Source organism: Heterodontus francisci, chromosome 27, assembly GCF_036365525.1.
Source record: "Heterodontus francisci isolate sHetFra1 chromosome 27, sHetFra1.hap1, whole genome shotgun sequence".
Taxonomy (NCBI): domain Eukaryota; kingdom Metazoa; phylum Chordata; class Chondrichthyes; order Heterodontiformes; family Heterodontidae; genus Heterodontus; species Heterodontus francisci.
In genome coordinates, this window is record NC_090397.1 from 27,792,074 (window position 1) to 28,059,643 (window position 267,570).

The following is a 267,570-nucleotide window of genomic DNA, read 5'->3' on the forward strand; positions in this document are numbered from 1 at the left end:
TTCAACTAAATATAATCTCTAAATGTCAGATTTAATTCCATATTATCATATGTTAATAACTATGCATTGAGAATTAGAAACAGCAAAAGGCTTTTAGTGAATTCTTTTGTAGCAAGGTCAAACTGGATTAATAAAGCAACATATGAGGTTCTTAGATCAGTTTTAAAAAATTCTTTCATGGGATGTGAGCTTCGCTGGCAAAGCCAACATTTTTTGCCCATCCCTAATTGCCCATGAGCAGGTGGTGGTGAGCATCTCTTGAACCACTGCAGCCCATGTACTGTAGGTACACCAACAATTCCGTTAAGAAGGGAATTCCAGGATTTTGAGCCAGCAACAGTGAAGGAACGGTGATATAGTTCCAAGTCAGGATGGTGTGTGACTTGGAGGTGAACTTGGAGGTGGTGTTCCCATATGTCTGCTCCCCTTGTCCTTCTAGGTGATAGAGGTCATGGGTTTGCAAGATGCTGTCGAAGGAGGCTTGGCGAGTAACTGCAATGCATCTTAGAGATGATATACACTGCTGCCACTGTCTGCCGGTGGTTGAGGGAGTAAATGTTTAGGTGGTGGATAGGGTGCCAATCAAGTGGTTTGCTTTGTCCTGGATGGTGTCGAGCTTCTTTAGTGTTGTTGGAGCTGCACACATCCAGGCAAATGAAGAGTATTCCATCACCCTCCTAACTTATGCCTTGTAGATTGTGGCAGGCTTTGGGGAGTCAGGAGGTGAGATACTCATTGCAGAATTCCCAGCCTCTGACCTGCTCTTGTAGCCACAGAATTTATGTGGCTGGTCCAGTTCAGTTTCTGGTTAATGGTGACCCCCAGAATGTTGATAGTGGGGGATTCGGCAATGGTAATGCCATTGAACGTCAAGGGGAGATGGTTAGATTCTCTCTTGTTTGAGATGGTCATTGCCTGGCACTTGTGTAGTGCGAATGTTACTCACCACTTATCTGCCCAAGCCTGGATGTTGTCCATGTCTTGCTGCATATGGACACAAACTGCTTCAGTATCTGAGGAGTCGTGAATGGCGCTGAACATTGTGCAATCATCAGTGAACATCTCCACTTTCAACCTTATGATGGAAGGAAGATCATTTTTGAAGCAGCTGAAGATGGTTGGGCCTAGGACACTACCCTGAGGAACTCCTGCAGTGATGTCCTGGAACTGAGATGATTGACCTCCAACAATCACAATCATCTTCCTGTGCACTAGGTACGACTCCAACCAACAGAGACTTTTCCCGCTGATTCCCATTGACTCCAGTTTTGCTAGGGCTCCTTGATGCCATACTCGGTCAAATGCTGCCTTGATATAAAGGGCAGTCACTCTCACCTCACCTCTGGAGTTCAGCTCTTTTGTGCTACTGTGCTTCAACTTTCATGAAGTTGAATTTCACCACATCTATAACTTCCAATATAGTAAGGATGTAATCAATGAACTAGCCCAAACAGACATTGAACTAACAGTCAGAATTCAATTTAAAGTGTAATATTAAGTATTGTTATATTTTCCATGAAGGTTTTTAGCTATAAAACAGTCATTTTAGGTTTAAAGTCAAAGTAAAGCAATGCTTTACGTTACGTTTCTCAATAATAGTCTTGGTTTCTTCTTTAGTTATTTTAGTCTAAAATAAGAAATGTAACGACTAGAACAACTGATTATATTTAGTTTTTTTAACCCAACATAGTAGATAATTGATCTTGAAAGCAAAAGTAAACTAGTTCTGAAAGAACTAACAAGAATAAATGTTTCATTCTCAACCAGGTATGGAGGAGCATGTTCATCGGTTTGTGCCCAGGTCACTGCAAGAAACAATAACAACATTAGGTGACAACAATGGTAGGTCCCACATTATGTCCTTTATTCAGATATTAGTCCAAATATTAACTCCTGGTGGGTTTTGGTTGGGCAATATGAGTTGAAACCTCACCTGGGCTGCTGAAGAAATGAGGCCCATGCTATTTTGACGCCCCATGCCTCAAATAAATTACAGTAGCTAACTTCCACCCATTCCAGGTGGAAAATGGTGGAAGATTTCCTGCCCCAATGTCCATCCACTAGCACAAGGTAAGTGTCAGGATTGGATTCTGGGAACATTTCGTGAGGATCTCAGATTCAGAAACTAATGGGGAATTGTGGGGAGGAGGAGTAGTTGGGTACGTGGCAGGTGAAGCCTATGTTCTACTTGTGAGGCTCCGAAGAGAATTCCTACTCCTTTAGGTCCCACAAAGGAAAGGAAAAAGTGTATCCTTCTTGGCTTGATCTTCTTCTGACGTGGTTCAGCCTTGCAAGAGAGTCATAGTGGATTCCTTATTCAGGTCTAAGTTTGGTCCCAATAACATCACTGGGACCCAATATGCATATATAAAGGAGAACTCCGCCAGCTTTGGGCTGGTGCCCTTGCCACCAGCTCGAGAGAGCAGGTTAAAATCACAGGCAGTGGGATTCTGGCAAGTAAATTACCTGTTGACAATTGTAATTGTCAACACTCCCAGTGTTGCCAAGTGGGTGAGGTTAAAATCATTGCATTTGAAATTATAAGTACTACTATAAATGCAATAAAATGAAGCTAAAAACATGCCACACCATCTGCTAAGCTACTGTATCGATCTATTATGCTACAAGAAGATGGTATTTCAACTGTTTTTCAGGGTTTTGCAGCACATGGGGAAATGGAGCATTCAGGACATTTGATGACAAGTTTTACCATTTTACATCAACCTGCAACTACATTCTGAGTCGCCATTGCATAAGTGGCGCAAAAGATTTTAACATCCAAATCCGCCGAGGGTCAAATGGTAATCTGGAACACATATACATGCAGATAGAAGGCATCAAAATTCTGGTGGTGAATAAGACAATTTCAGTTCAAGATGTGATGTAAGTTTTATCCATATCTGCTTTTTAACTACAAACTGTCTTGATTAATTGCAAATTGTTATCTGTTCAGGGAATAACCTATTCACTGTCTGATCTCAGTACCTAACATTTTGGTTTAACTACCATTTGCATTCAATATTAAAATGACATTATGTTTTTCTTGATATAGTAGGATACACAAGAATCTTAAGCACAAAATCCTTACAATCACACCTTACTTCTGTTGTCCAGACACAACCGAGATACAAATCACACATGAGAAACCTAAAATAAAACCAGCCATGGCAAAGATGTTATGGAATGAATGGGAAGGAAAATTGGCAATTTTCTGTAACAGACTTCCAGTCCATAATGTCAGTTTTATGCTCTGGCACCTGTTTGAAAATCTACCCCAGTATCCTTCCATTAAGTGTATACTCCCTTTCCTATTTTTTCCCAAAATATATTACCTCTTTTTTTATCCAAATCCTATGTTGATCACATATATCATCCTTATTCTATGCGTTATCTTACAATCAGTAAAGTAACCCAATTTTATTGTCCAGATGTTCTTACATATATGTCTGAAGATCTGCCTTCCTATCTCACCTCCACTGTTTCTTGACTTGTAACACAGACCAAGAACTCAACCATTCCCTTCCTTTTTCTCCACCCTATCCTTCTGGCTTGTGTCTTACCACAATCTACTATGGCATTCTTATGATCTAGCACTATGCTAGACCCTTCCCAAGCACTATAGAAGCAGTTATTTTTCCATTTTTTTCTTCATTCAGAATTTATCCTGCATTGGAATACTTCTGTTTGGACCCTTTTTCATCTTTGTATGCATCTCTTGCAAATTTATAGAAGTACCCAAGCACAGGAAATAAGGCAGCCAGGGAGAAAATAAATTAGCGATCATAAATGTGAGAGCAAAATCTTTCCAAATATTGGGACTTATTGGTCAATGACAACTATTATCGATGACTTATCATTAGCTAGATTACATTGGATAAGATGGAAGTACTCATTATTGTATTATCGATACTGTTCTTGGTACATTTTTCATCCGGTATTTATTTCACAGAGTGACAGTGCCATTTGATGACAAGGTGATAAGTATTCAGACATATGGAATTTACACACGGATTTATAACAGGAAGCACACTATATCTTTGATCTGGAACCATCAAGATGCACTATCGGTAAAAATACTATGGAAGATTTTCTCAAATAATTTTTTTGTGTACAGTAGCTTGTGTATACACGGCAAAGTAAACAAGTGAGAAACCACGCACTTTATTTGCATGTATTTATCTTCACTGGGAGGGTAGAACATGCACTCTTGTTTGAACAGCTCGGAATCCAGGCAGGAGCATTGCCACTCATTGGGAGCTTGCCATGAAGGGTGCAGAGGAAAAACTAGAAAGCTGCAGTAGGATTTCAATGCCTAAGCAGATTAAAGAGGCAGTCATCCACCAAAGTGGCTGGGGAGCTGAGGAGGAAGGACTCTTTAATTAGAAATATTTAGTTAGGTCTCTGCATTCTCTGAGGCAGAGGAGCATGTGTTCCTGGACCGATCCAGGCAACCGAGGGAGGCCCCATTTGAGAGGGAACAGTGAAGACCCCTTTGAGGAGATCTGTTCAGGAGCAGCAGAATGAGAAGGGCACAGCTGTCAGTATGAAGTGCATGATCCTTTGTATGGCCTCTTAGTGTCTGAAGCACTAGTTTGGGCAAAGTAAAACAATAAAACTATACCTTCCAGGAATCTGCAATTTCATGCAAAGCAGTTGTGGTAAAAGGGACAAATGTTTAAAAAAAATCTTCCTTTTGTAATAATAAATTGCAGTCGTATTGTTCATCCATAAGACCTGGAACTGTCACTCTGGGTAGATATGGGCATAGCTATTTCTAAAACTTTGCATTTACTTTTGCTTGCAGATAACTCTTGACGCTAAATATCAAGGACAACTCTGTGGCCTATGTGGAAAATTTGAAGAAAGCAATATGACCACTTATGGTAAAAAAAAGAAGTGTTAAAGCAATAACTGGCTTTTCTCTTACTACACTGAGTCAAGTTTCTTGTTATGCAATGGTAATGTAACAGTTTCAATGCCATTGCTTACACATTTTACATCATTTGCTGAGCTTGTTTATCATTCTTTTTTTACAGGTTCAACTTTTTTTGATGCAAATAAGCTAGATGTTTTGGGCCACACATGTTATAGCAACCCCGCTACAACATCATCGTGTAAAGCAAAGAGTGTAAGTACATAATCAAAGACAAACGCAGAAAGACAACTTTGATCTTATGGCAGCACATATAACAAGTTATCTTATTTCGTGTGCAATGAGGTGAGAGGATGCCAGTTTTGGAAAAGGAACATTACCTCATATACGGTCAATGATGAAACATCAGACCCACAATCATCTACAGGATTTGGCTGGTGTCCCACTGCAAACTCAGCAGAAGACCAGTGCAAACCCCCTGGAAATAGGAGAGATCTGGTTACGCCAAATTTCTGCCATTTCTGGCAGCATTTGTATTGATTTGTAAGAGGCAGAACCTCTGTCTGGCCCTCACAAGGCAAATGATAGGCCAGGACGAGGAGGCCCTAAGTTAGAGGTTCCTGCTACTAAGCCTCGATCAGAACCTGGCGTTACACTATCGGCCAGTGCACCGAGAGAATTGAGACATCTTGACCTCCACAAGGCTGAACATTGGCTTCATCATTGGGCAAGCAGCCTGCTCAGTGGCTAAGTAGAGCCATGGTAGAGTCAGGGGAGGCAGGAGGGATAAGGCCATGGAGGTATTTTAACACAACTATGAGAATTTTAAATTTGAGGCAATGAGTACCAGGAACCATTGTAGCGCAGGGATGATGGCCAAGAGTCTTGGTGTCAGTGATGGGCAAGAGAGTGTTTGTGTCAGATAGGACAGAGGCAGCAGAGTTTTGGCTGAGCAGAATGAGAGACTGTCCAGGAAGGTTTTGGAGAAATCGAGTCTGAAGATGTCAAAATCCTAGCTGAGTGTTTCAGCAGCAAATGAGCTCAGGCGGTGGCGAAGGTTGGCAGTACTACAGAGATGGAAATAGACAATATTCGGGATGGATGGGATTTGTGGTCAGCAGCTCAGCTTCTAATCAAATTAGATACCAAAGCTGTGAACAGTTTTCCTCAGTCTGACACGTGGTTGGGGCAAGGATGATGATTATGGGTTTTTAATTTTTAGCTGAAGGAAATAATGACTCATCCAAGACGAGATTTTGGACAAGCAGTTTGACTGTACAGAGGTATTGGAGAGGTCAATTGATCTGGTGGAGGGGTAGAGATGTGTGTCATCAGGGTGCACGTGGAAGACAACCCCATGGCTTCAAATATTTTTGGGAAGGATTAACATGTAGATGAGGAAGAGGAGGGGGCCAAGAATGGTTCCTCAGCAGACTCCACAGATGACAATGTGGGGTGAGAAGGGAAATAGTTAGTAGAGATGTTCTAGCTGCAATCAGATAGGTAAAAGTAGAAGCAAGAGAGAGCAGTCCCAATGAGCAAGACAATGGAGGAGAGGCATCGGAAAAGGATGATGTAATCAACTATATCTAAAGCTTCAGAGGAGTTCAGGAAGACATGAAGGGAAATGGCACCAATGTCACAGACCCAAGGAATGTTTTCATGATCATGGGGCTGTGTGAGAGGCAGAATCCTGATTGGAGGAATTCAAACAAGGAGTTACAAAAAAGTTGGGCACGGATCTGGAAAGCAACAACGTATTAAAGGACCTTAGAAAAGTTGGAAGGTTGGAGATGGAAGAGTACTTAGGGAGGACAAAGGTTTTTTTTCAGGAAGTGGTTGATGAAATGGTTTTGTATGGCTGGAGGAGTACTCCTGATGTGAGGGATCCATTTAAAAGATAGGTTAAAAAGGGAACCAACAAGTTAGGTGATCAAAATTTTAGTGGAAATGGGGTCAAGGAAGGAGGATGTAGGTCTCATAGCTGAGATGGTCTTAGAGAGGCTGGTGGGAGAAACTTAGAGAGAGACTTATTCAGGACTAGGGTGCTGATGGGACTGCGGGTAGATTTGGCTTACTGGCCAAGGGAAAAGCAGCAGAACCAGCTGAATGGATAGTCTCAGTCTTAGTGACAAAGAAATCTAAGAACTCATTACACTTGTAAAAGGTGTGAATGAAGTATGCAGGGAGAGTTTTTTAAGGAGACAGTTGATAGTAAAGAGATGGGAATTATCTTTTTGCCCTTAGATGATCACAGAGTACTGGGTGCTTTTGATAGGGTAGACTGAGGTACAATAGAGCTAACTATAGTGAAGCCAGACCTGGTGCTGAATTGCTGAGTCAGTTGAGCACTGGGTATACTCAAGTTTATGCTTCTTAGACTTGGGAGGAATGAATGGTACGGGAGAGGATAAAGTCGAGAGAGAAGCAGAGTTAATGTTTCAGGTCTGTGACAGACCTGAAACGTTAACTCTGCTTCTCTCTCCACAGATGCTGCCAGACCTGCTGAGTATTTCCAGCACTTCTTGTTTTTATTTCAGATTTCCCGTATCTGCAGTATTTTGCTTTTATTATATGGGAGAGGATAAAGTTTTATTAGGAATAAGAGCATCAAAGGTGGAGGTCATAGAGGCATTGAGTCATTATGGCACAGAAGGAGGCCATTCAGCCCATCAAGTCTATGCCAGCTGTCTGTAGAGCAATCCAGTCAGTCCCACTCCCTGCTCTATTTCTGTAACCCTGCACGTTTATTCCCCTCAAGTGCCGATCCAAATTCCTTTTGAAATCATTGATTTTCTCCACTTCCACCACCGCCGTAGGCATAAGGTTCCAGATCATTACCACTCGTGTTAAAATCTTCTTCCTCACATGAGGTGAGGGAGTCGTTGAACAAATCAAAACTGGAAGAGGGATCATGCCAAAGGGAGGGTAAAAGGGCGGAGGGTATCCTTGTTGGGGATTGAGACCACATGATTGAAGAGGTCATAATTATAACCCTCCACCATAATACTTTAATTCCATAGGAAGATTCTACATAAATACTTTGATTACCAAACATAGTGAAACAGAATTACAGAAGATTTAGCCATTGTCATGAATCCTTTTTTTCCTATTTGCTGGCCACACTTCACAACTAACCCTCTCTTTAGCCCTATCTCCATAGAAATATTCCTGTCCCATAGACTACTCAATTACTTGAGAGCGCAGCAGTGGGATTTTCTGTGCCTAAGTTTTGTTGTGTTGTTATTTTCATTTTCAGCAATGCTACGCAATCTCAGATCTCTTCACATCCTGTTTTGAGAACAAAATTACAGACCAGTACTGGAAAATGTGTAAGGCAGACACTTGTGCCTGTAAAGAATCAAAGTGTGCATGCGCTACTTTTGCAGAAATAGCACGGCAATGTGATAAAGAGACTATTCAGTTCTGGAAGAATTGGAGGACAATAACTAAATGTGGTAAGTTAGCTCTGGCAATCAGGACAATTAAACACTCAAAATTAAAATGTACTCATCACAGTGTAATAATTTAATGAAAATTGTCACTCAGGGAAAGCAAACAAGATTATTTGTGTCTGCATTTCATCACATAATCAGTGATCAGAATAGAAAAATAAAAAATACTTCCATGTTTCAGGAGAGCCCGAATGTCCTGCAAATCAGATTTACAAGGAGTGCGGCCCTTTGTGTGTTCCAACCTGCTCTAATCTGAAACCTCAGCTGCTGTGTGATCAGTGTGTGAACACTTGTGAATGTCCAGATGGTAATAATATTTATTCATCAAAAACAATTTTATCTTTTACTTGTACCTAAATATTATTTTTACATAAAACACTTCTGTGAGCGATCCACTATGTACTTAAACCGTTGTGTCCTTCTCCTAAACACAATTTAGATTTCATGCCACAATATCATTTCCAAATAAATTTTTTTGAATGCTTGCTAAAACATAAAATCAACCAAGATGTTTAGTGGTGCTATTGGTGGGAGTTGAGAATTCCTTAGTGTGGAGGGTGCGGGAGGACTTTTCTGGTCTCTCATTGTAAGTTCAGAAGAAATCGGAGAACCACCCCCCACCCCTCCCCCACAATCCCCCGTGCCCAACCCCACAAAAGAAAATGGTAATGAACCGGTTCCACAGTGTTGCAGCTGTTTCTGGGAGTTGTCCACTTTCCTTGTGAGTCCCAGGACCCACCACTGCACCCCCCCTTCCAACCACCTCCAATGCAAGGCAAATATTGTTCCCACTCCATTGGTTCATTCAGGACTCAGAACATTGTGCCAGTGAGATGAAGTACAGCCACTTTCACATAGGTCGTTGTGGGTCCCACTGGTGGGCTCCAAGTAGGGAAGTGCCCAGACACTCAAAGAAAAGTAAAGATCATTTTTTAAAATGCTATTGATCAGGCCCTCTTGCACAGGGGGTTAAAGGGAGGCGGGGCGGGGGGGGGGGGGGGGTGGGGACTGCGGTGGTCATAGCCAATGTCATACAGTTGCTGGAGATTTTACTCACATAGGGCAAGTGGGTGATGGGTATTTTTCCACAATGCCATGAGTGGCCTCTCCGTGCTAATGAAGTGCCCTGCATTTGACCCAACAAACTCAAAACAGCATGGCCGACACTGGAGGGCACTGACAAGAACAAACCGGCATTCCAAGGGATTTTGACTACAAAGACGTGTCCACGTCTTTATCTCTGAATCCTTTGGCAATCACTTTTATCTTTAACTGGTGCGCAATGGGAGTGTTGCTAAGGGACGAGACATCTTTCCAGAGGGAAGGGGAGAAAATCAGTAGGCGAATCGACTCTTAATTATACTGCTGTCCTGCACAAATTAGCAGTTGATTACATAGCAGCGCCTTTCCATTTGTATAGTTCGTAGGGAACAAATGACGCAAATGGAAATAATTTTTGAAATGGTGATTTGAGAGAATTTTTTATTTTCCCGACTGACCCAACAGAGAGGCAAAAGAACTTTCAGTGAAATAGTGCTAGAACAGGAATATCAGCAAAAAATGATTTTATTGGATTAGTAAGTGTAAATGAAACTTGTGTACTTTACTTTCATTGTGCATAGAAAAAGAAGTTAGAAATGTATTTTAATGTGTCTCAGGCACAGTTCTTGATAATGGAAGAGGAACAAACAGCTGCATCAAGAAAGTGGACTGCCCTTGTGAATATGGTGGTAATATTTATGGATCTGGAGAAACAAGGACAACTTCCTGTCAATCATGGTACGCTTTGCACTGTACATGTCAGATGTTGTTTTTACACTAAAAAATTCAAATATTTTAGAACAAGATCTCAATTATTTCATTTATTTTTTCATTTTAGCACTTGTAAAACTGGAGCATGGTCGTGTTTTCACCTCAGTTGCCCTGGGAGATGCAAAATAGAAGAAGCAACTTACATCACAACTTTTGATAATAATTATTACAGCATGATAGGGGATTGCTCATACTATGCTGTTTTTGTATGTTTCCTACATTTTTCTCTTGTTTATAATCAATTTTTAAAGCAAATGTATAATTAATGGCATAGGCATAATTATATCTGCTTGAGACATTTCCGAGTTCTCCAATTCTCAATGTTTTGTCAAACAGACGGAGGACTGGACCATCAAGGTAGATATCCACCAGTGTCAAGCAGCATTTAAACAAACATGTTTACAGCATGTTACCTTAACTACGAATCAGGTGAGAATTTGTACAGCCATTAATTTTTATACTTTAATTCTGTCAATATGTGCACTGAAATGATATATGCACACATCTTTTTTTTATAGACCACCCTTGTGTTCACCAATGTTGGCACTGTACATTTTAATGGAAATAAGGTTGGAATTCCCCTGAGAACAGGTAAAAAATGTTTTGTCCTGTTCAGAGAAATTATAGAAATTTACGGAGAAGATGTGTCTTTGTTGGCTGAAAAAGTGTCACCCAACCCAACCCCACTTTCCAGCTTCTGGTCCGCAGCCCTGTAGGTTACAGCACAACAAGTGCGTATCCAAGTACTTTATAAAATGTGATAAGGGTTACTGCCTCTATCAACCTTTCAGCACAGCATGTTGTAGCTAGCCTCATTAAAGTAACTTTAATTGTTGGCGAGAGTGCAATTCGGGTGCTTTCTGATCAACACTTCTCCCGATATGTCTTGCCATTTCAGTGGAAAAAATATAACTATGAGATAACTAAATAAATGGTTAAAAGTCAGTTAAAGCAGTATTTCTTTTTTTAAAAACAGGTGGAATAATAATATTTCAGCAGTCGTCAATGTACTTTCAAGTTGCAACGACATTTGGACTGAAAATGCAAGTGCAGATATTTCCTGTTATGCAGCTTTACATCTCACTGTCTGAAGATTTAAAAGGAAGAACAAAAGGTATGGCTAATATGATATATTCATTCAAATGCACACTTAGGGCTGAATTTTATCAGCCGTCTAGGGACAGGCAAGGAGTCGGGGGTGGAGGTGGTGGAGGGGTCCCATTAAATAGCAAGGGAAGTGGGGGATGGAGTGCCCATTGCCTTGCTGATGCCATAGAATTTTGTCAGGGATGGGGGAGGCCAAGGACTTAATAGTCACTTAAAGGCCCCTTCCTGTCACAGCTGGCATTATACCGAGCAATATGTGGCCCACAGTGGAAAAGGCTGCCCCACGCCAACACCTCCCACGCCCGTCCTCACCAACGAACCTTCCCCACCTCTTCGTTGGAGCCTGTCTGACTGGCGCCAGTGAGCCCGCGCCACTCCGAGCGCCAGGCCTACTGTTGTGCCAGGAGTGGCCACCACTCCCAGTGGGGCTGCTGGGACTGCTAAGCTGCCAGCCTCCGATTGGCTGGTAGTTCTTGGCAGTGGGATCCCCATTCTTAAAGGAACGGGGACCTGGTGCCGGGCAGTTGACTGACTGAACGCCATAAAATGCAGCTGGAAGTCTCCAAAACAGATAAGGCGGGGTGGGGGGGGGGGGGGGGGGTGGGGAGGGGGTCCCCTCACCTTTCTGGCCCAGCGTCGGGATCCCTGCTGTCTGCATAAAATTCAGCCCTAAGTGTAGCTACAGGATTACACTCAAACTACATCTTCAAGTAGAAATGCTTCTGTAATAGTCTTGACTTCATGTGCTGGGAATAGCAACTACATATTTATAATGCAGGTCAGATTCCACAATACTGTGGGCAGCAGACGACTGAGCTCAAAAGTCATTTCCATTTTTTTCCTCTGGCCACTTCCCCTATGGGTGGCAGTATCAGTTTGGACCAGTAATGAGAACCCACCTTTTAGACCTGCATGGGCAAGCTGAGCAATGACTGACTGCAAGGCTTGTTGTCAGTGGATTTGGGCTAAAATTTGAAACCATAGCTGGAATTTTAGGTCGGGTCGGAGGCCCCACCCACTGGCCAAAAAGTCAGTGGCGAGACCGCCTCTGCCGGGCCTGGGATCCATGCTATGATTTTACATGGCACAGGCCTTGGGTGGGACTTACACCCCTCTGAGGCAGGAAATCCCGCCTCCGAGAGCTGCCAGCCAATGAGTCCCAACAACGGTGGCCACTGCTGGGACTGCACCCAGCGAGAGCAGTAGCAATGGACAAGGCCCCGGTATTAAGGTAATTGTGTGGGGCCTTGCTGAGGACAATCAGCTGGGCCCCGGTGAGGCGGCTTGGGGGTTTGGTTGAGGAGGGGTGGGAAATGTGCGCCAGTGGGGGCGGCTTGTGCCATCAGGGAGCCCTCTGTTGGGCACAGGGTGCCTAATCAGGAGGCCCGCCCCCCAGCCCACAAAGACGTCACCATCTGGCGACCTCCTGAAGTGCTGAGCCACCTGCCCGCCGCTGGTAATATACCAGCAGTGTTGGAAGGAGGACCTTAAGTGACAATTAATTGGCCATTTAAGGGCCTTAACTGGCCTGAGGCAGGTGGGCTGTTATCATCTCCCCCACCACTCATAAAATTGCAGCGGGGGCGGGAAAGTGAGGGGAACGGCACCCCCTGCCTCCCACTCAATTTTACACCATCCCCCCACCTCTAGCCCACTCCCGTGGGAACATAAAACTCCGGTCCATGGCTTACTTTTGGCAAACCCATACCTAAAACAGTGATAAGAATTGAGCCCAAAGGATGACGTACATCTTCAAGTAAAATTTTAAACAGGGGCAGATGGTAGACAGACTTTAGTATATGAACCAACTTTCTTTCTTTCTCTTTCTTTGGCCTCCTTGTCTCGAGAGACAATGGGTAAGCGCCTAGAGGTGGTCAGTGGTGTCAGTCGCTGTGAGGCAACTATGGGTGACCTCTCCATGGCGCATGCAAGTGGGCAAAATGGCTGTTATCAGCAAGTGCTCCATAACATTGCTCACAAACAGGAACTGTATTTTGAACTGTATAATAAACAGACCTATTCATTGTCCACAGACAGCAAGGTAGCATTAGAATGTGAGGTAAGTGGCTATCTGATTAACATCCAATTCACTTAAGGGAATCACCACTTACATTGCAGAAAAGTAAGTCCTTGAGCTGAGGCACATATTTAGGCCAATTATATCAATGTTCACCCTGATAAAACATTAACAAATCTTTTTGTGTAACAAGTTCGGAATCCGAAACATTTTCTGCCGCAAAAATACTGTCAACTTTCCTTATGTTATCCCCACATTAAATATCTGTGAACAGTCGAATACTACACCCTTGTGACTGCAGTGTGTTCCCAGCAACATGCCATAGCACATGTTGAGAGTTCACGAGATGTTAATTAATTTAGCTCATACTCTCGGGCAATGTTAACTTGAGAGCCACATACCAGGGCCAGCAGTGGTCCAGGTGCCAATGCACTGGGACCATATTCTCAGCCCAAAGGAAAAGAAAGGCAACAGCAAAATGGACAGTGAGAAGGAAACAGAAATAAGAGCTGGACAAAAGCTCATTGCAAAAGAGAGATTGTGAAAGGAAACCAAATTGGGAGGTAGAGAGGGAGAAAATCAGACAGAACGAGAAAAAAAACCACAGAAGACAGTCAGAGGGGTAGAACAAGAGTGAGTGGAATCTTTCTATTTCCTACTGTTTTCTAAATGGTTACAGCACTGCCTTTTTTATTGATACTGAGAATTCCAAAACAGATGGTTCATATAAGGACATTTAATCATGAAGCTGTTCTACCTTTGCTTAGCAGCTTGCAGTGGGCAAGAAAACACTATACTCCCAAAATTCTATGGGGCCAATTCAACCCCCAAAAACCTGCAGAGACCTGATGCGACCAGGAAAATCCCACCAAATGTCAGGGAACCCACTTAGGTTCTGGGAGGGAATGAAAACTCTATATATCACTGTCCCCAGGATAAACATCTTCTTCCAAAATTCTCTCAGTAAAGGTCCATCATCCTCCCCCTCTCTTGCAGCAGTGTAACCTCTGACTCAATGAGTGAAATGTTATCGGGCGGGCATGTGCCATATATGAATAAGTATATTTGCCCCGAATATCCATGGGCTTCCATGTCAGTGATTACACCAGGACTGTGCCCACTGATGCTCCCCAGTGCAGTCCCAGCTGGAGTTTGGGACAGCTAGGGACACCTAAATGGCATGGGACCAACAAGCTCCAGTGCCACTATAGATGCCTCTCTGGTACCATCGGAAAGCCCAGAGCCTTCCCAACATTGGAGTACGGGGGTTGCCAGGCCCCTCCCCCACATGCTTTATTGTGCTCTCTTGGCCATTACCCCCACTGATTTAAAGCCCACATGCAATTTCTCTGGGGAGGTGGATCAAGGCTGCTTCCCTTGTCTGAACCTTTTCCACCCCACCCAAGTCCATATGCCCCTCACCCTCACCAACCCCCGTACAACTCTGCCCCTGGTGGGAGACCCTATTCTCTGTACCTTGATGTAGACATGTCTCACCTCACTTGGCAATGCTCTACCCCATCTGAACCAGAAGACCAAAATCTCCCAGTGTAGGGAATCGTTGCTCCTGCTCCCCCACTGAGATCATGAGCCTTGTACAGTGCAGTTCTGCCCCTTACAAGCCAGGGATTCCTGGAAGTGGCAGGAGTCTGGCAAAACCCTGCAAGAAATTTGGGGTCCTCCTATCTGGTATGTGTCTGCAACTCTATAAATCCTAATCAGCTCCAGTTTTCCAGAAACCTATCAGAAAATAATTACTTCAGAGCAGACCTCCCAAAGTAATTATTTGCAAATCCTTGAGTAACAATATGTGCCCCTATCCTACTTGGACTCAAGCACCCACCTGCTTGTAACAGCGTAAGCCTAGCCCCATCATGAGAAACAGTAGGGGAGATCCACTAGCATATTTATATAAGTTGGCCATTTGGAGCATCTATTGCACTTGAAGTATTACACATGCTACCCATGTGCCACACTTATGTCTGTTAGCCTCAAATATCAGATTTACAAAATGAAATCAGAGCTGAACGGGTAGGGAACTATTCAATCAGCAAATATTATCTTAAAAGAGAAGAAGATTCAGAAAGAAGGCAATTGCCCTCTGTTTGATTTTATAATGTGTCTAACACCAATGAGTTTCTAATTGAACTCCAGATGTACGTGGGAGCCTTAAAGGGGCCAGCCAGAAAATAAAATCCACCTAAACAGTAGAATACTTGGTATAATGCTCCAGGCATGATAAAAACAGCATATCATCTGATATGCCATCAGTAGCATCATGCCATGTCTGCTAGTATATTTATTAACATTCTGTGGACTTTCAGTACTTGTATAATGGTTTTGGTACAAATTGTATCAAATTGAAATTTAAAAATTGCTGACAACAATTTGTTTTCACAATAATTAAAGCTGTGTTAAAAATTGCAAGTACATAATTGCAAAGGAGGTCACTGTGAATAAAATTATGTAAGTCATCCAAATTTTGCTTGAAATGATATGAGAACATTAACTCAGTATTAGGTCACAAACTGAATAACTCATTTACAGCTCTTAACAAAATGTACTAATGGATCAGAGTCATCCCTAAACGAGCAAGGAGAATACTGGAGGTAACTGCTCTCTTGTAATGGCCTGTATTATTTTCCTTCAGGTTTATGTGGTGTCTTCAATGACGATGCAGCGGATGACTTTCTATCTCGACAAGGCATCGTGGAGAGCACACCCATTACTTTTGCTAATTCCTGGAAGATTGAAAACAGTTGCCCTGATGCAATAATACCTTCTCCTTGTGTCAGTTTAGAAAATGGTAATTATCTTTCTAATGCTCTTCTGATTACAATATAACTTCAGTTGTTTTGTGTACCCTTTTTAAGGTCATTACAATTAATTTACATGAAACCTTGTTCTGAAAACATAAACACTATAGTTTCTGTTAGTTTCATCAGCACAATCCAAGTGAAATTGGTCAAAACAGCGCAAGTGATTATGGAAACCCAAATGTGAGTTTCGTCAAGCGAAAATCAAGTTTCCACGATATTTAGCGCAGGCTGAAAAATAATTTCAACCAAAGCCGACCCTGCCCAATTGTGGCTATTTGAGCATGATTTTGTTAGGTTCACAGGCACATTTAAAAAATCTTTACATATTAAAAAATATTCAATTTAGTAAGAAGCTAACCAGTGTACACCTATGAAACTAATGAATGGTTCTTGCTGAAAAAAAAGAAATGCTGTTGAAGCTTTTCATCTTGCATTCATCAGGACAGACACAAGAATGCCAAGTTTCAAAGGGAGCAATAATTTATACTACATGAGAAAAGGGGGCTAATGGGTTGGCAAGTTGACTCGGATTAGTCGATGTGTTGCCATGGAGAATGCACCAGAGAACTATTGTCCCCCACGTTTTTGTTTAATTCAATAAAAGTGCAATGCCTTTACATGTTCCTTTTGCCTGCAGAGGACAAGTCCTATGTATGTATATGTAGCTTCTCGCAAGCATTAGTGAGCAACATAGTGAGCCCAACTGATAACATTAAAGTGGTTGTTAGTGTAATTCTTAGCACGCTCAGGATTGTTCAACAAGTGCTGTCCAATCACAGAATCACATCTAATGTTATAGTCATAGATAGATACAGCACTGAAACAGACCCTTCAGCCCACCAAGTCTGTGCTGACCATCAACCACCCAGTTATACTAATTCTACATTAGTCCCATACCACATCCCCACCTTCCCTCAATTCTCCTACCTATACTAGGGGCAATTTACAATGGCCAATTTACCTATCAACCTGCAAGTCTTTGGCTGTGGGAGGAAACCAGAGCACCCAGCAGAAACCCACACGGTTCCAGGGAGTACCCAAAACTGAACCCAGGTCGCTGGAGCTGTGAGGCTGCAGTGCTAACCACTGCACCACCCAGAAACTTCATTCCCTGGCCGGGAACTGAACCCGGGCCGCGGCGGTGAAAGCGCTGAATCCTAACCACTAGACCACTGTGTTCTGAGTTTTACAAGTACAGGCTGGTTGAGTATGGTTAGTACTTTGCCTATTGTGAACAGCCGTAGGGACATGCTGTTTGATATGATCTGCCAGTCATTGGGACACATGGCCTACTTACCTGACATCGCAGGTGCACTGGAATTCATATACCACATTAATCATTTGTGTGTAGACAGAACATCTTTTTGGCTTGATGGCAGAATCCTGTTAGTGGAAAATACCACTTGTGTTGCTACTGCATAGAAGCAATGTGAAATGGCTAGCTTCCCCCCTAAGTGCGGGAAGCCACTTAGGACAGAGGTGAGGAGAAATTTCTTTACTCAGAGGGTTGTGAATTTTTGGAATTCTCTACCCCAGAGGGCTGTAGAAGCTCAGTCGTTGAGTATGTTTAAAGCAGAGATTGAGAGATTTATAAATACAAATGACATAAGAGGATATAAGGATAGTGTGGAAAAAAGGCATTGAAGTGGATGATCAGCCATGATCATATTGAATGGTGGGGCAAGCACGGTGGGCTGAATGGCCTGCTCCTGCTCCTATGTTCAACTGTTGGTCAAATGTTTGAGATACCTTACCCTTCCAGGGAAATTTGAGGTAGATTGGGCACTTTTCAGGTCTGAATGTGGCGGCCTTAGGCCCATTCTTGAGTATGCGCAATACACAACAAGCAATGATCTGACTGGTGCAGCCAATGAATGGTTCAATATGGTTTCTTAAATCATTTTCAGTGATTTAAAATCAGGTTACTCACAGGTGATGGACTAGACAGTCTTACTAAAAATGCTTATTTCTTTTGTTATAAAGCTATTTTCAGCTGTCTTAATAAAACTACCAGGTTACCACTCTTGATTACATCAATGAATATCTCAAATTTAAAAATGTAAATTAAAGTAAAATTTTAAGTTTAAAATACAGAGCACCTATTGTCATGGTATCTTGTGAACATTCAACAATTAAATTCCTTATCTAAGCATTTATATTGAATTTCCCTATGTAAACAATTGCGTGCAACTATTCATCGATTAATAAGTTGAGTTGCTAAGGATGTTTTTTGGAACAATTTCATTCAACTTCCTCGTAGACAATGAGTCCTGTTCTTTGGTTGTGAGATTGCATATATTTCTTTTTGCTACACTGTCACGGTTTCTGTAAAGGCGTTGAATTTCAGTAGGCAGTGCAGCACACTCTGAGAGTAGGTCAGCTAATAGTGTTGGGGGGAATAGAAAATTGGCCGTGACCCAAATACACCCATTTCCAGTGCAGGCCAGGAGTTTCTAACAGGTTGCAGGGCCAAGAAAAAGGAGTTCCCTTCCTGGTTATTTCTTCAGCCCCAGCCTCTGTAACATTGTGCAACCTGGATGTTTAGATGGTCCTAGCATATAGGTTTGCTCAGTGAAGGATGACTAATATGCATGGAGTTTCATGCCTGGAATGAGGCCTGAACCCCCTAGATGAAATTCCAGCTCTAATTGAACACCATGGCAAAAAGATTCTCTCCCCAGTGACAACAGCAAGAGGTTTTGTGGCATGGTTTTTCCTGACCCGTCCCTGTGACAGGATGCAACAAACAGCCTTAGTGATGTCGGCATTCACCATCTTTATTTTAACAAGGCGACCTACTCCTGGCCTGGCTCTGGATACTCCAGGAGTCACAGTTGGCTGCTCCACCACACTTCCACAGGTGAAGTGGACCCACAGGTTGTCAAGACCCAAGAATTAATTCATGGCATAAATAATTCTGTTGCCCATATCAGCCCACAATTGTGTAACCCATTTTGTTGTCATGTGTTAATGCTTCAGATACAATAACTGACAAAGGAATGATATTAATTCTACTAGTGCTGCACGCAGAAAATTCTAGACTGTGCATGGAAAAATTGTGACTGCTTTTTAGAAATATCATTAAATCAAGTGTTTTGTTTTCTTACAATAAAAATCATATTTTTAAACTCTTATTTCAGAAAAATATGCAAAAGAGTACTGCTACTACTTAAAAGATCCTAGTGGTGCTTTTTCTGTGTGTCATTCTACAGTTGATTACAAACTATATTATGAAGTAAGTAATCATTCAGAGTCAAAGTTTACAAATGGAAATGTTTCATTTTCAACATAAAGTAAAAGTTATCAAATGAGATAAAAACATAATATGCTGGAAATACTCAGCCAGTCTGGCAACATCTGTAGAGAGATGAAAGGTCATAAACCTGAAACATTAACTCTATATCTCTGGCTGAGAGAGATATAGAGTTAATGTTTCAGGTCTATGACCTTTCATCTCTCTACAGATGTTGCCAGACCAGCTGAGTATTTCCAGTATGTTCTGTTTTTAATTCAGATTCCAGCATCCTCAGTATTTTGCTTTTGTTATTAAATGAGAATTGCATGTGGTTGAGTTTATCCATTGAGTAACTGAGCCATAAGCAACAGAAAGTTCCCAGGTTACGTGCACATTCTGTATGGAGTTACCGGTGACACTACAGGTGATATGATTGTCCCCAGAGTCTCTGCTTTAGGAAGAGGAAATTTAACCAGGTCTTCCGGATCCTGGTTACTGTCCAATAACCTTGCTGCAAATGTGCATGTGTACATTGCGTGAAGACCGAATCAGGTTCACCTGTGATGCCCCACATGACTTAATAGCCTACCTCATTGTCAAGGCTTATGCATTGAAAACCTCTTGGATCAAATAATAGAGAATGTTTGGCACCTTCAGAAGAAGGGAAAAAGAAAAAAGGCTTGCATTTACATAGTGCTTTTCAACCACCAGCCATCTCATAGTCCTTCACAGCCAATGAAGTACGATTGAAGTGTAGTCCTGTAGGAAAGGCAGCAGCCAATTTGTGCAGAGCAAGTCCCACAAACATCAATGTTATAATGACCGGATCTTCTCTTTTTTAATGTTGCTTGAAGAATAAACATTGGTTGGGCCACTGGGGTAACATCCCTGCTCTTCTTCAAGATAATACCAGGGAATCGTTTATATCCACCTCAGAGGTCAGATGAGACCTTGGCTTAAAATCTCATTCAAAAGACAACATCTCCAACTGCACAGCATGTCCTCAGTACAGGTGTATCAGGTTTAATTTTTATGCTTAAGTCCTGGAGTGGGCCTTGAACCCACCACCTTCTGACTCAGAAATGAGAATACTCCCAACTGAGCCTCAGCAGACATGCAAAATGTAGAAAAAACTGGCAAGTGAACAATAGCAATGGGCTAGCTTTTCATTTCTGATTTAGGAGGTAATCTGGCTGAGCAGATCATTTGCCCTTTGAATACAGCTCGCCTGATTTTCATTCCCTTGCAATCAATAGAAATGATGACATCAGCTGAAACCATTGTCTTTAGCCTCCACCCTGAACTCAGCATCCTTGATGCCAACTCCATCCACCTCCCCGGCCACTGTTTGTGGCTGAACCCTACTTCACAAGCTCGGCATCCTAGTCAGTCCTGAGCTGAGCATCTGACCCCACATCCTCTCCGTCACAAAGAACACTCACTTTCCCCTCCACAACATCGCCTGTCTCTGCCATCTGCTGCTTAAACCTTCTTTAATGCCATTCTCACCTTTAAACTTGACTTTTCCAATGTTCTACTGGTTGACCATCCTCCACCCTCCTTAAACTTCAAATTATCTGAAACTCTGTTGTGTGCATCCTGTCCTGTATACAATCCTGTTCATCCCTCATTTCTCTCCTTTCTGGCCTATACTGGCTCCAGATCCCTCAATGCCTCACATGAAATTCTCATTCTCTGTTTTACTCCTTTAAGGCCCCGGCCTTCCCTACCATCACTCTTTCTGTATCATCCTGCAGTCCTACAATCTCCCTTCCCCATTCTTCTGGCATTGCAGCACTTCCTCACAACTATACTGGCCTTGTGTCTCCATTCATTCCACTATTGGTGACTTTGCCTTAAGCTGTTCAACCCTACACACTGGAATTTTTTTTTATTCTTTCATGGGATGTGGGTGTCACTGGCAAGGCCAGCATTTGTTGCCCATCCCTAATTGCCCTTGACAACTGAGTGGCTTGCTCGGCCATTTTAGAGGACAGTTAAGAGTCTATCACATTGCTGTGGGTCTGGAGTTGCATGTAGACCGGACCAGGTAAGGACGGCAGATTTCCTTCCCTAAAGGACATTCGTGAACCAGATGGTTCCCTCCCTACACCCCACACCCATTTGTCCCTTTGCCTCTCCACTTTCCTTGCCTCCTGTTAGTCATGGCTCAATTTGTTGTACTCTTGCTGCTGAGTCAAAAGATTGTCAATTCAAATCCCACTCTAGGACGTGAGCAACAAAAATCTTGGCTGAAGCTCTAGGATAGTTGTGAGGAAGTGCTGCAGTGTCAGAGGTGCTGACTTTTGGATGTGATATTAAATCAAGGCCTTGTCTACCCTCTTAAGTGGATGTAAAAGATCCATGGTATTGTTGGGAAAAACAGCAGAGGAGTTATCCCCAATGTCCTGGCCAATATTTGCCCTCAATCAACATCAAAAGCAGATTATCTGGCCATTATCAAATTGCTGTCTGTGGGCGCTTGATGTATGCAAATTGTCTACTGTATTTCCTACATTACAATGGTGACAACACTTCAAAAAGTGCTTAATTGGCTGTAAAACATTTTGAGCTGTCCTTTGATCATGAAAGGCGCTATATAAACACAAGTCTTTCTTTACAGCATTTCTTAAAACCTATTTTTTTGACCAAGCTTTTGGTCGCCCCCATCCTCATATCTGTTTCTTTTGGTGTCAATTTTTGTTTCATTAAGGCTCCGTGGAGTGTTTTTGAACATTTTTCTATATTAAAGCCACTATGAAAATGCAACTTGCCGTGATGTTAGCCTTGACTCAGTGATCGCACTCTCAGCTCTAAATAAAATCGTTATGAGTTCAAGTCCCAGTCCATGACCTGAGCATGTATTCTAGGCTAATACTTTGGTGCAGTGCTGAAAGGGTGCTGCATTGTTGGAGGTGCTGTTTTTCAGTTAAGCCATTAAACTGAGGCCCTGCCTGCTGTTCAAATGGATAACCAAATCCGATAAATCAGTAATTTATCTAATTTCTGTTTGTGAAAACTGCAAAAATTGGTTGCTACATTTCTCTTCAAAAATCCTAAATTTGCGGCATCCTTAAAGGTGCTATATAAATGCAAGTCTTGTTTTCTTTCAAATGGAATTTGTAACACTGAGGTTTTTGAATAAATTGTACCATGAGATTTATTCAGGAAAAGAACAATAGGGAATTGAAAAACAGTCAGCCAACATTTTAATCATATTGAAACAAAATGTGAATAATCTCTGAACAATTGAAGGGAAAATTATAATAAAAAGACTATTTATTAATTTATTAGGGCCTCATTTATTTTTATATTCTTATCCCTAGCTCCAGTTTTGTAGATTGCATAAACTTGTGTTAAACAATTCTGCATGGTGGACTTGAATTTGAAATATTATATTAATTATCACACTTCATTTTATCTCATTATGAAATATTACTGCTTGAACATTCATTTTGTTATTTATTTAGATGTGTGTAGCTGCTACCTGTGCCTGTGAAAACATCAATGACTGTCTGTGTGCAGGATTGGGAGCCTATGTTCATGAGTGTGCTGCTCATGGTATCATCGTGAGAAACTGGAGAAGAGATGTTTGCTGTATGTTGTAATGTTGCTTACCTTTTAGAAAAATAGAATCAGTTAGCAGAGCTGACATTTTTCAATCTCACTCTGCCACTTACCTGCCCTCACAATGCTGTTGGAGGATCTAGGATTAAGAAAGGATCACCAAATTTAAATAAATAAGTGTGCAGTCAGAATGAGTGCAACTTGGACATCTACTAGTAGGGAGGAGGGGGTTGTGCAAGCTGCAGCTCGGGGCAGAAGTCAGCTCAAATAACAAAGCTGCAGAAATCAGCCCCCTTTCTAAGAGAGACAGTTTCTGCTGCATCAAGTCTTGTGGGTTGTTCCAAGCCAAGTGCCAGGCCTGAACATCCCTGTAGATCCTATTTGTACTCTTCCTCCTCCTATTGAGCTGGACACTGATACCTGTCGATTGTACAAATCACTGGCAGCTCAGGAGATGGGAACTGCTCAAATTCCAGTTCGTGACATCCCACCATCCTAACTTCCTTTTAAACATTAGGCCATTTCTGGGGCAGAAGGGATTGCCATCTGCCTCCCCCTGCACATATTCCACTCTTAAGGGCAGAGGGCTGCTACTTTCTTTTTCTGTCCTTCACTGTTCTTACAGCCACTTTATGCTGAATCTTTGCTGCTGGCACTGAGCAAATTCATGGCCAGCTTATTCTCCACCATGGCACTATTCAGAGAAAAACAGGAGAGTTCTCCCTGGTGTACTGGACGATATTTATCCCTCAACCAACATCATTAAAAGAGAATAGCTGATCATTAATCTCAGTGCTGCTTGTGGAACCTTCATGTGTGCAAATTGACAGCCATGTTTCCTACATTACAATCGTGACTATATTTCAAAATGGTTGTAAAGCACAATGGGATGCCTAGAGGTTACAAACGGTGCTATATAAATACAAGTTCTTTCTCTCTTTCTGGAGAGCAGGAGTTGCAAGATCAAGCATCATAGATTTGGTCAGTCTCTTCAACTCGACTGCTAAGATCCTCGACAAGAATAAGCATAAATCTGAAACAAATTCTCACATGAATAAAGTCACACTTGGAGATTTCTCTTATGGGACATTTGTATGGAAAGAAGTCTCCTGGAGAAATCTAATTCTGTAGAGATGACCATGAAATACCTCATGTCCTATTTCATTGATTCAATTTCTTTGAAGAAATCTGCAGACGCAGATTTTGAAGTAAAATGTTATGAATTATTCAAATCCTCCCCAAGTGCATAAGTATAACTACTTCAAGGGCTGAAAGGTAGTTAGCTCCTGTGCATCAAAGAAAATGTAGGTATAGTTATAACCTCTTATTTCTTTAACATAAGTAGCTGCCCTTTCTAGAAATATACAATATTAATATGCATACAACACACACAATGTGCACACACATGAAAATAGTCTTCCTCTATTCATTCGTGGGACGTGGGATGTCGACGAAAGGCTAACATTTATTGTCCATCCCTGATTGCCCTTGTGAAGGTGGTGGTGAGTCACCTTCTTGAATACAAGTGAATGGTTTGCTAGGCCACTTCAGAGAGCAATTAAGAGTCAATCATATTGCTGTAGATCAAGAGTCCCATATAGGTCAGACTGGCTAAGGGCAACAGATTTCCTTCCCTAAAGGACATTAGTGAACCAGATGTGTGTTTTGACAATCCAGTAGCTTCAGGGTCACCATTACAGATGCTAGCTTTTTATTCCAGATTCATTTTTTAAAAATGATAACATGGATGCCTCTAAAGGAGACACCAAGCCAAGATTGAAATTAGGATATGATTAAAGCTGGGGTCATCTGCATTTGACATATTATTTTCTTGTTATAAACAAACAGGAACTAAGGCACCCTCATTGAAAATCTACTCTTCATGAACCTAATTTAAAGATACATAAGCTTGTGCCATGGAGATTAATTTTGGTATTGTGTAGTTTGTGTGTTTATGTTGCTGAACTCTATTGTCCATCTAAAAGAACATAAGAAACAGGAGTAGGAGTAGGCCATTTGGCCCCTCGAACCTGCTCTGCCATTCAATATAATCATGACTGATCTGATTCTGGCCTTAACTTCACTTTCCTCCCTGTCCCCATAACTCTTGACTCCCTTGTAGATCAAAAATCTGCCTTGAATATATTCAGTGACCCAGCCTCCACTGCTCTCTGAGGAAGAGAATTCTAAAGATTAAAGACCCTCTGAGAGAATAAATTCTTCCTCATCTCCATCTTAAAAGGGAGACCCCTTATTTTGAAACTGTGCCCCACTAGTTCTAGATTCCCCCAGGAGGGGAAACATCCTCTCAGCATCTACCCTGTCAAGCCCCCTCAGAATTTTATATGTTTCAATAAGATCACCTTTCATTCTTCTAAACTCCAATGAGTAAAGACCCAACCTGCTCAACCTTTCCTCATAAGACAGCCCCTTCAGCCCAGAAACCAGCCTAGTGAACCTCCTCTGAACTGCTTCCAATGCAAGTATATCCCTCCTAAAGTGAGGAGACCAAAACTGTACGCAGGACTCTAGGTGCGGTTTCACCAATGCCCTGTACAGTTCTAGCAAGACTTCCCTACTTTTATACTTCATCCCCCTTGTAATAAATGCCAATCTGTTCCCTTGCCCATCAAAGCCATATTAATCAGATATATATTTATTGGGGTTCAATCGCATTGTATGTTTCAATGAAAATCTATGTTATTTTTCTATCTAGATAAACCATGTGCTAACATGCAGGTCTTTGAGAATGGCATGAGGACCTGTAACCGTACCTGTCGATCACTGTCCGAGTACGATTACACCTGTGGAGTTAAGGATGTTCCAGTTTATGGCTGTGGCTGCCCTGAGGGAAAGTACATGGACAACACTGGAGTTTGTATTGATAAATCAGACTGCTCGTGTTATATTGGTGAACGGGTTATCAAAAAAGGTCAAAGCATTACTCTAAATGGTAGAACCTGGTAAGTATCTTTATCATATCCTACATATATTGAGTAAATAATTAAATATGTGTGAAATAAAACTCTGTTTTTTTTATTCAGTACTTGTAAAGATGGGAAGCCTTACTGCTCGGAAGCTTCTACCACCACCAGTCCAGGTAAGTTATTGTTTTTATTTCTTCCACTGCCATCGGTATGAATAGACATTAAAGTTTGAAAAAAAACTTCATTACTGAGCAAACATATGGAATTTTTCTTTCCTAGGATGTCGAAATGGAAAAGTATATTTTGACTGTAGGAATGTGGACAAATTTTGTGCAAAGACATGCAGAGAATATAAAATGTTTTGTGTAAGTAACATTTATGCATTCAACATTTTCAATGTTGTCTTTGCAATTTTCAATGTGCAATTACTCTAAATTGTGTATTGATATTATATAGAACAATTTTAACTATAACTATTATGTTTTACTGTTCCAAATTGACTCGCCAACTTTAAGGGCATTTAAGTGGTCATTGGATAGACATATGGATGAAAATGGAATAGTGTAGGTCAGATGGTTTCACAGGTCGGCGCAACATCGAGGGCCGAAGGGCCTGTACTGCGCTGTAATGTTCTAATTCTAAAAATAGTCATTGGGTAGTACAGAACTTGAGAATTGCTGAAAATAGAGACACGTTGTTGAAGCTTTTCGTCTTGCACACATCAGGACAATACGCAAGAATAACCAATGTAAGGGAAAACAACAACTTATCCTGCATGAGAAGAGAGTGCTGATTGATTGGCAAGTGAACTCTGATTGATTGACGCATTGCCAAGGAGAATGCACCAGTTTACAGTGACTGACAGTTAATTGTCAAGCCTTGTTTGAAATTTAAACCAGGCAGCTTGATTCTGATTGGTCAAGGCATTGCCCTGAGGAATGAACCAACGACTGGCTGTCACTTATTTTGTTCAGCTGAAACAGGCAAAATGTGTGTACATGTTCATTCTGACTGCAAAGAACAGGGCCCTGTGTATTAATATATGTAGCTTCCAATACGTGCAAATGCGCCACACTGCAAGCCCTACTGACAATCTTAATTTGGTTGTCAGCGTAATTCTCCTTGGCAATGCTTCCACCAATCAGAGTTCACTTGCCAACCAATCAGCACTCTATTCTCATGCAGTATAAGTTGATGTTTTCCCTGACATTGGATATCCTTGTGTATTGTCTTGATGAGTGCAAGGTGAAAAGCTTTGACAACATGTTTCTATTTTCAGCAATTCTTTTACTGTTCCATGTATTCCAATGCAATGTCACTTACTATCCATCTCACTCACACTCAATGGAATGTGAGTAATATATAGATTATGCTGAATACTGTTTGTGTACTAATCATATAATATTTCATCTTGGAATAAGGATAGCTGTGTAAAACCAATGGATTTGAATTCATGTAAATCAGTACAATTTGCTTCTTACTGCACTTAACACCAAGTTGAAAGGAAATTGTTATCGTTCTTTGATAAAAGTCAAGTAGTCGTTGTGTCCCTGGCTGCATCTGCCCTGGAAATCTTGTGGAAGATGACAGTGGAAGATGCATCACTCCTGAACAGTGCCCTTGTTTATTTGGAGGAGAAAGTCACGCTGCTGGAACTACAATCCAAAGGGACTGCAATAAATGGTGAGATTAAACAATTGGAAAAATTAACTAACATTTCTGAACAAATGAAATAATGTGTTTATTTCAGCATAATACTATATAATGTTGTTACCTAGATTTATAGCACAGAAACGGGCCATTGAGCCCAACTGGGCTATGCCGGTCTTTATGCTCCTCCCTTCCTACTTCATCTCACCCTAGCAGCATATCCTTGTATTCCTTTCTCCCTCATGTACTTATCTAGCTTCCCCTTAAAAGCATCTGTGCTATTTCTGTCAACTACTCCATGCGGTAGTAAGCTCAACAGTCGAAGCACACTCTGGGTAAAGAAGTTTCTCCTGAATTCCCAATTGGATTTATTAGTGACTATCTTATATTTATGGCCCCTAGAATTGGAATCCCCACAAATGGAAACATCTTCACTTAGTCAACCCCATCAAACTCCTTCATAATTGTGAAGACATCTATTTGACCACCCCTCAATCTTCTTTTTTTCTTGAGAAAAGAGCCCCAGTCTCGTCAGTCTTTCTTCGTAGTATAATCTCTCATTTCCGGTATCATCCTTGTAAATATTTTTTGCAGCTTCGCCAGTGCCTCTATATTCTTTTTGTAGTTTGGAGATCAGAACTGTGCACAGTACACTCGATGTTATTTATATTGCAGCACATGCAAGAGCGGATCCTGGGAGTGCACTAAGAATCTATGTCCAAAGGACTGCCTAGTTTATGGAGATGGCCACTATGTAACCTTTGACGGAAAAAGATACCGCTATACTGGCAACTGTGAATATATTTTGGTTGAGGTATGTTTGAATGGAAACAGGTAGCATCATAAAGTATTGGCCGGAATTTAAAGTTGGGCTGGAGGTCCCGCCCACTGGCCGAAAAGTTAGTGGCAAGCCCGCATCTGCCGGGCCTGGAGAGCCAAGCTGGGATTCTTTTTCGCTCCCCAGGCCTTTAATTGGTCTTGGGTGGGACCCAAGCAGGAAGTTCCGCCTAATGGAGCTGCTGGTCAATCAGCGGGCTGGCAGCTCTTAGTCCCAGCACTGTCACTGGCAGCTGCTGGCCACTGCTGGGACTACACCCAGCCACCAGAAGCAAGAGGAAGGACAGCCCCAGAACCACAGTAGGTTTCTGGGGCCTTGCTGGGGACTATCATCTGGGCCCCGGTGTGGCATGGGGGGTCAGTTGCGGGGGGGAGGGAGTGTTGGGCTTTGGGGATGGTTGGGACTTCAGGGTGCCCAATCAGGAGGCCTCCCCACAACCTGCAAGAAGGTTGCCAGGTTTTACTTGGCAGTGTTCTTGGGGCCTTTACCGCCCACCCACCATGGGTAAAATACCAGCGGCGGTGGGAGGAGGCTCTAAGTGGCAGTTAATTGGCCACGTAAGGGCATTGATTGACCTAGGGTGGACAGACCATTTCTCACCGGCACCACCCCGCATATAATTGCAGCGGGGGCGGGAAGGCATTGGGAACGCAACCCCTCTCCTCCCACTCAATTTTTCAGCCCCTCCCCCGCCACTAGCCCGCTCATTGGGGAGGCTATAAAATTCTGGTCATTGTCTTTGGATGGCCAAAAAACAGGCAGAGAAAGAGTAGTTGTATTTCTGCTGAACTGTGATATGGAATTCTGAATTTTATATATGAATGTACATTAAAATGAACTGCACCAAAACAAATAATAATGTATGGAGAACAAGTTAGAGCCCAAGTTTGTAAATAATATTGCACTGTAAGTGACGGATCTCATGTTTTATGGAGATGATTTGATTGGGTAGATTTTCCATGGACGGTAACTCATGATTTTGCCATTCATGCTGGTAACAGGCAAGGTACATCATCTGCTGTCATATTGCAGTCCAATTAGCTTGCCTATTTTTTATTTGAAAATGCTTTTGAAGTTAACATGCAGCAGGAAAAGGTTCCAAAGCTTTATGACAGAACAGTGGACATGCACTGCCCCCTCCCCATCACCCACACAACTGCTATGCAACATCTTCCCAAGGAAGCATTTTTTTCTGTCAGTACAGGTAATCAAATAAAAGATTGAACTTACATGCATAAAGTGCCTTTCACAACCTCGGAACATCCCAAAGTGCTTTAAAGCCAATGAAGTACTTTTGAAGTGTAATCACCATTGTGATGTAGGAAATGCAGCAGTCAATTTGTAAACAGTAAACTCCTACAAACAGCAATGCCACAATGATCAGATAATCTGTTTTTTTTAGTCATGTTGATTGTGGGATAAATATTGGCTGGGACACTGGGGATGATTCCCCCGCTCTTCTTCAAAAATAGGGCCATATGATGTTTTGTATCTACCTTCGAGGCTAGGCACAGTCTTGGCTTAATGTTTTTCTGAAAGATTGCAACTTCAATAGTGCAGTATTCTCTCATTTCTGCACTGGAGTGTCATCATAAGCTTAATCTTTTGGAGTGAGACTGGAACCTACACCCTTCTGACACAGAAGTGTAAGTGGTATCCACTGAGCCACAGCTGATACTAGCCTTTCTGTATGTTGAACAGAATCTGCCCCTTTGCTCAGTTGACATCTACAAATGCAGAGGTGACTGAATAATTAGTTCTGACTGCTCTCCCAACCCTACTACACCCCCTTGTTCCTCACTAGTCCAAGGACACAAAAGTTATTTATAGGATGCACTGCCTCAAGATTTTCTAAATCCATTTAGATCAGGCAAATGAACTGGAAACAATTTGCTCTGTATGGCTTACCATCACACTCACTGCGTGCACTTACACACTGGACATCTGGGGAGTTCCTTATTTGTTTAAGAACATAAAACCTCAAAGGGTTTAATTTCCTCTGACAGCACAGTGGTTAGAACATTTGTATAAATCCATTTATGTGCAATTTTGGTATAGTCATTAACCAGTTTACTTTAAATATGTCAAGAATTTGATGGATATGGTTTTTTATTACTTATTCATGGATTGTGGGCAATGGTAACAAGGCCAGCATTTATTGCTCATCCCTAATTGCCCTTGAGAAGGTGGTGGTGAGCCACCTTCTTGAACCGTTGCTGTCCATCTGGTGAAGGCACTCCCATAGGGCTGTTGGGTAGGGAGTTCCAGGATTTTGACCCAGTGACAGTGAAGGAGCAGCAATATAGTTCCAAGTCAGGATGGTTTGTGGCTTGGATTGGATCTTGCAGGTAATAGTGTTGCCATGCAACTACTGCCCTTGTTTACTAGGTGGTAAAGGTCGCAAGTTTGGAAGGTGCTGTCAAAGGAGCCTTGGCGAGTTACTGCAGTGTATCTTGTAGATGGCGCACACTGCTGCCACTGTGCAGCAGTGGTGGAGGGAGTGAATGTTTAAGATGGTGGATGGGGTGTCAATCAAGAGGCCTTTGTCCTGGATGGTGTCAAGCTTCTTGAGTGTTATTGGAGATGTGTTCATCCAGGCAAGTGGAGATTATTCCATCACACTCCTGACTTGTGCCTTGTAGATGGTGGACAGGCTTTGGGGAGTCAGGAGGTGAGATACTCATCGCAGAATTCCCAGCCTCTAACCTTTTATTATAGTCACAGTATTTATATGGCTACTCCAGCTAAATTTCTGGTTAATGGTGACCCCCCCCCCCACCCCCCCCACCCAGGAAGTTGATGGTGGGGGATTCAGCGATAGTAATGCCATTGAATGGCAATGGGAGATGGTTATGTTCTCTATTGTTGGAGATAGTCATTGCCTGGCACTTGTGTGGCATGAATGTTACTTGCCAGTTATCAGCACAAGCCTGAATGTTGTCCAGGTCTTGTTGCATGCAGACATGGACTGCTTCATTATCTGAGAAGTTGCAAATGGAACTGAACACTGTGCAATCATCAGCAAACATCCCCACTTCTCACCTTATGATTGAAGGAAGGTCATTAATACAGGTAACTCTCTATAACTATAATTGGTTATTTTTATTTAGGAGAATGTATCGCCTTTCGCAAAAAGTCACATCTTGGTTTGAAGGAATTCTGAATTCTAGGCCTGGATTGTATGATCAGTAGTCAAGAGATGAAGCTTTCTGCTAAGCTCAAAGAAAGCTGCCCACATGATCTAGCAATCTCTGTGGCATAAATTTCACCTATCCTGACCTTAGTTTGATTCTGGCGCCAAGTCTAGGAGATCTCCAGGTGTCAAACCGGTTATGCAGCCAATCACATTGAAGAATTCTCACAGACAACAAACCTGGACATAAAATGCACTGGGTATCATTTAATTTTTGATACATTTTACAGAACAAAAAATAAAGATTGGAAATAAGGTAGAAGCTAAAATATCAAAAGCAAAGTTAAAAATAATAATTTTAATTATATTAAAAACCTACGGGATCTTTTATCCTAATGTAGAAATGTGACATTCCACAAAAATAAAATTCATTTTTCAGGGCTGGAGAGGTTGTTTAGCAGTAATTATGAGCTTAGTACACCATTAAAAACCCAGTTAAACTCATTCAACAAGGCATAAGCTTTGTGGGGGTTATTTACATTGATATTACAGCATAAAAGGGCATGTTTGCATCATTTCAAAATTTCCAAAAATTGCGTCTGTGGTGACTTCAATAGCATACCCTATGAATAAGCAAGGAATCATTGACAGCAGCTTCAGGATTTCCGTGTTTAACTCCACATGTGCTAATGCTGGAAGTTGCAATCAGTTAGACAGTTGTCATAACGGTGAACACTGAAAGATTTGTCATCATTACAACTGCAATATCTGGGCAGTTATCATTGCTAACAATTAGCAATAAATATTAAATATTTACTGAATCCATCTTTTGTGGTAAAAAAAATTGATCATATTCTCTAGCCATGTATAGATGTCATTGGAAGAGATTCCAGAGGAGAGTCCCTCCTTGAAAGTTTGGACGTAAAAGGAATCTTTTTTGTCCCCCTTTATGCATGTTGCCATTTTTAAAATTTCAGAGCATTGAAACCATATCAAATTTGACCAAATTCAGGTTTTCTTTGAGTCATTTAGCTGCACTTCTGCACAAATAGAAGTAAGTTACAGTAATAGTGTAACATTGAAGGGAAGACAAGCTAGATTGTGTACAAATAGGTGATATTATTTACTTAGCTGGAATCTTTATTTATCGTGAATATACAAGTATTATAGATGATGTACTATTCATTATATTGATATGTTATAAACCTGTAAATTGCTAAATTAACTTAATTATTAAACAATGTTAGTGCACCAGCATGCAAATTCCATTTGTAATTCACTTTAGGATCGATGTAATCAAGGAAATAGCACACTCCAAATAATAATAGAGAGTGTCCCATGTTGTGAAAATGGAGTGACGTGTTCAAGAAATATCAGAATTTTAATTGAGGTATGTGTTTCTAGTTCATCAATCTGTAATCACTAAAATGTTCTAGCTACCATTGTATTAGAATATTTGCCTTTATTTCTAATATGTATATTGTGATCATACCTTATCTTATACACATTCCAAATCATTGGAATTTCTTTAGGGTAAAGAATTCAATCTAAATGATGGAAGAGTGATTAGAGCTGAGAAGGCTTATGGTCAAATCCAGTGCACAAATGATTCGTATTCAATTCACACAGTTGGGCTCTATTTAATCATTACATTTTCCAAAGGGATCACTGTAATTTGGGACAAACGCACAAGGGTTTCAATCACACTGGATCCAATCTGGAAGGTACGTACATGGTTTAAAACTTGATATCCCTTCATTTATACTTAGTTATTAATGTAGAAAATATATTAGCAAATAGCAACCATTAAAGCATTAAGGACTTGCTTGTTTGCAGAAACAAATATTCTTCATACCATATTATGTACAATAATACTGTAGAACATTATAATGAAAAAGATTACAGAACGTTGAGCTCAGCAGGACTGAGGAACAAACTTTGGAATGTGATGTAGAATTGTAACTTCCATCACCAAACACATTAAATTAAAGCTATCCTGCAGTGAGAGTGAGTCAAGGCAGTTCGTTTTTGCAACACACAAGAGTTACAGTGTTTTTGTACAGTTAAGGGATAACAGTTGAAAAATTATATACTTGGTTGTTCTGTGAATGTGAATTTCCTAGCTGAAGCTTTAGTTCATCTAGAAATTCATTCTTGAAGACCACATCTAGTTGCCAACCATCATGTTTCACTCCAAACATACAAACAATTGTTCATCATTCTTAAGCATAAAATATCAACTTTGTGGCTAGCTGGATGAAATAATGTAAGGGCAAATGTTCTGCTTTTGCCTTTCTGGCACAGAACATCGCACACCAGTAGCTGACATTGAGTGATGAGGATAGCTCTGTCAATACCTTTGAGGGCCACCCTGGGATCATTTCCCTTCTGAGACCCATCCGGCCAGCCAACTCAGTGTCGGAGCTGGCCAATTTTCCTGCTGCCTCCACTCACTCCCCCGAGAACTGGCAAACTGCAGCAGGGATGTGAGTTTGGTGCTCAGAACTTGGTGGCACAAGGCCTAGGCCTCAAAATGGTTCAGGCCGCATGCTAGCACCAGAGGGTATAGGGAGCACTTGCTCTGCTGACATCATAACCACCTTGGGCACTACTTTAAAGTTGCCCCCCTTGAATACTTTAAAAATGCCAATATTATAATGATTAAGATTTATAAAATATATATATATATTATAATATTTACATATATATATATACACACATTTATTTCAGAGCAAAATTTGCGGTCTGTGTGGAAATTTCAATGGTGATGTTGCAGATGATCTAACAACAAAAGGAAACTCTTTAGTGACAAACACTTTGGAATTTGGAAACAGCTGGAAATCATCACCTTCATGTTCTGATGCATTGAATCAAACATTCCCCTGTGATAGAAACCCATACTGTTTAACATGGTCTCAAAGAAAGTGTAGCATACTCAAGGATGCTGTGTTTCAAAAATGCCATAAAAAGGTATGTTTGTAATCAAATGTATTACTTTTAATTGCAGTGAATCCTCTTGTAAGATACACTTGTTACTTTTGACACTGTGATCTAACATTCTTAACAGGTTGATCCTACTCCATTCTACGATGCCTGTGTTGAAGAAGCTTGTGCCTGTGACTTGGAAGGGAAATATCTGGGTTTCTGTACCGCTGTAGCAGTGTATGCAGAAGCTTGCAATAAAGCTGGTGTTTGTATTCACTGGAGAACCCCAGACATGTGCCGTAAGGATTTACATTAATAATAACTGAGGAGCATTATCATGATTATTTTATCTATCTATCTATCTATCTATCTATATATATACATATATATATATATATATATATATATATATATATATAATATGCATGTATTGGCTCAGATGTGGTATCAAAGGATGTAGCAAAGACAATAAAATTAAAACTGACAGCAAAGGAAGAGACATAATATACTTTTGGTTTGGACAAGAGACCTCTGGCTCAAATTGAGGCATATAGAACTGGAGAAAGCCATGTGATATGGATTGAAAATTGGTTAAAAGCTAGGCAGTTGGGAGAGAGGAGACATTGCTGGATTGGTAAACAATGTCAAGGGATATCTCCCAAGCATTGATGATCCTGGGGGGAGATTGGGTCCTGAGGGGCAAAAGGTTGGAGGCCTCATGGTGGGCTGATCAGAGGCCTCAGGATGAGATGGTGGTGGTGGAATCGGGGCCTGATGGTGGTGGGGGGATTAGGGCCTGGAGTGGGGGTGGGTGAGGCCAGAAGCCTCAAAAACTTTAACAAAAGCTGTTAAAGTTTAAATCCTGCATGATAGTGAGGCTGGCAGCCTCATTATAATATTTAAAGCTCCAACATGCTTCCTTGGTTTGGGTTGGTTGCCCGCCTAACCTCTGGCCTCATTAATGCCAGAAATGAGTGGTTTAGAGGCTGGTTTGGTCAGGAAACAGATTTTCATCCCTGAAAAGTGCTCAGTCTACCTCAGGTTACCCTGGAAGAGTAATGTATCCCAAAAATTTGAGCAACAGGTGAAGCTGGCTGTTTCATGCTACTATGCAGTTGCAACACGTGTGGTGTTCACCACTAATGGGGATGCCAATGTCAAGTCAAACCAACGTTCTGCCTATCACACAAATGAGTAATGTGATTTCTGAATTTCAATGCCAGTGTGATGCTAGATATACAGGCCGTATGTCCCAAAGACTGACAGATCATATCAAACAACACGTCCCTTCCACTGTTCGCAACGGGCAAGGTACAGGCCGTACCCAAGCAGCCCGTGCTTGCAAAACTCAAAACATAGTGTCCAACATTCAATGTGATTCTGCAATTGGACAACAGTTGGTAAATAATCCACAGTGTGCTAAGAACTACGCTGACAACCAATTTAAGATTGTCAATCGGGCTCGCAGTGTGGTGCATTTGCGGGTACTGGAATCTACATATATTAATACACAGTGTCCTGTTCTTTGCAGACAGAAAGAACATGTACACACATTGTGCCTGTTTCAGCTAAGCAAAATAAGTGACAGCCATTCACTGGTTCATTCCTCAGGGCAATGTCTCTACCAATCAGAGTTCACTTGCCAACCAATCAGCACTCTCTTCTCAGACAGTATAAATGTGTTGCTTCCCTTACGCTGGTATTTTTGTGAATTGTCCAGATGAGTACAAGACAAAAAGCTTCGACAAAATGTCTCTGTTTTCAACAACACTAATTTACTTTAGTTAACTAAACAGAATGAATGTGACTACATATTAACTCCTATTTTGCAGCTGTGTATTGTGACTATTATAACAACCCTGATGAATGCAGCTGGCATTATCACCCATGTGGAACATTAACAACAAAAACGTGCAGTGCTCATTACATTGGAAAGAAGTTCTCTGCAATACTTGAAGGTTTAAACTACATTATTATCCATTTATATCTAAGATAGTATTCCTGTTTTTCTGTTCAAATATTTTATATTTAGTTCACAATTAATATTTCCTTCGCATAAAATCATTATGTAATTACTATTGTTATGTATATTCTACAGCTTGATAAAAATGTAAAAGGATATTTCTGACAATTTCTATGAAACAAAATAATTTGCTCAGCATTTAATAGAGCTGACAATTTTGAGTTTCTGATTTCCACTTTGAATAACTAATTATCTATGGAAGTATAAATGAAGGACAAAGTTTGAAATCGCATGACTTACTGTAAACGCTGATGTAATGTGACTGTAAGCATAGGTAGGTTCAACAGTGACTATGTAATTCAGAAATTCTTAGCATCATATGTTGCTTTTGTTATTTAATACAGGCTGCTATGCAAAGTGTCCAGTGAGTGCTCCTTATTTGGATGAAAATATAATGACGTGCGTTAAGTTACCGGATTGCACATGTTATTATCATGGAAAGATATTACAACCGGGTGAAAGGACATGGAATGACTGTGAAGAATGGTAAAGTATCTATAACAATGCATTTTCGTATTTCACCAATCTCTGCTCCTGATGTAGAATGTGAAAGTTGGAATTGTAATTAAATATGGGTAAATGGAGGGTTACTTTGGATTTTCGAGAATTAAATTACAATTCCCACTACCACACCCCACATCATCACAGCAGCAACTTGAAATTATATGGAAGGTATTGAGAATGGAAATAGATTCTGAGCAAGAGTTGGGGTAAGAGTCAGGGAAGTAATCAAAGGTGTTATTGAAGGAATAAATTTTAAGGAGACCTTTGATATCTGCTTCATGAATCATGTTGTGTGGATGAGCATAGGATGAGAATAGAATTAGCATGGCTGAGATGCTTATTGTGACCAAATAGCTTGCCCGCTGTCAAGGCTCACAGTTGGATGGTGGGAGAATGGCCAATTGGATAAGGTACCTGATTCTATTGAACAGTACCCCAACAAAATTCAACTGCTTCAGGGGATGAGGGAGAGACCAAACTTGAAAACAGGACAAAAACAATGAAAAATTAAGTTGTACAGTTAAGAAGTAACTTCTTCAAACAGTGATAGATATATGTAACAGTCTACATAGAGAGATGGAGGATATTCCCAGAGCTTTTTTGTTATTCAGATTAGCCACACTGTTTTTCCTCTGCCTCCCAGTTAGCATCTGGGAGGGTGAGCATTGCTTCGGTTGATGGTCTGTCCTGCCCACGAAGTTCTGGTGCATTAATTTTTGTGACAGTTATTTCTCCCCTTTGTGCACCAAAAACTGCTGAATTCCCTGCTAGGGGAAAGAGAGGGAAAAGAGGCAGAGACCTGCGACACCAGTTCCGAACCTACTTTTTATTGCCTTGAGATTTCCAGAGTATCTGAGGGGATGTGAAAAGTCTTCACCTAAAATCATGCAGGACTTGTTTTGGCATGGACATGAGGGACGAAGGACCGAATGGCATTCCTGCCTCTTTTCAGTCTAGGAACGTTGATAGGATGTCCATATGGAGGTGCAGCAGAAAAAGCCCCTGTATCTGCTCCCATCACATTGGAGGGTCTGAGAGGACAAGCTCAAAGTGGCCTAAAAACATGTGTTCTTCTTTGCCCACAGGACCCACTGAATCCTCAGGATGGAGACCTTTTAGCTGCTGTCCTTGACAGAAGCCAGAAGGCCCTGAGATAGTGGTCAATACCGCTGCTGTAGGTCTCCTGAGCTCGAAAGCAGTAGCTGGCTTTCTGCCCCAGTTTCTGGATATAGAGCCCTGCCAGGAGTGTGTCATCACTGTGATAATAATGTGAACCCAAAATTCCAGATGGTTCAGGTCAGGTCAGGTGCAGTGCATGTTGTGCCTAGCGACCTGGAGCAAGAGGGAATATCAGGTGACTCAGTAAAGCATTTTGCATTTGACTCCATCATCATTGTCAACAATACAGAGAAAAATATCATTAACATTGATGAATATCCCAATGGGCTACAATTTCTGGTGCCAAGAACTTTACATAATTCAATTAAAAAGGTAAATCTAATGAATGTAATTCATTTTGCTTTTTTTCATAAGAATTAGAGCAAAATTGTTCTTTTTTTTACCTTTTTGTTGTCTTCTCAAGACACATTTATTGTACAAATGCAGTGTATGATTGCATATCTACTTTACGAAGCCACTGAACATTTTGATTCCATGATGTTTGTAGGGGGAGTGCATTAAAATTCCCCAGGTTTTTTGGTGTGACTGTGCTTGCACTGGGAGCAGTATGAGCCAGGGGTTTGAGACAGTGATCTGAAGTTCTTTGCTCTTTTTGTTTTACAGTGTATGTCGCAATGGAAGTGTTGAATGTATAAGTAAGTATTTCTTTTAGTAAATAGTCAATACGTGTTATGCAGTAGATCGATACATTGCTAAATGGTGGTATCCCGAAGAATAGTTCATTACATCATACCAATACAATAGCAAAACATACCAACTTAACTTTCAAATCAAACTTTAAAGCTTGAAATCACAGATATTTATCGGAACGTTTCGTAAATGAAAGAACTAATGACACCTTAAGCATAAGTGATGGTGATGGAAACTAAGTAGCTCCAAGGTCAACTTGGAGGAGGCCACTAGTATTGACAGCTGGTAAAAATTTGTAAGTGCCACCTTCGGTACTTTGAATGTTTTTTTATTGTGTTATGGCCAGATGAGGAGGGGGTCTCGGGCTCCCCTCTTGTCCTTTCCCCTTATTTGACTGCAACAGGGTTCATTTCTTTTAAACAGCAGTTGTGCTTACCACCTCTGAGTGTTTTACCTTTTATCTTTACTGTGATCGTGAAAGAAGTTGAGTTTAAACAAGAAAGACGTAGGTTTATAATACTTAACACTCTAACCTGATTTACAAATACTAAAAAATACAGTTACACATTCACACACACATGCACATGAGAATCACACACACACAAATAGATTACAGAAGGGAAAAAATAGATTTGGTGGTTGGATTAAAGTCCAGAATAAATCTAACGTAAATACAATCTGTGAAGTGGATGATCCAGTAATCCTTGTCGGAAGCTGTATTCTTGAAGTTCTTGGTTGGTCAAAGTGTATTTTGGCTGGCTTGCTTTGCTTCGGGTTTTCCTGAAGGCAGAATCTGTCGTTGACTCTCTTCCCCTGGTTCCTAGCTGTAGCGGTCTGTAGGCTTGGAGTGTCCCCCAGTAGCAGATAGTTTTTAAACTTGATATTTTCTGGGGAGAGAGAAAAAGAGAGAGAGAGAGAAAGGGGAGCACACAGCTTGCTCTGCTGCTGCAGTCTCAGTTACAGCTTGTCTTATGTCTGTGCAACAACTCCCAATCTCTTCAAAGATGACCAAGTGGTCACAGGGTTCTCTCAATCTCCTTTGTTTCGAAGGAGGCTTTCTGGAACTTTCTAATGACAGTCAAGGTTCTACATGCCCCAGGATGCCCATTCATACTCGGAGGGAGTTGACTCTTTCAAAGTCAATGAGCTGAATTTTACCGGGCCCTTAATACCGCGGGTCGTAGTGCGGGGGCCAGTAAGATTCTGCGGGGAGAGGCCTGCCTCGACCCATGACTTTGAGAAGGGCCCATCGCAAATTATCTGTGGTGGGGGGATCTCGGTGCAGCCCCTCCCGCTGCCGGTGGCGGCACCCCAATTAGAATATGTTAAACGGCACTTACCTGTGCAGATTATGCATCCCGCCACCTCTCCATGCACACTTCCACATTTAACTTTGAATGGGCGGCCGTCACTGCCGTCCTGTTTATGATTAGAAAAGCTAGTGGATCATCAGAAACAGAAGGTTAAACGACAGACGGTAAGTTCCGTTTTCAGGGGTCTCACTCTGCATTCTTAAAGGGAGGAGGGAAGGGGGATGAGAGGGATCTCACTCTGCATACTGAGAGGGAGGGAGGGATACGCAGGGGTCTCACGCTGCATACTGGAAAGGCGGAGGGGGATTACAGGGGTCTCACTCTGCATACTGGAAGGGAGGAGGGAGGGGGGATTACAGGGGTCTCACTCTGTATTCTTAAAGTGAGCAGGGAGGGGGTGATATTTAGGGGTCTTACTGCATACTGGGAGGAGGGAGGGGGAATTACAGGGGTCGCAGCTCTGCATTATTAAAAGGAGGCGGGAGGGGGTCTGGGATTACTGGAGGGAAAGCTCTGCAGGCATGAAGGGAGGTACTGTGTACCCTCCCTCTGTAAACAGTGTAGGCTCTGCGTTTGTTTGTGTTTGTGAAAGAGCAATGGCACTCTAGTCACCCTGTGTGTGGGGAGGGTGCCAGAAAGGGTAGGAGCAGTCAGGTTATATGCATGGCAGGAGCAATCGATTTAGCTGGTAGGCTCTTGATGTGGTCATACTGTTGGCCAAGATGGGCAATGCCATGGCACGTCACATAGTTGATCCATGAAAGCAACTGATGTACCCCTCAACACCAATCACTGCCCTGTTATGAACCTTCAAATACATGAAGGGTTCAACATTATTTATCACCTGGAAATAGGTCTGGCTCATCCTACATTGTGTGATCTTCTGCTCCTGAGGATCCGTATGCACCAGAGCCAAAATCAACAGGCAGGTGCGGTCCACGTAGAGGCCCGTTCGTGAGCAGCAGCCCCCTAGGGGAGCTTGCCATTATGATTGCTGTGCATCTACAGGCCCCACATGACATGCCATTGGATGTCAGAGCACCAGTGTCAGAGGCAATTGTGCATATAGAGAGGGTGGTGACATGTCTCTGTGCCTTGCTCAAAGATGACTTGCAGCCTATGGGCTCCGGTGGACATCCTATGCCTTTGTTCCTCATAGTGGCAGTGGTTCTCAAGCTTGACGTCTATGCAGCTTTTCAGGGGCCCACCAGAGACCTTTGTGGGGTCACACAGTCAGCAGTGCACTGCTGCATCAGGGAGGTCACCAATGCCCTAACCGGATGGCCAGTGAGTATGTCCGCTTCAGGACGGACTCTCACAGCCAGGCCCAGAGGGCCATCGATTTCGGCACCATTGCCGGAGAACCATATGTTTTAATGTTCATAGACTGCACCTATGTGGCCATCAGGCCTCCCACTAGGCTACTACCTGCCGACGTCACCATTAAAGGAATCCTCTCAATTTAGGTGAAGCTGGTATGTGATCACCGCAGATGTTTCATGCAAATCTGTGCCCGCTTCTCAGGCAGCTGTCATGACCCTGGGACCTGCTGCCACTGCTGCTCACTGAACTGGTTCAGATGGAGGTTTGGCTTCTTGGAGATAAGGGCATGGCTCCCAACATCAGTGAGAGACCCCACCACTGCTGCAGAGGAGAGATGCAATGCCAATCATTGAGTTACATGAGCCACCATTGAGCAGGAGATCGGCATGCTGAAAGAGTGCTTCCAATGCCTGTATGGATAGGGTGATGCCCTGTACTACAAGCCAAAAAGGCCAGCTCCTTTTCTTTGCTGCTTTGCACAGCTACGCACCCAATGGGGTCAGGTCTGGCATGAAGAGGAGAGACGTCAACAGGATTCCTCCTCGGACTATGAGGACGCTGAGGACCTACAACATGAAAGACGAATGGGAGGGCAGATGGCACCCAGGCTCTGCACGCAGGGCTGGCAGTGAGCTAGGGATGTATGCCAGTGGCTTATCGGACAAAGGCTCTCTGCTCCATAGGAACCGACATGAGCTCAGCAAGCCACACATCACCCTCGCTCACCTGCTGTGCATCAGTCCACATCTGCAACATCCCTGTGTAAACCATTAGAGGCAGAATCTGACTGAGCCAATGTTCATGTCACTGCATCCGTGGAGATGCTCATGAGTAAAGGTGACATGGCAATGATGTTATTGCATACGTTGGCTCTCCTGAAGAGACAACAGTGCAAAGGGATGTGACATTGGTGCTACATGCTGGCACACATCATTCACACAGAGAAAAGGACACACATATTGGTGAGGAACATTTAGTGAAAGATGTATTTACATTGCTGTGACACACGTGCATTCCCATTTGTGTCAGTGTGTTCTCTGTAAATGAAGAGTTGTCCCTTCTTGGCACAACCTCTGCAGCCTGACTGGAGGAAGGCTGCTGATCTGATTGCCATTTGACTGTGGATGACTTTGGCGCTCATACCCTGTGCACAAAAGGCCTAGTGGGCCTCAGCTGGCTGGAGGAGTGCTCGTTGATCCGTTCCAGCATTGGACCCTTTGACCGCGAATGGCCCCAGGAGTATTCACCTCCTCTGCCATCTCCAGCCAGACTGCCTTTTTCAGGCGGGAGGGCCTCGTTGGTGAAAAGGACCTCCCACCTTGCCCGCACAGCCTGGAAGAGAGTGAGCAGGGAGGCTTTGTTGCACTATGAGGCCACCCTGGAGCACCGCTCTGCCATCCTTGGCTTTTGGTGTGGTCCTTTAAACGCAAAGGTGACTCCACCGTGTAACTGCTCCAACTTCTGGCTGCAAGGTTTGTCTTGCACATGTTTGAAAACCAATACAGGACTAGTGAAGATATCTGTGCTGTTGTCATAGTTTTTCAACTATTACACATCGACGCATGTAATATTTCTAATTGGCAGTGCAGTTAGAATATGAACATATTTTGCTGTTTTTTAACAAAGATGGTTTAATTGCGGTTCCATGTATTTTCACATAACAGTTAGCAGAGAAATGAATACAGATCCCAAATGCATTTTAGTCTGCGGCTTTTCAGTCAGATGATTAGATGCTCATAGTAGGTAATTATTCTTCAATTGTGGTTTTATTTCTGTTGTGTATTTGCCTTTTATGGTATTTTTAAGTCTCACGTCCTGGAATGTGCAAAATTAAGATTGTTCACCCAGGTGTGGGATGCCTACAAGAAGGAATGTCACACTTGAGTGGAAGAAGAGAATCGCAACTTCACTGGACACTGGGACACAGCAGGGTAAGTATGTGGCAGCAAAGCGTAAAGTGCTGGGGTCACTCAGCAGGTCAGGCAGCATCTGTGGAGAGAGAAGCAGAGTTAACTTTCAGGTCTGTGAACTTGGTCAAGTTAACTCTGCTTCTCTCTCCACAGATGCTGCCTGACCTGCTGGGTTTCTCCAGCCCTTTCTGCTTTGCTGCCAGATTGACAGCAGCCCCACTCTTCAGCAGTCAGGTAAGTATTTATTTGACAGCTGTCAGGAAGCAGGTGCGGTGCGCTTTATATAGGGCCCCAGCATCTGCTGCACAGCTGTCAAAATGTCTCTCACTGTGCCGAATGTCTTGCCTTTCCCCACGTAATATGTGGGGGGCAGCTCAGCGCAGTGATGCTAATGAGCCCCCGCGCGAAATATCACCGGGGCTCTGTGGCAGCTGCTAAATGCGGGCACCCCGCTGAGTTTAAAGGGTGCCGCCGCACAGCACAGCGACCGAATAAAATTCAGCCCAATGTGTGAGGATGGCCTTGACTATTGTGCTAATGAAGCCATTTTAGGTAATTCAATCGCTTAGAGCAAGCCATTGTTGTGGCTGGGCTTCTTGTTAGACTTTTTGTCTCCAGTTCAATCTCCTGGTATTTCAGATGTAAATTACAGTGGCCATTTTGACTGCTTTTTTAAAAAAGTTAACTTGTAGGATTTCTTCCCATTAAAAGTCCAAGGTAAGTTTCCAACTGATAAAATTAATATTTCTCTCTTGGCATATAGAGTTGTCTTGACATTCACGAATGCCAGATGATACAACCATCAGCTCCACAGCTGCTAAGTGATCAGTTCTTTTAAATTTATACATATTACACAAGACATTTGACACAGATATGTTCAATACCATGGAAGGCCGTCATTTCATTGCTCCATCAATGTTGCCAATTCTTGCAGGAAAATAGAAATTGAACATTATGATAGATATATATTTCCATTCAATTTGCATATGTTTTTCACAAACCGATATCATGAGCTCTGTCATCTCTCACATGAAAATATGCATGCTGAATGGAAATGTCTATCATGGAGATATTTAAAGTATGGACAAATGCAGTTAAGCACAGTACTTTTCCCATTATTATCTTTACAGCTGCAGTGTAGATAAATTACTATAAAACAGATTCATAGACATGTATAACTGATCCAGCTGTTCTTAGAAGCAACAGTCTCTGATGAGCTAGGTAAGAGACTAGTACATTATATAGCTACATTTTGGGGGCTTTTCCATAGATTATTGCAGCTTCCTGCACTTTGCCTCCTTATGTAAGCCCAAGCTTTATATCTACAGCACCCACCAACCACATGAATGATAAGAATTTGTGGATTGAAGGTTGACCCTGTCCAGTTGTAGCTTTTGGTTGTGCATTTCCATCTTTTAGTGAAGAAGCAAGGATAGGAATGACAATTTGTGTGGAATTTGTTACCTCATTTAGGAATTTTCATCTAGCAATGCCTACATCCCGTGAATGAATAAAAAAAGACGTGCTCTAGCTACAGCATCACGCTTTTGACTTCTGCCTTGCATACCTATAGTGTATCCTGGTGCTTTACAGGAGCATTATTAAACAAAATAGGACACTGAGCCACATAAGAAGATATTAGTATAGATCAGGGATAGGCACCAACATGTTCCACCACTGACATCTGACAAAATTACTGACTCAACTGTGGACATGGGTGCAATTAACCTGTCTGTAAAGTGTATAGCTAACCTAATGCAATCAAAACTCAGTCCAATTTAAACACAATTTCTCCCTATTTAGTGAGTTACCTGGCATTATTTTTGCTTGAACAAGTAGTCCATGTCTGCCCGCACACTTGATGTAGCGATGCAAAGTATTTGGATAAATGTTTATCTGTCAGGAGTGATCTTGATCTCTTTCTCACTCCCATCTCTCTCTCTCCCTCTCTGTGTCCATCCCTTTCCCATCTCTCGCTCCCCCTCTCTCTTTGTCTATCTCTCTCTCCCCTTTCTGTGTCTCTCTCCCCTCTCTCTCTCTCTCCTCACTCTATGTCTCTCTCTCCCCCCTCTCTGTGTCTATCTCTCTCCCCTTTCTGTGTCTCTCTCCCCTCTCTCTCTCTCTCTCTCCCCTCTCTCTGTCTCTCTCTCATCTCTCTCCCCTCTCTGTGTCTATCTCTCTCTCCTCTCTCTCCCCTTTCTGTGTCTCTCTCCCCTCTCTCTCTCTCCTCTCTCTATGTCTCTCTCTCTCTCTCCCCTCTCTGTGTCTATCTCTCTCCCCTCTCTCTCATCACTCTATCTTCTCTATGTCTCTCTCTCCCCCCTCTCTGTGTCTATCTCTCTCCCCTTTCTGTGTCTCTCTCCCCCCTCTCTCTCTCTCTCTCCCCTCTGTCTCTCTCTCATCTCTCTTCCCTCTCTGTGTCTATCCCTCTCCCCTCTCTCTCATTGCTCTATCTTCTCTGTGTCTATCTCTCTCCCCTCTCTCTTCCCCCTCTCTCTCTACTCCCACCACACAGCTCTCTCTCTCCCTCTGCTCCTGGGCCAGTGATGGTTAAAAGGGCTGCCTGACTCTCCCTCTCTCTCTCTGTGCTCGCTCAGCGCAACACCTCCCATGCCTCGGGCTATGTGCTGGCCCGCTTCCTGGTCTCCCTTTGGCCTCCCTCACCCTCTCCCCCACAGCAGCCAGTCCCGTTCACTCCTTGAATTGTGCGAAAACAGCAGGGGTGGCCAATCCGAGCACGCCTGCGCCACGAACCACCAATCAGCGTTCACCCCGCCCAGGCAGCCCACTGTCAGTCATAGACACTGAGCAATCACAGACAAGCGGCTGCCATCCATCAGACACAGGTTCTGCCTACTCCCTGTGCCTGACATACACTTTAACAGGAGAGTCATCAATCAAAACCGAGCCACGGGCAGCCCACTGTCAGTCATAGAGGATTGGCAGGCCAGATGGGATTGTCACATTGCCTACCCGTGGTACTGATGACCAGAGCTTGGTCAAGGAGGTAGGATTTAAGAAGTGTCTTAAAGGAGGAAGTAGAGGTAGAGAGGCAGAGCAGATTAGGGAGGAATTTCAGAAGTTAGGGTCTGGGCAGCTGAAGGCATGGCCACCAATGGTGCAACAATTAAAATTGGGAATGCTCAAGAGGCCAGAATTAGGACAAGGATGAGAATTTTAAAATCCAAATGTTGGTTAACCAGGAGCCAATATGTCAGTGAGCACAGGGCTGATAGGTGAACAGGATGTGGTGCAAGTTAGGACATGGGCGGCAGACCTTTGGATGACCTCAAGTTTACAGAAGGTAGAGTGTGAGAGGCCAGGCAGGAGAGCATTGGAATAGTCAAGCCTAGAAGTAACAAAGGCATGAATGAGGGTTTCAACAGAAGATGACCTGAGGCAGGGACAGAGTTGAGGGCTGTTAGAGAGGTAGAAACAGATGCTTTAGTGATGGCATGGGTTGGTAGCTCATTTCAGGGTCAAGTATGACACCATGGTTGCAAACAGTCTGGTTCAGCTTCAGACAGTTGCTAGGGAGCGGGATGGAGTCAGTGGCTAGGGAGGGGAGTTGGTGGCAGGGACCGAAGGCAATGACTTTGGCCTTCAAAAAATGTATTTGGAGGAAATTTCTGCTCCTCCAGCACTGAATGTCAGACAAGCAATCTAACAATTTAGCAACCGTGGAGAGATTGATGTGATCAGCACTTGGACAGAAATTTCCAGTGATTGTCCTTTGTGAAATGGTTTTGTTGAGGCTGTTTGATTGAGCCACAGAATTAGCTTTCAGGTTTCCTGACCAATCAGAGAGTGTGGGCAGGATGATGTACCGAATCTGTCAAACAAAGGACTTCTAATTAAAGGGATCTGGGCATGGGTCTGAAAGAATCAACAGGACATGGATATTTGAGGCTCCAGCAATCACAGGAATGGAGAGGAGACCTGGGAAGGCTGCTCGCTGGGTCTCCCACTCTTACTTGGAGATCCTGCTCTAGGGTCTGAGAGACTGCAGTGAGGTGCTCTTTCCCAAGGGCAAGAGGAAGAGGACAGATCTCAAACCAGGCATACATGTAAGAAGCCAAGAAACGCAGCAAAAGGAGTGTGGTCCCACCAACATGGAGACAGTGCACCAAGAGGATCAAGAACCTCAGGAGGGCATGACACGTGAGTGGTGTAATACTTTCAGGTGCCAAGCCCCAAACTCTGACTTTCCTAGCTTTCTCCTACACATCAATCCTTTCAGCTCCATTCATTCTCTCTCTCCAGCCACCTCTTCACATCCCCATCTGGAAAGACAACAATCATCTTCACCCTCATCCTATTGCCATCTCGCACCCATGCCTCCACAATCAGCCTCCTCAAATGTTGTTCTTTCCTACGTAGCCGCCAAATCCAAGGGGTTTCCCCACTTGCCTGAAAACTCGGTCGGGTAAAATGCGGAAGTGGATGGGATGATGTCAGGATCCCAAACTGATGTCACTTTCAGAGGATTTAACTCCTCGAATGCACCTGACCCACCCTCTCCTTGCCCATTAAAATTCCCCCCCATATCATAAAACAAGTTTGTCTGAAAGAAGTTACACACCTCATGGATCAAGTACACAAAGTAGTTAAGTCGTTAATAGCTGCAGTTAATGCCCTCATCATTATTTGTTCGTCAAGCTTTGTGTAAAACCCTGTGCCAAGTTTGTGCTGGACTCTTCCATGCTCCTAGATGTTGACTGCAGGCTTTCTGAGAGACTGCCAACATACTAAGCATTTCATTGTGCATACCCATCAGCTTTTCCTATCGGCCACCCAATCAAAGTGTCAATCTGAGTCCCCTGTAGCAGTCCTCCAGTGAGCTGGCACCTGTCCTACCCTTCCTCCTGAGTTGGCTGCAGGTCACTTGTGCCCACTGTCTCATCACGTGCAGATCCTGCCTCTAAGCTACCTTCTAAAATACTCGCAGTTTTAGTATCTGAGCTGGTGGTTGCAAGTGTGAGAGCGAGTGATGGTGTTTCTTCTTCATCAGTCTCTTCTCCTTCTTTCACTTCTTGCTGTTCCACCACTGCCTGGCCAGGTTACTGTTTGTGGGTATCTGAAAGGAGAAAGGCACAAGGATAGGGTTGTGGTGCAGGGTGGAGAAGGAAAGCAGGAGGTACATGCTTAGACCACCTGCAGCTTGTAAATCCGAATAGATTGTGAGATGAGAGGGAAATGGAATGTGAGAAGGAGGATTAGGTATGAGAATACCATCATCTTCGATCCTTTCAGCTCTGCCCCTGGCCACAGCCTCAATCTTGGCCACTTCAATGATGGCAAGCATCATCGCCCTCCATCAGGGTGAGGACATGCAGCTGTTCCTATCCCTCGCTGGTTAGGTACTGCTGCCTCCAGTTGTGCGTCACCTTATCCTGCAAGATAGAGGGAAGTGTATCAGTGAGTGTGCTGCAATGTGTTTGTGTGATGTGGCTGTCATGGTTGAATAGCTGGCAGTGTAAAAGCTGTGAGATGTGGCTGTGAGGCTTGTAGCAGCCTGAAGTGTGTGAGGGTGAGGTGAAGCTATGAATATGAGTTTGCGTTGCTGCCTGCACCAGGTTAATTACACATCACGATCCCTGTGCCTGTTTTCAGGCCTTATCAAATTTTGAGGCCAATGTATTTGAATTTATCTGGAATTAATTCACTGTTATGCCTGCAAGAATTCTTTTGAGTGGTTTACACAGTTAATGAAATAACAACCACAAATCAACCAACCTATACAATTTCACATAAAAACAAATTGTATCACCAGTAAACATGTCAGTGTGAAGAGTATGCCTTTAACCAGCTTAGTTAGAATGTTAAGATTTTATCCCTTTTGCTCTGGATTCTGCAAAAGGAAAAATTATTCAAAGTTTACTCAACTTTCATAGCTAAGTCCCTGCATCCCAGGTATAATCCTGGTAAACCATCTGACAGGCCCAGCTGCAAGTGAAACAGTTTAATATCTGCCAGGGCAATCTGGTTCCATTTGCTTTCTGGCACCAAGGTAGGTATTTGCTCTGGAGGATTCAAGGGCACGGAGGTATCATCGAGATGGCATCATCTTCCATTCCCATTGTACTCTGCTACTGGGCTGTAGCTCAGGATTCCCACTGACCTGTGGGACTGAGATCTTGGAGAAGTGTGGGCTGAGTGTACCCCCTGTGCATTTGAGCCTAGGGCTTGCATGGCTATAGTACCTCTTCGAGATGTTATTGTGCTGAATTCTGAGGTGAAGGAAAGGTGGGGTGGTCGGAGGGGATTCAGTTACCACAGGCATCAAGGTGACTACACAAATTATTGGTAAGCTCAGCCATATTATCCAAAAGGTCTTGCCAGTCCAAGGCTTTCAGCTTTACTTTCTACTTTCTGATGTTGATAGTGCGCGCAGTCACCTGCTGTGTTGACTCACAGAATGGGGGTTCAACAATTCATCTTGTAATGCAACAACCATCCAAGGGCAAGAGTACTTTATTCTGTTCATGAAATTGCTCCAATTGCATCTCCATAGTTGAATCTGAAAACCTCAAAGCATGCAGTTATCTTCCTCCATCTATCACTTCAATATTATCACCATAATAATTAATTCATCTCCTCCTTTACTGGCTACAGAGCTTTAAGAACTTGCAGCAATGCCTGATGTCCTGCATATTAATTGGTAAGCTGTCTTTTGGACATATCTTTCAAAATGAGTGGGACACAGCTTGTCAAATGTATTCCAATTCGAGGTTATAGAGTCATAGTCATAGAGAGATACAGCACTGAAACAGGCCCTTCAGCCCACCGAGTCTGTGCTGACCATCAACCACCCATTTATACTAATCCTACATTAATACCATATTCCCTACCACATCCCCACCTTCCCTCAATTCTCCTACCACTACCTACACTAGGGGCAATTTACAATGGCCAATTTTACCGATCACCCTGCATGTCTTTGGCTGTGAAAGGAAAGCGGAGCACCTGGCGGAAACCCACGTGGCCACAGGGAGAACTTGCAAATTCCGCACGGGTTCTCTGAACCCGGGTCGCTGGAGCTGTGAGGCTGCGGTGCTAACCACTGTGCCACTGTGCCGCCCACACTGTGACACAGAAAATGTGACAGCTTCCTTACGTATTACACAACTGGGTCTACTGCCAGTTCTACAATTGCTGAGTGATATTTTTGTTCCATGTATGTTTACAAAGTCTTTTGAAAGAAGTGCCATTTACTGAATTTTGGGACAAGGCAATACCAGTCCATTAGATTACCATTGTGGACAATATGCACATTTCAATTGGTGAGACTGGTTGAAAATGTAAAGGCATCTGAATTTGCAAATAGTCTTTCCAACAACAATTTTGCAGCAGGAACCGATACATGAGCCTTATGGTGAAACTTTACAGAAATAATATCATAATTTATGTTATGCCATAGTGCTTTTAAATATTTTTCTTGTTCTTAAGATACCACGACAACAGTGAAAACAACGACAACCATTTCCACTACTGCCTCCACACCAGGTGAGTGATGGCTTCATTTGATGTACAGCAGCAAGAACAACAATTTCAACAATTCCTGAACAGTGAAAGCTCATTACTTCAAACTTGTAGCCATTTAACCAATAACAACTGCAGAGATACAGTTCAAAACTTAACTATTTGAATGAAACCAGATGAGAGTCACAACCTGACGAGAGATTCTGCGTCCATATTTGTGCATGCATCTGCATCTCTTAGATAAAATAACAGAAAATGCTGAAAACACTCAGCAGGGCTGACAGCTTTTGTGGACAGAGAAAGATATAACATTTCAGGTTGATGACCTTTCATCAGAAGTCCTCTCATTCTGATGAAACTGAGGGTTTTCTAATGACAGGTCATGGACCTGAAACTTTAACACTTTCTCTACACAGGTGCTAACTGGGCTGCTGAGTTTATCCAGCATTTTCTGTTTCTATTTCAGATTTTTTACATCTGCAGTAATTTGCTTCTGTCACTCTTACTACTTCTTGGTTTGAATACAAAGATGAAGTTTATGGAAACACAACCAGTAATGCAAATGTCACTTTATCTATCGGCTGTATATGTTTGTTATTTTGTCATTGAAGTAATTTAAGCCAGTTCATAACTGTAGTCAATAATTTCTTCATTTTCTATGCCTTATTGCCAAAAAAATAACTAGCAGTTTAACTATTAGTACTGCTGGAGTTGCAGTCAGAGAGAGTGCAATGTTTTTGAATATTTTTCTTTTTCTTCAGAAGGGACAACGACAACAAAACAGGAAATAACAACAACTGTGTCTCCAGCCAGTTCTACCACTGGTAAGGAATGGTTTCTTTCAATATAGACCAGATACAATTGCACATTTATCAACTTTGGTGTGAGCAATGCCAACCCATGAGGTCAATCCTGAAGACCCAAAGCCCATTGCTTTGGGATGGAATTATTTGTAAAGTTCAGTACATCTCTATCTTCAAACAATGGCATTTTACAACAATTACAAAAGAAGTGTTGTGAAAAGCTGTCCCCCATGAGATTGTCCCAGCTGAAGGGTTCTGTGGTTCTGTAACTTTTCGTAAAGTTCCATTATAGAACTACTTCATAGGTTTTGAATGCAAATGTTTATCATGTTCTTCAGAAGGAATCACTACAACAGTGAAAGCAACTACAACTGGGTCCACGACTGCCTCCACATCTGGTGAGTGATGTCTTTTTTCATTAGACAGTTGCAAGTCCAGTGACACCAATCAAAAACTAAGGCATACAATGCAGCAAAAACTACTGTTAGGTCAGAGGATTGGGAATTTTTTAGGAACCAGCAGCGGATGACTAAAAAGCTAACAAAGAGGGAGAAAATTGATTATGAAAGTAAATTGGCAAGGAATATAAAAACAAACAGCAAGAGCTTCTACCGGTATATAAAAAGAAAGAGAGTAGCTAAAGAGAGCATGGGACCCTTAGAGGAGGCGACTGGAGAATTGATAATGGGGAAAATGGAAATGGCAGATAATTTAAAGCCAATATTTTGCATCGGTCTTCACGGTGGAGGACACTATATCAGATGAGCAAGGAGCTAATGGGAGGAAAGATCTTGTAACAGTCTCTATCACGAGGGACAAAGTATTTGACAAACTAATGGGACTAAAGGCAGACAAGTCGCCAGGACCTGATGGCCTACATCCAAGGGTTTTAAAGGAAGTGGCTGCAGAGATAGTGGAGCCATTGGTCAAAATATTCCAGAACTCACTGGATTTCAAGAAGGTCCCAGCAGATTGGAAAACCGTTAATGTGATACCCCTGTTCAAGAAGGGAGGGAAACAAAAAGCAGGAAACTGTAGGCCAGTCAGCCTCACATTGGTCATTGGGAAAATTATTAAGGAAGAAATAGCAGGACATTGAGAAAAGCTTAATGCAATCAAACAGAGTCAACATGGTTTTGTGAAAGGGAAATCATGTTTGACAAATTTGCTAGAGTTCTTTGAGGATATTAAAGCAGAGTTAATAAAGGGGAACCGGTAGATGCAGTGTATTTGGAGTTCCGGAAGACATTCGATAAGGTGCCACATAAAAGATTATTGCACAAGATAGGAGCTCGAGGTAATGTATTAGTATGGATTGAGGATTCGTTAACACACAGAAGAAAGAGAGTCAGGTCATTTTCAGGTTGAAAAGACATAACTAGTGGAGTGCCACAAGGATCAGTCCTAGGGCCTCAATTATTTACGATCTATATTAATGACTTGGAGGAGGGGGCAGAGTGTAATATATCCAAATTTGCTTACGATACAAAAATAGGTGGGAGGGCATGTTGTCATGAGGACATAAGGAATCTGCAAGGGGATATAGGTAGGTTGAGTTGGCAAAACTTGGCAGATGGAAGTTAATGTAGGAAAGTGTGAGGTCATACACTTTGGTAGGAAGAATCAAAAGGCAGACTATTATTTAAATGGAGAGAGACTCCAAAAAAGTGCAGCACAGATGGATCTGGGTGTTCTTGTGCATGAAACACAAAAAGTTAGCATGCAGGTGCAGAAAATAATTAAGAAGGCAAATGGAATTTTGGCCTTTATTGCTAGGGGATTGGAGTTTAAAAATAGGGAAAGCTTGTAACAACATACAGGGTGTTGGTGAGACCATAATTGGAGTACTGTGTACAGTTTTGGTCCCTGTATTTAAGAATGGATTGGCATTGGAGGCAGTTCAAAAGAGATTCACTAGGCTGATTCCTGGGATGAAGGGTTGACTTATCAAGAACGGCTAAACAGGTTAGGCCTTTATTCATTAGAGTTTGACCGCAATTGTTGACAACGCGATCGGTAGGTGGCGTTGTTTTGGCACATGCGCAAATACAGCATGTGCCACGAAAACGTCACAGCTTGCGACTGTAGCAGCTGCCAGGCCTAAAGATGGCGCTGCTCAAAGAATCACAGAGATGAAACCTAACAAACACGTGGCAGAATACAATGGCCGGAGTGAGAGAGTGGGGCGGGCCGGGGAGAGCAGCACGGGGGCCGGGGAGAGCAGCGCGGGGGCCGGGGACAGCAGCGCGGGGAGAGCAGCGGTAGCGGTGTCGGGGGGTGGGGGGGGGGAGAAAGGGGGGGGGAGAAAGGGGGAGAGAAAGAGGGGGGGAGAAAGGGGGAGAGAAAGAGGGGGGGGAGAAAGAGGGAGAGGGAGGGGGGGAGGGAGAGGGAGAGGGAGGGGGAGTGGGGGAGAAAGAGGGAGGGGGGGAGAAAGAGGGAGGGGGAGAGGGGAGAAAGAGGGACGGGGGGAGAAAGAGGGAGAGGGAGGGGGGAGAGGGAGGGGGGGAGAAAGAGGGAGGGGGAAGGAGGGAGGGGTAAAGAAGGGGGGAGGGGGAGAGCTGGGAGGGGTAAAGAAGGGGGGAGGGGGAGAGCTGGGGGAAGTGGGGGGGAGGGGGAGAGGGAGGGGGAGAGGGAGGGGAGGGAGAGGGAGGAAGGGGAGAGAGTGGGGGGGGGAGCAGCGAAACGGAAGAGGAGTGCCTTTTTCTGTGCATGCGCTATAAACACAACAGCAAAAGACTTACTGGCCAGTCCCTGGACCCAGTGACACCAAGGTCTTCGCACGCTCGCTCCTCGCGGCTCTCTACGGCCTCTCGCTTCCGGCCCTCTCCATTCAGCCGTTCCCTCCAGCTGCGGATGCCCAATCCAGTTGCTTTCTCCCCTTCTCCACAGGACTTCAGGCATTGCAACTGTCTGGTCCCTGCATTTTGCATGCGCCCTCTCCCCACCCCTCCCTGCTCTCCCCACCCCTCCCCCTCTTCACCCACCCCTCCCCCTCTTCACCCACCCCTCCCTCTACCCCCACTACCTCCACCCCTCCACCACAGTTGAATATCTGAAGTGCAGTTGCAAAGTCGGGGAAATAGCATGCAAAACAAAACCTCAACAATTCTGGGTTTAATTATTGAAAAATTTTATTAAGTTCATTAAGTATCTGAGGAACTGCTGTGCATGGATACATGAGAGTTGTGTCCAGCATTCCCATTAGACAGACAGGCCGAGTCTCTGCTATGCACAGCTAAAGAGATTGTTCCTGGAGAGCCTTGTGGTGAATGAACGCTTGGCTCTCTATTCCACTACTGTATTGTCCATGTGAAGAAGGCAAAGTCACAAGAGTCTGAGCTCAGTCTATTCTTGGTGAATGTTCCCCAAGCGCATCCCAATGTGCATTCCCAATTCATCCATAAATGCAATGTTCCTTTCCACATTGTGATGAGCTCCGCAGCATGATCCAGTTGCCTTCGTTGCTTGAATGCTGACCGTAAGTCTCGAGGATTGTTTTCTCAACGGCATGTTTTACATGAAAAGAAGAAAAGCAAATCAGAGTCAGAGCTTGCCTCCCTCCACCCACTGAAATTACTGTTGCGCACACCTTTTTAAGTTCTGCAGTGAAGGCACCAATTGATAACGTCGCCAATGAAGCACTTATTACCCACCTCAGATGCAGGAATCATCACATCCTTGCGTCATCTCCTGCACTGCCTCCTTTGCTGGAATGCCGTCCTTAAGTGTCAAGGTTGTTTTCTCAAGGGCACATTTTACATGAAGGGAAATAATGAAAGAGCATCAGTGTCAGAGCTTCCCTCCCTCCAATGAAATTACTGTTGAGCATGCTTTATGCTCTGCAGTATAGGCTAATGAATCACTTAGTACCCACCTCAGCTGTCGGAGTCAGGATGATGTAACTGCCCCTATCTCGTGATGGTTCAATGCTGCTCTCAGGGAAAACATGAATGATGTGAGGGTGCTGGAAAAAGAAGCACATTTCTTTTGGACTATGAACATAAAGCAGGCCATTTAGCCCAGCTGTTCCCTGCTAGTGGTTATGCTACTCGTGCATCTTCCCATCCATTCCCATTTAATCCTGCCTACTACTATCAGCATCATCTTCCATTTCTTTCACTCTTATCTACCTTTGCCTTAAAGCAACACTGAGGATGGAGAATGGTGTGGCTGCACTCCCACCTCACCAGTTGTGTACGCAGCAAGAGCATTCACATTTGTGCTACCACTGGACACGGCATGCTTGTTTCTTTTAGTGCTCAATCTCTTGCTGAATGTTCCCCAAGTGCTTGACCCCTTTGGACACCTTCTCTGCTTGACAGGCAGCAGCTGGCAATTGCGGAGTCTCACAAGGCTCTGCATGGTTGTTTCAAGGGCAGATGGGGAAACATGTGGCTGTGTGTCCATGTGCACTGCTTAGATGGGTGCAGGAACAGGTGACTGTGTAACTGAACAGCAAGGAGAGGGTACCGCAGGTGGGGGAAGTGGAGCTTTGAACAGGCAGGCGTATGTATGGTCCATCAGATCATTAGGCCAGGGGGTGAAATGCTCAGGATCCATGGATTGTGGCACACGACTGATGTCCAGCGCATGGCCACCTCCATCCGAAGGTGCTTCTGGGCAATTGTTGGGCAAATTAATTGGCTCCATCTCATCAGCTAGTCCTTGTGTTTATGGCGCATGCACAGAAAAAGGTACTCCCCTTCCGCTCCGCTGCTCCACCCTCCCTCCCTTCCCCCCCCCGTCCCTCCCTCCCTTCCCCCCCCCGTCCCTCCCTCCCTTCCTTCCTCCCTTCCTTCCTCCTTCCGTCCCTCCCTCCCTTCCTTCCTCCCTTCCTTCCTCCTTCCCTCCCGACCTCCCTTCCCCCCCGTCCCTCCCTCCCTTCCCTCCTTTCCTTCCCTCCTCCCTTCCCTTGTTCCTCCCTCCCTTCCCCCCGTCCCTCCCTCCCTTCCCCCCTCCCTTCCCCCCTCCTTCCCTCCCTTCCCCCCTCCCTTCCCTCCCTCCCTTCCCCCCTCCGTTCCCTCCCTCCCTTCCCCCCTCCCTTCCCTCCTTTCCCCCCTCCCTTCCCCCCCTCCCTTGCCCCCACCTTCCCTCCCTCCCCTTGAAATGTTTTCAGACCAACTTAACAACAGCGACTGGAGCACATGCGGTGCCCCAGACAATGTAAATATTTTCAGAGCAACTTACCTTGGAACAATCTCCTCTGTCTAATAAAAATGAAGCAAATGTCCAAAATGACTAAATAATTGAGATAAAATGCCCGACGAAACCTCTCCTCCTTCCATTTTCAAAAACTCGCGCCGAAGCTTTCGGAAGATTGACGCACATGCGCACATGGTCTCAGGCCCTCTGCGCATGCGCTGCGGTCCAGCTTGCCAGGACCAGTTTGCGCATGCGCAGAGGCCAACCTGGCGTGTTCCCCGAGGAAGATGACGTCATCTGCGCATGCGCAAACTGGTCCTGGCAATCCGGACCGCAGCGCATGCGCAGAGGGCCTGAGACCGTGTGCGCATGTGCACACCGCGGCGCATCCTGATGGCGTAGCGTTGTCATCAGTCACTTTGTTAGAGTTTAGAAGAATGAGGGGTGATCTTATTGAAACGTATAAGGTGGGGGGGCTTGACAGGATAGATGTTGAGAAGATGTTTCCACTAGTGGGGGAATCTCGAACGAGGGGACATAGTTACAGAATAAGGGGACACTCATTTAAAACTGAGATGTGAAGGAATTTCTTCTCTCAGAGGGTAGTGAATGTCTGGAATTCTTTACCCCAGAGAGTTGTGGAGGCTAGATCACTGAAAGCATTTAAAGAGGAGATAGATAGATTTTTGAAATATTGGGGAGTTGAGGGCCATGAGGAGCTAGCACAAAAGAGGAGTGAGGTCTGGGGAAGATCAGCCATGATCTTATTGAATGGCGGGGCAGGCTTGAGGGGCCAAATGGCCTATTTCTGCTCTTATTTCTTATGTTCTTATAAAACAATTCATCTTATTTCAACAACTCCAAGACACTGGAAGACCACTACTTTGCACCAGTAGAAATTTAGCTCATGGTTACAACTGAGGCGGGACATATGCACTGTTTATTCTAGATCCACATTTCCACAGGTCACAACATATATTAAAAAATTTTTTTTTCCACTTACCGATATAGTCAATCATAGATTCCATTTTTATCCCAGAATAAAACACATCAACCAGGTTTCTTTAATAAACAACAAAATTATCAGTTTATTATACAAGTCTTAACCATTAATGAAGCAAAGCATCAACACACAGATCGAAATATAAAAGTTCCCATTTTACCTTAGCCCATCACACCCACACACAAACACACACACACACACACACACCGGTCAACAAGAAAATATAAAGAGATTTAATCTTCAGAGCTCTAGTACAAAAAAACAAAAAAAAAAACACGTTGGCCAAAATACTTGCTAACTCTTGAAGGAAAAAAGAAAAGCTAAGATGTCAGATGTCATTTTTGGATTGGTATCCCAAATATGGATAGACGGCTGTCACTGTAATCTTCCTAGAACAGTTCTTGTCAGGCGACATTGAAGATCAGTTTGGGTAGGCTTTCCGGGCAAAACGCAGTAACAGGGATTACAGGCAGTTTCTTACACTTCTTCTCAAGAGATGGAAAACTCGCAGGCTTTTTCAAAGACCTGGAACAGATTAATCTGGGGTTTTGTTCCCTTGCAAGTTTTTTCCAACTGTCTTTTTAACAGTGTTCATATCCCAACTCACTGTCCAAAGTGAAAACAAAACCAATGTCACAAGAGTCAAGCCTCCTGACCTCTAGAAATATTGACCTGTCACTTCTTCGTAAACAGCTTTCCCCAAGTCAAAAACAACCCCTGCTGGGTAATTATTTGAAGACAGTTGCCTTCCAGTAACTGCTTACAATCCAGAAAAAAAAATCCATGGAGTCCTTTTCAGTTTTAAAACACATATCTTCAAAATTTAACAAAAAATGGAAGCACTCATAACACCATTCCTTCCAGGGTGAAATGGTTGAAAACTTAACCATCTAAATGAAACTAGTTTCGCTTGTCTACCTGAGAAGAGTTTCTGCACCCATATTTGTTCACGCTCTGTTCCCCATAGATAAAATAAAAACAGAAAATGATGGAAAGAAGTGGCTGGTCTGACACGAACTGTGGTCAGAGAAAGATTTAATGTTTTATGTCACTCACTTTCATCAGAGCTCTTCTGATTCTGAAGAAACTGATGGTTTTCTGATAAAACCTCATGGACCAGAAACTTTAATGTTGTTTCTCTACACAGGTGCTAACTGGGTTGCTGAGGTTATCCAGCATTTTCTGCTTTTATTTCAAATATCTTACATCTGCAGCATTTTATTTCTGATGCTCTTAATCCCTGCTTATTAATGACTTTTATTGAATATTTTTGAAATCATATCCTGACATACGAATGAAATGGAAAATTTAGATTTCATGTTGATGGTGGTACTGTACATTATTTTAAAATTCCGGTAGATTCAAGAATTCATGATGTCAAATGATGTTTCTCATGACATGTTGTGATTGTTAATTTTCTTCCCTTGTCTTCTTTTGCCCAATAACATGAAAGCATGCTCGTGAAACACAAGCAATAATCAAATGTTGTTTTATCCATTGACTGTTTATGTTTGCTCTTTTGCAACTGAAGTACTTTAAGCTAGTTTGTCAATAATTTCCTCATTCTTTATGCATTATTGTCAACAAAATAACTAATGGTAGAAGTCTATTAATACTGCTGGAGTTGCAGTCAGAGTGCTGTTGGTTTGAAAATTTATCTTTTTATACAAAAGTAACAATTACAGCAAAAGGGACAATAACAACTGTGTCTCCAGCCAGTTTTACCACTGGTAAGTGATGATTTCTTTAAATACAGACCAGTACATCTTTGATACAAGTGCGCGCTGATAAACTTTGGCGTGGACAATGCCAACCCATCACCACATTCTTGTAGACCCAAAGCTAATTGCTTTGGGATGGAATTATTTGTAAAGATTACTACATCTCAATCTTCAAACAATGGCATTTCACAACAATTATCAAAGCTGTTTTCTGCAGAACTCTCATCCATGAGATTGTCCAGTCTGAAAGGTTCTGTGATTCTGAATGTTGATCTATTAACTACAACAGCTCTGGTAGAGTTCCATTGTAGAACTACTTCATTGGTTTGGATACAAACGTGAAGTTTATAAAAACAATCTGCAAATTCAGATAATTTATCTTGTTCTTCAGAAGGAATTACTACAACAGTGAAAGAAACTACAACCGGGTCCACTATTGCCTCCAAACCTGGTGAGTGATGTCTTTTTTCATGATACAGTGGCAAGTCCAGTGACACAATTCATCTTATTTCAACAACTCCAAGACACTGGAAGTCCACTACTTTGCACATGTAGATATTTAATCCATTCCTTCCAGGGTGAAATGGTTGAAAACTTAACCATTTAAATGAAACTAAATTCGTGTGCCTACCTGAGGAGAGTTACTGCGTCCATTTTTGTTTACGCTCTGTCCCCCATAGATAAAATGGAAACAGAAAATGTTGGAAACAGGCAGCTTGTCTGGCAGTATCTGTGGTCAGAGAAAGATTTAACGTTTCAGGTCAATCACCTTTCATCATAACTCTTTGGATTCTGATAAAACTGATGGTTTTCTGTGAAAGGTTATGGACCTGAAACTTTAACACTGTTTCTCTACACAGATGCTGACTGGTGTTATGATCCTGTAGTTTTCTTTTTTGCGGTGTGCCTATCGGGCTGGAAAAAGAGCCATACTGCTTTAAGGTAGCAAGCTCTAAAGACTGAGTTAAAGAATGCATTCTCGATGCCTTGGATGCAGCCACTCAGACTGAGCGTTGAGAGATACATTTGTTCCAATTTAATTTTGAACTGGCTTATAGTGCAAACAGCCTGTTCTATGAGGGGAAACAGACAGATAGCTGTGTTTTAGCACCTGAAAGCAGGGCTCTCAGTCCATTTAAACTGAAGGAAGAGAATTTAGTCTGTTTATTTATTATTCTCTTTCAAAATTCTAAAAAGTCAAACCAAAACAGGGATCTCTGATAGTTTAAGCTAAAGGAAGAGAAGTTAGACTGTGACAATCTTTTATCCCTCAAAAATTCTAAAGTCAGATTGATTCAATTGAAAGTGGTTGTGAGTTGTTGATCTACTGTGGTCATCACTGGAAGAAAGAGGCGTTTGTTCGGATGTTGGACTGTTTTCCTTTCCTCATTGGACCCTGGAACGCGTGGACTTCAATCAGAGGATTGTTCATTAGGAAGTGTAGATTTGCAAGGCTCAAATTTCTCTATTTTAAATGTTGTTTATATCATCATCATATTTAAGAATTTAGTTTTTCTTATTAAACAGTTAATTTGTTGATTTAAAAACATCTGGTTTGGCTAACCTGATTTGAGGATAATATATGGTACAATTTGATTGGGTCTTTCTTTAATTTGCAAAGTTTAAAATGATATGTTAGGCGATCTGTGGAGGGACAGGATTGAATTAACAGTGCAATTCTACCTCCACAATCAGAATCATATATTTTGATTGGGGGCTTTGACTGGAGTGGTCAGTTGTAACATATTAATTGGGGGCTCGCTCGAGATTTGAATCATCTATTAATTGGTTTCTCATCTTGGATTTGAACCATCTATCAATTGGGGACTCATTTGCAGTTGAATCATACTTTATTCTGTGGCTTGCGTCTGGGATCAGAATCAGACTAATTTGGAGGGCTCGCATTTGGAATCATAGTAATTACTCGTCTCTGGGATAACATATTTAAATTGGGATCCTGCGTTTGGCATCATATTAATTGCTCTCGAGTCTAGGATCATATCAACTGGAAATTCAATTATTGGAATCTAAATATAATGCCAATTACAAAGAAATTAAAAGAACCAGGTCTCTTGTACAATAAGGTACAGTCTATACCGTTGTAATGGCATTAGTGGTTATCGCAGAGTTTTTAGGAGAGCAGAATGTTTCCCTGAGTGACTTGATAACTTTAACGAGGAACAAATTAAAAGAATTGGCAGGGAAATTGGGATTGGGATTGAAATCAGGTGCCAAAAAAGCAGAGATAATTGACTAAATAGCCGAAAATCTGGAATTAGTAGAAGATTATGATGATGATGATACAGATGAAGGGAAATACGGGGAACAAGAAAGGGAACATGAAGGTAGCAGGTCTGAGAGTGATGCAGTGGTATTGGCTAGGATTCAGTTAGAAATGAAAAAACCTGAGGCAGAAAGAGAATTAAGAAAACTTGAATTGCAAAAAGAGGATAGGGAGAAAGAGAGAGCATTTCAGAGAGAAAGTGAAAGAGAAGAGAGTGAATTTAGGCTAAAAGAAATGGAACTAAGACAAAAGGGTCAGGATGAATCTGAATTTAGATCAGGACCCAACAAGAAATTGTTTAAATTTATACAGGCTCTTCTTAAGTTCGAGGAAAGGGACATCGAGGCAGTTTTCATGCTGATAGGCAGAGCTCATGAAGCTTTTGCCACGCTTTCTGAAGAGGCTGCTGCAGATTATGAGATGGCAAAAAAGGCTATTCTCGCTGCTTATGAGTTAGTCCCTGAAGCTTACCGTCAGAAGGTTAGGAACTTACAGAGATTGGCTGGGCAGACATATTTAAATTTGAGAGGGTAAGCAAATGAATTTTGACTGTTGGATACAGACATTAAAGATAGAAACCATATATGAGAACCTTTGAGAATTGATTCTCATAGAAGAGTTTAAAAACTCTATTCCTTCAGTAGTGAGAACTCATAGAGATAACCTGAAAGTTTTGAAAGCTAGGCAAGCAGCAGAGATTACTGATGATTTTGAGTATGTGAATAAGCCAACCTATTTTGTCCGTCACCCCATAAACCCGCGAAGGATAGAAAGTGGGAGAGTGAAAGGAAGGCAAGTAGCCAGGAACAAGAAGGAACAGCTGAGGATCACCTCCTCTGCTCAGAAAGGAAGGTGCTGAGGGTAGAAGTTCTTAAGCCAAACTGTTATCATTGTAACAAAATGGGTCATCTTCATTCTGGAAATTGCGAGGTAAACCCATAGGACTTGGAGTATGCAAAGTTAGTGCAGAGGAAAAGACTCTGACTGAGAGTATAGCAGACCAGGCTATAGCTTTAACGACAGCTGTGAACGTGAAACCAGATACTAAAACTAAGAGGAGTGTAGAGGTTAAGAATAAAATACCTGAGAGCTATAATGAATTTTTGTCAAAGGGGAGAGTAATTCTGTATCCTGTAAGTGAAGTAGGAAAACCTATCATTATACTCAGGGACACAGGAGAACCCAAACACTCTTGCTGGGGCAAAATATAAGGTTTCCACCAGACAGTGCCTTGAAAGCTAAAGTTTTAGTTATTGGAAGGATGTGTGTACCTGTACCTTTGTACACAGTACGCCCAGAGAGTGACTTAATATCTGGGATAGTAACTGTAGCTGTTGTCCACAGATAACCAGTAAAGGGAATTGATCTACTCCTAGGAAATGATTTGGCTGGATCAAAAGTATCAGTTTCTCCTATAGTTACAGAGGAACCAAGTGAAATTAAGGAAACGGAACAATTACAGGAGCAGGTTCCGGGAATATTTCCTGCCTGTAGGTACCCAAGCAATAGCTAAGAAGGATCCATCGTCGGAGGTAAAAGGGGCACCACAAATAGACAGCCAGGCATCTGAAACCTTATTTGGGGATTTAGATGATCCAAATGAGATGTTTAACAGATCGTCTATCATTGCGGCACAGCAAGCTGATCCAGAGATCAACCAAATAGCACAGACGGCTCTGTCAGAAGCTGAGATCAAAGGAGTTCCGGAGGTTATTATATGGCAAACGGGGTTTTGAGGAGGAAATGGAGACTGTCTCATAGACCTGCCGCACGAAGACTGAACAGTTGTTGAACAGATAGTGATACCACCTAAATATCGACAAGGATTATTAAGGTTAGCACACAAGTTTCCTTTTCAGGACATAGGGGAATTCAGAAGACCAAATCACGCAGAAGCAAACATTATTACTGGACAGATCTTACAAAGGATGTGAAATAATTTTGTAGGACATGCTGTACCTGTCAAATGGTGGACAAACCAAAACCTACCATAAAACCAGGGGATGAAATATTAGTGTTGTTACCATCACAGGGAGAACCATTAAAAGCCCGGTTCAGTGACCCATATAGAATGATCAAAAGAGTGGGTAAGGTAGATTACTTGATTGACACCCCTGATCACCAGAAGAAGAACTGGTTGTGTCACATTAATATGCTCAAACCATATTACCGCAGAGAGGAGGATAAGTCAGTGCAGGTATGTCAGGTAACCAGGATGTTTAGAAGGAAAAGTATAGTGAGAATGAGGCAGAAGTAGACACAGGAAATTCTCAAATTGAATCTCCACCTATCCGTTTAGCGAATACAGAATGGCTAGGAAAATTAAACAATAGGCTTTTATACTTAGAGGTAAAACAGTGTGAAGTCCTAACCAGGGTTTTCACAACATTTCAAAAAGTTTGTAGGGATAAGCCAGGATGTACAACCTTAGCCACACATGATGTGGGTATAGGGGGAGCCATTCCTTTAAAACAACTTCCTTGTCGCTTGGGTCCAGACAGACAGGCCCAAGTGGAAGCAGAGGCACAATGCATGCTGAAGGGCAGCTTAGGGCGAGGTACTAAATGTGTACTTTGCATCAGTATTCACCAAAGAGAAGGACTTGGTGGATGATGAGTCTAGGGAAGGGAGTGTAGATAGTCTGGGTCATGTCGATATCAAAAAGGAGGAAGTGTTGGGCGTCTTGAAAAACATTAAGGTATATAAGTCCCCAGGGCCTGATGGGATCTACCCCAGAATACTGAGGGAGGCAAGGGAGGAAATTGCTGGGGCCTTGACAGAAATCTTTGTATCCTCTTTGGCTAAAGATGAGGTCCCAGAGGACTGGAGAATAGCCAATGTTGTTCCTTTGTTTAAGAAGGGTAGCAGGAATAATCCAGGAATTATAGGCCGGTGAGCCTTACGTTGGTGGTAGGGAAATTATTGGAGAGGATTCTTCGGGACAGGAATTACTCCCATTTGGAAACAAATTAACTTATTAGCGAGAGGCAGCATGGTTTTGTGAAGGGGCGGTCGTGTCTCACTAACTTGATCGAGTTTTCTGAGGAAGTGACAAAGGTGATTGATGAAGGAAGGGCAGTGGATGTTGTCTACATGGACTTCGGTAAAGCCTTTGACAAGGTCCCTCATGGCAGACTGGTACAAAAGGTGAAGTCACACGGAATCAGAGGTGAGCTGGCAAGATGGATACAGAACTCGTTCGGTCATAGAAGACAGAGGGTAGCAGTGGAAGAGTGCTTTTCTGAATGGAGGGCTGTGACTAGTGGTGTTCCGCAGGAATCAGTGCTGGGACCTTTGCTGTTTGTAGCATATATAAATGATTTGAAGGAAAATGTAGCTGGTCTGATTAGTAAGTTTGCGGACAACACAAAGGTTGGTGGAGCAGCGGATAGTGACGAGGATTGTCAGAGGATACAGCAGGATATAGATCGGTTGGAGGCTTGGGCGGAGAAATGGCAGATGGAGTTTAATCCGGACAAATGTGAGCTAATGCATTTTGGAAGGTCTAATACAGGTGGGAAGTATACAGTAAATGGCAGAACCCTTAGGAGTATTGACAGGTAGAGAGATCTGGGCGTACAGGTCCACAGATCACTGAAAGTGGCAACACAGGTGGATAAGGTAGTCCAGAAGGCATACGGCATGCTTGCCTTCATCGGTCGGGGCATAGAGTATAAAAATTGGCAAGTCATGCTGCAGCTGTACAGAACCTTAGTTAGGCCACACTTGGAATATTGCATGCAATTCTGGTTGCCACACTACCAGAAGGATGTGGAGGCTTTGGAGAGGATACAGAAGAGGTTTACTAGGATGTTGCCTGGTCTGGAGGGTATTAGCTATGAGGAGAGGTTGGATAAACTCGGATTGTTTTCATTGGAACGACGGAGGTGGAGGGGCGACATGAAAGAGGTTTACAAAGTTATGAGTGGCATGGACAGAGTGGATAGTCAGAAGCTTTTTCCCAGGGTGGAAGAGTCAGTTACTAGGGGACATAGGTTTAAGGTGCGAGGGGATGTGCGGGGCAAGTTTTTTTACACAGAGGGTGGTGAGTGCCTGGAACTTGCTGCCGGGGGAGGCGGTCGAAGCAGGTGCAATAGTAATGTTTAAGAGGCATCTTGACAAATAAATGAATAGGATGGGAATAGAGGGATAGGGACCCCGGAAGTGCAGAGGTTTTAGTTTAGATAGGCATCAAGATCAGCGCAGGCTTGGAGGGCCAAATGGCCTGTTCCTGTGCTGTACTGTTCTTTGTTTTTTGTTCTTTGTAGTTGAACCTAGTCAGGACAGCTGGAATTCGCAGATGGTCTTGATGACTAAACATGGTAAGACGGCTCAAATTTGCATAGACTCTAGAAAAGTCACTGAGGTAAAGAAGGCAGACTCCTACCCAAATTCTCATTTAAAAGACAGTATGGGCAGAGTGGGCAACACAATGTGTTTTAAAGAGACAGATGTGTTGGAGGGATACTTTCAAATTCCTTTGACACCCCAGGGTAAGAAAAATTCAGCTTCTCTTACACCGGGCAGGGTTTTCCAGTGTCATGTGATGCCACATAGGTTAACGGGTACTCGAGAAACTTCTCAGAGAATAGTAAACCCAATAGTGGTCAGTGCTCCTAGCTGTGCAGTTCACCTGGCTGAGGTGATGGACAAGAGGGACGCTTGGAAGGAAAAGAGAAAACAATTAGAAGACTATGCTTGGAAATTGGAAATGTGTTAATTGGGACAACCTTTTGAAAATTGAAAGCCGAAATGTTCTGATGGAACTTGTTGCAGTAGTCTTCACATTTTAGAAAAGTGTATGCCTGTAATTGTGAGAAAAAATGTGTTAGCATTTTATCAAATTGTATTTTCTACATTCCAGGAATAGCATTTCATTCCGCCAGGGACTGAGGTGTTAGGATCTTGTAGTTTTTTTTCGGCAAGAATGCGGTATGCCTTTAAGGTTGGAAAAAGAGCCATACTGCATTAAGGCAGCAAGCTGCAAAGACTGAGTCAAAGAATGCATTCTCATTGCCTTGGATACAGCCATTCGGAGACTGCGATTCAAAGGGCGCATTCATGTTGCCTTGGATAAAACCACTCAGACTGAGCATTGAGAGATACATTTGTTCCAATTTAATTTTGAACTGGCTTATAGTGCAAACAGACTGTTCTAAGAGGGGACACAGACAGACAGCTGTGTGTTAGCACCTGAAAGAAAGACTCTCAGCCCATTTAAACTGAAGGAAGAGAATTTAGTCTGTTTATTTATTATTCTCTCTCAAAATTCTAAAACGTCAAGCCAAAACAGAGATCTCTAATAATTTAAGCTGAAGGAAGGGAAGTTAGACTGATAATCTTTTATCCTTCAAAAATTCTAAAGCCAGATTGATTCTATTGAAAGTGGTTGCGAGTTGTTGATATACCTTGGTCATCGCTGGAAGAAAGAGGAGTTTGAAACTTCGGGTGTTAGACTGTTTTCCTTTCCTCATCGGACCCTGGAAGATTGTGCATGGACTTTAATCAGAGGATTGTTAATCAGGAAGTGTAAATTTGCAAGGACACTAATTTTTTTCTATTTTAAATCTTGTTTATATCTTCGTAGTGTTTAAGAATTTAGTTTTTCTAATTAAACAGTTAATTTGTTAATTTAAAGACACCTGAAATTGTTGGCCTCATTCGGGGGTTAATAGATGGTACAATTTGGCTGAGTCGTTCATTAGTTTGGAAAGTTTAAAATGATATGCTAGGCGATCTGTGGAGGGACGGGATTGAATTAACAGTACGTTTCTCCCACCACAATCAGAAACGTATATTTTGATTGGGGACTTTGACTGGAGCAGTTGGTCGTAACACTGGGCCGCTGAGTTTATCTACCATTTTCTGTTTTTATTTCAGATTACTTACATCTGCAGTATTTTGCTTCTGTCCCTCTTAATCTCTGCTTATTTATGACTTCAGCTAAAAATTTTGAAATAATACCCTGACATTTGAATGAAATGGAAAATTTGCATTTCATGTTGATGGTGATACTCTGCATTATTTTCAAATTCCAGTAGATTCAATAACACATCTTGTCAAATGATATTTTCATGACATGTTGTGATCGTTAATTGTCCTCCCTTTTTATTTTATGCAGTAACTTGAAAGCACACTCTTGAAACACAACCAGTAATGCAAATGTTGTTTTATCTATCGACTGTTTATGTTTGCTCCTTTTAATTGAAGTACTTTAAGCTAGTTAGTAACTGTAGTCAAGAATTACATCAGTCATTATGCATCATTATCAACAACATAACCAGTGGTGGAACTCGATTAATACTGCTGGAGTTGCAGTCAGAGTGCAGTTGTTTTGGAAATCTTTCCTTTTCTTCAGAAGTGACAACAAGAGCAAAAGGGAAAATAACAACAACTGTGTCTCAGGCCAGTTTTACCACTGGTAAGTAATGGTTAAACATAGAAACATAGAAAATAGGAGCAGGAGTAGGCCATTCGGCCCTTCGAGCCTGCTCAGCCATTCATTATGATCATGGCTGATCATCTAACTCAGTAACCTGTTCCCGCTTTCTCCCCATACTCTTTGATCCCTTTAGACCCAAGAGCTATATCTAACTCCTTCTTGAAAACATACAATGTTTTGGCCTCAACTGATTTCTGTGGTGGCGAATTCCACAGGCTCACCACTCTCTGGGTGAAGAAATTTCTCCTCATCTCAGTCCTAAAAGGTTTACTCCATATCATTAGTCTATGACCCCTGGTTCTGAACTCCCCCACCATTGGGAACATCCTTCCTGCATCTATCCTGTCAAGTCCTGTTAGAATTTTATAGGTTTCTATGAGATCCCCCTCACTCTTCTGAACTCCAGCAAATATAATCCTAACCGACTCAATTTCTCCTCATATGTCAGTCCCACCATCCCAGGAATCAGTCTGGTAAACCTTTGCTGCACTCCCTCTATAGCAAGAACAGCATCCTCACATAAGGAGACCAAAACTGCACACAATATTCCAGGTGTGGCCTCACCAAGGCCCTGTATAATTGCAGCAAGACATCCCTGCTTCTGTACTCAAATCCTCTTGCTATGTAGGCCAACATACCATTTGCCTTTTTTTACTGCCTGTTGCACCTGCATGCTTACCTTCAGCAACTGGTGTACGAGAACACCCAGGTCTCGCTGCATATTCCCCTCTCTCAGTTTATAGCCATTCAGATAATAATCTGCCTTCCTGGTTTTGCTACCAAAGTGGATAACCTCACATTTATCCACATTATTCTGCGTCTGCCATGCATTAGCCCACTCACTCAATATGTCCAAATCACCCTGAAGCCTCTTTGCATCCTCCTCACAAATCACCCTCCCACCCAGTTTTGTGTCATCTACAAATTTGGAGATATTACATTTAGTTCCCTCATCTAAATTATTAATGTATATTGTGAATAGCTGGGGTCCTAGCACCGATCCCTGCGGTACCCCACTAGTCACTGCCTGCCATTCGGAAAAAGATCCATTTATCCCGACTCTTTGTTTCCTGTCTGCCAACCAATTTTCTATCTATCGCAATACACTACCCCTAATCCCATGCGCTTTAATTTTGCATGCTAATCTCTTATGTGGGACTTTGTCGAAAGTCTTCTGAAAGTCCAAATAAATCACATCCACTGGCTCTCACTCATCAACTCTACTAGTTACAACCTCAAAGAATTCTAGTAGATTTGTCAAGCATGATTTCCCTTTCGTAAATCCATGCTGACTCTGCCCAATTCTACCACTGTTCTCCAAGTGCTCTGCTATAAAATCTTTGATAATGGACTCTAGAATTTTCCCCACTACCAACATCAGGCTGACTGGTCTATATTTCCCTGCTTTCTCTCTACCTCCCTTTTTAAGTAGTGGGGTTACATTAGCTACCCTCCAGTCTGTAGGAACTGTTCCAGAATCTATAGAATCTTGGAAGATGACCACCAATGCATCCACTAGTTCTAGGGCCACTTCCTTAAGTACTCTGGGATGCATAACATCAGGCCCTGGGGATTTATCGGCCTTCAATCCCATCAATTTCCCCAACACCATTTCTCTACTAATACTGATTTCCTTCAATTCCTCTCTCTCACTAAGCCCTGTGTTCCCCAACATTTCTCTTATGATATTTGTGTCCTCCTTTGTGAAGACAGAGCCAAAGTATGCATTTAGTTGGTCAGCCATTTCTTTGTTCCCCATAATAAATTCCCCTGTTTCTGACTGTAAGGGACCTAAATTTGCCTTCACCAATCTTTTTCTCTTCACATTCCTATAGAAACTTTTACAGTCAGTTTTTATGTTCCCCGCAAGCTTGCTCTCGTACTCTATTTTCCCCTTCTTATTCAATTCCTTGGTCCTCCTTTACTGAAGTCTAAACTGCTGCCAATCCTCAGGTCTGTTGTTTTTCCTGGCAAATTTATATGCCTCTTCCTTGGATCTAATGCTATTTCTAATTTCCCTTTTAAGCCATGGTTTGGCTACCTTTCTCATTTTACTTTTGTGCCAGACAGGGATAAACAATTGTTGCAGTTCATTCATGCGCTCTTTAAATGTTTGCCATTGCCTATCCACCGTCATCCCTTTAAGTAACGTTTCCCAATCCGTCATGGCCAACTCACGCCTCATACCTTAGTAGTTTCCTTTACTAAGATTCAAGACCCTTGTCTCAGAATCAACTATGTCACTCTCCATCTTGATGAAGAATTCTATCATATTATGGTCGCTCATCCCCAAGGGGTCTCACACCACTAGATTGCCAATTATTCCTCTCTCATTACACAATACCCAGTCTAGTATGGCCTGTTCTCCAATTGGTTCCTCAATGTATTGGTCCAGAAAACCATCCCGTATACACTCCAAAAATAACTCCTCTACGGTATTGTGACTAATTTGATTTGTCCAATCTGTATGCAGATTAAAGTCACCCATAATTACAAATGTTCCTTTATCGTATATTTCCTGTTTAATGCCATTCCCAACATCACCACTACAGTTTTTGGGGATTTGTTTCAATATCGACCAGTAAGTCTTTTAATACAAGTGTGCATTGATCAACTTTAATATGGAAAATGCCAACCCATCACCACAGTCTTGAAGTCCCAAATCCCATTGCTTTGGGATGGAATTACTTGCAAAGTTCAGTACATCACAAACTTCAAACAATGGCATTTCACAACAATTACAAAAGCACTTTTGTGAAAACCTGTCCCCCAAGAGATTGTCGCATCTGATGATTTCTGTGCTTCTGAATGTTGATCTATTAACTACATCAGCTCAGGTAAAGTTCCATTATTGGTTTTGAATGCAAATGTCAAGTTTATAAAACCATCTGCAGATTCAGTTAATTTATCTCATTCTCCAGAAGGAATCACTACAACAGCGAAAGCAACTACAACCGGGTCCACTACTGCCTCCACATCTGGTGAGTGATGTCTCTTTTCAATCAGAACATAGGAAAATATGAAGATTTGAATTAGGAGCAGAATTAGGCCCTTCGGCCCTCGAGCCTGCTCTGCCATTCAATAAGATCATGCCTGAACAGTTTGTGTACAGATATACAGTGGCACGTACAGTGTACTTAAATGAAACTAGATTCAGTGTTTACCTGAGGAGAGTTTCTGCGTCCATATTGTTTATGCTCTGACCTCCCTGGATAAAATAGAAACAGAAAATGCTGTAAACAGGCGGCTGAACTGTCGGGATCTGTGGTCAGAGAAATATTTAACGTTTCAGGTCAATCACCTTTCATCAGAACTCTTCGGATTCTGATGAAACTGATGGTTTTCTGTGAAAGGTCATGGACCTAAAGGCCTGCTCAGGTCTGCAAATGAAACCCGGCCCAAGCCGAACAGAACGACATCCGACCCGAGCCCAACCCGGCCGGAGTCCTTTAATTTTTTCCCAAGCCTGACCCAACCCGACCCAACACGACCACCAGAATAAAGTTGATGATATTAAAGAGGTTGTCCTCTACCTTGGATGGAATCGCTCACTGCAGACTCATGCGGAGTCTAAATGCACTTTTCCCCCTTTACATCCTGGCTGTCACCATGTCCGACCCGACCCGAGCCCGAATGCCGGACCTGGAAGAGTGACCCGACCCGAACCGAACCCGACACATGTCATCGGGCCTGGTCGGGTTCAAGTCGGATAGCTATGCTTTACATGGGCCTGAAACTTTAATGTTTTGTCTCTACACAGATGCTAACTGGACTGCTGTGTTTATCCAGCATTTTCGGTCTTTATTTCAGATTTCTTACACCTGCAATATTTTGCTTTTGACTCTCTTAATCTCTGTTTATTTATGACCTTTACTGAACATTTTTGAAATAATACCCTGACATTTGAATGAAATGGAAAATTTGCATTTCATGTTGATGGTGGCACTCTGCATTATTTTTAAATTCTGATAGATTCAATAACACATCTTGTCAAATGATGTTCCCATGACATGTTGAGATTGTTAATTGTCTTCCCATATCATCTTTTGCCCAGTAACTTGAAAGCACGCTCTTGAAACACACCCAGTAATGCAAATGTTATTTTATCTATCAATTGTTTGTCTGTTTCTTTGCAGTTGAGGTAATTTAAGACAGTTAGTATCTGTATTCAGTAATTTCCTCATTCTTTATGCATTATTGTCAACAAAATAACTTGTGGTGGAAATCTATTAATACTGCTGGAGTTGCAGTCAGAATGCAGTTGGTTTGAAAATTTTTATTTTTCTACAGAAGTGACAACTGCAGCAAAATGGAAAATAACAACAACTGTGTCTCCAGCCAGTTCTACAACTGGTAAGTGATGATGTTTTCAATATAGACCAGTAAGTCTTTTGATACAAACTTGATCAACTTTGGCGTGGACAATGCCAACCCATCACCTCAGTTCTGTAGACCCAAAGCCCATTGCTTTGGGATGGTATTATCTGCAAAGTTTAGTACATCTCATTCTTCAAACAATGGTATTTCACAACAATTATCAAAGCAGCTTTGTGCAGAACTCTCACCCAAGAGATTATCCCATCTGCAGGGTTCCCTGGTTCTGAATGTTGATCTATTAACTACATCAGCTCTGGTAGAGTTCATTTGTAGAACTGCTTCATTGGTTTGGATACAAATATGAAGTTTATTCAAACAATCTGCAGATTCCGATAATTTATCTTGTTCTTCAGAAGGAATCACTACAACAGTGAAAGAAACTACAACCAGGTCCACTACTGCCTCCACACCTGGTGAGTGATGTCTTTTTTCAAGATATAGTGGCAAGTCCAGTGACACAATTCCTCTTATTTCAACAACTCCAAGCCACTGGAAGTCCACTACTTTGCGCGTGTAGCTATTTAACCCATTCCTTCCAGGGTGAAATGGTTGAAAACCTAACGACTTAAATGAAACTGGTTTTGTGTGTCTACCTGAGGAGAGTTTCTGCGTCCATATTTCTTCAGGCTCTGTCCCCCATAGATAAAATAGAAACATAAAATGTTGGAAACAGGCAGCTTGTCCGGCAGGATCTACGGTCAGAGAAAGATTTAACATTTCAGGTCAATCACCTTTCATCGGAACTCTGTATTCTGATGAAACTGATGTTTTTCTGTGAAAGTTCATGAGTTTTATCGAGCACTTTCGTTTTTTATTTCAGATTTCTTACATCTGCGGTATTTTGCTTTTGTCTCTCTCAATCTCTGCTTATTTATGAATTTTAATGAAATTTTTTGAAATAATACCCTGACATTTGAATGAAATCGAAAATTTGCATTTCATATTGATGGTCAAATTCCAATAGATTCGATAACACGTCTTGTCAAATGATGTTCCCATGACATGTTGCGATTGTTAATTGTCTTCCCTTTTATTCTTTTGCCCAGTAACTTGACAGCACGCTCTTGAAACACAGCCACTATTGCAAATATTGTTTTATCAATAGACTGTTTATATTTGCTCTTTTTAATTAAAGTACTTTAAGCTAATTACTAACTGTAGTCAAGAATTGCCTCATTCATTATGCCACATTGTCAACAAAATAACTAGCAGTGGAAATATATTAATACTGCTGGAGTTGCAGACAAAGTGTAGTTGTTTTGAAAATCTTTCCTTATCTTCAGAAGTGATAACGACAGCAAAAGGGAAATAACAACAACTGTGTTACCAGCCAGTTCTACTACTGGTAAGTGTCATGCAGGCACCCCACCTGCCAAGAATGAGGCATATTAATTCCGCCACATGGACATTAAACGAGAAATTGTTGCTGGGAAGAAAAGAGGGCCTATCACAAGGAATTGCCAGGCCCCTAGCCGGAAAGGCATTTTTGCATACTAGCAGACAGTGTTGGAACAAAGGAACAGTCCCTGCTCCCAGTAAACAGAAGACATGGTTAGACCAGTTTAGTCACATGACACACGTGTATTCTTATCAAATGATGTTCCTGTGATATGTGTCCTGTTCTTGTAGTTACTTTTCCGGAATATGCGCTTTGAGTTTAAGGGTTGCAAGGGGTGAGTATTGCCTTAAGAACCAGCAAGTCTCAGGAGTGAAAGGAAGGTGAATTTTGGTTGCCTTACATTTAGCCATTTGGAGACTGCTATTCAAAGTGTTCATTCTCGATATCACAGAAACAGCCACTGGAAGTGAGTCTCATGCAATACATTTGTTACAATTCAATTTTGAACTGGGTTTTAGTTGAAGACAGTTTATTCTAACAGAACACAGACACAGTGATACAGACAGCTGCGGGATTTAGCAAACCTGAAAAGGAGCTGTCAACCATTTAAACTGAAGGAATAGGAATTTTAGTCCGTTTAATTATTATCTCTCAAAGTTCTAAAAAAGTCAAGCCGAAACAGAGATGTCTGGTAATTTAAATTGAAGAGAGGGAAGTTCGACGATGACAATCTTTTATCCCTCAAAAACTCTAAATTCAGCTTGATTCCATTGAAAGAGTTTGCAAGTCGTTAATTGTTGAAATTCACTGGAGAAGGAAAGCAACATTCTGTGATGACTTCAAGCAACATTCTGTGAGGACTTCAAGCAACATTCAGTGAAGACTTCAAGTAAAATTAGGTGAAGACTTCAAGCAACACTGGACTGTAAATTTGCAAGGACACTAATTTTTTCTATTTTAAATGTTGTTCAGATCTTCATTGTGTTCAAGAATTTAGTTCTTTGAATTGAACAGTTAATTTGTTGATTTAAAGACACCTGGTTTGGTTCGCCTCATTCAGCGGGTTAATAGGTGGTACAATTTGGATGGGTCTTTCTTTAATCTGGAAAGTTTTAAATGATATGTTCGGCGATCTGTGGAGGGATGGGAAAGAATATTCAGTGCGGCACTCCCACCACAATCAGAATCGAATATTTTGATTGGGGGCTTTGACAGGAGCGCTCAGTCGTAACACATGTTGCGATTGTTAATTGTCTTCCCTTTTCTTCTTTTGCGCAGTAACTTGAAAGCACGCTCTTGAAACACAACCTGTAATGCAAATGTTGTTTTATCCATCGACTGTTTATGTTTGCTCTTTTTAATTGAAGTACTTAAAGCTAGTTAGTAACTGTCGTCAAGAATTACCTCATGCGTTATGCCTTAATGCCAACAAAATAATTAGTGGTGGAATTCTATTAATACTGCTGGAGTTGCAGTCAGAGTGCAGTTGTTTTGAAAATCTTTCCTTTTCTTCAGAAGTGACAACTACAACAAAAGGAGAAATAACAACAACTGTATCTCCAGCCACTTCTACAACTAGTAAGTAATGGTATCTTTCAATATTGACCAGTAAGTCTTTTGATACAAGTGCGCGATGATCATCTTTGGCGTGGACAATGCCAACTCATCACCTCAGTCCTGAAGACAATAAACCCATTGCTTTGGGATGGAATTACTTGCAAAGTTCAGTACATCACAAACTTCAAACCATGGCATTTCACAACAGTTACAAAAGCACTTTTGTGAAAACCTGTCCCCCAAGAGATTGTCCCATCTGATGATTTCTGTGGTTCAATGTTGATCTTTTAACGACATAATTTCGGGTAAAGTTCCATTGTAGAACAACGATATTAGTTTTGAATGCAAATGTGAAGTTTATAAACACAATCTTCAGATTAGGATAATTTATCTTGTTCTTCAGAAGGAATCACTACAACAGTGAAAGCAACTACAACTGGGTCCACTACAGCCTCCACATCTGGTGAGTGATGTCTCTTTTCAATCAGAACATACGAACATATGAAGATATGAATTAGGAGCAGATGTAGGCCATTGGGCCTCATGGAGAATGCTTCACCATTCAATAAGATTATGGCTGATCTGTTTGAGTACAGATATACAATGGCGAGTACAGTGACACAATTCATCTTATTTCAACAACTCCAAGACACTGGAAGTCCACTACTTTGCACATGTTGATATTTAGCCCAGACAGTTCGGGGTGAAATGGTTGAAAACTGAACAAATTAAATGAAACTAGATTCATGTGTCTAGCTGAGGAGAGTTTCTGTGTCCATATTGTATACGCTCTATTCCCCATAGATAAAATAGAAACAGAAAATGCTGGGAAAAGGTGGCTGTTTTGGCAGGATCTGAGGTCAGAGAAATATTTAATGTTTCAGGTCAATCACCTTTCATCAGAACTCTTTGATTTCAGATGAAACTGATGGTAATTGGTGAAAGGTCATGAACCTGAAACTTTAACACTGTTTCTCTCCACAGGTACGAACTGGGCTGCTGAGTTTATGCAGCATTTTCTGTTTTTATTTTTGATTTCTTACATCTGCAGTATTTTGTGTCTCAATCCCTTAATCTCTGCTTATTTGCGACTTTTACTGACCATTTTTGAAATCGTTCTGTGACATTTCAATGAAACAGAAAATTTTGCATTTCATGTTGATGGTGGTACTCTGCATTATTTTCAAATTCTGGTAGATTCAATAACACATCTTATCAAATGATGTTCCTTTGACATGTGTCCTTTTCTTGGAGTTTTTTTTTCGGAATATGCGCTTTGCCTTTAGGGTTGCAAGGGGTGAGTATTGCTTTAAGAACCAGCAAGTCTCAGGAGTGAAAGGAAGGTGCATTTTGGTTGCCTTATTTGTCGCCATTTGGAGACTGCTATTCAAAGTGTTCATTCTCGATATCACAGAAACAGCCACTGGAAGTGAGTCTCATGCAATACATTTGTTACAATTCAATTTTGAACTGGTTTTTAGTTGAAGACAGTTTGTTCTAACAGAACACAAATACAGTGACACAGACAGCTGCGGTATTTAGCAAACCTGAAAAAGAGCTGTCAACCATTTAAACAGAAGGAATAGGATTTTTAGTCCGTTTAATTATTATCTCTCAAAGTTCTAAAAAAGTCAAGCCGAAACAGAGATGTCTGGTAATTTAAATTGAAGAGAGGGAAGTTCGATGATGACAATCTTTTATCCCTCAAAAACTCTAAATTCAGCTTGATTCCATTGAAAGAGTTTGCAAGTCGTTAATTGTTGAAATTCACTGGAGAAGGAAAGCAACGTTCCATGAGGACTTCAAGCAACATTAAGTGATGACTTCAAGCAACATTCTGTGAGGACTTCAAGCAACATTCAGTGAAGACTTCAAGTAACATTCGGTGAGGACTTCAAGCAACACTGGACTGTAAATTTGCAAGGACACTAATTTTTTCTATTTTAAATATTGTTTAGATCTTCATTGCGTTTAAGAATTTAGTTCTTTGAATTGAACAGTTAATTTCTTGATTTAAAGACACCTGGTTTGGTTCGCCTCATTCAGGGGGTTAATGGATGGTACAATTTGGCTGGGTCTTTCTTTAATTTGGAAAGTTTTAAATGATATATTAGGCAATCTTTGGAGGGACGGGATTGAATAATCAGTGTGTCTCTCCCACCACGATCAGAATCGAATATTTTGATTGGGGGCTTTGACAGGAGCGCTCAGTCGTAACACATGTTGCGATTGTGAAATGTCTTCCCTTTTCTTCTTTTGCACAGTAACTTGAAAGCACACTCTTGAAACACAACCTGTAATGGAAATGTTGTTTTATCCATCAACTGTTTATGTTTGCTATTTTAATTGAAGTACTTAAAGCTAGTTAGTAACTGTCGTCAAGAATTACCTCATGCGTTATGCCTTAATGCCAACAAAATAATTAGTGGTGGAATTCTATTAATACTGCTGGAGTTGCAGTCAGAGTGCAGTTGTTATGAAAATCTTTCCTTTTCTTCAGAAGTGACAACGACAGCAAAAGGAGAAATAACAACAACTGTGTCTCCAGCCACTTCTACCACTGGTAAGTAATGGTATCTTTCAATATTGACCAGTAAGTCTTTTGATACAAGTGCGCGATGATCATCTTTGGCGTGGACAATGCCAATCCATCAGCTCCGTCCTGAAGACAATAAACCCATTGCTTTGGGATGGAATTACTTGCAAAGTTCAGTACATCACAAACTTCAAACAATGGCATTTCACAACAGTTACAAAAGCACTTTTGTGAAAACCTGTCCCCCAAGAGATTGTCCCATCTGATGATTTCTGTGGTTCAATGTTGATCTTTTAACGACATAATTTCGGATCAGGTTCCATTGTCGAACAATGTTATTAGTTTTGAATGCAAATGTGAAGTTTATAAACACAATCTTCAGATTAGGATAATTTATCTTGTTCTTCAGAAGGAATCACTACAACAGCGAAAGCAACTACAACTGGGTCCACTACAGCCTCCACATCTGGTGAGTGATGTCTCTTTTCAATCAGAACATACGAACATATGAAGATATGAATTAGGAGCAGATGTAGGCCATTCGGCCTCATGGAGAATGCTTCACCATTCAATAAGATCATGGCTGATCTGTTTGAGTACAGATATACAATGGCGAGTACAGTGACACAATTCATCTTATTTCAACAACTCCAAGACACTGGAAGTCCACTACTTTGCACATGTTGATATTTAGCCCAGACAGTTCGGGGTGAAATGGTTGAAAACTGAACAAATTAAATGAAACTAGATTCATGTGTCTAGCTGAGGAGGATTTCTGTGTCCATATTTTATACGCTCTATTCCCCATAGATAAAATAGAAACAGAAAATACTGGGAAAAGGTGGCTGTTTTGGCAGGATCTGAGGTCAGAGAAATATTTAATGTTTCAGGTCAATCACCTTTCATCAGAACTCTTTGATTTCAGATGAAACTGATGGTAATTGGTGAAAGGTCATGAACCTGAAACTTTAACACTGTTTCTCTCCCCAGGTACTAACTGGGCTGCTGAGTTTATGCAGCATTTTCTGTTTTTATTTTTGATTTCTTACATCTGCAGTATTTTGTGTCTCAATCCCTTAATCTCTGCTTATTTGCGACTTTTACTGACCATTTTTGAAATCGTTCTGTGACATTTCAATGAAACAGAAATTTTGCATTTCATGTTGATGGTGGTACTCTGCATTATTTTCAAATTCTGGTAGATTCAATAACACATCTTATCAAATGATGTTCCTTTGACATGTGTCCTTTTCTTGGAGTTTTTTTTTCGGAATATGCGCTTTGCCTTTAGGGTTGCAAGGGGTGAGTATTGCTTTAAGAACCAGCAAGTCTCAGGAGTGAAAGGAAGGTGCATTTTGGTTGCCTTAAATATAGCCATTTGGAGACTGCGATTCAAAGGGTTCATTCTCGATATCACAGAAACAGCCACTGGGAGTGAGTCTCATGCAATACATTTGTTACAATTCAATTTTGAACTGGTTTTTAGTTGAAGACAGTTTGTTCGAACAGAACACAAATACATTGACACAGACAGCTGCTGTATTTAGCAAACCTGACAAAGAGCTGTCAACCATTTAAACAGAAGGAATAGGATTTTTAGTCCGTTTAATTATTATCTCTCAAAGTTCTAAAAAAGTCAAGCTGAAACAGAGACGTTGGGTAACTTAAATTGAAGAGAGGGAAGTTCGACGATGACAATCTTTTATCCCTCAAAAACTCTAAATGCAGCTTGATTCCATTGAAAGAGTTTGCAAGTCGTTAATTGTTGAAATTCACTGGAGAAGGAAAGCAACGTTCCATGAGGACTTCAAGCAACATTATGTGATGACTTCAAGCAACATTGTGTGAGGACTTCAAGCAACATTCAGTGAAGACTTCAAGTAACATTCGGTGAGGACTTCAAGCAACACTGGACTGTAAATTTGCAAGGACACTAATTTTTTCTATTTTAAATATTGTTCAGATCTTCATTGCGTTTAAGAATTTAGTTCTTTGAATTGAACAGTTAATTTCTTGATTTAAAGACACCTGGTTTGGTTCACCTCATTCAGGGGGTTAATAGATGGTACAAATTGGCTGGGTCTTTCTTTAATTTGGAAAGTTTTAAATGATATATTAAGCAATCTGTGGAGGGACGGGATTGAATAATCAGTGTGTCTCTCCCACCACGATCAGAATCGAATATTTTGATTGGGGGCTTTGACAGGAGCGCTCAGTCGTAACACATGTTGCGATTGTTAATTGTCTTCCCTTTTCTTCTTTTGCACAGTAACTTGAAAGCACGCTCTTGAAACACAATCTGTAATGGAAATGTTGTTTTATCCATCAACTGCTTATGTTTGCTATTTTAATTGAAGTACTTAAAGCTAGTTAGTAACTGTCGTCAAGAATTACCTCATGCGTTATGCCTTAATGCCAACAAAATAATTAGTGGTGGAATTCTATTAATACTGCTGGAGTTGCAGTCAGAGTGCAGTTGTTTTGAAAATCTTTCCTTTTCTTCAGAAGTGACAACGACAGCAAAAGGAGAAATAACAACAACTGTGTCTCCAGCCACTTCTACCACTGGTAAGTCATGGTATCTTTCAATATTGACCAGTAAGTCTTTTGATACAAGTGCACGATGATCATCTTTGGCGTGGACAATGCCAATCCATCAGCTCCGTCCTGAAGACAATAAACCCATTGCTTTGGGATGGAATTACTTGCAAAGTTCAGTACATCACAAACTTCAAACAATGGCATTTCACAACAGTTACAAAAGCACTTTTGTGAAAACCTGTCCCCCAAGAGATTGTCCCATCTGATGATTTCTGTGGTTCAATGTTGATCTTTTAACGACATAATTTCGGGTAAAGTTCCATTGTAGAACAACGTTATTAGTTTTGAATGCAAATGTGAAGTTTATAAACACAATCTTCAGATTAGGATAATTTATCTTGTTCTTCAGAAGGAATCACTACAACAGCGAAAGCAACTACAACTGGGTCCACTACAGCCTCCACATCTGGTGAGTGATGTCTCTTTTCAATCAGAACATACGAACATATGAAGATATGAATTAGGAGCAGATGTAGGCCATTCGGCCTCATGGAGAATGCTTCACCATTCAATAAGATCATGGCTGATCTGTTTGAGAACAGCTATACAATGGCGAGTACAGTGACACAATTCATCTTATTTCAACAACTCCAAGACACTGGAAGTCCACTACTTTGCACATGTTGATATTTAGCCCAGACAGTTCGGGGTGAAATGGTTGAAAACTGAACAAATTAAATGAAACTAGATTCATGTGTCTAGCTGAGGAGAGTTTCTGTGTCCATATTGTATACGCTCTCTTCCCCATAGATAAAATAGAAACAGAAAATACTGGGAAAAGGTGGCTGTTTTGGCAGGATCTGAGGTCAGAGAAATATTTAATGTTTCAGGTCAATCACCTTTCATCAGAACTCTTTGATTTCAGATGAAACTGATGGTAATTGGTGAAAGGTCATGAACCTGAAACTTTAACACTGTTTCCCTCCACAGGTACTAACTGGGCTGCTGAGTTTATCCAGCATTTTCTGTTTTTATTTTTGATTTCTTACATCTGCAGTATTTTGTGTCTCAATCCCTTAATCTCTGCTTATTTGCGACTTTTACTGACCATTTTTGAAATCGTTCTGTGACATTTCAATGAAACAGAAATTTTGCATTTCATGTTGATGGTGGTACTCTGCATTATTTTCAAATTCTGGTAGATTCAATAACACATCTTATCAAATGATGTTCCTTTGACATGAGTCCTTTTCTTGGAGTTTTTTTTTTCGGAAGATGCGCTTTGCATTTAGGGTTGCAAGGGGTGAGTATTGCTTTAAGAACCAGCAAGTCTCAGGAGTGAAAGGAAGGTGCATTTTGGTTACCTTACATATAGCCATTTGGAGACTGCGATTCAAAGTGTTCATTCTCGATATCACAGAAACAGCCACTGGGAGTGAGTCTCATGCAATACATTTGTTACAATTCAATTTTGAACTGGTTTTTAGTTGAAGACAGTTTGTTCGAACAGAACACAAATACAGTGACACAGACAGCTGCGGTATTTAGCAAACCTGAAAAAGAGCTGTCAACCATTTAAACAGAAGGAATAGGATTTTTAGTCCGTTTAATTATTATCTCTCAAAGTTCTAAAAAAGTCAAGCTGAAACAGAGACGTTGGGTAACTTAAATTGAAGAGAGGGAAGTTCGACGATGACAATCTTTTATCCCTCAAAAACTCTAAATGCAGCTTGATTCCATTGAAAGAGTTTGCAAGTCGTTAATTGTTGAAATTCACTGGAGAAGGAAAGCAACGTTCCATGAGGACTTCAAGCAACATTATGTGATGACTTCAAGCAACATTGTGTGAGGACTTCAAGCAACATTCAGTGAAGACTTCAAGTAACATTCGGTGAGGACTTCAAGCAACACTGGACTGTAAATTTGCAAGGACACTAATTTTTTCTATTTTAAATATTGTTCAGATCTTCATTGCGTTTAAGAATTTAGTTCTTTGAATTGAATAACAGTTAATTTCTTGATTTAAAGACACCTGGTTTGGTTCAGCTCATTCAGGGGGTTAATAGATGGTACAAATTGGCTGGGTCTTTCTTTAATTTGGAAAGTTTTAAATGATATATTAGGCAATCTGTGGAGGGACGGGATTGAATAATCAGTGTGTCTCTCCCACCACGATCAGAATCGAATATTTTGATTGGTGGCTTTGACAGGAGCGCTCAGTCGTAACACATGTTGCGATTGTTAATTGTCTTCCCTTTTCTTCTTTTGCACAGTAACTTGAAAGCACGCTCTTGAAACACAATCTGTAATGGAAATGTTGTTTTATCCATCAACTGTTTATGTTTGCTATTTTAATTGAACTACTTAAAGCTAGTTAGTAACTGTCGTCAAGAATTACCTCATGCTTTTGCCTTAATGCCAACAAAATAATTAGTGGTGGAATTCTATTAATACTGCTGGAGTTGCAGTCAGAGTGCAGTTGTTTTGAAAATCTTTCCTTTTCTTCAGAAGTGACAACGACAGCAAAAGGAGAAATAACAACAACTGTGTCTCCAGCCACTTCTACCACTGGTAAGTCATGGTATCTTTCAATATTGACCAGTAAGTCTTTTGATACAAGTGCACGATGATCATCTTTGGCGTGGACAATGCCAATCCATCAGCTCCGTCCTGAAGACAATAAACCCATTGCTTTGGGATGGAATTACTTGCAAAGTTCAGTACATCACAAACTTCAAACAATGGCATTTCACAACAGTTACAAAAGCACTTTTGTGAAAACTTGTCCCCCAAGAGATTGTCCCATCTGATGATTTCTGTGGTTCAATGTTGATCTTTTAACGACATAATTTCGGATAAAGTTCCATTGTAGAACAACGTTGTTAGTTTTGAATGCAAATGTGAAGTTTATAAACACAATCTTCAGATTAGGATAATTTATCTTGTTCTTCAGAAGGAATCACTGCAACAGCGAAAGCAACTACAACTGGGTCCACTACAGCCTCCACATCTGGTGAGTGATGTCTCTTTTGAATCAGAACATACGAACATATGAAGATATGAATTAGGAGCAGATGTAGGCCATTCGGCCTCATGGAGAATGCTTCACCATTCAATAAGATCATGGCTGATCTGTTTGAGTACAGATATACAATGGCGAGTACAGTGACACAATTCATCTTATTTCAACAACTCCAGGACGCTGGAAGTCCACTACTTTGCACATGTTGATATTTAGCCCAGACAGTTCGGGGTGAAATGGTTGAAAACTGAACAAATTAAATGAAACTAGATTCATGTGTCTAGCTGAGGAGAGTTTCTGTGTCCATATTGTATACGCTCTCTTCCCCATAGATAAAATAGAAACAGAAAATACTGGGAAAAGGTGGCTGTTTTGGCAGGATCTGAGGTCAGAGAAATATTTAATGTTTCAGGTCAATCACCTTTCATCAGAACTCTTTGATTTCAGATGAAACTGATGGTAATTGGTGAAAGGTCATGAACCTGAAACTTTAACACTGTTTCTCTCCACAGGTACTAACTGGGCTGCTGAGTTTATGCAGCATTTTCTGTTTTTATTTTTGATTTCTTACATCTGCAGTATTTTGTGTCTCAATCCCTTAATCTCTGCTTATTTGCGACTTTTACTGACCATTTTTGAAATCGTTCTGTGACATTTCAATGAAACAGAAAATTTGCATTTCATGTTGATGGTGGTACTCAGCATTATTTTCAAATTCTGGTAGATTCAATAACACATCTTATCAAATGATGTTCCTTTGACATGTGTCCTTTTCTTGGAGTTTTTTTTCGGAATATGCGCTTTGCCTTTCGGGTTGCAAGGGGTGAGTATTGCTTTAAGAACCAGCAAGTCTCAGGAGTGAAAGGAAGGTGCATTTTGGTTGCCTTACATATAGCCATTTGGAGACTGCGATTCAAAGTGTTCATTCTCGATATCACAGAAACAGCCACTGGGAGTGAGTCTCATGCAATACATTTGTTACAATTCAATTTTGAACTGGTTTTTAGTTGAAGACAGTTTGTTCGAACAGAACACAAATACAGTGACACAGACAGCTGCAGTGTTTAGCAAACCTGAAAAAGAGCTGTCAACCATTTAAACAGAAGGAATAGGATTTTTAGTCCGTTTAATTATTATCTCTCAAAGTTCTAAAAAAGTCAAGCTGAAACAGAGACGTTGGGTAACTTAAATTGAAGAGAGGGAAGTTCGACGATGACAATCTTTTATCCCTCAAAAACTCTAAATTCAGCTTGATTCCATTGAAAGAGTTTGCAAGTCGTTAATTGTTGAAATTCACTGGAGAAGGAAAGCAACGTTCCATGAGGACTTCAAGCAACATTATGTGATGACTTCAAGCAACATTGTGTGAGGACTTCAAGCAACATTCAGTGAAGACTTCAAGTAACATTCGGTGAGGACTTCAAGCAACACTGGACTGTAAATTTGCAAGGACACTAATTTTTTCTATTTTAAATATTGTTCAGATCTTCATTGCGTTTAAGAATTTAGTTCTTTGAATTGAACTGTTAATTTCTTGATTTAAAGACACCTGGTTTGGTTCACCTCATTCAGGGGGTTAATAGATGGTACAAATTGGCTGGGTCTTTCTTTAATTTGGAAAGTTTTAAATGATATATTAGGCAATCTGTGGAGGGACGGGATTGAATAATCAGTGTGTCTCTCCCACCACGATCAGAATCGAATATTTTGATTGGTGGCTTTGACAGGAGCGCTCAGTCGTAACACATGTTGCGATTGTTAATTGTCTTCCCTTTTCTTCTTTTGCACAGTAACTTGAAAGCACGCTCTTGAAACACAATCTGTAATGGAAATGTTGTTTTATCCATCAACTGTTTATGTTTGCTATTTTAATTGAACTACTTAAAGCTAGTTAGTAACTGTCGTCAAGAATTACCTCATGCGTTATGCCTTAATGCCAACAAAATAATTAGTGGTGGAATTCTATTAATACTGCTGGAGTTGCAGTCAGAGTGCAGTTGTTTTGAAAATCTTTCCTTTTCTTCAGAAGTGACAACGACAGCAAAAGGAGAAATAACAACAACTGTGTCTCCAGCCACTTCTACCACTGGTAAGTAATGGTATCTTTCAATATTGACCAGTAAGTCTTTTGATACAAGTGCGCGATGATCATCTTTGGCGTGGACAATGCCAATCCATCAGCTCCGTCCTGAAGACAATAAACCCATTGCTTTGGGATGGAATTACTTGCAAAGTTCAGTACATCACAAACTTCAAACAATGGCATTTCACAACAGTTACAAAAGCACTTTTGTGAAAACCTGTCCCCCAAGAGATTGTCCCATCTGATGATTTCTGTGGTTCAATGTTGATCTTTTAACGACATAATTTCGGGTAAAGTTCCATTGTAGAACAACGTTATTAGTTTTGAATGCAAATGTGAAGTTTATAAACACAATCTTCAGATTAGGATAATTTATCTTGTTCTTCAGAAGGAATCACTGCAACAGCGAAAGCAACTACAACTGGGTCCACTGCAGCCTCCACATCTGGTGAGTGATGTCTCTTTTCAATCAGAACATACGAACATATGAAGATATGAATTAGGAGCAGATGTAGGCCATTCGGCCTCATGGAGAATGCTTCACCATTCAATAAGATCATGGCTGATCTGTTTGAGTACAGATATACAATGGCGAGTACAGTGACACAATTCATCTTATTTCAACAACTCCAAGACACTGGAAGTCCACTACTTTGCACATGTTGATATTTAGCCCAGACAGTTTGGGGTGAAATGGTTGAAAACTGAACAAATTAAATTAAACTAGATTCATGTGTCTCGCTGAGGAGAGTTTCTGTGTCCATATTGTATACGCTCTATTCCCCATAGATAAAATAGAAACAGAAAATACTGGGAAAAGGTGGCTGTTTTGGCAGGATCTGAGGTCAGAGAAATATTTAATGTTTCAGGTCAATCACCTTTCATCAGAACTCTTTGATTTCAGATGAAGCTGATGGTAATTGGTGAAAGGTCATGAACCTGAAACTTTAACACTGTTTCTCTCCACAGGTACTAACTGGGCTGCTGAGTTTATGCAGCATTTTCTGTTTTTATTTGTGATTTCTTACATCTGCAGTATTTTGTGTCTCAATCCCTTAATCTCTGCTTATTTGCGACTTTTACTGACCATTTTTGAAATCGTTCTGTGACATTTCAATGAAACAGAAAATTTGCATTTCATGTTGATGGTGGCACTCGGCATTATTTTCAAATTCTGGTAGATTCAATAACACATCTTATCAAATGATGTTCCTTTGACATGAGTCCTTTTCTTGGAGTTTTTTTTTCGGAATATGCGCTTTGCCTTTAGGGTTGCAAGGGGTGAGTATTGCTTTAAGAAACAGCAAGTCTCAGGAGTGAAAGGAAGGTGCATTTTGGTTGCCTTACATATAGCCATTTGGAGACTGCGATTCAAAGTGTTCATTCTCGATATCACAGAAACAGCCACTGGGAGTGAGTCTCATGCAATACATTTGTTGCAATTCAATTTTGAACTGGTTTTTAGTTGAAGACAGGTTGTTCGAACAGAACACAAATACAGTGACACAGACAGCTGCTGTATTTAGCAAACCTGAAAAAGAGCTGTCAACCATTTAAACTGAAGAAATAGGATTTTTAGTCCGTTTAATTATTATCTCTCAAAGTTCTAAAAAAGTCAAGCTGAAACAGAGACGTTGGGTAACTTAAGTTGAAGAGAGGGAAGTTCGACGATGACAATCTTTTATCCCTCAAAAACTCTAAATTCAGCTTGATTCCATTGAAAGAGTTTGCAAGTCGTTAATTGATGAAATTCACTGGAGAAGGAAAGCAACGTTCCATGAGGACTTCAAGCAACATTATGTGATGACTTCAAGCAACATTGTGTGAGGACTTCAAGCAACATTCAGTGAAGACTTCAAGTAACATTCGGTGAGGACTTCAAGCAACACTGGACTTTAAATTTGCAAGGACACTAATTTTTTCTATTTTAAATATTGTTTAGATCTTCATTGCATTTAAGAATTTAGTTCTTTGAATTGAACAGTTAATTTCTTGATTTAAAGACACCTGGTTTGGTTCGCCTCATTCAGGGGGTTAATAGATGGTACAATTTGGCTGGGTCTTTCTTTAATTTGGAAAGTTTTAAATGATATATTAGGCAATCTGTGGAGGGACGGGATTGAATAATCAGTGTGTCTCTCCCACCACAATCAGAATCGAATATTTTGATTGGGGGCTTTGACAGGAGCGCTCAGTCGTAACAAATTTTGTGATTGTGAAATGTCTTCCGTTTTCTTCTTTGGCACAGTAACTTGAAAGCACGCTCTTGAAACACAACCTGTAATGGAAATGTTGTTTTATCCATCAACTGTTTATGTTTGCTCTTTTTAATTGAAGTACTTAAAGCTAGTTAGTAACTGTCGTCAAGAATTACCTCATGCGTTATGCCTTAATGCCAACAAAATAATTAGTGGTGGAATTCTATTAATACTGCTGGAGTTGCAGTCAGAGTGCAGTTGTTTTGAAAATCTTTCCTTTTCTTCAGAAGTGACAACGACAGCAAAAGGAGAAATAACAACAACTGTGTCTCCAGCCACTTCTACCACTGGTAAGTAATGGTATCTTTCAATATTGACCAGTAAGTCTTTTGATACAAGTGCGCGATGATCATCTTTGGCGTGGACAATGCCAATCCATCGGCTCCGTCCTGAAGACAATAAACCCATTCCTTTGGGATGGAATTACTTGCAAAGTTCAGTACATCACAAACTTCAAACAATGGCATTTCACAACAGTTACAAAAGCACTTTTGTGAAAACCTGTCCCCCAAGAGATTGCCCCATCTGATGATTTCTGTGGTTCAATGTTGATCTTTTAACGACATAATTTCGGGTAAAGTTCCATTGTAGAACAACGTTATTAGTTTTGAATGCAAATGTGAAGTTTATAAACACAATCTTCAGATTAGGATAATTTATCTTGTTCTTCAGAAGGAATCACTACAACAGCGAAAGCAACTACAACTGGGTCCACTACAGCCTCCACATCTGGTGAGTGACGTCTCTTTTCAATCAGAACATACGAACATATGAAGATATGAATTAGGAGCAGATGTAGGCCATTCGGCCTCATGGAGAATGCTTCACCATTCAATAAGATCATGGCTGATCTGTTTGAGTACAGCTATATAATGGCGAGTACAGTGACACAATTCATCTTATTTCAACAACTCCAAGACACTGGAAGTCCACTACTTTGCACATGTTGATATTTAGCCCAGACAGTTCGGGGTGAAATGGTTGAAAACTGAACAAATTAAATGAAACTAGATTCATGTGACTAGCTGAGGAAAGTTTCTGTGTCCATATTGTATACGCTCGATTCCCCATAGATAAAATAGAAACAGAAAATACTGGGAAAAGGTGGCTGTTTTGGCAGGATCTGAGGTCAGAGAAATATTTAATGTTTCAGGTCAATCACCTTTCATCAGAACTCTTTGATTTCAGATGAAACTGATGGTAATTGGTGAAAGGTCATGAACCTGAAACTTTAACACTGTTTCTCTCCACAGGTACTAACTGGGCTGCTGAGTTTATGCAGCATTTTCTGTTTTTATTTTTGATTTCTTACATCTGCAGTATTTTGTGTCTCAATCCCTTAATCTCTGCTTATTTGTGACTTTTACTGACCATTTTTGAAATCGTTCTGTGACATTTTAATGAAACAGAAAATTTGCATTTATTGTTGATGGTGGTACTCTGCATTATTTTCAAATTCTGGTAGATTCAATAACACATCTTATCAAATGATGTTCCTTTGACATGAGTCCTTTTCTTGGAGTTTTTTTTTCGGAATATGCGCTTTGCCTTTTGGGTTGCAAGGGGTGAGTATTGCTTTAAGAAACAGCAAGTCTCAGGAGTGAAAGGAAGGTGCATTTTGGTTGCCTTAAATATAGCCATTTGGAGACTGCGATTCAAAGTGTTCATTCTCGATATCACAGAAACAGCCACTGGGAGTGAGTCTCATGCAATACATTTGTTACAATTCAATTTTGAACTGGTTTTTAGTTGAAGACAGTTTGTTCGAATAGAACACAAATACAGTGACACAGACAGCTGCGGTATTTAGCAAACCTGAAAAAGAGCTGTCAACCATTTAAACTGAAGAAATAGGATTTTTAGTCCGTTTAATTATCTCTCTAAGTTCTAAAAAAGTCAAGCCGAAACAGAGATGTGTGGTAATTTAAATTGAAGAGAGGGAAGTTCGACGATGACAATCTTTTATCCCTCAAAAACTCTAAATTCAGCTTGATTCCATTGAAAGAGTTTGCAAGTCGTTAATTGTTGAAATTCACTGGTGAAGGAAAGCAACGTTCCATGAGGACTTCAAGCAACATTATGTGATGACTTCAAGCAACATTCAGTGAAGACTTCAAGTAACATTCGGTGAGGACTTCAAGCAACACTGGACTTTAAATTTGCAAGGACACTAATTTTTTCTATTTTAAATATTGTTTAGATCTTCATTGCATTTAAGAATTTAGTTCTTTGAATTGAACAGTTAATTTCTTGATTTAAAGACACCTGGTTTGGTTCGCCTCATTCAGGGGGTTAATAGATGGTACAATTTGGCTGGGTCTTTCTTTAATTTGGAAAGTTTTAAATGATATATTAGGCAATCTGTGGAGGGACGGGATTGAATAATCAGTGTGTCTCTCCCACCACAATCAGAATCGAATATTTTGATTGGGGGCTTTGACAGGAGCGCTCAGTCGTAACAAATTTTGTGATTGTGAAATGTCTTCCCTTTTCTTCTTTGGCACAGTAACTTGAAAGCACGCTCTTGAAACACAACCTGTAATGGAAATGTTGTTTTATCCATCAACTGTTTATGTTTGCTCTTTTTAATTGAAGTACTTAAAGCTAGTTAGTAACTGTCGTCAAGAATTACCTCATGCGTTATGCCTTAATGCCAACAAAATAATTAGTGGTGGAATTCTATTAATACTGCTGGAGTTGCAGTCAGAGTGCAGTTGTTTTGAAAATCTTTCCTTTTCTTCAGAAGTGACAACGACAGCAAAAGGAGAAATAACAACAACTGTGTCTCCAGCCACTTCTACCACTGGTAAGTAATGGTATCTTTCAATATTGACCAGTAAGTCTTTTGATACAAGTGCGCGATGATCATCTTTGGCGTGGACAATGCCAATCCATCGGCTCCGTCCTGAAGACAATAAACCCATTCCTTTGGGATGGAATTACTTGCAAAGTTCAGTACATCACAAACTTCAAACAATGGCATTTCACAACAGTTACAAAAGCACTTTTGTGAAAACCTGTCCCCCAAGAGATTGCCCCATCTGATGATTTCTGTGGTTCAATGTTGATCTTTTAACGACATAATTTCGGGTAAAGTTCCATTGTAGAACAACGTTATTAGTTTTGAATGCAAATGTGAAGTTTATAAACACAATCTTCAGATTAGGATAATTTATCTTGTTCTTCAGAAGGAATCACTACAACAGCGAAAGCAACTACAACTGGGTCCACTACAGCCTCCACATCTGGTGAGTGATGTCTCTTTTCAATCAGAACATACCAACATATGAAGATATGAATTAGGAGCAGATGTAGGCCATTCGGCCTCATGGAGAATACTTCACCATTCAATAAGATCATGGCTGATCTGTTTGAGTACAGCTATATAATGGCGAGTACAGTGACACAATTCATCTTATTTCAACAACTCCAAGACACTGGAAGTCCACTACTTTGCACATGTTGATATTTAGCCCAGACAGTTCGGGGTGAAATGGTTGAAAACTGAACAAATTAAATGAAACTAGATTCATGTGACTAGCTGAGGAAAGTTTCTGTGTCCATATTGTATACGCTCGATTCCCCATAGATAAAATAGAAACAGAAAATACTGGGAAAAGGTGGCTGTTTTGGCAGGATCTGAGGTCAGAGAAATATTTAATGTTTCAGGTCAATCACCTTTCATCAGAACTCTTTGATTTCAGATGAAACTGATGGTAATTGGTGAAAGGTCATGAACCTGAAACTTTAACACTGTTTCTCTCCACAGGTACTAACTGGGCTGCTGAGTTTATGCAGCATTTTCTGTTTTTATTTTTGATTTCTTACATCTGCAGTATTTTGTGTCTCAATCCCTTAATCTCTGCTTATTTGTGACTTTTACTGACCATTTTTGAAATCGTTCTGTGACATTTTAATGAAACAGAAAATTTGCATTTATTGTTGATGGTGGTACTCTGCATTATTTTCAAATTCTGGTAGATTCAATAACACATCTTATCAAATGATGTTCCTTTGACATGAGTCCTTTTCTTGGAGTTTTTTTTTCGGAATATGCGCTTTGCCTTTTGGGTTGCAAGGGGTGAGTATTGCTTTAAGAAACAGCAAGTCTCAGGAGTGAAAGGAAGGTGCATTTTGGTTGCCTTAAATATAGCCATTTGGAGACTGCGATTCAAAGTGTTCATTCTCGATATCACAGAAACAGCCACTGGGAGTGAGTCTCATGCAATACATTTGTTACAATTCAATTTTGAACTGGTTTTTAGTTGAAGACAGTTTGTTCGAATAGAACACAAATACAGTGACACAGACAGCTGCGGTATTTAGCAAACCTGAAAAAGAGCTGTCAACCATTTAAACTGAAGAAATAGGATTTTTAGTCCGTTTAATTATCTCTCTAAGTTCTAAAAAAGTCAAGCCGAAACAGAGATGTGTGGTAATTTAAATTGAAGAGAGGGAAGTTCGACGATGACAATCTTTTATCCCTCAAAAACTCTAAATTCAGCTTGATTCCATTGAAAGAGTTTGCAAGTCGTTAATTGTTGAAATTCACTGGTGAAGGAAAGCAACGTTCCATGAGGACTTCAAGCAACATTATGTGATGACTTCAAGCAACATTCAGTGAAGACTTCAAGTAACATTCGGTGAGGACTTCGAGCAACACTGGACTTTAAATTTGCAAGGACACTAATTTTTTCTATTTTAAATATTGTTTAGATCTTCATTGCATTTAAGAATTTAGTTCTTTGAATTGAACAGTTAATTTCTTGATTTAAAGACACCTGGTTTGGTTCGCCTCATTCAGGGGGTTAATAGATGGTACAATTTGGCTGGGTCTTTCTTTAATTTGGAAAGTTTTAAATGATATATTAGGCAATCTGTGGAGGGACGGGATTGAATAATCAGTGTGTCTCTCCCACCACAATCAGAATCGAATATTTTGATTGGGGGCTTTGACAGGAGCGCTCAGTCGTAACAAATTTTGTGATTGTGAAATGTCTTCCCTTTTCTTCTTTGGCACAGTAACTTGAAAGCACGCTCTTGAAACACAACCTGTAATGGAAATGTTGTTTTATCCATCAACTGTTTATGTTTGCTCTTTTTAATTGAAGTACTTAAAGCTAGTTAGTAACTGTCGTCAAGAATTACCTCATGCGTTATGCCTTAATGCCAACAAAATAATTAGTGGTGGAATTCTATTAATACTGCTGGAGTTGCAGTCAGAGTGCAGTTGTTTTGAAAATCTTTCCTTTTCTTCAGAAGTGACAACGACAGCAAAAGGAGAAATAACAACAACTGTGTCTCCAGCCACTTCTACCACTGGTAAGTAATGGTATCTTTCAATATTGACCAGTAAGTCTTTTGATACAAGTGCGCGATGATCATCTTTGGCGTGGACAATGCCAATCCATCGGCTCCGTCCTGAAGACAATAAACCCATTCCTTTGGGATGGAATTACTTGCAAAGTTCAGTACATCACAAACTTCAAACAATGGCATTTCACAACAGTTACAAAAGCACTTTTGTGAAAACCTGTCCCCCAAGAGATTGCCCCATCTGATGATTTCTGTGGTTCAATGTTGATCTTTTAACGACATAATTTCGGGTAAAGTTCCATTGTAGAACAACGTTATTAGTTTTGAATGCAAATGTGAAGTTTATAAACACAATCTTCAGATTAGGATAATTTATCTTGTTCTTCAGAAGGAATCACTACAACAGCGAAAGCAACTACAACTGGGTCCACTACAGCCTCCACATCTGGTGAGTGATGTCTCTTTTCAATCAGAACATACGAACATATGAAGATATGAATTAGGAGCAGATGTAGGCCATTCGGCCTCATGGAGAATGCTTCACCATTCAATAAGATCATGGCTGATCTGTTTGAGTACAGCTATATAATGGCGAGTACAGTGACACAATTCATCTTATTTCAACAACTCCAAGACACTGGAAGTCCACTACTTTGCACATGTTGATATTTAGCCCAGACAGTTCGGGGTGAAATGGTTGAAAACTGAACAAATTAAATGAAACTAGATTCATGTGACTAGCTGAGGAAAGTTTCTGTGTCCATATTGTATACGCTCGATTCCCCATAGATAAAATAGAAACAGAAAATACTGGGAAAAGGTGGCTGTTTTGGCAGGATCTGAGGTCAGAGAAATATTTAATGTTTCTGGTCAATCACCTTTCATCAGAACTCTTTGATTTCAGATGAAACTGATGGTAATTGGTGAAAGGTCATGAACCTGAAACTTTAACACTGTTTCTCTCCACAGGTACTAACTGGGCTGCTGAGTTTATGCAGCATTTTCTGTTTTTATTTTTGATTTCTTACATCTGCAGTATTTTGTGTCTCAATCCCTTAATCTCTGCTTATTTGTGACTTTTACTGACCATTTTTGAAATCGTTCTGTGACATTTTAATGAAACAGAAAATTTGCATTTATTGTTGATGGTGGTACTCTGCATTATTTTCAAATTCTGGTAGATTCAATAACACATCTTATCAAATGATGTTCCTTTGACATGAGTCCTTTTCTTGGAGTTTTTTTTTCGGAATATGCGCTTTGCCTTTTGGGTTGCAAGGGGTGAGTATTGCTTTAAGAAACAGCAAGTCTCAGGAGTGAAAGGAAGGTGCATTTTGGTTGCCTTAAATATAGCCATTTGGAGACTGCGATTCAAAGTGTTCATTCTCGATATCACAGAAACAGCCACTGGGAGTGAGTCTCATGCAATACATTTGTTACAATTCAATTTTGAACTGGTTTTTAGTTGAAGACAGTTTGTTCGAATAGAACACAAATACAGTGACACAGACAGCTGCGGTATTTAGCAAACCTGAAAAAGAGCTGTCAACCATTTAAACTGAAGAAATAGGATTTTTAGTCCATTTAATTATCTCTCTAAGTTCTAAAAATGTCAAGCCGAAACAGAGATGTGTGGTAATTTAAATTGAAGAGAGGGAAGTTCGACGATGACAATCTTTTATCCCTCAAAAACTCTAAATTCAGCTTGATTCCATTGAAAGAGTTTGCAAGTCGTTAATTGTTGAAATTCACTGGTGAAGGAAAGCAACGTTCCATGAGGACTTCAAGCAACATTATGTGATGACTTCAAGCAACATTCAGTGAAGACTTCAAGTAACATTCGGTGAGGACTTCGAGCAACACTGGACTTTAAATTTGCAAGGACACTAATTTTTTCTATTTTAAATATTGTTTAGATCTTCATTGCATTTAAGAATTTAGTTCTTTGAATTGAACAGTTAATTTGTTGATTTAAAGACACCTGGTTTGGTTCGCCTCATTCAGGGGGTTAATAGATGGTACAATTTGGCTGGGTCTTTCTTTAATTTGGAAAGTTTTAAATGATATATTAGGCAATCTGTGGAGGGACGGGATTGAATAATCAGTGTGTCTCTCCCACCACAATCAGAATCGAATATTTTGATTGGGGGCTTTGACAGGAGCGCTCAGTCGTAACAAATTTTGTGATTGTGAAATGTCTTCCCTTTTCTTCTTTGGCACAGTAACTTGAAAGCACGCTCTTGAAACACAACCTGTAATGGAAATGTTGTTTTATCCATCAACTGTTTATGTTTGCTCTTTTTAATTGAAGTACTTAAAGCTAGTTAGTAACTGTCGTCAAGAATTACCTCATGCGTTATGCCTTAATGCCAACAAAATAATTAGTGGTGGAATTCTATTAATACTGCTGGAGTTGCAGTCAGAGTGCAGTTGTTTTGAAAATCTTTCCTTTTCTTCAGAAGTGACAACGACAGCAAAAGGAGAAATAACAACAACTGTGTCTCCAGCCACTTCTACCACTGGTAAGTAATGGTATCTTTCAATATTGACCAGTAAGTCTTTTGATACAAGTGCGCGATGATCATCTTTGGCGTGGACAATGCCAATCCATCGGCTCCGTCCTGAAGACAATAAACCCATTCCTTTGGGATGGAATTACTTGCAAAGTTCAGTACATCACAAACTTCAAACAATGGCATTTCACAACAGTTACAAAAGCACTTTTGTGAAAACCTGTCCCCCAAGAGATTGCCCCATCTGATGATTTCTGTGGTTCAATGTTGATCTTTTAACGACATAATTTCGGGTAAAGTTCCATTGTAGAACAACGTTATTAGTTTTGAATGCAAATGTGAAGTTTATAAACACAATCTTCAGATTAGGATAATTTATCTTGTTCTTCAGAAGGAATCACTACAACAGCGAAAGCAACTACAACTGGGTCCACTACAGCCTCCACATCTGGTGAGTGATGTCTCTTTTCAATCAGAACATACGAACATATGAAGATATGAATTAGGAGCAGATGTAGGCCATTCGGCCTCATGGAGAATGCTTCACCATTCAATAAGATCATGGCTGATCTGTTTGAGTACAGCTATATAATGGTGAGTACAGTGACACAATTCATCTTATTTCAACAACTCCAAGACACTGGAAGTCCACTACTTTGCACATGTTGATATTTAGCCCAGACAGTTCGGGGTGAAATGGTTGAAAACTGAACAAATTAAATGAAACTAGATTCATGTGACTAGCTGAGGAAAGTTTCTGTGTCCATATTGTATACGCTCGATTCCCCATAGATAAAATAGAAACAGAAAATACTGGGAAAAGGTGGCTGTTTTGGCAGGATCTGAGGTCAGAGAAATATTTAATGTTTCAGGTCAATCACCTTTCATCAGAACTCTTTGATTTCAGATGAAACTGATGGTAATTGGTGAAAGGTCATGAACCTGAAACTTTAACACTGTTTCTCTCCACAGGTACTAACTGGGCTGCTGAGTTTATGCAGCATTTTCTGTTTTTATTTTTTATTTCTTACATCTGCAGTATTTTGTGTCTCAATCCCTTCATCTCTGCTTATTTGTGACTTTTACTGACCATCTTTGAAATCGTTCTGTGACATTTCAATGAAACAGAAAATTTGCATTTCATGTTGATGGTGGTACTCTGCATTATTTTCAAATTCTGGTAGATTCAATAACACATCTTATCAAATGATGTTCCTTTGACATGAGTCCTTTTCTTGGAGTTTTTTTTTCGGAATATGCGCTTTGCCTTTCGGGTTGCAAGGTGTGAGTATTGCTTTAAGAACCAGCAAGTCTCAGGAGTGAAAGGAAGGTGCATTTTGGTTGCCTTACATATAGCCATTTGGAGACTGCGATTCAAAGTGTTCATTCTCGATATCACAGAAACAGCCACTGGGAGTGAGTCTCATGCAATACATTTGTTACAATTCAATTTTGAACTGGTTTTTAGTTGAAGACAGTTTGTTCGAACAGAACACAAATACAGTGACACAGACAGCTGCGGTATTTAGCAAACCTGAAAAAGAGCTGTCAACCATTTAAACTGAAGAAATAGGATTTTTAGTCCGTTTAATTATCTCTCTAAGTTCTAAAAAAGTCAAGCCGAAACAGAGATGTGTGGTAATTTAAATTGAAGAGAGGGAAGTTCGACGATGACAATCTTTTATCCCTCAAAAACTCTAAATTCAGCTTGATTCCATTGAAAGAGTTTGCAAGTCGTTAATTATTGAAATTCACTGGAGAAGGAAAGCAACGTTCCATGAGGACTTCAAGCAACATTATGTGATGACTTCAAGCAACATTCAGTGAAGACTTCAAGTAACATTCGGTGAGGACTTCAAGCAACACTGGACTTTAAATTTGCAAGGACACTAATTTTTTCTATTTTAAATATTGTTTAGATCTTCATTGCATTTAAGAATTTAGTTCTTTGAATTGAACAGTTAATTTCTTGATTTAAAGACACCTGGTTTGGTTCGCCTCATTCAGGGGGTTAATAGATGGTACAATTTGGCTGGGTCTTTCTTTAATTTGGAAAGTTTTAAATGATATATTAGGCAATCTGTGGAGGGACGGGATTGAATAATCAGTGTGTCTCTCCCACCACAATCAGAATCGAATATTTTGATTGGGGGCTTTGACAGGAGCGCTCAGTCGTAACAAATTTTGTGATTGTGAAATGTCTTCCCTTTTCTTCTTTGGCACAGTAACTTCAAAGCACGCTCTTGAAACACAACCTGTAATGGAAATGTTGTTTTATCCATCAACTGTTTATGTTTGCTCTTTTTAATTGAAGTACTTAAAGCTAGTTAGTAACTGTCGTCAAGAATTACCTCATGCGTTATGCCTTAATGCCAACAAAATAATTAGTGGTGGAATTCTATTAATACTGCTGGAGTTGCAGTCAGAGTGCAGTTGTTTTGAAAATCTTTCCTTTTCTTCAGAAGTGACAACGACAGCAAAAGGAGAAATAACAACAACTGTGTCTCCAGCCACTTCTACCACTGGTAAGTAATGGTATCTTTCAATATTGACCAGTAAGTCTTTTGATACAAGTGCGCGATGATCATCTTTGGCGTGGACAATGCCAATCCATCAGCTCCGCCCTGAAGACAATAAACCCATTGCTTTGGGATGGAATTACTTGCAAAGTTCAGTACATCACAAACTTCAAACAATGGCATTTCACAACAGTTACAAAAGCACTTTTGTGAAAACCTGTCCCCCAAGAGATTGTCCCATCTGATGATTTCTGTGGTTCAATGTTGATCTTTTAACGACATAATTTCGGATAAAGTTCCATTGTAGAACAACGTTATTAGTTTTGAATGCAAATGTGAAGTTTATAAACACAATCTTCAGATTAGGATAATTTATCTTGTTCTTTAGAAGGAATCACTACAACAGCGAAAGCAACTACAACTGGGTCCACTACAGCCTCCACATCTGGTGAGTGATGTCTCTTTTCAATCAGAACATACCAACATATGAAGATATGAATTAGGAGCAGATGTAGGCCATTCGGCCTCATGGAGAATGCTTCACCATTCAATAAGATCATGGCTGATCTGTTTGAGTACAGATATACAATGGCGAGTACAGTGACACAATTCATCTTATTTCAACAACTCCAAGACACTGGAAGTCCACTACTTTGCACATGTTGATATTTAGCCCAGACAGTTCGGGGTGAAATGGTTGAAAACTGAACAAATTAAATGAAACTAGATTCATGTGTCTAGCTGAGGAGAGTTTCTGTGTCCATATTGTATACGCTCTATTCCCCATAGATAAAATAGAAACAGAAAATACTGGGAAAAGGTGGCTGTTTTGGCAGGATCTGAGGTCAGAGAAATATTTAATGTTTCAGGTCAATCACCTTTCATCAGAACTCTTTGATTTCAGATGAAACTGATGGTAATTGGTGAAAGGTCATGAACCTGAAACTTTAACACTGTTTCTCTCCACAGGTACTAACTGGGCTGCTGAGTTTATGCAGCATTTTCTGTTTTTATTTTTGATTTCTTACATCTGCAGTATTTTGTGTCTCAATCCCTTAATCTCTGCTTATTTGTGACTTTTACTGACCATTTTTGAAATCGTTCTGTGACATTTTAATGAAACAGAAAATTTGCATTTATTGTTGATGGTGGTACTCTGCATTATTTTCAAATTCTGGTAGATTCAATAACACATCTTATCAAATGATGTTCCTTTGACATGAGTCCTTTTCTTGGAGTTTTTTTTTCGGAATATGCGCTTTGCCTTTGGGGTTGCAAGGGGTGAGTATTTCTTTAAGAACTAGCAAGTCTCAGGAGTGAAAGGAAGGTGCATTTTGGTTGCCTTAAATATAGCCATTTGGAGACTGCGATTCAAAGTGTTCATTCTCGATATCACAGAAACAGCCACTGGGAGTGAGTCTCATGCAATACATTTGTTACAATTCAATTTTGAACTGGTTTTTAGTTGAAGACAGTTTGTTCGAACAGAACACAAATACAGTGACACAGACAGCTGCGGTATTTAGCAAACCTGAGAAAGAGCTGTCAACCATTTAAACAGAAGGAATAGGATTTTTAGTCCGTTTAATTATTATCTCTCAAAGTTTTAAAAAAGTCAAGCTGAAACAGAGACGTTGGGTAACTTAAATTGAAGAGAGGGAAGTTCGACGATGACAATCTTTTATCCCTCAAAAACTCTAAATTCAGCTTGATTCCATTGAAAGAGTTTGCAAGTCGTTAATTGTTGAAATTCACTGGAGAAGGAAAGCAACGTTCCATGAGGACTTCAAGCAACATTATGTGATGACTTCAAGCAACATTCTGTGAGGACTTCAGGCACCATTCAGTGAAGACTTCAAGTAACATTCGGTGAGGACTTCAAGCAACACTGGACTGTAAATTTGCAAGGACACTAATTTTTTCTATTTTATATATTGTTCAGATCTTCATTGCATTTAAGAATTTAGTTCTTTGAATTGAACAGTTAATTTGTTGATTTGAAGATACCTGGTTTGGTTCACCTCATTCAGGGGGTTAATAGATGGTACAAATTGGCTGGGTCTTTCTTTAATTTGGAAAGTTTTAAATGATATATTAGGCAATCTGTGGAGGGACGGGATTGAATAATCAGTGTGTCTCTCCCACCACGATCAGAATCGAATATTTTGATTGGGGGCTTTGACAGGAGCGCTCAGTCGTAACACATGTTGCGATTGTTAATTGTCTTCCCTTTTCTTCTTTTGCACAGTAACTTGAAAGCCCGCTCGTGAAACACAATCTGTAATGGAAATGTTGTTTTATCCATCAACTGTTTATGTTGGCTATTTTAATTGAAGTACTTAAAGCTAGTTAGTAACTGTCGTCAAGAATTACCTCATGCGTTATGCCTGAATGCCAACAAAATAATTAGTGGTGGAATTCTATTAATACTGCTGGAGTTGCAGTCAGAGTGCAGTTGTTTTGAAAATCTTTCCTTTTCTTCAGAAGTGACAACGACAGCAAAAGGAGAAATAACAACAACTGTGTCTCCAGCCACTTCTACCACTGGTAAGTAATGGTATCTTTCAATATTGACCAGTAAGTCTTTTGATACAAGTGCGCGATGATCATCTTTGGCGTGGACAATGCCAATCCATCGGCTCCGTCCTGAAGACAATAAACCCATTCCTTTGGGATGGAATTACTTGCAAAGTTCAGTACATCACAAACTTCAAACAATGGCATTTCACAACAGTTACAAAAGCACTTTTGTGAAAACCTGTCCCCCAAGAGATTGCCCCATCTGATGATTTCTGTGGTTCAATGTTGATTTTTAACGACATAATTTCGGGTAAAGTTCCATTGTAGAACAACGTTATTAGTTTTGAATGCAAATGTGAAGTTTATAAACACAATCTTCAGATTAGGATAATTTATCTTGTTCTTCAGAAGGAATCACTACAACAGCGAAAGCAACTACAACTGGGTCCACTACAGCCTCCACATCTGGTGAGTGATGTCTCTTTTCAATCAGAACATACGAACATATGAAGATATGAATTAGGAGCAGATGTAGGCCATTCGGCCTCATGGAGAATGCTTCACCATTCAATAAGATCATGGCTGATCTGTTTGAGTACAGCTATACAATGGCGAGTACAGTGACACAATTCATCTTATTTCAACAACTCCAAGACACTGGAAGTCCACTACTTTGCACATGTTGATATTTAGCCCAGACAGTTCGGGGTGAAATGGTTGAAAACTGAACAAATTAAATGAAACTAGATTCATGTGTTTAGCTGAGGAGAGTTTCTGTGTCCATATTGTATACACTCTATTCCCCATAGATAAAATAGAAACAGAAAATACTGGGAAAAGGTGGCTGTTTTGGCAGGATCTGAGGTCAGAGAAATATTTAATGTTTCAGGTCAATCACCTTTCATCAGAACTCTTTGATTTCAGATGAAACTGATGGTAATTGGTGAAAGGTCATGAACCTGAAACTTTAACACTGTTTCTCTCCACAGGTACGAACTGGGCTGCTGAGTTTATGCAGCATTTTCTGTTTTTATTTTTGATTTCTTAGTATTTCTTAGTATATCTGCAGTATTTTGTGTCTCAATCCCTTAATCTCTGCTTATTTGCGACTTTTACTGACCATTTTTGAAATCGTTCTGTGACATTTCAATGAAACAGAAAATTTGCATTTCATGTTGATGGTGGTACTCTGCATTATTTTCAAATTCTGGTAGATTCAATAACACATCTTATCAAATGATGTTCCTTTGACATGAGTCCTTTTCTTGGAGTTTTATTTTCGGAATATGCGCTTTGCCTTTAGGGTTGCAAGGGGTGAGTATTGCTTTAAGAACTAGCAAGTCTCAGGAGTGAAAGGAAGGTGCATTTTGGTTGCCTTACATATAGCCATTTGGAGACTGCGATTCAAAGTGTTCATTCTCGATATCACAGAAACAGCCACTGGGAGTGAGTCTCATGCAATACATTTGTTACAATTCAATTTCGAACTGGTTTTTAGTTGAAGACAGTTTGTTCGAACAGAACACAAATACAGTGACACAGACAGCTGCGGTATTTAGCAAACCTGAAAAAGAGCTGTCAACCATTTAAACAGAAGGAATAGGATTTTTAGTCCGTTTAATTATTATCTCTCAAAGTTCTAAAAAAGTCAAGCTGAAACAGAGACGTTGGGTAACTTAAATTGAAGAGAGGGAAGTTCGACGATGACAATCTTTTATCCCTCAAAAACTCTAAATTCAGCTTGATTCCATTGAAAGAGTTTGCAAGTCGTTAATTGTTGAAATTCACTGGAGAAGGAAAGCAACGTTCCATGAGGACTTCAAGCAACATTATGTGATGACTTCAAGCAACATTCTGTGAGGACTTCAAGCACCATTCAGTGAAGACTTCAAGTAACATTCGGTGAGGACTTCAAGCAACACTGGACTGTAAATTTGCAAGGACACTAATTTTTTCTATTTTATATATTGTTCAGATCTTCATTGCATTTAAGAATTTAGTTCTTTGAATTGAACAGTTAATTTGTTGATTTAAAGACACCTGGTTTGGTTCACCTCATTCAGGGGGTTAATAGATGGTACAAATTGGCTGGGTCTTTCTTTAATTTGGAAAGTTTTAAATGATATATTAGGCAATCTGTGGAGGGACGGGATTGAATAATCAGTGTGTCTCTCCCACCACGATCAGAATCGAATATTTTGATTGGGGGCTTTGACAGGAGCGCTCAGTCGTAACACATGTTGCGATTGTTAATTGTCTTCCCTTTTCTTCTTTGGCACAGTAACTTGAAAGCCCGCTCGTGAAACACAATCTGTAATGGAAATGTTGTTTTATCTATCAACTGTTTATGGTGGCTATTTTAATTGAAGTACTTAAAGCTAGTTAGTAACTGTCGTCAAGAATTACCTCATGCGTTATGCCTTAATGCCAACAAAATAATTAGTGGTGGAATTCTACTAATACTGCTGGAGTTGCAGTCAGAGTGCAGTTGTTTTGAAAATCTTTCCTTTTCTTCAGAAGTGACAACGACAGCAAAAGGAGAAATAACAACAACTGTGTCTCCAGCCACTTCTACCACTGGTAAGTAATGGTATCTTTCAATATTGACCAGTAAGTCTTTTGATACAAGTGCGCGATGATCATCTTTGGCGTGGACAATGCCAATCCATCGGCTCCGTCCTGAAGACAATAAACCCATTCCTTTGGGATGGAATTACTTGCAAAGTTCAGTACATCACAAACTTCAAACAATGGCATTTCACAACAGTTACAAAAGCACTTTTGTGAAAACCTGTCCCCCAAGAGATTGCCCCATCTGATGATTTCTGTGGTTCAATGTTGATCTTTTAACGACATAATTTCGGGTAAAGTTCCATTGTAGAACAACGTTATTAGTTTTGAATGCAAATGTGAAGTTTATAAACACAATCTTCAGATTAGGATAATTTATCTTGTTCTTCAGAAGGAATCACTACAACAGCGAAAGCAACTACAACTGGGTCCACTACAGCCTCCACATCTGGTGAGTGATGTCTCTTTTCAATCAGAACATACGAACATATGAAGATATGAATTAGGAGCAGATGTAGGCCATTCGGCCTCATGGAGAATGCTTCACCATTCAATAAGATCATGGCTGATCTGTTTGAGTACAGCTATACAATGGCGAGTACAGTGACACAATTCATCTTATTTCAACAACTCCAAGACACTGGAAGTCCACTACTTTGCACATGTTGATATTTAGCCCAGACAGTTCGGGGTGAAATGGTTGAAAACTGAACAAATTAAATGAAACTAGATTCATGTGTCTAGCTGAGGAGAGTTTCTGTGTCCATATTGTATACGCTCGATTCCCCATAGATAAAATAGAAACAGAAAATACTGGGAAAAGGTGGCTGTTTTGGCAGGATCTGAGGTCAGAGAAATATTGAATGTTTCAGGTCAATCACCTTTCATCAGAACTCTTTGATTTCAGATGAAACTGATGGTAATTGGTGAAAGGTCATGAACCTGAAACTTTAACACTGTTTCTCTCCACAGGTACTAACTGGGCTGCTGAGTTTATGCAGCATTTTCTGTTTTTATTTTTTATTTCTTACATCTGCAGTATTTTGTGTCTCAATCCCTTCATCTCTGCTTATTTGTGACTTTTACTGACCATCTTTGAAATCGTTCTGTGACATTTCAATGAAACAGAAAATTTGCATTTCATGTTGATGGTGGTACTCTGCATTATTTTCAAATTCTGGTAGATTCAATAACACATCTTATCAAATGATGTTCCTTTGAGATGAGTCCTTTTCTTGGAGTTTTTTTTTCGGAATATGCACTTTGCCTTTCGGGTTGCAAGGTGTGAGTATTGCTTTAAGAACCAGCAAGTCTCAGGAGTGAAAGGAAGGTGCATTTTGGTTGCCTTACATATAGCCATTTGGAGACTGCGATTCAAAGTGTTCATTCTCGATATCACAGAAACAGCCACTGGGAGTGAGTCTCATGCAATACATTTGTTACAATTCAATTTTGAACTGTTTTTTAGTTGAAGACAGTTTGTTCGAACAGAACACAAATACAGTGACACAGACAGCTGCAGTATTTAGCAAACCTGAAAAAGAGCTGTCAACCATTTAAACAGAAGGAATAGGATTTTTATTCCGTTTAATTATTATCTCTCAAAGTTCTAAAAAAGTCAAGCCGAAACAGAGACGTTGGGTAATTTAAATTGAAGAGAGGGAAGTTCGACGATGACAATCTTTGATCCCTCAAAAACTCTAAATTCAGCTTGATTCCATTGAAAGAGTTTGCAAGTCGTTAATTGTTGAAATTCACTGGAGAAGGAAAGCAACGTTCCATGAGGACTTCAAGCAACATTATGTGATGACTTCAAGCAACATTCTGTGAGGACTTCAAGCAACATTCAGTGAAGACATCAAGTAACATTCGGTGAGGACTTCAAGCAACACTGGACTGTAAATTTGCAAGGACACTAATTTTTTCTATTTTAAATATTGTTCAGATCTTCATTGCATTTAAGAATTTAGTTCTTTGAATTGAACAGTTAATTTGTTGATTTAAAGACACCTGGTTTGGTTCTCCTCATTCAGGGGGTTAATAGATGGTACAATTTGGCTGGGTCTTTCTTTAACTTGGAAAGTTTTAAATGATATATTAGGCAATCTATGGAGGGACGGGATTGAATAATCAGTGTGTCTCTCCCACCACGATCAGAATCGAATATTTTGATTGGGGGCTTTGACAGGAGCGCTCAGTCGTAACACATGTTGCGATTGTTAATTGTCTTCCCTTTTCTTCTTTGGCACAGTAACTTGAAAGCCCGCTCGTGAAACACAATCTGTAATGGAAATGTTGTTTTATCTATCAACTGTTTATGGTGGCTATTTTAATTGAAGTACTTAAAGCTAGTTAGTAACTGTCGTCAAGAATTACCTCATGCGTTATGCCTTAATGCCAACAAAATAATTAGTGGTGGAATTCTACTAATACTGCTGGAGTTGCAGTCAGAGTGCAGTTGTTTTGAAAATCTTTCCTTTTCTTCAGAAGTGACAACGACAGCAAAAGGAGAAATAACAACAACTGTGTCTCCAGCCACTTCTACCACTGGTAAGTAATGGTATCTTTCAATATTGACCAGTAAGTCTTTTGATACAAGTGCGCGATGATCATCTTTGGCGTGGACAATGCCAATCCATCGGCTCCGTCCTGAAGACAATAAACCCATTCCTTTGGGATGGAATTACTTGCAAAGTTCAGTACATCACAAACTTCAAACAATGGCATTTCACAACAGTTACAAAAGCACTTTTGTGAAAACCTGTCCCCCAAGAGATTGCCCCATCTGATGATTTCTGTGGTTCAATGTTGATCTTTTAACGACATAATTTCGGGTAAAGTTCCATTGTAGAACAACGTTATTAGTTTTGAATGCAAATGTGAAGTTTATAAACACAATCTTCAGATTAGGATAATTTATCTTGTTCTTCAGAAGGAATCACTACAACAGCGAAAGCAACTACAACTGGGTCCACTACAGCCTCCACATCTGGTGAGTGATGTCTCTTTTCAATCAGAACATACGAACATATGAAGATATGAATTAGGAGCAGATGTAGGCCATTCGGCCTCATGGAGAATGCTTCACCATTCAATAAGATCATGGCTGATCTGTTTGAGTACAGCTATACAATGGCGAGTACAGTGACACAATTCATCTTATTTCAACAACTCCAAGACACTGGAAGTCCACTACTTTGCACATGTTGATATTTAGCCCAGACAGTTCGGGGTGAAATGGTTGAAAACTGAACAAATTAAATGAAACTAGATTCATGTGTCTAGCTGAGGAGAGTTTCTGTGTCCATATTGTATACGCTCGATTCCCCATAGATAAAATAGAAACAGAAAATACTGGGAAAAGGTGGCTGTTTTGGCAGGATCTGAGGTCAGAGAAATATTGAATGTTTCAGGTCAATCACCTTTCATCAGAACTCTTTGATTTCAGATGAAACTGATGGTAATTGGTGAAAGGTCATGAACCTGAAACTTTAACACTGTTTCTCTCCACAGGTACTAACTGGGCTGCTGAGTTTATGCAGCATTTTCTGTTTTTATTTTTTATTTCTTACATCTGCAGTATTTTGTGTCTCAATCCCTTCATCTCTGCTTATTTGTGACTTTTACTGACCATCTTTGAAATCGTTCTGTGACATTTCAATGAAACAGAAAATTTGCATTTCATGTTGATGGTGGTACTCTGCATTATTTTCAAATTCTGGTAGATTCAATAACACATCTTATCAAATGATGTTCCTTTGAGATGAGTCCTTTTCTTGGAGTTTTTTTTTCGGAATATGCACTTTGCCTTTCGGGTTGCAAGGTGTGAGTATTGCTTTAAGAACCAGCAAGTCTCAGGAGTGAAAGGAAGGTGCATTTTGGTTGCCTTACATATAGCCATTTGGAGACTGCGATTCAAAGTGTTCATTCTCGATATCACAGAAACAGCCACTGGGAGTGAGTCTCATGCAATACATTTGTTACAATTCAATTTTGAACTGTTTTTTAGTTGAAGACAGTTTGTTCGAACAGAACACAAATACAGTGACACAGACAGCTGCAGTATTTAGCAAACCTGAAAAAGAGCTGTCAACCATTTAAACAGAAGGAATAGGATTTTTATTCCGTTTAATTATTATCTCTCAAAGTTCTAAAAAAGTCAAGCCGAAACAGAGACGTTGGGTAATTTAAATTGAAGAGAGGGAAGTTCGACGATGACAATCTTTGATCCCTCAAAAACTCTAAATTCAGCTTGATTCCATTGAAAGAGTTTGCAAGTCGTTAATTGTTGAAATTCACTGGAGAAGGAAAGCAACGTTCCATGAGGACTTCAAGCAACATTATGTGATGACTTCAAGCAACATTCTGTGAGGACTTCAAGCAACATTCAGTGAAGACATCAAGTAACATTCGGTGAGGACTTCAAGCAACACTGGACTGTAAATTTGCAAGGACACTAATTTTTTCTATTTTAAATATTGTTCAGATCTTCATTGCATTTAAGAATTTAGTTCTTTGAATTGAACAGTTAATTTGTTGATTTAAAGACACCTGGTTTGGTTCTCCTCATTCAGGGGGTTAATAGATGGTACAATTTGGCTGGGTCTTTCTTTAACTTGGAAAGTTTTAAATGATATATTAGGCAATCTATGGAGGGACGGGATTGAATAATCAGTGTGTCTCTCCCACCACGATCAGAATCGAATATTTTGATTGGGGGCTTTGACAGGAGCGCTCAGTCGTAACACATGTTGCGATTGTTAATTGTCTTCCCTTTTCTTCTTTTGCACAGTAACTTGAAAGCACGCTCTTGAAACACAATCTGTTATGGAAATGTTGTTTTATCCATCAACTGTTTATGTTTGCTATTTTAATTGAAGTACTTAAAGCTTGTTAGTAACTGTCGTCAAGAATTACCTCATGCGTTATGCCTTAATGCCAACAAAATAATTAGTGGTGGAATTCTATTAATACTGCTGGAGTTGCAGTCAGAGTGCAGTTGTTTTGAAAATCTTTCCTTTTCTTCAGAAGTGACAACGACAGCAAAAGGAGAAATAACAACAACTGTGTCTCCAGCCACTTCTACCACTGGTAAGTAATGGTATCTTTCAATATTGACCAGTAAGTCTTTTGATACAAGTGCGCGATGATCATCTTTGGCGTGGACAATGCCAATCCATCAGCTCCGTCCTGAAGACAATAAACCCATTGCTTTGGGATGGAATTACTTGCAAAGTTTAGTACATCACAAACTTCAAACAATGGCATTTCACAACAGTTACAAAAGCACTTTTGTGAAAACCTGTCCCCCAAGAGATTGTCCCATCTGATGATTTCTGTGGTTCAATGTTGATCTTTTAACGACATAATTTCGGGTAAAGTTCCATTGTAGAACAACGTTATTAGTTTTGAATGCAAATGTGAAGTTTATAAACACAATCTTCAGATTAGGATAATTTATCTTGTTCTTCAGAAGGAATCACTACAACAGCGAAAGCAACTACAACTGGGTCCACTACAGCCTCCACATCTGGTGAGTGATGTCTCTTTTCAATCAGAACATACGAACGTATGAAGATATGAATTAGGAGCAGATGTCGGCCATTCGGCCTCATGGAGAATGCTTCACCATTCAATAAGATCATGGCTGATCTGTTTGAGTACAGATTATACAATGGCGAGTACAGTGACACAATTCATCTTATTTCAACAACTCCAAGACACTGGAAGTCCACTACTTTGCACATGTTGAGATTTAGCCCAGACAGTTCGGGGTGAAATGGTTGAAAACTGAACAAATTAAATGAAACTAGATTCATGTGTGTTGCTGAGAAGAGTTTCTGTGTCCATATTGTATATGCTCTATTCCCCACAGATAAAATAGAAACAGAAAATGCTGGGAAAAGGTGCCTGTTTTGGCAGGATCTGAGGTCAGAGAAATATTTAATGTTTCAGGTCAATCACCTTTCATCAGAACTCTTTGATTTCAGATGAAACTGATGGTAATTGGTGAAAGGTCATGAACCTGAAACTTTAACACAGTTTCTCTCCACAGGTACTAACTGGGCTGCTGAGTTTATGCAGCATTTTCTGTTTTTATTTTTGATTTCTTACATCTGCAGTATTTTGTGTCTCAATCCCTTAATCTCTGCTTATTTGTGACTTTTACTGACCATTTCTGAAATCGTTCTGTGACATTTCAATGAAACAGAAAATTTGCATTTCATGTTGATGGTGGTACTCTGCATTATTTTCAAATTCTGGTAGATTCAATAACACATCTTATCAAATGATGTTTCTTTGACATGTGTCCTTTTCTTGTAGTTTTTTTTTCGGAATATGCGCTTTGCCTTTAGGGTTACAAGGGGTGAGTATTGCTTTAAGAACCAGCAAGTCTCAGGAGTGAAAGGAAGGTGCATTTTGGTTGCTTTACATATAGCCATTTGGAGACTGCGATTCAAAGTGTTCATTCTCGATATCACAGAACCAGCCACTGGGAGTGTGTCTCATGCAATACATTTGTTACAATTCAATTTTGAACTGGTTTTTAGTTGAAGACAGTTTGTTCGAACAGAACACAAATACAGTGACACAGACAGCTGCGGTATTTAGCAAACCTGAAAAAGAGCTGTCAACCATTTAAACAGAAGGAATAGGATTTTTAGTCCGTTTAATTATTATTTCTCAAAGTTCTAAAAAAGTTCAAGCCGAAACAGGGTTGTCTGGTAATTTAAATTGAAGAGAGGGAAGTTCGACGATGACAATCTTTTATCCCTCAAAAACTCTAAATTCAGCTTGATTCCATTGAAAGAGTTTGCAAGTCATTAATTGTTGAAATTCACTGGAGAAGGAAAGCAACGTTCCATGAGGACTTCAAGCAACATTATGTGATGACTTCAAGCAACATTCTGTGAGGACTTCAGGCAACATTCAGTGAAGACTTCAAGTTACATTCGGTGAGGACTTCAAGCTACACTGGACTGTAAATTTGCAAGGACACTAATTTTTTCTATTTTAAATATTGTTTAGATCTTCATAGCGTTTAAGAATTTAGTTCTTTGAATTGAACAGTTAATTTGTTGATTTAAAGACACCTGGTTTGGTTCGCCTCATTCAGGGGGTTAATAGATGGTACAATTTGGCTGGGTCTTTCTTTAATTTGGATAGTTTTAAATGATATATTAGGCAATCTGTGGAGGGACGGGATTGAATAATCAGTGTGTCTCTCCCACCACGATCAGAATCGAATATTTTGATTGGGGGCTTTGACAGGAGCGCTCAGTCGTAACACATGTTGCGATTGTTAATTGTCTTCCCTTTTCTTCTTTTGCACAGTAACTTGAAAGCACGCTCTTGAAACACAATCTGTAATGGAAATGTTGTTTTATCCATCAACTGTTTATGTTTGCTATTTTAATTGAAGTACTTAAAGCTAGTTAGTAACTGTCGTCAAGAATTACCTCATGCGTTATGCCTTAATGCCAACAAAATAATTAGTGGTGGAATTCTATTAATACTGCTGGAGTTGCAGTCAGAGTGCAGTTGTTTTGAAAATCTTTCCTTTTCTTCAGAAGTGACAACGACAGCAAAAGGAGAAATAACAACAACTGTGTCTCCAGCCACGTCTACCACTGGTAAGTAATGGTATCTTTCAATATTGACCAGTAAGTCTTTTGATACAAGTGCGCGATGATCATCTTTGGCGTGGACAATGCCAATCCATCAGCTCCGTCCTGAAGACAATAAACCCATTCCTTTGGGATGGAATTACTTGCAAAGTTCAGTACATCACAAACTTCAAACAATGGCATTTCACAACAGTTACAAAAGCACTTTTGTGAAAACCTGTCCCCCAAGAGATTGTCCCATCTGATGATTTCTGTCGTTCAATGTTGATCTTTTAACATCATAATTTCGGGTAAAGTTCCATTGTAGAACAACGTTATTAGTTTTGAATGCAAATGTGAAGTTTATAAACACAATCTTCAGATTAGGATAATTTATCTTGTTCTTCAGAAGGAATCACTACAACAGCGAAAGCAACTACAACTGGGTCCACTACAGCCTCCACATCTGGTGAGTGATGTCTCTTTTCAATCAGAACATACGAACATATGAAGATATGAATTAGGAGCAGATGTAGGCCATTCGGCCCCTTTGAGTCTGCTTCACCATTCAATAAGATCATGGCTGATCTGTTTGAGTACAGATATACAATGGCGAGCACAGTGACACAATTCATCTTATTTCAACAACTCCAAGACGCTGGAAGTCCACTACTTTGCACATGTTGATATTTAGCCCAGACAGTTCGGGGTGAAATGGTTGAAAACTGAACAAATTAAATGAAACTAGATTCATGTGTCTAGCTGAGGAGAGTTTCTGTGTCCATATTGTATACGCTCTATTCCCCATAGATAAAATAGAAACAGAAAATACTGGGAAAAGGTGGCTGTTTTGGCAGGATCTGAGGTCAGAGAAATATTTAATGTTTCAGGTCAATCACCTTTCATCAGAACTCTTTGATTTCAGATGAAACTGATGGTAATTGATGAAAGGTCATGAACCTGAAACTTTAACACTGTTTCTCTCCACAGGTACTAACTGGGCTGCTGAGTTTATGCAGCATTTTCTGTTTTTATTTTTGATTTCTTACATCTGCAGTATTTTGTGTCTCAATCCCTTAATCTCTGCTTATTTGTGACTTTCACTGACCATCTTTGAAATCGTTCTGTGACATTTCAATGAAACAGAAAATTTGCATTTCATGTTGATGGTGGTACTCTGCATTATTTTCAAATTCTGGTAGATTCAATAACACATCTTATCAAATGATGTTCCTGTGACATGTGTCCTTTTCTTGGAGTTATTTTTTCGGAATATGCGCTTTGCCTTTCGGGTTGCAAGGGGTGAGTATTGCTTTAAGAACCAGCAAGTCTCAGGAGTGAAAGGAAGGTGCATTTTGGTTGCCTTACATATAGCCATTTGGAGACTGCGATTCAAAGTGTTCATTCTCGATATCACAGAAACAGCCACTGGGAGTGGGTCTCATGCAATACATTTGTTACAATTCAATTTTGAACTGGTTTTTAGTTGAAGGCAGTTTGTTCGAACAGAACACAAATACAGTGACACAGACAGCTGCGGTATTTAGCAAACCTGAAAAAGAGCTGTCAACCATTTAAACAGAAGGAATAGGATTTTTAGTCCGTTTAATTATTATCTCTCAAAGTTCTAAAAAAGTTCAAGCCGAAACAGGGTTGTCTGGTAATTTAAATTGAAGAGAGGGAAGTTCGACGATGACAATCTTTTATCCCTCAAAAACTCTAAATTCAGCTTGATTCCATTGAAAGAGTTTGCAAGTCATTAATTGTTGAAATTCACTGGAGAAGGAAAGCAACGTTCCATGAGGACTTCAAGCAACATTATGTGATGACTTCAAGCAACATTCTGTGAGGACTTCAGGCAACATTCAGTGAAGACTTCAAGTAACATTCGGTGAGGACTTCAAGCTACACTGGACTGTAAATTTGCAAGGACACTAATTTTTTCTATTTTAAATATTGTTTAGATCTTCATACCGTTTAAGAATTTAGTTCTTTGAATTGAACAGTTAATTTGTTGATTTAAAGACACCTGGTTTGGTTCGCCTCATTCAGGGGGTTAATAGATGGTACAATTTGGCTGGGTCTTTCTTTAATTTGGATAGTTTTAAATGATATATTAGGCAATCTGTGGAGGGACGGGATTGAATAATCAGTGTGTCTCTCCCACCACGATCAGAATCGAATATTTTGATTGGGGGCTTTGACAGGAGCGCTCAGTCGTGACACATGTTGCGATTGTTAATTGTCTTCCCTTTTCTTCTTTTGCACAGTAACTTGAAAGCACGCTCTTGAAACACAATATGTAATGGAAATGTTGTTTTATCCATCAACTGTTTATGTTTGCTCTTTTTAATTGAAGTACTTAAAGCTAGTTAGTAACTGTCGTCAAGGATTACCTCATGCGTTATGCCTTAATGCCAACAAAATAATTAGTGGTGGAATTCTATTAATACTACTGGAGTTGCAGTCAGAGTGCAGTTGTTTTGAAAATCTTTCCTTTTCTTCAGAAGTGACAACGACAGCAAAAGGAGAAATAACAACAACTGTGTCTCCAGCCACTTCTACCACTGGTAAGTAATGGTATCTTTCAATATTGACCAGTAAGTCTTTTGATACAAGTGTGCGATGATCATCTTTGGCGTGGACAATGCCAATCCATCAGCTCCGTCCTGAAGACAATAAACCCATTCCTTTGGGATGGAATTACTTGCAAAGTTTAGTACATCACAAACTTCAAACAATGGCATTTCACAACAGTTACAAAAGCACTTTTGTGAAAACCTGTCCCCCAAGAGATTGTCCCATCTGATGATTTCTGTCGTTCAATGTTGATCTTTTAACGACATAATTTCGGGTAAAGTTCCATTGTAGAACAACGTTATTAGTGTTGAATGCAAATGTGAAGTTTATAAACACAATCTTCAGATTAGGATAATTTATCTTGTTCTTCAGAAGGAATCACTGCAACAGCGAAAGCAACTACAACTGGGTCCACTACAGCCTCCACATCTGGTGAGTGATGTCTCTTTTCAATCAGAACATACGAACATATGAAGATATGAATTAGGAGCAGATGTAGGCCACTCGGCCCCTTTGGGTCTGCTTCACCATTCAATAAGATCATGGCTGATCTGTTTGAGTACAGATATACAATGGCGAGTACAGTGACACAATTCATCTTATTTCAACAACTCCAAGACACTGGAAGTCCACTACTTTGCACATGTTGATATTTAGCCCAGACAGTTCGGGGTGAAATGGTTGAAAACTGAACAAATTAAATGAAACTAGATTCATGTGTCTAGCTGAGGAGAGTTTCTGTGTCCATATTGTATACGCTCGATTCCCCATAGATAAAATAGAAACAGAAAATACTGGGAAAAGGTGGCTGTTTTGGCAGGATCTGAGGTCAGAGAAATATTTAATGTTTCAGGTCAATCACCTTTCATCAGAACTCTTTGATTTCAGATGAAACTGATGGTAATTGGTGAAAGGTCATGAACCTGAAACTTTAACACTGTTTCTCTCCACAGGTACTAACTGGGCTGCTGAGTTTATGCAGCATTTTCTGTTTTTATTTTTGATTTCTTACATCTGCAGTATTTTGTGTCTCAATCCCTTAATCTCTGCTTATTTGTGACTTTCACTGACCATCTTTGAAATAGTTCTGTGACATTTCAATGAAACAGAAAATTTGCATTTCATGTTGATGGTGGTACTCTGCATTATTTTCAAATTCTGGTAGATTCAATAACACATCTTATCAAATGATGTTCCTGTGACATGTGTCCTTTTCTTGGAGTTATTTTTTCGGAATATGCGCTTTGCCTTTCGGGTTGCAAGGGGTGAGTATTGCTTTAAGAACCAGCAAGTCTCAGGAGTGAAAGGAAGGTGCATTTTGGTTGCCTTACATATAGCCATTTGGAGACTGCGATTCAAAGTGTTCATTCTCGATATCACAGAAACAGCCACTGGGAGTGGGTCTCATGCAATACATTTGTTACAATTCAATTTTGAACTGGTTTTTAGTTGAAGGCAGTTTGTTCGAACAGAACACAAATACAGTGACACAGACAGCTGCGGTATTTAGCAAACCTGAAAAAGAGCTGTCAACCATTTAAACAGAAGGAATAGGATTTTTAGTCCGTTTAATTATTATTTCTCAAAGTTCTAAAAAATTTCAAGCCGAAACAGGGTTGTCTGGTAATTTAAATTGAAGAGAGGGAAGTTCGACGATGACAATCTTTTATCCCTCAAAAACTCTAAATTCAGCTTGATTCCATTGAAAGAGTTTGCAAGTCATTAATTGTTGAAATTCACTGGAGAAGGAAAGCAACGTTCCATGAGGACTTCAAGCAACATTATGTGATGACTTCAAGCAACATTCTGTGAGGACTTCAGGCAACATTCAGTGAAGACTTCAAGTAACATTCGGTGAGAACTTCAAGCTACACTGGACTGTAAATTTGCAAGGACACTAATTTTTTCTATTTTAAATATTGTTTAGATCTTCATAGCGTTTAAGAATTTAGTTCTTTGAATTGAACAGTTAATTTGTTGATTTAAAGACACCTGGTTTGGTTCGCCTCATTCAGGGGGTTAATAGATGGTACAATTTGGCTGGGTCTTTCTTTAATTTGGATAGTTTTAAATGATATATTAGGCAATCTGTGGAGGGACGGGATTGAATAATCAGTGTGTCTCTCCCACCACGATCAGAATTGAATATTTTGATTGGGGGCTTTGACAGGAGCGCTCAGTCGTAACACATGTTGCGATTGTTAATTGTCTTCCCTTTTCTTCTTTTGCACAGTAACTTGAAAGCCCGCTCGTGAAACACAATATGTAATGGAAATGTTGTTTTATCCATCAACTGTTCATGTTTGCTCTTTTTAATTGAAGTACTTAAAGCTAGTTAGTAACTGTCGTCAAGAATTACCTCATGCGTTATGCCTTAATGCCAACAAAATAATTAGTGGTGGAATTCTATTAATACTGCTGGAGTTGCAGTCAGAGTGCAGTTGTTTTGAAAATCTTTCCTTTTCTTCAGAAGTGACAACGACAGCAAAAGGAGAAATAACAACAACTGTGTCTCCAGCCACTTCTACCACTGGTAAGTAATGGTATCTTTCAATATTGACCAGTAAGTCTTTTGATACAAGTGCGCGATGATCATCTTTGGCGTGGACAATGCCAATCCATCAGCTCCGTCCTGAAGACAATAAACCCATTGCTTTGGGATGGAATTACTTGCAAAGTTTAGTACATCACAAACTTCAAACAATGGCATTTCACAACAGTTACAAAAGCACTTTTGTGAAAACCTGTCCCCCAAGAGATTGTCCCATCTGATGATTTCTGTCGTTCAATGTTGATCTTTTAACATCATAATTTCGGGTAAAGTTCCATTGTAGAACAACGTTATTAGTTTTGAATGCAAATGTGAAGTTTATAAACACAATCTTCAGATTAGGATAATTTATCTTGTTCTTCAGAAGGAATCACTACAACAGCGAAAGCAACTACAACTGGGTCCACTACAGCCTCCACATCTGGTGAGTGATGTCTCTTTTCAATCAGAACATACGAACATATGAAGATATGAATTAGGAGCAGATGTAGGCCATTCGGCCCCTTTGAGTCTGCTTCACCATTCAATAAGATCATGGCTGATCTGTTTGAGTACAGATATACAATGGCGAGTACAGTGACACAATTCATCTTATTTCAACAACTCCAAGACGCTGGAAGTCCACTACTTTGCACATGTTGATATTTAGCCCAGACAGTTCGGGGTGAAATGGTTGAAAACTGAACAAATTAAATGAAACTAGATTCATGTGTCTAGCTGAGGAGAGTTTCTGTGTCCATATTGTATACGCTCTATTCCCCATAGATAAAATAGAAACAGAAAATACTGGGAAAAGGTGGCTGTTTTGGCAGGATCTGAGGTCAGAGAAATATTTAATGTTTCAGGTCAATCACCTTTCATCAGAACTCTTTGATTTCAGATGAAACTGATGGTAGTTGATGAAAGGTCATGAACCTGAAACTTTAACACTGTTTCTCTCCACAGGTACTAACTGGGCTGCTGAGTTTATGCAGCATTTTCTGTTTTTATTTTTGATTTCTTACATCTGCAGTATTTTGTGTCTCAATCCCTTAATCTCGGCTTATTTGTGACTTTCACTGACCATCTTTGAAATCGTTCTGTGACATTTCAATGAAACAGAAAATTTGCATTTCATGTTGATGGTGGTACTCTGCATTATTTTCAAATTCTGGTAGATTCAATAACACATCTTATCAAATGATGTTCCTGTGACATGTGTCCTTTTCTTGGAGTTATTTTTTCGGAATATGCGCTTTGCCTTTCGGGTTGCAAGGGGTGAGTATTGCTTTAAGAACCAGCAAGTCTCAGGAGTGAAAGGAAGGTGCATTTTGGTTGCCTTACATATAGCCATTTGGAGACTGCGATTCAAAGTGTTCATTCTCGATATCACAGAAACAGCCACTGGGAGTGGGTCTCATGCAATACATTTGTTACAATTCAATTTTGAACTGGTTTTTAGTTGAAGGCAGTTTGTTCGAACAGAACACAAATACAGTGACACAGACAGCTGCGGTATTTAGCAAACCTGAAAAAGAGCTGTCAACCATTTAAACAGAAGGAATAGGATTTTTAGTCCGTTTAATTATTATCTCTCAAAGTTCTAAAAAAGTTCAAGCCGAAACAGGGTTGTCTGGTAATTTAAATTGAAGAGAGGGAAGTTCGACGATGACAATCTTTTATCCCTCAAAAACTCTAAATTCAGCTTGATTCCATTGAAAGAGTTTGCAAGTCATTAATTGTTGAAATTCACTGGAGAAGGAAAGCAACGTTCCATGAGGACTTCAAGCAACATTATGTGATGACTTCAAGCAACATTCTGTGAGGACTTCAGGCAACATTCAGTGAAGACTTCAAGTAACATTCGGTGAGGACTTCAAGCTACACTGGACTGTAAATTTGCAAGGACACTAATTTTTTCTATTTTAAATATTGTTTAGATCTTCATAGCGTTTAAGAATTTAGTTCTTTGAATTGAACAGTTAATTTGTTGATTTAAAGACACCTGGTTTGGTTCGCCTCATTCAGGGGGTTAATAGATGGTACAATTGGGCTGGGTCTTTCTTTAATTTGGATAGTTTTAAATGATATATTAGGCAATCTGTGGAGGGACGGGATTGAATAATCAGTGTGTCTCTCCCACCACGATCAGAATCGAATATTTTGATTGGGGGCTTTGACAGGAGCGCTCAGTCGTGACACATGTTGCGATTGTTAATTGTCTTCCCTTTTCTTCTTTTGCACAGTAACTTGAAAGCACGCTCTTGAAACACAATATGTAATGGAAATGTTGTTTTATCCATCAACTGTTTATGTTTGCTCTTTTTAATTGAAGTACTTAAAGCTAGTTAGTAACTGTCGTCAAGGATTACCTCATGCGTTATGCCTTAATGCCAACAAAATAATTAGTGGTGGAATTCTATTAATACTACTGGAGTTGCAGTCAGAGTGCAGTTGTTTTGAAAATCTTTCCTTTTCTTCAGAAGTGACAACGACAGCAAAAGGAGAAATAACAACAACTGTGTCTCCAGCCACTTCTACCACTGGTAAGTAATGGTATCTTTCAATATTGACCAGTAAGTCTTTTGATACAAGTGTGCGATGATCATCTTTGGCGTGGACAATGCCAATCCATCAGCTCCGTCCTGAAGACAATAAACCCATTCCTTTGGGATGGAATTACTTGCAAAGTTTAGTACATCACAAACTTCAAACAATGGCATTTCACAACAGTTACAAAAGCACTTTTGTGAAAACCTGTCCCCCAAGAGATTGTCCCATCTGATGATTTCTGTCGTTCAATGTTGATCTTTTAACGACATAATTTCGGGTAAAGTTCCATTGTAGAACAACGTTATTAGTGTTGAATGCAAATGTGAAGTTTATAAACACAATCTTCAGATTAGGATAATTTATCTTGTTCTTCAGAAGGAATCACTGCAACAGCGAAAGCAACTACAACTGGGTCCACTACAGCCTCCACATCTGGTGAGTGATGTCTCTTTTCAATCAGAACATACGAACATATGAAGATATGAATTAGGAGCAGATGTAGGCCACTCGGCCCCTTTGGGTCTGCTTCACCATTCAATAAGATCATGGCTGATCTGTTTGAGTACAGATATACAATGGCGAGTACAGTGACACAATTCATCTTATTTCAACAACTCCAAGACACTGGAAGTCCACTACTTTGCACATGTTGATATTTAGCCCAGACAGTTCGGGGTGAAATGGTTGAAAACTGAACAAATTAAATGAAACTAGATTCATGTGTCTAGCTGAGGAGAGTTTCTGTGTCCATATTGTATACGCTCGATTCCCCATAGATAAAATAGAAACAGAAAATACTGGGAAAAGGTGGCTGTTTTGGCAGGATCTGAGGTCAGAGAAATATTTAATGTTTCAGGTCAATCACCTTTCATCAGAACTCTTTGATTTCAGATGAAACTGATGGTAATTGGTGAAAGGTCATGAACCTGAAACTTTAACACTGTTTCTCTCCACAGGTACTAACTGGGCTGCTGAGTTTATGCAGCATTTTCTGTTTTTATTTTTGATTTCTTACATCTGCAGTATTTTGTGTCTCAATCCCTTAATCTCTGCTTATTTGTGACTTTTACTGACCATCTTTGAAATCGTTCTGTGACATTTCAATGAAACAGAAAATTTGCATTTCATGTTGATGGTGGTACTCTGCATTATTTTCAAATTCTGGTAGATTCAATAACACATCTTATCAAATGATGTTCCTTTGACATGTGTCCTTTTCTTGGAGTTTTTTTTTCGGAATATGCGCTTTGCCTTTAGGGTTGCAAGGGGTGAGTATTGCTTTAAGAACCAGCAAGTCTCAGGAGTGAAAGGAAGGTGCATTTTGGTTGCCTTACATAAGGCCATTTGGAGACTGCGATTCAAAGTGTTCATTCTCGATATCACAGAAACAGCCACTGGGAGTGAGTCTCATGCAATACATTTGTTACAATTCAATTTTGAACTAGTTTTTAGTTGAAGACAGTTTGTTCGAACAGAACACAAATACAGTGACACAGACAGCTGCGGTATTTAGCAAACCTGAAAAAGAGCTGTCAACCATTTAAACAGAAGGAATAGGATTTTTAGGCCGTTTAATTATTATCTCTCAAAGTTCTAAAAAAGTCAAGCCGAAACAGAGATGTTGGGTAATTTAAATTGAAGAGAGGGAAGTTCGACGATGACAATCTTTTATCCCTCAAAAACTCTAAATTCAGCTTGATTCCATTGAAAGAGTTTGCAAGTCATTAATTGTTGAAATTCACTGGAGAAGGAAAGCAACGTTCCATGAGGACTTCAAGCAACATTATGTGATGACTTCAAGCAACATTCTGTGAGGACTTCAGGCAACATTCAGTGAAGACTTCAAGTAACATTCGGTGAGGACTTCAAGCTACACTGGACTGTAAATTTGCAAGGACACTAATTTTTTCTATTTTAAATATTGTTTAGATCTTCATAGCATTTAAGAATTTAGTTCTTTGAATTGAAATGTTAATTTGTTGATTTAAAGACACCTGGTTTGGTTCGCCTCATTCAGGGGGTTAATAGATGGTACAATTTGGCTGGGTCTTTCTTTAATTTGGATAGTTTTAAATGATATATTAGGCAATCTGTGGAGGGACGGGATTGAATAATCAGTGTGTCTCTCCCACCACGATCAGAATTGAATATTTTGATTGGGGGCTTTGACAGGAGCGCTCAGTCGTAACACATGTTGCGATTGTTAATTGTCTTCCCTTTTCTTCTTTTGCACAGTAACTTGAAAGCACGCTCTTGAAACACAATATGTAATGGAAATGTTGTTTTATCCATCAACTGTTTATGTTTGCTCTTTTTAATTGAAGTACTTAAAGCTAGTTAGTAACTGTCGTCAAGAATTACCTCATGCGTTATGCCTTAATGCCAACAAAATAATTAGTGGTGGAATTCTATTAATACTGCTGGAGTTGCAGTCAGAGTGCAGTTGTTTTGAAAATCTTTCCTTTTCTTCAGAAGTGACAACGACAGCAAAAGGAGAAATAACAACAACTGTGTCTCCAGCCACTTCTACCACTGGTAAGTAATGGTATCTTTCAATATTGACCAGTAAGTCTTTTGATACAAGTGCGCGATGATCATCTTTGGCGTGGACAATGCCAATCCATCAGCTCCGTCCTGAAGACAATAAACCCATTGCTTTGGGATGGAATTACTTGCAAAGTTTAGTACATCACAAACTTCAAACAATGGCATTTCACAACAGTTACAAAAGCACTTTTGTGAAAACCTGTCCCCCAAGAGATTGTCCCATCTGATGATTTCTGTCGTTCAATGTTGATCTTTTAACAACATAATTTCGGGTAAAGTTCCATTGTAGAACAACGTTATTAGTGTTGAATGCAAATGTGAAGTTTATAAACACAATCTTCAGATTAGGGTAATTTATCTTGTTCTTCAGAAGGAATCACTACAACAGCGAAAGCAACTACAACTGGGTCCACTACAGCCTCCACATCTGGTGAGTGATGTCTCTTTTCAATCAGAACATACGAACATATGAAGATATGAATTAGGAGCAGATGTAGGCCATTCGGCCCCTTTGAGTCTGCTTCACCATTCAATAAGATCATGGCTGATCTGTTTGAGTACAGATATACAATGGCGAGTACAGTGACACAATTCATCTTATTTCAACAACTCCAAGACGCTGGAAGTCCACTACTTTGCACATGTTGATATTTAGCCCAGACAGTTCGGGGTGAAATGGTTGAAAACTGAACAAATTAAATGAAACTAGATTCATGTGTCTAGCTGAGGAGAGTTTCTGTGTCCATATTGTATACGCTCTATTCCCCATAGATAAAATAGAAACAGAAAATACTGGGAAAAGGTGGCTGTTTTGGCAGGATCTGAGGTCAGAGAAATATTTAATGTTTCAGGTCAATCACCTTTCATCAGAACTCTTTGATTTCAGATGAAACTGATGGTAATTGATGAAAGGTCATGAACCTGAAACTTTAACACTGTTTCTCTCCACAGGTACTAACTGGGCTGCTGAGTTTATGCAGCATTTTCTGTTTTTATTTTTGATTTCTTACATCTGCAGTATTTTGTGTCTCAATCCCTTAATCTCTGCTTATTTGTGACTATTACTGACCATCTTTGAAATCGTTCTGTGACATTTCAATGAAACAGAAAATTTGCATTTCATGTTGATGGTGGTACTCTGCATTATTTTCAAATTCTGGTAGATTCAATAACACATCTTATCAAATGATGTTCCTTAGACATGTGTCCTTTTCTTGGAGTTATTTTTTCGGAATATGCGCTTTGCCTTTCAGGTTGCAAGGGGTGAGTATTGCTTTAAGAACCAGCAAGTCTCAGGAGTGAAAGGAAGGTGCATTTTGGTTGCCTTACATATAGCCATTTGGAGACTGCGATTCAAAGTGTTCATTCTCGATATCACAGAAACAGCCACTGGGAGTGGGTCTCATGCAATACATTTGTTACAATTCAATTTTGAACTGGCTTTTAGTTGAAGACAGTTTGTTCGAACAGAACACAAATACAGTGACACAGACAGCTGCGGTATTTAGCAAACCTGAAAAAGAGCTGTCAACCATTTAAACAGAAGGAATAGGATTTTTAGTCCGTTTAATTATTATCTCTCAAAGTTCTAAAAAATTTCAAGCCGAAACAGGGTTGTCTGGTAATTTAAATTGAAGAGAGGGAAGTTCGACGATGACAATCTTTTATCCCTCAAAAACTCTAAATTCAGCTTGATTCCATTGAAAGAGTTTGCAAGTCATTAATTGTTGAAATTCACTGGAGAAGGAAAGCAACGTTCCATGAAGACTTCAAGCAACATTATGTGAGGACTTCAAGCAACATTATGTGATGACTTCAAGCAACATTCGGTGAGGACTTCAAGCAACACTGGACTGTAAATTTGCAAGGACACTAATTTTTTCTAGTTTAAATATTGTTTAGATCTTCATTGCGTTTAAGAATTTAGTTCTTTGAATTGAACAGTTAATTTGTTGATTTAAAGACACCTGGTTTGGTTCTCCTCATTCAGGGGGTTAATAGATGGTACAATTTGGCTGGGTCTTTCTTTAATTTGGAATGTTTTAAATGATATATTAGGCAATCTGTGGAGGGACAGGATTGAATAATCAGTGTGTCTCTCCCACCACGATCAGAATCGAATATTTTGATTGGGGGCTTTGACAGGAGCGCTCAGTCGTAACACATGTTGCGATTGTTAATTGTCTTCCCTTTTCTTCTTTTGCACAGTAACTTGAAAGCACACTCTTGAAACACAACCTGTAATGGAAATGTTGTTTTCTCCATCAACTCTTTATGTTTGCTCTTTTTAATTGAAGTACTTAAAGCTAGTTAGTAACTGTCGTCAAGAATTACCTCATGCGTTATGCCTTAATGCCAACAAAATAATTAGTGGTGGAATTCTATTAATACTGCTGGAGTTGCAGTCAGAGTGCAGTTGTTTTGAAAATCTTTCCTTTTCTTCAGAAGTGACAACGACAGCAAAAGGAGAAATAACAACAACTGTGTCTCCAGCCACTTCTACCACTGGTAAGTAATGGTATCTTTCAATATTGACCAGTAAGTCTTTTGATACAAGTGCGCGATGATCATCTTTGGCGTGGACAATGCCAATCCATCAGCTCCGTCCTGAAGACAATAAACCCATTGCTTTGGGATGGAATTACTTGCAAAGTTCAGTACATCACAAACTTCAAACAATGGCATTTCACAACAGTTACAAAAGCACTTTTGTGAAAACCTGTCCCCCAAGAGATTGTCCCATCTGATGATTTCTGTCGTTCAATGTTGATCTTTTAATGACATAATTTCGGGTAAAGTTCCATTGTAGAACAACGTTATTAGTTTTGAATGCAAATGTGAAGTTTATAAACACAATCTTCAGATTAGGATAATTTATCTTGTTCTTCAGAAGGAATCACTACAACAGCGAAAGCAACTACAACTGGGTCCACTACAGCCTCCACATCTGGTGAGTGATGTCTCTTTTCAATCAGAACATACGAACATATGAAGATATGAATTAGGCACAGATGTAGGCCATTGGGCCTCATGGAGAATGCTTCACCATTCAATAAGATCATGGCTGATCTGTTTGAGTACAGATATACAATGGCGAGTACAGTGACACAATTCATCTTATTTCAACAACTCCAAGACACTGGAAGTCCACTACTTTGCACATGTTGATATTTAGCCCAGACAGTTCGGGGTGAAATGGTTGAAAACTGAACAAATTAAATGAAACTAGATTCATGTGTCTAGCTGAGGAGAGTTTCTGTGTCCATATTGTATACGCTCTATTCCCCATAGATAAAATAGAAACAGAAAATACTGGGAAAAGGTGGCTGTTTTGGCAGGATCTGAGGTCAGAGAAATATTTAATGTTTCAGGTCAATCACCTTTCATCAGAACTCTTTGATTTCAGATGAAACTGATGGTAATTGGTGAAAGGTCATGAACCTGAAACTTTAACACTGTTTCTCTCCACAGGTACTAACTGGGCTGCTGGGTTTATGCAGCATTTTCTGTTTTTATTTTTGATTTCTTACATCTGCAGTATTTTGTGTCTCAATCCCTTAATCTCTGCTTATTTGTGACTTTTACTGACCATCTTTGAAATCGTTCTGTGACATTTCAATGAAACAGAAAATTTGCATTTCATGTTGATGGTGGTACTCTGCATTATTTTCAAATTCTGGTAGATTCAATAACACATCTTATCAAATGATGTTCCTTTGACATGTGTCCTTTTCTTGGAGTTTTTTTTTCGGAATATGCGCTTTGCCTTTAGGGTTGCAAGGGGTGAGTATTGCTTTAAGAACCAGCAAGTCTCAGGAGTGAAAGGAAGGTGCATTTTGGTTGCCTTACATAAGGCCATTTGGAGACTGCGATTCAAAGTGTTCATTCTCGATATCACAGAAACAGCCACTGGGAGTGAGTCTCATGCAATACATTTGTTACAATTCAATTTTGAACTAGTTTTTAGTTGAAGACAGTTTGTTCGAACAGAACACAAATACAGTGACACAGACAGCTGCGGTATTTAGCAAACCTGAAAAAGAGCTGTCAACCATTTAAACAGAAGGAATAGGATTTTTAGTCCGTTTAATTATTATCTCTCAAAGTTCTAAAAAAGTCAAGCCGAAACAGAGATGTTGGGTAATTTAAATTGAAGAGAGGGAAGTTCGACGATGACAATCTTTTATCCCTCAAAAACTCTAAATTCAGCTTGATTCCATTGAAAGAGTTTGCAAGTCATTAATTGTTGAAATTCACTGGAGAAGGAAAGCAACGTTCCATGAGGGCTTCAAGCAACATTATGTGATGACTTCAAGCAACATTCTGTGAGGACTTCAGGCAACATTCAGTGAAGACTTCAAGTAACATTCGGTGAGGACTTCAAGCTACACTGGACTGTAAATTTGCAAGGACACTAATTTTTTCTATTTTAAATATTGTTTAGATCTTCATAGCGTTTAAGAATTTAGTTCTTTGAATTGAAATGTTAATTTGTTGATTTAAAGACACCTGGTTTGGTTCGCCTCATTCAGGGGGTTAATAGATGGTACAATTTGGCTGGGTCTTTCTTTAATTTGGATAGTTTTAAATGATATATTAGGCAATCTGTGGAGGGACGGGATTGAATAATCAGTGTGTCTCTCCCACCACGATCAGAATTGAATATTTTGATTGGGGGCTTTGACAGGAGCGCTCAGTCGTAACACATGTTGCGATTGTTAATTGTCTTCCCTTTTCTTCTTTTGCACAGTAACTTGACAGCACGCTCTTGAAACACAATATGTAATGGAAATGTTGTTTTATCCATCAACTGTTTATGTTTGCTCTTTTTAATTGAAGTACTTAAAGCTAGTTAGTAACTGTCGTCAAGAATTACCTCATGCGTTATGCCTTAATGCCAACAAAATAATTAGTGGTGGAATTCTATTAATACTGCTGGAGTTGCAGTCAGAGTGCAGTTGTTTTGAAAATCTTTCCTTTTCTTCAGAAGTGACAACGACAGCAAAAGGAGAAATAACAACAACTGTGTCTCCAGCCACTTCTACCACTGGTAAGTAATGGTATCTTTCAATATTGACCAGTAAGTCTTTTGATACAAGTGCGCGATGATCATCTTTGGCGTGGACAATGCCAATCCATCAGCTCCGTCCTGAAGACAATAAACCCATTGCTTTGGGATGGAATTACTTGCAAAGTTTAGTACATCACAAACTTCAAACAATGGCATTTCACAACAGTTACAAAAGCACTTTTGTGAAAACCTGTCCCCCAAGAGATTGTCCCATCTGATGATTTCTGTCGTTCAATGTTGATCTTTTAATGACATAATTTCGGGTAAAGTTCCATTGTAGAACAACGTTATTAGTTTTGAATGCAAATGTGAAGTTTATAAACACAATCTTCAGATTAGGATAATTTATCTTGTTCTTCAGAAGGAATCACTACAACAGCGAAAGCAACTACAACTGGGTCCACTACAGCCTCCACATCTGGTGAGTGATGTCTCTTTTCAATCAGAACATACGAACATATGAAGATATGAATTAGGCACAGATGTAGGCCATTGGGCCTCATGGAGAATGCTTCACCATTCAATAAGATCATGGCTGATCTGTTTGAGTACAGATATACAATGGCGAGTACAGTGACACAATTCATCTTATTTCAACAACTCCAAGACACTGGAAGTCCACTACTTTGCACATGTTGATATTTAGCCCAGACAGTTCGGGGTGAAATGGTTGAAAACTGAACAAATTAAATGAAACTAGATTCATGTGTCTAGCTGAGGAGAGTTTCTGTGTCCATATTGTATACGCTCTATTCCCCATAGATAAAATAGAAACAGAAAATACTGGGAAAAGGTGGCTGTTTTGGCAGGATCTGAGGTCAGAGAAATATTTAATGTTTCAGGTCAATCACCTTTCATCAGAACTCTTTGATTTCAGATGAAACTGATGGTAATTGGTGAAAGGTCATGAACCTGAAACTTTAACACTGTTTCTCTCCACAGGTACTAACTGGGCTGCTGGGTTTATGCAGCATTTTCTGTTTTTATTTTTGATTTCTTACATCTGCAGTATTTTGTGTCTCAATCCCTTAATCTCTGCTTATTTGTGACTTTTACTGACCATCTTTGAAATCGTTCTGTGACATTTCAATGAAACAGAAAATTTGCATTTCATGTTGATGGTGGTACTCTGCATTATTTTCAAATTCTGGTAGATTCAATAACACATCTTATCAAATGATGTTCCTTTGACATGTGTCCTTTTCTTGGAGTTTTTTTTTCGGAATATGCGCTTTGCCTTTAGGGTTGCAAGGGGTGAGTATTGCTTTAAGAACCAGCAAGTCTCAGGAGTGAAAGGAAGGTGCATTTTGGTTGCCTTACATAAGGCCATTTGGAGACTGCGATTCAAAGTGTTCATTCTCGATATCACAGAAACAGCCACTGGGAGTGAGTCTCATGCAATACATTTGTTACAATTCAATTTTGAACTAGTTTTTAGTTGAAGACAGTTTGTTCGAACAGAACACAAATACAGTGACACAGACAGCTGCGGTATTTAGCAAACCTGAAAAAGAGCTGTCAACCATTTAAACAGAAGGAATAGGATTTTTAGTCCGTTTAATTATTATCTCTCAAAGTTCTAAAAAAGTCAAGCCGAAACAGAGATGTTGGGTAATTTAAATTGAAGAGAGGGAAGTTCGACGATGACAATCTTTTATCCCTCAAAAACTCTAAATTCAGCTTGATTCCATTGAAAGAGTTTGCAAGTCATTAATTGTTGAAATTCACTGGAGAAGGAAAGCAACGTTCCATGAGGACTTCAAGCAACATTATGTGATGACTTCAAGCAACATTCTGTGAGGACTTCAGGCAACATTCAGTGAAGACTTCAAGTAACATTCGGTGAGGACTTCAAGCTACACTGGACTGTAAATTTGCAAGGACACTAATTTTTTCTATTTTAAATATTGTTTAGATCTTCATAGCGTTTAAGAATTTAGTTCTTTGAATTGAAATGTTAATTTGTTGATTTAAAGACACCTGGTTTGGTTCGCCTCATTCAGGGGGTTAATAGATGGTACAATTTGGCTGGGTCTTTCTTTAATTTGGATAGTTTTAAATGATATATTAGGCAATCTGTGGAGGGACGGGATTGAATAATCAGTGTGTCTCTCCCACCACGATCAGAATTGAATATTTTGATTGGGGGCTTTGACAGGAGCGCTCAGTCGTAACACATGTTGCGATTGTTAATTGTCTTCCCTTTTCTTCTTTTGCACAGTAACTTGAAAGCACGCTCTTGAAACACAATATGTAATGGAAATGTTGTTTTATCCATCAACTGTTTATGTTTGCTCTTTTTAATTGAAGTACTTAAAGCTAGTTAGTAACTGTCGTCAAGAATTACCTCATGCGTTATGCCTTAATGCCAACAAAATAATTAGTGGTGGAATTCTATTAATACTGCTGGAGTTGCAGTCAGAGTGCAGTTGTTTTGAAAATCTTTCCTTTTCTTCAGAAGTGACAACGACAGCAAAAGGAGAAATAACAACAACTGTGTCTCCAGCCACTTCTACCACTGGTAAGTAATGGTATCTTTCAATATTGACCAGTAAGTCTTTTGATACAAGTGCGCGATGATCATCTTTGGCGTGGACAATGCCAATCCATCAGCTCCGTCCTGAAGACAATAAACCCATTGCTTTGGGATGGAATTACTTGCAAAGTTTAGTACATCACAAACTTCAAACAATGGCATTTCACAACAGTTACAAAAGCACTTTTGTGAAAACCTGTCCCCCAAGAGATTGTCCCATCTGATGATTTCTGTCGTTCAATGTTGATCTTTTAACGACATAATTTCGGGTAAAGTTCCATTGTAGAACAACGTTATTAGTGTTGAATGCAAATGTGAAGTTTATAAACACAATCTTCAGATTAGGGTAATTTATCTTGTTCTTCAGAAGGAATCACTACAACAGCGAAAGCAACTACAACTGGGTCCACTACAGCCTCCACATCTGGTGAGTGATGTCTCTTTTCAATCAGAACATACGAACATATGAAGATATGAATTAGGAGCAGATGTAGGCCATTCGGCCCCTTTGAGTCTGCTTCACCATTCAATAAGATCATGGCTGATCTGTTTGAGTACAGATATACAATGGCGAGTACAGTGACACAATTCATCTTATTTCAACAACTCCAAGACGCTGGAAGTCCACTACTTTGCACATGTTGATATTTAGCCCAGACAGTTCGGGGTGAAATGGTTGAAAACTGAACAAATTAAATGAAACTAGATTCATGTGTCTAGCTGAGGAGAGTTTCTGTGTCCATATTGTATACGCTCTATTCCCCATAGATAAAATAGAAACAGAAAATACTGGGAAAAGGTGGCTGTTTTGGCAGGATCTGAGGTCAGAGAAATATTTAATGTTTCAGGTCAATCACCTTTCATCAGAACTCTTTGATTTCAGATGAAACTGATGGTAATTGATGAAAGGTCATGAACCTGAAACTTTAACACTGTTTCTCTCCACAGGTACTAACTGGGCTGCTGAGTTTATGCAGCATTTTCTGTTTTTATTTTTGATTTCTTACATCTGCAGTATTTTGTGTCTCAATCCCTTAATCTCTGCTTATTTGTGACTATTACTGACCATCTTTGAAATCGTTCTGTGACATTTCAATGAAACAGAAAATTTGCATTTCATGTTGATGGTGGTACTCTGCATTATTTTCAAATTCTGGTAGATTCAATAACACATCTTATCAAATGATGTTCCTTAGACATGTGTCCTTTTCTTGGAGTTATTTTTTCGGAATATGCGCTTTGCCTTTCGGGTTGCAAGGGGTGAGTATTGCTTTAAGAACCAGCAAGTCTCAGGAGTGAAAGGAAGGTGCATTTTGGTTGCCTTACATATAGCCATTTGGAGACTGCGATTCAAAGTGTTCATTCTCGATATCACAGAAACAGCCACTGGGAGTGGGTCTCATGCAATACATTTGTTACAATTCAATTTTGAACTGGCTTTTAGTTGAAGACAGTTTGTTCGAACAGAACACAAATACAGTGACACAGACAGCTGCGGTATTTAGCAAACCTGAAAAAGAGCTGTCAACCATTTAAACAGAAGGAATAGGATTTTTAGTCCGTTTAATTATTATCTCTCAAAGTTCTAAAAAAGTTCAAGCCGAAACAGGGTTGTCTGGTAATTTAAATTGAAGAGAGGGAAGTTCGACGATGACAATCTTTTATCCCTCAAAAACTCTAAATTCAGCTTGATTCCATTGAAAGAGTTTGCAAGTCATTAATTGTTGAAATTCACTGGAGAAGGAAAGCAACGTTCCATGAAGACTTCAAGCAACATTATGTGATGACTTCAAGCAACATTATGTGATGACTTCAAGCAACATTCGGTGAGGACTTCAAGCAACACTGGACTGTAAATTTGCAAGGACACTAATTTTTTCTAGTTTAAATATTCTTTAGATCTTCATTGCGTTTAAGAATTTAGTTCTTTGAATTGAACAGTTAATTTGTTGATTTAAAGACACCTGGTTTGGTTCTCCTCATTCAGGGGGTTAATAGATGGTACAATTTGGCTGGGTCTTTCTTTAATTTGGAATGTTTTAAATGATATATTAGGCAATCTGTGGAGGGACAGGATTGAATAATCAGTGTGTCTCTCCCACCACGATCAGAATCGAATATTTTGATTGGGGGCTTTGACAGGAGTGCTCAGTCGTAACACATGTTGCGATTGTTAATTGTCTTCCCTTTTCTTCTTTTGCACAGTAACTTGAAAGCACACTCTTGAAACACAACCTGTAATGGAAATGTTGATTTCTCCATCAACTGTTTATGTTTGCTCTTTTTAATTGAAGTACTTAAAGCTAGTTAGTAACTGTCGTCAAGAATTACCTCATGCGTTATGCCTTAATGCCAACAAAATAATTAGTGGTGGAATTCTATTAATACTGCTGGAGTTGCAGTCAGAGTGCAGTTGTTTTGAAAATCTTTCCTTTTCTTCAGAAGTGACAACGACAGCAAAAGGAGAAATAACAACAACTGTGTCTCCAGCCACTTCTACCACTGGTAAGTAATGGTATCTTTCAATATTGACCAGTAAGTCTTTTGATACAAGTGCGCGATGATCATCTTTGGCGTGGACAATGCCAATCCATCAGCTCCGTCCTGAAGACAATAAACCCATTGCTTTGGGATGGAATTACTTGCAAAGTTTAGTACATCACAAACTTCAAACAATGGCATTTCACAACAGTTACAAAAGCACTTTTGTGAAAACCTGTCCCCCAAGAGATTGTCCCATCTGATGATTTCTGTCGTTCAATGTTGATCTTTTAATGACATAATTTCGGGTAAAGTTCCATTGTAGAACAACGTTATTAGTTTTGAATGCAAATGTGAAGTTTATAAACACAATCTTCAGATTAGGATAATTTATCTTGTTCTTCAGAAGGAATCACTACAACAGCGAAAGCAACTACAACTGGGTCCACTACAGCCTCCACATCTGGTGAGTGATGTCTCTTTTCAATCAGAACATACGAACATATGAAGATATGAATTAGGAGCAGATGTAGGCCATTCGGCCCCTTTGAGTCTGCTTCACCATTCAATAAGATCATGGCTGATCTGTTTGAGTACAGATATACAATGGCGAGTACAGTGACACAATTCATCTTATTTCAACAACTCCAAGACGCTGGAAGTCCACTACTTTGCACATGTTGATATTTAGCCCAGACAGTTCGGGGTGAAATGGTTGAAAACTGAACAAATTAAATGAAACTAGATTCATGTGTCTAGCTGAGGAGAGTTTCTGTGTCCATATTGTATACGCTCTATTCCCCATAGATAAAATAGAAACAGAAAATACTGGGAAAAGGTGGCTGTTTTGGCAGGATCTGAGGTCAGAGAAATATTTAATGTTTCAGGTCAATCACCTTTCATCAGAACTCTTTGATTTCAGATGAAACTGATGGTAATTGATGAAAGGTCATGAACCTGAAACTTTAACACTGTTTCTCTCCACAGGTACTAACTGGGCTGCTGAGTTTATGCAGCATTTTCTGTTTTTATTTTTGATTTCTTACATCTGCAGTATTTTGTGTCTCAATCCCTTAATCTCTGCTTATTTGTGACTATTACTGACCATCTTTGAAATCGTTCTGTGACATTTCAATGAAACAGAAAATTTGCATTTCATGTTGATGGTGGTACTCTGCATTATTTTCAAATTCTGGTAGATTCAATAACACATCTTATCAAATGATGTTCCTTAGACATGTGTCCTTTTCTTGGAGTTATTTTTTCGGAATATGCGCTTTGCCTTTCGGGTTGCAAGGGGTGAGTATTGCTTTAAGAACCAGCAAGTCTCAGGAGTGAAAGGAAGGTGCATTTTGGTTGCCTTACATATAGCCATTTGGAGACTGCGATTCAAAGTGTTCATTCTCGATATCACAGAAACAGCCACTGGGAGTGGGTCTCATGCAATACATTTGTTACAATTCAATTTTGAACTGGCTTTTAGTTGAAGACAGTTTGTTCGAACAGAACACAAATACAGTGACACAGACAGCTGCGGTATTTAGCAAACCTGAAAAAGAGCTGTCAACCATTTAAACAGAAGGAATAGGATTTTTAGTCCGTTTAATTATTATCTCTCAAAGTTCTAAAAAATTTCAAGCCGAAACAGGGTTGTCTGGTAATTTAAATTGAAGAGAGGGAAGTTCGACGATGACAATCTTTTATCCCTCAAAAACTCTAAATTCAGCTTGATTCCATTGAAAGAGTTTGCAAGTCATTAATTGTTGAAATTCACTGGAGAAGGAAAGCAACGTTCCATGAAGACTTCAAGCAACATTATGTGATGACTTCAAGCAACATTATGTGATGACTTCAAGCAACATTCGGTGAGGACTTCAAGCAACACTGGACTGTAAATTTGCAAGGACACTAATTTTTTCTAGTTTAAATATTCTTTAGATCTTCATTGCGTTTAAGAATTTAGTTCTTTGAATTGAACAGTTAATTTGTTGATTTAAAGACACCTGGTTTGGTTCTCCTCATTCAGGGGGTTAATAGATGGTACAATTTGGCTGGGTCTTTCTTTAATTTGGAATGTTTTAAATGATATATTAGGCAATCTGTGGAGGGACAGGATTGAATAATCAGTGTGTCTCTCCCACCACGATCAGAATCGAATATTTTGATTGGGGGCTTTGACAGGAGTGCTCAGTCGTAACACATGTTGCGATTGTTAATTGTCTTCCCTTTTCTTCTTTTGCACAGTAACTTGAAAGCACACTCTTGAAACACAACCTGTAATGGAAATGTTGATTTCTCCATCAACTGTTTATATTTGCTCTTTTTAATTGAAGTACTTAAAGCTAGTTAGTAACTGTCGTCAAGAATTACCTCATGCGTTATGCCTTAATGCCAACAAAATAATTAGTGGTGGAATTCTATTAATACTGCTGGAGTTGCAGTCAGAGTGCAGTTGTTTTGAAAATCTTTCCTTTTCTTCAGAAGTGACAACGACAGCAAAAGGAGAAATAACAACAACTGTGTCTCCAGCCACTTCTACCACTGGTAAGTAATGGTATCTTTCAATATTGACCAGTAAGTCTTTTGATACAAGTGCGCGATGATCATCTTTGGCGTGGACAATGCCAATCCATCAGCTCCGTCCTGAAGACAATAAACCCATTGCTTTGGGATGGAATTACTTGCAAAGTTTAGTACATCACAAACTTCAAACAATGGCATTTCACAACAGTTACAAAAGCACTTTTGTGAAAACCTGTCCCCCAAGAGATTGTCCCATCTGATGATTTCTGTCGTTCAATGTTGTTCTTTTAACGACATAATTTCGGGTAACGTTCCATTGTAGAACAACGTTATTAGTGTTGAATGCAAATGTGAAGTTTATAAACACAATCTTCAGATTAGGGTAATTTATCTTGTTCTTCAGAAGGAATCACTACAACAGCGAAAGCAACTACAACTGGGTCCACTACAGCCTCCACATCTGGTGAGTGATGTCTCTTTTCAATCAGAACATACGAACATATGAAGATATGAATTAGGAGCAGATGTAGGCCATTCGGCCCCTTTGAGTCTGCTTCACCATTCAATAAGATCATGGCTGATCTGTTTGAGTACAGATATACAATGGCGAGTACAGTGACACAATTCATCTTATTTCAACAACTCCAAGACGCTGGAAGTCCACTACTTTGCACATGTTGATATTTAGCCCAGACAGTTCGGGGTGAAATGGTTGAAAACTGAACAAATTAAATGAAACTAGATTCATGTGTCTAGCTGAGGAGAGTTTCTGTGTCCATATTGTATACGCTCTATTCCCCATAGATAAAATAGAAACAGAAAATACTGGGAAAAGGTGGCTGTTTTGGCAGGATCTGAGGTCAGAGAAATATTTAATGTTTCAGGTCAATCACCTTTCATCAGAACTCTTTGATTTCAGATGAAACTGATGGTAATTGATGAAAGGTCATGAACCTGAAACTTTAACACTGTTTCTCTCCACAGGTACTAACTGGGCTGCTGAGTTTATGCAGCATTTTCTGTTTTTATTTTTGATTTCTTACATCTGCAGTATTTTGTGTCTCAATCCCTTAATCTCTGCTTATTTGTGACTATTACTGACCATCTTTGAAATCGTTCTGTGACATTTCAATGAAACAGAAAATTTGCATTTCATGTTGATGGTGGTACTCTGCATTATTTTCAAATTCTGGTAGATTCAATAACACATCTTATCAAATGATGTTCCTTAGACATGTGTCCTTTTCTTGGAGTTATTTTTTCGGAATATGCGCTTTGCCTTTCGGGTTGCAAGGGGTGAGTATTGCTTTAAGAACCAGCAAGTCTCAGGAGTGAAAGGAAGGTGCATTTTGGTTGCCTTACATATAGCCATTTGGAGACTGCGATTCAAAGTGTTCATTCTCGATATCACAGAAACAGCCACTGGGAGTGGGTCTCATGCAATACATTTGTTACAATTCAATTTTGAACTGGCTTTTAGTTGAAGACAGTTTGTTCGAACAGAACACAAATACAGTGACACAGACAGCTGCGGTATTTAGCAAACCTGAAAAAGAGCTGTCAACCATTTAAACAGAAGGAATAGGATTTTTAGTCCGTTTAATTATTATCTCTCAAAGTTCTAAAAAATTTCAAGCCGAAACAGGGTTGTCTGGTAATTTAAATTGAAGAGAGGGAAGTTCGACGATGACAATCTTTTATCCCTCAAAAACTCTAAATTCAGCTTGATTCCATTGAAAGAGTTTGCAAGTCATTAATTGTTGAAATTCACTGGAGAAGGAAAGCAACGTTCCATGAAGACTTCAAGCAACATTATGTGATGACTTCAAGCAACATTATGTGATGACTTCAAGCAACATTCGGTGAGGACTTCAAGCAACACTGGACTGTAAATTTGCAAGGACACTAATTTTTTCTAGTTTAAATATTCTTTAGATCTTCATTGCGTTTAAGAATTTAGTTCTTTGAATTGAACAGTTAATTTGTTGATTTAAAGACACCTGGTTTGGTTCTCCTCATTCAGGGGGTTAATAGATGGTACAATTTGGCTGGGTCTTTCTTTAATTTGGAATGTTTTAAATGATATATTAGGCAATCTGTGGAGGGACAGGATTGAATAATCAGTGTGTCTCTCCCACCACGATCAGAATCGAATATTTTGATTGGGGGCTTTGACAGGAGCGCTCAGTCGTAACACATGTTGCGATTGTTAATTGTCTTCCCTTTTCTTCTTTTGCACAGTAACTTGAAAGCACACTCTTGAAACACAACCTGTAATGGAAATGTTGTTTTCTCCATCAACTGTTTATGTTTGCTCTTTTTAATTGAAGTACTTAAAGCTAGTTAGTAACTGTCGTCAAGAATTACCTCATGCGTTATGCCTTAATGCCAACAAAATAATTAGTGGTGGAATTCTATTAATACTGCTGGAGTTGCAGTCAGAGTGCAGTTGTTTTGAAAATCTTTCCTTTTCTTCAGAAGTGACAACGACAGCAAAAGGAGAAATAACAACAACTGTGTCTCCAGCCACTTCTACCACTGGTAAGTAATGGTATCTTTCAATATTGACCAGTAAGTCTTTTGATACAAGTGCGCGATGATCATCTTTGGCGTGGACAATGCCAATCCATCAGCTCCGTCCTGAAGACAATAAACCCATTGCTTTGGGATGGAATTACTTGCAAAGTTCAGTACATCACAAACTTCAAACAATGGCATTTCACAACAGTTACAAAAGCACTTTTGTGAAAACCTGTCCCCCAAGAGATTGTCCCATCTGATGATTTCTGTCGTTCAATGTTGATCTTTTAATGACATAATTTCGGGTAAAGTTCCATTGTAGAACAACGTTATTAGTTTTGAATGCAAATGTGAAGTTTATAAACACAATCTTCAGATTAGGATAATTTATCTTGTTCTTCAGAAGGAATCACTACAACAGCGAAAGCAACTACAACTGGGTCCACTACAGCCTCCACATCTGGTGAGTGATGTCTCTTTTCAATCAGAACATACGAACATATGAAGATATGAATTAGGCACAGATGTAGGCCATTGGGCCTCATGGAGAATGCTTCACCATTCAATAAGATCATGGCTGATCTGTTTGAGTACAGATATACAATGGCGAGTACAGTGACACAATTCATCTTATTTCAACAACTCCAAGACACTGGAAGTCCACTACTTTGCACATGTTGATATTTAGCCCAGACAGTTCGGGGTGAAATGGTTGAAAACTGAACAAATTAAATGAAACTAGATTCATGTGTCTAGCTGAGGAGAGTTTCTGTGTCCATATTGTATACGCTCTATTCCCCATAGATAAAATAGAAACAGAAAATACTGGGAAAAGGTGGCTGTTTTGGCAGGATCTGAGGTCAGAGAAATATTTAATGTTTCAGGTCAATCACCTTTCATCAGAACTCTTTGATTTCAGATGAAACTGATGGTAATTGGTGAAAGGTCATGAACCTGAAACTTTAACACTGTTTCTCTCCACAGGTACTAACTGGGCTGCTGGGTTTATGCAGCATTTTCTGTTTTTATTTTTGATTTCTTACATCTGCAGTATTTTGTGTCTCAATCCCTTAATCTCTGCTTATTTGTGACTTTTACTGACCATCTTTGAAATCGTTCTGTGACATTTCAATGAAACAGAAAATTTGCATTTCATGTTGATGGTGGTACTCTGCATTATTTTCAAATTCTGGTAGATTCAATAACACATCTTATCAAATGATGTTCCTTTGACATGTGTCCTTTTCTTGGAGTTTTTTTTTCGGAATATGCGCTTTGCCTTTAGGGTTGCAAGGGGTGAGTATTGCTTTAAGAACCAGCAAGTCTCAGGAGTGAAAGGAAGGTGCATTTTGGTTGCCTTACATAAGGCCATTTGGAGACTGCGATTCAAAGTGTTCATTCTCGATATCACAGAAACAGCCACTGGGAGTGAGTCTCATGCAATACATTTGTTACAATTCAATTTTGAACTAGTTTTTAGTTGAAGACAGTTTGTTCGAACAGAACACAAATACAGTGACACAGACAGCTGCGGTATTTAGCAAACCTGAAAAAGAGCTGTCAACCATTTAAACAGAAGGAATAGGATTTTTAGTCCGTTTAATTATTATCTCTCAAAGTTCTAAAAAAGTCAAGCCGAAACAGAGATGTTGGGTAATTTAAATTGAAGAGAGGGAAGTTCGACGATGACAATCTTTTATCCCTCAAAAACTCTAAATTCAGCTTGATTCCATTGAAAGAGTTTGCAAGTCATTAATTGTTGAAATTCACTGGAGAAGGAAAGCAACGTTCCATGAGGACTTCAAGCAACATTATGTGATGACTTCAAGCAACATTCTGTGAGGACTTCAGGCAACATTCAGTGAAGACTTCAAGTAACATTCGGTGAGGACTTCAAGCTACACTGGACTGTAAATTTGCAAGGACACTAATTTTTTCTATTTTAAATATTGTTTAGATCTTCATAGCGTTTAAGAATTTAGTTCTTTGAATTGAAATGTTAATTTGTTGATTTAAAGACACCTGGTTTGGTTCGCCTCATTCAGGGGGTTAATAGATGGTACAATTTGGCTGGGTCTTTCTTTAATTTGGATAGTTTTAAATGATATATTAGGCAATCTGTGGAGGGACGGGATTGAATAATCAGTGTGTCTCTCCCACCACGATCAGAATTGAATATTTTGATTGGGGGCTTTGACAGGAGCGCTCAGTCGTAACACATGTTGCGATTGTTAATTGTCTTCCCTTTTCTTCTTTTGCACAGTAACTTGACAGCACGCTCTTGAAACACAATATGTAATGGAAATGTTGTTTTATCCATCAACTGTTTATGTTTGCTCTTTTTAATTGAAGTACTTAAAGCTAGTTAGTAACTGTCGTCAAGAATTACCTCATGCGTTATGCCTTAATGCCAACAAAATAATTAGTGGTGGAATTCTATTAATACTGCTGGAGTTGCAGTCAGAGTGCAGTTGTTTTGAAAATCTTTCCTTTTCTTCAGAAGTGACAACGACAGCAAAAGGAGAAATAACAACAACTGTGTCTCCAGCCACTTCTACCACTGGTAAGTAATGGTATCTTTCAATATTGACCAGTAAGTCTTTTGATACAAGTGCGCGATGATCATCTTTGGCGTGGACAATGCCAATCCATCAGCTCCGTCCTGAAGACAATAAACCCATTGCTTTGGGATGGAATTACTTGCAAAGTTTAGTACATCACAAACTTCAAACAATGGCATTTCACAACAGTTACAAAAGCACTTTTGTGAAAACCTGTCCCCCAAGAGATTGTCCCATCTGATGATTTCTGTCGTTCAATGTTGATCTTTTAATGACATAATTTCGGGTAAAGTTCCATTGTAGAACAACGTTATTAGTGTTGAATGCAAATGTGAAGTTTATAAACACAATCTTCAGATTAGGATAATTTATCTTGTTCTTCAGAAGGAATCACTACAACAGCGAAAGCAACTACAACTGGGTCCACTACAGCCTCCACATCTGGTGAGTGATGTCTCTTTTCAATCAGAACATACAAACATATGAAGATATGAATTAGGCACAGATGTAGGCCATTGGGCCTCATGGAGAATGCTTCACCATTCAATAAGATCATGGCTGATCTGTTTGAGTACAGATATACAATGGCGAGTACAGTGACACAATTCATCTTATTTCAACAACTCCAAGACACTGGAAGTCCACTACTTTGCACATGTTGATATTTAGCCCAGACAGTTCGGGGTGAAATGGTTGAAAACTGAACAAATTAAATGAAACTAGATTCATGTGTCTAGCTGAGGAGAGTTTCTGTGTCCATATTGTATACGCTCTATTCCCCATAGATAAAATAGAAACAGAAAATACTGGGAAAAGGTGGCTGTTTTGGCAGGATCTGAGGTCAGAGAAATATTTAATGTTTCAGGTCAATCACCTTTCATCAGAACTCTTTGATTTCAGATGAAACTGATGGTAATTGGTGAAAGGTCATGAACCTGAAACTTTAACACTGTTTCTCTCCACAGGTACTAACTGGGCTGCTGGGTTTATGCAGCATTTTCTGTTTTTATTTTTGATTTCTTACATCTGCAGTATTTTGTGTCTCAATCCCTTAATCTCTGCTTATTTGTGACTTTTACTGACCATCTTTGAAATCGTTCTGTGACATTTCAATGAAACAGAAAATTTGCATTTCATGTTGATGGTGGTACTCTGCATTATTTTCAAATTCTGGTAGATTCAATAACACATCTTATCAAATGATGTTCCTTTGACATGTGTCCTTTTCTTGGAGTTTTTTTTTCGGAATATGCGCTTTGCCTTTAGGGTTGCAAGGGGTGAGTATTGCTTTAAGAACCAGCAAGTCTCAGGAGTGAAAGGAAGGTGCATTTTGGTTGCCTTACATAAGGCCATTTGGAGACTGCGATTCAAAGTGTTCATTCTCGATATCACAGAAACAGCCACTGGGAGTGAGTCTCATGCAATACATTTGTTACAATTCAATTTTGAACTAGTTTTTAGTTGAAGACAGTTTGTTCGAACAGAACACAAATACAGTGACACAGACAGCTGCGGTATTTAGCAAACCTGAAAAAGAGCTGTCAACCATTTAAACAGAAGGAATAGGATTTTTAGTCCGTTTAATTATTATCTCTCAAAGTTCTAAAAAAGTCAAGCCGAAACAGAGATGTTGGGTAATTTAAATTGAAGAGAGGGAAGTTCGACGATGACAATCTTTTATCCCTCAAAAACTCTAAATTCAGCTTGATTCCATTGAAAGAGTTTGCAAGTCATTAATTGTTGAAATTCACTGGAGAAGGAAAGCAACGTTCCATGAGGACTTCAAGCAACATTATGTGATGACTTCAAGCAACATTCTGTGAGGACTTCAGGCAACATTCAGTGAAGACTTCAAGTAACATTCGGTGAGGACTTCAAGCTACACTGGACTGTAAATTTGCAAGGACACTAATTTTTTCTATTTTAAATATTGTTTAGATCTTCATAGCGTTTAAGAATTTAGTTCTTTGAATTGAAATGTTAATTTGTTGATTTAAAGACACCTGGTTTGGTTCGCCTCATTCAGGGGGTTAATAGATGGTACAATTTGGCTGGGTCTTTCTTTAATTTGGATAGTTTTAAATGATATATTAGGCAATCTGTGGAGGGACGGGATTGAATAATCAGTGTGTCTCTCCCACCATGATCAGAATCGAATATTTTGATTGGGGGCTTTGACAGGAGTGCTCAGTCGTAACACATGTTGCGATTGTTAATTGTCTTCCCTTTTCTTCTTTTGCACAGTAACTTGACAGCACGCTCTTGAAACACAATATGTAATGGAAATGTTGTTTTATCCATCAACTGTTTATGTTTGCTCTTTTTAATTGAAGTACTTAAAGCTAGTTAGTAACTGTCGTCAAGAATTACCTCATGCGTTATGCCTTAATGCCAACAAAATAATTAGTGGTGGAATTCTATTAATACTGCTGGAGTTGCAGTCAGAGTGCAGTTGTTTTGAAAATCTTTCCTTTTCTTCAGAAGTGACAACGACAGCAAAAGGAGAAATAACAACAACTGTGTCTCCAGCCACTTCTACCACTGGTAAGTAATGGTATCTTTCAATATTGACCAGTAAGTCTTTTGATACAAGTGCGCGATGATCATCTTTGGCGTGGACAATGCCAATCCATCAGCTCCGTCCTGAAGACAATAAACCCATTGCTTTGGGATGGAATTACTTGCAAAGTTTAGTACATCACAAACTTCAAACAATGGCATTTCACAACAGTTACAAAAGCACTTTTGTGAAAACCTGTCCCCCAAGAGATTGTCCCATCTGATGATTTCTGTCGTTCAATGTTGTTCTTTTAACGACATAATTTCGGGTAAAGTTCCATTGTAGAACAACGTTATTAGTGTTGAATGCAAATGTGAAGTTTATAAACACAATCTTCAGATTAGGGTAATTTATCTTGTTCTTCAGAAGGAATCACTACAACAGCGAAAGCAACTACAACTGGGTCCACTACAGCCTCCACATCTGGTGAGTGATGTCTCTTTTCAATCAGAACATACGAACATATGAAGATATGAATTAGGAGCAGATGTAGGCCATTCGGCCCCTTTGAGTCTGCTTCACCATTCAATAAGATCATGGCTGATCTGTTTGAGTACAGATATACAATGGCGAGTACAGTGACACAATTCATCTTATTTCAACAACTCCAAGACACTGGAAGTCCACTACTTTGCACATGTTGATATTTAGCCCAGACAGTTCGGGGTGAAATGGTTGAAAACTGAACAAATTAAATGAAACTAGATTCATGTGTCTAGCTGAGGAGAGTTTCTGTGTCCATATTGTATACGCTCTATTCCCCATAGATAAAATAGAAACAGAAAATACTGGGAAAAGGTGGCTGTTTTGGCAGGATCTGAGGTCAGAGAAATATTTAATGTTTCAGGTCAATCACCTTTCATCAGAACTCTTTGATTTCAGATGAAACTGATGGTAATTGATGAAAGGTCATGAACCTGAAACTTTAACACTGTTTCTCTCCACAGGTACTAACTGGGCTGCTGAGTTTATGCAGCATTTTCTGTTTTTATTTTTGATTTCTTACATCTGCAGTATTTTGTGTCTCAATCCCTTAATCTCTGCTTATTTGTGACTATTACTGACCATCTTTGAAATCGTTCTGTGACATTTCAATGAAACAGAAAATTTGCATTTCATGTTGATGGTGGTACTCTGCATTATTTTCAAATTCTGGTAGATTCAATAACACATCTTATCAAATGATGTTCCTTAGACATGTGTCCTTTTCTTGGAGTTATTTTTTCGGAATATGCGCTTTGCCTTTCGGGTTGCAAGGGGTGAGTATTGCTTTAAGAACCAGCAAGTCTCAGGAGTGAAAGGAAGGTGCATTTTGGTTGCCTTACATATAGCCATTTGGAGACTGCGATTCAAAGTGTTCATTCTCGATATCACAGAAACAGCCACTGGGAGTGGGTCTCATGCAATACATTTGTTACAATTCAATTTTGAACTGGCTTTTAGTTGAAGACAGTTTGTTCGAACAGAACACAAATACAGTGACACAGACAGCTGCGGTATTTAGCAAACCTGAAAAAGAGCTGTCAACCATTTAAACAGAAGGAATAGGATTTTTAGTCCGTTTAATTATTATCTCTCAAAGTTCTAAAAAATTTCAAGCCGAAACAGGGTTGTCTGGTAATTTAAATTGAAGAGAGGGAAGTTCGACGATGACAATCTTTTATCCCTCAAAAACTCTAAATTCAGCTTGATTCCATTGAAAGAGTTTGCAAGTCATTAATTGTTGAAATTCACTGGAGAAGGAAAGCAACGTTCCATGAAGACTTCAAGCAACATTATGTGATGACTTCAAGCAACATTATGTGATGACTTCAAGCAACATTCGGTGAGGACTTCAAGCAACACTGGACTGTAAATTTGCAAGGACACTAATTTTTTCTAGTTTAAATATTGTTTAGATCTTCATTGCGTTTAAGAATTTAGTTCTTTGAATTGAACAGTTAATTTGTTGATTTAAAGACACCTGGTTTGGTTCTCCTCATTCAGGGGGTTAATAGATGGTACAATTTGGCTGGGTCTTTCTTTAATTTGGAATGTTTTAAATGATATATTAGGCAATCTGTGGAGGGACAGGATTGAATAATCAGTGTGTCTCTCCCACCACGATCAGAATCGAATATTTTGATTGGGGGCTTTGACAGGAGCGCTCAGTCGTAACACATGTTGCGATTGTTAATTGTCTTCCCTTTTCTTCTTTTGCACAGTAACTTGAAAGCACACTCTTGAAACACAACCTGTAATGGAAATGTTGTTTTCTCCATCAACTGTTTATGTTTGCTCTTTTTAATTGAAGTACTTAAAGCTAGTTAGTAACTGTCGTCAAGAATTACCTCATGCGTTATGCCTTAATGCCAACAAAATAATTAGTGGTGGAATTCTATTAATACTGCTGGAGTTGCAGTCAGAGTGCAGTTGTTTTGAAAATCTTTCCTTTTCTTCAGAAGTGACAACGACAGCAAAAGGAGAAATAACAACAACTGTGTCTCCAGCCACTTCTACCACTGGTAAGTAATGGTATCTTTCAATATTGACCAGTAAGTCTTTTGATACAAGTGCGCGATGATCATCTTTGGCGTGGACAATGCCAATCCATCAGCTCCGTCCTGAAGACAATAAACCCATTGCTTTGGGATGGAATTACTTGCAAAGTTCAGTACATCACAAACTTCAAACAATGGCATTTCACAACAGTTACAAAAGCACTTTTGTGAAAACCTGTCCCCCAAGAGATTGTCCCATCTGATGATTTCTGTCGTTCAATGTTGATCTTTTAATGACATAATTTCGGGTAAAGTTCCATTGTAGAACAACGTTATTAGTTTTGAATGCAAATGTGAAGTTTATAAACACAATCTTCAGATTAGGATAACTTATCTTGTTCTTCAGAAGGAATCACTACAACAGCGAAAGCAACTACAACTGGGTCCACTACAGCCTCCACATCTGGTGAGTGATGTCTCTTTTCAATCAGAACATACGAACATATGAAGATATGAATTAGGCACAGATGTAGGCCATTGGGCCTCATGGAGAATGCTTCACCATTCAATAAGATCATGGCTGATCTGTTTGAGTACAGATATACAATGGCGAGTACAGTGACACAATTCATCTTATTTCAACAACTCCAAGACACTGGAAGTCCACTACTTTGCACATGTTGATATTTAGCCCAGACAGTTCGGGGTGAAATGGTTGAAAACTGAACAAATTAAATGAAACTAGATTCATGTGTCTAGCTGAGGAGAGTTTCTGTGTCCATATTGTATACGCTCTATTCCCCATAGATAAAATAGAAACAGAAAATACTGGGAAAAGGTGGCTGTTTTGGCAGGATCTGAGGTCAGAGAAATATTTAATGTTTCAGGTCAATCACCTTTCATCAGAACTCTTTGATTTCAGATGAAACTGATGGTAATTGGTGAAAGGTCATGAACCTGAAACTTTAACACTGTTTCTCTCCACAGGTACTAACTGGGCTGCTGGGTTTATGCAGCATTTTCTGTTTTTATTTTTGATTTCTTACATCTGCAGTATTTTGTGTCTCAATCCCTTAATCTCTGCTTATTTGTGACTTTTACTGACCATCTTTGAAATCGTTCTGTGACATTTCAATGAAACAGAAAATTTGCATTTCATGTTGATGGTGGTACTCTGCATTATTTTCAAATTCTGGTAGATTCAATAACACATCTTATCAAATGATGTTCCTTTGACATGTGTCCTTTTCTTGGAGTTTTTTTTTCGGAATATGCGCTTTGCCTTTAGGGTTGCAAGGGGTGAGTATTGCTTTAAGAACCAGCAAGTCTCAGGAGTGAAAGGAAGGTGCATTTTGGTTGCCTTACATAAGGCCATTTGGAGACTGCGATTCAAAGTGTTCATTCTCGATATCACAGAAACAGCCACTGGGAGTGAGTCTCATGCAATACATTTGTTACAATTCAATTTTGAACTAGTTTTTAGTTGAAGACAGTTTGTTCGAACAGAACACAAATACAGTGACACAGACAGCTGCGGTATTTAGCAAACCTGAAAAAGAGCTGTCAACCATTTAAACAGAAGGAATAGGATTTTTAGTCCGTTTAATTATTATCTCTCAAAGTTCTAAAAAAGTCAAGCCGAAACAGAGATGTTGGGTAATTTAAATTGAAGAGAGGGAAGTTCGACGATGACAATCTTTTATCCCTCAAAAACTCTAAATTCAGCTTGATTCCATTGAAAGAGTTTGCAAGTCATTAATTGTTGAAATTCACTGGAGAAGGAAAGCAACGTTCCATGAGGACTTCAAGCAACATTATGTGATGACTTCAAGCAACATTCTGTGAGGACTTCAGGCAACATTCAGTGAAGACTTCAAGTAACATTCGGTGAGGACTTCAAGCTACACTGGACTGTAAATTTGCAAGGACACTAATTTTTTCTATTTTAAATATTGTTTAGATCTTCATAGCGTTTAAGAATTTAGTTCTTTGAATTGAAATGTTAATTTGTTGATTTAAAGACACCTGGTTTGGTTCGCCTCATTCAGGGGGTTAATAGATGGTACAATTTGGCTGGGTCTTTCTTTAATTTGGATAGTTTTAAATGATATATTAGGCAATCTGTGGAGGGACGGGATTGAATAATCAGTGTGTCTCTCCCACCACGATCAGAATTGAATATTTTGATTGGGGGCTTTGACAGGAGCGCTCAGTCGTAACACATGTTGCGATTGTTAATTGTCTTCCCTTTTCTTCTTTTGCACAGTAACTTGACAGCACGCTCTTGAAACACAATATGTAATGGAAATGTTGTTTTATCCATCAACTGTTTATGTTTGCTCTTTTTAATTGAAGTACTTAAAGCTAGTTAGTAACTGTCGTCAAGAATTACCTCATGCGTTATGCCTTAATGCCAACAAAATAATTAGTGGTGGAATTCTATTAATACTGCTGGAGTTGCAGTCAGAGTGCAGTTGTTTTGAAAATCTTTCCTTTTCTTCAGAAGTGACAACGACAGCAAAAGGAGAAATAACAACAACTGTGTCTCCAGCCACTTCTACCACTGGTAAGTAATGGTATCTTTCAATATTGACCAGTAAGTCTTTTGATACAAGTGCGCGATGATCATCTTTGGCGTGGACAATGCCAATCCATCAGCTCCGTCCTGAAGACAATAAACCCATTGCTTTGGGATGGAATTACTTGCAAAGTTTAGTACATCACAAACTTCAAACAATGGCATTTCACAACAGTTACAAAAGCACTTTTGTGAAAACCTGTCCCCCAAGAGATTGTCCCATCTGATGATTTCTGTCGTTCAATGTTGATCTTTTAATGACATAATTTCGGGTAAAGTTCCATTGTAGAACAACGTTATTAGTTTTGAATGCAAATGTGAAGTTTATAAACACAATCTTCAGATTAGGATAATTTATCTTGTTCTTCAGAAGGAATCACTACAACAGCGAAAGCAACTACAACTGGGTCCACTACAGCCTCCACATCTGGTGAGTGATGTCTCTTTTCAATCAGAACATACGAACATATGAAGATATGAATTAGGCACAGATGTAGGCCATTGGGCCTCATGGAGAATGCTTCACCATTCAATAAGATCATGGCTGATCTGTTTGAGTACAGATATACAATGGCGAGTACAGTGACACAATTCATCTTATTTCAACAACTCCAAGACACTGGAAGTCCACTACTTTGCACATGTTGATATTTAGCCCAGACAGTTCGGGGTGAAATGGTTGAAAACTGAACAAATTAAATGAAACTAGATTCATGTGTCTAGCTGAGGAGAGTTTCTGTGTCCATATTGTATACGCTCTATTCCCCATAGATAAAATAGAAACAGAAAATACTGGGAAAAGGTGGCTGTTTTGGCAGGATCTGAGGTCAGAGAAATATTTAATGTTTCAGGTCAATCACCTTTCATCAGAACTCTTTGATTTCAGATGAAACTGATGGTAATTGGTGAAAGGTCATGAACCTGAAACTTTAACACTGTTTCTCTCCACAGGTACTAACTGGGCTGCTGGGTTTATGCAGCATTTTCTGTTTTTATTTTTGATTTCTTACATCTGCAGTATTTTGTGTCTCAATCCCTTAATCTCTGCTTATTTGTGACTTTTACTGACCATCTTTGAAATCGTTCTGTGACATTTCAATGAAACAGAAAATTTGCATTTCATGTTGATGGTGGTACTCTGCATTATTTTCAAATTCTGGTAGATTCAATAACACATCTTATCAAATGATGTTCCTTTGACATGTGTCCTTTTCTTGGAGTTTTTTTTTCGGAATATGCGCTTTGCCTTTAGGGTTGCAAGGGGTGAGTATTGCTTTAAGAACCAGCAAGTCTCAGGAGTGAAAGGAAGGTGCATTTTGGTTGCCTTACATAAGGCCATTTGGAGACTGCGATTCAAAGTGTTCATTCTCGATATCACAGAAACAGCCACTGGGAGTGAGTCTCATGCAATACATTTGTTACAATTCAATTTTGAACTAGTTTTTAGTTGAAGACAGTTTGTTCGAACAGAACACAAATACAGTGACACAGACAGCTGCGGTATTTAGCAAACCTGAAAAAGAGCTGTCAACCATTTAAACAGAAGGAATAGGATTTTTAGTCCGTTTAATTATTATCTCTCAAAGTTCTAAAAAAGTCAAGCCGAAACAGAGATGTTGGGTAATTTAAATTGAAGAGAGGGAAGTTCGACGATGACAATCTTTTATCCCTCAAAAACTCTAAATTCAGCTTGATTCCATTGAAAGAGTTTGCAAGTCATTAATTGTTGAAATTCACTGGAGAAGGAAAGCAACGTTCCATGAGGACTTCAAGCAACATTATGTGATGACTTCAAGCAACATTCTGTGAGGACTTCAGGCAACATTCAGTGAAGACTTCAAGTAACATTCGGTGAGGACTTCAAGCTACACTGGACTGTAAATTTGCAAGGACACTAATTTTTTCTATTTTAAATATTGTTTAGATCTTCATAGCGTTTAAGAATTTAGTTCTTTGAATTGAAATGTTAATTTGTTGATTTAAAGACACCTGGTTTGGTTCGCCTCATTCAGGGGGTTAATAGATGGTACAATTTGGCTGGGTCTTTCTTTAATTTGGATAGTTTTAAATGATATATTAGGCAATCTGTGGAGGGACGGGATTGAATAATCAGTGTGTCTCTCCCACCACGATCAGAATTGAATATTTTGATTGGGGGCTTTGACAGGAGCGCTCAGTCGTAACACATGTTGCGATTGTTAATTGTCTTCCCTTTTCTTCTTTTGCACAGTAACTTGAAAGCACGCTCTTGAAACACAATATGTAATGGAAATGTTGTTTTATCCATCAACTGTTTATGTTTGCTCTTTTTAATTGAAGTACTTAAAGCTAGTTAATAACTGTCGTCAAGAATTACCTCATGCGTTATGCCTTAATGCCAACAAAATAATTAGTGGTGGAATTCTATTAATACTGCTGGAGTTGCAGTCAGAGTGCAGTTGTTTTGAAAATCTTTCCTTTTCTTCAGAAGTGACAACGACAGCAAAAGGAGAAATAACAACAACTGTGTCTCCAGCCACTTCTACCACTGGTAAGTAATGGTATCTTTCAATATTGACCAGTAAGTCTTTTGATACAAGTGCGCGATGATCATCTTTGGCGTGGACAATGCCAATCCATCAGCTCCGTCCTGAAGACAATAAACCCATTGCTTTGGGATGGAATTACTTTCAAAGTTTAGTACATCACAAACTTCAAACAATGGCATTTCACAACAGTTACAAAAGCACTTTTGTGAAAACCTGTCCCCCAAGAGATTGTCCCATCTGATGATTTCTGTCGTTCAATGTTGATCTTTTAACAACATAATTTCGGGTAAAGTTCCATTGTAGAACAACGTTATTAGTGTTGAATGCAAATGTGAAGTTTATAAACACAATCTTCAGATTAGGGTAATTTATCTTGTTCTTCAGAAGGAATCACTACAACAGCGAAAGCAACTACAACTGGGTCCACTACAGCCTCCACATCTGGTGAGTGATGTCTCTTTTCAATCAGAACATACGAACATATGAAGATATGAATTAGGAGCAGATGTAGGCCATTCGGCCCCTTTGAGACTGCTTCACCATTCAATAAGATCATGGCTGATCTGTTTGAGTACAGATATACAATGGCGAGTACAGTGACACAATTCATCTTATTTCAACAACTCCAAGACGCTGAAAGTCCACTACTTTGCACATGTTGATATTTAGCCCAGACAGTTCGGGGTGAAATGGTTGAAAACTGAACAAATTAAATGAAACTAGATTCATGTGTCCAGCTGAGGAGAGTTTCTGTGTCCATATTGTATACGCTCTATTCCCCATAGATAAAATAGAAACAGAAAATACTGGGAAAAGGTGGCTGTTTTGGCAGGATCTGAGGTCAGAGAAATATTTAATGTTTCAGGTCAATCACCTTTCATCAGAACTCTTTGATTTCAGATGAAACTGATGGTAATTGATGAAAGGTCATGAACCTGAAACTTTAACACTGTTTCTCTCCACAGGTACTAACTGGGCTGCTGAGTTTATGCAGCATTTTCTGTTTTTATTTTTGATTTCTTACATCTGCAGTATTTTGTGTCTCAATCCCTTAATCTCTGCTTATTTGTGACTATTACTGACCATCTTTGAAATCGTTCTGTGACATTTCAATGAAACAGAAAATTTGCATTTCATGTTGATGGTGGTACTCTGCATTATTTTCAAATTCTGGTAGATTCAATAACACATCTTATCAAATGATGTTCCTTAGACATGTGTCCTTTTCTTGGAGTTATTTTTTCGGAATATGCGCTTTGCCTTTCGGGTTGCAAGGGGTGAGTATTGCTTTAAGAACCAGCAAGTCTCAGGAGTGAAAGGAAGGTGCATTTTGGTTGCCTTACATATAGCCATTTGGAGACTGCGATTCAAAGTGTTCATTCTCGATATCACAGAAACAGCCACTGGGAGTGGGTCTCATGCAATACATTTGTTACAATTCAATTTTGAACTGGCTTTTAGTTGAAGACAGTTTGTTCGAACAGAACACAAATACAGTGACACAGACAGCTGCGGTATTTAGCAAACCTGAAAAAGAGCTGTCAACCATTTAAACAGAAGGAATAGGATTTTTAGTCCGTTTAATTATTATCTCTCAAAGTTCTAAAAAATTTCAAGCCGAAACAGGGTTGTCTGGTAATTTAAATTGAAGAGAGGGAAGTTCGACGATGACAATCTTTTATCCCTCAAAAACTCTAAATTCAGCTTGATTCCATTGAAAGAGTTTGCAAGTCATTAATTGTTGAAATTCACTGGAGAAGGAAAGCAACGTTCCATGAAGACTTCAAGCAACATTATGTGATGACTTCAAGCAACATTATGTGATGACTTCAAGCAACATTCGGTGAGGACTTCAAGCAACACTGGACTGTAAATTTGCAAGGACACTAATTTTTTCTAGTTTAAATATTCTTTAGATCTTCATTGCGTTTAAGAATTTAGTTCTTTGAATTGAACAGTTAATTTGTTGATTTAAAGACACCTGGTTTGGTTCTCCTCATTCAGGGGGTTAATAGATGGTACAATTTGGCTGGGTCTTTCTTTAATTTGGAATGTTTTAAATGATATATTAGGCAATCTGTGGAGGGACAGGATTGAATAATCAGTGTGTCTCTCCCACCACGATCAGAATCGAATATTTTGATTGGGGGCTTTGACAGGAGCGCTCAGTCGTAACACATGTTGCGATTGTTAATTGTCTTCCCTTTTCTTCTTTTGCACAGTAACTTGAAAGCACACTCTTGAAACACAACCTGTAATGGAAATGTTGTTTTCTCCATCAACTGTTTATGTTTGCTCTTTTTAATTGAAGTACTTAAAGCTAGTTAGTAACTGTCGTCAAGAATTACCTCATGCGTTATGCCTTAATGCCAACAAAATAATTAGTGGTGGAATTCTATTAATACTGCTGGAGTTGCAGTCAGAGTGCAGTTGTTTTGAAAATCTTTCCTTTTCTTCAGAAGTGACAACGACAGCAAAAGGAGAAATAACAACAACTGTGTCTCCAGCCACTTCTACCACTGGTAAGTAATGGTATCTTTCAATATTGACCAGTAAGTCTTTTGATACAAGTGCGCGATGATCATCTTTGGCGTGGACAATGCCAATCCATCAGCTCCGTCCTGAAGACAATAAACCCATTGCTTTGGGATGGAATTACTTGCAAAGTTCAGTACATCACAAACTTCAAACAATGGCATTTCACAACAGTTACAAAAGCACTTTTGTGAAAACCTGTCCCCCAAGAGATTGTCCCATCTGATGATTTCTGTCGTTCAATGTTGATCTTTTAATGACATAATTTCGGGTAAAGTTCCATTGTAGAACAACGTTATTAGTTTTGAATGCAAATGTGAAGTTTATAAACACAATCTTCAGATTAGGATAATTTATCTTGTTCTTCAGAAGGAATCACTACAACAGCGAAAGCAACTACAACTGGGTCCACTACAGCCTCCACATCTGGTGAGTGATGTCTCTTTTCAATCAGAACATACGAACATATGAAGATATGAATTAGGCACAGATGTAGGCCATTGGGCCTCATGGAGAATGCTTCACCATTCAATAAGATCATGGCTGATCTGTTTGAGTACAGATATACAATGGCGAGTACAGTGACACAATTCATCTTATTTCAACAACTCCAAGACACTGGAAGTCCACTACTTTGCACATGTTGATATTTAGCCCAGACAGTTCGGGGTGAAATGGTTGAAAACTGAACAAATTAAATGAAACTAGATTCATGTGTCTAGCTGAGGAGAGTTTCTGTGTCCATATTGTATACGCTCTATTCCCCATAGATAAAATAGAAACAGAAAATACTGGGAAAAGGTGGCTGTTTTGGCAGGATCTGAGGTCAGAGAAATATTTAATGTTTCAGGTCAATCACCTTTCATCAGAACTCTTTGATTTCAGATGAAACTGATGGTAATTGGTGAAAGGTCATGAACCTGAAACTTTAACACTGTTTCTCTCCACAGGTACTAACTGGGCTGCTGGGTTTATGCAGCATTTTCTGTTTTTATTTTTGATTTCTTACATCTGCAGTATTTTGTGTCTCAATCCCTTAATCTCTGCTTATTTGTGACTTTTACTGACCATCTTTGAAATCGTTCTGTGACATTTCAATGAAACAGAAAATTTGCATTTCATGTTGATGGTGGTACTCTGCATTATTTTCAAATTCTGGTAGATTCAATAACACATCTTATCAAATGATGTTCCTTTGACATGTGTCCTTTTCTTGGAGTTTTTTTTTCGGAATATGCGCTTTGCCTTTAGGGTTGCAAGGGGTGAGTATTGCTTTAAGAACCAGCAAGTCTCAGGAGTGAAAGGAAGGTGCATTTTGGTTGCCTTACATAAGGCCATTTGGAGACTGCGATTCAAAGTGTTCATTCTCGATATCACAGAAACAGCCACTGGGAGTGAGTCTCATGCAATACATTTGTTACAATTCAATTTTGAACTAGTTTTTAGTTGAAGACAGTTTGTTCGAACAGAACACAAATACAGTGACACAGACAGCTGCGGTATTTAGCAAACCTGAAAAAGAGCTGTCAACCATTTAAACAGAAGGAATAGGATTTTTAGTCCGTTTAATTATTATCTCTCAAAGTTCTAAAAAAGTCAAGCCGAAACAGAGATGTTGGGTAATTTAAATTGAAGAGAGGGAAGTTCGACGATGACAATCTTTTATCCCTCAAAAACTCTAAATTCAGCTTGATTCCATTGAAAGAGTTTGCAAGTCATTAATTGTTGAAATTCACTGGAGAAGGAAAGCAACGTTCCATGAGGACTTCAAGCAACATTATGTGATGACTTCAAGCAACATTCTGTGAGGACTTCAGGCAACATTCAGTGAAGACTTCAAGTAACATTCGGTGAGGACTTCAAGCTACACTGGACTGTAAATTTGCAAGGACACTAATTTTTTCTATTTTAAATATTGTTTAGATCTTCATAGCGTTTAAGAATTTAGTTCTTTGAATTGAAATGTTAATTTGTTGATTTAAAGACACCTGGTTTGGTTCGCCTCATTCAGGGGGTTAATAGATGGTACAATTTGGCTGGGTCTTTCTTTAATTTGGATAGTTTTAAATGATATATTAGGCAATCTGTGGAGGGACGGGATTGAATAATCAGTGTGTCTCTCCCACCACGATCAGAATTGAATATTTTGATTGGGGGCTTTGACAGGAGCGCTCAGTCGTAACACATGTTGCGATTGTTAATTGTCTTCCCTTTTCTTCTTTTGCACAGTAACTTGAAAGCACGCTCTTGAAACACAATATGTAATGGAAATGTTGTTTTATCCATCAACTGTTTATGTTTGCTCTTTTTAATTGAAGTACTTAAAGCTAGTTAGTAACTGTCGTCAAGAATTACCTCATGCGTTATGCCTTAATGCCAACAAAATAATTAGTGGTGGAATTCTATTAATACTGCTGGAGTTGCAGTCAGAGTGCAGTTGTTTTGAAAATCTTTCCTTTTCTTCAGAAGTGACAACGACAGCAAAAGGAGAAATAACAACAACTGTGTCTCCAGCCACTTCTACCACTGGTAAGTAATGGTATCTTTCAATATTGACCAGTAAGTCTTTTGATACAAGTGCGCGATGATCATCTTTGGCGTGGACAATGCCAATCCATCAGCTCCGTCCTGAAGACAATAAACCCATTGCTTTGGGATGGAATTACTTGCAAAGTTTAGTACATCACAAACTTCAAACAATGGCATTTCACAACAGTTACAAAAGCACTTTTGTGAAAACCTGTCCCCCAAGAGATTGTCCCATCTGATGATTTCTGTCGTTCAATGTTGATCTTTTAACGACATAATTTCGGGTAAAGTTCCATTGTAGAACAACGTTATTAGTGTTGAATGCAAATGTGAAGTTTATAAACACAATCTTCAGATTAGGGTAATTTATCTTGTTCTTCAGAAGGAATCACTACAACAGCGAAAGCAACTACAACTGGGTCCACTACAGCCTCCACATCTGGTGAGTGATGTCTCTTTTCAATCAGAACATACGAACATATGAAGATATGAATTAGGAGCAGATGTAGGCCATTCGGCCCCTTTGAGTCTGCTTCACCATTCAATAAGATCATGGCTGATCTGTTTGAGTACAGATATACAATGGCGAGTACAGTGACACAATTCATCTTATTTCAACAACTCCAAGACGCTGAAAGTCCACTACTTTGCACATGTTGATATTTAGCCCAGACAGTTCGGGGTGAAATGGTTGAAAACTGAACAAATTAAATGAAACTAGATTCATGTGTCTAGCTGAGGAGAGTTTCTGTGTCCATATTGTATACGCTCTATTCCCCATAGATAAAATAGAAACAGAAAATACTGGGAAAAGGTGGCTGTTTTGGCAGGATCTGAGGTCAGAGAAATATTTAATGTTTCAGGTCAATCACCTTTCATCAGAACTCTTTGATTTCAGATGAAACTGATGGTAATTGATGAAAGGTCATGAACCTGAAACTTTAACACTGTTTCTCTCCACAGGTACTAACTGGGCTGCTGAGTTTATGCAGCATTTTCTGTTTTTATTTTTGATTTCTTACATCTGCAGTATTTTGTGTCTCAATCCCTTAATCTCTGCTTATTTGTGACTATTACTGACCATCTTTGAAATCGTTCTGTGACATTTCAATGAAACAGAAAATTTGCATTTCATGTTGATGGTGGTACTCTGCATTATTTTCAAATTCTGGTAGATTCAATAACACATCTTATCAAATGATGTTCCTTAGACATGTGTCCTTTTCTTGGAGTTATTTTTTCGGAATATGCGCTTTGCCTTTCGGGTTGCAAGGGGTGAGTATTGCTTTAAGAACCAGCAAGTCTCAGGAGTGAAAGGAAGGTGCATTTTGGTTGCCTTACATATAGCCATTTGGAGACTGCGATTCAAAGTGTTCATTCTCGATATCACAGAAACAGCCACTGGGAGTGGGTCTCATGCAATACATTTGTTACAATTCAATTTTGAACTGGCTTTTAGTTGAAGACAGTTTGTTCGAACAGAACACAAATACAGTGACACAGACAGCTGCGGTATTTAGCAAACCTGAAAAAGAGCTGTCAACCATTTAAACAGAAGGAATAGGATTTTTAGTCCGTTTAATTATTATCTCTCAAAGTTCTAAAAAATTTCAAGCCGAAACAGGGTTGTCTGGTAATTTAAATTGAAGAGAGGGAAGTTCGACGATGACAATCTTTTATCCCTCAAAAACTCTAAATTCAGCTTGATTCCATTGAAAGAGTTTGCAAGTCATTAATTGTTGAAATTCACTGGAGAAGGAAAGCAACGTTCCATGAAGACTTCAAGCAACATTATGTGATGACTTCAAGCAACATTATGTGATGACTTCAAGCAACATTCGGTGAGGACTTCAAGCAACACTGGACTGTAAATTTGCAAGGACACTAATTTTTTCTAGTTTAAATATTCTTTAGATCTTCATTGCGTTTAAGAATTTAGTTCTTTGAATTGAAATGTTAATTTGTTGATTTAAAGACACCTGGTTTGGTTCTCCTCATTCAGGGGGTTAATAGATGGTACAATTTGGCTGGGTCTTTCTTTAATTTGGAATGTTTTAAATGATATATTAGGCAATCTGTGGAGGGACAGGATTGAATAATCAGTGTGTCTCTCCCACCACGATCAGAATCGAATATTTTGATTGGGGGCTTTGACAGGAGTGCTCAGTCGTAACACATGTTGCGATTGTTAATTGTCTTCCCTTTTCTTCTTTTGCACAGTAACTTGAAAGCACACTCTTGAAACACAACCTGTAATAGAAATGTTGATTTCTCCATCAACTGTTTATGTTTGCTCTTTTTAATTGAAGTACTTAAAGCTAGTTAGTAACTGTCGTCAAGAATTACCTCATGCGTTATGCCTTAATGCCAACAAAATAATTAGTGGTGGAATTCTATTAATACTGCTGGAGTTGCAGTCAGAGTGCAGTTGTTTTGAAAATCTTTCCTTTTCTTCAGAAGTGACAACGACAGCAAAAGGAGAAATAACAACAACTGTGTCTCCAGCCACTTCTACCACTGGTAAGTAATGGTATCTTTCAATATTGACCAGTAAGTCTTTTGATACAAGTGCGCGATGATCATCTTTGGCGTGGACAATGCCAATCCATCAGCTCCGTCCTGAAGACAATAAACCCATTGCTTTGGGATGGAATTACTTGCAAAGTTTAGTACATCACAAACTTCAAACAATGGCATTTCACAACAGTTACAAAAGCACTTTTGTGAAAACCTGTCCCCCAAGAGATTGTCCCATCTGATGATTTCTGTCGTTCAATGTTGATCTTTTAATGACATAATTTCGGGTAAAGTTCCATTGTAGAACAACGTTATTAGTTTTGAATGCAAATGTGAAGTTTATAAACACAATCTTCAGATTAGGATAATTTATCTTGTTCTTCAGAAGGAATCACTACAACAGCGAAAGCAACTACAACTGGGTCCACTACAGCCTCCACATCTGGTGAGTGATGTCTCTTTTCAATCAGAACATACGAACATATGAAGATATGAATTAGGCACAGATGTAGGCCATTGGGCCTCATGGAGAATGCTTCACCATTCAATAAGATCATGGCTGATCTGTTTGAGTACAGATATACAATGGCGAGTACAGTGACACAATTCATCTTATTTCAACAACTCCAAGACACTGGAAGTCCACTACTTTGCACATGTTGATATTTAGCCCAGACAGTTCGGGGTGAAATGGTTGAAAACTGAACAAATTAAATGAAACTAGATTCATGTGTCTAGCTGAGGAGAGTTTCTGTGTCCATATTGTATACGCTCTATTCCCCATAGATAAAATAGAAACAGAAAATACTGGGAAAAGGTGGCTGTTTTGGCAGGATCTGAGGTCAGAGAAATATTTAATGTTTCAGGTCAATCACCTTTCATCAGAACTCTTTGATTTCAGATGAAACTGATGGTAATTGATGAAAGGTCATGAACCTGAAACTTTAACACTGTTTCTCTCCACAGGTACTAACTGGGCTGCTGAGTTTATGCAGCATTTTCTGTTTTTATTTTTGATTTCTTACATCTGCAGTATTTTGTGTCTCAATCCCTTAATCTCTGCTTATTTGTGACTATTACTGACCATCTTTGAAATCGTTCTGTGACATTTCAATGAAACAGAAAATTTGCATTTCATGTTGATGGTGGTACTCTGCATTATTTTCAAATTCTGGTAGATTCAATAACACATCTTATCAAATGATGTTCCTTAGACATGTGTCCTTTTCTTGGAGTTATTTTTTCGGAATATGCGCTTTGCCTTTCGGGTTGCAAGGGGTGAGTATTGCTTTAAGAACCAGCAAGTCTCAGGAGTGAAAGGAAGGTGCATTTTGGTTGCCTTACATATAGCCATTTGGAGACTGCGATTCAAAGTGTTCATTCTCGATATCACAGAAACAGCCACTGGGAGTGGGTCTCATGCAATACATTTGTTACAATTCAATTTTGAACTGGCTTTTAGTTGAAGACAGTTTGTTCGAACAGAACACAAATACAGTGACACAGACAGCTGCGGTATTTAGCAAACCTGAAAAAGAGCTGTCAACCATTTAAACAGAAGGAATAGGATTTTTAGTCCGTTTAATTATTATCTCTCAAAGTTCTAAAAAATTTCAAGCCGAAACAGGGTTGTCTGGTAATTTAAATTGAAGAGAGGGAAGTTCGACGATGACAATCTTTTATCCCTCAAAAACTCTAAATTCAGCTTGATTCCATTGAAAGAGTTTGCAAGTCATTAATTGTTGAAATTCACTGGAGAAGGAAAGCAACGTTCCATGAAGACTTCAAGCAACATTATGTGATGACTTCAAGCAACATTATGTGATGACTTCAAGCAACATTCGGTGAGGACTTCAAGCAACACTGGACTGTAAATTTGCAAGGACACTAATTTTTTCTAGTTTAAATATTCTTTAGATCTTCATTGCGTTTAAGAATTTAGTTCTTTGAATTGAAATGTTAATTTGTTGATTTAAAGACACCTGGTTTGGTTCTCCTCATTCAGGGGGTTAATAGATGGTACAATTTGGCTGGGTCTTTCTTTAATTTGGAATGTTTTAAATGATATATTAGGCAATCTGTGGAGGGACAGGATTGAATAATCAGTGTGTCTCTCCCACCACGATCAGAATCGAATATTTTGATTGGGGGCTTTGACAGGAGTGCTCAGTCGTAACACATGTTGCGATTGTTAATTGTCTTCCCTTTTCTTCTTTTGCACAGTAACTTGAAAGCACACTCTTGAAACACAACCTGTAATAGAAATGTTGATTTCTCCATCAACTGTTTATGTTTGCTCTTTTTAATTGAAGTACTTAAAGCTAGTTAGTAACTGTCGTCAAGAATTACCTCATGCGTTATGCCTTAATGCCAACAAAATAATTAGTGGTGGAATTCTATTAATACTGCTGGAGTTGCAGTCAGAGTGCAGTTGTTTTGAAAATCTTTCCTTTTCTTCAGAAGTGACAACGACAGCAAAAGGAGAAATAACAACAACTGTGTCTCCAGCCACTTCTACCACTGGTAAGTAATGGTATCTTTCAATATTGACCAGTAAGTCTTTTGATACAAGTGCGCGATGATCATCTTTGGCGTGGACAATGCCAATCCATCAGCTCCGTCCTGAAGACAATAAACCCATTGCTTTGGGATGGAATTACTTGCAAAGTTTAGTACATCACAAACTTCAAACAATGGCATTTCACAACAGTTACAAAAGCACTTTTGTGAAAACCTGTCCCCCAAGAGATTGTCCCATCTGATGATTTCTGTCGTTCAATGTTGATCTTTTAATGACATAATTTCGGGTAAAGTTCCATTGTAGAACAACGTTATTAGTTTTGAATGCAAATGTGAAGTTTATAAACACAATCTTCAGATTAGGATAATTTATCTTGTTCTTCAGAAGGAATCACTACAACAGCGAAAGCAACTACAACTGGGTCCACTACAGCCTCCACATCTGGTGAGTGATGTCTCTTTTCAATCAGAACATACGAACATATGAAGATATGAATTAGGCACAGATGTAGGCCATTGGGCCTCATGGAGAATGCTTCACCATTCAATAAGATCATGGCTGATCTGTTTGAGTACAGATATACAATGGCGAGTACAGTGACACAATTCATCTTATTTCAACAACTCCAAGACACTGGAAGTCCACTACTTTGCACATGTTGATATTTAGCCCAGACAGTTCGGGGTGAAATGGTTGAAAACTGAACAAATTAAATGAAACTAGATTCATGTGTCTAGCTGAGGAGAGTTTCTGTGTCCATATTGTATATGCTCTATTCCCCATAGATAAAATAGAAACAGAAAATACTGGGAAAAGGTGGCTGTTTTGGCAGGATCTGAGGTCAGAGAAATATTTAATGTTTCAGGTCAATCACCTTTCATCAGAACTCTTTGATTTCAGATGAAACTGATGGTAATTGATGAAAGGTCATGAACCTGAAACTTTAACACTGTTTCTCTCCACAGGTACTAACTGGGCTGCTGAGTTTATGCAGCATTTTCTGTTTTTATTTTTGATTTCTTACATCTGCAGTATTTTGTGTCTCAATCCCTTAATCTCTGCTTATTTGTGACTTTTACTGACCATCTTTGAAATCGTTCTGTGACATTTCAATGAAACAGAAAATTTGCATTTCATGTTGATGGTGGTACTCTGCATTATTTTCAAATTCTGGTAGATTCAATAACACATCTTATCAAATGATGTTCCTTTGACATGCGTCCTTTTCTTGGAGTTTTTTTTCGGAATATGCGCTTTGCCTTTAGGGTTGCAAGGGGTGAGTATTGCTTTAAGAACCAGCAAGTCTCAGGAGTGAAAGGAAGGTGCATTTTGGTTGCCTTACATAAGGCCATTTGGAGACTGCGATTCAAAGTGTTCATTCTCGATATCACAGAAACAGCCACTGGGAGTGAGTCTCATGCAATACATTTGTTACAATTCAATTTTGAACTAGTTTTTAGTTGAAGACAGTTTGTTCGAACAGAACACAAATACAGTGACACAGACAGCTGCGGTATTTAGCAAACCTGAAAAAGAGCTGTCAACCATTTAAACAGAAGGAATAGGATTTTTAGTCCGTTTAATTATTATCTCTCAAAGTTCTAAAAAAGTCAAGCCGAAACAGAGATGTTGGGTAATTTAAATTGAAGAGAGGGAAGTTCGACGATGACAATCTTTTATCCCTCAAAAACTCTAAATTCAGCTTGATTCCATTGAAAGAGTTTGCAAGTCATTAATTGTTGAAATTCACTGGAGAAGGAAAGCAACGTTCCATGAGGACTTCAAGCAACATTATGTGATGACTTCAAGCAACATTCTGTGAGGACTTCAGGCAACATTCAGTGAAGACTTCAAGTAACATTCGGTGAAGAGTTCAAGCTACAATGGACTGTAAATTTGCAAGGACACTAATTTTTTCTATTTTAAATATTGTTTAGATCTTCATAGCGTTTAAGAATTTAGTTCTTTGAATTGAAATGTTAATTTGTTGATTTAAAGACACCTGGTTTGGTTCGCCTCATTCAGGGGGTTAATAGATGGTACAATTTGGCTGGGTCTTTCTTTAATTTGGATAGTTTTAAATGATATATTAGGCAATCTGTGGAGGGACGGGATTGAATAATCAGTGTGTCTCTCCCACCACGATCAGAATTGAATATTTTGATTGGGGGCTTTGACAGGAGCGCTCAGTCGTAACACATGTTGCGATTGTTAATTGTCTTCCCTTTTCTTCTTTTGCACAGTAACTTGAAAGCACGCTCTTGAAACACAATATGTAATGGAAATGTTGTTTTATCCATCAACTGTTTATGTTTGCTCTTTTTAATTGAAGTACTTAAAGCTAGTTAGTAACTGTCGTCAAGAATTACCTCATGCGTTATGCCTTAATGCCAACAAAATAATTAGTGGTGGAATTCTATTAATACTGCTGGAGTTGCAGTCAGAGTGCAGTTGTTTTGAAAATCTTTCCTTTTCTTCAGAAGTGACAACGACAGCAAAAGGAGAAATAACAACAACTGTGTCTCCAGCCACTTCTACCACTGGTAAGTAATGGTATCTTTCAATATTGACCAGTAAGTCTTTTGATACAAGTGCGCGATGATCATCTTTGGCGTGGACAATGCCAATCCATCAGCTCCGTCCTGAAGACAATAAACCCATTGCTTTGGGATGGAATTACTTGCAAAGTTTAGTACATCACAAACTTCAAACAATGGCATTTCACAACAGTTACAAAAGCACTTTTGTGAAAACCTGTCCCCCAAGAGATTGTCCCATCTGATGATTTCTGTCGTTCAATGTTGATCTTTTAACGACATAATTTCGGGTAAAGTTCCATTGTAGAACAACGTTATTAGTGTTGAATGCAAATGTGAAGTTTATAAACACAATCTTCAGATTAGGGTAATTTATCTTGTTCTTCAGAAGGAATCACTACAACAGCGAAAGCAACTACAACTGGGTCCACTACAGCCTCCACATCTGGTGAGTGATGTCTCTTTTCAATCAGAACATACGAACGTATGAAGATATGAATTAGGAGCAGATGTAGGCCATTCGGCCCCTTTGAGTCTGCTTCACCATTCAATAAGATCATGGCTGATCTGTTTGAGTACAGATATACAATGGCGAGTACAGTGACACAATTCATCTTATTTCAACAACTCCAAGACGCTGGAAGTCCACTACTTTGCACATGTTGATATTTAGCCCAGACAGTTCGGGGTGAAATGGTTGAAAACTGAACAAATTAAATGAAACTAGATTCATGTGTCTAGCTGAGGAGAGTTTCTGTGTCCATATTGTATACGCTCTATTCCCCATAGATAAAATAGAAACAGAAAATACTGGGAAAAGGTGGCTGTTTTGGCAGGATCTGAGGTCAGAGAAATATTTAATGTTTCAGGTCAATCACCTTTCATCAGAACTCTTTGATTTCAGATGAAACTGATGGTAATTGATGAAAGGTCATGAACCTGAAACTTTAACACTGTTTCTCTCCACAGGTACTAACTGGGCTGCTGAGTTTATGCAGCATTTTCTGTTTTTATTTTTGATTTCTTACATCTGCAGTATTTTGTGTCTCAATCCCTTAATCTCTGCTTATTTGTGACTATTACTGACCATCTTTGAAATCGTTCTGTGACATTTCAATGAAACAGAAAATTTGCATTTCATGTTGATGGTGGTACTCTGCATTATTTTCAAATTCTGGTAGATTCAATAACACATCTTATCAAATGATGTTCCTTAGACATGTGTCCTTTTCTTGGAGTTATTTTTTCGGAATATGCGCTTTGCCTTTCGGGTTGCAAGGGGTGAGTATTGCTTTAAGAACCAGCAAGTCTCAGGAGTGAAAGGAAGGTGCATTTTGGTTGCCTTACATATAGCCATTTGGAGACTGCGATTCAAAGTGTTCATTCTCGATATCACAGAAACAGCCACTGGGAGTGGGTCTCATGCAATACATTTGTTACAATTCAATTTTGAACTGGCTTTTAGTTGAAGACAGTTTGTTCGAACAGAACACAAATACAGTGACACAGACAGCTGCGGTATTTAGCAAACCTGAAAAAGAGCTGTCAACCATTTAAACAGAAGGAATAGGATTTTTAGTCCGTTTAATTATTATCTCTCAAAGTTCTAAAAAATTTCAAGCCGAAACAGGGTTGTCTGGTAATTTAAATTGAAGAGAGGGAAGTTCGACGATGACAATCTTTTATCCCTCAAAAACTCTAAATTCAGCTTGATTCCATTGAAAGAGTTTGCAAGTCATTAATTGTTGAAATTCACTGGAGAAGGAAAGCAACGTTCCATGAAGACTTCAAGCAACATTATGTGATGACTTCAAGCAACATTATGTGATGACTTCAAGCAACATTCGGTGAGGACTTCAAGCAACACTGGACTGTAAATTTGCAAGGACACTAATTTTTTCTAGTTTAAATATTGTTTAGATCTTCATTGCGTTTAAGAATTTAGTTCTTTGAATTGAACAGTTAATTTGTTGATTTAAAGACACCTGGTTTGGTTCTCCTCATTCAGGGGGTTAATAGATGGTACAATTTGGCTGGGTCTTTCTTTAATTTGGAATGTTTTAAATGATATATTAGGCAATCTGTGGAGGGACAGGATTGAATAATCAGTGTGTCTCTCCCACCACGATCAGAATCGAATATTTTGATTGGGGGCTTTGACAGGAGCGCTCAGTCGTAACACATGTTGCGATTGTTAATTGTCTTCCCTTTTCTTCTTTTGCACAGTAACTTGAAAGCACACTCTTGAAACACAACCTGTAATGGAAATGTTGTTTTCTCCATCAACTGTTTATGTTTGCTCTTTTTAATTGAAGTACTTAAAGCTAGTTAGTAACTGTCGTCAAGAATTACCTCATGCGTTATGCCTTAATGCCAACAAAATAATTAGTGGTGGAATTCTATTAATACTGCTGGAGTTGCAGTCAGAGTGCAGTTGTTTTGAAAATCTTTCCTTTTCTTCAGAAGTGACAACGACAGCAAAAGGAGAAATAACAACAACTGTGTCTCCAGCCACTTCTACCACTGGTAAGTAATGGTATCTTTCAATATTGACCAGTAAGTCTTTTGATACAAGTGCGCGATGATCATCTTTGGCGTGGACAATGCCAATCCATCAGCTCCGTCCTGAAGACAATAAACCCATTGCTTTGGGATGGAATTACTTGCAAAGTTCAGTACATCACAAACTTCAAACAATGGCATTTCACAACAGTTACAAAAGCAATTTTGTGAAAACCTGTCCCCCAAGAGATTGTCCCATCTGATGATTTCTGTCGTTCAATGTTGATCTTTTAATGACATAATTTCGGGTAAAGTTCCATTGTAGAACAACGTTATTAGTTTTGAATGCAAATGTGAAGTTTATAAACACAATCTTCAGATTAGGATAATTTATCTTGTTCTTCAGAAGGAATCACTACAACAGCGAAAGCAACTACAACTGGGTCCACTACAGCCTCCACATCTGGTGAGTGATGTCTCTTTTCAATCAGAACATACGAACATATGAAGATATGAATTAGGCACAGATGTAGGCCATTGGGCCTCATGGAGAATGCTTCACCATTCAATAAGATCATGGCTGATCTGTTTGAGTACAGATATACAATGGCGAGTACAGTGACACAATTCATCTTATTTCAACAACTCCAAGACACTGGAAGTCCACTACTTTGCACATGTTGATATTTAGCCCAGACAGTTCGGGGTGAAATGGTTGAAAACTGAACAAATTAAATGAAACTAGATTCATGTGTCTAGCTGAGGAGAGTTTCTGTGTCCATATTGTATACGCTCTATTCCCCATAGATAAAATAGAAACAGAAAATACTGGGAAAAGGTGGCTGTTTTGGCAGGATCTGAGGTCAGAGAAATATTTAATGTTTCAGGTCAATCACCTTTCATCAGAACTCTTTGATTTCAGATGAAACTGATGGTAATTGGTGAAAGGTCATGAACCTGAAACTTTAACACTGTTTCTCTCCACAGGTACTAACTGGGCTGCTGGGTTTATGCAGCATTTTCTGTTTTTATTTTTGATTTCTTACATCTGCAGTATTTTGTGTCTCAATCCCTTAATCTCTGCTTATTTGTGACTTTTACTGACCATCTTTGAAATCGTTCTGTGACATTTCAATGAAACAGAAAATTTGCATTTCATGTTGATGGTGGTACTCTGCATTATTTTCAAATTCTGGTAGATTCAATAACACATCTTATCAAATGATGTTCCTTTGACATGTGTCCTTTTCTTGGAGGTTTTTTTTCGGAATATGCGCTTTGCCTTTAGGGTTGCAAGGGGTGAGTATTGCTTTAAGAACCAGCAAGTCTCAGGAGTGAAAGGAAGGTGCATTTTGGTTGCCTTACATAAGGCCATTTGGAGACTGCGATTCAAAGTGTTCATTCTCGATATCACAGAAACAGCCACTGGGAGTGGGTCTCATGCAATACATTTGTTACAATTCAATTTTGAACCAGTTTTTAGTTGAAGACAGTTTGTTCGAACAGAACACAAATACAGTGACACAGACAGCTGCGGTATTTAGCAAACCTGAAAAAGAGCTGTCAACCATTTAAACAGAAGGAATAGGATTTTTAGTCCGTTTAATTATTATCTCTCAAAGTTCTAAAAAAGTCAAGCCGAAACAGAGATGTTGGGTAATTTAAATTGAAGATAGGGAAGTTCGACGATGACAATCTTTTATCCCTCAACAACTCTAAATTCAGCTTGATTCCATTGAACGAGTTTGCAAGTCGTTAATTGTTGAAATTCACTGGAGAAGGAAAGCAATGTTCCATGAGGACTTCAAGCAACATTATGTGATGACTTCAAGCAACATTATGTGAGGACTTCAAGCAACATACAGTGAAGACATCAAGTAACATTCGGTGAGGACTTCAAGCAACACTGGACTGTAAATTTGCAAGGACACTAATTTTTTCTATTTTAAATATTGTTCAGATCTTCATTGCATTTAAGAATTTAGTTCTTTGAATTGAACAGTTAATTTCTTGATTTAAAGACACCTGGTTTGTTTCGCCTCATTCAGGGGATTAACAGATGGTACAATTTGGCTGGGTCTTTCTTTAATTTGGAAAGCTTTAAATGATATATTCGGCAATCTGTGGAGGGACGGGATTGAATAATCAGTGTGTCTCTCCCACCACGATCAGAATCGAATATTTTGATTGGGGGCTTTGACAGGAGCGCTCAGTCGTAACACATGCTGCGATTGTTAATTGTCTTCCCTTTTCTTCTTTTGCACAGTAACTTGAAAGCAGGCTCTTGAAACACAATCTGGAATGGAAATGTTGTTTTATCCATCAACTGTTTATGTTTGCTCTTTTTAATTGAAGTACTTAAAGCTAGTTAGTAAATGTCGTCAAGAATTACCTCATGCGTTATGCCTTAATGCCAACAAAATAATTAGTGGTGGAATTCTATTAATACTGCTGGAGTTGCAGTCAGAGTGCAGTTGTTTTGAAAATCTTTCCTTTTCTTCAGAAGTGACAACGACAGCAAAAGGAGAAATAACAACAACTGTGTCTCCAGCCACTTCTACCACTGGTAAGTAATGGTATCTTTCAATATTGACCAGTAAGTCTTTTGATACAAGTGCGCGATGATCATCTTTGGCGTGGACAATGCCAATCCATCAGCTCCGTCCTGAAGACAATAAACCCATTGCTTTGGGATGGAATTACTTGCAAAGTTCAGTACATCACAAACTTCAAACAATGGCATTTCACAACAGTTACAAAAGCAATTTTGTGAAAACCTGTCCCCCAAGAGATTGTCCCATCTGATGATTTCTGTCGTTCAATGTTGATCTTTTAATGACATAATTTCGGGTAAAGTTCCATTGTAGAACAACGTTATTAGTTTTGAATGCAAATGTGAAGTTTATAAACACAATCTTCAGATTAGGATAATTTATCTTGTTCTTCAGAAGGAATCACTACAACAGCGAAAGCAACTACAACTGGGTCCACTACAGCCTCCACATCTGGTGAGTGATGTCTCTTTTCAATCAGAACATACGAACATATGAAGATATGAATTAGGCACAGATGTAGGCCATTGGGCCTCATGGAGAATGCTTCACCATTCAATAAGATCATGGCTGATCTGTTTGAGTACAGATATACAATGGCGAGTACAGTGACACAATTCATCTTATTTCAACAACTCCAAGACACTGGAAGTCCACTACTTTGCACATGTTGATATTTAGCCCAGACAGTTCGGGGTGAAATGGTTGAAAACTGAACAAATTAAATGAAACTAGATTCATGTGTCTAGCTGAGGAGAGTTTCTGTGTCCATATTGTATACGCTCTATTCCCCATAGATAAAATAGAAACAGAAAATACTGGGAAAAGGTGGCTGTTTTGGCAGGATCTGAGGTCAGAGAAATATTTAATGTTTCAGGTCAATCACCTTTCATCAGAACTCTTTGATTTCAGATGAAACTGATGGTAATTGGTGAAAGGTCATGAACCTGAAACTTTAACACTGTTTCTCTCCACAGGTACTAACTGGGCTGCTGGGTTTATGCAGCATTTTCTGTTTTTATTTTTGATTTCTTACATCTGCAGTATTTTGTGTCTCAATCCCTTAATCTCTGCTTATTTGTGACTTTTACTGACCATCTTTGAAATCGTTCTGTGACATTTCAATGAAACAGAAAATTTGCATTTCATGTTGATGGTGGTACTCTGCATTATTTTCAAATTCTGGTAGATTCAATAACACATCTTATCAAATGATGTTCCTTTGACATGTGTCCTTTTCTTGGAGGTTTTTTTTCGGAATATGCGCTTTGCCTTTAGGGTTGCAAGGGGTGAGTATTGCTTTAAGAACCAGCAAGTCTCAGGAGTGAAAGGAAGGTGCATTTTGGTTGCCTTACATAAGGCCATTTGGAGACTGCGATTCAAAGTGTTCATTCTCGATATCACAGAAACAGCCACTGGGAGTGGGTCTCATGCAATACATTTGTTACAATTCAATTTTGAACCAGTTTTTAGTTGAAGACAGTTTGTTCGAACAGAACACAAATACAGTGACACAGACAGCTGCGGTATTTAGCAAACCTGAAAAAGAGCTGTCAACCATTTAAACAGAAGGAATAGGATTTTTAGTCCGTTTAATTATTATCTCTCAAAGTTCTAAAAAAGTCAAGCCGAAACAGAGATGTTGGGTAATTTAAATTGAAGATAGGGAAGTTCGACGATGACAATCTTTTATCCCTCAACAACTCTAAATTCAGCTTGATTCCATTGAACGAGTTTGCAAGTCGTTAATTGTTGAAATTCACTGGAGAAGGAAAGCAATGTTCCATGAGGACTTCAAGCAACATTATGTGATGACTTCAAGCAACATTATGTGAGGACTTCAAGCAACATTCAGTGAAGACATCAAGTAACATTCGGTGAGGACTTCAAGCAACACTGGACTGTAAATTTGCAAGGACACTAATTTTTTCTATTTTAAATATTGTTCAGATCTTCATTGCATTTAAGAATTTAGTTCTTTGAATTGAACAGTTAATTTCTTGATTTAAAGACACCTGGTTTGTTTCGCCTCATTCAGGGGATTAACAGATGGTACAATTTGGCTGGGTCTTTCTTTAATTTGGAAAGCTTTAAATGATATATTCGGCAATCTGTGGAGGGACGGGATTGAATAATCAGTGTGTCTCTCCCACCACGATCAGAATCGAATATTTTGATTGGGGGCTTTGACAGGAGCGCTCAGTCGTAACACATGCTGCGATTGTTAATTGTCTTCCCTTTTCTTCTTTTGCACAGTAACTTGAAAGCAGGCTCTTGAAACACAATCTGGAATGGAAATGTTGTTTTATCCATCAACTGTTTATGTTTGCTCTTTTTAATTGAAGTACTTAAAGCTAGTTAGTAAATGTCGTCAAGAATTACCTCATGCGTTATGCCTTAATGCCAACAAAATAATTACTGGTGGAATTCTATTAATACTGCTGGAGTTGCAGTCAGAGTGCAGTTGTTTTGAAAATCTTTCCTTTTCTTCAGAAGTGACAACAACAGCAAAAGGAGAAATAACAACAACTGTGTCTCCAGCCACTTCTACCACTGGTAAGTAATGGTATCTTTCAATATTGACCAGTAAGTCTTTAAATACAAGTGCGCGATGATTATCTTTGGCGTGGACAATGCCAATCCATCAGCTCCGTCCTGAAGACAATAAACCCATTGCTTTGGGATGGAATTACTTGCAAAGTTCAGTACATCACAAACTTCAAACAATGGCATTTCACAACAGTTACAAAAGCACTTTTGTGAAAACCTGTCCCCCAAGAGATTGTCCCATCTGATGATTTCTGTGGTTCAATGTTGATCTTTTAACGACCTAATTTCGGATAAAGTTCCATTGTAGAACAACGTTATTAGTTTTGAATGCAAATGTGAAGTTTATAAACACAATCTTCAGATTAGGATAATTTATCTTGTTCTTCAGAAGGAATCACTACAACAGCGAAAGCAACTACAACTGGGTCCACTACAGCCTCCACATCTGGTGAGTGATGTCTCTTTTCAATCAGAACATACGAACATATGAAGATATGAATTAGGAGCAGATGTAGGCCATTCGGCCTCATGGAGAATGCTTCACCATTCAATAAGAATGGCTGATCTGTTTGAGTACAGATATACAATGGCGAGTACAGTGACACAATTCATCTTATTTCAACAACTCCAAGACACTGGAAGTCCACTACTTTGCACATGTTGATATTTAGCCCAGACAGTTCGGGGTGAAATGGTTGAAAACTGAACAAATTAAATGAAACTAGATTCATGTGTCTAGCTGAGGAGAGTTTCTGTGTCCATATTGTATACGCTCGATTCCCCATAGATAAAATAGAAACAGAAAATACTGGGAAAAGGTGGCTGTTTTGGCAGGATCTGAGGTCAGAGAAATATTTAATGTTTCAGGTCAATCACCTTTCATCAGAACTCTTTGATTTCAGATGAAACTGATGGTAATTGGTGAAAGGTCATGAACCTGAAACTTTAACACTGTTTCTCTCCACAGGTACTAACTGGGCTGCTGAGTTTATGCAGCATTTTCTGTTTTTATTTTTGATTTCTTACATCTGCAGTATTTTGTGTCTCAATCCCTTAATCTCTGCTTATTTGTGACTTTCACTGACCATCTTTGAAATCGTTCTGTGACATTTCAATGAAACAGAAAATTTGCATTTCATGTTGATGGTGGTACTCTGCATTATTTTCAAATTCTAGTAGATTCAATAACACATCTTATCAAATGATGTTCCTGTGACATGTGTCCTTTTCTTGGAGTTATTTTTTCGGAATATGCGCTTTGCCTTTCGGGTTGCAAGGGGTGAGTATTGCTTTAAGAACCAGCAAGTCTCAGGAGTGAAAGGAAGGTGCATTTTGGTTGCCTTACATATAGCCATTTGGAGACTGCGATTCAAAGTGTTCATTCTCGATATCACAGAAACAGCCACTGGGAGTGAGTCTCATGCAATACATTTGTTACAATTCAATTTTGAACTGGTTTTTAGTTGAAGACAGTTTGTTCTAACAGAACACAAATACAGTGACACAGACAGCTGCGGTATTTAGCAAACCTGAAAAAGAGCTGTCAACCATTCAAACAGAAGGAATAGGATTTTTAGTCCGTTTAATTATTATCTCTCAAAGTTCTAAAAAGGTCAAGCCGAAACAGAGATGTCAGGTAATTTAAATTGAAGAGAGGGAAGTTCGACGATGACAATGTTTTGTCCCTCAAAAACTCTAAATTCAGCTTGATTCCATTGAAAGAGTTTGCAAGTCATTAATTGTTGAAATTCACTGGAGAAGGAAAGCAACGTTCCATGAGGACTTCAAGCAACATTATGTGATGACTTCAAGCAACATTCTGTGAGGACTTCAAGCAACATTCAGCGAAGACTTCAAGTAACATTCGGTGAGGACTTCAAGCTACACTGGACTGTAAATTTGCAAGAATACTAATTTTTTCTATTTTAAATATTGTTCAGATCTTCATTGCGTTTAAGAATTTAGTTCTTTGAATTGAACAGTTAATTTGTTGATTTAAAGACACCTGGTTTGGTTCGCCTCATTCACGGGGTTAATGGATGGTACAATTTGGCAGGGTCTTTCTTGAATTTGGAAAGTTTTAAATGATATATTAGGCAATCTGTGGAGGGACGGGATTGAATAATCAGTTTGTCTCTCCCACCACAATCAGAATCGAATATTTTGATTGGGGGCTTTGACAGGAGCGCTCAGTCGCAACACATGTTGCAACTGTTAATTGTCTTCCCTTTTCTTCTTTTGCACAGTAACTTGAAAGCACGCTCTTGAAACACAACCTGTAATGGAAATGTTGTTTTATCCATCAACTGTTTATGTTTGCTATTTTAATTGAAGTACTTAAAGCTAGTTAGTAACTGTCGTCAAGAATTACCTCATGCGTTATGCCTTAATGCCAACAAAATAATTAGTATTGGAATTCTATTAATACTGCTGGAGTTGCAGTCAGAGTGCAGTTGTTTTGAAAATCTTTCCTTTTCTTCAGAAGTGACAACAACAGCAAAAGGAGAAATAACAACAACTGTGTCTCCAGCTACTTCTACCACTGGTAAGTAATGGTATCTTTCAATATTGACCAGTAAGTCTTTTGATACAAGTGCGCGATGATCATCTTTGGCGTGGACAATGCCAATCCATCACCTCAGTCCTGAAGACAATAAACCCATTGCTTTGGGATGGAATTACTTGCAAAGTTCAGTACATCACAAACTTCAAACAATGGCATTTCACAACAGTTACAAAAGCAACTTTGTGAAAACATGTCCCCCAAGAGATTGTCCCATCTGACGATTTCTGTGGTTCAATGTTGATCTTTTAACGACATAATTTCGGGTAAAGTTCCATTGTAGAACAACGTTATTAGTTTTGAATGCAAATGTGAAGTTTATAAACACAATCTTCAGATTAGGAAAATTTATCTTGTTCTTCAGAAGGAATCACTACAACAGCGAAAGCAACTACAACTGGGTCCACATCTGGTGAGTGATGTCTCTTTTCAATCAGAACATACAAACATATGAAGATATGAATTAGGAGCACAAGTCGGCCATTCGGCCCCTTTGAGCCTGCTTCTCCATTCAGTAAGATTATGGCTGATCTGTTTGAGTACAGATATACAATGGCGAGTACAGTGACACAACTCATCTTATTTCAACAACTCCAAGACACTGGAGGTCCACTTCTTTGCACATGATGATATTTCGCCCATCCAGTTCGAGGTGAAATGGTTGAAAACTGAACAAATTAAATGAAACTAGATTCATGTGTCTAGCTGAGGAGAGTTTCTGTGTCCATATTGTATACGCTCTATTCCCCATAGATAAAATAAAAATAGAAAATACTGGGAAAAGGTGGCTGTTTTGGCAGGATCTGAGGTCAGAGAAATATTTAATGTTTCAGGTCAATCACCTTTCATCAGAACTCTTTGATTTCAGATGAAACTGATGGTAATTGGTGAAAGGTCATGAACCTGAAACTTTAACACTGTTTCTCTCCGCAGGTACTAACTGGGCTGCTGAGTTTATGCAGCATTTTCTGTTTTTATTTTTGATTTCTTACATCTGCAGTATTTTGTGTCTCAATCCCTTAGTCTCTGCTTATTTGTGACTTTTACTGACCATCTTTGAAATCGTTCTGTGACATTTCAATGAAACAGAAAATTTGCATTTCATGTTGATGGTGGTACTCTGCATTATTTTCAAATTCTGGTAGATTCAATAACACATCTTATCAAATGATGTTCCTTTGACATGAGTCCTTTTCTTGGAGTTTTTTTTTCGGAATATGCGCTTTGCCTTTCGGGTTGCAAGGTGTGAGTATTGCTTTAAGAACCAGCAAGTCTCAGGAGTGAAAGGAAGGTGCATTTTGGTTGCCTTACATATAGCCATTTGGAGACTGCGATTCAAAGTGTTCATTCTCGATATCACAGAAACAGCCACTGGGAGTGAGTCTCATGCAATATATTTGTTACAATTCAATTTTGAACTGGTTTTTAGTTGAAGACAGTTTGTTCTAACAGAACACAAATACAGTGACACAGACAGCTGCAGTATTTAGCAAACCTGAAAAAGAGCTGTCAACCATTTAAACAGAAGGAATAGGATTATTATTCCGTTTAATTATTATCTCTCAAAGTTCTAAAAAAGTCAAGCCGAAACAGAGACGTTGGGTAATTTAAATTGAAGCGAGGGAAGTTCGACGATGGCAATCTTTTATCCCTCAAAAACTCTAAATTCAGCTTGATTCCATTGAAAGAGTTTGCAAGTCGTTAATTGTTGAAATTCACTGGAGAAGGAAAGCAACGTTCCATGAGGACTTCAAGCAACATTATGTGATGACTTCAAGCAACATTCTGTGAGGACTTCAAGCAACATTCAGTGAAGACATCAAGTAACATTCGGTGAGGACTTCAAGCAACACTGGACTGTAAATTCTGCAAGGACACAAATTTTTTCTATTTTAAATATTGTTCAGATCGTCATTGCATTTAAGAATTTAGTTCTTTGAATTGAACAGTTAATTTGTTGATTTAAAGACACCTGTTTTGGTTCTCCTCATTCAGGGGGTTAATAGATGGTACAATTTGGCTGGGTCTTTCTTTAATTTGGAAAGTTTTAAATGATATATTAGGCAATCTGTGGAGGGATGGGATTGAATAATCAGTGTGTCTCTCCCACCACGATCAGAATCGAATATTTTGATTGGGGGCTTTGACAGGAGCGCTCAGTCGTAACACATGTTGCGATTGTTAATTGTCTTCCCTTTTCTTCTTTTGCACAGTAACTTGAAAGCACGCTCTTGAAACACAATCTGTAATGGAAATGTTGTTTTATCCATCAACTGTTTATGTTTGCTATTTTAATTGAAGTACTTAAAGCTAGTTAGTAACTGTCGTCAAGAATTACCTCATGCGTTATGCCTTAATGCCAACAAAATAATTAGTGGTGGAATTCTATTAATACTGCTGGAGTTGCAGTCAGAGTGCAGTTGTTTTGAAAATCTTTCCTTTTCTTCAGAAGTGACAACGACAGCAAAAGGAGAAATAACAACAACTGTGTCTCCAGCCACTTCTACCACTGGTAAGTAATGGTATCTTTCAATATTGACCAGTAAGTCTTTTGATACAAGTGAGCGATGATCATCTTTGGCGTGGACAATGCCAATCCATCAGCTCCGTCCTGAAGACAATAAACCCATTGCTTTGGGATGGAATTACTTGCAAAGTTCAGTACATCACAAACTTCAAACAATGGCATTTCACAACAGTTACAAAAGCACTTTTGTGAAAACCTGTCCCCCAAGAGATTGTCCCATCTGATGATTTCTGTGGTTCAATGTTGATCTTTTAACGACATAATTTCGGATAAAGTTCCATTGTAGAACAACGTTATTAGTGTTGAATGCAAATGTGAAGTTTATAAACACAATCTTCAGATTAGGATAATTTATCTTGTTCTTCAGAAGGAATCACTACAACAGCGAAAGCAACTACAACTGGGTCCACTACAGCCTCCACATCTGGTGAGTGATGTCTCTTTTCAATCAGAACATACGAACATATGAAGATATGAATTAGGAGCAGATGTCGGCCATTCGGCCTCATGGAGAATGCTTCACCATTCAATAAGATCATGGCTGATCTGTTTGAGTACAGATATACAATGGCGAGTACAGTGACACAATTCATCTTATTTCAACAACTCCAAGACACTGGAAGTCCACTACTTTGCACATGTTGATATTTAGCCCAGACAGTTCGGGGTGAAATGGTTGAAAACTGAACAAATTAAATGAAACTGGATTCATGTGTGTTGCTGAGAAGAGTTTCTGTGTCCATATTGTATATGCTCTATTCCCCATAGATAAAATAGAAACAGAAAATGCTGGGAAAAGGTGGCTGTTTTGGCAGGATCTAAGGTCAGAGAAATATTTAATGTTTCAGGTCAATCACCTTTCATCAGAACTCTTTGATTTCAGATGAAACTGATGGTAATTGGTGAAAGGTCATGAACCTGAAACTTTAACACTGTTTCTCTCCACAGGTACTAACTGGGCTGCTGAGTTTATGCAGCATTTTCTGTTTTTATTTTTGATTTCTTACATCTGCAGTATTTTGTGTCTCAATCCCTTATTCTCTGCTTATTTGCGACTTTTACTGACCATCTTTGAAATCGTTCTGTGACATTTCAATGAAACAGAAAATTTGCATTTCATGTTGATGGTGGTACTCTGCATTATTTTCAAATTCTGGTAGATTCAATAACACATCTTATCAAATGATGTTCCTTTGACATGAGTCCTTTTCTTGGAGTTTTTTTTTTGGAATATGCGCTTTGCCTTTTGGGTTGCAAGGGGTGAGTATTGCTTTAAGAACCAGCAAGTCTCAGGAGTGAAAGGAAGGTGCATTTTGGTTGCCTTACATATAGCCATTTGGAGACTGCGATTCAAAGTGTTCATTCTCGATATCACAGAAACAGCCACTGGGAGTGTGTCTCATGCAATACATTTGTTACAATTCAATTTTGAACTGGTTTTTAGTTGAAGACAGTTTGTTTCAACAGAACACAAATACAGTGACACAGACAGCTGCGGTATTTAGCAAACCTGAAAAAGAGCTGTCAACCATTTAAACAGAAGGAATAGGATTATTATTCCGTTTAATTATTATCTCTCAAAGTTCTAAAAACGTCAAGCCGAAACAGAGACGTTGGGTAATTTAAATTGAAGAGAGGGAAGTTCGACGATGACAATCTTTTATCCCTCAAAAACTCTAAATTCAGCTTGATTCCATTGAAAGAGTTTGCAAGTCGTTAATTGTTGAAATTCACTGGAGAAGGAAAGCAACGTTCCATGAGGACTTCAAGCAACATCATGTGATGACTTCAAGCAACATTCTGTGAGGACTTCAGGCAACATTCAGTGAAGACTTCAAGTAACATTCGGTGAGGACTTCAAGCAACACTGGACTGTAAATTTGCAAGGACACTAATTTTTTCTAGTTTAAATATTGTTTAGATCTTCATTGCGTTTAAGAATTTAGTTCTTTGAATTGAACAGTTAATTTGTTGATTGAAAGACACCTGGTTTGGTTCACCTCATTCAGGGGGTTAATAGATGGTACAATTTGGCTGGGTCTTTCTTTAATTCGGATAGTTTTAAATGATATATTAGGCAATCTGTGGAGGGATGGGATTGAATAATCAGTGTGTCTCTCCCACCACGATCAGAATCGAATATTTTGATTGGGGGCTTTGACAGGAGCGCTCAGTCGAAACACATGTTGCGATTGTTAATTGTCTTCCCTTTTCTTCTTTTGCACAGTAACTTGAAAGCACACTCTTGAAACACAACCTGTAATGGAAATGTTGATTTCTCCATCAACTGTTTATGTTTGCTCTTTTTAATTGAAGTACTTAAAGCTAGTTAGTAACTGTCGTCAAGAATTACCTCATGCGTTATGCCTTAATGCCAACAAAATAATTAGTGGTGGAATTCTATTAATACTGCTGGAGTTGCAGTCAGAGTGCAGTTGTTTTGAAAATCTTTCCTTTTCTTCAGAAGTGACAACGACAGCAAAAGGAGAAATAACAACAACTGTGTCTCCAGCCACTTCTACCACTGGTAAGTAATGGTATCTTTCAATATTGACCAGTAAGTCTTTTGATACAAGTGCGCGATGATCATCTTTGGCGTGGACAATGCCAATCCATCAGCTCCGTCCTGAAGACAATAAACCCATTGCTTTGGGATGGAATTACTTGCAAAGTTTAGTACATCACAAACTTCAAACAATGGCATTTCACAACAGTTACAAAAGCACTTTTGTGAAAACCTGTCCCCCAAGAGATTGTCCCATCTGATGATTTCTTTCGTTCAATGTTGATCTTTTAACGACATAATTTCGGGTAAAGTTCCATTGTAGAACAACGTTATTAGTGTTGAATGCAAATGTGAAGTTTATAAACACAATCTTCAGATTAGGGTAATTTATCTTGTTCTTCAGAAGGAATCACTACAACAGCGAAAGCAACTACAACTGGGTCCACTACAGCCTCCACATCTGGTGAGTGATGTCTCTTTTCAATCAGAACATACGAACATATGAAGATATGAATTAGGAGCAGATGTAGGCCATTCGGCCCCTTTGAGTCTGCTTCACCATTCAATAAGATCATGGCTGATCTGTTTGAGTACAGATATACAATGGCGAGTACAGTGACACAATTCATCTTATTTCAACAACTCCAAGACACTGGAAGTCCATTACTTTGCACATGTTGATATTTAGCCCAGACAGTTCGGGGTGAAATGGTTGAAAACTGAACAAATTAAATGAAACTAGATTCATGTGTCTAGCTGAGGAGAGTTTCAGTGTCCATATTGTATACGCTCTATTCCCCATAGATAAAATAGAAACAGAAAATACTGGGAAAAGGTGGCTGTTTTGGCAGGATCTGAGGTCAGAGAAATATTTAATGTTTCAGGTCAATCACCTTTCATCAGAACTCTTTGATTTCAGATGAAACTGATGGTAATTGATGAAAGGTCATGAACCTGAAACTTTAACACTGTTTCTCTCCACAGGTACTAACTGGGCTGCTGAGTTTATGCAGCATTTTCTGTTTTTATTTTTGATTTCTTACATCTGCAGTATTTTGTGTCTCAATCCCTTAATCTCTGCTTATTTGTGACTTTCACTGACCATCTTTGAAATCGTTCTGTGACATTTCAATGAAACAGAAAATTTGCATTTCATGTTGATGGTGGTACTCTGCATTATTTTCAAATTCTGGTAGATTCAATAACACATCTTAACAAATGATGTTCCTTTGACATGTGTCCTTTTCTTGGAGTTATTTTTTCGGAATATGCGCTTTGCCTTTCGGGTTGCAAGGGGTGAGTATTGCTTTAAGAACCAGCAAGTCTCAGGAGTGAAAGGAAGGTGCATTTTGGTTGCCTTACATATAGCCATTTGGAGACTGCGATTCAAAGTGTTCATTCTCGATATCACAGAAACAGCCACTGGGAGTGGGTCTCATGCAATACATTTGTTACAATTCAATTTTGAACTGGTTTTTAGTTGAAGACATTTTGTTCGAACAGAACACAAATACAGTGACACAGACAGCTGCGGTATTTAGCAAACCTGAAAAAGAGCTGTCAACCATTTAAACAGAAGGAATAGGATTTTTAGTCCGTTTAATTATTATCTCTCAAAGTTCTAAAAACGTTCAAGCCGAAACAGGGTTGTCTGGTAATTTAAATTGAAGAGAGGGAAGTTCGACGATGACAATCTTTTATCCCTCAAAAACTCTAAATTCAGCTTGATTCCATTGAAAGAGTTTGCAAGTCATTAATTGTTGAAATTCACTGGAGAAGGAAAGCAACGTTCCATGAGGACTTCAAGCAACATTATGTGATGACTTCAAGCAACATTATGTGATGACTTCAAGCAACATTCGGTGAGGACTTCAAGCAACACTGGACTGTAAATTTGCAAGGACACTAATTTTTTCTAGATTAAATATTGTTTAGATCTTCATTGCGTTTAAGAATTTAGTTCTTTGAATTGAACAGTTAATTTGTTGATTTAAAGACACCTGGTTTGGTTCTCCTCATTTAGGGGGTTAATAGATGGTACAATTTGGCTGGGTCTTTCTTTAATTTGGAATGTTTTAAATGATATATTAGGCAATCTGTGGAGGGACAGGATTGAATAATCAGTGTGTCTCTCCCACCACGATCAGAATCGAATATTTTGATTGGGGGCTTTGACAGGAGCGCTCAGTCGTAACACATGTTGCGATTGTTAATTGTCTTCCCTTTTCTTCTTTTGCACAGTAACTTGAAAGCACACTCTTGAAACACAACCTGTAATGGAAATGTTGATTTCTCCATCAACTGTTTATGTTTGCTCTTTTTAATTGAAGTACTTAAAGCTAGTTAGTAACTGTCGTCAAGAATTACCTCATGCGTTATGCCTTAATGCCAACAAAATAATTAGTGGTGGAATTCTATTAATACTGCTGGAGTTGCAGTCAGAGTGCAGTTGTTTTGAAAATCTTTCCTTTTCTTCAGAAGTGACAACGACAGCAAAAGGAGAAATAACAACAACTGTGTCTCCAGCCACTTCTACCACTGGTAAGTAATGGTATCTTTCAATATTGACCAGTAAGTCTTTTGATACAAGTGCGCGATGATCATCTTTGGCGTGGACAATGCCAATCCATCAGCTCCGTCCTGAAGACAATAAACCCATTGCTTTGGGATGGAATTGCTTGCAAAGTTTAGTACATCACAAACTTCAAACAATGGCATTTCACAACAGTTACAAAAGCACTTTTGTGAAAACCTGTCCCCCAAGAGATTGTCCCATCTGATGATTTCTGTCGTTCAATGTTGATCTTTTAACGACATAATTTCGGGTAAAGTTCCATTGTAGAACAACGTTATTAGTGTTGAATGCAAATGTGAAGTTTATAAACACAATCTTCAGATTAGGGTAATTTATCTTGTTCTTCAGAAGGAATCACGACAACAGCGAAAGCAACTACAACTGGGTCCACTACAGCCTCCACATCTGGTGAGTGATGTCTCTTTTCAATCAGAACATACGAACATATGAAGATATGAATTAGGAGCAGATGTAGGCCATTCGGCCCCTTTGAGTCTGCTTCACCATTCAATAAGATCATGGCTGATCTGTTTGAGTACAAATATACAATGGCGAGTACAGTGACACAATTCATCTTATTTCAACAACTCCAAGACACTGGAAGTCCACTACTTTGCACATGTTGATATTTAGCCCAGACAGTTCGGGGTGAAATGGTTGAAAACTGAACAAATTAAATGAAAGTAGATTCATGTGTCTAGCTGAGGAGAGTGTCTGTGTCCATATTGTATACGTTCTATACCCCATAGATAAAATAGAAACAGAAAATACTGGGAAAAGGTGGCTGTTTTGGCAGGATCTGAGGTCAGAGAAATATTTAATGTTTCAGGTCAATCACCTTTCATCAGAACTCTTTGATTTCAGATGAAACTGATGGTAATTGATGAAAGGTCATGAACCTGAAACTTTAACACTGTTTCTCTCCACAGGTACTAACTGGGCTGCTGAGTTTATGCAGCATTTTCTGTTTTTATTTTTGATTTCTTACATCTGCAGTATTTTGTGTCTCAATCCCTTAATCTCTGCTTATTTGTGACTTTCACTGACCATCTTTGAAATCGTTCTGTGACATTTCAATGAAACAGAAAATTTGCATTTCATGTTGATGGTGGTACTCTGCATTATTTTCAAATTCTGGTAGATTCAATAACACATCTTATCAAATGATGTTCCTTTGACATGTGTCCTTTTCTTGGAGTTATTTTTTCGGAATATGCGCTTTGCCTTTCGGGTTGCAAGGGGTGAGTATTGCTTTCAGAACCAGCAAGTCTCAGGAGTGAAAGGAAGGTGCATTTTGGTTGCCTTACATATAGCCATTTGGAGACTGCGATTCAAAGTGTTCATTCTCGATATCACAGAAACAGCCACTGGGAGTGGGTCTCATGCAATACATTTGTTACAATTCAATTTTGAACTGGTTTTTAGTTGAAGACAGTTTGTTCGAACAGAACACAAATACAGTGACACAGACAGCTGCGGTATTTAGCAAACCTGAAAAAGAGCTGTCAACCATTTAAACAGAAGGAATAGGATTTTTAGTCCGTTTAATTATTATCTCTCAAAGTTCTAAAAAAGTTCAAGCCGAAACAGGGTTGTCTGGTAATTTAAATTGAAGAGAGGGAAGTTCGACGATGACAATCTTTTATCCCTCAAAAACTCTAAATTCAGCTTGATTCCATTGAAAGAGTTTGCAAGTCATTAATTGTTGAAATTCACTGGAGAAGGAAAGCAACGTTCCATGAGGACTTCAAGCAACATTATGTGATGACTTCAAGCAACATTATGTGATGACTTCAAGCAACATTCGGTGAGGACTTCAAGCAACACTGGACTGTAAATTTGCAAGGACACTAATTTTTTCTAGATTAAATATTGTTTAGATCTTCATTGCGTTTAAGAATTTAGTTCTTTGAATTGAACAGTTAATTTGTTGATTTAAAGACACCTGGTTTGGTTCTCCTCATTTAGGGGGTTAATAGATGGTACAATTTGGCTGGGTCTTTCTTTAATTTGGAATGTTTTAAATGATATATTAGGCAATCTGTGGAGGGACAGGATTGAATAATCAGTGTGTCTCTCCCACCACGATCAGAATCGAATATTTTGATTGGGGGCTTTGACAGGAGCGCTCAGTCGTAACACATGTTGCGATTGTTAATTGTCTTCCCTTTTCTTCTTTTGCACAGTAACTTGAAAGCACACTCTTGAAACACAACCTGTAATGGAAATGTTGATTTCTCCATCAACTGTTTATGTTTGCTCTTTTTAATTGAAGTACTTAAAGCTAGTTAGTAACTGTCGTCAAGAATTACCTCATGCGTTATGCCTTAATGCCAACAAAATAATTAGTGGTGGAATTCTATTAATACTGCTGGAGTTGCAGTCAGAGTGCAGTTGTTTTGAAAATCTTTCCTTTTCTTCAGAAGTGACAACGACAGCAAAAGGAGAAATAACAACAACTGTGTCTCCAGCCACTTCTACCACTGGTAAGTAATGGTATCTTTCAATATTGACCAGTAAGTCTTTTGATACAAGTGCGCGATGATCATCTTTGGCGTGGACAATGCCAATCCATCAGCTCCGTCCTGAAGACAATAAACCCATTGCTTTGGGATGGAATTACTTGCAAAGTTTAGTACATCACAAACTTCAAACAATGGCATTTCACAACAGTTACAAAAGCACTTTTGTGAAAACCTGTCCCCCAAGAGATTGTCCCATCTGATGATTTCTGTCGTTCAATGTTGATCTTTTAACGACATAATTTCGGGTAAAGTTCCATTGTAGAACAACGTTATTAGTGTTGAATGCAAATGTGAAGTTTATAAACACAATCTTCAGATTAGGGTAATTTATCTTGTTCTTCAGAAGGAATCACGACAACAGCTAAAGCAACTACAACTGGGTCCACTACAGCCTCCACATCTGGTGAGTGATGTCTCTTTTCAATCAGAACATACGAACATATGAAGATATGAATTAGGAGCAGATGTAGGCCATTCGGCCCCTTTGAGTCTGCTTCACCATTCAATAAGATCATGGCTGATCTGTTTGAGTACAGATATACAATGGCGAGTACAGTGACACAATTCATCTTATTTCAACAACTCCAAGACACTGGAAGTCCACTACTTTGCACATGTTGATATTTAGCCCAGACAGTTCGGGGTGAAATGGTTGAAAACTGAACAAATTAAATGAAAGTAGATTCATGTGTCTAGCTGAGGAGAGTTTCTGTGTCCATATTGTATACGCTCTATACCCCATAGATAAAATAGAAACAGAAAATACTGGGAAAAGGTGGCTGTTTTGGCAGGATCTGAGGTCAGAGAAATATTTAATGTTTCAGGTCAATCACCTTTCATCAGAACTCTTTGATTTCAGATGAAACTGATGGTAATTGATGAAAGGTCATGAACCTGAAACTTTAACACTGTTTCTCTCCACAGGTACTAACTGGACTGCTGAGTTTATGCAGCATTTTCTGTTTTTATTTTTGATTTCTTACATCTGCAGTATTTTGTGTCTCAATCCCTTAATCTCTGCTTATTTGTGACTTTCACTGACCATCTTTGAAATCGTTCTGTGACATTTCAATGAAACAGAAAATTTGCATTTCATGTTGATGGTGGTACTCTGCATTATTTTCAAATTCTGGTAGATTCAATAACACATCTTATCAAATGATGTTCCTTTGACATGTGTCCTTTTCTTGGAGTTATTTTTTCGGAATATGCGCTTTGCCTTTCGGGTTGCAAGGGGTGAGTATTGCTTTCAGAACCAGCAAGTCTCAGGAGTGAAAGGAAGGTGCATTTTGGTTGCCTTACATATAGCCATTTGGAGACTGCGATTCAAAGTGTTCATTCTCGATATCACAGAAACAGCCACTGGGAGTGGGTCTCATGCAATACATTTGTTACAATTCAATTTTGAACTGGTTTTTAGTTGAAGACAGTTTGTTCGAACAGAACACAAATACAGTGACACAGACAGCTGCGGTATTTAGCAAACCTGAAAAAGAGCTGTCAACCATTTAAACAGAAGGAATAGGATTTTTAGTCCGTTTAATTATTATCTCTCAAAGTTCTAAAAAAGTTCAAGCCGAAACAGGGTTGTCTGGTAATTTAAATTGAAGAGAGGGAAGTTCGACGATGACAATCTTTTATCCCTCAAAAACTCTAAATTCAGCTTGATTCCATTGAAAGAGTTTGCAAGTCATTAATTGTTGAAATTCACTGGAGAAGGAAAGCAACGTTCCATGAGGACTTCAAGCAACATTATGTGATGACTTCAAGCAACATTATGTGATGACTTCAAGCAACATTCGGTGAGGACTTCAAGCAACACTGGACTGTAAATTTGCAAGGACACTAATTTTTTCTAGATTAAATATTGTTTAGATCTTCATTGCGTTTAAGAATTTAGTTCTTTGAATTGAACAGTTAATTTGTTGATTTAAAGACACCTGGTTTGGTTCTCCTCATTTAGGGGGTTAATAGATGGTACAATTTGGCTGGGTCTTTCTTTAATTTGGAATGTTTTAAATGATATATTAGGCAATCTGTGGAGGGACAGGATTGAATAATCAGTGTGTCTCTCCCACCACGATCAGAATCGAATATTTTGATTGGGGGCTTTGACAGGAGCGCTCAGTCGTAACACATGTTGCGATTGTTAATTGTCTTCCCTTTTCTTCTTTTGCACAGTAACTTGAAAGCACACTCTTGAAACACAACCTGTAATGGAAATGTTGATTTCTCCATCAACTGTTTATGTTTGCTCTTTTTAATTGAAGTACTTAAAGCTAGTTAGTAACTGTCGTCAAGAATTACCTCATGCGTTATGCCTTAATGCCAACAAAATAATTAGTGGTGGAATTCTACTAATACTGCTGGAGTTGCAGTCAGAGTGCAGTTGTTTTGAAAATCTTTCCTTTTCTTCAGAAGTGACAACGACAGCAAAAGGAGAAATAACAACAACTGTGTCTCCAGCCACTTCTACCACTGGTAAGTAATGGTATCTTTCAATATTGACCAGTAAGTCTTTTGATACAAGTGCGCGATGATCATCTTTGGCGTGGACAATGCCAATCCATCAGCTCCGTCCTGAAGACAATAAACCCATTGCTTTGGGATGGAATTACTTGCAAAGTTTAGTACATCACAAACTTCAAACAATGGCATTTCACAACAGTTACAAAAGCACTTTTGTGAAAACCTGTCCCCCAAGAGATTGTCCCATCTGATGATTTCTGTCGTTCAATGTTGATCTTTTAACGACATAATTTCGGGTAAAGTTCCATTGTAGAACAACGTTATTAGTGTTGAATGCAAATGTGAAGTTTATAAACACAATCTTCAGATTAGGGTAATTTATCTTGTTCTTCAGAAGGAATCACGACAACAGCTAAAGCAACTACAACTGGGTCCACTACAGCCTCCACATCTGGTGAGTGATGTCTCTTTTCAATCAGAACATACGAACATATGAAGATATGAATTAGGAGCAGATGTAGGCCATTCGGCCCCTTTGAGTCTGCTTCACCATTCAATAAGATCATGGCTGATCTGTTTGAGTACAGATATACAATGGCGAGTACAGTGACACAATTCATCTTATTTCAACAACTCCAAGACACTGGAAGTCCACTACTTTGCACATGTTGATATTTAGCCCAGACAGTTCAGGGTGAAATGGTTGAAAACTGAACAAATTAAATGAAACTAGATTCATGTGTCTAGCTGAGGAGAGTTTCTGTGTCCATATTGTATACGCTCTATACCCCATAGATAAAATAGAAACAGAAAATACTGGGAAAAGGTGGCTGTTTTGGCAGGATCTGAGGTCAGAGAAATATTTAATGTTTCAGGTCAATCACCTTTCATTAGAACTCTTTGATTTCAGATGAAACTGATGGTAATTGATGAAAGGTCATGAACCTGAAACTTTAACACTGTTTCTCTCCACAGGTACTAACTGGACTGCTGAGTTTATGCAGCATTTTCTGTTTTTATTTTTGATTTCTTACATCTGCAGTATTTTGTGTCTCAATCCCTGAATCTCTGCTTATTTGTGACTTTCTCTGACCATCTTTGAAATCGTTCTGTGACATTTCAATGAAACAGAAAATTTGCATTTCATGTTGATGGTGGTACTCTGCATTATTTTCAAATTCTGGTAGATTCAATAACACATCTTATCAAATAATGTTCCTTTGACATGTGTCCTTTTCTTGGAGTTATTTTTTCGGAATATGCGCTTTGCCTTTCGGGTTGCAAGGGGTGAGTATTGCTTTCAGAACCAGCCAGTCTCAGGAGTGAAAGGAAGGTGCATTTTGGTTGCCTTACATATAGCCATTTGGAGACTGCGATTCAAAGTGTTCATTCTCGATATCACAGAAACAGCCACTGGGAGTGGGTCTCATGCAATACATTTGTTACAATTCAATTTTGAACTGGTTTTTAGTTGAAGACAGTTTGTTCGAACAGAACACAAATACAGTGACACAGACAGCTGCGGTATTTAGCAAACCTGAAAAAGAGCTGTCAACCATTTAAACAGAAGGAATAGGATTTTTAGTCCGTTTAATTATTATCTCTCAAAGTTCTAAAAAAGTTCAAGCCGAAACAGGGTTGTCTGGTAATTTAAATTGAAGAGAGGGAAGTTCGACGATGACAATCTTTTATCCCTCAAAAACTCTAAATTCAGCTTGATTCCATTGAAAGAGTTTGCAAGTCATTAATTGTTGAAATTCACTGGAGAAGGAAAGCAACGTTCCATGAGGACTTCAAGCAACATTATGTGATGACTTCAAGCAACATTCGGTGAGGACTTCAAGCAACACTGGACTGTAAATTTGCAAGGACACTAATTTTTTCTAGTTTAAATATTGTTTAGATCTTCATTGCGTTTAAGAATTTAGTTCTTTGAATTGAACAGTTAATTTGTTGATTTAAAGACACCTGGTTTGGTTCTCCTCATTCAGGGGGTTAATAGATGGTACAATTTGGCTGGGTCTTTCTTTAATTTGGAATGTTTTAAATGATATATTAGGCAATCTGTGGAGGGACAGGATTGAATAATCAGTGTGTCTCTCCCACCACGATCAGAATCGAATATTTTGATTGGGGGCTTTGACAGGAGCGCTCAGTCGTAACACATGTTGCGATTGTTAATTGTCTTCCCTTTTCTTCTTTTGCACAGTAACTTGAAAGCACACTCTTGAAACACAACCTGTAATGGAAATGTTGTTTTCTCCATCAACTGTTTATGTTTGCTCTTTTTAATTGAAGTACTTAAAGCTAGTTAGTAACTGTCGTCAAGAATTACCTCATGCGTTATGCCTTAATGCCAACAAAATAATTAGTGGTGGAATTCTATTAATACTGCTGGAGTTGCAGTCAGAGTGCAGTTGTTTTGAAAATCTTTCCTTTTCTTCAGAAGTGACAACGACAGCAAAAGGAGAAATAACAACAACTGTGTCTCCAGCCACTTCTACCACTGGTAAGTAATGGTATCTTTCAATATTGACCAGTAAGTCTTTTGATACAAGTGCGCGATGATCATCTTTGGCGTGGACAATGCCAATCCATCAGCTCCGTCCTGAAGACAATAAACCCATTGCTTTGGGATGGAATTACTTGCAAAGTTTAGTACATCACAAACTTCAAACAATGGCATTTCACAACAGTTACAAAAGCACTTTTGTGAAAACCTGTCCCCCAAGAGATTGTCCCATCTGATGATTTCTGTCGTTCAATGTTGATCTTTTAACGACATAATTTCGGGTAAAGTTCCATTGTAGAACAACGTTATTAGTGTTGAATGCAAATGTGAAGTTTATAAACACAATCTTCAGATTAGGGTAATTTATCTTGTTCTTCAGAAGGAATCACGACAACAGCTAAAGCAACTACAACTGGGTCCACTACAGCCTCCACATCTGGTGAGTGATGTCTCTTTTCAATCAGAACATACGAACATATGAAGATATGAATTAGGAGCAGATGTAGGCCATTCGGCCCCTTTGAGTCTGCTTCACCATTCAATAAGATCATGGCTGATCTGTTTGAGTACAGATATACAATGGCGAGTACAGTGACACAATTCATCTTATTTCAACAACTCCAAGACACTGGAAGTCCACTACTTTGCACATGTTGATATTTAGCCCAGACAGTTCGGGGTGAAATGGTTGAAAACTGAACAAATTAAATGAAAGTAGATTCATGTGTCTAGCTGAGGAGAGTTTCTGTGTCCATATTGTATACGCTCTATACCCCATAGATAAAATAGAAACAGAAAATACTGGGAAAAGGTGGCTGTTTTGGCAGGATCTGAGGTCAGAGAAATATTTAATGTTTCAGGTCAATCACCTTTCATCAGAACTCTTTGATTTCAGATGAAACTGATGGTAATTGATGAAAGGTCATGAACCTGAAACTTTAACACTGTTTCTCTCCACAGGTACTAACTGGACTGCTGAGTTTATGCAGCATTTTCTGTTTTTATTTTTGATTTCTTACATCTGCAGTATTTTGTGTCTCAATCCCTTAATCTCTGCTTATTTGTGACTTTCACTGACCATCTTTGAAATCGTTCTGTGACATTTCAATGAAACAGAAAATTTGCATTTCATGTTGATGGTGGTACTCTGCATTATTTTCAAATTCTGGTAGATTCAATAACACATCTTATCAAATGATGTTCCTTTGACATGTGTCCTTTTCTTGGAGTTATTTTTTCGGAATATGCGCTTTGCCTTTCGGGTTGCAAGGGGTGAGTATTGCTTTCAGAACCAGCAAGTCTCAGGAGTGAAAGGAAGGTGCATTTTGGTTGCCTTACATATAGCCATTTGGAGACTGCGATTCAAAGTGTTCATTCTCGATATCACAGAAACAGCCACTGGGAGTGGGTCTCATGCAATACATTTGTTACAATTCAATTTTGAACTGGTTTTTAGTTGAAGACAGTTTGTTCGAACAGAACACAAATACAGTGACACAGACAGCTGCGGTATTTAGCAAACCTGAAAAAGAGCTGTCAACCATTTAAACAGAAGGAATAGGATTTTTAGTCCGTTTAATTATTATCTCTCAAAGTTCTAAAAAAGTTCAAGCCGAAACAGGGTTGTCTGGTAATTTAAATTGAAGAGAGGGAAGTTCGACGATGACAATCTTTTATCCCTCAAAAACTCTAAATTCAGCTTGATTCCATTGAAAGAGTTTGCAAGTCATTAATTGTTGAAATTCACTGGAGAAGGAAAGCAACGTTCCATGAGGACTTCAAGCAACATTATGTGATGACTTCAAGCAACATTATGTGATGACTTCAAGCAACATTCGGTGAGGACTTCAAGCAACACTGGACTGTAAATTTGCAAGGACACTAATTTTTTCTAGATTAAATATTGTTTAGATCTTCATTGCGTTTAAGAATTTAGTTCTTTGAATTGAACAGTTAATTTGTTGATTTAAAGACACCTGGTTTGGTTCTCCTCATTTAGGGGGTTAATAGATGGTACAATTTGGCTGGGTCTTTCTTTAATTTGGAATGTTTTAAATGATATATTAGGCAATCTGTGGAGGGACAGGATTGAATAATCAGTGTGTCTCTCCCACCACGATCAGAATCGAATATTTTGATTGGGGGCTTTGACAGGAGCGCTCAGTCGTAACACATGTTGCGATTGTTAATTGTCTTCCCTTTTCTTCTTTTGCACAGTAACTTGAAAGCACACTCTTGAAACACAACCTGTAATGGAAATGTTGATTTCTCCATCAACTGTTTATGTTTGCTCTTTTTAATTGAAGTACTTAAAGCTAGTTAGTAACTGTCGTCAAGAATTACCTCATGCGTTATGCCTTAATGCCAACAAAATAATTAGTGGTGGAATTCTACTAATACTGCTGGAGTTGCAGTCAGAGTGCAGTTGTTTTGAAAATCTTTCCTTTTCTTCAGAAGTGACAACGACAGCAAAAGGAGAAATAACAACAACTGTGTCTCCAGCCACTTCTACCACTGGTAAGTAATGGTATCTTTCAATATTGACCAGTAAGTCTTTTGATACAAGTGCGCGATGATCATCTTTGGCGTGGACAATGCCAATCCATCAGCTCCGTCCTGAAGACAATAAACCCATTGCTTTGGGATGGAATTACTTGCAAAGTTTAGTACATCACAAACTTCAAACAATGGCATTTCACAACAGTTACAAAAGCACTTTTGTGAAAACCTGTCCCCCAAGAGATTGTCCCATCTGATGATTTCTGTCGTTCAATGTTGATCTTTTAACGACATAATTTCGGGTAAAGTTCCATTGTAGAACAACGTTATTAGTGTTGAATGCAAATGTGAAGTTTATAAACACAATCTTCAGATTAGGGTAATTTATCTTGTTCTTCAGAAGGAATCACGACAACAGCTAAAGCAACTACAACTGGGTCCACTACAGCCTCCACATCTGGTGAGTGATGTCTCTTTTCAATCAGAACATACGAACATATGAAGATATGAATTAGGAGCAGATGTAGGCCATTCGGCCCCTTTGAGTCTGCTTCACCATTCAATAAGATCATGGCTGATCTGTTTGAGTACAGATATACAATGGCGAGTACAGTGACACAATTCATCTTATTTCAACAACTCCAAGACACTGGAAGTCCACTACTTTGCACATGTTGATATTTAGCCCAGACAGTTCAGGGTGAAATGGTTGAAAACTGAACAAATTAAATGAAACTAGATTCATGTGTCTAGCTGAGGAGAGTTTCTGTGTCCATATTGTATACGCTCTATACCCCATAGATAAAATAGAAACAGAAAATACTGGGAAAAGGTGGCTGTTTTGGCAGGATCTGAGGTCAGAGAAATATTTAATGTTTCAGGTCAATCACCTTTCATTAGAACTCTTTGATTTCAGATGAAACTGATGGTAATTGATGAAAGGTCATGAACCTGAAACTTTAACACTGTTTCTCTCCACAGGTACTAACTGGACTGCTGAGTTTATGCAGCATTTTCTGTTTTTATTTTTGATTTCTTACATCTGCAGTATTTTGTGTCTCAATCCCTGAATCTCTGCTTATTTGTGACTTTCTCTGACCATCTTTGAAATCGTTCTGTGACATTTCAATGAAACAGAAAATTTGCATTTCATGTTGATGGTGGTACTCTGCATTATTTTCAAATTCTGGTAGATTCAATAACACATCTTATCAAATAATGTTCCTTTGACATGTGTCCTTTTCTTGGAGTTATTTTTTCGGAATATGCGCTTTGCCTTTCGGGTTGCAAGGGGTGAGTATTGCTTTCAGAACCAGCCAGTCTCAGGAGTGAAAGGAAGGTGCATTTTGGTTGCCTTACATATAGCCATTTGGAGACTGCGATTCAAAGTGTTCATTCTCGATATCACAGAAACAGCCACTGGGAGTGGGTCTCATGCAATACATTTGTTACAATTCAATTTTGAACTGGTTTTTAGTTGAAGACAGTTTGTTCGAACAGAACACAAATACAGTGACACAGACAGCTGCGGTATTTAGCAAACCTGAAAAAGAGCTGTCAACCATTTAAACAGAAGGAATAGGATTTTTAGTCCGTTTAATTATTATCTCTCAAAGTTCTAAAAAAGTTCAAGCCGAAACAGGGTTGTCTGGTAATTTAAATTGAAGAGAGGGAAGTTCGACGATGACAATCTTTTATCCCTCAAAAACTCTAAATTCAGCTTGATTCCATTGAAAGAGTTTGCAAGTCATTAATTGTTGAAATTCACTGGAGAAGGAAAGCAACGTTCCATGAGGACTTCAAGCAACATTATGTGATGACTTCAAGCAACATTCGGTGAGGACTTCAAGCAACACTGGACTGTAAATTTGCAAGGACACTAATTTTTTCTAGTTTAAATATTGTTTAGATCTTCATTGCGTTTAAGAATTTAGTTCTTTGAATTGAACAGTTAATTTGTTGATTTAAAGACACCTGGTTTGGTTCTCCTCATTCAGGGGGTTAATAGATGGTACAATTTGGCTGGGTCTTTCTTTAATTTGGAATGTTTTAAATGATATATTAGGCAATCTGTGGAGGGACAGGATTGAATAATCAGTGTGTCTCTCCCACCACGATCAGAATCGAATATTTTGATTGGGGGCTTTGACAGGAGCGCTCAGTCGTAACACATGTTGCGATTGTTAATTGTCTTCCCTTTTCTTCTTTTGCACAGTAACTTGAAAGCACACTCTTGAAACACAACCTGTAATGGAAATGTTGTTTTCTCCATCAACTGTTTATGTTTGCTCTTTTTAATTGAAGTACTTAAAGCTAGTTAGTAACTGTCGTCAAGAATTACCTCATGCGTTATGCCTTAATGCCAACAAAATAATTAGTGGTGGAATTCTATTAATACTGCTGGAGTTGCAGTCAGAGTGCAGTTGTTTTGAAAATCTTTCCTTTTCTTCAGAAGTGACAACGACAGCAAAAGGAGAAATAACAACAACTGTGTCTCCAGCCACTTCTACCACTGGTAAGTAATGGTATCTTTCAATATTGACCAGTAAGTCTTTTGATACAAGTGCGCGATGATCATCTTTGGCGTGGACAATGCCAATCCATCAGCTCCGTCCTGAAGACAATAAACCCATTGCTTTGGGATGGAATTGCTTGCAAAGTTTAGTACATCACAAACTTCAAACAATGGCATTTCACAACAGTTACAAAAGCACTTTTGTGAAAACCTGTCCCCCAAGAGATTGTCCCATCTGATGATTTCTGTCGTTCAATGTTGATCTTTTAACGACATAATTTCGGGTAAAGTTCCATTGTAGAACAACGTTATTAGTGTTGAATGCAAATGTGAAGTTTATAAACACAATCTTCAGATTAGGGTAATTTATCTTGTTCTTCAGAAGGAATCACGACAACAGCGAATGCAACTACAACTGGGTCCACTACAGCCTCCACATCTGGTGAGTGATGTCTCTTTTCAATCAGAACATACGAACATATGAAGATATGAATTAGGAGCAGATGTAGGCCATTCGGCCCCTTTGAGTCTGCTTCACCATTCAATAAGATCATGGCTGATCTGTTTGAGTACAGATATGCAATGGCGAGTACAGTGACACAATTCATCTTATTTCAACAACTCCAAGACACTGGAAGTCCACTACTTTGCACATGTTGATATTTAGCCCAGACAGTTCGGGGTGAAATGGTTGAAAACTGAACAAATTAAATGAAAGTAGATTCATGTGTCTAGCTGAGGAGAGTTTCTGTGTCCATATTGTATACGCTCTATACCCCATAGATAAAATAGAAACAGAAAATACTGGGAAAAGGTGGCTGTTTTGGCAGGATCTGAGGTCAGAGAAATATTTAATGTTTCAGGTCAATCACCTTTCATCAGAACTCTTTGATTTCAGATGAAACTGATGGTAATTGATGAAAGGTCATGAACCTGAAACTTTAACACTGTTTCTCTCCACAGGTACTAACTGGACTGCTGAGTTTATGCAGCATTTTCTGTTTTTATTTTTGATTTCTTACATCTGCAGTATTTTGTGTCTCAATCCCTTAATCTCTGCTTATTTGTGACTTTCACTGACCATCTTTGAAATCGTTCTGTGACATTTCAATGAAACAGAAAATTTGCATTTCATGTTGATGGTGGTACTCTGCATTATTTTCAAATTCTGGTAGATTCAATAACACATCTTATCAAATGATGTTCCTTTGACATGTGTCCTTTTCTTGGAGTTATTTTTTCGGAATATGCGCTTTGCCTTTCGGGTTGCAAGGGGTGAGTATTGCTTTCAGAACCAGCAAGTCTCAGGAGTGAAAGGAAGGTGCATTTTGGTTGCCTTACATATAGCCATTTGGAGACTGCGATTCAAAGTGTTCATTCTCGATATCACAGAAACAGCCACTGGGAGTGGGTCTCATGCAATACATTTGTTACAATTCAATTTTGAACTGGTTTTTAGTTGAAGACAGTTTGTTCGAACAGAACACAAATACAGTGACACAGACAGCTGCGGTATTTAGCAAACCTGAAAAAGAGCTGTCAACCATTTAAACAGAAGGAATAGGATTTTTAGTCCGTTTAATTATTATCTCTCAAAGTTCTAAAAAAGTTCAAGCCGAAACAGGGTTGTCTGGTAATTTAAATTGAAGAGAGGGAAGTTCGACGATGACAATCTTTTATCCCTCAAAAACTCTAAATTCAGCTTGATTCCATTGAAAGAGTTTGCAAGTCATTAATTGTTGAAATTCACTGGAGAAGGAAAGCAACGTTCCATGAGGACTTCAAGCAACATTATGTGATGACTTCAAGCAACATTATGTGATGACTTCAAGCAACATTCGGTGAGGACTTCAAGCAACACTGGACTGTAAATTTGCAAGGACACTAATTTTTTCTAGATTAAATATTGTTTAGATCTTCATTGCGTTTAAGAATTTAGTTCTTTGAATTGAACAGTTAATTTGTTGATTTAAAGACACCTGGTTTGGTTCTCCTCATTTAGGGGGTTAATAGATGGTACAATTTGGCTGGGTCTTTCTTTAATTTGGAATGTTTTAAATGATATATTAGGCAATCTGTGGAGGGACAGGATTGAATAATCAGTGTGTCTCTCCCACCACGATCAGAATCGAATATTTTGATTGGGGGCTTTGACAGGAGCGCTCAGTCGTAACACATGTTGCGATTGTTAATTGTCTTCCCTTTTCTTCTTTTGCACAGTAACTTGAAAGCACACTCTTGAAACACAACCTGTAATGGAAATGTTGATTTCTCCATCAACTGTTTATGTTTGCTCTTTTTAATTGAAGTACTTAAAGCTAGTTAGTAACTGTCGTCAAGAATTACCTCATGCGTTATGCCTTAATGCCAACAAAATAATTAGTGGTGGAATTCTATTAATACTGCTGGAGTTGCAGTCAGATTGCAGTTGTTTTGAAAATCTTTCCTTTTCTTCTGAAGTGACAACTACACCAAAAGGGGAAATAACAACAACTGTGTCTCCAGCCACTTCTACCACTGGTAAGTAATGGTATCTTTCAATATTGACCAGTAAGTCTTTTGATACAAGTGCGCGATGATCATCTTTGGCGTGGACAATGCCAATCCATCAGCTCCGTCCTGAAGACAATAAACCCATTGCTTTGGGATGGAATTACTTGCAAAGTTTAGTACATCACAAACTTCAAACAATGGCATTTCACAACAGTTACAAAAGCACTTTTGTGAAAACCTGTCCCCCAAGAGATTGTCCCATCTGATGATTTCTGTCGTTCAATGTTGATCTTTTAACGACATAATTTCGGGTAAAGTTCCATTGTAGAACAACGTTATTAGTGTTGAATGCAAATGTGAAGTTTATAAACACAATCTTCAGATTAGGGTAATTTATCTTGTTCTTCAGAAGGAATCACGACAACAGCTAAAGCAACTACAACTGGGTCCACTACAGCCTCCACATCTGGTGAGTGATGTCTCTTTTCAATCAGAACATACGAACATATGAAGATATGAATTAGGAGCAGATGTAGGCCATTCGGCCTCATGGAGAATGCTTCACCATTCAATAAGATCATGGCTGATCTGTTTGAGTACAGCTATACAATGGCGAGTACAGTGACACAATTCATCTTATTTCAACAACTCCAAGACACTGGAAGTCCACTACTTTGCACATGTTGATATTTAGCCCAGACAGTTCGGGGTGAAATGGTTGAAAACTGAACAAATTAAATGAAACTAGATTCATGTGTCTAGCTGAGGAGAGTTTCTGTGTCCATATTGTATACGCTCTATACCCCATAGATAAAATAGAAACAGAAAATACTGGGAAAAGGTGGCTGTTTTTGCAGGATCTGAGGTCAGAGAAATATTTAATGTTTCAGGTCAATCACCTTTCATTAGAACTCTTTGATTTCAGATGAAACTGATGGTAATTGATGAAAGGTCATGAACCTGAAACTTTAACACTGTTTCTCTCCACAGGTACTAACTGGACTGCTGAGTTTATGCAGCATTTTCTGTTTTTATTTTTGATTTCTTACATCTGCAGTATTTTGTGTCTCAATCCCTGAATCTCTGCTTATTTGTGACTTTCTCTGACCATCTTTGAAATCGTTCTGTGACATTTCAATGAAACAGAAAATTTGCATTTCATGTTGATGGTGGTACTCTGCATTATTTTCAAATTCTGGTAGATTCAATAACACATCTTATCAAATGATGTTCCTTTGACATGTGTCCTTTTCTTGGAGTTATTTTTTCGGAATATGCGCTTTGCCTTTCGGGTTGCAAGGGGTGAGTATTGCTTTCAGAACCAGCCAGTCTCAGGAGTGAAAGGAAGGTGCATTTTGGTTGCCTTACATATAGCCATTTGGAGACTGCGATTCAAAGTGTTCATTCTCGATATCACAGAAACAGCCACTGGGAGTGGGTCTCATGCAATACATTTGTTACAATTCAATTTTGAACTGGTTTTTAGTTGAAGACAGTTTGTTCGAACAGAACACAAATACAGTGACACAGACAGCTGCGGTATTTAGCAAACCTGAAAAAGAGCTGTCAACCATTTAAACAGAAGGAATAGGATTTTTAGTCCGTTTAATTATTATCTCTCAAAGTTCTAAAAAAGTTCAAGCCGAAACAGGGTTGTCTGGTAATTTAAATTGAAGAGAGGGAAGTTCGACGATGACAATCTTTTATCCCTCAAAACTCTAAATTCAGCTTGATTCCATTGAAAGAGTTTGCAAGTCATTAATTGTTGAAATTCACTGGAGAAGGAAAGCAACGTTCCATGAGGACTTCAAGCAACATTATGTGATGACTTCAAGCAACATTATGTGATGACTTCAAGCAACATTCGGTGAGGACTTCAAGCAACACTGGACTGTAAATTTACAAGGACACTAATTTTTTCTAGATTAAATATTGTTTAGATCTTCATTGCGTTTAAGAATTTAGTTCTTTGAATTGAACAGTTAATTTGTTGCTTTAAAGACACCTGGTTTGGTTCTCCTCATTCAGGGGGTTAATAGATGGTACAATTTGGCTGGGTCTTTCTTTAATTTGGAATGTTTTAAATGATATATTAGGCAATCTGTGGAGGGACAGGATTGAATAATCAGTGTGTCTCTCCCACCACGATCAGAATCGAATATTTTGATTGGGGGCTTTGACAGGAGCGCTCAGTCGTAACACATGTTGCGATTGTTAATTGTCTTCCCTTTTCTTCTTTTGCACAGTAACTTGAAAGCACACTCTTGAAACACAACCTGTAATGGAAATGTTGATTTCTCCATCAACTGTTTATGTTTGCTCTTTTTAATTGAAGTACTTAAAGCTAGTTAGTAACTGTCGTCAAGAATTACCTCATGCGTTATGCCTTAATGCCAACAAAATAATTAGTGGTGGAATTCTATTAATACTGCTGGAGTTGCAGTCAGAGTGCAGTTGTTTTGAAAATCTTTCCTTTTCTTCAGAAGTGACAACGACAGCAAAAGGAGAAATAACAACAACTGTGTCTCCAGCCACTTCTACCACTGGTAAGTAATGGTATCTTTCAATATTGACCAGTAAGTCTTTTGATACAAGTGCGCGATGATCATCTTTGGCGTGGACAATGCCAATCCATCAGCTCCGTCCTGAAGACAATAAACCCATTGCTTTGGGATGGAATTACTTGCAAAGTTCAGTACATCACAAACTTCAAACAATGGCATTTCACAACAGTTACAAAAGCACTTTTGTGAAAACCTGTCCCCCAAGAGATTGTCCCATCTGATGATTTCTTTCGTTCAATGTTGATCTTTTAACGACATAATTTCGGGTAAAGTTCCATTGTAGAACAACGTTATTAGTGTTGAATGCAAATGTGAAGTTTATAAACACAATCTTCAGATTAGGGTAATTTATCTTGTTCTTCAGAAGGAATCACTACAACAGCGAAAGCAACTACAACTGGGTCCACTACAGCCTCCACATCTGGTGAGTGATGTCTCTTTTCAATCAGAACATACGAACATATGAAGATATGAATTAGGAGCAGATGTAGGCCATTCGGCCCCTTTGAGTCTCCTTCACCATTCAATAAGATCATGGCTGATCTGTTTGAGTACAGATATACAATGGCGAGTACAGTGACACAATTCATCTTATTTCAACAACTCCAAGACACTGGAAGTCCACTACTTTGCACATGTTGATATTTAGCCCAGACAGTTCGGGGTGAAATGGTTGAAAACTGAACAAATTAAATGAAACTAGATTCATGTGTCTAGCTGAGGAGAGTTTCTGTGTCCATATTGTATACGCTCTATTCCCCATAGATAAAATAGAAACAGAAAATACTGGGAAAAGGTGGCTGTTTTGGCAGGATCTGAGGTCAGAGAAATATTGAATGTTTCAGGTCAATCACCTTTCATCAGAACTCTTTGATTTCAGATGAAACTGATGGTAATTGGTGAAAGGTCATGAACCTGAAACTTTAACACTGTTTCTCTCCACAGGTACTAACTGGGCTGCTGAGTTTATGCAGCATTTTCTGTTTTTATTTTTTATTTCTTACATCTGCAGTATTTTGTGTCTCAATCCCTTCATCTCTGCTTATTTGTGACTTTTACTGACCATCTTTGAAATCGTTCTGTGACATTTCAATGAAACAGAAAATTTGCATTTCATGTTGATGGTGGTACTCTGCATTATTTTCAAATTCTGGTAGATTCAATAACACATCTTATCAAATGATGTTCCTTTGACATGTGTCCTTTCTTGGAGTTTTTTTTTCGGAATATGCGCTTTGCCTTTAGGGTTGCAAGGGGTGAGTATTGCTTTAAGAACCAGCAAGTCTCAGGAGTGAAAGGAAGGTGCATTTTGGTTGCCTTACATAAGGCCATTTGGAGACAGCGATTCAAAGTGTTCATTCTCGATATCACAGAAACAGCCACTGGGAGTGGGTCTCATGCAATACATTTGTCACAATTCAATTTTGAACTGGTTTTTAGTTGAAGACAGTTTGTTCGAACAGAACACAAATACAGTGATACAGACAGCTACGCTATTTAGCAAACCTGAAAAAGAGCTGTCAACCATTTAAACAGAAGGAATAGGATTTTTAGTCCGTTTAATTATTATCTCTCAAAGTTCTAAAAAAGTCAAGCCGAAACAGAGATGTTGGGTAATTTAAATTGAAGATAGGGAAGTTCGACGATGACAATCTTTTATCCCTCAACAACTCTAAATTCATCTTGATTCCATTGAACGAGTTTGCAAGTTGTTAATTTTTGAAATTCACTGGAGAAGGAAAGCAACGTTCCATGAGGACTTCAAGCAACATTCAGTGAAGACTTCAAGTAACATTCGGTGAGGACTTCAAGCAACACTGGACTGTAAATTTGCAAGGACACTAATTTTTTCTATTTTAAATATTGTTCAGATCTTCATTGCATTGAAGAATTTAGTTCTTTGAATTGAACAGTTAATTTCTTGATTTAAAGACACCTGGTTTGGTTCGCCTCATTCAGGGGGTGAACAGATGGTACAATTTGGCTGGGTCTTTCTTTAATTTGGAAAGCTTTAAATGATATATTCGGCAATCTGTGGAGGGACGGGATTGAATAATCAGTGTGTCTCTCCCACCACGATCAGAATCGAATATTTTGATTGGGGGCTTTGACAGGAGCGCTCAGTCGTAACACATGTTGCGATTGTTAATTGTCTTCCCTTTTCTTCTTTTGCACAGTAACTTGAAAGCACGCTCTTGAAACACAATCTGTAATGGAAATGTTGTTTTATCCATCAACTGTTTATGTTTGCTCTTTTTAATTGAAGTACTTAAAGCTAGTTAGTAACTGTCGTCAAGAATTACCTCATGCGTTATGCCTTAATGCCAACAAAATAATTAGTGGTGGAATTCTATTAATACTGCTGGTGTTGCAGTCAGAGTGCAGTTGTTTTGAAAATCTTTCCTTTTCTTCAGAAGTGACAACAACAGCAAAAGGAGAAATAACAACAACTGTGTCTCCAGCCACTTCTACCACTGGTAAGTAATGGTATCTTTCAATATTGACCAGTAAGTCTTTTGATACAAGTGCGCGATGATCATCTTTGGCGTGGACAATGCCAATCCATCAGCTCAGTCCTGAAGACAATAAACCCATTGCTTTGGGATGGAATTACTTGCAAAGTTCAGTACATCACAAACTTCAAACAATGGCATTTCACAACAGTTACAAAAGCACTTTTGTGAAAACCTGTCCCCCAAGAGATTGTCCCATCTGATGATTTCTGTCGTTCAATCTTGAACTTTTAACGACATAATTTTGGGTAAAGTTCCATTGTAGAACAACGTTATTAGTTTTGAATGCAAATGTGAAGTTTATAAACACAATATTCAGATTAGGATAATTTATCTTGTTCTTCAGAAGGAATCACTACAACAGCGAAATCAACTACAACTGGGTCCACTACAGCCTCCACATCTGGTGAGTGATGTCTCTTTTCAATCAGAACATACGAACATATGAAGATATGAATTAGGAGCAGATGTAGGCCATTCGGCCTCATGGAGAATGCTTCACCATTCAATAAGATCATGGCTGATCTGTTTGAGTACAGATATACAATGGCGAGTACAGTGACACAATTCATCTTATTTCAACAACTCCAAGACACTGGAAGTCCACTACTTTGCACATGTTGATATTTAGCCCAGACAGTTCGGGGTGAAATGGTTGAAAACTGAACAAATTAAATGAAACTAGATTCATGTGTCTAGCTGAGGAGAGTTTCTGTGTCCATATTGTATACGCTCGATTCCCCATAGATAAAATAGAAACAGAAAATACTGGGAAAAGGTGGCGGTTTTGGCAGGATCTGAGGTCAGAGAAATATTTAATGTTTCAGGTCAATCACCTTTCATCAGAACTCTTCGATTTCAGATGAAACTGATCGTAATCGGTGAAAGGTCATGAACCTGAAACTTTAACGCTGTTTCTATCCACAGATACTAACTGGGCTGCTGGGTTTATGCAGCATTTTCTGTTTTTATTTTGATTTCTTACATCTGCAGTATTTTGTGTCTCAATCCCTTAATCTCTGCTTATTTGTGACTTTTACTGACCATTTTTGAAATCGTTCCGTGACATTTAAATGAAACAGAAAATTTGCATTTCATGTTGATGGTGGTACTCTGCATTATTTTCAAATTCTGGTAGATTCAATAACACATCTTATCAAATGATGTTCCTTTGACATGAGTCCTTTTCTTGGAGTTTTTTTTTCGGAATATGCACTTTGCCTTTAAGGGTTGCAATGGGTCAGTATTGCTTTCAGAACCAGCAAGTCTCAGGAGTGAAAGGAAGGTGCATTTTGGTTGCCTTACATATAGCCATTTGGAGACTGCGATTCAAAGGGTTCATTCTCCATATCTCAGGAACAGCCACTGGGAGTAAGTCTCATGCAATACATTTGTTGCAATTCAATTTTGAACTTGTTTTTAGTTGAAGACAGTTTCTTCTAACAGAACACAGACACAGTGACACAGACAACTGCAGTATTTAGCAAACCTGGAGACGAGCTGTCAACCATTTAAACTGAAGAAATAGGATTTTTAGTCCGTTTAATTATTATCTCTCAAAGTTCTAAAAAAAGTCAAGCCGAAACAGAGATGTGTGTTAATTTAAATTGAAGAGAGGGAAGTTCGATGATGACAATCTTACATCCCTCAAAAACTCTAAATTCAGCTTGATTCCATTGAAAGAGTTTGCAAGTCGTTAATTGTTGAAATTCACTGGAGAAGGAAAGCAACGTTCCATGAGGACCTCAGGCAACATTATGTGATGACTTCAAGCAACATTCTGTGAGGACTTCAAGCAACATTCAGTGCAGACTTCAAGTCACATTCAGTGAGGACTTCAAGCAACACTGGACAGTAAATTTGCAAGAACACTAATATTTTCTATCTTAAATGTTGTTTATATCTTCATTGTGTTTAAGAATTTAGTTCTTTGAATTGAACAGTTAATTTGTTGATTTAAAGACACCTGATTAGGTTCGCCTCATTCAGGGGGTTAATAGATGGTAAAATTTGGCTGGGTCTTTCTTTAATTTGGAAAGTTTTAAATGATATGTTAGTCAATCTGTGGAGGAACGGGTTGAATAATCAGTGCGTCTCTCCCACCACAATCAGAATCGAATATTTTGATTGGGAGCTTTGACAGTAGCGGTCAGTCGTAACACATGTTGCGATTGTTAATTGTCTTTCCTTTTCTTCTTTTGCACAGTAACTTGAAAGCACGCTCTTGAAACACAACCAGTCATGTAAATGTTGTTTTATCCATCGACTGTTTATGTTTGCTCTTTTTAATTGAAGTACTTAAAGCTAATTAGTAACTGTCGTCAAGAATTACCTCATGCGTTATGCCTTAATGCCAACAAAATAATTAGTGGTGGAATTCTATTAATACTGCTGGAGTTGCAGTCAGAGTGCAGTTGTTTTGAAAATCTTTCCTTTTCTTCAGAAGTGACAACTACAGCAAAAGGAGAAATAACAACAACTGTGTCTCCAGCCACTTCTACCACTGGTAAGTAATGGTATCTTTCAATATTGACCAGTAAGTCTTTTGATACAAGTGCGCGATGATCATCTTTGGCGTGGACAATGCCAATCCATCACCTCAGTCCTGAAGACAATAAACCCATTGCTTTGGGATGGAATTACTTGCAAAGTTCAGTACATCACAAACTTCAAACAATGGCATTTCACAACAGTTACAAAAGCACTTTTGTGAAAACCTGTCCCCCAAGAGATTGTCCCATCTGATGATTTCTGTCATTCAATATTGGACTTTTAACGACATAATTTTGGGTAAAGTTCCATTGTCGAACAACTTTATTGGTTTTGAATGCAAATGTGAAGTTCATAAACACAATCTTCAGATTAGGATAATTTATCTTGTTCTTCAGAAGGAATCACTGCACCAGCGAAAGCAACTACAACTGGGTCCACATCTGGTGAGTGATGTCTCTTTTCAATCAGAACATACAAACATATGAAGATATGAATTAGGAGTAGAAGTCGGCCATTCGGCCCCTATGAGCCTGCTTCACCATTCAGTAAGATTATGGCTGATCTGTTTGAGTACAGATATCCAATGGCAAGTACAGTGACACAATTCATCTTATTTCAACAACTCCAAGACACTGGAAGTCCACTTCTTTGCACATGTTGATATTTCGCCCATCCAATTCGAGGTGAAATGGTTGAAAACTGAACAAATTAAATGAAACTAGATTCATGTGTCTAGCTGTGGAGAGTTTCTGTGTCCATATTGTATACGCTCTATTCCCCATTGATAAAATAAAAACAGAAAATGCTGGGAAAAGATGGCTGTTTTGGCAGGATCTGAGGTCAGAGAAATATTTACTGTTTCAGGTCAATCACCTTTCATCAGAACGCTTCGATTTCAGATGAAACTGATTGTAATCGGTGAAAGGTCATGAACCTGAATCTTTAACGCTGTTTCTCTCCACAGATACTAACTGGGCTGCTGGGTGTATGCAGCATTTTCTGTTTTTATTTTGATTTCTTACATCTGCAGTATTTTGTGTCTCAATCCCTTAATCTCTGCTTATTTGTGACTTTTACTGACCATTTTTGAAATTGTTCCGTGACATTTAAATGAAACAGAAAATTTGCATTTCATGTTGATGGTGGTACTCTGCATTATTTTCAAATTCTGGTAGATTCAATAACACATCTTATCAAATGATGTTCCTGTGACATGTGTCCTGTTCTTGTAGTTTTTTTTTGGAATATGTGCTTTGACTTTAAGGGTTGCAAGGGGTCAGTATTGGTTAAGAGCCTGAAAGTCTCAGGAGTGAAAGGAAGGTGCATTTTGGTTGCCTTACAAATAGCCATTTGGAGACTGCGATTCAAAGGGTTCATTCTCAATATCAAATGAACTGCCACTGGGAATAAGTCTCATGCAATACATTTGTTGCAATTCAATTTTGAACTGGTTTTTAGTTGAAGACAGTTTCTGCTAACAGAACACAGATACAGTGACACAGACAACTGCAGTATTTAGCAAACCTGGAGACGAGCTGTCAACCATTTAAACTGAAGGAATAGGATTTTTAGTCCGTTTAATTATTATCTCTCAAAGTTCTAAAAAAGTCAAGCCGAAACAGAGATGTGTGATAATTTTAATTGAAGAGAGGGAAGTTCGACGATGACAATCTTACATCCCTCAAAAACTCTAAGTTCAGCTTGATTCCATTGAAAGAGTTTGCAAGTCATTAACTGTTGAAATTCACTGGAGAAGGAAAGCAACGTTCCATGAGGACTTCAAGCAACATTATGTGATGACTTCAAGCAACATTCTGTGAGGACTTCAAGCAACATTCAGTGCAGACTTCAAGTAACATTCGGTGAGGACTTCAAGCAACACTGGACTGTAAATTTGCAAGAATACTTGCAAGAATAATTTTTTCTATTTTAAATGTTGTTTATATCTTCATTGTGTTTAAGAATTTAGTTCTTTGAATTGAACAGTTAATTTGTTGATTTAAAGACACCTGATTTGGTTCGCCTCATTCAGGGGGTTAATAGATGGTAAAATTTGGCTGGGTCTTTCTTTAATTTGGAAAGTTTTAAATGATATGTTAGGCAATCTGTGGAGGGACGGGATTGAATAATCAGTGCGTCTCTCCCACCACAATCAGAATCGAATATTTTGATTGGGGGCTTTGACAGTAGCGGTCAGTCGTAACACATGTTGCGATTGTTAATTGTCTTTCCTTTTCTTCTTTTGCACAGTAACTTGAAAGCACGCTCTTGAAACACAACCAGTCATGCAAATGTTGTTTTATCCATCGACTGTTTATGTTTGCTCTTTTTAATTGAAGTACTTAAAGCTAATTAGTAACTGTCGTCAAGTATTAACTCATGCGTTATGCCTTAATGCCAACAAAATAATTAGTGGTGGAATTCTATTAATACTGCTGGAGTTGCAGTCAGATTGCAGTTGTTTTGAAAATCTTTCCTTTTCTTCTGAAGTGACAACTACACCAAAAGGGGAAATAACAACAACTGTGTCTCCAGCCAGTTCCACCACTGGTAAGTAATGGTTCCTTTCAATATAGACCAGTCAATCTTTTGATACCAGTGCATGTTGATCAACTTTGGCGTGGACAATGCCAATCCATCACCTCAGTCCTGAAGACAATAAACCCATTGCTTTGGGATGGAATTACTTGCAAAGTTCAGTACATCACAAACTTCAAACAATGGCATTTCACAACAGTTACAAAAGCACTTTTGTGAAAACCTGTCCCCCAAGAGATTGTCCCATCTGATGATTTCTGTCATTCAATGTTGGACTTTTAACGACATAATTTTGGGTAAAGTTCCATTGTCGAACAACTTTATTGGTTTTGAATGCAAATGTGAAGTTCATAAACACAATCTTCAGATTAGGATAATTTATCTTGTTCTTCAGAAGGAATCACTACAACAGCGAAAGCAACTACAACTGGGTCCACATCTGGTGAGTGATGTCTCTTTTCAATCAGAACATACAAACATATGAAGATATGAATTAGGAGTAGAAGTCGGCCATTCGGCCCCTTTGAGCCTGCTTCACCATTCAGTAAGATTATGGCTGGTCTGTTTGAGTACAGATATACAATGGCGAGTACAGTGACACAATTCATCTTATTTCAACAACTCCAAGACACTGGAAGTCCACTTCTTTGCACATGTTGATATTTCGCCCATCCAGTTCGAGGTGAAATGGTTGAAAACTGAACAAATTAAATGAAACTAGATTCATGTGTCTTGCTGAGGAGAGTTTCTGCGTCCATATTGTATCCGCTCTATTCCCCATAGATAAAATAAAAACAGAAAATACTGGGAAAAGGTGGCTGTTTTGGCAGGATCTGAGGTCAGAGAAATATTTAATGTTTCAGGTCAATCACCTTTCACCAGAACTCTTCGATTTCAGATGAAACTGATCGTAATCGGTGAAAGGTCATGAACCTGAAACTTTAACACTGTTTCTCTCCACAGGTACTAACTGGGCTGCTGGGTTTCTGCAGCATTTTCTGTTTTTATTTTGATTTCTGACATCTGCAGTATTTTGTGTCTCAATCCCTTAATCTCTGCTTATTTGTGACTTTTACTGACCATTTTTGAAATTGTTCCGTGACATTTAAATGAAACAGAAAATTTGCATTTCATGTTGATGGTGGTACTCTGCATTATTTTCAAATTCTGGTAGATTCAATAACACATCTTATCAAATGATGTTCCTGTGACATGTGTCCTGTTCTTGTAGTTTTTTTTTGGAATATGTGCTTTGACTTTAAGGGTTGCAAGGGGTCAGTATTGGTTAAGAGCCTGAAAGTCTCAGGAGTGAAAGGAAGGTGCATTTTGGTTGCCTTACAAATAGCCATTTGGAGACTGCGATTCAAAGGGTTCATTCTCAATATCACATGAACTGCCACTGGGAATAAGTCTCATGCAATACATTTGTTGCAATTCAATTTTGAACTGGTTTTTAGTTGAAGACAGTTTCTGCTAACAGAACACAGATACAGTGACACAGACAACTGCAGTATTTAGCAAACCTGGAGACGAGCTGTCAACCATTTAAACTGAAGGAATAGGATTTTTAGTCCGTTTAATTATTATCTCTCAAAGTTCTAAAAAAGTCAAGCCGAAACAGAGATGTGTGGTAATTTTAATTGAAGAGAGGGAAGTTCGACGATGACAATCTTACATCCCTCAAAAACTCTAAGTTCAGCTTGATTCCATTGAAAGAGTTTGCAAGTCATTAACTGTTGAAATTCACTGGAGAAGGAAAGCAACGTTCCATGAGGACTTCAAGCAACATTATGTGATGACTTCAAGCAACATTCTGTGAGGACTTCAAGCAACATTCAGTGCAGACTTCAAGTAACATTCGGTGAGGACTTCAAGCAACACTGGACTGTAAATTTGCAAGAATACTTGCAAGAATAATTTTTTCTATTTTAAATGTTGTTTATATCTTCATTGTGTTTAAGAATTTAGTTCTTTGAATTGAACAGTTAATTTGTTGATTTAAAGACACCTGATTTGGTTCGCCTCATTCAGGGGGTTAATAGATGGTAAAATTTGGCTGGGTCTTTCTTTAATTTGGAAAGTTTTAAATGATATGTTAGGCAATCTGTGGAGGGACGGGATTGAATAATCAGTGCGTCTCTCCCACCACAATCAGAATCGAGTATTTTGATTGGGGGCTTTGACAGTAGCGGTCAGTCGTAACACATGTTGCGATTGTTAATTGTCTTTCCTTTTCTTCTTTTGCACAGTAACTTGAAAGCACGCTCTTGAAACACAACCAGTCATGCAAATGTTGTTTTATCCATCGACTGTTTATGTTTGCTCTTTTTAATTGAAGTACTTAAAGCTAATTAGTAACTGTCGTCAAGTATTACCTCATGCGTTATGCCTTAATGCCAACAAAATAATTAGTGGTGGAATTCTATTAATACTGCTGGAGTTGCAGTCAGAGTGCAGTTGTTTTGAAAATCTTTCCTTTTCTTCAGAAGTGATAACGACAGCAAAAGGAGAAATAACAACAACTGTGCCTCCAGCCACGTCTACCACTGGTAAGTAATGGTATCTTTCAATATTGACCAGTAAGTCTTTTGATACGAGTGCGCGATGATCATCTTTGGCGTGGACAATGCCAATCCATCAGCTCCGTCCTGAAGACAATAAACCCATTGCTTTGGGATGGAATTACTTGCAAAGTTCAGTACATCACAAACTTCAAACAATGGCATTTCACAACAGTTACAAAAGCACTTTTGTGAAAACAGTGGTGCAGTGGTTAGCACTGCAGCCTCACAGCTCCAGCGACACGGGTTCAATTCTGGGAACTGCCTGTGTGGACTGTGCAAGGTCTCCCTGTGTCTGCGTGGGTTTTCTCCGGGTGCTCCGGTTTCCTCCCACAAGCCAAAAGACTTGCAGGTTGGTAGATAAATTGGCCATCATAAATTTCCCCGAGTATAGGTAGGTGGTAGGGAAATATAGGGACAGCTGGGGATGTGGTAGGAATATGGGATTAGTGTAGGATTAGTATAAATGGGTGGTTGATGGTCGGCACAGACTCGGTGGGCTGAAGGGCCTGTTTCAGTGCCGTATCTCTAAACTAAACTAAACTAAACTAAAAACCTGTCCCATCCGATGATTTCTGTCGTTCAATGTTGAACTTTTAACGACATAATTTCGGGTAAAGTTCCATTGTAGAACTACTTCATAGGTTTCGAATGCAAATGTGAAGTTTATAAACACAATCTTCAGATTAGGATAATTTATCTTGTTCTTCAGAAGGAATCACTACAACAGCGAAAGCAACTACAACTGGGTCCACATCTGGTGAGTGATGTCTCTTTTCAATCAGAACATACAAACATATGAAGATATGAATTAGGAGTAGAAGTCGGCCATTCGGCCCCTTTGAGTCTGCTTCACCATTCAGTAAGATTATGGCTGATCTGTTTGAGTACAGATATACAATGGCAAGTACAGTGACACAATTCATCTTATTTCAACAACTCCAAGACACTGGAAGTCCACTTCTTTGCACATGTTGATATTTAGCCCATACAGTTCGAGGTGAAATGGTTGAAAACTGAACAAATTAAATGAAACTAGTTTCATCTGTGGAGAGTTTCTGCGTCCATATTGTATACACTCTGTTCCCCATAGATAAAATACAAACAGAAAATGCTGGGAAGAGGTGGCTGTTTTGGTAGGATCTGAGGTCAGAGAAATATTTAATGTTTCATGTCAATCACCTTTCATCAGAACTCTTTGATTTCAGATGAAACTGATGGTAATTGGTGAAAGGTCATGAACCTGAAACTTTAACACTGTTTCTCTCCACAGGTACTAACTGGGCTGCTGAGTTTATGCAGCATTTTCTGTTTTTATTTTTGATTTCTTACATCTGCAGTATTTTGTGTCTCAATCCCTTAATCTCTGCTTATTTGTGACTTTCACTGACCATCTTTGAAATCGTTCTATGACATTTCTATGAAACAGAAAATTTGCATTTCATGTTGATGGTGGTACTCTGCATTATTTTCAAATTCTGGTAGATTCAATAACACATCTTATCAAATGATGTTCCTGTGACATGTCTCCTGTTCTTGTAGTTTTTTTTTCGGAATATGCACTTTGCCTTTAAGGGTTGCAAGGGGTCAGTATTGCTTTAAGAACCAGCAAGTCTCAAGAGTGAAAGGAAGGTGCATTTTGGTTGCCTTACATATAGCCATTTGGAGACTGCGATTCAAAGTGTTCATTCTCGATATCTCAGAAACAGCCACTGAGAGTGAGTCTCATGCAATACATTTGTTGCAATTCAATTTTGAACTGGTTTTTAGTTGAAGACAGTTTCTTCTAACAGAACACAGACACAGTGACACAGACAGCTGCAGTATTTAGCAAACCTGAAAAGGAGCTGTCAACCATTTAAACTGAAGGAATAGGATTTTTAGTCCGCTTAATTATTATCTCTCAAAGTTCCAAAAAAGTCAAGCCGAAACAGAGATGTGTGGTAATTTTAATTGAAGAGAGGGAAGTTCGACGATGACAATCTTACATCCCTCAAAAACTCTAAGTTCAGCTTAATTCCATTGAAAGAGTTTGCAAGTCGTTAATTGTTGAAATTCACTGGAGAAGGAAAGCAACGTTCCATGAGGACTTCAGGCAACATTATGTGATGACTTCAAGCAACATTCTGTGAGGACTTCAAGCAACATTCAGTGCAGACTTCAAGTAACATTCGGTGAGGACTTCAAGCAACACTGGACTGTAAATTTGCAAGAATACTAATTTTTTCTATTTTAAATGTTGTTTATATCTTCATTGTGTTTAAGAATTTAGTTCTTTGAATTGAACAGTTAATTTGTTGATTTAAAGACACCTGGTTTGGTTCACCTCATTCAGGGGGTTAAAAGGTGGTACATTTTGGCTGGGTCTTTCTTTAATTTGGAAAGTTTTAAATGATATATTAGGCAATCTGTGGAGGGATGGGAAAGAATAATCGGTGTGTCTCTCCCACCACAATCAGAATCGAATATTTTGATTGGGGGTTTCGACAGGAGCGGTCAGTCGTAACACATGTTGCGATTGTTAATTGTCTTCCCTTTTCTTCTTTTGCACAGTAACTCGAAAGCACGATCTTGAAACACAACCAGTAATGCAAATGTTGTTTTATCCATCGACTGTTTATGTTTGCTCTTTTTGATTGCAGTAATTTAAGCTAGTTAGTGACTGCAGTCAAGAATTACCTCATTCATTATGCCTCAATGTCAACAAAATAACTAGCCGTGGAAATCTATTAATACTGCTGGAGTTGCAGTCAGATTGCAGTTGTTTTGAAAATCTTTCCTTTTCTTCTGAAGTGACAACTACACCAAAAGGAGAAATAACAACAACTGTGTCTCCAGCCAGTTCCACCACTGGTAAGTAATGGTTCCTTTCAATATAGACCAGTCAATCTTTTGATACCAGTGCATGTTGATCAACTTTGGCGTGGACAATGCCAATCCATCACCTCAGTCCTGACGACAATAAACCCATTGCTTTGGGATGGAATTACTTGCAAAGTTCAGTACATCACAAACTTCAAACAATGGCATTTCACAACAGTTACAAAACGCACTTTTGTGAAAACCTGTCCCCCAAGAGATTGTCCCATCTGATGATTTCTGTCGTTCAATGTTGAACTTTTAACGACAAAATTTTGGGTAAAGTTCCATTGTAGAACAACTTTATTGGTTTTGAATGCAAATGTGAAGTTTATAAACACAATCTTCAGATTAGGATAATTTATCTTGTTCTTCAGAAGGAATCACTACAACAGCGAAAGCAACTACAACTGGGTCCACATCTGGTGAGTGATGTCTCTTTTCAATCAGAACATACAAACATATGAAGATATGAATTAGGAGTAGAAGTAGGCCATTCGGCCCCTTTGAGTCTGCTTCACCATTCACTAAGATTATGGCTGATCTGTTTGAGTACAGATATACAATGGCAAGTACAGTGACACAATTCATCTTATTTCAACAACTCCAAGACACTGGAAGTCCACTGCTTTGCACATGTGATTTTTAACCCATTCCTTCCAGGGTGAAATGGTTGAAAACTTAACCACTTAAATGAAACTAGATTCGGGTGTCTACATGAGGAGAGTTTCTGCGTCCATATATGTCCAGGCTCTGTCCCCCACAGATAAAATAGAAACAGAAAATTCTGGAAACAGGCAGCTTGTCTGGCAGGACCTGAAGTCAGAGAAAGATTGAACTTTTCAGTCAATCACCTTTCATCAGAACTCATCGGATTCTGATGAAACTGCTGAGTTTCTGTGAAAGGTCGTGGGCCTAAAACTTTATCACTGTTTCTCTACACAGATGCTAACTAGGCTGCTGAGTTTATCCAGCACTTATTGTTTTTTATTGCTATCTCTTTCAACAGCAGTATTTTGCTTCTGTCTCTCTTAATCTCTGCTTATTTATGAACTTTGCTGAAAATGTTTGAAATAATACCCTGACATTTGAATAAAATGGAAAATTTGCATTTCATGTTGATGGTGATACTCTGCATTATTTTCAAATTTCGGTAGATTCAATAACACATTTTGTCAAATGATCATCCCATGACATGTTGTGATTGTTAATTGTCTTCCCTTTTATTATTTTGTCCAGTAACTTGAAAGCATGCTCTTGAAACACAACCAGTAATGCAATTGTTGTTTTATCTATCGACTGTTTGTGTTTGCTCTTGTTAATTGAATTACTTTAAGCTAGTTAGTAACTGTAGTCAAGAATTACCTCATTCATTATGCCTCAATGTCAAAAAAATAACTAGCGGTGGAACTCTATTAATACTGCTGGAGTTGCAGTCAGAGTGTAGTTGTTTTCAAAAACTTTCCTTTTCTCCAGGAGTGACAACGACACCAAAAGGGGAAATAACAACAACTGTGTCTCCAGCCAGTTCCACCACTGGTAAGTAATGGTTCCTTTCAATATAGACCAGTACGTCTTTTGATACGAGTGCATGTTGATCAACTTTAATATGGAAAATGCCAACCCATCACCTCAGTCCTGAAGACCCAAATCCCATTGCTTTGGGATGGAATTATTTGCAAACTTCAGTACATCTCAATCTTCAAACAATGGCATTTCACAACAATTATCAAAGCTGTTTTGTGCAGAGCTCTCACCCAAGAGATTGTCCCATCTGATGATTTCTGTGGTTCTGAACGTTGATTTTTTAACAATGTCATACATACCAGAATTGCGATGATAACATTCATAGACTAACTCTGAAGAGTTATGAAAAATTGACTTTGGTCTTTAAAAAATTAACCTTTATTTTAAAAAGTGAACAATGGTTCAAAAAGGCCACCAAAGAGAAAGGGGATTGGCCTTCAAGCTGTTTGACAAAGACAAAGGACAAATCTTCAAAAGCAGAAGGTGTTAATGAAACCCATCTTGCACCTATCCTCAAAACATTCCAGAAGTGAATGTCTCCTTCTGAAACAAAGGAGTTGTGAATTAGTGACGTCTTGCACCATTATGCAATCATATTGAGGAAGTGACGAGAATGTCTCCTGCCAGGGAGTGAGAGGTGATGCAGTTTTTCCTAAAAAAAGACAGCCAGAGAAAGAGAGAGAGAGAGACTGACCCAGAAGATGAAGCTACTTGCAACAGCTTGAGTTCCAGTTGAGCCAGTAAGCATAGTGCCCCACTGCAAAAATCCGACATATACAGTATACAGCAGTGAGAGCTATATGTAACCCACCGTCTTCAACAGAACCTTCAATCAAGAAAGAAATCTACAATCATCTCAGGACTGCATCCATCTAGAACTGGATTCTCACGAGCAATCAACAGGTTTATCGTAATCTTTCCCGCCACTAAAAAACTTTTCCTTCTCTGTTTCTTCTTGTGTGTGTGCGCGAACGAATGCATGAGTGGATGCAGTTGCAACACTTTCGGGATAAGGCATATTGATCAATAAACAATTGACTTTCTGGTGTTTTAAACCTACAAGAAAACCTGTCACTGCCTGTTTATTTGAGAAATAAAACACAAAGGAGCTAAACTCTAATGCAAATGCACTAGCTGCGGTGAGGTATTTTGAAATAATGCCCTGATATTTGAATGAAATGTGGAATTTGCATTTCATGTTGATGGCGGTACTCTGCATATTTTCAAATTCCAATAGAATCATTGTCATCTATTGTCATAAGGATGCTCCCTTTGACATGATGGGTTGGATCTTATAAGCTCGCCACCAATCTCGGCGCGAGCTTCAAAATGGTGATCCTCCCCCGCACGGACCAAACGTCGTGGAGCTGAGCAATATTCAGCAGTGGTGGACCGCCGCCCCCCCGCCCCCCCACCCGATGACATGGTGGGGCAGGCGGTCCGTCCCCAGAAACTGCGTCAGGTGCCACTGCGCAGGTGCCGACACCGTTTTTAAAGGGCTTCAAGCCCTACATTTCTATGTAAATTTTTAAAGAGACTTTTTTTTGAAAACCATAAAATTTATTGATCTAGACCCTCTCCCACCACCCTCTTCACAACAACAATACATTTACTTCCTTGCCCTCTCCCTCCCAAAATAAAACTACAACAGCAGGTAAATGATGTCTTCTTTCAATATAGACCTGCAAGTCTGTTCACACCAGTGCGCTTTTATCAATTTCAGCTTGCAGGTAATGTCAATCCATTAGTTCAGTCTTGTAGACACTTCCTTTTGGGTGGAAATTGTTGAAAATTTAAAGACATCTGAATTTTCAGCTAGTTTTTCCAATATCACTTTTGCAGCAAAACCCATAAAATAGTCTGAATGTGAAAGTCTTGAGGAAAATGTATGTTTTTCAGTTGTCTTGCTGATTTTCATTATTTATCTTGTTCTTCAGAAGGAATCACTACAACAACGAAAGCAACTGCAACCGGGTCCACTACTGCCTCCACATCTGGTGAGTGATGTCTTCTTTCAATATATAGTAGCAAGACCAGTGACACAAGTCATCTTATTTCAACACCTCCCAGACAGTGGAAGTACATTACTTCACACCTTGTACATATTTAGCTCATTCCTTCCAGAGGGAAACGGTTGAAAACTTACCTATTTGAATGAAACTAGATCAGAGCCACTAACTGAGGAGAAATCCTGTGTCCATGTTGTCTACACCTTTGTTTTCCTTAGGAGGGAATGCTAACCCCTTAAACATAGGTGGGGCTGTGTCTGGTGGGATGTTAAAATGTTAAAAAGCTGCATCCAGTCCCCAGCCTGCCTACAACCCATCAAATTCCAGTTTATATGGAGGCGACGTAACCAAAGGGCTCGCAGGGGGCAGTTCGGGAATTTAAATATTATAATAAGGCTGTGTCCCTCATATTTAACCACAATTTTAGATTTAACTATAGCCAGCTGAGTTTTCCAGGCTTTGGGAAACCTGGTTGCCAAAAGGAGGTGAGGACCACTGGATTCGGGAAGTAAGTACATTTCTACCAGTCTGCTGGATCCAGTTTACTCGCGTCACCAAATGCCCGTGATTGGACCCCCATCCAACACTTCTGATCTCCTCTGCAATGCCTCCACTCTCTCCCCAACCCTTCCAATCACTGCAAAATAACAGTAATGAAGAAACTAATGGCACTAAACTGTGACAAATCCTCAGGGCCAGATGTTTTCCATCCCAGGAATTTAAATGAAGTAGAAAAAACATTGAGGATGCCTGAACTATAATCTTCTAAAGTTTGCTCTATTAAGGAATAATTCCTCTGGATTAGAAAATTGCACATGTCATTCCACAATTTTAGAAATGTGACAGAGGGAAACCTGGGAATTATAGACCAGTTAGCCTAAACATCTGTTGTCAGGAAATTGCTAGAGTCTATAATTAAATATAGGGCGCCTGAACACATTGAAAATTTTCAGCTGATCAGGGAGAGCCAGCATGGCTTTGTAAAGGGTAGGTCATCCCTGGCCAACCAGATTAAACTTTTTGAAGAGGACACTGAAGTAGTGGACTTCTAAAAGAGTTCCTCAGAAGGGATTGTCAGCTAAAGTTAAATTTCATGTAATTAAATGCAAATTATTGACCTCATGAGCATATTTGGTTGAGTGGCAGGAGATGGAAAGTAGGGATAATGGGCAGACACTCTAATTGACAGGATATCACTAGTGGTGTCCCACAAGGATCTGTGTTGATCCTCAACTATTTACCATATTTATTAACCACTTAGACGATGAAATAGAAAGCCACACATCCGGATTCACCGATAACACAAAAGTAGGCAACATTGTAAGCAGTGTAGGGAGAAACATAAAAGGACAACAAGTTATTGATAGATTAAGTGAATGGGGAAAACTGTGGTAATGGATTTCAATGTAGGTTGATCCACTTTGGACCTATAATGGATCGAACAGTGTACGCAGGAAGGATATATTGGTGAACATCAACGCAAGCTCGAGGAACAGCATCTCATCTACCGATTAGGCACACTACAGCCTGCCGGACTGAACATTGAGTTCAATAATTTCAGAGCATGACAGCCCCCCACTTTACTTTCATTTTTAGTCATTTTTAGTTATTTTTTCTTCCTTTTTTTTTGCATTCCTTTTTACATTTTTTACAATCTTTTTTTGCATTTATTTCATTTCATCTTAGTTTGTTCAGTTTGCTTACCCACTGTTTTTTTCAGGTTGTTTTTCTTCAGGTTTGCACTTGCTGATGTTCAATATTCAGTATATTCACACCTAATCTGTACTAATGCTTTGTCTTTCAACACACCATTAACATATTGTTTGCCTTTGCTCCGTGACCTTTTGGTCAGCTATGTGGCCTGGTCCAATCTGCACCTTCTCCTTTGTTATCTCTTGCCCAACCCCCACCTCACTTGTTTATAATCTGTGACTTTTCTAATATTTGTCAGTTCCGAAGAAGGGTCACTGACCCGAAACGTTAACTCTGCTTCTCTTTCCACAGATGCTGCCAGACCTGCTGAGTGAATCCAGCATTTCTTGTTTTTGTTTCAGATTTCCAGCATCCGCAGTATTTTGCTTTTATTATAAGGATATATTGGCCTTGGAGGGAATGCAGCGTAGATTTACAAGCAGGGATTGATCAAACTAGGGTTGTAATCTGTGGAATTAAGGAAGTTATGGGTGAATTGATCAAAGTTCTCAAGATATTAAGGGGAACAGATAGAGTAGATAGAGAGAAACTAATTCTGCTGTTTGGGGAGTCGAGGACTAGGGGGCATAGTCTAAACATTGGAGCCAGACCTTTCAGGAGTGAAATTAGGAAAGCATTTCCACACAAAGGGTGATAGAAGTTTGGAACTTTCTCCTGAAAAATGCAATTGATGCTAGATCAATTGTAAATTTTAAATTTGAGATTGATAGATTTTTGTTAACCAAAGGTATTAAGGAATATGGGCAAAGGTGGCTAAAGGGAGCTAGGTCGCAGATCAGCCATGACCTCAGATTAGGTGTGAGGGGCTCCTGTTCCTATATTCGATCTCCCACTGGTCTCCAAACTACCTACCGATCCTTCTGATCTCCCCTGACTCAGGCCTCCAATCTGCCTCTGGCCTTCAATCTCCCCCAGCCCCAGCTTCCCAGATAATGCCTGGTTCCATATCCAGGTCACCTTGCACTCCGATCCAATGTTCCTTCTGAGCTGCGTGTGTGTGTGGCCATGTAGTAATCTGGAACTTCAGATTCACAACACAGGCTTCACAACACCAACATTCCCTTTAAGATGCAGTGCAACAAACAAGGCATGCACACTGAAGAAAAATTAGAGGGAATATTACTCCAATCTCCCAAATCTTCCCCAAATCCAGACTCTGATCTTCATCCCAACTCCAGCTTCTCCTGGTCTCCCTGATCTTTCCTGGCTCTAGACTGTAATCTTCCTCCCACGCTATTTCCTCCCAGCCTTCTCTGATCTGTTTTGGTTTCTGTCTGCTCCCCTACCAGGGCCCAGTGTTGAAGGCCTAACCACCTAACAGCAGCCAGCCTCTCAAACTGTCTGTCTGTTGCTGGAAATAGAGACAAACAATAGTAATCAGGCCCTACCATTAAATTCAGCAGGACCTGTAGAAAATCCATTCTTCCAGTTTTCCCCAACGTAAACCAGCTACCCTGCTCCCTCAACACCTCTGAGTTAATATCCAGCCCTTAGTCAATCACTACTTAGGCGGCACAGTGGTGCAGTGGTTAGCACCGCAGCCTCACAGCTCCAGCGACCCGGGTTCAGTTCTGGGTACTGCCTGTGCGGAGTTTGCAAGTTCTCCCTGTGTCTACGTGGGTTTCTGCCGGGTGCTCCGGTTTCCTCCCACCTCCAAAAGACTTGCAGGTTGATAGGTAAATTGGCCATTGTAAATTGCCCCTAGTGTCGGTAAGTGGTGGGGATGTGGTAGAGGATATGGGATTAATGTAGGATTAGTATAAATGGGTGGTTGTTGGTCAGCACAGACCCGGTGGGCCGAAGGGCCTGTTTCAGTGCTGTATCTCTAAATAAAATAATAAAAAATATTCACGAACTATTTGGCAATATTTCTCAGACTTTTGAATGAAATGTATGATTTCCATTTTATATTGATTCTGATACTCTGAATAGTTCCAAATTCCATTAGAATCATTATCAAATATTGTCAAAGTATGTTCCCCTTCATATGTTGTGATCGTTAATGTTCTTCCCTTTTCTCTTTTGTTCAGTACCTTGAAATTGTTCTTTTGAAACACAATCAATTATGCAAATGTTGCCTTGCCACACTCATGTTTATGTTTTCTTTACTTGAGAAAAGGAAAAAAAAGTTGATCTTGTTACTGCTGTTGTAAAAAAAAACATTTTCCTCCTAAAATAGTCTCCTGGTGGAACACTGAAGGAATAAGTAGGTATTTAGGTGGTTGGATAGTGGTTTTGATTGTTTTTCTTATTCTTCAGAAGGAATCACGACAACAGTGAAAGCAATCAGGTCTACTACTGCCTCCACACCAGGTGAGCGATGGCTGCTTTCGATATGCAGTTGCAAGACCAGTGACAGAAGTTATCTTGTTGCAACAGCTCCAGATAGTGGAATTATAGTACTTCACATTTGTAGATATTTAGCCCATTCCTTCCATAGAGGAAATGGTTGAAAACTGAACTATTTGAATGAAGTTAGAGCAGAGTCTGTGCCTGAGGAGAATTGCTGTGTCCATGTTTGTTCACGTCTCTGTCTCACATAGTCTCTGCTTATTCATCAATGTTTACCAAATTCCTTTGCAATATTTGTTAGAGTTTTGAATGGTATGTATGATTTTCTTTTGATGTTATTGGTAATACTCTATGTAGTTTCACATTCCAATGGAATTATTTTCTATTATTGGGAAAGGATGTCCCCAATAACATGTTGTGATTGTTAATCGTCTTCCATTTTCTTCTATTCCTCAGCAACTTAAAAGCATGCTTTTGAAAAACAACCTCCAATTATGCAAATGTTGTTTTACCGAGTTCCTGTTTATGTTTGCTCTTTTGTAATTGAAGTAAGGTGAGCTAGTTAGTAATTGTCGTCAATAATTTCCTCAATCTTTATGCCTATTGTCAACAAAATAACTAGCCCTGGAACTCCATTAATACTGCTGGCGTTGCAGTCAGAGTGCAGTGGTTTTGAATATTTTTCTTTTTCTTCAGAAGTGACAGCAGGTAAGGTCATTAGCATGTTAATTTTTGTGATTTCCATATTTTAATGAAGGCCCCGGGCCACACCGAGGCTTTGCCGCCACCGCTAATATACGGCGGGGCCTTCTCGGCGTCGTGGGTCGAGGCGGGCCACTCCCTGTAGCATTTTACGGGCCTCCCCGCTGCGACCCAAAATTAAGCCGCTTGAAAATTTTCAGCTGATCAAAGAGAGCCAGCGTGGATTTGTAAAGGTAGGTTGCGCCTCACAAACCTAATTGATTTTTTTTTGAAGAGGTGGCTAAAGTAGTGGACAAGAAATGTCATTGGAAGATATTTATATGTAGTTCCAGAAGGCATTTAATAAAGTTCCTCAGAAGAAACTGTTCGATAAAGTTGAAGTTCATGGAAATAAAGGCAAATTTTTGACCGAGTTAGCAAATTGTCTGAACAGCAGGAGACAGAGAGTAGGAATAACGGGCAAGCACTCTAATCGGCAGGATGTGACTTGTGTCCCATAAGGATCTGTGTTGGGGCCTCAACTATTCACAATATTTATGAACAACTTAGATTATGGCATAGAAAGTCACATATCCAAACTTGCCAATGGCATAAAGATAGGTGGCAATGTAAGCAGTGTAGGTCGAAGGAGAAAATTACAAAGAATAATTAATAGATTAAGAGAATGTCAAAACTTTGGCAAATGGATTTCAATGTACACAAGTTTGAGGTCATCCACTTTGTCATAGAGAGATACAGCACCAAAACAGGCCCTTCAGCCCACAAAATCTGTGCTCACCATCAACCACCCATTTATACTAATCCTATATGAATCCCTTCTCACCTCCCCTCAATTCTCCTATCACCTACACTAGGGGCAATTTTTTTACAATGACCAATTTACCTATCAACCCACAAGTCTTTGACATGTGGGAAGGAAACCAGAGCATGCCGAGGAAACCCATGCAGTCACAGGGAGAACTTGCAAACTCTGCACAGGCAGTACCCAGAACTGAACCCAGGTTGCTGGAGCTATGAGGCTGTGGTGCTTGCCACTGCACCATTGTGCTGCCCTTTGGGCCTAAAAGGGTTGGAACAGAGTACTTTCTGAATGATCAAAAACGAGAAACAGTGGAGGCCCAAAAGACTTGGGGATCCAGGTACAGAAAAACATCAAAAAGGCTAATGGAAAGCTGGCCTTTATACCTAGAGGACTAGAATACAAGAGGATAGAAGTCATGCTTCAGCTCTACAAAGCCCTGGAGTACTGTGAGCAGTTCTGGGCACCGCACCTCAGGAAGGACATAATGGCCATGGAGGGAGTGACCAAATGTTTACCAGAATGATACCTGGACTCCAAGGGTTAAATTACAAGAGATTACACAAACTAGTGTTGTTTTCCCTGAAATCTAGCAGGTTATTTGCTCTACCATTAAACTTAAATATTTAAAGATGCAGTGAATAAAAACAAATTACTTTGCCCGTCTCCCACCACCACCCCCCCATAACCATAAAATGAATTACTTGTCCTCTCCCCGCCAAAACATTTACTTGTCCACCTGACCTATCCTCCTCCCCCATAAAAGTGCATAAACTTCCACCTCTCCTACACCAATGATGTTACTTTGACCCCGTTCCCCCGGCCCCGTTGCACTGATAAACTTCCGCCGTCCTCCCTCCCCAGAAGTGTTCCACCTTATTTCCCCGGACAGTGATCCGAAGGCGCAGGAATGCCGGCTAGCAGCAGGAGCATCGCAGCGAGACAGAAGGCAGTGGCGTAGGTATGATTAATTCATTAATTTGAATTTATTTAAATATGTTAATAGTGGTCCCGTCATCAAGTGGTAGGGGGGCTGCCACAAGGCCTCCCTGCTGCCGGCAATATTGGGCCAAACACTCCCGGCGTCGGGGTGCCGATCATTTTCCAGCCATCCCTGCCACGAACCCTGACATTGGAGGGGAGGGGGTCTGAAAGGTTCAGCCCAAAGGATGGTAAACGTTTGGAACTCTCTGCTGCAAATGGAAACTGATGCTCAATCAATGGTTAATTTCAAATCTGAAATTGATTAATTTGTATTAAGCAAAGATATGAAGAGATACGATGCGAAAACAAGATCTGGGGTTAGGTCGCAGATCAACCATGATCTCAGTGAATGGCAGAACAGGCTCAAGGGATGAAATGTCTACTCCTGTTCTAACATTCCTCCAATCTCCCACTGGTCTCTAATCTACCCCCCAATCCTTCCGATCTCCCCTGACCCAGGCTTCTCATCTGCCTCTGGTCTCCAATCTCCCCCGACCCCAAGCTTCCCTGATGTTGCTTGGTTCTGTATCCCAATCACCCCCTGCTCTGATCTCCCCTATCTTCCCTGGTTCCTACTCTGATCATCTTCCCCCGACTGCACCCCAACCTCCCTGACCTACCCTGACTCCAGACTCAAAAATTCCTCCCAGCTCACACCATCCCAGCCTCCCCGATCCTCCCAGCAGCAGACTACCATCTTCCTCACACTATTCCACTACACCAGCCATCCTGATCATTCCTGGCTATTCTCTAATCCCCTGCCCGGGCCTGTTGCCGAAGGCCTACCCGCCCAACAGCAGCCAGCCTCTCAAATTGGCTGTCTGTCATGGGAAACAGAGCAAAACAGTGGTAATCAGGTGCTGTCATTAAATTCAGCAGGACCTTTGGAAAACCTGTGCTCTTCCGGTTTCCCAACCTTAAACCAGCAACCATGCTCCTTTCCCACCTCTGAGTTCATATCCGGCCTTAATCTGTGCTTACTCACTAACTTTTTGGCAATATTTCTGTAACTTTTGATAGAACTGAAGAACACAAGAAATAGGAGCAGGAGTAGACCACAGGGCCCATTGAGCCTGCTCCACCATTCAAAATGATCATGGCTGATCTTAGGATTCAACTCCACTTTCCTGCCCGCTCACTATATCCCTTGATTCCCTGAGAGACCAAAAATCTATCTATCCCAGCCTTAACTGTATTCAATGATGGAGCATCCACAACCCTCTGGGGTAGAGAATTCCAAAGATTCACAACCCTTTCAGTGAAGTAATTTCTCCTCGTCTCAGTCCTGAATGATCGGCCTCTTAACCTGAGATTGTGCCCCGTGTTTTAGATTCCCCGACCAGCAGAAATAATCTCTCATTGTCTACCCTATCCAGCCCCTTTAGAATCTTATATGTTTCAATGACATCACTTCTCATTCTTCTAAACTCCAGAGAACACAGGCCCAATTTACTTAATATCTCATCATAGGACTACCCCCTCATCCCAGGAACCAATCTAGTGAATCTTCACTGCACTGCCTCCAATGCAAGTATATCCTTTCATAAATGCGGAGACCAAAACTGGACACAGTATTCTAGATGTGCTCTCACCAAAACCCTGTAGAATTGTAGCAAAACGTCTCTATTCCTATACTCCAATCCCCTTGCAATAAAGGCCAACATGCCATTTGCCTTCCTACTTGCTTGTTGTACCTGCATGTTAACTTTCTGCATTCCTTATACAAGAACACCTAAGTCTCTTTGAACATCGACACTTACAAGTTTCACACCTTTTAAAAAAGCATTCTGCTTTTCTATTCTTACGACCAAAGTGCATAACTTTACACTTCCCTACATTATACTCCATCTGCCATCTTGTTGTCCACTCACTTAACCTGTCTCTATCTCTTTGCAGCCTCTCTGTGTATGAATTTCAATTTTTGTTACTGGTGATACTCTGGATTGTGTGTTTATGTTTGCATTTTTTACTTGACAAGTTGATCTTGTTATTGCTGCAGTGAAAAAAAATCCTCATTCTTTCTACTTTAGTGTCTATAAAATAGCCTGCTGATGAAATTCTCAATACTTCAGGATTTGAAATTGGAGTTCAGTGATTTTGATTTTCTTTTCTTTTTGTTCAGAAGTGACACCTACAACAAAAGAGACAACCACCACGGCTCTGATTGGTACAACTACTACAACGGGTAAGTGATGTCTGCTTTCAATATAAATCAGCATGTTTGTTCACACCAGTGCACTTTTTTTAAACTCAACTTTCAGGCAATGTCAATCTATTGGTTCAGTCTTGTAGACACGTTTGGATTGAAATTGTTAGAAATTTAGACATCTGAATCTGCAAATGGTTTTTTCAACATCATTTTGTAGCAAAGCCAAAATAGTCTTTTGGTGGAACAAAAACAAGAAATGCTGGAATCACTCAGCAGGTCTGGCAGCATCTGTGGAAAGAGAAGCAGAGTTAACGTTTCGGGTCAGTGACCCTTCAGAACTCAGTAGGAGTCACTGACCTGAAACGTTAACTCTGCTTCTCTTTCCACAGATGCTGCCAGACCTGCTGAGTGATTCCAGCATTTCTTGTTTTTGTTTCAGATTTCCAGCATCCGCAGTATTTTGCTTTTATTTTAGTCTTTTGGTGGACTCTACAGGGCTTTATGTTGTAGTCTAGTGGTTTTGATTATTTTTCTTGGTTCTTCAGAAGGGGTCACTCCAACAATGGAAGAAACTACAACCAGGTCCACTATTGGTTCCACAACGGGTGAGTGATATCTTCTTTTGATACACAGTAGCACAGTAGTCATTTTGTTGCAACAGTTCCCAGACACTAGAAGTATATTACTTAACACCAGTAAATATTTAGCCCATTCCTTCCAAAGAGAATTAGGTGAAAACGTAGCTATTTGAATGGAGCTAGATCAGAGTCAGTGCACGAGGAGAAATGTTAGACTGAATTTTACGAGATCGGCAGCGCTCTTTGAAGATGCGGACTGCCCGTTGCTGAGCCGCCGCGATATTCAGCGCCGGGTCTCATTATCTTCAAGGCGACGCGCCGCCCCCCCCCCCCCCCCCCCCACCCCACAAATTACATGGCGGGGTGGGGCGGGGGGGGAACATCCAGCCTAGTTTCATCTTTGTCCTACCTATCAGTCTATTCACCTCATTCAACAGTTGGAGATTATTTTGATAACTGTCTATTTATATTTCATAATAAGTATGCCACTATCATATCTTACAGAAGTGGTTTGCCACGGTGTATGGTCTGGCTGGTTTAATGAAAATTCACCGTCTAATAGCAGCAAAGGTGATTCTGAATTACTGGAGCCAATCCGTGAAAAATTGTGTCCTGCTTCACCTTATAAAATAAGCCACATTGAATGTGAAGCTGTCAAATTCCCACACCGTCCAATCAGTGAAACAAAGGACAGCGTCACTTGCGATATAAAGAAGGGACTGATTTGCAGTTACAATGAACAGACTTCTACAAATACCACTATGTGTTTGGACTACAGAATTAGAGTTTGCTGTGAGTCTCAAACAACTTCAAGCCCAAGCACTACTACTGAAGTCTATTCAACATCGACGTACAGCTCACCTACTAGTGAAGCTGGATGTTATTGTAATGGAAACCCACAGAGGAAAGTAAGTTCACGATTCTTTTGCAAGAGTTAATAAACTATTGACAAGCCAAGATAAATGACATTGGAAGCGATGATTTTTATTTTCAGCTTTAATGATTTTTGATCATCGTTTTGGGGAAAGTGTAGGTTTGAGTCGCGCCATGGAGTTTTATAAAGCTGTTATTATGGAAGCAGAAGACTTTATTGAAATAAATAAAAGAAAATATTGTTAGACAAGAAGGTGAAAAAGTAGCAATGAAGTGGTGAGAGAAAAATACACTGTTAAAAGAGGGAATAGTTAGGCAAAAATTGAGACAGAAAAACCAGGAAAGGGAATAAGGATCAATGCTCCGAAAAATTGGAATGAGGATTGATTACTATGTGTGTGAATACACATAGCCCTAAACACAAAATTGAAAGCATTAAGAACTATGGAGGAATATGAAATAATAGCTAAAGCAGGAACATAGCATAGATTTGAACAGAACGAGGAACTTAATATTACTGGATGCACAATTTTCAGGAGAAACAGGCAGCAAAAAAGTTGGATAGAGTGAAAATGTTAGCAGCACTTGAACTTAAAGGCTGTACTAGGGGATTGTTGGAAGACAGACTCCATATGGACAGAGTGAAAATTACAAAGGAAGTTGGCGCAATTCACAATGTACATTACAATTCACCATACTGTAGAAATGAGATAGAGGTGGAGATCAGCAAACAGTTTGGAATTATATGTAAGAACAACAGGGCAATAACAAAAATAAAACAGAAATATCTGCCTTGGTGAGACCCCGCAGGACTAGCAGTACTTGTAGAATAAAACCCCAACAGTGTTGGGGATGCGCTGCAAAACAGAAAATCTCCACAACAATTTTCAAAAAGGATCATTGCCCCAGTTTTCCGCTCTGGGTGTTTGGTGGTAATTTGGAACAGAGCACATTGCTGTGCTGTGCCATAACCCTTATCTCAATGCCCCGATGTTGTAATTAGCGCTTCATTACTTATCATCAGCAAACTATTGGGCACCAGGTTAGAGAGAGGAGAAGGTTTGGGTGCTGTAAGTCATCTACACCATTACAGGGACAGCCCCATGGGAAGGAGGACTTGCAGGTACTGGGGCTGTCTTTTTATCCAGACCCCTTCAGATGAAGAGTGATATGCTTTTTAATTAATGCATATGTGCCAGAAGCAGTGATTTGCATGTCTATGGTCTTCATGTTTAAGGTTATATTCCTGTGAATGAATTGGTGCTGCTGTCATGGCAGGGATGGCAGCAGTACCCAAAGCAGCTGCCTGCTTTAAGAGGGCAGCACTCTGATGCCGACCTGTCGACAGAACAGTAGGAAAAACAAGAATCGAGTTTGAGGAATGATGTGCAGGAATAGACAGAGCAAAATAATTTATTTCAAGTAGAAAGATCTTGTTGACAAAAGCATCAAACAAACAGAAGCCACATCAGATATGTTGATTATATATGATTGTTCAGTTATGTTCAGGCATTCTGAAAATATTAATAAGCAAAGATAACATAGTATTCCATAGGAAGCTTTTAACTCTTGTATACAAACTATTGAGGTTGCTAGTTAAATTGGGAATGAAGTGGGCCAAGCGAATCAAGCGTCAGTTGGAGAATATTTAGAGGACAGTGATCATTGTACCATAAGGCTGACTATGGAAAAGGACAAAGAACAATCCAGAGTAAAAATAATTAACTAGGGGAAAGCCAATTTCAATCGGCTACGAACGGATCTGGGATGAATAAATTGGAGTCAAAGGTTAGCAGGAAAAACGGTAACCGAACAATGGGCTACCTTCAAAGAAGAGATAGTTCGGGCACAGTCAAGGTATGTCCCCTTGAAAGGGAAAAGTAGGGTAAACAAATGTAGAGCTCCCTGGATAACAAAAGAGATAGAGATTAAGATAAAAAATAAAAAGTGTGCTTACAACAGATGCCAGGTAGAGATTACGATCGTGAACAGGCTGAATATTGAAGGTTCAGAGGGGAAGTGAAAAAGCAAATAAGAGAAGCAAAGAGACAGTATGAACAGAAACTGGCAGCTAATGTTAAAGGGAATCCCAAAGTTATCTATCGATCTATCAATAGTAAAAAGGCAGGGCTGATTAGAGACCAACAAGGGGATTTGCACATGGAGGCAGAGGGCATAGCTGTGGTATTAAATGAATACTTTGCATCAATCTTTTCCAAGGATGAGGATGCAACCCAGGCAATGGTGAAAGAGCAGGTAATTCAGACACTAGAAGGGTTTAAAATTGATAAGGAGGAGGTGTTGGATAGGTTGTCTGTGCTTAAAGTGGATAAGGCACCAGGACTGGATGAGATGAATCCAAAGATACTGAGGGAAGAGAGAGTGGAAATTGCAGAGGCACTGGCCATAATTTTTCAGTCTTCCTTAGACCCAGGGGTGATGTCAGAGGATTGGAGAATTGCAAATGATACACCCTTGCTCAAAAAAGGGTGTAAAGATAAGCCCAGCAACTACAGGCCAATCAGTTTAACTTTGGTGGTGAGGAAACTTCCAGAAAGATTAATTCGGGACAAAATTAATTGACACATGGACAAATGCAGGTTAATTAAAGAAAGTCAGTATGGATTTCTTAAGAGACAATAATGTTTAACTAACTTTCTGGAGTTTTTGGAAGAAGTAATAGAGAGGGTTGATGAGGGCAATGCAGTTGATGTGGTGTACATGGACTTACAAAATGCATTTGATACAATGCCACACAACAGATGTGTGAGCAAAGTTATAGTTCATGGAATAAATGGGACAGTAGCAACATGGATACAGAATTGGCTGAGTGACAGAAAACAAAGAGTAGTGGTTAATGGATGCTTTTCGGGCTGGAGGAAGGTTTGTAGTGGAGTTCCCCAGGGGTCAGTATTGGGACCCTTGCTTTTCCTGATATATCTTAATGACCTAGACCTTGGTGCACAGGGCACAATTTCAAAGTTTGCAGATGAACGAAACTTGGAAGCATTGTGAACTGTGAAGAAGATAGTGTAGAACTTCAAAAGGACATAGACAAGTTGGTGGAATGGGCAGACAGGTGACAGATGAAGTTCAATGTGGAGAGATGTGAAGTGATTCATTTTGGTAGGCAGAACATGGAGAGACAATATAAAATAAAGGGTACAATTCTAAAGGGGATGCAGGAGCAGAGGGACCTGGGTGTGTATGTGCATAAGTCATTCAAGGTGGCAGGGCAGGTTGAGAGCGCAGTTAATAAAGCATACAGTATCCTGGGCTTTATTAATAGGGGCATAGAGTACAAGAGCAAGGAGGTGTTGAACTTGTATAAGACACTAATTCGGACCCAGCTGGAGTATTGCGTCCAGTTCTGGGCGCTGCACATTAGGAAAGATATGATGGCATTAGAGAGGATGCAAAAAAGATTCACAAGAATGGTTCCAGGGATTAGGAACTTCAGTTCTGAAGATAGATTGGAGAAGTTGGGATTGTTTTCCTTGGAGAAGAAAAGACTGAGCAGAGATTTGATAAAGGCATTCAAAATCATGAGGGGTCGAGACAGAGTATATAGAGCGAAACTGTTCCCACTTATGAAGGATCGAGAATGAAAGGGCACAGATTTAAAGTAATTGGTAAAAGAAGCAAAAGCGACATGAGGAGAAACTTTTTCACAAAGCGAGTGGTTAAGTTCTGGAATGCACTGCCTGCGAGTGTGGTGGAGGCAGGTTCAATTGAAGCATTCAAGCAGGAATTAAACTGTTATATGAAAAGGAAGAATGTGCAGGGTTAGGGGGAGAAGGCAGAGGAATGGCACTAGGTGAATTTCTCATTCGGAGAGCTGCTGGGTGCACAGTGGGCGGCACAGTGGTGCAGTGGTTAGCACCGCAGCCTCACAGCTCCAGCGACCCGGGTTCAATTCTGGGTACTGCCTGTGTGGAGTTTGCAAGTTCTCCCTGTGTCTGCGTGGGTTTCCTCCGGGTGCTCCGGTTTCCTCCCACAAGCCAAAGACTTGCAGGTTGATAGGTAAATTGGCCATTAGCAATTGCTCCTAGTATAGGTAGGTGGTAGGGAAATATAGGGACAGGTGGGGATGTGGTAGGAATATGGAATTAGTGTAGGATTAGTATAAATGGGTGGTTGATGGTCGGCACAGACTCGGTGGGCCGAAGGGCCTGTTTCAGTGCTGTATCTCTAAAAAAAAACATGATGGCTACCTTCTGCACTGTAATAATTCTGTGATTTTGTGATGTCGGGACAAGTAGTTTTCATGTTCACAAGTTATGTTTGATAATTAAACCAATTAAAAGCATACTTTTGAATGCACCTTTTGTTCATTTTCTTTCTAGTGTAATGAAAGTTGGGAGGAAAATTGCTCCTACATGACTTGTTTGAGAGGATACATCTACAGGATAGAAGACATCATTTGTCCATCACTGATTAAACCAACATGCAGGAATAGCATAGAGCCTGTGAAAGTCCAAACTAAAAATGGCTGTTGTGAGCAATGGGAATGTGATTGTTAGTATTGTTTCTCTGTTCAACAACTGAAGTTTAACACCCATTTGAAAAACTGTAGCATTCTTACTTTTCTGCCATACTGAAATTCTATCTTTGTCTAATTTTAGGTGAATGTACAGTATGGGGAGAGCCACATTATCGTACGTTTGATGGTCTGCAATACGACTTCTTTGAGAATTGCACATATATTCTTGTTGAAGAACAAGTTCCAAAATATAATTTCACAGTTCTAGTTGACAATTATTTTTGCTTGGCTCAAGTGCCTAAATCTTGTCCAAAAAGGCTAGTTATTTTTTACAATAAAAATGTTGTAAATATTTCAACTGGGAATAAGTATATGGTAAGTACCATATGATATTGCAGATTATTATCAATAGATGCCATTAATTAAATCTACAATCCAAGCCTAACACACTTAAATAAATTTGTTGCTGCACTTTCAACTGTCTCTTTGAAAATGGATGTGCAGTTATCATCTCATAGGTAAGGGTGAAATAGCCCTTCAGAGCACATTGTCTAGTTAAAACAGAAATTCATATATCTGATCCTCTAGTTAGTTGGCCTTAGCTGAACTGGTAATAGAGACTGGAGAACATGGATGTCCCAGAGGGACCTTGGGGTGCTTGTCCATAGATCACTGAAGGCAGCAGCACAGGTAGATAAGGTGGTTAGGAAGGCATACGGGATACCTGCCTTAATTGGCCAAGGCATAGAGTATAAGAACTGGGAGGTTATGATGGAGCTGTATAAAACGCTAGTTAGGCCACAGCTGGAGTACTGTGTACAGTTCTGGTCACTGCACTATAGGAAGGATGTGATTGCACTGGAGAGGGTGCAGAGGAGATTCACCAGGATGCTGCCTGGGCTGGAGCATTTCTGTTATGAAGACAGACTGGATAGGCTGGAGTTGTTACCCTTAGAGCGGAGAAGGCTGAGGGGGGACCTGATTGAGGTATACAACATTATGAGGGGCATTGATAGGATAGATAGGAAGATACATTTTCCCTTAGCAGAGGGGTCAATAACTAGGAGGCATAGATTTAAGGTAATGGGCAAGAGGTTTAGAGGGGAGTTGAGGAAGAATTGTTTCACTCAGAGGGTGGTTGGAATCTGGAACACACTGTCTGAAGGGGTGGTAGAGGCAGGAACACTCATAGCATTCAAGAAGTATTTGGATGAGCACTTGAAACGCCATAACATACAAGGCTACGGGCCAAGTGCGGGGGAAATGGGATTAGTTAGGACGGGTACTTGATGGTCGGTGCAGGCGCGTTGGGCGAAGGGCCTGTTTCTGCACTGTAAAACTCTATGATTCTATGACTCTAATATATCCTCTCCTTGCTCCATTAATCTTACACCTGTTCCATAAGAAAGAAAAACTTTTGTTTATATCACATTGCTGAGAAACATATCAAAGCACTTTACTTACATTCATTTACTTTGAAGTGCAGTAGCTGCTGTGATGTAGGCAAAAGTGCAGCTGTTTTATGCATGCCAAGATTCTGCCAACAATTTAAGAATGACCAGTTAGTCTGCTATCGGCTAAGGGAGATAAGCTGGACAGGACACAGGAGAACATACGTCTCTTCTTTGAATAGTATTATGGGATCTTTAATATCTGTCTGAACGACTGGAACATGGAAATGGGGGCCGAAATTTTACACCACCCCAATGAGCGAGATGATGGCGGGGGGATGGCATAAAATGAAGTGGGAGGCTCCGGGTGGCCTTCCCGACCTGCTCCTGCCTCCGCCCCACTTTACATCCGGCTGGGGGGACGTGGAAAATGGACGGCCCGTCCCAGGGCAATCAAAGCCCTTAAGTTGCCAATTAACAACCACTTAAGGGCCTTCGCCTGCCTCCACGGGGACTTTACCCATGGCAAGCGGGCATCCTGGAGACGGGAAAGGTCGCCCAGTGAAACCTGTTGGTCTTTCCACACCCCGGGGTGGGGGGGGTGGGTGCCCTGACAGTCAGGCACAGGGTGCCTGATTGAGGGCCGCCCCCACTTCCCCAACCACACCCAGGACCGAAGAAGCCCCCTTTCCCCCAAACAACCACCCTTGCCTCACTAGGGCACGACCAATTACCCCCGGCGAGGCAACCCAAACTTACCTGCAGTCCTGAATCCATGTCCTCGGCTGGACTGCTGTCCCAGCAGTGGCCACCGCTCCCAGTGGCACTGCTGGGACTAAGAGCTGCCGTCCCGATGATTGGCCGGCAGCTCAATGAGGCAGGACTTCCTTCCTCAAGCAGGTGGAAGTCCCATCTCAGAACAATTAAAGCCTGGGGACCCGTAAAATATGGGACGGATCCCCAGGCTAAGCGGAAGCGGGTTCGCCACCGAATTTTACGTCGGTGGCTAGCTCTCGTCCGCCCGCATGAAATCCAGTTCGCGGCCTTAGTTCAACACCTCATTCAAAGGAATGCAACTCTGACAATGCAAAATTCACTCACTGGTGCGTCAGTTCCGATCAGATGGACAGCGGGCATCCAATTTGACCTCAGGACATCCAAAAGCAGTTTGCAGTCAATGAAGTACTTTTGAAGTGTAGTCACGGTTTTAAGGCTGATTACGTGCTCAAGTCACTCACACTTCTTTGTGTTTAAGAACACTTTCTAAATTGCTTGTCCTTATTAAAACCTGGACTAATGTGGATTCAAATGGGTATCAGAACCTATTTCAAAGTTTAGAATATATAACGTGCAACATGGTTTCTATTAATTTGAGCTATCCTCCGTATTTTTTGTCCACTGGTGTGAAGTGTTTACCACCATGTTAGATCTATCACGGAGCGAGCACATTGGAGTCAAAGCTCTCCAAAATAGTCTTAACTTCTCGATTCTCTTCTGGAGTTAGGACAATATTAAAAACAGCACAATGACAATGTTAAACCAACTGACCAATATGGCAAAGCACTAAAACAGTATAACAAATTACAAATAAGCATTAAGAGTGTCATTACTCATCTGGTGTGTCTCATTTTTATTGCTCACTTTATTTGGTTCATAAGCTTCAGTTAATGGAATTGTCCTGAAACATAAAATATATTGCATTAATAAAATATGCCAATATCATTTTTCTTTCTTGTAGCTTGCAGCGTTCTCCTAAATTTCTATTGTTTACTTTTACAGTTAACTGTCAATGGAAATGATGTGAGTCTCCCCTACTGTGCAAAAGGATTTAACATTACTAAACTGGGCAGCAGCACGCATATTTCTATTCCTGATATTCGAACAAGTATTACTGCTTTCCGTAATACCTTTCAGATCAGAGTGCCAGAACAATACTTCATTAATAACACCCAAGGCCAATGTGGTATGTGCTTTGTGACTATATACAGTTATATAAAAATATATATTGTATTGATAATTATGCTGGTAATATGAATTTTGTTTAGTCCACAAAACACTGCAACATGTTTTTCTGATCTTAGGATCCTGCTCACACACCCCACCCCAATGCATAAGAAAGAATGGGAAAGTCGAGCCATCTGACTGTTGTCACAGAACTGCCTATGATTGGAGAGTTGATGATCCCAATAAACCTTATTGTCAATCAGCTCCTACTAATTTGTCTTGTACTCCAGTTTCTCCTCCGCCAACATGCAAACCTGAGCAAACAATCTGCGACATCATTCAAGGAAAGTAAGTGAACTCGTTCTTCACAATTTTTCAAAATAACTATCTGAAAGACAGTCTACAAATATATGAAATTACATAGAATTGCATCGAATCTGCAGCACAGAAACAGGTCATTTAACCTAACTGGTTTATACCAGTGTTTATGCTCCACAAGAACCTCCTCCCACCCTTCTACATTTAACCCTATCAACATTATCTTCTATTCCTTTCTCCCTCATGTGTTTAATTAGCTACCCTGAATTTCCTTAAATTAATTCCACACATTTAAAAGATATCTACATGGGTTTTGCAACAGTACAATAAAATTATTATTCCGTCATTGAATAAACTTAGTGATCCACAAATATGCATAACAGTTTTACACAGGACCTATCAATAGAAATGTAGGACTGGGATCAATGCAGGACTGCAACTGGTTAAAGTTGTGGTCGATGTTACTACTTTCTTGAAAGTTATCAAAATCTCAGAAGGTGGAAAGACAATAAAGTTGTTGCATTAAATGCCTGCTTCTGTAAAAGTAATAGGTGCAGAGTTGTCTTCTGCTCCCTATAACTCTTGGTGAGACGTCCTACATAGTCGAGCTCTGCATTGGCCACCAATGGGAGTTATATAATTAAGCAAATCGTGTTTAACTGAGTTTTTTGAGGAGGTAACAGAAAGGGTTGATGACTTGTATCTGGATTTCAAAATTGCATTTGATAAAGTGCCAAATAACAAGCTTGTCAGCAAAATTGAAGTCCATGGAATAAAAGGCACAACATGGGTACAAAAGTGAAAGGAAACAGAGTGTAGTAGTGAATGGTTGTTTTTCAGACTGGAGGAAAGTATATAGTGGGGTTCCCCAGGGGCCACTGCTTCTCCTGATATATATTAACGATCAGAGAGCAGAGGAGGAGGTCATTCAGACCATCATGACTGTGCCACTCTTGAAAGAGCTATCCCATTAGTTCCACCCTCACACTCTTTCGCGATAGCCCTGCAAATTTCACCTTTTCAAGTATATATCCAATTCCCTTTAGAAAGTTACTATTGAATCTCCTTCCGGCAACCTTTCAGGAAGTGCATTCCAGATCATAACTACTCCCTGCCTAAAAAAAAACTTCTCATCACCCTCCCAGCAGTAGAAACAGTTGATGCCTGTCTACTCGAACAAGACTTCTCATAATTTTGAACATCTCTTTTACATTCTCCCTTAACCTTCTCTGCTCTAAGAGAAAACAATCCCAGCTTCTCTAGTCTCTCCACATAACAGCAGTTCCTGTTCCCCAGTACCATTCTAGTAAAACTCCTCTGTATCTTCTCCAAGGACGTGACATCCCTCTGAAAGTGTGTTTTAAGCTATTGATCAATTATTAATTTAACACCAATGTCAGTTTACAGAAATACCTCCTCCTTTCAACACTTATGCACAGACTTAGGCATTTCCCTTCAAAATAGCTGTAGTTTTAAAAGGTTACTTATGTTGATGTGTATGTATGTGCTCAAATGGCAGTCAGAAGCCCACACTGGGCTGGATTTTGTGAAGGAGGCGGGCTCCCCGCCTCGGCCTTTTAGTGCCCCCTGGAGCGATCCTCTATTGTTTTGCTGTCTAAGTGTCCCACGCCAAGACCCTCATCCCTTTAAAGATGGGGATCCCGCCTCCAAGAGCTGCTGGCCAATCACAGGGCTGGCAGCTCAGCAGTACCAGCAGCAGCCACTGCAGAGGCCTTGGACCCAGGCCCAGCGCTGGAATCCCAGACCTCAGGTAAGTGAGGCAAGATCGCTGGGACCAGTCCAGAAGGCCCCTGTGAAGAGGGGGTGAGAGGGCGGGCATGAGGTCCAGGGAGAGGGGTAGTTGTAGGTTGTAGGTTTTGCTGGTGGGGATCCTCCGTGAACTACAGATTGCCCATGAAGGAGGAACACAGCCCCACGCCCTTAGGGAGGACATCTAGTTTTACAAGGTGCGTGGTTATATCCCAGTGGTGGCAGGAAGGGAACACAAGAAATGGAGCAGCAGTAGACCATATGGCCCATCGAGCTTGCTCCGCCATTCAATATGATCATGGCTGATCTTAGGATTCAACTCCACTTTTCCACCTGCTTGCCATATCCCTTGATTCCTTGATCCCAATAATCTATCTGTTCCAGCCTTAAATGTATTCAACGATGGAGCATCCACATGATGGTCTGGAACTCCCTGCCTGAAAGGGTAGTTGAGGCAGAGACCCTCAACTCATTCAAAAGGAGTCTGGATATGCACCTCAAGTGCTGTAATCTGCAGGGCTATGGACTAAATGCTGGAAGGTGGGATTAGAATAGATGGATCGTTTTTTGGCCAGCACAGATACGATGGGCCAAGTGGCCTCTTTCTGTGCCTTCAACTTTCTATGATTCGATGATTATAACACTCTGGGGTAGAGAATTCCAAAGATTCACAACCCTTTGAGTGAAGTAATTTCTCCTCATCTCAGTCCTAAATGATTGGCCCCTTAACCTGAGACTGTGCCCATGTGTTTCAGATTCCCCATCCAGCGGAAACAATATCTTACTGTCTACCCTATCCAGCCCCTTCAAAATCTTGTATGTTTCAATGAGATTGCCTCTCTTTCTTCTAAACCCCAGAGAATACAGGCCCAATTTACTCAGCCTCTCATCATAGGACAAGCCCCTCATCCCAGAGACCAATTTAGTGAACCTTTGCTGTACCACCTTCAATGCGAATATATCTGGTAACAGGCCACTTAAGGGCCTCAAACTGATCTCTGGATGGGAAGGCCGTTGTCAGCCTATCCTGGCCCCAGCAATATCGCTTGGCGATGGAGCAGCAGCTGGACCCCCCCCCCCATCTCAGGGGGGCCCAGAAAATCCAGCCCACTGTGTGGGAAACAGTCACTCATTGCGATCTTGCCAATTAATGGCCAAAGGGCAGCCCACTGTCCAATTAAGGGTGGCGGGCAGGTTCTCAGAACTGGAAGGCCAATCAAAGGCCTTCCAGCTTGAAAGCAGCAGCAGGTAAGTGAGGGACAGGGTGCCCCAAAATGAACGCACCCTCTCTCCAACTTTTTAAAATTTAAAATAAAAATGGCCTTTGAAGCTGGGCCACCACTGGGGGGAAAGCCCCTCCATAGGGTGGCCTGCGGTTGCTGCTGCACCCGGTCAGGCAGGGAGGGCCTCTAAGCCTGCCTGGAGCACTGACCTCTTGGTCTGTCACTGGGAGACTGCATCCATGCAGTTAAACTGTCCCCCACAGCTTGGGGGGACCTGAAGATTGACTGGAAATTCCCAGTCAGCCTCTGTTAACAGGCCTTTAAGTGGCTTAATAGGTCATGGGTAGCCCGGCTGTCTCATTCCACCCCACCCCCCCCCCCCCCACCACCCCACCCCCTGCCCATCCTGCCTTCGAGATAATGGCGCAGGGAGGGGTGGTGCCAGGGAGCTGGCATGCAGACCAGCGGTGCCAAATTCCATTCCCATCTGTCTCTGTTTCTGCCCCCGGCAGGGGATAAAAATCCTGTCTATTATAGGAATTAATAAAAAATGGTTTATTCACAGTTTTTAAGCACTCTTCTCTTTCCCACTACTTAGGCCATTTGAACAATGCAGAAAGAAGATCAACCTTGATAATTACATCAAGTCCTGCCACTTTGACCATTGCCAGTTAAATTCCACTGTTGACTGTTCTAGCCTGGAAGCTGCTGCTATGGCTTGTGCAAGTGTAGGCATATGTGTTAATTGGAGATCTTTCACAAATGGACTGTGCAGTAAGTATTACAAATCTGGGAAATGACTAAATACCTATTCTAGAAAATAACCAAGAGATACTTGTAAGTGCCGGAGAATGACTTTCTGCATAAGGGATGACAGCAGATAACAACCTGCTCCAAACCCTATAAAATAGATCTGGTAGTTTGTATGATAGCGACCTGTAGGCCACAAATCACCTTGCAAGTGCTGCCAGATTCCCACCATAACGCCAATGGGAGATGGGCTGAACCCATTAGAAATTGTTGGATACCAAGGTGAGATAAGAGTTTCCCGTTGGGCATCGATAGATACCACAGGGGGAGTCCCCCAAAAAATGAATTATTTTTCTTTTTTAAACACTTGATCAGTGGACGATGAGGATAAAGTACAAGAGATATGAATAAAAATTAAAATAAAGGGGATGAACCTACTAGATTTAATATAAGTAAAAAAAGGTTAATGGAGAGAATAATGGGATAATTAAATTTCCAGGACCTGACAGTTTCCACCCAAAAGAATTGCTGAGAAAATTGTCACTGATTTAGTCATGATTTTCCAAAACTTGGATTCAGGCATTGTCCCCTTTGGATTGGAAAATTGCCACTGTCATTCTATTATTTAAGAAGAGAGGGAGTCTTAAACTAGGAGATTGTAGACCTATTATTCTAACATCTAGGGCTGGATTTTACCGGGCCTCCGATTTCAGGCTCGTGGCAAGGGGGGAGGCCGGAAGATGGTTGTGGCAGAAGCTTACCATGGAGCCCGATACTCGGAGGGCCAAGCCCATCCTCCCAGCAGTGGTGAGGACCCGTGGCGGCACGCAACCCCCAACCCCACTGGGCAACAGGGACTGAATTTCAATATTTAAATCAATGAGATGAATACATTTAAATAAGCTTAGCATCAATTGTCAGGGCCTGCTGCGATCTTCAGTGTGGCAGCCAGCATTCCCGTGCCTTCAATTCCCCGTCTGGGGAAAGCAGGCATGACACTGGTGGGGAGGGAGGAGTAAAGATTTTTGCTGCAGTGGTGGTGGAGGAGGGGTGGGGAAATGGCGTCAAATAATCATCATCAGTGTCGGGCATGGTGGGAAGGGGTGGACTTTAAACTTTGTACAGTCTGGGGGTGGGAGGGAAGGTCAGATTTCAAAGATACATGTTTTTTTTGGGGGGAAGGGCAAATACTTGATGTAATTTTAATTGGGGGATGGGAAAGGGGCATTAGGATTTTATTTGATACATTTTAGGGGGGTGTATCTTTAAAATTTAAATTTGCTGGCAGGGCTGGCTGCCCTTTAAAAAGGACACCAGCGCCTGCACACAGGCAGTTGACGGCATTGCCGACGTCGGACAGCCCACCCCCTCCACGTGATGGGGGGGGGGGTGGGTGAGTGCGGGGGCCGTCCCGACTATTTAAATGGGCTGCCGTGCAGGAGATCGCAGCAGCTCAGCGACGTGTGGGCTACCATTCTTTTCGCTCGGCGGCGGGCTCTTAAAATCCAGCCCCTATTGTGGGGATATTACTAGAATCTGTTATTAGGACAGTGACTGAGCCAAGGAACAAGTTATGTTCAAGTGGAGTCATGAGCATTCACCATATCTCCATAATGGGAAGTGCCAGACTAGCTGCCTCCATGGGCAGGTGGGCACTGGAGATATAGCCATTGTGCCCCTTATGCTCCTGCCCAATGCAGATCAGGTGCCCTTCCACTGACCCTGCAAGCTACAATTAATCAGGATCCCTCAGACCCCTGATTAAAATCTCTTAATGGAAACAATTCCATTATAGTTACAATGAGATATATGATAAGTGAGTCAAAAACTGAGGGGAAAAAAATCCCTGTTAGCTGATGTTCCCACAACCCGAGTGCGCATTAGGAGTTGGATTTTATGCAGGCAGCAGGGTCCTGACACTGGGCTAGAAAGGCAAGGGGAACCCTGCCTCAGTCATTCTGAGGGACCCCGGCTGCATTTTATGGCACTCAGGCATTTAACTGGCCAGCACCGGGATCCCTGTCCCTTTCAGTCAGGATGATCTGTCTTCAAGAACTGTCAGTTAATCAGAGGGCCAGCAGCTCAGCAGTCCCAGCGGTAGCCACTGCTGGTACTGCAGTAGGCCCACGACCAGGAGCAGCGGTGGAACCTTGGACTGCAGGTAAGTGGGGGTGGGTTTGCCAGGGCCAATCAGGCAGGCCCCGGCGAGGGGTTGGGAGAGGGGTTGTTGATGGCAAGGGTATGGTTTTGGGGCCACAGATTGCCCAAGTAGCAGGGCCCCCGCCCCCATCCCCTCCCACCCTGCAGGGAGGCTGTCTGGTGATAATTGGCCACTCAAGGGCCTCAATTGTTCTCTGGGAAGGAAGGCCGTTCTCGACTTTCCCTGTCCCTGATAAAATTGAGTGGTGTCGGGAAGGTAAGGGGCACTCCACAATCACCGCTCCCGTGCCTTCCCTTGCTATTTTATGGGTCCCCACATCACCCACAAATTCAGCTCTAGGTGTTCTGTGCTGCATCTAGGTATAACCCCATGTGTGCACTCCACATTTACAATTCTACTGCAATGTAGCTTCTTTACAATACACTGCTATTGTGATATCAATTCCTATGCCCACATGGAGCATGAGCAACAAAGGACACAGCTCCAGACCAGTAGCTATAGTTGATGATGCCAAATGACATCTTTCATCATGAATGAATTAAAAGTAGAACAATATGCTATGATAAAACACATATATTTGTACATTTATTTCTAATCTTTGTACAGGAGATAGCACAGTAGGGACCTTATTCCTTCTGATACCGTAGTAGAAAAGCTAAATATCTCACATCCCAAATGTCAAAAATTTCAAGTCCTTGGTCTCTAACTATCCAACATTTCTATAGATGTCAGGAACAAAGAACACTGTGACAAAATTGAAGACTTCTGATTGATACAGAACCAATGCTCTAGGCTTGATAGACTAATAGCTTCTTCATCTTAGATGCTTAGTGCATGTATGGCTGCCTTTCTATCAGCTGGATCCTGGTCCACATGATCAAGTGCAGTCACCTGTATGGATGCTGCTTTGTAACTACACTATTCTGCAAGAGACCGGAAGGACATTTCAAAGCACACAATTTAATATAAATAAAAGAGAAAGCTTATAACTATGTAACTCTATTCATACAATATATATGAAATTGTGATTCTTTTAGCTGTCAGTTGAATGCTTTTATATAATGCCTTTAATGCATTTGTTTATGCCTTTTTTAAAAAAAAAATCAAGGTTATACCTGTCGCCAAGGTTTAGTTTATAAGCCATGTCAAGAATGGGGAGATGATCATTGTGTGAACCAGTAAGTATATTCCCACGTGTTCACAGGCCACTTATGTGTGTCAACAATTCTTTTGAAGTTGGAACTTAAAAATATTTTTAATGTTGATGATAATCTTTAAAAAAATGCCTAATCCTTTTTCAGCATGGTGGTACCTGGGATAGCATTGTCCTTTGCTACGGAAGGATGCTTTTGTCCAGATGGATTGATGCTGGCAGAAAATGATACTAAATGTGTCCCTACATGTGACAGTAAGTCAGTTTATTTTCCATCCGGATGATATAATTTATTAATAATGTCTTAATAAGTGTCTTTCACCACAACAACAATTTGCATTTATATACCATCTTTAGCATAGTAAAATGTCTCAAGGCGCTTCACAGGAGCATTATTAAACAAATTTGACACCGAGACACATAAGGAGATATTCGGACAGGTAACCAAAAGCTTTGTCAAAGAGGTAGGTTTTGCGTAGCATCTTCAAGGAGATCTGAGAGGTAGAGAGGTTTAGGGAGGGAACCCCAGAGCTTAGTGGCTAGACGACAGCTAAAGACTACTTTAAAGAATAATATTTCATATTTATGAATAAAGCAGTTAACATAAGTCAGCCTTTATATGGTCATTAAATTGGTTTGAGGTAGTTGGGCTGGCAGTGTATTTTGTAGATCATTCCATACTTGTGCACTCCATATTGCCTCCAGCTTAGCATTCAAAACCCTAAACTTACCTGAACATTAATACCTGATAATTGGTGAATGAACATAGCTAATAAGGAGAGTTTAATAGGATTCTATGTTCAATCTCCCCATTCCCTTCGATACGATGGAGACGTTTAAGAGGCATCTTGACAAATACATGAATAGGATGGGAATAGAGGGATACGGACCCCGGAAGAGCAGAAGGCTTTAGTTTAGACAGGCATCAAGATCGGCGCAGGCTTGGAGGGCCAAATGGCCTGTTCCTGTGCTGTACTGTTCTTTGTTCCCCGACGGGGCATTTTTCAGAAGGTGTATGCTCTAGCTGTGACTATAAAAATATATATTGCTATGTGATTTGTTATGCTTTGCGCCCCAAACATGGAGAAACTAGACTCACAAGTTCTGTGTGTGTCAAGAACAAAGAACAAAGAACAGTACAGCACAGGACCAGGCCATTCGGCCCTCCAAGCCTGCGCCGATCTTGATGCCTGCCGAAACTAACACCTTCTGCACTTCCGGGGCCCATATCCCTCTATTCCCTTCCTATTCATATATTTGTCAAGATGTCTCTTAAACGTCGCTATCGTATCTGCTTCCACCACCTCCCCTGGCAGCAAGTTCCAGGCACTCACCACCCTCTGTGTAAAAAACTTGCCTCGCACATCCCCTCTAAACTTTGCCCCTCGCACCATAAACCTATGTCCCCTAGTAACTGACTCTTCCACCCTGGGAAAATGCTTCTGACTATCCACTCTGTCCATGCCGCTCATAACTTTGTAAACCTCTATCATGTCGCCCCTCCACCTCCGTCGTTCCAGTGAAAACAATCTGAGTTTTTCCAACCTCTCCTCATAGCTAATGCCCTCCAGACCAGGCAACATCCTGGTAAACCTCCTCTGTACCCTCTCCAAAGCCTCCACGTCCTTCTGGTAGTGTGGCGACCAGAATTGCACGCAATATTCTAAGTGTGGCCTAACTAAGGTTCTGTACAGCTGCAACATGACTTGCCAATTTTTATACTCTATGCCCTGACCGATGAAGGCAAGCATGCCGTATGCCTTCTGGACTACCTTATCCACCTGCGTTGCCACTTTCAGTGACCTGTGGACCTGTACACCCAGATCTCTCTGCCTGTCAATACTCCTAAGGGTTCTGCCATTTACTGTATACCTCCCACCTGCATTAGACCTTCCAAAATGCATTACCTCACATTTGTCCGGATTAAACTCCATCTGCCATTTCTCCGCCCAAGTCTCCAACCGATCTATATCCTGCTGTATCCTCTGACAATCCTTATCATTATCCGCAACTCCACCAACCTTTGTGTCGTCCGCTAACTTACTAATCAGACCAGCTACATTTTCCTCCAAATCATTTATATATACTACAAACAGCAAAGGTCCCAGCACTGATCCCTACGGAACACCACTAGTCACATCCCTCCATTCAGAAAAACACCCATCCACTGTTACCCTCTGTCTTCTGTGACTGAGCCAGTTCTGTATCCATCTTGCAAGCTCACCTCTGATCCCGTGTGACTTCACCTTTTGCACCAGTCTGCCATACGGGACCTTGTCAAAGGCCTTACTAAAGTCCATATAGACAACATCCACCGCCCTTCCCTCATCAATCATCTTCGTCACTTCCTCAAAAAACTCAATCAAATTAGTAAGACACGACCTCCCCTTCACAAAACCATGCTGTCTCTCGCTAATAAGTTCGTTTGTTTCCAAATGGGAGTAAATCCTGTCCCGAAGAATCCTCTCTAATAGTTTCCCGACCACTGACGTAAGGCTCACTGGCCTATAATTTCCTGGATTATCCTTACCACCCTTCTTAAACAAAGGAACAACATTGGCTATTCTCCAGTCCTCTGGGACCTCACCTGTTGCCAATGAGGATGCAAAGATTTCTGTCAAGGCCCCAGCAATTTCTTCCCTTGCCTCCCTCAGTATTCTAGGGTAGATCCCATCAGGCCCTGGGGACTTATCTACCTTAATGCTTTGCAAGACACCCAACACCTCCTCCTTTTTGATAATGAGATGACTGAGACTATCTGCACTCCCTTCCCTAGGCTCATCATCCACCAAGTCCTTCTCCTTGGTGAATACTGATGCAAAGTACTCATTTAGTGTCGAAGGCTTTATTCAAGCTGGCTGCCTGGAATCTGTCTGAACTTGTCTTATTTTCACTTTTGGAACTATGCCCCTTCCAGGGTTGACTAACAGCATAGTGAGCAGTGTTACACAGCGCAAAACAATTTCACTGAACAATACAACATGATTCTGATCAGATCGTTGCCAAACAATGAAGTCAGTCGACATTTATCATATCAAAGACCTGGCTGGGTTATGTTCTACCTATGGCATTTTTATTCAGATCGCCCCTTCCTCTTGGTTAATGTCACCGAACAATTATGTTTCATTTATGTCATACACCATCTCCCCTTCAACTGTGAGAGAGTGCCGGTATGCCTGTCTGATTTTCCCACCTCCCCAACCTGCCCAAGTGGCAGCCTGGGATAAAAATGTACCACATGTTATGTTGACTAATATTAGTTCACCTAATAGTGCAATTTTATTAAATATTTCCCTCATTTTCTCTCTGAAAGTGGGTGTTCATCGGCATGACTTATCCCGCCAGAACAGCAGGGTATTTGGTGAAGCGATGTAGCTGGCTGGTACCAACTATGTATCCCCGCCCCACCCCCTCCCAGATATAGAAATCTTAGCTCTTTGTCAATAAAGTTATTTGATTGCTAACTAGTATTTTGTGAATGAGTCACTAACTGTTTTGTTTCCTTTGTAGAATGTAAGCTGAGATCATTCACTGAAAAAATTGTCCAGGACAATTGTGAGGCAAATGTTGAAGTAAAACAATGTGAAGGGCAGTGCTTTTCAATCACTAAGTAAGTAGATTTTTAAATGACTTCTACTTAACTTGAATAGCACAAAACCTGGTATAAAGCAATGTAAAAAGGTCTCTGATCCCCTTTCAAACTCCAGCCGGTCGTGTTTATGCTCCACACGAGCTTCCTTCCACCTTATTTACTCTCATTCTAACAGCATATTCTTCTATTCTGTTCTCCCTCATGTACTTACCTAGCCTTCTTAAATGCATCTATGCTAATCACCTCAACTAGTTGCACATTCCAAGAGTAAAACTGGTTACATATCTGTCTTTCTGGTACTTATAGAACATAGAACATAGAACATACAGCACAGAACAGGCCCTTCGGCCCACAATGTTGTGCCGATCCTTTGTCCTCTGTCAAGGACAATTTAATCTATACCCCATCATTCTCCTTTATCCATATACCTATCCAAAAGCCTTTTGAAAGTCCCTAAAGTTTCTGACTCAACAACTTCCCCGGGCAAGGCATTCCATGCCTCGACCACTCTCTGGGTAAAGAACCTTCCCCTGACATCCCCCTTATATCTCCCACCCTTCACCTTAAATTTATGACCCCTTGTAACGCTTTGCTCCACCCGGGGAAAAAGTTTCTGACTGTCTACCCTATCTATTCCCCTGATCATCTTATAAACCTCTATCATGTCACCCCTCATCCTTCTCCTTTCTAATGAGAAGAGGCCTAGAATGTTCAGCCTTTCCTCGTAAGACTTATTCTCCATTCCAGGCAACATCCTGGTAAATCTCCTCTGCACCCTCTCCAAGGCTTCCACATCCTTCCTAAAATGAGGCGACCAGAACTGCACACAGTACTCCAAATGAGGCCTTACCAAGGTCCTGTACAGCTGCATCATCACCTCACGGCTCTTAAATTCAATCCCTCTGCTAATGAACGCTAACACCCCATATGCCTTCTTCACAGCCCTATCCACTTGAGTTGCAACTTTCAATGATCTATGCACATAGACCCCAAGGTCTCTCTGCTCCTCCACATGCCCAAGAACCCTACCGTTAACCCAGTATTTTGCATTCGTGTTTGTCCTTCCAAAATGGACGACCTCACACTTTTCAGGGTTAAACTCCATCTGCCACTTTTCAGCCCAGCACTGCAACCTATCCAAGTCCCTTTGCAGACGACAATAGCCCTCCTCGGTATCCACAACTCCACCAACCTTTGTATCATCTGCAAATTTACTGACCCACCCTTCGACTTCCTCATCCAAGTCGTTAATAAAAATCACAAACAGGAGAGGACCCAGAACTGATCCCTGCGGCACGCCACTGGTAACTGGGCTCCAGGCTGAGTATTTACCATCTAAGACCACTCTCTGCCTTCTATCAGTTAGCCAATTCTTAATCCAACTGGCCACATTCCCCACTATCCCATGCCTCCTGACTTTCTCCATAAGTCTACCATGGGGGACCTTATCAAATGCCTTACTAAAATCCATGTACACCACATCCACTGGTTTACCCTCATCCACTTGCTTGGTCACCTGCTCAAAGAATTCAATCAGGCTTGTGAGGCAAGACCTACCCCTCACAAAACCGTGCTGACTGTCCCGAATCAAGCAGTGTCTTTCCAGATGCTCAGAAATCCTATCCCTCAGCACCTTTTCCATCAACTTGCCTACCACTGAAGTAAGACTAACTGGCCTGTAATTCCCAGGGTTGTTCCTATTCCCTTTCTTGAACAGGGGCACAACATTTGCCACCCTCCAATCACCTTCCACTCACATCCTGTGTATGCATGGCGAGATGTTCAGTGATTCACTCCCTAATCTTTTTTGGTTCACTATACATCTGTGTGGTTTCATTCTTGTACACTTTTGACACCAGTTATTCCTCACCACAAATCCTTAGCACTCATACAACCAGTTACAGTAGCAGCATTCCACCACTTAATCAGGCTTCATATTTCCATCTGTACTATATTCCTCTGTCTCTACATGTCCTATTGAAAACTGTCATGTCAGTAAAGGCATTGTTTATAAATTAATGTGGTAATGTTTATTTGTGTTTATTGGAAAGACTTGCTCTACAATAAAATTTTCTTTTCCAGATTTAACTTTGATTCAAATGCCATGGTACATAATTGTCAGTGCTGCAATGAGAGGGAGACAGAAGAAAAGTCAGTGAAGCTACAGTGTAAGAATGGAACTACGAAGATATACAAGTATATCAACATCAAGTCTTGCACGTGCAAAGATTGTGAAAATGGGAAAGAACAGCTATTGCATAGATACGTCTTATGAACTAAAGGACATGATTTTAATAACCTATCTGGAAAACTTTCTTAGTCTAAATTTAATTGCTCTGTGTGAAATATTATCAAAAAGCAAGCTGAAAATCTCATTAGCAGCTCCTAATGCCAGCTCCCTTTTTAGTAATACTTGGTAGCAACTGTGTAGTGCAGCATTTTTTTTGCATGAAATCTGTCAGTGATTTTACTATTAGAAATATGAATCAATAAAATTACTTGCAGATAACCAAACTCTCTTTTTATTCTGAATTATAAATCATTTTGAAGCAAAAATTGAACGCAAAACTAATTCACAATTAAACTAAGCAACAGATATGTAGGCATGATGCATGGAACAGTGGGAAGTTTTGTGTTTGCTAAGACTGCTTTTCCAGTCTCTGTTTGCCCACGTTCCCTCAATAACATAGTTTCTGCCAAGTGGAATTTCTACCTTTACATTTGTTTCAATGCCTTCTACTTCAATGCCCATACAGTAGGCCAGGATTATTCCGGCAAGGGGCGAGTCCTGACGTCGGCACCATATGTGGGTCCAGAATGGGTGCCAATTGAGGACAGTGGACTGGCTCTCCACGCTGCTGGCAAAATCAGAGGGCTGGCAGCTCTGCAGCCTAGACAACACCACTGCGAGAGGTGGCCACTGCTGAGGCTGCAAGGAGAATGAGGGTTCCCTCGCAGGGGAGGTAAAAAATTTGTTCCTGTGCCAGGTCAGGCAGACAGGCCCCAGCGGTCAGAGGGGAAACCCCTCCAGCGGCAGCGGCGGGGCTGCAGGGGTGGCCATTACCACCGGGGGTCCCCTCCGTGGGCCATAAAGACTTTTTTTTATTCTTTCACAGTATGTGGGCATCGCTGGCCAGGCCAGCATTTACTACCCATTCCTAATTGCCCTCGAGAAGGTGGTGGTGAGCTGCCTTCTTGAACCGCTGCAGTCCGTGGGGTGTAGGTGCACCCACATTGCTGTAAGGAAGGGAGTTTCAGGATTTTGACCCTATGACAGTGAATGAACGGCAATGTAGTTCCAGGTCAGGATGGTGCGTGGCTTGGAGGGAAATTTGCAGGTGGTGCTGTTCCCATGCATCTGCTGCCCTTGTCCTTCTAGATGGTAGAGGTCTTGAGTTTGGAAGGTGCTGTCGAAGGAGCCTTGATGAGTTGCTGCAGTGCATCTTGTAGATAGTACACACTGCTGCCACTGTGCATCGGTGGTGGAGGGAGTGAATGTTGAGGGTGGTGGATGGGATGCCAATCAAACTGGCTGCTTGCTCCTGAATAGTGTCGAGCTTCTGGAGTGCTGTTAGAGCTGCACCCATCCAGGCAAGTAGAGAGTATTCCATCACACTCCGGACTTGCGCCTTGTAGATGGTGGACAGGCTTTGGGGAGACAGGATGCAATGGCCCAGGAAGCCGCTAGCGGCCTCCCCACATGGTGGGGAGCTTGGGAAAATGGCCAGAAATTGGCCGTTTAATTATGTAATTTGGCTGCCCACCTCCAGTTGGTGGACGGCCGAACTGCTGCCATTGCCACCAATGGAAAAATGGCCTGGCAGTAGGACTGTATCGGGGAGCCCTCCTGACATGGCTCGCTGACCTTTTACCTGCACCCCACACTCCTAGCTTGCTACCCGGGTTCGGTAAAATCCTAACCATCATCTCTGATGTTCCTTAGTGCCACCAAGTACTTATCAATAACTTAATGGCAACATGGACCTAAACATTGCGGTTCAATTTCTCTAATGTTCTACTTACAGCCCTCACCCTCCATAAATTGCAGTTCATTCTGATCAGCCATTCTATCGGCATTCCCATCACTTCTTTTCTTGTTAAGTCCCACTGACTTCCTATGGCCCAGAAAATTGATTTCAGGATTTTTATCCTCACTTTTAGATCTTTACAGAGTCAACTATGGCAAGGGGCCAGATGGTTCCAAATCTCTCATCCTCCTCTCTCTCTCTAGGTGCTGGTTCACATTCCAGCATCTCCATGGTAAATGGCTACAATCCTGGCCTCCATGCATAATCCCCTGTCTTTTTAATGGAATGAGCAACAGGATGTCAGAGAGAGAGAAACTAAGTTGGGAGAGCTTCATCAGGAAAGGCCACAAGGATATCCCTGGATCCTAGCTTAGCGCATATTTCTTTTGATGGTTGCGTAAATTATCTTCTTCAAATAGTGTCGCTCCTGACCAATCTCACTCTCACAATTAAAAACCAAGGTAAAGAATGCTATTGAAAGTTAGGGTTACAGATGAGTCCAATGGCAGTTGGGATTGCCCCATGCTCCAAAATCATTCTCTCTCTTGCTACAATTGCAAGTAGGAGTGGACAACATTTTGCATGACTGGTAGTTTGTTAAGAGACTCAGAACCACAACAAGCATTGGGAGGAGGGTCAGAGGTATATTGGAACACAATGAGGGGGAGGTAAAGCACAGTAGCTCACAGGCCTTGCATTGAGTGATCCTATTCTGGATATGTCGGTGACCCTCTTATGCCCACTTTACATGCACATGTAACTACATCAAGTGACATTTGTCTGCATCAAATTACTCCTCAAAACGGCCATTCTCCTCAAGTTATTTTGAATCTAGCTCAATGTCTAGAATTTCATACCAAAATAAAAGCAAAATACTGCAGATGCTGAAAATATGAAATAAAAACAAGAAGTGCTGGAAATACTCAGCAGGTCTGGCTGCATCTGTGGAGAGAGAAACAGAGTTAACGTTTCAGGTCTGTGACCTTTCATCAGAACTGCAATTTCATGTTGGGCGGGTGGTCCCACCCACAGCTAAAATAGACGGGAGCAAGTCCGTCTCCGCCAGGCCTGGAAGCCATGCCTCCAAGAGCTGCCGGCCAATCAGCGGACCGGCAGTTCTCAAACCCAGCAGTGCCACCAGGAGCGGTAGCCATTGGTGAGACTGCACCCAGCCAGAAGAGCAAGAGGGACACCAGCCCTGGAATTAAGATAAGTGGGGCCTCACTGAGAACAATCAGCTGGGTCCTGGCGAGGTTAGGGGGTGTTGGTTAGTGGGGGGGGGGGGTGGGTGGGGGAGGAATCTAGTACAGCAGAGCTTGTGCCGTGAAGGGGGGCCCTCTGTGGGGCACAAGGTACCCCATCAGGAGCGCCCCTCCCCCCAGCTCGTAAGGAGGCCGCCAGGTTTTATTGAGTGGCCTCCTGGGGGTCCTGGGCCACCCACTTGCTGCCAGTAATATACCAGCAGTGGCAGGAGGAGGCCCTTAATTGGCCACTTTCGCTGCCACCATTCATAAAATTGCAGCAGAGTGGGAAGGCAACGTAAACGGCACCCTGCGACTCCCACTCAATTTTACCCCCCCCCCACCCGGCTTTTTTTCCCCCCAAAATATACTTTATTCATAAAAATCTGTAAAAAATACATTACAAAACAGTTCAAAACAGCACAAAGTTGATATTCCAGAAAGTGCAAAAGAAATCAGTTTTCTTCAATACAGAACGTGGGTTGCTCACAACCCTTCCATTCCATTTTACATGCATTTGCATTACACAGCAAAATCATATTTTGGTGCATACAGCTCGAGGGGTTTTACACAGGTTCCAGCCCCTCAGTTCACTATGGCGGGAGGACCTTACACAGTGGGCTTTCCCCATTGAGCCTTTGCAGCAGCGGCCCCAACTTTAGTGCGAACCTCAGCACATAGTCCTGGACCTTGGAATGTGTCAGTCTGCAACACTCTGTCATGGACAACTCTTTGCACTAGAAGACCAGCAAGTTTCGGGCAGACCGAAGAACATCTTTCGCCAGGTTAATGGTCCTCCAGCAGCAGTTGATGTTTATCTCACTGTGCGTCCCTGGGAACAGCCCGTACAGCACAGATTCTTGTGTTACAGAGTTGCTCGGGATGAACCGCGATAAAAACCATGCATTTCTTTCCACACCTGCTTGGCAAAGGCACATTCCAGAAGGAGGTGGGCAACAGTCTCTTCCCCACCACAGCCACCTCGAGGGAAGTGTGCAGAGGTAGTGAGATTCCGGGCGTGCAGGAAGGATCTGATGGGGAGGGCTCTTCTCAGCACCAGCCAACCTACATCTTGGTGCTTGTTTGAAAGTTCTGGTGATGAGGCATTCTGTCAAATGACTTTGGCAGTCTGCTCGGGGAACCATCCGACAGGATCCGCCACCTCCTTTTCCCGTTGGGCCTTGAGGATATTCCGTGCAGACCACTGTCTGATGGATTGGTGGTCAAAGGTGTTTTTCCACACAAACCTTTGCACGAAGGATAGTTGGTACGGCAAGGTCCAACTGGATGGAGCATTTCACGGCAATGTGACCAGACCCATCCTTCGCAACACCGGGGACCGATAGAACCTCAGTACATAGTGATGCTTGGTGTTTGCGTACTGGGGTTCTACGTACAGCTTGATGCAGCCGCACACATAGGTGGCCATCAGGATGAGGACAATGTTAGGTACATTTTTTCTCACTGTATTCAGAGGTTTGAACATCGTGTCCTTCCGGAAACGGTCCATTTTGGATCTCCAGATAAGGCGGAAGATGGCTCGGGTGACCGCCATGGCGTAGGAGTGTGGTATGGGCCAGACCTGCGCCACATACAGCTACAATGTGAGCGCCTCGCACCCAATGACCAGGTTCTTACCCAAATGGAGAGAGAACGCTGTTCCCACATTCTCAGTTTATGGTGTACCATGGTTACTCACGCCCTCCAGTTTTTGGCACACGCCCCGGCCCTTCCGAACCATATCCCCAGCACCTTCAGGTAGTCTGACCTGACGGTGAAGGGGACAAAGGATCGGTCAGCCCAGTTCCCAAAGAATATGGCCTCGGTCTTGCAGTGGTTAACTTAGGCTCCCGAGGCCAGTTCAAACTGGTCGCAGATGCTCATAAGCCTGCGAACAGACAGCGGATCTGAGCAGAAGACGGCGACATCATCCATGTACAGGGAGGCTTTGACCTGAGTGCCTCCGCTGCCTGGGATTGTCACCCCTCTTATGCCCACATTCTTCCCAATGGACTCAGCAAAAGGTTCGATACAGCAAACAACCAAGACAGGGGAGAGAGGACAGCCCTGTCTGACTCCAGATTGGATCAGGAAACTTTCTGATTCCCATACATTGTTTGAGACTGCACTACTGATGTTTGTGTAGAGCAGTTGGATCCAATTGCGGATTCCCTCCCCAAACCCCATTTTGGAGACCACGTCCATCATGTACATGTGCAATATACTGTAAAAAGCCTTCTCCTGGTCCAGGCTGATGAGGCAGGTGTCCACCCCCTGTCCCGTACATATGCAATCGTATCCCTGAGTAGCGCGACACTATCAGAGATCTTCCTGCCGGGTACAGTACAGGTCTGATCGGGGTGGATCACCAACTCCAGAGCAGACTTGACCCGACTGGCGATGACTTTGGACAGAATCTTGTAGTCTACTTTAAGCGGTGAGATGGGCCGCCAATTTCAGATTTCCGCCCTCTCCCCCTTCTGCTTGTGGATGAGGGTGAAAATGCCTTTCCTCTGGATTCTGACATGTTGCCGGCCAGGAGCATACTCTCGTATACTTCCAGCAGGTCCGGGCCGACCCAATCCCACAGAGTTGAATACAACTCAACCGGTAAGCTGTCGCTTACTGGAGGTTTACTCATCTCGAAGGACCTGGCGGCCCTTGTCAGCTCGTCCAGAGTTAACGGTTTGCCCAGTCTCTCCCTCATGTTGTCATCTAAAACCTCCATGATCGATGACAGGAAGGATTGGGAGGCTGTGCTGATCATGGGCTTCACGTTGTACAGCCCAACATAAAAGAATTTGCTGATCCTTAGTATGTCGGACTGTGAAGACGTTACCGAGCCATCCTCTTCCTTCAGGCTTCTGATCACAGAGCTCTCTGTGTGTACCTTTTGGAAGAAGAAACACGAGCACATCTCATCCTGCTCCAAGGAGTGGACTCTGGACCGGAAGATGATCTTGGAGGCCTCCGTGGCAAAGAGCGAGGCCTGCTGGCTCTTCACCTCTTGAAGATCCTCCTTGACCTCGACCCCCATCAACTGCAGCCGGAGCAGATTCTGCATTCTTTTCTGGAATTGGGACATTTCCCTCTGTCTCTCTCTCACCTTCTGAACACCTTTGAAGATAAAAAACTTCTTGATAATAAAAGCAAAATACTGCGGATGATGGAAATTTGAAATAAAAACAAGAGATGCTGGAAATACTCAGCAGGTCTGGCAGCATCAGTGGAGAGAGAAGCAGAGTTAACATTTCAGGTCAGTGACCCTTCTTCAGAACTAGCAGATATTAGAAATGTGAAAGGTTTTAAGCAAGTAAAGCGCGGGTGGGGGCAAGAGATAACAAAGGAGAAGGTGTAGATAGGACAAGGAGAATAACCGACCAGAAGGTCATGGAACAAAGGCAAACAATACGTTAATGGTCTGTTGAAAGACAAAGCATTAGTACAGATAAGGTGTTAATGGACTGAAAACTGAACAGCCACAAGTACAAACATGAAAAAAAAATGGGTAGGCAAACTGATCAAACTAAGATGAAATAAAATAAAATAAACACAAAAAAAATTTAAAAAGAAAAAATAACTAAAAATAAAAGTAAAATAGGGGGCCCGTCATGCTCTGAAATTATTGAACCCAATGTTCAGTCCGGCAGGCTGCAGAGTGCCTAATCAGTAAATGAGATGCTGTTCCTCAAGCTTGCGTTGATGTTCACTGGAACACTGCAGCAATCCCAGGACAGAGATGTGAGCATGAGAGTGGGGGGAGTGTTGGCTCCTGGTATATTTGCCATATTTATCTTTAAAAACAAGTTTTGGAACAAACACGATTAACTCCATATTTTGAATCACTGACAAATTTTATTTAATTATATTTGCTGCCTTGGATATAAAGTATGGATAGATTGCTGGTAGTAAAGTACTTAAAATTCAGATCACAAATCACCTTTCCATACAATAACTGCAGCAAGTAAATCATTCATACAAGTCTCCCAAGAGGCCATGTCAGCATAAGTTAATCTGACAGAAGCCATTTTCTTTGGGGTTTTAATTGTTTTTGTACCCCGATGTTTGTCATTGTAGAAGAATACAATACTAACCATTGTATAAAGACACACAGTTATTTATATTCCAGAGATACAGATTTTAAATATTGCAAGTACTTTAAAAACAGGTATTATTAGCTAATATGGCACAGCCTTGCTCTGAATAGCATAGCCAGACTACTTGCAGTAATTAATTGCATAATTCATGAGAACGACTCTCACATTGTCTTGGTGAATTTAACAACTGAGTTGCTGAGCAATGAAAACCACGACTGTCCCAGGATTAACTCTAAATCAGTGTCGAGTTAGTTGAATCTCAACCAAGGTGACATCACAATAGACCTCAACACCAGTGTGTTAAGGAATGGAGAAGAGAAAAAGAAAAGCAGTGTTTCCACTCCTGGTTGCTATCTAATGATCCCTGACTGGAAATGTATGTGGGCGGGATCACTCAGTGAGTTCACTGCAGCTAAACCAGCTTCCATTGCAAAGGAGTGCAATGCCCAACGCTCATTGTCAGCTCGCACGTGGATAATGGCCACTTGGGCAGGTAGATAAATGTTTGCAATGGAACTGCAACCCTGTAAGGATCCAGTGCCTTGAGGAGAGGTAGGGACAATAAAATATTTGCAAGGAAAATATAAATTGAATAATCATATTCGTAAAATAAAAACAGAAAATGCTGGAAATACTCAGCAGGTCAGGCATCATCAGTGGAGAGAGAAAAGTTAACATTTCAGGTCAATGATCTTTCGTTAGAAGTTCGACCTGAAGCGTTAACTGTATTTCCCTCTCATGTTATGGACAGGTGTGCGATGGCATGGCTAGTTTCCACTGTTCACCTCCCAAATGACCACAGACAGTGGGCTGGATTTTGTGTTGGAGGCGGGGCCCCCAGCACCAGGCCTAAAATGTCGGGGGAACCCCACCTCTGCCTTTTCTTGCCCTCCTGGAACGATCCTCTGGTCTTTTTAAATCCAAGAGCTGCTGGCCAATCAGAAGGCTGGCAGCTCAGCAGTATCGGCAGCACCAGGAGCAGTGGCCACTGCCGGTACTGCAGAGGCCTTGGCCACAAGCCCAGCACTGGAACCCCAGACCTCAGGTAAGTGAGGCGGGGTCACTGGGGCCAGTCTGGAAGGCCCTGGTGAGGGCTGGTTGAGGGGGGGGGGGTGGATGTGCAGTCTGTTGGGGGGGGGAGAATTTCCGGGGGTGGGGGGTGGGGTAAAGTGGTTCCCGGCAGCGGTCGTCCGTGGACCACAGATTGCATACAGAGGTGGGAGCTCCCCCACAAACCCACAGGGTGGGCACTTCATATTACAAGATGTCCTCCTCATGTGGCAAAGGCACCCCACACCACTGGTAAGATCCCAGCAGCAGCGAGAAGAGGCCCTAAATTGGCCATTAATAGACCATTTAAAGGCCTCAATTGGCCTCTGAGCAGGAAGGCCATTGTACACCTATCCCACCCTGGTAAGCTCCCTTGGTGACAGGAAGGAAATACCCCTCCACACCACTCCCCCACCCATCACAATTCTCTGTGCTCCTCAACCACAGGGGGCCCATAAAATCCAGCCCAGTGTTTTGTGTTACTAGTGTTTTAACCCCTGTGTTTACTTGCCAAATAAACAGACAGTGACTGTTTTTCTTGTAGATTTAAAACAGAAGAATAACTATTTATTAAACAATATTCATTTCTCGAAATGTTCGCTATACCACTCATGCATGCATTCATCCTCACATGCACTCTCGAGAAGATAGATAGAAGGCAAAGGGTAAGAGGTCGAGGTGCAAAAGTCTGTTGTTTCAGGGAAAACTGTGGGATCCTCTCGGGAGGTGAATTTTACAGTTGCAGGCCTGGTTGTTGGGTGTCTTGGAATTGCTGGCCTGTTGTAGCCTTCTAGCAGTCCACTTCAGGTTGAAGATGGTGCTGATGGCTTAGTTTAATTCCCACAGGTAGAAGAGTAGTTTTTACAAAGGCACTCTCTTGTCTCTTCTGTAGCTGGCTTCCAACTTGTCTCAGCAGGGTTCAACTGTGTTGGCTGGAACCGATCTCTCCCTCTCTCTCAGTCTTGCTGGAATTCAAGAGGACGTTTGATGTTTTTTTCTGTAGCTGAGGAGAGACCCATCTGATCTTGATGTCTAAAGTTCTGTACTGGTAAGACCCCCTTTGTTCCTCAAAATGATTACCTTTGAAGGTGAACTTACAAATGTTAGTTTTGCCCATGTGACTTTAGGTTTCAGTTCTTGCTGGGCTGCACAATGGTCTTATGATGCCCCCATTTTGAGGATATGAGAGTTGTTCACGCCCCATTGTGGTGAAGATTAGTTAGCGACAAAAAGGTCTGGGGAAGGCCTTTGTCATAGTTTGAGTATAGCTCATATCCATGTGTGATTATCTGTCTTATTTCCACGCAGAATTGGTTGATTGGTTTACAATGCAGGAGGTTGTATGAGTCATGTGACTTGTCATCCATTTTGCAGACAATGTACCAATCTTGTAAAATTGCTCGAATTTTTATAACTTTTCAATTTGCTTTTGTATTTTCATGGCTACACATCTCATGAGTGTGACACTCCTCAGATGCTGCCTGACCTGCTGAGTATTTTCAGCATTTTCTGTTTTTATTAACCGTAATAGTAATGCTGTAATATGGGGAAATAACAGATAAACTCAAGCATTCTACTGGAAATTATTCAAGTTCATTATGTTTTTTACATTCTAGCTTTATTATTTTGTTATATTCATGATCCTGATCTCATGATGACTTCTACTTTAAAACGTAATGCTGTGATTGCACCAGGCCCATTAGGAACATCGGAGCAGGAGTAGGCCATTCAGCTCATCGAGCCTGCTCCACCATTCAATACGATCATGGCTGATCTTCCACTTCAATGCCTTTTCCCCACACTATCCTCATATCCCCTTATGTCATTTGTATTTAGAAATCTGTCAATCTCTGCTTTAAACATACTCAATGGCTGAGCTTCCACAGCCCTCTGGGGTAGAGAATTCCAAAGATTCACAACCCTCTGAGTAAAGAAATTTCTCCTCATCTCTGTCCTAAGTGGCTTCCCCCTTATTTTGAAAATGTGTTCCCTAGTTCTAGACTCCCCAACCAGGGGAAACAGCTTACCTGCATCTATCCTATATATCCCTTTAAGTATTTTGTAGGTTTCATTGAGACCACCTCTCATTCTTCGAAGCTCGAGAGAATACAGGCCCAGTTTCCCCAATCTTTCTTCACAGCACAGTCCTGCCATCCCGGGAACAAATCTGGTGAACCTTCGTTGTACTCCCTCTATGACAATAATATCTTTCCTAAGGTAAGGAGAACAAAACTGCACACAGTACTCCAGGTGCTGTCTTAAATGCACAGCTACTACAGACTGGCATATGTTACTCGCATCTAGAATAAACAACACCTAAGAATCATAGAAGCATAGAAAGTTTAAGGCACAGAAAGAAGCCACTTGTCTCATCGTGGCTGTGCCGGCCGAAAAACGATCCACCCATTCTAATCCCACCTTCCAGCATTTGGTCCGTAGCCTTACAGATTATGCCATTTGAGGTACATATCCGGGCTCTTTTTGAATGAGCTGAGGGTCTCTGCCTCAACTACCCTTTCAGGCAGTGAGTTCCAGACTCCCGCCACCCTCTGGGTGAAACAGTTTTTCCTCATCTCCCCTCTAATTATTCTACCAATCACTTTAAATCTATGCCCCTTCGTCACTGAACTCTCTGCTTAGGTAAATAGACCCTTCACCTCCCCTCAAAATTTTGTACATTTCAATCCTATCTTCCCTCAGCCTTCTCTGTTCCAAGGAGAACAACCCCAACCTATCCAATCTTTCCTCATAGCAGCATTTTTCCAGTCCTGGAAACATCCTTGTAAATCTCTTCTATACCCTCTCTAGTGCAGTTACATCCTTTCTGTAATGAGGTGACCAAAACTGCACACAGTACTCAAGTTGTGGCCTAACCAATGAGTTATACAGTTGCAGCATAACCTTCCTGCTCATATAGTCTATACCTCAGCTAATAAAGGAAAGAAGGTCATAAAGCACAAGGAAGTAGCAACCATTTGCCTAAAAATTTTCTTTTTGATACTGTTTGTATCTGTCAGACACTAATTTACTTGAAATCAGTAACACTCAACTAGCTCACAAAAAGACAATTCTGTTAATCTTTCTCCTTACTCTGAGTGAGCCATTAAATTATGACCCTCATCACTGATTCCCCAACTGAGGACGTTTTCTTTCATCCAGTCAAAACCCCTTCATAGTTTCAAAAGACCTGTATTAAATCTCCGTTTAGGTTTCTCTGTTCCCATGGAAATAATCCCAGTATGTCTAATCACTCCTCATGACCATAGTTTCCCATTCCTGAAAACATCCTGATGAATCCATGGCTTTAATGTTCTTTTCCTAATGGAGTATCCAAAACTCCACACAGGACTCTCACTGTGGCCTTAGAATTGCCACGTACAAATTTATGATTGCCTTTTTGTTTTTGTACTAGTCGACCCTATTTGTAAAACATCAAATGCTATTGGCCTTCTTTATAGATTTACAGAACTGCATTCACATTTTGAAGGAATAATGTGGATCTTTCTGTTCATTGATACTCTCCAGCATCTTACCACTGATTGTATATTCACAATCCTTGTTTTGCCTTTAATAAAAATATTAACTTACAGTTCTCCATACCAAATTTATCTGCCACCTCTCTGCCCATTTCTCTAAACTGTTTATGTCCTCTCCTGAAGTCTTTCACAGTCCTTCTCCCTGCTTGCCAACCCCACTACTTCTGTCACCAGAAAACTTCAATATTGTGTGCTTTATGCCCAAGTCCAAATTATCCATATCATATTCTCCACAACCAGATTTCCCAGAGCATTTCTAAACATTTCTACATTCTATAGTTTTGTATATACATAAAGAAGCCCTCGCTATTTCCTCCGATACTATCCACTAACCTTTTTCAAGTCCTCTTTAGTTCTCATCTCCCTTATCACTTCCCCACTCACTCCAGTTTCGTCATTTGCCTGCTCTTTAAGTTATAATTTATTTTAATCTTTGAATTCATGCACAAAACTATTCTTTGATGTGCCCCATTTCAAAAGGACCAGCATAACATTGAGGCTGAAGGATGCAAGTGGGCCTCCATCAGCGGGATTCAGGCCAAGGTAGTGGTCTGGACCCCTTGAAGATAAGGTCAGTTTAAATATTTTTAAATTAATTCTAATTTCAGCCTCTCTTCAAAATCATTTCTTGGGGACGTGTGGGGGAGAACGGTGTCTGGGGTGGGGGAGGACTGCATGGTGGAGCAAGCACCTCAATGGATGGCAGCAGCCACCTGACTTCCTGGTGGCAACTAAAATGCAATAGAGACCATCAGCAATACTTCAATAGGTGATCTCCCACTGATCCACTTTTACCACATATGCCACTTTTGGGATTTGAGGACAGGCGGAAGTGTACATAGTAGGCCCTCTCCCTATCTATGACTGTATAAGGGGCATCAGTAGGTCTCCCAGTCACTGCCCCAGGATACAAGGTAGGGAACTAGGCCATGTTTCTCAATCCCTGACTCCTCAGCACGTAGTTAGGGAATGGCTGATCACTGTACCTGCTGAGGGAAGGGAAGGATAACCCATCGTGTCGCTGCTAGGGTTGGGGTGCAGAAGCGGGGCACCTGCCCAATTTCCTTTGTTCTTCTGCAGCTACAGATTTCAGGCTGTGTAGTGGAGGGAAATGCAGAATGATGAGTAGATTCATGGTTCTTCTTGGAACCACCTGCTTGAATGTTTCTCTTGTAATTTTGTTAGCCCGAGCTAAATGACTTAATTGGAAATCTGGCGAGGGTCCAGTAGCCTGCGATTGCCAGAATGGTTGGCTTTGTTGAGCCAGATAAAATTTCATCTGACATGGAGTCTTTGTCCAAGAACCGAACCCCAGTTACAACCAGGAGCCTGTCCATATGCGATCCCCAGCACAATCTAGCAATTGAAAAGCGAGCACTGAACCAGGGATCTCCAAATTGAATTTATTCAATCTTCTATACAGTCTGTTAACGTCCATGCTATATTCTTCCATTGAATAACCATCTGTTTTTCTGAAATCAATCAAATCTGTCCATGTCTCAAACATTCAATAGGTCATCCTTCTTGTAACTTTCATCCAAGAATACTAACAGAAGATCCAACCCTTCATCGGTATCCAAGCGATGAGCATCCAGTTCACAAAACACTTTACTTCTGATTTTACTTTTGGTAAGAAGTGTCAACACAAAGGCCATACCTTGTTTCCTCTTTGGTAGAGATGTAACCCGTGTCCACATATCCACTTCATTCTTCCACTGGTCATATGGTTCAGACTCTGAGAACACTAGAGAATAATCATACCCTGACAATTTACACTTGCTTTCTGCCATATATTCCACACTAGCCCTTGAGATTTCAGTTTTCTATCCAAAAAAAAAAATCCTGCTTTCCAACCTTCAGCTTTCAGAAACCATCCTCTGCTATCACGTTAAACTCCAGAAAGCTTGTTATGGGAGGATAATGCTGGAGCCTATCTTTCCTCAATTTCACATTTAAGGTGCAGAATAAAAGAATTACAAACATATAGCTCCTCACTCAAAACCCTCCACCAGTCTCAGTGAGTGTCTGCTTATAAGTGCTCAAATAAGTCCCCAATTAACACCCTTCACTTGCATATAATCAAACAATTGCTACACAATTAAGAGATTAATGGTGTCAAGCTTTTTGAGTGTTGTTGGAGCTGCACCCATCCAGGCAAGTGGAGAGTATTCCATCACACTCCTCATTTGTGCCTTGTAGATGGTGGACAAGCATTGAGGAGAGGGAGGTGAGTTACTCACCGCAGAATTCCCAACCTCTGACCTGCTCTTGTAGCCACAGCATTTATGTGGCTGGTCCAGTTCAGTTTCTGGTCAATGGTGACCCCCAGGATGTTGATAGTGGAGGATTCAGCAATGGTAATACCATTGAACATCAAAGGGCAATGGTTAGATTCTCTCTTGTTTGAGATGGTTATTGCTTGGCACTTGTGTAGCGTGAATGTTACTTGTCACTTATCAGCCCAAGCCTGGATGTTGTCCAGGTCTTGCTGCATATGGACATGGACTGCTTCAGTATCTGAGGAATCGCGAATGGTGCTGAACATTGTGCAATCATCAGCAAACATCCCCACTTTTAACCTTATGATGGAGGGAAGGTCATTGATGAAGCATCTGAAGATGGTTGGACCTAGGACACTATCCTGAGGAACTCCTGCAGCGATGTCCTGGAATTGAGATGATTGACCTCCAACAGCCACAATCATCTTCCTTTGGGCTAGGTATGACTCCAACTAGTGGAGAGTCTTCGCCCTGATTCCCATTGACTCCAGTTTTGCTAGGGCTCTTTGATGCCATACTCGTTCATATGCCTTGATTTCAAGAGCAGTCACTCTCACCTCACTTCTTGAGTTCAGCTCTTTTGTCCATGTTTGGACCAAGCCTGTAATGAGTTCAGAAGCTGATTGGCCCTGGTGGAACCCAAACTGAGCATCAGCGAGCAGATTATTACTGAGCAAGTGCCACTTGATAGCACTGTTGACGACACCTTCCATCACTTTGCTGACGATCAGGAGTAGACTGAGAAGGCGGTAGTTGGCCAGGTTGAATTTGTCATGCTTTTTGTGCAGAGGACATACCTGGGCAATTTTCCACATTGCAGTGTAGATGCCATTGTTGTAGCTGTACTGAAACAGCTTGGCTAGGGGCATGGCAAGTTCTGGTGCACAAGTCTTCAGTACTATTGCCGGAATGTTGTCAGGACCCGAAGCCTTTGCAGTATCCAGTGCCTTCAGCCATTTCTTGATATCATGTGGAGTGAATCGGATTGGCTGAAGACAGGTATCTGTGATGCTGGGGACTTCAGGAAGAGGCCGAGATGGATCATTCACTCGGCACTTCTGGCTGAAGATGGATGCAAATGCCTTGTCTTTTGTACTGATGTGCTGGGCTCCTTCAATCACTGATTTTTGGGAGCCTCCTCCTCCTGTTAGTTGTTTAATTGTCACCACCATTCACGACTGGATGTGGCAGGACTGCAGAGCTTAGATCTGATCCATTGATGTGGTGCTGGTTGATCTTCTCCTTAAGCCACTGCAGTCCTTGAGCTGATATGGTATTCTCACATTGCGCTGGGTTGGGAATTCCAGGGGCTGAATTATCCCAGCCCTGCAGAGACGGGGTTAGAGGCGGGGGAGGGGGAGGGTGCTAGGAAAATATCAGGGAACCACGTCAGGATGGCTGCCCAATACATTTTGCTTCCAGGACACTTTCCCAGAGGCAGATTGGGACCAGGGTGGGCTGCCTGCTCCATGGAGGTGAGGAGCCTATTAAGGCAATTGAGGCCCCACTTAGGATCATTTTGCAATGACACTTGTATTTTCCCAGAGGCTCCATTCCCCAAAGACAGAGCTATGGGGATCAAAGGCTACAACCTCATCTGTCACTACTCCTGCGGAGGGGGCTCCCCTCAACCCTGATGTACCCACCAGCTTTGAGCCTCTTTATGTGTTACTTCTCTGTAGGCAACCAAGGGCGCCAACATGTTGAGGCACTCTCGTCCTCACCTGCTTGCCTCAGCGGTGCCCACCTCTCCTGGTGCGGCTGCCAGCCAGACATCACTGCGGGCTCTCTGATTGGGCCTCCTGCTTCCCTGGTCTGCCTGCCAACATCAATTGGACGGGGTTCCCAGAGACGGTTTCTGAAGATTACCTTCCCGCCATTGCCACTTTCGGGTTCCCGACCCGATATTGAGGCCAATGTCAGGATTGTAACTCACCCGAGAAATTCCAGCCCCGGAATACCGACCCAATGATGATTATAAAATGGTGGTGTATGTATCTGTCTAAGTCAGGATGCTGTGTGACTTGGAGGGGATCTTGCAGGTCATGGTGTTCCAATGCTCTTGCTGCTCTTGTCCTATGTGGTTATAGAGATCACAAAGTTGGGTGATGCTCTCAAAGTAAGCTCAGTGCATTGTTGTAGTGCATCCTGTTTTAGTACATTCTGCAAGCACAGTGTGCCAGTAATAAGATGGGTGGATATTGAGTTCAAAGATAAGTGTGTCAATCAAGTCAACTGTTTGTCCAGGATGGTGTTATTCCATCATACTCCTGATTTGGACCTTATAGATAAGGCCCTACCAGATTCACAGTCAAATTTTACAAATTTCACCGTCATAGCATTTTAAGAATCATGAATTTCATGATTTCTCATATTTAAATTGTAAATGTCATGGTGTCGCAACAAACCATGAGGATGATCTATTTAAAACAAAAAAAAAGACAAACGAGGTTTCTGGCTTCAAATGGCATTTGTTGTATATTCAGAAACTACTGTAAAAGGCTGACTATAAACAGATCACAGACTTTACTCACTGAAGTCAGTGGTTGAGTGTGAGCATGAAGACTCACATGCATTAATCTGCGACTTCATCTCCTCACAATGTGTAGCAAAAAACTTCGGTAGGTAGTCCGGTCGTAATTTATTTGTGCTTGACAAGCAACCACCATTTTGCACATTACGTTGAACTGTCGAAGCCAAGCTATTCAGTACAATTCTGGCACTTGCATCCACCTAACAATGTGGAAACTTGCCCAGGTATGACCGAGTACTTCCAGAACCAGCTTCCCCCTTAGCAAAGCTACCACAGCATAATTAAGGGTGCAGGTGATTCTGATGTGCAGGTCTTCCGTGCTGCAATTGGGATATTGACAAAATCTATAGCACTTCTTGTGCCTAGTGCACTCTGGTGCTTCTTAATGTCACAAATTGACCTGACATTGGTATCTGTGGTGGAGATCTTGGGAGGAGGTGGAGGAAGAATATCCACTCAGAATCACAGAATAATACAGTGCAGAAGAGGCCCTTCGGCCCATCGAGTCTACACTGATGCATTAAAGACACCTGACCTGTCTACCTAATCCCAATTGCCAGCACTTGGCCCATAGCCTTGAATGTTATGACGTGCCAAGTGCTCATCCAGGTACTTTTTAAAGGATGTGAGGCAACCCACCTGTACCACCCTTCCAGGCAGTACATTCCAGACTATCACCACCCTCTGGGTAAAAAAGTTCTTCCTCAAATCCCCCTTAAACCTCCTGCCCCTCACCTTAAACTTGTGTCCCCTAGTAACTGACCCTTTAACTAAGGGGAACAGCTGCTCCCTATCCACCCTGTCCATGCCCCTCATAATCTTGTACACCTCGATCAGGTCACCCCTGAGTCTTCTCAACGCTTCAGGCCAAAGTGATACGCAACCATTTCAGCCTTCATTAGTTTAGGCAGGCATCAAGATCGGCGCAGGCTTGGAGGGCCGAATGGCCTGTTCCTGTGCTGTACTGTTCTTTGTTCTTTGTTCATTCTTTCCTTCAGTTTCTGGATTCTATAATGGTTGAAGACAGGGACTTTCATGGAATCTCCTCCTCCCATCAGTTGTCTGATTGCTCACCACCATTCTCAATGAGATGTGGTAGGGTTAGACAGCTTTAGCCTAACCCATTAGTTGTGGCACTGCTTAACGCAGTCCGTGGCGAAGTACTTTTAATGCTTAGCCCTCTGTAGCAGTTTCAATTAATAGGAGAAATTGTCAAATTGCGCTAACTATTTTCATTGTAGCACTGAACTTTAAAGGAACACCCTTAAGCAAGATCCTGATACCCTGGCATATAATTGTCAATTATTAAAATGTGCGAGTCACACAGAGAGAACAATGGCAAGGGAAAGGAAATAAACAGAGTCAAATTCCTCATTTCAATGAGTTGGCAGTGCCAGGTATCTTAATCAGTAAAATCTAGAAACAGATGCAAATAAGTGATTTTGTCCAAACATTTAAACTAGCAGCTATTCCTTATGATGAAATTATTGATTACACTTATTGTTAAGAACAAAGCTAACATTTCTTCCTGATGTGGCAAAAGTAGTGGGAAGGGCATATCAATAAAATCAAAAGCATGTGGAAAAATTAAAAATGCCAAAAGGGAGAATCCTGTTCTAATCAAGGTATTTAATTTCTCGACTCTTAATCAAGTCCAATAAACTCTTTGCAAAAACATTCAACATTGAGCACTTCTGGCAGCCTTTTGAGTGTCACTCTGACTTTCAGTCATTAAGGTCTGTCTCAGTCTCATGGAGGTAAATTCCTTCATAAAAACACAAGATATAGAAGCAGGAGTAGACCATATGGCTACTCGAGCCTACTCCGCCATTCACACAATCATGGCTGATCCTCTGCCTCAACTCCACTTGCCCGCCCACTCCCCATATCCCTTGATCCCAGAGAGATCAAAGATCAATCTATCCCAGCCTTGAATATGCTCAAGGATGAATCCACAACGCTCATTACTGCTCCAGCATGAATACTGCAAAAATCCAGATTATTTTGCCACAGTGTCAAATTAAGACACTCAATTAGCTCGCGGCCAAATCGGCAGCAGTGAAATATTTCACTTATGCTAAAACAAGGCAACAAATGGAGATGCAGGCAAATGAATGTGACAGCATATGGTTATACAGGCAGTAAAAATGTAACATACAATTGGAAAGAAGACAGGGGTGACTGCTTTCCACACACCCTGAACAGGTACCTAAATCGAGAGAAAACTGCAATGGTGCTGTTGAAGTTAACTCAGAGAAAAATTAATTTCCACAGTCCTAAAAATCTGATAATTGCAAAATACATTTTACTGCTAAACAATCCTCAGAACATGAAAAGCAATTGTAAAATAATGTGCATACTATGCCGCATGCCCATAACAGTTTGTAATTTTTTATTATAAACGTGCAGAAAGCCCTTTGCAAATACTCTGCTGATATAATATTGCCTCACAATGCAGTATCTGCAGTAGACAGTCGCCTGCACATGTGATGGGATGTTTAGGAGGCATGAATATTAAATAAATAGATAAAGAGTTTGGTTAGATGTTTCGAAGTGTTTCTTTTCACAGAGAGTCATCGCCTCAGCAACAAATTACCCAAATGTGCAATGATTCTCCACAGTCCTTCAAAAGGACTGTACAAGATTCTTAAGAGAGAAGAGCATGCAAGGTGGTGTCCATGAATGTATCAGGAAACTTCATATCAACCAAAGCCGATGGAGTCCATAAGAAACATTAACAAAATTGCATATCACAGTTGGCTTTGTCTTCCTCCAGAAACCAGCATATTTCTTTCTAATGTGGAGCCAACATACAAGGGACTTTGGTGACTGCATCGTCTGAGTGGACAACCTCCCTCAATACCTACGCTTTGACAACACCTTGGCTTGCAGCCCCCAAATAGCTCCATCTCCTTTTGGAGCCCCTCGCAGCAGATCATTCATTCCTTCAGCAGCAAATGTAGCGTTGCCTATATGTGTCTACTGTTGCAGTGTGTGCAATTGAGAGCCTCTCTGAATTTATCATGCTTCCACCAAATGTCCTGTTATTTCCATGTACCTGTAGTCTTTTCAAATTAGGAAGCGTGACTCCAGTCAGAAAAGTAGACATAAACACCCTCTGAACTTCCAGCACAGGCCAGTTGACCCAGTTCCACCCGAAATTGGGGTTTTTTGTGCTGTATTCTTATTATTCTAAAGCTGCTGTGGAGGATAACAATTGTACATATTTGTTTCTTATGTCTAACTGCCCAAAGTAGGAGCATCTTTACCCAAAGTTTTTTTTTCAGTCTTTCCATGAAGTTTGATAATAGAAGTTATGTCTTATGTGACAAAACCACACCTGCCAAATGGAAACATATTAATTTTGTCATATGGAACACTATTTGAACATTTACTGGACATTGAACATAACTTGTTTAAAAAGAGGACAGAGCTGAATGGCTGAAAACATGGCTGCACATTTGCATTCTGAGAGACAACTGAATAGAGAGACAATGGAAGTGCTCTCTTATTCAATTAGCAAGATTGGGTTGGGCAACAGTGATGATTAAAAGACATTGAGAGCCATTGGGCTGGATGTTACCTTAGGCGGACGGGAATTCATCGGTGGCGAACCTGTTTCCGCCTAGCCTGGGGATCCGACCCATATTTTATGGGTCCCTGGGCTTTAATTGTCCCGAAGCGGGACTTCCACCCGCTTGAGGGAGGAGGTCCCACCTCAGTGAGCTGCCAGCCAATCAGCGGGCCGGCAGCTCGTAGTCCCAGCAGTGCCACTGGGAGCGGTGGCCACTGCTGGGACTGCAGCCCAGCCGACCACTTGGATCCATGAGTAAAGGTAAGTTGGGCATGCCTCACCAGAGAGATCAGTCCTTCTCTGGTGAGATTGGAGTGGTCGTTTGGAGGGACAGGGACGCCAAGGGCCCTGGGGGTGGGTTGGGAGGTGGGGGCGGCCCTCAATTAGGTACCCTGTGCCCGACAGCCATGGCCCCCACCCCCCCCGGAGCGCGGAAAGGCTGGCAGCTATCGCTGGGTGGCCTTTCACGTCCCCAGCATGCCCGCTTGCCCTGGGTAAAATAGCTGTGGAGGCTGGCGAGGGCCCTGAAGTGGCCATTAAGTGGCCACATAAGGGCCTTGATTGGCCTCGGGCGGGCAAGCCATTTCCCCCGCCCCCCACCGTCGCCCGACCACCGTAAAGTCAACCGGAGGTGGGAGCAGAGCGGGTAGGCCTCCCTGAGCCTCCCACTCAATTTTACGCTGTTCCCATGCCACCATCCATCCTGCTGGGACGGCGTAAAATTCAGCCTATTGTCTGTGTAAGAGACTGCATCCACCACCTCCCCCCCCCCACCATGTGTCCAGTAAGCTTTGAAGAATCAACAACCTCGCAGGTGATGCTGTTTCAAACAAAGAGCTGGTCTCATGACTAACCTGCTGGCCAACCTGAGAACTGATTGAATTGTACCTCACAGAAAGGTTTGGGAAAGATTGCAATTGAACTTCAAGAAGAAAGCTCCCCTCTCTCTCTGTCTCTCTCTCCAGGGAACCACAGAAGCATTAAGCCTCAAGACAGAGGACTTCTTCAGCCTTCTGGTACCAGCAAACAAGTTTGTGCACTGAACCCCAATGAGAACTGCAAGACTTAACTCCAATCAAGATCTTAACATCCAAGGACAGTAACTGTATTCCTTTTACTACGCCAAACCCCACCCCTTCTTAATTCTTTCTCCTCCTCTATATCTCTGTGTATACATGTTTATTGCGTATGCATGCTAGCGTGGTTGAGTTGCGTATTTTTAGTAATCTTACCTGAGTTAGAGTGTTAAGGTTAATAAACTTACACCTTTCCTGTTTAAACCTAAGAAAGCCTGTCTGATTGGTTCATTTACAATTATAATTAGAGAGCAGTGGCCAAGGACTCACTTAGGGAAAGCTAAAACACTGTGTTTTAAAAATTAAACGCTGTTACAGCCAAACCAGGAAAGGGGCCAGAGGGGAGCCTGAGACCCCTCCCTTACCCGGTCGTAACACTTATCATCTTTGAGCACAATGAGTACTGGTGTAAAACCACAGGTTAGAAGCACCACTTTCAAGAATGGGGAAGAACCAGCAATAAATACTGGGCCACTGAGCCATCAGTGGGTGAAAGTCATCATATGACTCTGGCTCGCAGTTGGGATAACCCCATTTGTAGTTCGGATAATCTACTATATAAGCCTTGGGCAATGTTTAGTCTTCCAGATGCACCAAAAGGGAACAGGGACAGAGAAGGAAACAAATGGCTGACTGGATCTCAATTCCGCACCTTAGGTTATTGTTAACAGAACTTAATGTGAAAAGGGATCAAGAAATCAATTGTGTGGGATTTAAACGAAGGCTTTTTCCAATGTTACCAAATTATCAATTGAAGAATCAGCAGCTGGTAAAATCCAGGAAATGCAAGAGCGTCAGGAAATCTGAGTCATTGGTAGGATTCAAGATCAGAATAGGTGATTGTTAAAAATGAGTCAGGTTGTGGGCTCAAATCAGATACAGACACAGAATGATCCAAGGAGGGATTTAATTACAAATAGAATAACAAGGTGCAAAGAACTTATTGAAATGCCTGAAATAGCACATCTAACATGTTGCAATTGTCTCCCATGGTAATAGCAAATGGCTAGTGCTGTTTGCCCAATAGATGTGGCTGCTCATAGATGGAATAAGTGGTGGAGACTAAACCACAAATTCTTTACAGCAGTTTATATTCCTATAACACTCCTTATATAGAGAGATGTCTCGGATAAGTTACAGAGTGGTAGAAAGGGCGGCACAGTGGCGCAGTGGTTAGCACCGCAGCCTCACAGCTCCAGCGACCTGGGTTCAATTCTGGGTACTGCCTGTGTGGAGTTTGCAAGTTCTCCCTGTGTCTGTGTGGGTTTTCTCCGGGTGCTCCAGTTTCCTCCCACGTGCCAAAGACTTGCAGGTTGATAGGTAAATTGGCCATTATAAATTGCCCCTAGTATAGGTAGGTGGTAGGGAAATATAGGGACAGGTGGGGATGTGGTAGGAATATGGAATTAGTGTAGGATTAGTAGAGATGGGTGGTTGATGGTCGGCACAGACTCGGTGGGCCGAAGAGCCTGTTTCAGTGCTGTATCTCTAAATAAAATAAAATAAAAAATAAAAGTGTAGGAGGGAGAAGGGGAAGAGAGGAGTTGCAGAGGACAAAGGCATGGTCAAAGGAGGCTCTGAAAGCAGGGAGGGTGTCAGAAATCAGATGTGCTGAGAGTCAGTCAGAGGTTGAAGAGTAGGAGCTGAAAGACTAACCATCAATGTTGGAGAGGAGGGAGCAGGGAACAAGAAGTATTCTGGTGCAGGAGAGTGGAGAGTATGAGAGTATATGTGAAGAGTTGTATAACTAGAGTAGAGAAGATGAAGAGATCGGGAGTGGTGAGGCCAAATTCCATGTTTATGTTAATTCAGGTTCAATACCAATAGTTTCAAGCACTGTAATTACAACCTTGATAAAAGTTACAG

General features: G+C 40.3%; 2 protein-coding genes across 2 annotated transcripts; both read left to right on the forward strand.

Annotated features, from left to right (window-relative positions):
* The first annotated feature begins 451 nt into the window (after positions 1–451).
* Positions 452–36,871, forward strand: LOC137384933 (mucin-19-like). The gene is made up of 29 exons (XM_068059643.1): positions 452–488; positions 1,768–1,842; positions 2,655–2,883; positions 3,053–3,175; positions 3,950–4,067; positions 4,805–4,883; positions 5,037–5,128; positions 8,133–8,331; positions 8,510–8,635; positions 9,987–10,107; positions 10,208–10,346; positions 10,477–10,569; positions 10,659–10,731; positions 11,117–11,254; positions 15,915–16,070; positions 16,191–16,263; positions 17,322–17,392; positions 19,224–19,318; positions 22,789–22,915; positions 25,602–25,848; positions 25,930–25,985; positions 26,092–26,177; positions 28,088–28,276; positions 32,719–32,823; positions 32,966–33,157; positions 34,164–34,403; positions 34,501–34,657; positions 36,191–36,316; positions 36,726–36,871. Exons 1-29 carry the CDS (start codon positions 452–454, stop codon positions 36,869–36,871), a joined length of 3,708 nt encoding a protein of 1,235 aa, XP_067915744.1.
* Positions 36,872–67,932: 31,061 nt separating this feature from the next.
* Positions 67,933–230,908, forward strand: LOC137384934 (mucin-22-like). The gene is made up of 122 exons (XM_068059644.1): positions 67,933–68,096; positions 70,950–71,098; positions 72,408–72,470; positions 72,821–72,907; positions 73,276–73,330; positions 73,778–73,839; positions 75,349–75,411; positions 75,794–75,853; positions 77,891–77,953; positions 78,336–78,395; positions 80,432–80,494; positions 80,877–80,936; positions 82,976–83,038; positions 83,421–83,480; positions 85,516–85,578; positions 85,961–86,020; positions 88,058–88,120; positions 88,503–88,562; positions 90,574–90,636; positions 91,019–91,078; positions 93,090–93,152; positions 93,535–93,594; positions 95,606–95,668; positions 96,051–96,110; positions 98,122–98,184; positions 98,567–98,626; positions 100,663–100,725; positions 101,107–101,166; positions 103,216–103,278; positions 103,661–103,720; positions 105,757–105,819; positions 106,202–106,261; positions 108,298–108,360; positions 108,743–108,802; positions 110,841–110,903; positions 111,286–111,345; positions 113,384–113,446; positions 113,829–113,888; positions 115,927–115,989; positions 116,372–116,431; positions 118,470–118,532; positions 118,915–118,974; positions 121,012–121,074; positions 121,457–121,516; positions 123,532–123,594; positions 123,977–124,036; positions 126,074–126,136; positions 126,519–126,578; positions 128,616–128,678; positions 129,061–129,120; positions 131,136–131,198; positions 131,581–131,640; positions 133,656–133,718; positions 134,101–134,160; positions 136,176–136,238; positions 136,621–136,680; positions 138,718–138,780; positions 139,163–139,222; positions 141,260–141,322; positions 141,705–141,764; positions 143,780–143,842; positions 144,225–144,284; positions 146,322–146,384; positions 146,767–146,826; positions 148,864–148,926; positions 149,309–149,368; positions 151,384–151,446; positions 151,829–151,888; positions 153,926–153,988; positions 154,371–154,430; positions 156,446–156,508; positions 156,891–156,950; positions 158,966–159,028; positions 159,411–159,470; positions 161,507–161,569; positions 161,952–162,011; positions 164,027–164,089; positions 164,472–164,531; positions 166,569–166,631; positions 167,014–167,073; positions 169,111–169,173; positions 169,556–169,615; positions 171,650–171,712; positions 174,180–174,242; positions 174,625–174,684; positions 176,722–176,784; positions 177,167–177,226; positions 179,242–179,304; positions 179,687–179,746; positions 181,762–181,824; positions 182,207–182,266; positions 184,282–184,344; positions 184,727–184,786; positions 186,779–186,841; positions 187,224–187,283; positions 189,299–189,361; positions 189,744–189,803; positions 191,796–191,858; positions 192,241–192,300; positions 194,319–194,378; positions 194,761–194,820; positions 196,835–196,897; positions 197,280–197,339; positions 199,330–199,392; positions 199,775–199,834; positions 201,872–201,934; positions 204,412–204,471; positions 206,946–207,008; positions 209,814–209,873; positions 211,356–211,418; positions 213,344–213,403; positions 217,388–217,441; positions 218,117–218,128; positions 222,028–222,090; positions 222,600–222,659; positions 223,137–223,540; positions 224,042–224,252; positions 224,743–224,857; positions 225,512–225,761; positions 227,852–228,023; positions 228,131–228,363; positions 230,807–230,908. Exons 1-122 carry the CDS (start codon positions 67,933–67,935, stop codon positions 230,906–230,908), a joined length of 8,712 nt encoding a protein of 2,903 aa, XP_067915745.1.
* The last annotated feature ends 36,662 nt before the right edge of the window (positions 230,909–267,570 follow it).

Coding starts and splice junctions, on each gene's coding strand:
- LOC137384933 (XM_068059643.1), top strand. CDS start 452: ATGGGTTTGCAAGATGCTGTCGAAGGAGGCTTGGCGA. Junction 489..1,767: donor TGTCGAAGGAGGCTTGGCGA/GTAACTGCAATG, acceptor ATTCTCAACCAG/GTATGGAGGAGCATGTTCAT. Junction 5,129..8,132: donor CATCGTGTAAAGCAAAGAGT/GTAAGTACATAA, acceptor TTTCATTTTCAG/CAATGCTACGCAATCTCAGA.
- LOC137384934 (XM_068059644.1), top strand. CDS start 67,933: ATGCATCATTATCAACAACATAACCAGTGGTGGAACTCGATTAATACT. Junction 164,090..164,471: donor TCCAGCCACTTCTACCACTG/GTAAGTAATGGT, acceptor CTTGTTCTTCAG/AAGGAATCACTACAACAGCG. Junction 167,074..169,110: donor CACTACAGCCTCCACATCTG/GTGAGTGATGTC, acceptor CCTTTTCTTCAG/AAGTGACAACAACAGCAAAA.